The sequence below is a fragment of the Bos indicus genome, chromosome 21 (assembly GCF_029378745.1).
Source record: "Bos indicus isolate NIAB-ARS_2022 breed Sahiwal x Tharparkar chromosome 21, NIAB-ARS_B.indTharparkar_mat_pri_1.0, whole genome shotgun sequence".
Lineage (NCBI taxonomy): Eukaryota > Metazoa > Chordata > Mammalia > Artiodactyla > Bovidae > Bos > Bos indicus.
In genome coordinates, this window is record NC_091780.1 from 28,159,583 (window position 1) to 28,403,375 (window position 243,793).

At 46.3% G+C, this 243,793-nt stretch overlaps 1 protein-coding gene across 9 annotated transcripts; it reads left to right on the forward strand.

Annotated features, from left to right (window-relative positions):
- The first annotated feature begins 104,713 nt into the window (after positions 1 to 104,713).
- On the forward strand, positions 104,714 to 243,395 carry APBA2 (amyloid beta precursor protein binding family A member 2). 9 transcript variants are annotated; one of them, XM_070775265.1, is made up of 15 exons: positions 105,050 to 105,259; positions 134,127 to 134,230; positions 179,449 to 179,502; positions 194,658 to 195,644; positions 211,725 to 211,805; positions 213,219 to 213,255; positions 223,658 to 223,803; positions 224,515 to 224,550; positions 226,465 to 226,551; positions 231,867 to 232,052; positions 235,868 to 236,047; positions 236,850 to 237,062; positions 238,352 to 238,471; positions 239,618 to 239,758; positions 242,290 to 243,395. In XM_070775265.1, the coding sequence occupies exons 4-15, from the start codon at positions 194,685 to 194,687 to the stop codon at positions 242,359 to 242,361; spliced, it is 2,259 nt and encodes a 752-aa protein (XP_070631366.1). In that variant the 5' UTR covers positions 105,050 to 105,259; positions 134,127 to 134,230; positions 179,449 to 179,502; positions 194,658 to 194,684; the 3' UTR covers positions 242,362 to 243,395. The 9 variants fall into 9 exon arrangements, with proteins under 9 accessions (XP_070631367.1, XP_070631370.1, XP_070631366.1 ...); XM_070775266.1 differs by lacking the exons at positions 105,050 to 105,259; positions 134,127 to 134,230 and adding an exon at positions 104,714 to 104,873; XM_070775268.1 differs by lacking the exon at positions 179,449 to 179,502.
- The last annotated feature ends 398 nt before the right edge of the window (positions 243,396 to 243,793 follow it).

A 243,793-nucleotide genomic window follows, 5' to 3' on the forward strand; every position in this document is an offset into this window, starting at 1 on the left:
GTCTTAGCAGCAGCAGCAGCAGAGCAATTGAACTGAACTGAACTGCAGGCCTTGGGAATATGGTTTCAAAGTTGTTGTTATGGAAAATGGACACAAGGTGGTAGCATGTCTTTATGCTCAACTCTGGTTACTGAGGGAACCAGAGCCTTGGGGAAAGTCCTGTTTCTGGATTGTCAAGAGTGGAAAGTGCCAGAAGAAGCACTTAAAGCTTGTGTCCCATTCCTTCTTCCTTCTTTACCCTTGTCCCCTGGACACATCCCCTTTCCTGCAACACCACTCTGGGGAGAGTGCTTTCATCTGTAGATGGGAGGACCCTAAGGAAGGAGGCTGGAAGTAGGAAGCCCACCACCAGGAGACATGGAGCCCACGGGGTTTTTCAAAGCTCTTTAAGCCCAGAGGCTCCACATCCTTTGGGTGCAGTAGCCATAGTTTCACTGCAGGAGGACCCTCCTGGATCTGGAGGTTGTGGGCCCGTGTAGAGGGGAGCAGGCTCACCCAGACCATGGGGCAGGGCTCATTGGTTGGCACATCCTCCCCAGCTCTGTCAGCCCCATGACAGTCCATCCTTGGGAAACAAGCCTCCCAGGCTTCAGGGATGTGACAGCAGCTCAGGTCACTATGGCCTTAATGGAATAGAGTCAGCATCTTTTGTTGTTTATTCTGTTTTCATCCTGTCATTTGAACTGTTCTCATTCAAAGTTCGTCTCATTTTTTCTCGTGGTGTATATATTTTTTATATTGAGTGGCAGGGGCTGTTTGTATATTTTGGAGATGAATTCCTTGTGGGTATCTTCATTTGCAAATATTTTTTCCTATTCTGAGTGTTTCATTTTTTATTTCCTTTGGTATTCCAATGCTTTTAAGTTTAATCCCTTTTTCTGGTTTGTAGTTTATTTTTCATTATTCTAAGATATGGATGCACAAGGAATTTGCTGTAATATATGTCAAATCATATCCTGTTTATATTTTCCTCAAGAATTTTATAGTGTCTGTCCTTACTTTTAGATATACTATTTGGCGTTTATTTTTGAGTATGGTGTCAGGGAATATTCTAATCTCATTCTCATTTTCATGGCTGAAGAAACCTTCAGCGTGCCCTTCATAGTGGCCATTACCAAATTCTATCCCAAGCATCTGTGGAGAAGGGTTCCCTTTGTCTCCACACCCTCTTCAGCTCTTGTTGATTGTAGAGTGTTTGACAATGACCATTCCTCCCGGTGTGATGTGATACCTCACCACAGTTTAGATTTGCATTTCTCTATTATTTAGCAATGTTTTCATCTTTTCACATGATTTTTTTTTAAAGGGTGTGAATTAAACATACCTCTTGAAATTGTCCACTTAAATGCCTGCTTTGTTTTGAATTCTTTTTGATGACAACCCCTAGGTCATTTCTCCAGAGCAGGTGTTTTTACTTACATCCCCTACCCCATCCTTGTGAATATTAAATGCCCAGCAGCTCTGCTTTTCGTGGCTTTGTGCAGATAAAGGTCACAGGGGAAGAGCATGACTTCATGCCTCACTGTTCTTTTTCCCCTCTTATTTCCTTGTTATTTTATGTTGGAATAAAGTTGATTTGTATGTAGTGTTTGTTTCAGTTGTAGAGGAATGTGATTCAGTTATATGTAGATGTTCATTTATTCTCTTTCAGCTTTTTTGCATATAGGTGACTACAGTGTACATAAACTTCCCTATGCTCTTCAGTAGTTAATTTTTGATCATCTACTTGATATATATTAACAGTATATGGTAACTCAAGACTCTTAATTTCTCCCACCTGTATCTGGAGACTGTCGGCTCATGCAGAAGTCAAAAGAGACTCCGTGTCCATGGTGGTAGCACACTGCCAGCATATTTTCCCAGCTCTCTGAGACTCACTACACTCCAGATATGGGACCAAAGCCAGTCGGGCTCCAGGGATGTGGCACCAACCCAGGTCACTATGGCCTGAGGGGAATAGTCAGCATGTTTTCCCTCTGTTTTAATTCTATAATTTTAACTGCTTTTATCCTATAATTTGAATTACAACCTTGTGGGTTTTTTTTTTTTTTCCAGTCTACTGCAATTTGATTCACTTCCACATGGTTGTATACATGTATTTTTTTTTTTTTTTTGGATTGTTTTCTATATAGGTCATTATAGAGTACTGTAAGTTTCCTTGTGTTACACAGTGGGTCCTAGTGAGTTATTTTATAAATAGTAGTGTGCATTTGTTAGTCTGAAGCAGCATGTTTCTCCCTGCCCCCCATCTCACTTTCTTGATGACTGAAAGTTTATTTTCTAAGTCTGTGAGGCTGTGTCTCTTTGGGAAAGAAGTTTATTTTTATGCATTTTTAATTACACCTTGAAGTGACATCATATACTTGTCTCTCCCTGTCTGCCTTACTTTTCTTGGAATGACCATCTCTACATTCTTTCCTGTGGTTAGACTTGGCATTATTTCCTACTTTCTTATGTTTGAGTAATATTGCATTGTGTATACGTACTTGATTGTCTGTATCCATTCGTCTGTAATTTCTACAGTTAACTTGCTTCCCTGACTTGGCTATTGTACCTAGGGAGGCCAAGAGGGAAGGGGGACCCACATCTTTTAACATTTTTTTATTTTCCCCAGATTTATGCCCTATCGTGGGATTTCTGGGTCTAAAAGTGTTTCTATGTTATTTTTAAAATGAACCTCTATAGTCTTCTCTCTACCAGATTATCTATGTACATTGCAATCAACAGTGCAGGAGGATTCCCTTCTCTCCATAACCTCTCAAGCATTTATTCTTTAAGATGGCTTTTCTGACAAATGTGAGCTCAATCCTCATTAGAGTTTTGATTCCCCTTTCTCTAATATTAGTGATGTCATGTATGGATGTGAGAGTTAGACTGTGAAGAAAGCTGACGCCGAAGAATTGATACTTTTAAACTGTGGTGTTGGAGAAGACTCTTGAGAGTCCCTTAGACTGCAAGGAGATCCAACCAGTCCATCCTAAAGGAGATCAGTCCTGGGTGTTCATTGGAAGGACTGATGCTGAGGCTGAAATTCCAATACTTTGGCCACCTCATGCGAAGAGGTGACTCATTGGAAAAGACTCTGATGCTGGGAGGGATTGAGGGCAGGAGGAGAAGGGGATGACAGAGGATGAGGTGACTGTATGGCATCACCAACTCGATGCACATGAGTTTGGGTGGACTCTGGGAGTTGGTGATGGACAGGGAGGCCTGGCGTGGTGCGATTCATGGGGTCGCGAAGGGTCGGACACGACTGAGAGACTGAACTGAATATTAGTGATACTGAGCATCTTTTCATGTGCCAGATTGCAGTCTGTTGGCATTCCTCAGAGAAATATCCATTTTGATATTTGGCCCATTTTTGTGTGTGGGGAGGGAGAGGTGTACATATTTTTAACATTGAGTTGCACAAACTTCTTGCATGGTTTGGAGATGAATTCCTTGTAGGGATCTCAATGCAATTTTTTTTTTCCTATTCTGAGTGTTGTCCTTGTCTTTTGTTTAGGGTTTTCCTTGCTATGCAAATCCTTTTAAGGTTAGTTTGGCCTGGTTTCTGATTTGTAGTTTATTTTTGTTTATTCTAAAAATGTGGGTCCACAAAGAACTTGCTGCATTTTATGTCAAATTATGTCCTGTTTATATTTTTCTCAAGGATTTCATAGTATCCATCCTTATATTTAGATATTTATACTATTTGGAGTTTATTTTTGTGTATGGTGATAGGGAGTGTTCTAACCTCATTCTTCCTTCCATGGCTGAAGGAACCTTCATAGTGTCCCTCATAGTGGTTGTTTCCAATTTACATCCCAAGCATCCATGGAAGAGGGTTCCCTTGTCTTCACACCCTCTCCAGCATTTATTGTTTGTAGTGTGTTGGGCAATGGCCATTCTTCCCAGTGTGGTATGATACCTCATTGTAGTTTAGCACTGCATTTCCTTAAGGAAAGTTATGACCAACATAGATAGCATATTCAAAAGCAGAGATATTACTTTGCCAACAAAGGTCTGTCTAGTCAAGGCTATGGTTTTTCCAGTGGTCATGTGTGGATGTGAGAGTTGGACTGTGAAGAAAGCTGAGCACCGAAGAATTGATGCTTTTGAACTCTGGTGTTGGAGAAGACTCTTGAGAGTCCCTTGGACTGCAAGGAGATCCAACCAGTCCATCCTAAAGGAGATCAGTCCTGGGTGTTCCTTGGAAGGACTGATGCTGAAGCTGAAACTCCAATACTTTGGCCACCTCATGCGAAGAGTTGACTTATTGGAAAAGACCCTGATGCTGGGAGGGATTAGGGGCAGGAGGAAAAGGGGACCACGGAGGATGAGATGGCTGGATGGAGTCACCGACTCGATGGACATGAGTTTGAGTGAACTCTGAGAGTTGGTGATGGACAGGGAGGCCTGGCGTGCTGTGATTCATGGGGTCACAAAGAGTCAGACATGACTGAGAGACTGAACTGAATGTTTAGTGATGTTGATGTCTTTTCATGTGATTATTTTTAAAGGGTGTGAATTAAACTTACCTCTTGAAGCTGGGTTCTTGAAAGCCTTCCTAATCTTGAATTATTTTTCAATGCCCACTCTTAGGATGTTGCTGGAGGGTAGGTGTTTTTACTTACAGTCCCTGTATCTGTGTGAATGTTAAACACGCAGCAGTACAGCTCTGCATGGGGTTGGTACAGAAAATGGCCACAAGTCAGCAGCACTTCTCCCTGCTACCACTTCCACCCCCCCAGCCCGCCCGCCACTTTTTTTTAATTCTGTAATTCCTCCTCTCGAGAAATATGTATGTAGGTCAGGAAGCAACAATTAGAACGGGACATGGAACAACAGACTGGTTCCAAATAGGAAAAGGTGTACATCAAGGCTGTATACTGTCACCCTGCTTATTTAACTTATATACAGAGTACATCTTAAGAAATGCTGGGCTGGATGAACACAAGCTGGAATCAAGATTGCCGGGAGAAATATCAATAACCTCAGATATGCAGGTGACACAACCCTTATGGCAGAAAGTGAAGAACTAAAGAGCCTCTTGATGAAAGTGAAAGAGGAGAGTGAAAAAGTTGGCTTAAAGCTCAACATTCAGAAAACTAAGATCTTGGCATCCAGTCTCATCACTTCATGGCAAATAGATGGGGAAACAGTGGAAACAGTGGCTGCCTTTATTTTGGGGGGCTCCAAAATCACTGCAGATGGTGACTGCAGCCATGAAATTAAAAGACACTCACTCCTTGAAAGAAGTGTTATGACCAACCTAGACAGCATATTAAAAAGCAGAGACAGTACTTTGCCAACAAAGGTCTGTCTAGTTAAGGCTATGGTTTTTCCAGTAGTCATGTATGGATGTGAGATTTGGACTATAAAGAAAGCTGAGCACAGAAGAATTGATGCTTTTGAACTGTGGTGTTGGAGAAGATTCTTGAGAGTCCCTTGGACTGCAAGGAGATCCAACCAGTCCATCCTAAAGGAAATCAGTCCTGAATATTCATTGGAAGGACTGATGTTGAAGCTGAAACTCCAATACTTTGGACACCTAATGTGAAGAACTAACTTATTTGAAAAGACCCTGATGCTGGGAAAGATTGAAGGCGGGAGGAGAAGGGGACACAGAGGATGAGATGGTTGGATGGCATCTCCGACCCAATGGACATGAGTTTGAGTAAACTCCAGGAGTTGGTGATGGATAGGGAAGCCTAGCGTGCTGTGATTCATGGGGTCAGAAAGAGTCAGACACGACTGAGCTGAACTGAATTGCCTTGTAATTTTATACCAGAATATAGTTGATTTCTGATGTTTTTGTTTCAGGTGTCCAGGAACTTGATTCAGTTATACATAGATGTTTATCTGTTTTCTTTCAGGTCTTTCTCTGCATATAGGTGATTACAACGTGTTCAATAACCTTCCTTCTGCTTCTCAGTAGTTACTTTTGGATCACCTATTTGATATGTATTCATGCATATATGTTAACTCCAAACTCTTGATTTCTCCTGCCTGTATCTGGGGGTTGGGGGCTCTACAGAAGGGAAGAGATACTCCAGGCCCATTTTGGAGGTACACTGCCTGCCACAAGCTACCAGCTCCCTCAGCCCCAGCACACTCCATCCTTGGGACACAAGCCAATCTGGTTCTAGGGATGTGACACCAGCCCAGGTCACTATTGCCTGGAGGGAATAGAGGTAGCACTTTTTTCCCCCATATTTTCTGTTTTTAATCTATAATTTAAACTAGATTATAAAAGTGAATTAAAATCTTGTTTTGTTTTTCTTTTCAATGTGCTGCAACTGGTTCATTTCCACATAGATGTAAACATAATTTTGGGGGGTTCTTTTCCATATAGGTAATTACATAGTGTTGTGTAAGATTCCTTGTGTTACACAGTGGGTCCTGGTGTCTTACTTTAGAAATAGTTATGTGCATATGTTAGTCTGAAGCAGCTCATTTCTCCCTGCTCCACATCTTACTTTCTTGGTGACTGGAAGTTTCCCTTCTAAGTCTTTGAGGCTATGTCTCTTTCTGAAAGACGTTCATTTGTATCCATTTTCAGATTATACCTAGAAGTGATATCAGGCGATACTTGTATCTCACTGTCTCCCTTAGTTCTCTTGGAATGACCATGTCTCCTTTTCTGTGGCTGGACTTTGCGTTATATCCTACTTTCTATGGTTGAGGTATGCTGCACTGTGTACATGTACCCGACCTCCTGTCTCCATTCACGTGCGCTTCTATAATTAGCTTGCTTCCCTGTCTTGGCTGTTAGCTTTGACTACAAAGACCTTTGTCGGCAAAGTGATGTCTCTGCTTTTTAAAACACTGTCTAGGTTGGTCATAACTTTCCTCACAAGGAGCAAGCGTAGTCCGCCAGGCTTCTCTGCCCATGGAATTCTCCAGGCAAGAATACTGGAGTGGGTAGCCATTCCCTTCTCCAGGAGATCTTGCCAACCCAGAGATCAAACCTGGGTCTATATTTCTGTATTTCATATATGAACATATATAGGTGTGTTATTTCATGCATGAAAATAGATTTTCTGTATCTCGCATGAAAATATAGGTGTGTATTTCAGTATGAAAACTGAATTTTCTATATTTCATATAGAAAATATAGGTGCATATGTCACATATGAAAATGGAATTTTCTATATTTTATGTATGAAAATATAGGTATTTACATTTGTAAAGTTAACTCATTTGCTATTGTTCTTTAAGCAAAAGAATAAATAATTTACTATAATTTATAATGATACTAAGTCTTACAACTTGGGCTTGGTAAATTGTGAGTTTTGCCTGAATTTCTAGGGCAATAGTTCTCAAACTTCAATTTACTTCAGTGCTTCAGAATCACCTGGAGGGCTTGTGAATTCAAATTGTCAGATGGCAGGCAATTCCAGAGCTTAATACCAGTCCAGGGACCAGAATGAAAATCATTATGCCTTTTGCGTAATCCTTTTAAAGACTTAAAATAACTCTTCTAAATCAGTTATACTGCCTTACATCCTAATACATACGAAAGTCTTAATTTGAAACTAGAGGATTGCCAAGTGACTTCTATTTATATGGCATTGTGAACTGAAATCAATATGTAGGCATCAAAAATAACATTAAATAAAGTGTTTTGTCGGAGAACACTGAAAAAAGCAACTTTGAAAAAACCATTTTTATTCTGTAGTTAGATTAATTGGCTTGACTTTAATTAGTTCCTTGTGAAGCAAATTTCAAAAGACTAAAGCTACTTATGTAATTACTTTAAATGTCATCAAAATTAACTTCTTCATGGATGGAATCTTCTATTTTTAAAAATACCCCAGTTTTATTTTCCTATTTTTTTAAATTATTTTATGTGTTTGTAACTGGCCATCAACTATATTTTAAAACTGAAGTACAGCTGATTTATATTCCTATATTTGTTTTGGGTGTACAACATAGTGATTCAATATTTTTATGGAATGTACTCTATTTAAAGTTATCAGAAAATAATGGCTTTATTTCACTGTGCTGTAAACTATATTGTCAGTTCCGTTCAGTTGCTCAGTCGTGTCCAACTCTTTGGACCCCATGAATTGCAGCACACCAGGCCTCCCTGTCCAGCTTATATATTTTACAGAGAGCAGGGTGTATCTCTTATTCCCCTACTCCTATCTTGTCCCTCCCACCTCTCTCTTTGCACTAGTAACCATTAGGTCTCTCTATCAGTTTCTGTTTCATAGATAAATTCATTTGCATCATATATTAGACTCCACATATAAGTGAAATCATATGATATTTGTCATTGTCTTTCTGGCCTACTTGGTAGAATAATCTCTAGGTTTATGTTGCTGAAAATGGAATTATATTAATATTTTCTATATTTCATATATGAAATTATATGTGCACATTTCATCTCTGAAAAGGGAATATTCTATATTTCATATATGAAAATAGAGGCACAAATTGAAAAGTGCTAAAATTTTCTGTATTTTATATATGAAAGAAGAGCTGCATATTTCATCTATGAAAGTGGTAGAATTTCCTTTACTTCATATATGAAAATAGAGCGACTGAACAAAGTCCTGTCTACACTGATTATGTTTGGATGAGACCGTGCGCTTTCTGTGATGAGGACATTTAGACCTGACTGTTCCGTGTGTGCTGGGACGTGGAGACCCGGGTGCAGGCCTGGCCTGGCCTCTGTCTGAAAACTCCGCGCCTGCGTCTGAGCGTCAGTGCTCAGATGTCTGGGGTCTGGGGCTGGGGTGGGCTTCTCTGGGAACTGTGCTCTCCTCTGAGTGGGCTTCCTTGGCCCTTCCGGGGGTCAGTGCTGAGGTCGGGCTCCTAGTCTGTTCCCTGCCAGGTTCACCTCCCTGGGGCTCCTGGAGAACCCTCAGGTGGCTACCTGGTAATTACTCCAATGTTCCAGCACATTCAGGTTGAGTAGGGAGGCAGGTTTACCTGGTGAATTGATTCCAGGGCACAGGAATCAGGCATAAAGTCAATGGGCAGCAGGTGAGGTTGTTGCTGTGATTTCCTTCCAGTTGACCATCCCTCCTGAGCAGAGAGCAGACCTCCCCGTCCCTCCCAGCCCTGCGTCTGGTGTGTTTTCTCAACGCCTCAGTGGAACAAGAAAGGACTGATCCTGCCAGAACCAAGGTAGTGTGTTCAACATTATCATGACAGCTGTAAAAACAGTTAATATCACACAGAACCAAAGGGAAGAGAGGAGGACTTCTCTGGGACAAGCATCGGGAGAGGAGACCAACCCCACACTTCTTTCTATCATCCTAGGAGATTGCCAGAGAAGGCAGTGGCACCCCACTCTAGTACCCTTGCCTGGAAAATCCCATGGATGGAGGAGTCTGGTGGGTGACAGTCCATGGGGTCACTAAGAGTTGGACGCGACTGAGCGACTTAACTTTCACTTTTCACTTTAATGCATTGAAGAAGGAAATGGCAACCCACTCCAGTGTTCTTGCCTGGAGAATCCCAGGGACGGGGGAGCCTGGTGGGCTGCCGTCTATGGGGTCGCACAGAGTCAGACACGACTGAAGTGACTTAGCAGTAGCAGTAGGAAATCATAGGAACCCACTCGTTTCCACCTTAGGGGCCCAGCAGAGACTTGGTGTCCTAACCGAGGGTCGTGTGACCCCAGGTGCAGGGTCTGGGGAGGTGGTATCACCTTGGAGAGTGTGGAAGTGTGTCCCCAGGTGCAGGGTCTGGTGATTGTGTCGGTCTCACCCCTTCCACGTGGGTCAGGATCCTGTGTACACGGAGACCACATGTCTGCTCTTCACCTGCTGTGTGTCCTGTCTCCTCAGAGATTCCCAGCATCTGAATTGAGGGTGTTTCCCTGATTAACCTGTGGTCCTTTTCCTTCTCTTCACCTTGTCGCATTCACATGAGGTCAGGCACCTTTGAGTGGGTTGCTGCTCTGTGTCTTGCTGAGTAAAAACCTTTGGAGGTGTCATATTAATATCATAGCATATCACATGCTAATTAATGGGGTCATGATTGTCTGGTTTCCCCTAGACCAAGCTCAGCTAATTTAGTTTGTTATTGAATTATTAATTTATATTGGAGTAGAGTTGATTTCCAATGTTTATTTTTAGGTGTACATGAACTCGATTCAGTTATACATGGCCGTACATACATTCTTTTTCTGTTTTTTTCTCATATAGGCTATTACAGTTTGTTCAGGAGAGTTCTCTGTTCTAGTCAGTAGGTCCTTTTTCTTTATCAACTTGATATATATTCATGTGTATATTTTCATCCTAAATTCTTAATTTATCCTTCCTTTCTAACTTTCTTTTGATAATCAGAATTTGGTTTTCTCAGGCTGTTTCTGTTTTGTGCATTAGTTCATTAGTATGAATTTATAGATCCCACCTGTATCTGATATCTTAAGATATTTGTCTTTTTGTCTTTGACTTACCTCACATAGAATTATAATTTCTTGGTTCATCCATGCTGCTGCCAATATGATTATTTCGTTCTGTCTTGAGGCTGAGTAGTATTTTAGTGTACAGATGTACGACGTAGTCTTCATATTTGTGTCAGTGGACATTTTGGTGGGTTTTGTGTTTGGACTATTGTAAATAGTGCTGCCCTGAAAATCAAGGTGCACGTGTCATTTTGAAAGATGATTTTCTTTGGATCGAAGCCCAGGAATGGGATTGCAGGATCATATGATACCTCTGTGTTTAATGTTTCAAGGAACCTCCATGCTGTTTTCCATCATGGCTTCACCAGTTACAGTCCCACCAAGACCATAGGAAGATTCCATTTTCTGTACGTTCTCTACAGCATTTATTCTTTGCAGGTATTTTCGATGATGGCCATTGTGACTATGTAAGGTGATAGCTTATTGAAGTTTTGATTGGCATTGATTTAATAATTATTGATGTGGAGTATCTTCCTATGTGCTTTTATTATTTTACACCTTGTGAATACAATTTACCTCTTGAAACTGGCTTCTTGAAACTTGGCCCTGTTTGGAATGCTTTTGCAATGATTTTCCCCAGGACATTTCTTGAGTGCAGGTGTCATTTAAAGCCCTGTTGGACTTGTGACTATTAAGGGCCCTTCAGCACCTGTTTTATGGCTTTCCTGCTGGCTCAGTCCACCTGCAATGCAGGAGACTTGCAGGAGATACGGGTTTGATCCCTGGGTCAGGAAGATCCCCTTGTGCAGGAAATTGCACCTCACTCCAATATTCTTGCCTGGGAAACCCCATGGACAGAGGAGCCTGGCAGGCTACAGTCCATGGGGTCACACAGAGTCAGACATGACTGAGTGACTGAACAACAATAGCACCTGTTTTAATGTGTATATATTGATCTGAACCAGCTAATTACTTCCTGCCCCTCCACATTTCTCTTTTGTTAACCATAAGTTTCTTTTCTAAGTCTGAATCTGTTTCTCTTTTGTAAAAAAGTTCATTTGCATCCTTTTTTTGGTCCTTTTTTTTTATTGTGAGAAAATATACAGAAAATGAAATTTAATGTTTTAAAATATCCAGTTCAGTAGTATTACAGACATTTACCTTGTTGTACCACATCACCATCACTCATGTCCAGAACTTCGCCTTTTCAAACTGAAACTCTGAACCCATTAGACAGTAACTTCCCATTCCCTCCTTCCTCATCCTTGGCAGTAACCATTCTACTTTCTGTGTCTGTGAATCTGACTACTCTTGGCATCTCATATACATGGAATCCTACAGCATTTGTCCTTTGCCCCAGGATTATTTCATGTAGCTTAGTGTCTTCAAGATTCACTTATGTTGTAGCATGTTTCAGAATATCTTTTAAAGGCTGAATAACATTCCATTGTACCTGTAGATCTAGAGCTTTGTAGTTTGCCCTCACAGAGATCTTGTACATATTTTGTTACATTTATACCCAAATATTTGTTTCCTCTTCTTTCTTGGTGCTAATGTAAATGGTATTGGGCTTTTAATGTTATTTTTTTCCTTCTTTTTGTTTCTGGGTTTTTAATTCTAATTGTTGATTACTGATCTATAAGAAAGCTATTAGCCAGCCATTGCACCCTTAATTTGATGCTGCACTTCCCCTCCCTAACCATCCTTGACTCAAGGCAGCACCAACTCCCATAACTAAGAGCATCACTGCCTCCCCAAGAAGCCCAAGGCTCCCACACACCTGCAGGGGAGCAGATGGGCACTCTGGGTCTGAAGCATTCTCGCTTGTGCCAGGTCCATGCTGGAATGTGCAGAAACAGGTGGACTCCCACCCAGGAATGAGAGAGGGAAGTTTAGGGGTCCTCATCTAACATGCTCAGGTACTCAGTTGTGTCTGATTCTTTGCACCCCCATGGACTGTAGCCCACAGACTCCTCTGTCCATGGGATTTCCCAGGCAAGAATACTGGAGGGGGTTGCCATTTCCTTCTCCTGCATCCATTTTTAAATTACACCTAGGAGTGATATCATATGATACTTGTCTGTACCTGTCTTCCTTCCTTCACTTGGAATGATCACCTTGACTTTCTTTTCTGTGGCTGGACTTGGAATTATTTCCTATTTCTTTATGGTTGAGAAATATTGCATTGTGTATATGCACCTCATCATATATCCATTTATCTGTAATTTCATGAGTTAGCTTGCTACCCAGATGTGGCTCTTGTACCTTGTGGAGCTGAAATTCCTGGGGTTCCTGTAGCTTTTAAATTTTTTTATTTTCTCCAGATTTATGCCCAGATGTGGGACTGCTGGATCCTGATGTACTTCTGTGGTATTTTTTGAATAAAACTCCATGTGTTCTCCCTACTGGATGAATTTATGTACATTGCAATCAACGGTGCAGGAGGGCTCCCTTGTCTCTGCACTCTCTCTAGGATTTATTCTTTTTAAAATAATTTTATTCATTTATCTTTGGTTGCACTGAGTCTTGGTTGCTGAACGTAGGCTTTCTCTATCTGCAGCAAGCAGGGGCTACTCTCTCGTTTCACTTTTCAGCTTCTCCTTATGGTAGCTTCTGGTCACAGAATGTGGGCTCTAGAGTGCCAGGCTTTGGTAGTTGCATCAGGCGGGCTCAATAGTTGTGGTTCAAGGGCTCTAGAGCACAGGCTCAACAGTTTTGGCCCATTGGCTTAATTGTTTCACGTGTGTGGAATCTTCCCAGACCAGGGATCAAACCCGCGTCTCCTGCATTTGCAGGCTGATTTTTAACCACTACACCACCAGGGAAATCCTAGCATTTATTCTTTAAGATGTTTTGAAATGGCCATTCTGACCAATGTGAGTGCTTAGCTCATTGGACTTTTAATTTGCGTCTTTCTGATAATTAGTGATGCTGAGCATCTTTTCATGTGCCTAACTGCAATCTGTAGGCCTTCCTTGGAGAAATATTCATTTCGGTCTTGGTTCACTTTGTTCTTGGGTTGTATTTATTTTTTTATATTGAGTTGCATGAGCTGCTTGTATATTTTGGAGATGAATTCCCTGTGGGAATCTTCATTGCAAATCTTTCTCCCTATTCTGAGGGTTGTGCTTGTCTCACGGTTAGGGTTTCCTTTGGTAGACAAATGGTTTTAAGGTTAATGAGGTCCCATTTTCTGATTTGTGGTTTATTTTTCATTATTCTGAGAGGTAGATCCACAGCAAACTTGGCTGCATTTTATGTCAAATCATGTCCTGTTTATGTTTTTCTCAAGAATTTCATAGTGTCCATCATTACTTTTAGATATATAATACTATTTGGAGTTTATTTTGTGTATGATGTTTTCTAACTTCATTCTCATTTTCATGTCTGAAGGAACCCTCACTGTGTCTTCCATAGTGGCCGTTACCAATTTCCATCCCAAGCATCAGTGGAGAAGGGCTCCCTTGTCTGCACATCCTCTCCAGCACTTGTTGTTCGTAGAATGCTTGGTAATGGCCATTCTGACCAGGGTGATGTGATGCCTTGCTGTAGTTTAGATTTGCATTTCTCTAGTGATGTTGACATCATTTCATGTGGTGTTTTTTTTTCTTTAAGGGTATAAGTTAAGCTTACATCTTGAAATTGGCTTCTTTAATGCCTGCCTTGTTTTGAGTTCTTTGTTCATGATTACCCCTAGGACACTTCTTGAGAGCATGTGTTTTATTTATTTACAGCCCCTACCTAGATCCTTGTGAATACTAAATGTCCAGTAAGCACCCCACTCCAGTACTCTTGCCTGGAAAATCCCATGGATGGAGGAGCCCAGTAGGCTGCAGTCCATGGGGTCGCTAAGAGTCGGACACGACTGAGCGAATTCACTTTCACGCGTTGGAGAAGGAAATGGCAACCCACTCCAGTGTTCTTGCCTGGAGAATCCCAGGGACGGGGGAGCCTGGTGGGCTGCAGTCTATGGGGTCACACAGAGTCGGACACGACTGAAGTGACTTAGCAGCAGCAGCAGCAGCAGCACAGCTCTTCATGGTGTTATTACAGAAAATGGCCACAAGGGGGCAGCACTGTTTCATGTCCAACTCTGGTTCTTCCGGCAAACTGAGCCTTTGGGAAAGTTGGCTTCCTGAGCTGAGAATTAGAGTGGAACTCGCCTGAGCAAACACTCAATGCCTTGTGTCTCACTACATCTTCCCCTTAAGGCTTCACCCCTCCCTTTCAGACTCATCCCAACCTCGGGCACTGCTTCCTGCTGAAACGCCTAGGAGGCTGCACTCTCAAAAAAGAGAGTTCAGCTAGAGACCCCAGCACCAGGGGACCTGGAGGCCAGGTGACTTTTCAAAAGTTCTTGTGGTCAGAGGCTCAGGCTACCATTCTTTTGATGCACTAAGGTCTATAGTCCAAGCTAGGGAAAACCAGATAGTACAGGTTTAAGAGGGGGCTCACAATTAAGGATACCTGGCCCTACTGTCTCAAATCCTCCCAGTCATGGGACCCAAGCCAGCTCAGGTTCCTGGTATGGCAAACAGCATATGTCGGGGAGATCAGAGGGAATAAAATAGGCATCACTCTTTTCTGCTCTTTAATCTCATGCTGATACAATGTAGCCCTATATTTGATTTGCAGTTTTGTTCTTATTGTCAGTATATAGGCTCCTTATTCTGTTATGCCATATACATACAGCATATCTGTTTTTTTCAATTATTTGCCAGAGAGGTTATTAAACAAGGTCCAGTAAACTCCTTGTGCTGAACATTATGTCCTTCCGAAGTATCTATTCTGACTCTATGGGACCCCAAGGGCTGAAGCCCACTGGGATTCTCTTTCCATGAAATCTCCAGGCAAGAACAGGCCTCTAGGTAGACACTCAGCTTATTGTATCTATGAGGCCTCTAAGCAGAGGCTCAGCTCGTGTGTGACTATGAGGCCTTGAGGCAGACTTTTAGCTTCTTGTGTCTATGACACCTCCAAGCAGATGCTCAGCTAGAGACCTTAAGGCTACAGTCCATGGGGTTGCAAAGAGTCGGACATGACTGAGCAACTTTCACTTTGGGGTTACAAAGAATTGGACATGACTGAGTGACTTTAACTTTCTTCAAGATAACAGGATTAGTCAGAACATTTTCAGCAAGGAGAAATATATCCTCAAGCAGGACACATTATTGTTATAGAATCCTTACTAAGGAATGTGGGGAAAAAGTTTGTCCTTTCCTCCTCCTTGAGAACCCCAGATCCCTTTCTCCTCCTTGGGGACCCTGGACTTCTTGTCAACCTGCCTGGGAATTGACTTTCTCAAAGGAACATCATCAGCTGTTTTCTTCTGTTGCTGACTTCACTTACTATACTTTCCTCCAAGGTCCATCCTTGTGGGGACCATTGACATAATTTCATTATTTCAGTGGCAATACTTCAAGTCTGAGTAATAGCCCTTTCTATATATGTACCACATTTCTTTAAACTGTCAGTGGGCCTTTTCTTATGTCTGTGTCTTGGCAGTTGGAGGTACCACTGCAGTGAAAGTTGGGGTTCATATGTAATTTTGAATGATGTTTTTTTGTAATGTAGGCCCGGGTGTGGGTATTAGAATCCTAGGTTTAGCTCTCTTGACTTTTTTGGTTCTGACCTGTGCAGGTTGTCCCTTCAAGGAATTGTTGCCAATGTCTGTTCCCAGGGAACATGATGGTGGTGGGGGGGGGGGGGTTTCCATCATCTCCCAGGACTCTCCTCCATGTACTCTTTGCAGACAGTTAAGATGGCCATTCTGGCAGGATTTCATTTCTTGTTGTCTTTTTGATCAGCGTCACTCCTATAATTCAGAATGCTGAGCATCTTGTCCTGTGGTGCTCTGGGTTCTTTTTTTCTTTCCTTAAAGGGTGTGAGAAAATTGACCTTTGAAATTGGCTTTTTGAAAGTCAGTTGTGGTTTGGAATTCGTTTCTGCAGTACCTGCTGCAGGTCCTTTCTGAGGGTACCTGCCCCACAGGCTTTTTGAATTGGAGGTGCCAGTCAGTTGTTGTTACAGGAAATGTCCACAAGGTGGCAGCACCTCTCCATACCCAACTCTGGTTCTACCTGCAACCAGAGCCTGGGCTGTGGAGAGGAATGTGAATGAGGAAACACCCAAGGGCTTCTGTCTCACTACTTCTTCCCCGCTGAAGCTTCACCTTTCCCTCCCCTCTAGCCTCATGCCTACCTGGGGCACTGCTCCCTGATGAGGTGCCTAGGAGGCTGCACTCTCAGGAAGGAGTCTTGAGCTAGGGACCCCCAGCACCAGGAGACCTGGGGTCTGGGTGATTTTCCATGTTCCTCCAAGTCAGAGGGTCAGGCCATTAAGATTGGGGTTCACTAGGGATTCTGGCCCCAGCTAGGGCAAACTAGACAGTACAGGTTTAAAAGGGCTCCTATGAAGGACACCCTGCTCGGCTGTCTCGACCCCAGCCCAGCCCAGTCCAGCCCTGAAACTCAAGCCTACCAGGTTCCAGGATATGGATAGGATCCTAAGTCAAACAGTCGAAGGGAATACACTAGGTATTACTCTTCTTTCCTTTAATTTCATGGCAATTCTATGTTGAAATCTAGTCAATCTGCAGTTCTGACCTTGTCCACAGGGTACAATTGGCTGATTTAGCTGTGACATATGCATACAAGCTTTAATACTCTTTATTGATTCTTTTGCCATTGAGGTTATTAAACAAGGTCAAGTAAAGTTCTCTGCTGAACCTCAGATCCCTATGGGACATTTATTAGAGGTACAATTTCTTTGTACATGTGCAAGGAATGAGGGAAGGAGATAATCCTTGTGGATTATCTATTACAGCTACAGATTTCATTGTATATGTTCAAGACAAATATTTTTCTGTATATGTGCATGGAAGGAAGGAAAGATGGAAGGAAGGTGGAAGATACTCCTTGTGTACTAGTGAATACCGATATGTATTTCGGTGTGTATGTTCAGATCCTGGAGAAGGAAATGGCAGCTCAGTCCAGTATACTTTCCTGGGAAATGCAGTGGGCAGAAGAGCCTGCCAGGCTATAGTCCATGGGGTTCACAGTGTTGTATACAACTTAGCAACCAAACAATAACAACGTTAGAGATATACATTTCAGTGCATATGGGGAAGGAAGGAAGGAGATAATCCTTGTGGATTATCTATTACAGATTTCTGTGTATAGGTTAGTAACAACCTCCTAATTCATCCCTGGCACTTTTTTTTTTTAATTCTTTGTATCTCAGAGTCACTTTTTCTGTTGTAAATTACTTCCTCTATTTCTTTCTTTCAATTTCACCCTCAAGGGACATCACCTATTTTCTTCCTCTATTGCTTACTTCACTTAGTGTATTTTCCTCCAAGGTCCATCTTTGTTGGGACCATTGGCATAATTTCATTATTTCCATGGCAATATTTGAAGTCGGAGTAATAGCACCTTGAATATATATACAATATTTCTTTCAGATTTAATCTGTCAGTTGACCTTTTCTTTGTTCTGTGTCTTGGCAGTTGGAGTACCACTGCAGTGAAGGTTGGGGTACATATTGTCATTTTGAATGATGGTTTTACATAATATAGGTCCAGGTGTGGGTATCAGAGTCTGAGCTCTCTTGACATTTTTTTGTTATGACCTGTGCAGGGTGTACCTTCAAGCAACTGTTGCCAATGTCTATTTGCAGGGAACATGAAGGAGAATTCTGTCATCTCCTGGCTCTCTCCTCCGTGTACTGTTGGCAGACAGTTAGGATGGCCGTTCGGTTAGACAGGATTTGGTTTCTTATTGTCATTTTGATCAGCATCTGTCCTGTAATAATTTGGGACACTAGCATCTTGTCCTTGGCCATGTGGGTTCTCTTTTTCTATTTTTTTTTTTTTTTTCCTTAAAGGGTGTGAGGAAAATTGACCTTTGAAATTGGCTTCTTAAAAGTTGGTTGTGTTTGGAATTCATTTCTGTAATATGTGTGTGCATATTCCTTTCCTGAGGGCAGCTGTGACAGGATATGACCTCTAGGGGGTACTTCATCTCGTATAGGTCTAGGAGGCCTCTTATGCAGATGCTCAGCTCCTGTGTGTCTTTGAGGCCTCTAACAGATGCTAAGCTTGTATATATCTAAATGCCTCTAGGCTGATGCTCAGGTCGTGTGTGACTAGGAGGCCTCTAGACAGATGCTCAGCTCGTTTGTGTCTATGAGGCCTCTGGCTATGCACTCAGCTCAGTGTTTCTATGAGGTCTCTAGGCAGACACTCAGCTCATGTGTGTCTATGAGGCCTCCAAGCAGACGCTCAGTTCGTGTGTCTATGAGGCCTCTAGGCAGACACTCAGCTTCTCTGTGTTTATGAGGCTGCTAGGCAGTCGCTCCCTGATAGCTCAGTTGGTAAAGAATCCACCTGCAATGCGGGAGACCTGGGTTCAATCCCTGGGGTGGGAAGATCCCTTGGAGAAGGGAAAGGCTATCCACTCCAGTATTCTGGCCTAGAGAATTCCATGGACTGTATAGTCCATGGGGTTGCAAAGAGTTGGACACAACTGAGCGACTTACACTTTCACTTTACACTTCCAGGCAGAGACTCAGCTCTTGTGTGTCTAGGACAACTCTGGGCAGAGACTCAGCTCATGGGTGACTATAAGTTCTCTAGGCAGATGCTCAGCTCCTGTGTGTCTTTGAGGCCTCTAACAGATGCTAAGCTTGTGTTTAAACACTGCTAGGCAGACGCTCAGCTCATGTGTGTATATTGGGCCTCTGAGAGATGCTCAGCTCGTGGGTGACTATGAGGCCAAATTGTTTAATTCTGAGCCATTCAGGGACTTTGTTCTTCTGATCTTAACATATCTAATTTTCCCACTTTTATCAGCTGTATAATGCCAAACACAGAAGATTCAGACAGATTTCAACAAAATCGGCACAAACAGATTTCAGCATTGATGCATCCAGATGAACTGATTCCCAGATTGGGTAAATCAGTTTACCCTATAAAGCAAATGAACTAATTCTAACTAGGCTACCCACCTCCACAAGAGTTACCTCCCAAATGAACCTGTTCCAACTAGACCAGTTCCCAAATCAGGTAAATACATTTACCCTGTTGCCCGGAAAATCCCATGGACGGAAGAGCCTGGTAGGCTGCAGTCCATGGGGTCGCTAAGAGTCAGACACGACTGAGTGACTTCACTTTCACTTTCCACTTTCATGCATTGGAGAAGGAAATGCCAACCCACTCCAGTGTTCTTGCCTGGAGAATCCCAGGGACAGAGAAACCTGGTAGGCTGCAGTCCACGGGGTCGCACAGAGTCGGACATGACTGAGGCGACTTAGCAGCAGCAGCAGCGAAAGTCGCTCAGTCGTGTCTCTTTGCAACCCCATGGACTATACAGTCCGTGGAATTCTCCAGGCCAGAATACTGGAGTGGGTGGCCTTTCCCTTTTCCAGGGGATCTTTCCACCCCAGGGATCAAACCCAGGTCTCCCGCATTGCAGGAGGATTCTTTACCAGCTGAGCCACAAGGGAAACCCATCTACCCTACAATTTACCCTACAATTGAGCTAACTGCAACTAGGGCGGGCATGCCCCATGAGGGCTAGTTCCCAATGAACTGGTTCAGGGTAGAGTCCAACACCACCTCCTCTCTGCAAATGGGTACCCAAGAAAATTTGCTTATCCCATAAAGGAAAAGCCCAGATTGAGGGGAAAATATGTTCCCATGTGCACACCAGAGCTGACTTACCCTCCAAAATCGAGCCTGTTGGCTCTTAACACAAAAGGACACACAAAACATCATACTGGCTGAACCAGCTATCGAATTGCATATACTTACCCTACAAATGAAATTGAGTTCCTGGACTCTAGTTTTTTGGTTCCTTGTCTCAACTGCCAAATGCTGGGGTTAGCCGGTGCCACTTCAGGACAACAAATGGTCCCAGTAGCTGCTAGGGTCTTGCCCCAATATTCCCTGATCAGGTCCAGCTAGCCACAAGCAGCAAGGCTCCTGGCTGGCTAAGGCAAATTGTTCCTGAGTCCAAGCTTGTTCTGCTCACTGCACAATATAGGCCAATGAATCCCAGAGATGAGCTGCTGAGGCAAGGAAGGGACTTTAATTGGGGAGCCAAAAGATGGAAAGGATGGCAGGCTAGTGCCTCAAATTAAATGCCAGATTGTTTTATAGATCAGAGAGAAAGAAACAATGAGTAAAGTCAAAAGGCAGAAGGAGAGGGAGATGCAGTGGGGAAGTAAAGTGAGAGGGTCTTCAGTCTTGCAAAAGGGAATGAAAAGCCTTCAGAAGGGGTGCTAATCTCTTCTATTTCTAGGTGGGCAGGGACAAAGTATCTCTCCCTGAGCTGAACAAAGACACTTGAGTTTATAGTCAAGCAGGGGGATGGGGCCTCCAGGCAAGCCATTGAGTACAATTATAATAATTAAAGAATGAAAACCAAGTCAAAAAGTTTTCAGTGTGGAGTCAGAATTGGCTTTCTCCCTGCAACAAAATGAAGGAACCCGTTTTCATGTTCCCTGGGAACAGACATGGGCAACAACCCCTTGAAGGGACAGCCTCCACAGGCAAGAAGAAAAAATTTCAAGACAGCTAAACCTAGAATTCTAATACCCACACCTGGGCCTATATTATGAAAAACCATGATTCAAAATGAAAAAATGCACCCCAGCGTTCACTGCAGTGGTACCTCCAATTGCCCAAGATAAGGGCCAATCACAGATATAATATATATGTACTACATTTAAGATTTTAACAATAGAAAAATAGCCCATTTTATATATAATTATTAAAATGGACTTGAAAAACCAACACTGAAATTATGAAATTAGGCCAACAGTCCCCACAGGGATGGACCTTGGTGGAAAGTATTCTAAGAGAAATTAGCAACAAGGAAAGAAAATAGCAGATGCCGTGGAAGGAGAAATTGAAAAAAAGACAGAGGAAGTCGTTTACAACATAGACACTCTGAGATGCAAACACAAACCCAGAATTCCAAAGGGGGGGGAATAAAAGGGGAAAGAGCCAGGGGTGGATTAGGAGGTCAGTACTAATGTATCCATGGAAATCTGTGTCTGTAATAGATAATTCACAAGGATTATCTCCTCTTCCCATCCTTTCTCCATTCTTCCTTCCTTTCACACAGGCACTGAAATCTGTATATTCAACATATATCCAGAAATCTGCTACTGTATGAGCTAATCCACAAGGCTTATCTCTGCCCTTCCTTCCTTGCACATGTACAAACAATCTGTATCTCTAATAGTCCACAGGGACCTGATGATCAGAATAGAGAACTTTACCGGGCCTTGTTCAATAAACTCCATGGACAAAAATAAAAAACTACACATATGCTGAATATGTCATAATTGAATCAGTTCATTGTACACAGAGGACAAGCACAAAACTGCAAATCGACTAGACTTCAACACAGCATCAGCATGAGACTAAGGAAAAGGAAAGAAAGAGTAATGCCTTCTTTATTCCCTCTGACCTCTGAGACTTGGGGTCTTATCCCATCCCTGAACCATTAGGAAACTTGAGTCCCAGGGCTGGCCTGTGGTGGGGTCGAGATGGCCCGGCAGGGTGCCCTTCATAGAGATGCCTCTTAAACCTGTACTGTCTGTCTTTTTCTGGCTGGGACCAGAATCCCTAGTGTACCCCAACAATTGTGGCCTGACCCTCTGGCCTTGAGGATACAGGGTAAAGTCACCAAGTATCCAGGGTCTGGGCACTGGGGATGCCAGCTGAAGCCTCTTTCCTGAGGGTGCAGCTTCCTAGGCACCTCCCCAGAGAGTGGTGCCCCAGGTAGGCATGAGTCTTCAGGGGAGGAGTAAAGCTTTATGGGTAAGAAGCAGTGAAGCATAAGCCTTTGGATGTTTGCTCAGTCATATTCCACTCTAATTCATGGCCCAGGAAGCCTACTCTCCTAAGGTTCTGGTTGCAGGTGGAACTGGAGTTGGGCATGAAGTGCTGCCGCCTGTGGACATTTCCTTTAACTACAACGTGACTCCGGTTCTATCTGCACTTTGAATTCACAAGACCTCTGGTGCCCTTAGCAACAGCTGCCCTCAAGAAAGGTCTTTCAGCAGGTTTTGCAGAAATAAATTCCCAAAACAGCCAACTTTCAACAAGCCAATGGCAACAGGTAAATTCTCCTCATACCCTTTAAGGAAAAAAAAAAAAAAATCCAATCAGCCAGAAGACAAGAGGCTCAGCAACCCTAATTATGACAGGAGGAAGGGAAATCAAATCCCATCTGACAGAGCGACCATCCTGACTGTTGGCAAGCGGTAAATGGTGGAGAGAGCAGGGAGATGATGGAAACTCCCAACAAGTGCCATGGGAATGGACACTGGCAACAGCCCCTAGAAAAAGACAGCCTCTGCAGGCCAGAACTAAAAATTTCAAGAGAGCTAAGCCTAGGAATTTAAAATTCACACTTGGGCCTCTGTTACGAGAAACCATCACTGAGAATGATTCATGTACCCCAACGTTCACTGTAGTGGGACCTCCAGATGCCAAAAGAGAGACGTGAGAATAGGTTCATCCACAGATGAAATCTTAAAGAAATGTGGTATATTAACGGGCTATTACTCAGACTTGAAAGACTGCCACTGAAATTATGAAATCAGGCCAGTGATCCCCACAGGATGCACTTTGGAGCATCATACACTAAGCGAAGCCAGCAATGGATGAAGAAAGTGACAGATGATGTCCTTCCAAGGCAAAATAATGAAAAGGTACAGGGGAAGTAATGTACAACACAAAAAGAGAGTCTGAATTATAACACAAAGGATTCCTCCCGGCCAAAAATAAATAACAGGAAACTATGAGGGATGAATTAGGAAGTTGCTACTAACCATACACAGAAATCTGTACCTGTATTAGATAAACCACAAAGATTACCTCCTTCCTTCCTTTCATGTATGCACCAAAATCTGTATCTCTAACATGCTTGCTGCTGTTTGGTCGCTAGTCATGTCTGACACTTTGTGATCCCATGGACTGTAGCCCACCAGGCTCCTCTGCCCATGGGATTTCCCAGGAAAGACTACAGGAGTAGGTTGCCATTTCCTTCTCCAGTATCTCTAACATACCCACAGAAATATGTATCTCTATTAGCTAATCCACAAGGATTCTTCTCTGCCTGCTTCGTCTCCCTCACGCATGTATACAGTACCCAGGAAGCCGACTCCTCTAAGGTTCTGGTTGCGGGTGGAACTAGAGTTGGGCATGAAGAAGTGCTGTCCTGGAGAAAATGGAATCTTTCTATGCTGCTGGAGAGAAACCACATCCTAAAAATAAGGCTAAAATTAAAACTGGATTTAATTATGACAGTATGTGGTTATATGGAGTATGAACCAAGAGACTAAATATGGCAGACAATATGTGAAAACAAATTTGATATCTAGGATTTGAGAGTAAGGTTTCTTGTCAGAGCTGCAGCTCGTATGCACATACTTCATGTATCTTTTCAAATTATAGCTTTGGATGTATGGCTAGAAGTGGGATTGCTGGATGATGAAAGTAGAGAGTGAAAAAGTTGGCTTAAAGCTCAACATTCAGAAAATGAAGATCATGGCATCTGGTCCCATCACTTCATGGCAAATAGATGGGGAAACAGTGGAAACAGTGTCAGACTTTATTTTTCTGGGCTCCAAAATCACTGCAGATGGTGACTGCAGCCATGAAATTAAAAGACGCTTACTCTTTGGAAGGAAAGTTATGACCAACCTAGATAGCATATTCAAAAGCAGAGACATTACTTTGCCAACAAAGGTCCATCTAGTCAAGGCTATGGTTTTTCCTGTGGTCATGTATGGATGTGAGAGTTAGACTGTGAAGAAGACTGAGCGCTGAAGAATTGATGCTTTTGAACTGTGGTGTTGGAGAAGACTCTTGAGAGTCCCTTGGACTGCAAGGAGATCCAACCAGTCCATTCTGAAGGAGATCAGCCCTGGGATTTCTTTGGAAGGAATGATGCTGAAGCTGAAACTCCAGTACTTTGGCCACCTCATGCGAACAGTTGACTCACTGGAAAAGACTCTGATGCTGGGAGGGATTGGGGGCAGGAGGAGAAGGGGACGACAGAGGATGAGATGGCTGGATGGCATCACTGACTCGATGGACGTGAGTCTGAGTGAACTCCGTGAGTTGGTGATGGACAGGGAGGCCTGGCGTGCTGCGATTCATGGGGTCGCAAAGAGTCAGACACGACTGAGTGACTGAACTGAACTGAACTGCACCTACATAGACAAGAAATGTTGTAATAGATAATCCATGAGGATTATCCTTGTCCTTCCTTCATTCTACATGTACACAGGAATCTGTATCTCCAACCTATACACAGAAATCTCTAAGAGACATACCTCAAAAATTAAGTGTTTTCTTTCTTTGTATGCACAAAAAAGTGTATCTGGGATACATAATCTACAAGGACCTGATGCTCAGCATTCTGCTTGACATTCTGTGGCCAAAATAAAAAAAGAATAGAGATACCACATGATGATTAAATACCTGATCAGTGAGCTGTATACTGACAAAAGTCACAACACTTCAAATTGACTATACTGCAAGGTAGTGTCTGGAAAATGTTAAAGGAAAGAGTATCAGTTCCTACTCTATGATCCCCAACCTCCCTGACTTGGGATGCTATCCCATCCTTGGAGGCTGAGCAGGCTTCTGTCCGACTCCTGGAATGTGTGGCAGAGCCTGGAATGTGGAATGACAACTGCCCTGAGGAAATGTCCAGGACAGATTACTGGAGAAAAATTCGAAACACAGCTGACTTTCAGGAAACCAACTGCCAAAGGTAAATTGTGTTCATACCCTTTAAGGCAAAAAAAAAACAAAAAACAAAAAACAAAAACAAAAGCAAATCTCCACCACAGGACATGATGCTAATATTCCCTAAATGCTGGAGGAATGTCAATCAAAATGACAATGGAAAATCAAATTTCACCACTCACAATGGCCATCATCACAAGTCTACAAAAAATAAATTTGGGAGAGAGCCTGGAGGAAAAAGAATCATCCTAAGCTGTTGGTGGGAAGATGCAATGGCATCAGCCAGTATAATGCACAGTCTTTGAATGACTGGAAAAAAACTATCAAGGGGGACTAAGCCTAGGATTTGGGAAAAGCCTTTATCCTGAGAAAACCACGTGGTTGTGTTAAACACTGCACTGTGATTTGAAAACATATACTTGATATATAGCTACAAACACAGTAGAAAATCAAGAAGAAAAGCCTAGCAAAATGAAAATAGGATATTTCTTACAACAGAAGATCTGAGAAGTTTCCTTGCATGAGATTATTTAAAAAAAAACAAACTAGATTTACTGCTTTAATCTATATTTCAAAAAGAACTAGTCAAATGAGGCCAATTAATCTACCAGCAGGATAACAACAAGATAAATATGGATAAGAAAGCAGGTGAAGACATTTTACCAGACACATTTTATGACATTGTGATAATTAATACCATTAAAAAATATCGACAATTTTTGATGATTTTCTTTAAAGAATGAATCAAAAGGAGTTTACTCTGAAGAGTAATTTCCATATTTTATATGTGCCAATATTTTCCTGCATGAAATATGGAAAATTTCATATTTCATGCAGGAAAATTTCATACTTCATGCAGGAAAATCTGTGCCCATAATTTCCTCTGTGAAATATGGCAAATTTCATATTCCATGCAGGAAAATCTCTGCTCATTATTTCCTGTATGAAATATGGAAAATTCTGATTGAAATTATACTATTTTCAGGAAAATGAATCTACATATTCTCATACTAAGGCAAGGTTGCCAGAAACACACAGAAAATGGCCATAAGAAATCACATTTGTGTAGAATCTAAAATACGAGACAAATGAACCTACCTATGAAACAGAGATGGAGAAGGAAATGGCAACCCACTCCAGTACTCTCGTCTAGAAAATTCCATGGATGGAGGAGCCTGGTAGGCTACAGTCCATGGGGTCGCAAAGAATCAGCCACAACTAAGCAACACACACACACACGAAACAGAGAGAGACTCACAAATTTAGGAGCTAGTGGTTGCCAGTGGGGATTTGGTTGTAGGCGTTGCCAGGCTGGGGTAGAGGTTAAGAGATAAATGCCAGTGGGGATTTGGTTGTAGGCGTTGCCAGGCTGGGGTAGAGGTTAAGAGATAAAATCACTATCTGAAATGTAAGAAAATAATAGGATATAGTATGCAGTGGAGAGAAATATAGCCATAATTTTGTAATATCTTTAAATGGATAATATTCCATTAAAATACTGAATCACTATGTTGTATCCCATACTTCAGTGGAAAAAGAAATAGTGGACTGATAACTACAAACACAAAAAATAATCAAGAATGAAGGTTAGCAAAATAATGGGAAAATTTTAGGAATAGAAATTCCCATCAGGAAATTAATTTGGATGAGATTACTAAAAATGTCCATTGATTCATCCACTAGAATGAACAACATGGAGGATCTTGAAAAAATAAAACACAGAAGTGCCTTAGGAAACAGCAGTCATGTGCCTGGGCATAGAGTCAGGGAGAAGCAATATTTTCAAAGACAGGGGTACCCATGCCATCCCTGCCAGACTGGTTTCCATAGCAAGGACACTGCTGCAACCTAAGTGTTCAAGGACACAGAAATGAATAAAGAAAATGGGATATATATACACACAATGGTTTATTAATCAGCCAGAAGGAAGAATGAAACAATGCCATGTTCAGGCACAGGGAAGAAGGTAGAGATGATCATAGTAAGTGAAATAAGAGAGACAGGGAGTGACAGATACAAAACAGATGATCTCAACGAACACCCTAGTGGTGGTCATCGGAAAAGGATTCAAAACAGGGCCGAGTTACAAGAAGCCAGCCTTGAGAGGTAAGTTGAATTCACCCTTGAAAACAAATCACCTGAAAACAGGTCAATATCACTAAATATTAGAAATGCAAATTGAAACCCCAGGAAGGTATCACCTCACAGAAGGCAGAATGGCATTGTTAGAAACTCAACAAACAATAAATGCTGATGAAGATGTGGAGAAAAGAGAATGTTCCTCCCCTGATGCCAGAAATATAAACTGGTAACAGACACTGTGAAGGGTTGAGCAAGGGTTATTAAAATAAAGAAAATGAGAATGAAGTTAGAATACTTCTCTAACACAACACATGAAATTAACTTCAAATAAGAGAGATCTAAAGTTCAGGAGAGATTCTATGAGAGTCTTAAGGAAAACATAGGCAGGACACGTGATGATAAAAACTGCAACGTCTTTTTTAATCTATCTCACAGAGCAATGAAAAAGAAACCAGAAATAGGAAAATGTGACCTACTTCAATTTAAAAGCAGGTGCCCAGCAAAAGCAATCCAGAATGGAAAGAAATATGTGCAAACCAAGATACCCACAAGGAATTCATCTCCAAAACCAATAAACAGCTCATAATTTTGTAATATTTATAGAACTTAGGGCTTCCCAGGTAGTGTTAGTGGTAAAGAACCCACCTGCCAGTGCAGGAGACATAAGAGATGTGGGTTCGATCCCTGGGTCAGGACAATCCCATGGAGGAGGGCATTGCAATCCACTCCAGTATTCTTGCCTGCAGAATCCCATGGACAGAGGAGCCTGGCGGGCTACAGACCACAGCGTCACAGAGTCAGACACGACTGAACGACTAAACAATAGCATGTGTATACACATGTTTCTAGGCACACACGCGTGCATAAATGGAGTTATTCGGTAAAAATACTGAATCATTATGTTGTAACTGCAAACAAATAGAGTTATGTTAATCAACTGATTTAAATTAAAAAAAAAAAACTTGATGGATAGCTACAAACACAAAAGAAAATCAAGAAGAAAAAAGTAGCAAAATGAAAGTGGAAAATTCTTAACAATAGAAGATCCAATCAAGAAATTAATTTGAATGAGATTACTAAAACTGACAGAAGCTAGATTGACCCTTTTAATCATTGCTTCAGGAAGAACTAATTATTCAAAGCAATCCAATTAATTTATCAACGAAACAAATATGCCAAAAGGCCAGGATAAACCCACATTTTACCAAGCCCACATTGTGATAATTAGTACCATTATAAGATATAAATTTTTTTGACTATTTTCTTTAGAGAATGATTCAAAAGGAGTTCATTCTAAAAATGTATTTCCCATATTTTTATATGTGCCCAGATTTTCCTGTATGAAATATGGAAAACTCCAAATTCCATGCAGGAAAATGTGTGCCCAGATGGAAAACTCCAAGTTCCATGCAGGAATATCTCCATTCATGTTTTCCTGTATGAAACATGGCAACTTTAATATTTCTTGTAGGAAAATCTGCGACCATATTTCCTGTATGAATATGGACAATTCTAATTGAAATAATGCTATTTTGAGGAAAATGAAACTACGTATTCTCATACTAAGCCAAATTTCTCAGAAAGACACAGGCAACTACTATATGAAATAATATTTATGTTGAATCTAAATTATTACACAGATGAACTTATCTACGAAACAGAAAGAGACCCACAATTATAGAAATTGATTGATGCCTGTGGGGATTTGTCTATGTGAGTTGCCAGACTGGGATACAGGTTAAGAGATAAAAACACTATAAATAATGTAAGTAAACTAATAGCATATAATAGTATGCAGCAGAGGAAAATATAGCCATGACTTTGCAATATATTTAAATGGAGTATATTCCATTAAAATACTGAATCACTATGTTGTAACCCAAAGCAAATATAGTAGTATCAGTCAACTGTAGTTCAATTTGAAAAGAAATAATGGATGGATAGCTTCAAACACAAAACATATTCAAGAAGAAACATTAGCAAAATTCAAATGGGAAAGTTTTAAAAATAAAGATCCCACCTAGAAATTAATCTGGAGATTATTAAAAATGTCCATGGTTCATCCACTAGAAAAAAACAACATGGAGGTTCCTTAAAACTAAAAATAGAAGTGCATTCAGAAACAGCAGTCACATGCCTGGGCATACAGTCAGGGAGAAGTGACATTTTCAGAGACAAGGGTACCCATGCCATCCCGGGCGGACTGGCCTCTATAGCAAAGACACTGCTGCAACCTAAGTGTGGAAGGACACAGAAATGAACAAAGAAAATGGGATACACACACAATGCTATATGACTCAGCCATAAAAAGCAATGAAACAATGGGATCTTCAGGCACAGGGAAGAAGGTAGAGATGATCATAGCAGCTGCAGACAGACAGTGAGCAACAAATGTAATATGATATCACTTCTAGGTGGAATCTAACAATGGATACGTATGAGCTCCTTGAGCAAAGATACACAGTTCACAGACTTAGAAAAAAGAACTTATTGTTAGCAGAGAAGAAATGTATTGGGCCCATAGAAAAGAGCTACTTGAACTAACATATGCACACTACCATTTAGGAAAAAAATCACAAGGACCCACTGGGTAACAAAAGGAATGATACTCCACTCTCTGTAGTAACATATACAGGAATAGAATCCAAAATGCAACATGTACACATCTATGTATGAATGAATCAAGTTGCTATGAATTAAAAAAAAAAACACCCACTGAATTGTAATTCACCTATATGCTCAAGTTCAAATAACTGGATAAACAGAATAAATATAGAAACATACGCTGTTCCCCTCATCCCATGGTTACCTTGGCTGGTATCACATCTCTGGAGACTGGGCAGGCTTGGGGGCTCACAGCTGGATTGCTGTGGGCTCAGGGTCCTGGGAGGATGTGGCAGCCCGGTGACCCCACGATGTTCCTGGAGTGCCTCTTGCCATCTGCAGGAGTTCTCAGTCTCTAGATACAGGTGAAGTAAATTAAGAGATTTGAATTAACATAGACACACTTATATGTATCAAATAGATGATAGGGAAAACGACCTACTGAATAGCAGATGGAAGTTTACTGAACACTGTAATCACCTAGGCTAAACCTAGGATCTCATGTTCTCACACTTGGGCCTATATGCTGAGCAAACCATCAGTCAAAAGGTACATAAATCCCATCGAACACTGCAGGACTACTTCCAATAGCCAAGCCATACAACCAGCAAAATCTCCACTGAGATTAAAGCTTAAGCAAGATGTCATACATATATACGGTAGACTATTTCTCACTCCTAAAACACAGCCACTGAAATTAGGGAATTATGACACTGGTAGCCACAGGGATGGACCTTGAAGGATCATGCACCAAGGGAAGTCAGTCAGGCAAAGGAAGATGATGGTATATGAGATATCTTCCAGGAAAAATAAAAATAGACATAGAAGGCAACAAATTTACAACCCAAAGAGGGACTCTGAGAATTCAAAGTCAAACAAAGGGTTCCAGAAACAAAAAAAATTGAAGGGTCTGGAATGAATTAGGAGGTAAGTACCTACACAGATAAGAAATCTGTATCTGTAATAGATAATCCACAAGGATTACCCTCTTTCTTCCTATTTTCCTTCCTTCCACATATACACAGATCCGTATCTCTAACCTATACAAAGAAATTGTTATCTCTGAGAGAATTCACAAAAATGATCTACTACCTTCCTTCTTTGTATCACAGAAGTGTATCTGAGATAGATATTCCACAAGGACCTGATGCTCAGCACTTTGCTTGAACTTCTATGGCAAAGGTAAAAAAAAAAAAAAAAAAAGATACCTCACAGATACATAATACTGAGTCAGGCAGCTGTACACAGACACTAGTCACAAACTGCAAATCAACTATTCTGCAAAGTAGCATTGGCAAAAGGTTAAAGCACAGGAAAGAAACAGAGTGCCTGCTCTCTTATCTACCTCCCTGACTTGGGATGCAATCCCATCCCTGGAGGCTGAGCAGGCTGGGGTCCCATTCCCAGACTGGGGTGGGGTTGACACAGCCTGGCACAGTGCCCTTTGTTGAACCATTTTTAAAGGCCCACTGTCTGCTACATTCTGGCTAGGACCAGAGTCCCACATGGTATGAAGGCCTCCAGGAATTTGAAGGCAAGATTCAGCTAACCTCGACCTTTCCTGGCACTGGGGTTCCCAGCTCAAGCCTCCTTCCTGAGAGGGCAGCTTCCTAGGCACCTAAGCACCCTCAGCAGTATGCTCTGGACCTGGAAGGCATTAATCTGGACGGGATGCGTGTATGAGGCTTTCAGGGGACGAAGTAGTGAGTCTCAAGCCCTTTCCTGCTTGCTCAGTCACATTCCACTCTATTTCACAGCCCAGGAAGCCAACGGGCCCTAAGGATCTGGTTGCCCCAGGTACCAATGCTGGGCAGGCAAAAGTGCTGCCTTCTTGTGGACATTTTCTGTACCTACAACTTGATGATGGGCACACACAGGCACCTCAGTTCACAAGGGTTGAGGTTCTGTTCATGATAGCTGCCCTCAGGAAATGCCTTGGGGCAGGTATTGGAGAAATATATTCCCAAACCAGCCAACTGTCAGAAAGCCAAATGCCAAAGGTAAATTGTCCTCACACCCTTTAAAGAAAAAACAAAACAAACAAACAAAAAAAAAACACAAAATCAAACCTCCACTGCAAGACAAGATGCTCAGCATCCCTAATGGCTGCAGGAATGCCAATCAAAACGACAATGTAAATCAGATCCCACCAATCACAATGGCCATTGTCAAAATTTGACAAACTATAAATACAGGAGACAGCATGGAAGGAAAAGAATCCCCTAAGCTGTAGGTGGAAATATACACTGACTACAACCAGTATATGGACAGTCTCTGAATGTTCACAAAAAAAGCTATCAAGAGGGCTAAGGTGGAAAAAGTGATGCTATCAAGAGGGGTGTGTGTGTGATACTTTAGGAGGAAAAAGCAGTGAGACACAAGCCCTTCAGTGGTTGCTCAGGCACATTCCACTCTTTTTCACAGCACAGGAAGCTGACTTCCCGAAGCTTCTGCTTGCTCCAAGAACTAGAGGTGGGCATCAAAAGTGCTGCCGCCTTGTGGACATTTCCTGTAACTACAACTGATCACCGAAGCTTACTGGCACCTCTAATTCACAAGGGCTGGGCGGCTGCTCTTGACCGCTGCCCTCAGGAAATGTCTGTGGCGGGTACTGCAAGATTAAGTCCCAAACACAAAACAATTTCCAGGAAGCCAGCTATCACAGGTCTATTTTCCTTACACCCTTAAAGGGTAAAAAAACCCAACAAACCCCATACCTCCACTTAGGACAGGATGTATGCTCAGCATCCTTAATCATTACAGGAGGAAAGCCAATCAAACTGACAGAGAAATTAAATCCCACCAGTCAGAATGGCCATCCTCAAGTGTACAAACAATAAATGCAGGAGTGAGTTTGGAGTAATGGGAAAACTCCTACACTGTCAGTGGGAACGTACACTGGCAACAACCACAAAAAAGGACAATGTCGGCATGCCTGAATAAAAGCTATCAAGACACTAAGCCTAGGATCTGACATTATCACAGCTGGGCTTATAGAAATATAGAAAATTCTACTTTCATATATGAAATATACAACTATTTTCAGCTATGATATAGAAAATTCTATTTTCATATATAAAATTTTCACCTATCTTTTCATTTATGAAATATATAAAATTCTGTTTTGCATATGAAATATGCACCTATATTTTCACCTATGATATAGGAAATTCTCTATTCATATATGAAATTTGCACCTATATGTATATCTGTGAAATATAGAAAATTCTCTATTCATATATTAAATATACACATATATTTTGCTGTGTGAAATGTGAAAAATGCTTTCATATATGAAAAATGCATCTATATTTTCATATATGAAATACAAAAAATTCTATTTCTATGTATGACACACACCCATATTTTCATATGAGAAATATGGAAAATTCTATGTTCATATATGAAACATGCACCCATAGTGTCATATATGAAGTATAAAAATCTTATTTTTATATGAAATATGCACCCAAAGCTTCATATATGAAATATCAAAAATTCTTTTTCATATATGAAATATGTACCCATGTTTTCATACATGACATAAAGTTCTATTTTCATCCTTGAAATATGCACTGATGACTTATACATGAAATACAGAAAATTCTATTTTCATATGTGAAATGTGCATCCATGTTTCCATATATGAAATATGGAAAATTCCATTTTCATCCATGAAATATACACCCATGTTTTCATATATAAAATTTTGAAAATTCCATTTTCACCCATGAATTACACACCCATCTTTTTATACATGAAAAGTCATGCCTACTTTGGTATAAGAAATACAGAAAATTCTATTTTCTTATATGAAATATGCACATGTTTTTCATATACGAAATATAGAAAATTGAATTTTCATTCATTAAATTTTCACCTGTGTGTTCATATAGGATATACTGTTGTTTAGTCACTTAGTCATGTCTGACCCTTTGTGACCCTATGGACTGCAGCACGCTAGGTTTCCCTGTCCTTCACCATCTCCTGGAGCTTGCTCAAACTCATGTCCATTAAGTCGGCGATGCCATCCAACCATCTCATTCTGTACATGAATAATAGATGCCATCCAACAATCTCGTCCTCAGACATGAAATATTCACCTGACTTGGGCTTCCATCCCAATTTTGGAGCTTCAGCAGGTTGTCTTCATGGCTGGACTGTGATGGGGTTGAATCGACCAGGCTGGTTGCTCTTCATTAAGGCCCCTCTTAAATCTGTACTTTCTGGTTTGATGTGGCAGGGACCATAGTTCCTAGGGCACACAATTGATGGTGTCCTGACACTTTGGCCTCAATGACCTTGGAGAAGTCACCTAGCTTCCACATCTTCTGGTGCTGGGGTCCCCTGGTCAAGCCTTCTTCCTGAGAGTGCAGCCTCCTAGGCATCTCATCAGGGTGCTGTGGTCAGGTTGGGATTAGTCTGCAGGAAAGGGGTGAAGCTTTAGAGGGAACAAGTATTGAGACTAAGCCCTTGGGTGTTTGTTCAGGCACATTCCACTCTAATTCACAGCCTAGGAAGCCGACACTTCCTTAGGCTCTGGTTGCCTGAGGAATCATTTGGGTGTGGAAAAGTGCTGCCGCCTTGTGGACATTTTTTGTAACTACAACTTGACCACCTGCGCTTACCATTACCTCGGATTCACCAGACCTCGGGGGCTGTTAATGACAGCTGCCTTCAGGAAAGGTCCTGGAGTGAGTATTGCAGAAAAATTACAAACCCGACTGACTTTCAAAAAAGTCAACTACAACTGGTAAATTTTCCTCACAACCATGAAGGAGAAAAATAAACAAACTTACTGCCACAGGACAAGATGCTGAGCATCCCTAATTATTACAGGAAAAATGCCAACCAAAATGACAATGAGAAACCAAATCTCACCAGATTGGCCACCCTCACAAGTCTACAAAAAATAAATGTGAGCTAAGCCTACCATCTGACATTCCCACACCTGGGCCTATATCCCAAGAAAACCATCTTTCAAGAAGCCACGTGCACCCCAATGTTCACTTCAGCACTAGTTAAAGCAGCCTGAACAAAGACCCAGCAAAATGTCCACTTTTAGATTGAAGCCTAAAAAGAATGATATGGTATATTCAGAAAATGAACTTAGCCATGAAGAACAACTGCTGAAATCATGAAATTATGTCACTGGTAGCCACAGGGATAGATCTTGGAGGATCATACACTAAGTGAAGTCAGCCAGACAAAGGAAGACTATGATGTTCCTTCTAGGCAAAATGAGATACAAAGGAATTCAATTACAACATAAAGAGAGACTGTGAGAATTCAACACAAAGAATTCCAATAAATAAATAAGTAAATAAATAAAACCAAAGGGCCAGGGATGAATTAGGAAGTCAGGATTAACATAAACACAGAAATGTGTATCTGTAGTAGATAACCCACAAGGATTACCCCCTTCCACAGAAATATATATCTTCCTTCCACAGAAATCTGTATCTCTGCCATATCCACAGAACTCTGTATATGTAACAGATACTCCACAAGGACATGGTATTCAGCACAGGGAACTTGGCTCCACCTTCTGCAATAACTTCTACAGCAGATGAATCCAAAAAGAATGCATACGCTTTACGTACATGTCATAACTCAATCAGGTGGCTGGATTCTGACAACAGGCACAGCACTGCACACAATGACTGTACTCCAGCATGCCACAGGAATGAAATTTAAAAAAAGAATAAAAAAAGAAAAGCCTTGTCTAGTTTATTCCTGCCGACTTCCTGACCCTGGCTGCTATCCCATTGCTGCAGCCTGAGCAGGCTTTGGTCCAAAGGCTGCACTGGGGTGGGGCTGAAACCACCAGACAGGGTGCCCTTAACTGAGCCCCCTCTTAAACGTGTATATTCTGGTTTGCTCTGACATGGATCATAGTCCCTAGTGCACCCAAGGATGTGACAATCATATGGCCTCAAGGACCTTGGAAATGCCACCTACTTTCAGTTCTCCTGGTGCTGGGGTTCACAGCTTAAGCCTCCTTCTTGAGAGTGCAGCCTCCTAGCACCTCAGCAGGGATGTCCCAGCTGGGATGAGTCTGGAGGAAACAGGTAAAGCTTTAGGGGGAACAAGTAGTGAGACACAAGCCCTTGGGAGTTTGCCCAGGCACATTCCACTCCAGTTCACAGCCTAGGAAGCCAACTTTTTCTTAGATTCTAGTTGTCCCAAGAACCAGAGTTGGGAATGAAAATCTGTTGCCACTGTGTGGACATTTTCTGTAACTACAACCTGACCACCTGTGCTTACCCGCCAGGCTACTCTGAACATGGGATTGCCCAGACAAGAATACTGGAGTGGGTTGCCATTCCTTTCTCCAGGGAATCTTCCCGACCCAGGGACTGAACCCGGGTCTTCTACATTGCAGGCAGATTCTTTACCATGTGAGTCACCAGGAAGCCCGAACTGTGCTTACTGATACCTCCAATTCACAAGACCCTGGGGGCTATCAGTGACAGTTGCCCTCAGGAAAGGTCCTTGGGAGAATATCCCAGAAATAAATTAGAAGCACAACCCATTATCAAAACGTTAAGTCCCATAGGTATAGTTTCCTCACAATGATAACGAGGAGAAACAACAAAAAACCATACCTTCACAGGACAAGATGCTCAGCATCCCTAATTATTACAAGAGGAATGCCAATCAAAATGACAATGAGAAATCAAATCCCATCAGTCAGAATGATCACTCTAACAAAAGATGAATATTATGTATTAATATAACTGAACCGAGTTCCTGTACACCTGAAACAAACACATACAAATCACTAGTACAAGCTCACATAAACAACAACAACAATAAAAAATCTCAATAAAAAATTGCCAAAAGATCTAAATGCACATTTCTCCAGAGAGGTCATAGAGATGGCCTTAAAGCACATCAAAAGTTGCTCAGCATCAATAGTTCTTAGAGAAAGACAAATCAAATGTTCAACAAGATGTCACCCAAAACTGATCAGAATGGCCATATCAAAAAACCTACAGCGATAAATTCTGCAGAGGATGTGAAGAGAAGGAAACTCTCGTACACTGTTGGTAGGAATATAATATGGTACATTCACTAGGGAATACATTATGGAAGGTCTTAAAAAATTAAACATAGAAGTACCAAGCGATGCAGCAATTTCATATCTAGGATTAGATGCAGAGAAAACCAAAATTTAAAAACACACTTGCACCCCAAAGATCATGACAGCACTAGGTACAATAGCCAAGACAAGGAAGCAACTTAAGTATACGAGGACAGATGAAAGGATACAGGAAATGGGGTACATATACCCAGAGCAGTATTACTCAGACATATATAAGGATAAAACACGCCGTTTGCAGTTACAGGGAAGAAACCAGAGATGATCATACTAAGTGAAGTAAGTGAGACAGGGAAAGACAGGTATCATAGAATATCCCTTCTGTGGAGTCTAAAAATGGATACAAATGACCTTTATTACAAAAGAGAAACAGATCACAGACTTAGGAAAGAAAGTTATGGTTGCCCAAAGGGAAAGGAGGGGCAGGGAGTGGCTAGCTGGTTCAGATCAATATATACACCTTAAAACAGGTGCCGTTGCAGTTTAGTCATTCAGCTGTGTCCAACTGTTTTGTGACCCCCATGGTCTGCAGCCCATCAGGCTATTATATCCATGGGATTTCCCAGGCAAGAATACTGGAGTGAGTTGCCATTTCCTTCCCCAGGGGATCTTCCCGACCTAGAGACTGAACCCATGTCTCTTGCAAGTCTTCTGCTTTGCAGGCTCATTCTTTACCACTGAGCCAGCAGGGAAGCCATAAAACAGGTGCTGAAGGGCTCTCAATAGTCACAAGTCTTACAGGGCTGTAAATGACACCTGCCCTCAAGAAATGTCCTGGGGTAAGTTAGGAGAAAAGAATTCCAGACAGGGCCAAGTTTCAAGAGGTAAATTGTACTCATAAGGTATAAAATAATAAAAGCACATGGAAAGATACTCCACATCAGTAATTATTAAATCAATGCCAATCAAACTACAATAAGATATCACCTCACACTGGTCACAATGTCCATCATTGAAAAGGTCTAACAAGAATAATACTGCAGAGGATGTACAGAAAGGGCATCCTCCTACAGTCTCGGTGGGAATGTAAATGGTGAAGCCACTATGGAAAACAGCATGGAGGTTCCCTGAAAAACTAAACAGAGATGTATCGTATGATCCTGCAATCCCTTCCCAGGCTTAGATCTGGAGAAGTTCATTTGAAATGACACGTGCATCCCAATTTTCAAGGTAGCACCATTTACAACAGCCAAGACGTAGAATCCACCAAAATGTCCAGTGACATAAAAATGAAGACTATGTGGTACATCTATAAACTGGAATACTACTCAGTCAAAAAACAGAAAAAATAATGATTTTGGCAGCAGCATAGATGTACCAAGAAATTACCGTACTAAGTAAGGTAAGTCAGGCAAAAAGACAAATATCCTAAGACATCACAGACAGGTGGGATCTATAAATTCATACCAATGAACTAATGAACAAAACACAAACAGACTCACAAACTAACAAAACAAAATTATGATTATCAAAACAAAGTTAGAAGGGAGGGATAAATTACGAGTTTGGTGTGAAAATATACACACTAATATATATCAAGTTGATAATGAAAAAGAACCTATAGAATAGAACAGGGAACTCTACTGAAAAAAAAAATGGTAACATCCTATGAGGCAAAATTGGTAAAAGGATAGATATATGTCTATGTATAACATATACACCTAAGACAAACACACACCGGAAATCAACTCTGCTCCAAAATAACAAATTACAAATTGAATTACTTGAGCTCGATCTACGGGACACCAGACAGTGGTGACCCCTATGACAAGCTATGTGATATGCTGATATTAATGTGATACCACCAAAGGTTTTCACTCAGCAGAACACAGAGCAGCAACCCACCCAAAGATGCCTGACCTCATGTGAATGCCAAAGTTAAAGAGTAGAAAAAGGACCACAGATTAATCAGGGCAACACCTTCAACTCAGACACTGAGAATCTCAGAGGAGACAGGACACACTGCAGGTAAAGAGCAGACATGTGGTCTCCTTGTACAAAGGATCTTGACCCACGTGGAAGGGATAAGACCTACACAATCCCCAGACCCTGCACCAGGGCCCACGGCCCTTGGTTAGGACACCGAGTCTCTGCTGGTTGGGCCCCAGAGGTGGAAACGAATGGGTTCCTGTCACTGCTGGGATGGTAGAAATAAGTGTAGGCTTGGTCTCCTGTCCCCACACTTGTCCCAGAGAAGTCCTCCTTTTTTTCCCCACTTTGGTTCTGCTGTGATATTAACTGTTTTTACAGCTGTCATGATAATATTGAACACACTACCTTGGGTCGGGCAGGGTTGCTCCTTTCTTGTTCCACTGAGGTGTTGAGAACACACGCCAGATGCAGGGCGGGGAGACAAGGGGCAGGTCTCTTCTCTTTGGAGGAGAGAGTCGACTGGAAGGAGAGCACGGCAGCAACCTCACCTGCTGCCCATTGACTTTTTGCCCGATCCCTGCACCCTGCAATCAATTCACCAGGTGACCCTGCCTTCCTACTCAACCTGAATGTGCTGGAACATTGGAGTAATTACCAGGTAGCCACCTGAGGGGGTCTCCATGAGCCCCAGGGAGGTGAACCTGGCAGGGAACAGACTAGGAGCCCAACCGCAGCACTGACCCCCGGGAGGGCCAGGGAAGCCCACGCAGAGGAGAGCACGGTTCCCAGAGAAGCCCACCCCAGCCCAAGAGCCCAGACATCTGAGCACTGACTCTCAGACACAGGCACGGAGTTTCCTAGACAGAGGCCAGGCCAGGCCTCCACCCGGGTCCCCATGTCCCAGTGCAGAGAGTACAGTCAGGCCTAAATGTCATTGCAGAAAGCACATGTCTAAACATCTCGTCTTAACATCATCAGTGTAGACAGGACTTAGAGAGGTCTAAATCTACCATGTAGATAGAACTTGGTCAGGTTCAAATTAGTCTAGGGCTGGTCTCCCAGGAGGCACAGGTCACCCACATGCAGGGTCTCTCATCTTTGGACAGGGGGCTCACCCTCATGTGGGAACTAGGATGTACATTTCTTGAAATCATCACTGGGCTCCACACTTCACCCACATCAGGAAACGGAAAGAATCTTGTCATTAAATACTTCAACAGGCAAAACAACAATGTTACCAATTTCTATGGCCACATGATGGTCAGGATCCAGAGGAGATGAGTGCAACCCAGTGTCCTGTAAAGATAGACTGGAATCGGCCTGGTTCCTGCATCCCAAGTTTCCAGCAGGAGGTGATCAAACTGGAAACCTTCTGGAAAAGTTTAGTCTTTATCAGAATTAAAATATAGTGTTGTAATTGCAAGCATACTAGTTATTTGAAAACCTAAAATATTCTTAAAAGCTTGGCACCCCGATTTTGCAGTTTCTGTTGTTTCTTTGGTTTAGAATTTCTAGGTAGAAGCAAGCCATTGTTTCAAACTACTTTCTTCTGTTATTTGTTGCTAGATGAATGAAAGGTCACACTTGGGAAAAAAAAAAAAATTCCTGCAAGTAATTAGTGACTCAAAGAGCACATCAGCTACTGGTACTTTTTCTTCTAACAGTTTTATTTTTCTCCATGAAGAAAACGGAAAAAATAGGCCCCGTGATCATGAAGAAAACAGAAAAAATAGGCCCAGTGATTTTTTGCTTCTCTCTTCAAACTGAACTAGAATGAATTTGATATTCTTCTCAACAAGTAACAGTTTTTGAGGTCTGAAATGCCATACCAGGGAAACAGGACCTGGAGAAAAGGGAGTGTTCCTATGCTTCTGGAGGGAAACCACATCTGAAAAGTAAAACTAAAATTCAAATTGGATTTAATTATGACAGTATGTGGTTATACGGAGTATGAACCAAGAGTCTAAAAATGGTAGACAATATGTGAAAACAAATTTCATATCTCAGACGTGAGAGTAAGGTTTCTTGTCAGATCTGCAGCTGGTATGCACAAATTCTTTTAGAATACTGCATGTGTCTTTTCAAATTATTGCTTTGTCTGGATGTATGGCTAGAAGTGGGATTGCTGGATCACATGCTAACTCTCTTTTTAGTGTTTTTGAGGAACCGCCATACTGTTCTCTACAGTGACTGCACCAATTTACATTCCCAGCAACAGTGTCGGAGGGTTCCCTTTTCTCCACACCCTCTGCAACACTTGTTATTTGGAGATTTTTAAATGATGGCCTTTCTGACCAGTTTGAGGTAGTATCTCATTGAAGTTTTGATACGCATTTCTCTAACAATTAACAATGAGGAGCACTATAGGTTGATTCTTTAATTTTCAGATGTGTAAAGTAAATTAGGTTTAACATCTCAACTTCACAGTTTTTTCACAGATAAGGATTTATTAAATATTTAGTTATTCCCTTTCTTCTTAGTCTGACTATAGGGACATGCGATATCATGTTACTCAAGGCGATGCGCTCTGTTTTGCATCTTTGAGCAGTGTTAAAGATATGCACTGCTCCCTTCAAAGGGAAGGCTTGTGGTGGGACCAAGGTCCACTACCCAATAAGCTGTTCCTTGAGCCAATACAGTCATCGCCAAGGGGGCACATGGTGAGACCACCATGTCAATGGATACTTCCCACATCGCAGGCTTCAGTCTGACCATTCCATGTGAAGTTTAATAGTTTGCCCTGGTGATACAGCTTGACCTCTTTCTATATGACTAGGTGAATTGTTAATGACTTTTTATGATTCTACTGGGGCTTCCTAGGTGGCAAAAGTGGTAAAGAACTGCCTGCCAATGCAGGAGACGTAAAGGTGCTGGTTTGATCCCTGGGTCAGGAAGATCCCCCCCTGGAGGAGGGCTTGATAACCCACTCCAGTATTCTTGCCTGGAGAATCCCATGGACAGAGGAGACTGGTGGGCTATGGTCCATAGGGTTGCAAAGAGTCAGACACAACTGAAGTGACTTAGCATGCACTCATGCACTCTCAGAAATGCTCCTGCAGCAGAGATTGCAGAAATAAATTTCAAACACAATTGATTGTCAAGAAGACAATTGGAAAAGGTAAATATTCCTCACATCCTTTAAGAAAAAAAAAAAAAAACCACCCAAACTGCCACAGGACAATATTCTCATCATCCCTAATTGTTACAGGAGAAATGCCAATCAAAATGACAAGAAACCAAATCCAACCTATCAGAATGGCATCCTCACAAGCCTGCAACAATACATGTGGGAGAGTCAGGTAGTGATGGAATCTACCCAACACAGTGGGAATGGAAATTACCAACAGCCCTAGAAGTATAGAGTCCACATGCGAGAAAAAGATCTTCAAAAAAAAACACTAAGCCTAAATTCTGACATACCCACACCTGGGCTTATCTGAAAAACCATCATTCAAAAAACCATCATGCAATATTCACTGCAGCACTACTTACAATAACAAAACACAGACCCAGGAAAATGTCCACTGACAGATTAAAGCTTAAAGAAGATGCAATACATGTATACAATGGACTATTACTCAGCCATGAAAAACTGCCACTGAAATTATGAAACTGTGCCCTTGGTTGCCACGGGGATGGATAATGAAGAAGGTCTGACTTACACTAACCAAATCAGCCAGTCAAGGGAAGACAATAGTACACTACCTCTCTTCTATGCAAGATGATAAAAGAGATGCAAAGGAACTCATTTACAACACAAAAGGAGACTCTGAGAATTCAGACACAAAGTGTTCCCCACCCCTCCACAAAAAAGTGAAGGGCCAGGGATGAATTAGAAATTTGTGACTAACATATACACAGCTATATGTATCTGTAATAGATAATCCACAGGGAGTATCTCCTACCTTCATTCCTTTCTTCCATACATACAAAGAAATCTGTATCTCTAACATATACACAGAAATCTGTATCTATAATAGAAAATCCACAAGGATTACCTCCTTCCTTCCTCATATATATGTAAATCAGTATCTTCAATAGATAATCCACAAGGAATATCTCCTTCCTTGCTCCTCCCTCCCACATAAACACAAAATTTGCATCTCTAACATATACACAGAAATCTATATCTGTAATAGACAATTTGCAAGGATTATCTCCTTCCTTTATTCCATCCACATTTACACAGAAATCTGTATGTCTAACAGATACTCCACAAATACCTGATGTTCAGCACAGGGAACTTTGCTTGAAATTCTGCAGTAACATCTAGGGCAAAACAATCCAAAAAAAGAACAGGTATGCTTTATATAATCATACATCATAACAGAATCAGGTGGTTGTATACTGATGACAAGCAAAAAATGACAAATCAACTATATTCCCATATAGCATTGGCATTAGATTAAAGAAAAGGAAAGGAAGTCAAAGCCTAGTTAATTTCCTCCCGCCTCCCTGACTTGGACGCTAACCCATGCCTGGAGTCTGAGCAGCCTTCGAACCCATGACTGCCATGTAGTGGGGTCAAACAGCTGGGCAGGGTGTCCTTAACTGAGTACCGTCTGGTTTGCTCCAGCTGGGACCAGAGTCCCTAGTTCAACCAAAGGATGGTTGTCTGACCATCTGGCCTCGAACCCTGGAAAAGTAACTTAGACTCCAAGTCTGTTGGTGCTGGGGATCCCAATTCAAGCTTCCTTCCTGTGAGCACAGCCTCCTAGGCACCTCACCAGGTGCTCTGGCCCAGGTATGGATGGGTCTGGAGGGAAAGTGTGCAGCTTTAGGGGGAAGAGGTAGTGAGACACAAGCCCTTGCGGGTTTGCTCAGGCATATTCCACTCTAATTCACAGCACAGGAAGCTGACTTTCCTTAAGGATCAGACTGCCCAAGGAACCAGAATGGGGCATGGAAAAGTGCTGCCATCTTGTGGACATCTCCTATAACTACAAATTGAGCACTGGTGCTTACTAGCACCTCCAATTTACAAGGCTTGTGGGGCTATTAATGGCAGCTGCCCACTAGAAAGGTCCTGGGGCAGGTATTGCAGAAATAAATTCCAAACGCAACTGACTTTCAAGAAGCCAACTGTAACAGGTAAATTTTCCTCACACCCTTTAATGAAAAAAAAAAAAAAAACAAATGGCCACAGGACAAGATGCTCTACATCCCTAAATATTACAGGAGGAATGCCAATCAAAATGACAACAAGAAATTACATCCTACCTGTCAGAATGGCCATCCTCACAGGTCTACAAATATTAAATGTGGGGGAGAGATGGGAGAAGAGGGAACTCCCTTAAATGGTCGGTAGGAATGAACATTGACAACAGCCATAGAAAGGACAGCTTCTGTAGGCCAGAAAATAAAATTTCAAGAGAGTTCAGCCCATGAGAGTTCAGGCATGACATACTCATACCTGGGCCTATATCCTGAGAAAACCATCATTCAAAAATTCACACGTACCCCAGCGCTCACTGCAGCACTACTTACAATAGTCAAGATACAGAACCAGCAAGACATCTTTTGAAAGATTAAAGGTTAGAGAAGATGTGGTACATATATACAATGGGCTCTTATTCAGCCATGAAAAATGGCTGCTGAAATTATTATGCAACTATCATAATTTGGATGACTATAGACTAAGTGAAGTCAACCAGACACAGAAAGAAAATACCATATAATGCCATTTTTAGGAAAAATTAAAAAAAGAGATACAAAGGAACATATGTACAACACAGTGACTCAGAATTCAAACACAATCAGAAGGTTCCAAGAAAAAGTGACAGTAAAATAATGAATTAGGAGGTCAGTGCTAGCATATACACAGAAATCTGTATCTGTAATAGATAATCCAGAAGGATTATTTCTTTCCTTCTTTTGAAATATACACAGAAATTTGTATCTCTAACATATACAGAGGAATCTCTATCTGTAATAGAGAATTCAAAATAATTACCTCCTTCCTTCCACATATGCACAGAAATCTTTGTCTCTAACATACCCAGAGAAATCAATATCTGTATTAGGTAATCCGCAAGAATTATCCCCTGCCTTCCTTCCATCCTTCCTCCATGCACATATACACAAAAATACTTATCTCTAACATATACATAAAAATCTGTTGCTGTAATAGATAATCCACAAGGATTATCTCCTTCCTTCATTCCTTGCACATGAACAAAAAAAGCTTTAATGTTCCACAAGCCCCTGATGTTCAGCAGAGAACCTTAATCGACCTTGTTCAATAACCTCTATGGTGAAAGGATTTATTAAAAGTACAAGGATTTAAAAGTACAAGGATCCTGTTTTTTAAAAGGATTTTTTAAAAGTATATATGCTGTATATATACGTCATAACTGAATCAGTCCATTGTACACTTAAAGTGAAGTCGTGTCCGACTCTTTGTGACCCCATGGGCAGTACCCTGCACCAGGCTCCTCCGTCCATGGGATTTTCTAGGCAAGAGTAGTGGAGTGGGTTGCCATTTCCTTCTCCAGGGAATCTTCCCGACCCAGATATCGAACCCAGGTCTCTCGCATTGTAGACAGACGCTTTACCATCTAAGCCACCAGGGAAGTCCTGGTATTGTACACTTAGGACAAGCACAAAACTGCAAATCGAGTATACTTTAGCATAGCATCAGCATGAGATTAAAGGAAAGAAAAGTAATGCCTGGTTTATTCCCTTTGACCACCGTGACTTGGGCTGCTGTCCCATCACTGGAATCTGAGTAGGCTTGAGTCCCAGGGCTGGACTGGGGTGAGTCAAGACAGCCTGGCAGAGTGCCCTTCGTAGAGACTCCTCTTAAACCTATACTGTCTGGTTTGATCTGACTGGGACCAGAATCCCTAGTGCATTCCAACAATGGTGGCCCAACCCTCTGGCTTTGAGGGCCAGGGTAAAGTCCCCAAGTATCCAGAGCCCTGGTGCTGGAACCCCGGCTGAAGCCTCCCTCCTGAGAGGGCAGCCTCCTAAGCACCCACCAGGGAGCCCTTCCCCAGGTACTGATGAGTCTGGAGAGGAGGGGTGAAGCTTTAGGAGGAAGAAGTAGTGAGATACAGGCCCTTGAGTGTTTGCTCAGGCACATTCCACTCTAATTCACCCAACAGGAAACCTACTTTCCCTAAGGCTCTGGTTGCAGATGGAACCAGAGTTGGGCATGAAAAAGTACTGCCGCCTTGTGGACATTTTCTATAACTACAACTTAAACGCAGGTGCTTATTGGCATCTCCAGTTCACGAGGCGCAAGGGGCTGTTAATGATAGCTGCCATCAGAAAACGTCCTACGGTAGGTATTGCAGACATAAATTCCAAACACAACTGACTTTCAAGAAGCCAGTTTCAAAGGTCAGTTTTCCTCATACCCTTTAAGGAAAAAAGAAAGAAAAACTACTGAATGATCATGGGACAAGATGCTCAGCATCCCTATTTATCACAGGAGGAATACCAATCAAAACGACAACAAGAAATCAAATTCCATCTGAGAGAATGGTTATCTTGACTGTATGCAAACAGTAAATGAGGGAAAGAGCTGAGAGATGATGGAATCCCCCTACATGGTCCATGGGAATGGACATTGGCAACAGCCCCTAGAAAGGACAGCCTCCACAGGCAACAATGAAAAATTTCAAAAAAAAAAAAGAAAAATTTCAAGAGAAGCCTAGGATTTTAATACCCACACCTGGGCCTATGTTATGAAAAAGATCAAATGACACATGTACCCCAACGTTCACTTCAGTGCTACTTCCAATAGGCAAGTCACAGACCAAAGAAACATTCCATAGAAAGACTAAATCTTAAAGAAATATGGTACATATATACAATGGACTATTACTCAGACTTGAAAAACTGCCATGAAATTATGCCAATGGTTCCCACAAGGAGGAACCTTGGAGGATCATAAACTAAGCTAAATCAGCAACAGAGGAAGAAAATAGCAGATGATGTCCCTTCTAGGCAAAATTTTAAAAAGAGAGATACACAGTAAGTAATTTACAACATAAAAAGAGACTCTGAGATTCAAACACAAAGAATTCCCAAAAAATCCTCAAAACGAAAGGTCCAGGGATGAATTAAGAGGTCAGTACTAATGTATACACAGAAATCTGTAGTTGTAACAGATAATCTGGAAAGATTATCTCCTTCCTTCTTCCTTTTCACATCAGTTCAGTTCAGTCGCTCAGTCACGTCTGACTCTTTGCGACTCTATGGACTGCAGCATGCCAGGCCTTCCTGTCCATCATCAACTCCTGGAGCTTGCTTAAACTCATGTCCATTGAGTTGGTGATGCCATCCAACCATCTCATCCTCTGTCATCCCCTTCTCCTCCCGCCTTCAATCTTTCCCAGCATCAGGGTCTTTCTTAAAGAGTCAGTTCTTTGCATCAGGTGGTCAAAGTATTGGAGCTTCAGCATCAGTCCTTCCAATGAACATTCAGGATTGATTTCCTTTAGGATTGACTGGTTTAATCTCCTTGCAGTCCAAGGGACTCTCAAGAGTCTTCTCCAACACCATAGTTCAAAAGCATCAATTCTTCGGTGCTCAGCTTTCTTTACGGTCCAACTCTCACATCCATATATGACTCCTGGAAAAAACCATAGCTTTGACTAGACGGACCTTTGTCAGCAAAGTATTGTCTCTGCTTTTTAATATGCTGCCTAGGTTTGTTATGTATTTTCTTCCAAGGAGCAACAGTCTTTTAATTTCATGGTTGCAGTTACCATCTGTAGTGATTTTGGGGCCTAAGAAAATAAGTCTGTCACTGTTTCCATTGTTTCCCCACTTATTTGCCATGAAGTGATGGGACTGGATGCCATGACCTTTGTTTTTTGAATGTTGAGTTTTAAGCCAGCTTTTTCACTCTCCTTCCACAAAAGCACTAAATTTTGTATCCATAACATACTCACACAAATATGTATGAGTTTTCTACAAGGTTTATCTCTTGACTTCTTTCCTTCCTACCACACACATATATGCAGAAACACTTATCTCTAACACATACATCTAAATATGTATATGTAATAGATAATCCAACAATAGTATCTCCTTCGTTACTTACACATGTACAAAAAAATCTGTATCTCTAATAGATATTCCAGAGGAAACTGATGTTCAACACAGAGAACTTTACACAACCTTGTTCAACAACCCCTATGGCAAAAGAATAAAAAAATGCAAATACACTGTATGTATATGCCATAACTATATCAGTCCATCATACACTGAGGACAACCACAAAAAGGCAAATCAGCTATACTTGAAAATAGCATCAGCATGAGAGTAAAGAAACGAAAAGTAAAGCCTAGTTGACTCCCTCAACCTCTCTAATTTGGAACAGTATCCGCTCCCTGGAACCTGGGTGGTGATGAGTCCCATGGCTAGACTGGGGCCCTTCATTGAGATGTCTCTTAAAACTGTTTTACCTGGCTTGCCTTGGCTGGAACCACAATCCCTACTACATCCCAACAATGGTGCCTGATCTTCTGGCCTCAAGGATACAGGGTAAAGTCACTAAGTATCCAGGGCCCCTGGTGCTGGGGTCCCCAGCTAAAGCCTCCTTCCTGAGAGGGCAGCCTCCCAGGTCCCTCAGCAGGGAGCAGTGAGATGAGTCTGGAGGGGAGGGATGGAGTTTTGGGGGAAGAAATAGTGAGACTTAAGCCATTGGGTGTTTGCTCAGGCACAGTCCACTCTAATTCACCCAAAAGGAAGGCGACTTTCCTCAAGGCTCTGGTTGCTTGGAATCACAGTTGAGCCTGAAGAAGTGCTGCCCCCTTGTGGACAATTCCTGTAACTATATGTTGCCCATGCTTGCTTCCTGAAAGTGAAAGTCACTCAGTCCAGTCTGACTCTTTGGGACTCCTTCGGCTATAAAGTTTATGGAATTCTCCAGGCCAGAATTCTGGAGTGAGTATCCTTTCCCTTCTCCAGGGGATCTTCCCAACCCAGGGATCGAACCCAGGTCTCCCGCATTTCAGAGAAACGCTTGCTTCCTAGCACCTCCAATTCATAAGACTGTGTGACTCTTAATGACAGATGCCCTCAGGAAAATACCTGCGGCCAGTATTGTAGAAATAAATTCCAAACACAACCAACTGTCAAGAAACCAATTGGAACAGATAAAATTTTCCTCACACCATTTAAGGAAAAACATAAAATAAAAGACCCTAAATGTCCCAGGACAAGATACTCACCATCCCTAATGATTACCGTAGGAATCCTAATAAAAATCACAAGTAATCAAATACCATCTGACAGAATGGCCACCTTGACTGTATGCAAACAGTAAATGGGGGAGAGAGGCCAGAGATGATGGAAACTCCTACATGGTCTGTGGGAAGGGACATTGGCAACAGCCCCTAGAAAGGACAGCCTCCACAGGCAACCAAGAAAAATTTCAAGAGAGCTAAGTCTAAGACATTAAGACCGACACTTGAGCCGGTATTACAAAAATCCATCCATCAAATGACACATGCACCCCAACATTCATTGCAGTGCTACTTCTAATTGCCAAGACACAGACCAAAGAAACGTTCCACTGAAAGATTAAATCTTAAAGAAATATGGTACATATATACATTAGGCTTTTACTCAGACATGAAAAACCACCATGAAATTATGAAATTATTATCCAGACAAGGATGGATGTTAGAGGATCATATATTTAGTGTAGTCAGCAACATAGAAAAAACATAGCAGATGGTGTCCCTTCTCCAAAAAAAAAAAAAAGACATACAGGGGAAGTAATTTACCATACAACAAGAGACACTAAGATTCAAACACAAAGCTTTCAGAAAAAAAAGGAAAGGGCCAGGTATGAATTAGGAGGTTGGTACTAATGTATACACAGAAATCAGTATCTATAATACATAATCCCCAAGAATTATCTTCTTCCTTCCACATAAGCACTAAAATCTACCTCTAACATACCCACAGAAATATTCACTAGGTAATTCACAAGGATTATCTCCTGCCTTCCTCCTACTTTTTCTTTCTTCTTTCCTTCCATGCACATATACAAAGAAATCTTTATCTCTAACATATAGATAGAAATCTGTAGCTGTAATAGATAATCGAAAAGGACTATCTCTTTCCTTCTTTTCTTGCACATATACAAAAAATCTGTATCTCTAATAGATACTCCACAAAGATCTGATGCTCAGCACTGAGAAATTTACTCCACCTTGTTCAATAACCTCTATGACAAAACATTTTTTTAAAAGTACAAATATGCTGTATGCAGTCTATGTATGCAGTCCATGCAAAGAGTCAGACACGACTGAGCGACTAAGCACAGCACACGCATAACTGAATCAGTCCATTGTACACTGAGAACAAGCACAAAACTGCAAATCAACTATACTTCAACATACCATCAGCTTGAGATTAAAGGAAAGAAAGTAAGACTTAGTATATTCCCTCCAACCTCCCTGACTTGAGATGCTCTCTGATCGCTGAAACCTGAATAGGCTTGAGTCCCAGGGCTGGACTAGGGTGGGGCCGACACAGCCGCGCAGGGTGCCCTGCATTGAGACTCCTCTTAAACCTGTACTGTCGGGGTTTTCTCTGGCTGGAGCCAGAATCCCTAGTGTGCCTCAACTATGGTGGCCTGACCCTTGGCCTCGAGGACCAGGGTAAAGTCACCAAGTATCCAGGGATCTGGTGCTGGGACCCAGCTGAGGGCTCCTTCCTGGGAGTGCAGCCTCGTAGGCACCTCAACAGGGAGTGGTGCCCCAGGTAGCCATGAGTCTGGAGGGGAGGGGTAAACTTTAGGGGAACCCTAACCCTTGGGTGTTTGTTTGTTCAGGTATATTCCACTCGAATTCACAGCCCAGGAAGCCAACTACTTCTAAGGTTGCTTCGACCAGAGTTAGATATGAAGAAGTGCTGCCGCCTTGTGGTCATATCCTATAACTGCAACTTGACCACAGGTGCTTACTGGTACCTCCATTCCAATTCACAAGGCCTTGGGGTGCCGTTAGTGACAGTTGCCCTCAGGAAAGGTCCTGTGGCCAGTACTACACAAATAAATTCCATACTCAACTTTCAAGAAACAAATTGCAACAGGTAAAATTTCCTCACATCGTTTAAGCCAAAAGAAAAGAAAAGAAAAGAAAAAAAACCCCGCAAACAGCCACAGGACAAGATGCTCAGCATTCCTAATTATTACAGGAGGAATTCCAACCAAAATGAGAACAAGAAATCAAATCCCATCTGACAGAATGGCCATACTGTCTGAAAACAGTTAATGGGAGAGAGAGCCGGGAGATGACAGAGCCCTCCTAAACACTATGTGGGAAGGGACATTGGCAGCAGGCCCTAGAAAGGACAGCCTCAACAGGCAAGAATGAAAAATTTCAAGAGAGCTAAACCTAAGATTTTAATACCCACACCTGGGCCTGTATTATGAAAAACACCATTCAAAATGACACATGCACCCCAATGTTCACTGCAGTGCTACTTCCAATACTCAAGATATAGACCCAAGAAGAAGTTCATTGACAAGTGAAATCTTAAAGAAATGTGGTACATATATACAATGGGCTATTACTCAGACATAAAGGGCCACCACTGAAATTATAAATTTACATCAATTTTTCCCACAAGGATGGACCTTGGAGGATCATACGCTAAGTAAAGTCAGCAACAGCAAAGAAAATAGCAGATGATGTCCCTTCTAAGCAAAATAAAAGAAAGAGATACAAGGGAACTAATTTACAACACAAAAAGGGACTCTGAGATTCAAACACAAATGTACGTCTGATTTAGATAATTCCCAAGGATTATCTCCTGCCTTCCTTCTTTCTTCCTTCCATGCACATATCCACAGAAATATTTTCCTCCAATATACGTAGAAATCTGTAGCTGTCATAGATATTCCACAATGACCAGATATTCAGCACCGAGAACTCTACTCGACCTTGTTCAATAAACTATGTCAAAAGATAAAAGAGAGTAAAAATATGCTGTATATATATTTCATAACTTAATCAGTTGGCTGGACACTGAGAAGCACAAAACTGCAAGTTGACTAAACTTCAACAGAACATCGGCATGAGAGTAAAAAGAAGAAAAGGGAAAGAAAAGCAATGGCTATTTTATTCCCTCTGACCTCCCTGACTTGGGCTGCTCTCCCATTCCGGGAGCCTGAGCAGGCTTTGGTCTAATGTCTGTACTAGGCTGGGGTCCAGGCAGCTGGGTTTTGACAAAGAAAATTTTAATAGTGATGAGTGACCCTATGATTTTCGCCCCACTAGGTACAACAACCAAGACAGGGAAGCAAGCTAATTATAGAAGCACATGAATGGAAACAAAGAATGGGGCACGTGTACACAATGCAATATTTCCAACCATGAATAAGTACAGCTTATTCATGAATAATGCCAAGTACAGCTTCAGGAAAGAAAGTAGAGAGAATCATCCCAAGTGAAGTAAGGGAGACAAGGACGGACAAGTATCCTATGGTATCACTTCCAGGTATAAACTGAAGATAGGTACAAATGAGCTTACTGCCTGAGACACAGCCTCACAGACTAAGAAAGGAAACTTTCGGTCACCAAGATATAAAGATGTGGGGCATGGAGAAATGAGTTGCTTCAGACTAATATAATACATTACTATTGATAAAGTAAGTGACCAGGACCCACTGTGTAACACAAGGAAACTTACTGCATGCTCTGTAATAACCTATACAGAAAAAACCTCAATAAATCATTTATACATCTATGTAAAAGTGAAACAAGCTGTGATAGAAGGAAAAGGAAAAAGCAAACCACCCACAAAATTGTAATTAGCTGTATGACAGTGGTTTAGTGGTGGTTTAGTCACTAAGTCCCATCTGACTCTTGTGACCCCATGGACTGTAACCAGACAAGCTCCTCTGTCCGTGGGATTTTCCAGGCAAGAATACTGGAGTGGATTGCCATTTCCTTCTTGAGAGGATCTTTCCAACTCAGGAATCGAACCTGGGTCTCTTGCATTGCAGACAGATTCTTTACCAACTGAGCTACGAGGGTCACACATATATATATAAGAAAATTCCTGCAAACAATTAGTGACTCAAAGAGTACATGAGCTGCAGGTACTTTTTCTTCTAACAATGTCATTTTTCTCCATGAAGAAAGCAGAAAACATAGGCCCCCTGATATTTTGCTTTTCTGTTCAAACTAAGCTAAAATGAAATTGATATTCATATCAGCAGGTAAGAGTTTTGGAGGTCTGAAATGTCATACCAGGGAAACAGGACCTGGAGAAAAGGGAATGCTCCTACGCTGCTGGAGGGAAACCACATCTGAAAAATAAAACTAAAATTCAAATTGGACTTAATTATGACACTATGGTGTTACATGGAGTATGAACCAGGAATCTAAATATAGTAGACTATATGTGAAAACAAATTTCATATCTCAGGTGTGAGAGTAAGGTTTCTTGTCAGATCTGGAGTTGGTATGCACACATTCTTTAGAATACTGCACGCATCTTTTTGAACTATAGCTTTGTCTGGATGTATGGCTAGAAGTGGGATTGCTGGACCACGTGCTAACTCTATTTTTAGTTTTTTGAGGAACTGCCATACTGTTCTCTAGAGTGACTGCACTGATTTACGTTCCCACCAACAGTGTCGGAGGGTTCCCTTTTTTCCACACCCTCTGCAACTCTTGTTATTTGAAGATTTTTTTAAAATTTTATTTTATTTTTAAACTTTACAATATTGTATTGGTTTTGAGATTTTTTTAATGACAGCCATCCTACCAGTGTGAGGTGGTACCTCATTGAAGTCTTGATTTGTACTTCTCAAATAATTAACAATGAGGAGCATTATAGGATAAATTCTTTACTTTTCAGATGTGTAAAATAAATTAAGTTTAACATGTCAACTTGACAATTTTATCACAGATAAGGATTACATATTTAGTTATTTCCTTTCTTCTTAGTCTAACTATAGGGACATGAGTTACCATGTTACTCAAGGCAATGAGCTCAGTTATGCATCTTTAAGCAGTTTTAAAGATGTAAAGATGTGTTTTAAATTGATTTAAACTTCAAATATTTGTATCAATGATATGTAGACTCTTCTTTTTTCTATTAAAAATGGGTACATTTTTAATTGAAGAATAGTTGTTTCATGTTGCTGCGTTAGTTCCAGGAGTATACCAAAGGGATTCAGTTAGATATATTACATGTATATAGTATATAATATACATTATGTTTATTATATATAAAGATATATAATATATATATATATAAACATACACACATACATGCTTTCAGGTTATTAGGTGATTCCAAATATTGAATACAGCTCCCTGTGCTATACAGGAGGGGCTTATCTATTTTATATATAGTAGTATCTATCTGTTAATACCAAATTCCTAATTAATCTCCCATCTCTTTCCCCTTTGGAAATGTTCTGTTTGTTTTCTCTGTCTGAGACTGTTTCTGATTTGTCAAGAAATTCATGTGCATCATAGTTTAGAGTTCACACATAAATGATATCCTATGATATTTGTGTTTCTGTTTTCACTTAATGTGTTAATCTCTACATCCAATCATGCTGCTGAAATGGCATTATTTCATTTTTATGACTGAGTAATATTCCATTATATATTCTATGATATGTGGACTCTTGATTCAGGCCCTACAGATGTTACACTCAGACCTGTTAGCATGAACGTCCTCTCATAGTGAGGGCTAAACCACGATTCCCCAGAAGAAACTTACCTGATGGTCTGGGCCTCCTGGAAGAAATCATCTGGCATGGAGCCCTCCTTGATCATCTTAACAGAACATCATACTGCCCCTCCCACCTGCCCAGAGAGACTACTTCAAACTGGTCACTTCCCAGCTGCTTCAACACGATAATCTCTTCACTTTGCAGTTCTCAGATTCCTAATAATGCAAGACAGGAGCACCTTGGGTTGAGAATAGAAGGCTTTGGGGCTAACAGCTTCACAAGTGACTTCCTCTCCAATGAGAAATTTAACATTGACAAGATGAAGTATAGCATGACTTTTTTTTTAATTGTTCATTTAAAAAGAAAACCCTTGGTAATGTGATCTTAGGACCTATTAGACCACATGATATTGCTACCAGGACAATACTGTTCTGAAATAGCTACAATTAGTGATAAGAAAGGTTAAAGTCAAAAAAACCTTTGCCAACTAGAGGCATCTTGGAAAAACTTGGTGACAAAATGTGCTGAGTGCCCTTAGCTTGGTAAGGTTTAATGCTAGTTAGATTAGTTGGCTTGACTTGACTAATGAGTTCCTGGAAGGCAAAAATTACAAGAGTAAAGCTACTTTAAGTGATTTTTAAAATTCTCATCAAAATTAGTTTCTTGATGGAATCTGCTATTTTTAAAAATTTCACATTTTTATTTTGCTTATTTTTTACTCTTTTTGATTACTTTATTGTTTGTGTAGATAGCCATCAACAATTTTTTAAGTTGAAGTACAGTGTATTTACAATACTATATTAGTTTGGAGTATACAACATAGTGATTCACTATTTTTATGGATTATGCTCCATTTAAAGGTATTATAAATAAAGACTGTATTTCCTTGTGCTGTATAATATATCCTTATAGCATATTGATTTTATACAGAGTAGTTTCTGTTAATCCTCTACACCTCTCTTGCCCCTCCCACTGCCTATCCCCACTGGTAAACACTAATTCTCTGTATCTGTGAGTCTGTTTCCATTTCATAGATAAGTTCATTGGTGTTATACTTTAGATTTCATGTATAAGTGATATCATATGGTATTTCTCTTTGTCTTTCTGACTTATATCACTTATGATAATCTCTAGGATTATATTGCTGAAAATGCCATTATTTTAATCTTTTTTATGATTGAGTAGTGTTCAGCATATATTTCATATATGAAAATGTAGGTATGTATTTCATATATGAAAATATACATATATATTTGCAAAATGCACTTATTTGCTATTGTTCTTTAACCAAAAGAATGAAAATTTTACTGTAACTTATAATGATACTAATTCGTACAACTTGGGCTTGGTAAAATGTGAGTTTTGCTGGGACTTCCAGGGCTATAGTTCTAAAACTTCAGTGCTTCAGAATCACCTGGAGGGCTTATTAACTAAAATTCTCAGACAGCAGTTCCAGAGCTTCTGATTTATATTTGCAAATACCAGTCCATGGACCATAATGAAAATCATTGTGCCTTTTGAGTAATGCTTTTAGAGACTTAAGATAATCCTTCTAATTAAGTACACAGGCTTACATCTTTATACATACAAAAGTCTTAATTTGAAACTAGACAATTGCTAAATGACTTCTATTTAGAGGGCACTGTAAACTTAAATCAATATGTAGGCATCAGAAATAATGAAAATAAAATGTTTTGTCAGAGAACATTGACAGAAGCATCTTAAGGAAAAATAAGAAAATTATCCTGTATTTAGATTAATTGCCTTGACTTCACTGATAAGTTCTTTGTAAAGCATAAATTAAAAGAGTAAAACTACTTAATGTGACTTTTTAAAATCTCAAAATCAGTTTCTTGATGGAATCTTCTATTTATAAAACTTTCCAATTTTCATTTGCTATTTAGCTCAGTAGTATTCAATATATATTTCATATATGGAACTAGAGGTATATATTTCATATATGGCAATATAAGTATATATGTATTGTGAAAATATCAGTATATATCACATAACATATAAAAAGAGGTATATATGTCATATATAAAATACAGGTATATATTTTTAAGTCATAAAATTAAAAACTTTGATAAAGTTAAAAACTTTCAAGAATTAAAAACTTTCAAAGAATTAAAGCCTTTGATTGTGTAGATCACAGCAAACTGTGGAAAATTCTTTGAAAGAAATGGGAATATCAAAGCACCTGACCTGCCTCCTGAGAAACCTGTACGCAGGTCAAGAAGCAACAGTTAGAATCGGACATGCAACAATGGACTGGTTCAAAATTGGGAAAGGAGTACGTCAAGGCTGTATATTGTCACCCTGCTTCTTTAACTTATGCAGAGTACATCATGCAAAATGCCAGGAGAAATATCAATAACCTCAGATATGAAGATGACACCACCCTTATGGCAGAAAGCAAAGAGGAATTAAAGAGCCTCTTGATGAAGGTGAAAGAGGAGAGTGAAAAAAAATCAACATTCAAAAAATGAAGATCATGGTATCTGGTTCCATCACTTCATGGCAAACAGATGGGGAAACAATGGAAACAGTAACAGATTTTATTTCCTTGGGCACCAAAATCACTGCAGATGGTGACTGCAACCATGAAATTAAAAGTCGCTTGCTCCTTGGAAGAAATACAATGACAAACCTAGACAGCATGTTAAAAAGCAGACATTACTTTACCTACAAAGGTCTGTATAGTCAAAGCTATGGTTTTTCCAGTAGTCACGTATGGACATGAGAGCTAGACAATACAAAAGGCTGAGCACTGAAGAATTGACACCTTTGACCTGTGGTGCTGGAGAAGACTCTTGAGAGTCCCTTGGACTGCAAGGAGATCCAACTAGTCCATCCCAAAGGAGATCAACCCTGAATACTCATTGGAAGGACTGTTACTGAAGCTCCAATACGTTGGTCACCTGATGAAAAGAGACAACTCATTGGAAAAGACCCTGATGCTGAGAAAGATTGAAGGCAGGAGGAGAAGGGAAGGACAGAGGATGAGATGGTTGGATGGAAAACTCCAGAAGATGGTGAAGGACAGGGAAGTCTGGCATGCTGCAGTCCATGGGGTTGCAAAGGGTCAGACATGGCTGAACGACTGAACAACAGCAACAACAAAACAGAAAGAGAACCACAAATATAGAAATGAACGGATACCTGTGGGGATTTGTTTGTGGGAACTGCCAGACTGGGGTAGAGGTTGAGAGATAAAAACACTATGAATACTGTAAGTAAATGAATAGGATATAGTATGCAGCAGATGAAAATAAAGCCACGATTTTGTAATATCCTTAAGTGGAGTGTATTCCATTAAAATACTGAATTGCTATGTTCAGTAAACATAGTAATATTAATCAACTGTACTTCAATTTGAAAAGAAATAATGAATGGATAGCTACAAACACAGAAAACAATCAAGAAACATCAGTAAAATTGAAATGGGAAAGTTTTAAAAATAAAGATCCTGTCTAGAAACTAATCTGGAGATTATTAAAAATGTTCATGGTTCATCCACTAGAAAAAAACAATATGGAGGCTCCTTAAAACTAAAAATAGAATTGTGTTCAGAAACAGCAGTCACATGCCTGGGCATACAGTCAGGGAGAAGCGACATTTTCAGAGACAAGGGTACCCATGCCATCCCGGCTGGACTGGTTTCCATAGCAAAGACACTGCTGCAACCTAAGTGTGGAAGGACACAGAAATGAACAAAGAACATGGGATACACACACAATGCTATATGACTCAGCCATAAAAAGCAATGAAACAATGGAATCTTCAGGCACAGGGAAGAAGGTGGAGATGATCATAGCAACCAACTGAAGTAAGAGAGACAGTGAGCAACAAATATGATATGATATCACTTCTAGGTGGAATCTAATTGAAAACATGTGAGCTCCTTGAGCAAAGATATACAATTCACAGACTTAGAAAAAAAGAACTTATTGTTAGCAGAGAAGAAACATATTTGACCCATAGAAAAGAGCTACTTGAACTAACATATGCACACTACTATTTAGAAAATAAATCAATCACCAGACTCCTCCATCCATGGGATTCTCCAGGCAAGAATACTGGAGTGGGTTGCCACTTCCTTCTCCAAAATCAATCCCAAGGACCCACAAAAGGAATGATACTCCACTCTCTGTAATAATCTATGCAGGAAAAGAACTCAAAATACAACAAATATACATCTATATATGAGTGAATCAAGTTGCTATGAATTAAAAAAAAAACACCCATCATGCTGTAATTAACCCATATATCAAGTTCAAATAACTGGATAAACACAAAAAATATAGAAAGATATGCTGACTCTATTCCCCTCATCCCATGGTTACCTTGGCTGGTTTCACATCTCTGGAGACTGGGCAGGCTTGGGAGTCCACAGCTGGATTGTTGTGGGGCTCAGGATCCTGGGAGGATGTGGCAGGCAATGTGACCCCATGATGTTCCTGGAGTCCCTCTGTCCTCTGCACGAGTCCCCAATCCTAGACACAGGCAAAATAGATTAAGAGATTTGAATTAACGTAGACAAACATATATGTATCAAACAGATGATTGAAAACAACCTACTGAATAGTAGATGGAAGTTTACTCAGCACACTGTAATCACCTAGATGGGAGCAAGAACTTGGAAGAGAACAGATGAAGGCCTAAACACCAATGGGTCAATTTCCTGTACACCTGAAACATATACATTCAGAAACCATCTCTTTTCTAAAATGAAATTACACGGAAATAAAACATGTTGGGGCTGAATAAAGCTGCCATCTCCAGGCCATTTTCCATACAACTTGAAAAGCTGTACTGGGCATTGAGTACTCTCAAAGTCAGAGGGTCTGGAGGTAAAAAACAGTTGATCTCCATAAATGTCCTAGGGGTGGTCATCAGAAAAAATTTAAAACAGGTCTGAGTTCAAAGAAGCCATTCTGGAGAGGTGAGTTGAACTCTTCCTTGAAAACAAATCACATGAAAAGAGGTCAACATCACTAAATATTAGAAAAGCAAATTGAAACCCCAGGAAGGTATCACCTCACAGAAGGCAGAGTGGCTATGGTCAGAAACTCGACAAACAATAACTGCTGATGAAGATGCAGGGAAAAGGCAATATGGAGAATTCCGTATTTCATGCAGGAGAACCTGAGCTCATGTTTTTGCTGCAGGAAATAGGGGGTATTCACAAGGACCTGATGCTAAGCACGCCACTCAACTTGCTATTGTACAAAGTCCAAACACACAATAGAGATACCCCATAGATACGAAATACCTGAATTAAACAGCTGTACGCTGACAACAACAATATTATACCGACAAAGGATGAGATGGCTGGATGGCATCACTGACTCGATGGACGCGAGTCTGAGTGAACTCCGGGAGTTGGTGATGGACAGGGAGGCCTGGCTTGCTGCGATTCATGGGGTCGCAGAGAGTCGGACACGACTGAGCGACTGAACTGAACTAATGCTGCAATGTAGTATTGGCAAGATGTTAAAGGAAAGGAAAGCAGGGCCTCCTGTATTATAAATGACCTCCCTGATTTGGGATGCTATCCCATCCCTGGAGGCTGAGCAAGCTTGGGTCCCACTCTGGACTGGGGAGGGGTGAACACAGCCTGGCATGGTGCCCTTTGTTGAACCATTTTTAAAGGACTACTATCTGTTATGTTCTGGCTGGGACCAGAGTCCCACATGGCATGAAGCCCTCCGGGAATTTGAAGACAAGATTCAGCTAGGCTTGACCTCTCCTGGCGCTGGGGTTCCCAGCTCAAGCCTCTTTTCCTGAGAGGGCAGTCTTCTAGGCACCTAAGCGCCCTCAGCACTGTGCTCTGGACCTGGAAGGCATTAGTCTGGACATTAGCTTGTGTGAGGCTTTAGGGGGAAAAGTAGTGAGTCTCAAGCCCTTTCCTTCTTGCTCAGGCACACTCCACTCTATTTCACGGCCCAGGAAGCCAACGGGCCCTAAGGATCTGGTTGCCCCAGGAACCAATGCTGGGCAGGCGGAAGTGCTGCCGCCTTGTGGACATTTTCTGTAACTACAACTTGATCATGGGCACACACAGGCACCTCAATTCACCAGGGTTGAGGTTCTGTTCATGATAGCTGCCCTCAGGAAATGCCATGGGGCAGGTGTTGGAGAAATATATTCTCAAACCAGCCAACTATCAGGAAGCCAATTCCCAAAGGTAAATTGTCCTCACACCCTTTAAAGAGAAAACAAAAACAAAATCAAACTTCCACCACAGGACAAGGCGCTCAGCATCCCTAAAGGCTGCAGGAATGCCAATCAAAACGACAATGAGAAGTCAGATCCCACCGCTCACAAAGGCTACTGTCAAAATTTGACAAACTAGAACTATGGGAGACAGCATGGAAGGAAAAGAATTCCCTAAGCTGTAGGTGGAAATATACACTGACTACAACCAGTATGTGGACAGTCTCTGAATGATCACAAAAAAGCTATCAAGAGGGCTAAGGTGGAAAAACTGATGCTATCAAGATGCATATGTGTTTGATGTTTTAAGAGGAAAAAGCAGTGAGACACAAACCCTTCAGTGGTTGCTCAGGCACATTCCACTCACAGGCGGAGAAGCCGACTTTCCCGAAGCCTCTGCTTGCCCCAAGAACCAGAGGTGGGCACCGAAAAGTGCTGCCGCCTTGTGGACATTTCCTGTAACTACAACTGACCACCAGTGCTTACTGGCACCTCTGATTCACAAGGGCTGGGGGACTGTTCTTGACGGCTGCCCTCAGGAAATGTCCTGTGTTGGGTACTGCAAGATAATTCCAAACACAAACGACTTTCAGGAAGCCAGCTGACACAGGTCTATTTTCCTCACACCCATAAAGGGTAAAAAAACCCCAACAAACCCCATACCTCCACCTAGGACAGGATGCTCAGCATCCCTAATCATTACAGGAGGAATGCCAATGAAAATGACAAAGAAAAATCAAATCCCACCAGTCAGAATGGCCATACTCACGTGTACAAACAATAAATGCAGGAGTGAGTTTGGAGTAAAGGGAAACCTCCCACACTGTCGATGGGAATGTACACTGGCAACAACCACAACAAAGGACACGTCAGCATGCCTGGAGAAAAGCTATCAAGACACTAAGCCTAGGGTCTGACATTACACTTGGGCTTATCCTATACGAAATTTAGAAAATTCCACTTTCATGCATAAAATTTGTGCCTATCTTTTCATTTATGAAATATAGAAAAATTCTCTTTCACATATGAAATACGCACTTATATTTACATCTGTGAAATATAGAAAATTCTCTTCATATATGAAATATGCACTTATATTTTCGTCTGTGAAATACAGAAAATATTTTCTTATATGAAATATGCATTTATATTTTCATCTATGAAATACAAAGAATTCTATTTCTATGTATGACATGCACCCATATTTTCACATGAGAAATATGGGAAATTCTATGTTCATATATGAAACATGCACCCAGTGTCATATATGAAATATAAAAAATTCTATTTTCATATGAAATATGCACCCATAGCCTCATATATGAACTATCAAAAATGTTGTTTTCATATATGAAATATGCACCCATGTTTTCACATATGTAATAAGAAAATTCTATATTCATCCATGAACTATTCACCCATGTTTACATATATAAAATACTAAAAATTCAATCTTCATCCATGAAATATGCACATTTTCATACATGACATCAAGAAAGTTCTATTTTCATCCTTGAAATATGCACCCATGATTTACATATGAAGTATAGAAAATTCTATTTTCATCTTTGAAATCATGCATGTTTTTATATGTGAAACATTGAAAATTTCATTTTCATCCATGAACTATGCACCCATGTTTTCATATAAGAAATATAGAAGAGTATATTTTCATTTGTAATATATGCACCCATCTCTTCATATATGAAATATCAAAAATTCTACTTTTTATCCATGTAATGTGCACTCATCTTTTGATACATGAAAATTCATGCATGTATCATACTTTCATATAAGAAATAGAAAATTATATTTTTTACATTAAGTATGCACATATATTTTCATATATGAAATATAGAAAATTGTATTTTCATTCATTAAATTTGCACTGTGTTCATATAGAATATACAGAAAATTCTATTTTCATATATGAAACATTCACCTGACTTGGGCTTCTATCTCAATCCTGGAGCCTCAGCAGGTTGTCTTCATGGCTGGACTGTGGTGATGTTGAATCGACCAGGCTGGTTGCTCTTCATTAAGGCCCCTCTGAAATCTGTATTTTCAGGTATGATGTGGCAGGGACCACAGTCCCTAGGGCACACAATTGATGGTGTCCTGACACTTTGGCCTCAATGACCTTGGAAAAGTCACCTAGCTTTCACATCTCCTGGTGCTGGGGTCCGCAGCTTAGTCTCCTTCCTGAGAGTGCTGTCTCCTAGGCACCTCATCAGGGTGCTGTGGTCCAGGCTGGGATTAGTCTGCAGGAAAGGAGTGAAGCTTGAGGGGGAAGAAGTACTGAGACTAAGCCCTTGTTCAGGCCCAATTCAGTTCAGTCGCTCAGTCATCTCCGACTCTTTGTGACCCCATGAACTGCAGCATGCCAGGCCTCCCTGTCCATCACCAACTCCTGGAGTTCACCCAAACTCATGTCCATTGAGTTGGTGATGCCATCCAACCATCTCATCCTCTGTCGTCCCCTTCTCCTCCTGCCCTCAATCTTTCCCAGCATCAGGGTCTTTTCAGATGAGTCAGCTCTTTGCATCAGGTGACCAAAGTATTGTAGTTTCAGCTTCAACATCAGTCCTTCCAATGAACACCCAGGACTGATCTCCTTTAGGATGGACTGATTGGACCTCCTTGCAGTCTGAGGGACACTCAAGAGTCTTCTCCAACACCACAGTTCAAAAGCATCAATTCTTTGGTGCTCAGCTTTCTTTATAGTCCAACTCTCACATCCATACATGACTACTGAAAAAACCATAGCCTTGACTAGATGGAACTTTGTTGACAAAGTAATGTCTCTGCTTTTCAATATGTTGTCTAGGTTGGCCATAACTTTCCTTCCAAGGAGTAAGTGTTTTTTAATTTCATGGATGCAATTGCTATCTGCAGTGATTTTGGAGCTCCCAAAAATAAAGTCAGCCACTGTATCCCCATCTAGTTGCCATGAAGTGGTGGGACCAGATGCCATGATCTTAGTTTTCTGAATACTCAGCTTTAAGCCAACTTTTTCACTCTCCTCTTTCACTTTCATCAAGAGGCTCTTTAGTTCTTCTTCACTTTCTGCCATAAGGGTGGTGTCATCTGCATATCTGAGATTATAGATATTTTTCCAGGCAATCTTGATTCCAGCTTGTGCTTCTTCCAGCCCAGTGTTTCTCATGATGTATTCTGCGTATAAGTTAAATAAGCGGGGTGACAATATACAGCCTTGACATACTCCTTTTCCTATTTGGAACCAGTCTGTTGTTCCATGTTTAGGCACATTCCACTCTAAATCACAGCCTAGCAAGCCCAAACTTAAGCTCTGGTTGCCTGAGTTGGGTGTGGGAAAGTGCTGCCGCCTTGTGGACATCTTCTGTAACTGCAAGTTGGCCACCTGTGCTTACTGTTCCTTCCAATGCAACAGACCTCGGGGGCTGTTAATGAAAGCTGCCTTCAGGAAGGCTTCCCTGATGGCTCAGGTGGTAAAGAATCTGCCTGCAATGCAGGAGACCCGGGTTCAATCCCTGAGTAGGGAAGATACCTGGAGAAGGGAATGGCAACCTACTCAAGTATTCTTGCCTGAGGAATTCTATGGACAGAGGAGTCTGGCAGGCTATAGTCCATGGGGTCACAAAGCATCAGACACAACTGAGCGACTTCCACACCACATGCCCTCATGAAAGGTCCTGGGTCGAGTACTGCAGAAAAAATTACAAATCCAACTAACTTTCAAAAAATCAACTACAAGAGGTAAATTTTCTTCATAACCATAAAGGAGAAAAAAAAAGAAAAAACTTACTGCCACAGGACAAGATGCTGAGCATCCCTAATTATAACAGGAGAAATGCCAACCAAAATGACAACAAGGTACCAAATCTCACCAGACTGGCCATCCTCAAAAGTCTACAAACAATAAATGCAAGCTAAGCCTACCATCTGACATTCCCATACATTTACCTATATCCCAGGAAAACCATCTTTCAAGAAGTCATATGCACCCCAACGTTCACTTCAACACTAGTTAAAATATCCAGCAAAATGTCCACCTTCAGATTAAAGCTTAAAAAGAATGATGAAAATGAACTATTACTCAACCATGAAAAACTATTATTGAAATCATGAAATTATGCCACTGGGAGCCACAGGGATATATCTTGGAGGATCAAACACTAAGTGAAGTCAGACAGACAGAGGAAGACTATATAGCAAGTGATATCCCTTCTAGGCAAAAGAAAAAAAGAGATACAAAGGAATTCAATTACAACTTAAAAAACCCAAAGGGCCAAAGATGAATTAGGAAGTCAGGACTAACGTATACACAGAAATGTATATCTGTAATAGATAATCCACAAGCATTGTCTCCTTCCCCTTTTTTCCTTCCACAGAAATCCATCTCTCTACCATATCCACAGAAATCTGTATATGTGATACTCCACAAGGACACGATATTCAGCACAGAGAACTTACTCCACCTTCTGCAATAACTTTTACAGCAGATGAATCTGAAAAAGAATACATATGCTTTACATACAGATCATAACTCATTCAGGTAGCTGGATACTGACAACAGGCACAACATTGCACACCAACTGTACTCCAGCATGCCATAGGCATGAAATTCAAGGAAAGAATAGAAAAAGAAAAACCTTGCCCGTTTATTCCTGTCAACTTTTCTGATCCTGGCTGCTATCCCATTGCTGCAGCCTGAGCAGGCTTCGGTCCAAAGGCTGGACTGGGGTGGGGTTGAAACCGCCAGACAGGGTGCCCTTAATTGAGCCCCCTCTTAAACTTGTAACTTCTGGTTTGCTCTGACAGGGACCATAGTCCCTAGCGCACCCAAACGATATGACGATCATCTGGCCTCAAGGACCCTGGAAATGCCACCTAGCTTTCAGTTCTCCTGGTGCTGGGGTTCACAGCTTAAGCCTCCTTCTTGAGAGTGCAGCCTCCTAGCACCTCAGCAGGGTGCTGTGGCCCCGGTTGGGATAAGGAAAGTCTGAGGAAAGGGGTGAAGCTTTAGGGGGAGCGAGTAGTGAGATGCAGGCCCTTGGGTGTTTGCTCAGGTACATTCCACTCCAGTTCACAGCCTAGTGAGCCAACTCTTCCTTAGGTTCTGGTTGCCCCAAGAACCAGAGTTGGGAATGAAAACTGCTGCCACCGTGTGGATATTTTCTGTAACTATAACTTGACCACCTGTGCTTACCTGCCAGGTTCCTCTGAACGTGGGGTTCTCCAGGCACGAATGGTGGAGTAGGTTGCCATTCCCTTCTCCAGGGGACCTTCCCGACCCAGGGATTGAACCTGGGTCTCCTGCATTGCAGGCAGATTCTTTACCATCTGAGCCACCAGGGAAGCCAGACCTGTGCTTACTGGCACCTCCAATTCACAAGACCTCAGGGGCTGTTAATGACAGTTACCCTCAGGAAAGGTCCTAGGGAGAATATTCCAGAAATAAATTACAAACACAACCCACTATCAAAACGTCAACTGCAACAGGTATATTTTCCGCACAACCATGAAGGAGAAAAAAAAAGAAAAGTAAAAAACCATACATTCACAGGACAATATGCTCAGCATCTCAAATTATTACAGGAGGAATGCCAATCAAAACAAGAAATCGAATCCCATCAGTCAGAATGACCACCCTCAGAAGTCCACAAACAATAAATGGGGGAGAGGGCCAGGAGGAGAGGGAACCTCCCTACACCACTGGTGGGAAGGGACACTGGCAATAGTCACTAGAAAGGGACAGTCATCACATGCCAAAAAAAGAACACTTTCAAGAGAACTACGCCTAGAATCTGACATTCCCACACCTGGGCCTGGTATCCTGATAAAACCATCATTCAAAATGACACACACACCCCAATGTTCACTGCAGCACTACTTAAAATAGCCGAGATACACAGCCATGAAAATGTCCACTGACAGATTAAAGCTTAAAGAAGATGTGGTACATATACGCACATGGAACTTTGGTCAACCTTCTGCAGTAAATTCTATGGAAAAAGAATCCAAAGAACAGACATCCTCTATGTATATGTCAATACTGAATCAAGTGTTTTACACTGACAGTAAGCACAAAACTACAAATTGACTATATTCCAACATAGGACCAGCATGAGGAAAAGAAAAAAAGCAATGCCTACTTGATTCCCTGCAACCTCCCTCTCTTGGGCTGCTATCCCATCCCTGGAGCCTGAGCAGGCTGTATCTCGTGTCTGGACTGGGATAGCATCGAGAAAGCTAGGTGGAAACAACCAAAAGTTTAAAAGAAATGGGCAACCCTGCGATTTTGGCCCCACTACATACAACAGCTAAGACAGGGAACCAAGTTAATTGTAGAAGAACGGATGGATGGATACAGACAATGGGGTACATATACAAAACACAATATTTCTCAATAATAAAGAAGTAGGAAATAATGCCATGTTCAGCCATGGGAAGGCAGACAGGGAGAGACGAGTATCCTATGATATTGCTCCTAGGTGGAATCTAAAGATGCATAAAAATTAATTTCTTGCCTGGAGACACTGCCTCATAGACTTAGAAATTTCCAGTCACAAATATATAAAGATGTGGGGCATGAAGAAATGAGTAACTTCAGACTAATATATGCCCAATACTGTTTATAAAATAAATGACCAGGACCCACTGTATAACACAAGTAAACTTACTCTGCACTCTGTAATAACCTATATGGGAAAAACCCCAAAATATATATATATATATATTTACATATTAATAGAAATGAAACAAGTTGTGGTAGAAAGAAAAAAAAACACCCACAAGATAGTAATTCACCTACATACTTCAGTTCAAATGATGGAAAAAAAAAACAGAAAAAAACAAAAAAGAAATGCTGACTCTAATCAGAGACACTGATGTAAAGAACAGACTTGTGGACTTAGTGGGAGAAGGCAAGTGTGGGATGATTTGAGAGAGAGAATAGCACTGAAACATGTACATTAGCACATGTAAAACAGACAACCAGCACAAGGTCCACGCATGAAGCAGGGCACCCAAAGCTGGTACTCGGGGACAACTCAGATTCATGTTGATGTATGGCAAAAACCATCACAATATTGTAAAGTACTTATTCTACAAATAAAATTAATTAAAAAATAAAAATTTTTTAAAAGAAAAAGATTTTAAGTAGGAAAGGGTCAAAAAAATTTTTTTAAAAAAAGGCTAGTGTCACATCCCTGGAGCCTGATTGGCTTGGGTCCCAAGGCTGGAGCGTCCTGGTGCTGAGGGAGCATGTAGCAGGCCGTGTGCCTCCACAATGGATCTGGAGTGACCTGTTGTCCTCCAGATGCAGGCGGGAGGGATAATTTAAGGGATTGGAATTAACATATACACATTAATATACATCAAATAGACGATCATCAAGTACCTATGTAATAGCATAAGGAAGTTTACTGAACACACTCTAGTCACCTATATGAAAAAAGAACCCAAACGAGAATAGATATATATTATGTATTAATGTAACTGAACCAAGTTCCTGTACATCTGAAACAAACACATACAAATCACTAGTACAGCCCAGCATAAACAACAACAAAAAACTCAAAAAACAACAAAAAACTCAATTAAAAATGCCCAAAAATCTAACTGCACATTTCTCCAGAGAGGTCATAGAGATGGCCATAAAGCACATAAAAAGATGCTCAGCATCACGAGTTCTTAGAGAAAAACAAATCAAATGTACAACGAGGTGTCACCTAACACTGATCAGAATGGCCACATCAAAAAACCTACAGGAACGAATTCTGCAGAGGGTATAAAGAGAAGGAAACCCTCCTACCCTGTTGGTAGGAATATAAAATGGTACATCCACTAGGGAATACATTATGGAGGGTCTTAAAAAACGAAATATAGAAGTACCAAGTGACCCAACAATTTCATACCTAGGTTTAGATACAGAGAAAACCAAAATTTAAAAACACACCTGTACCGCAAAGATCATGGCAGCACTAGGTACAACAGCCACGACAAGGAAGCAACTCAAGTATACTAGGACAGATGAAAGGCTACAGGAAATGGGGCACATATACCCAGTGCAGTATTACTCAGACATATATAAGGATGAAACAATGCCATTTGCAGTTACAGGGAAGAAACCAGAGGTGACCATACTAAGTGAAGTGAGATGGAAAGACAGATGTCATAGAATATCCCTTCCGGTGGAATCTAAAAATGGATACAAATGAACTTCATTACAAAAGAGAAACAGATTCACAGACTTAGGAAAGAGAGTTACCATTGCCAAAATGGAAAGGAGGGGGTTGCAGAGAGTGATTAGCTGGTTCAGATCAACATATACACCTTAGAACAGGTGCTGCTGCTGTTGTTTAGTCACTCAGTTGTCTCCAACTCTTTGTGACCCCATGGTCTGTAGCCCATCAGGCTACTCTGTCCAAGGGATTTCCCAGGCAAGAATACTGGAGTGGGTTGCCATTTCCTGCTCCAGGGGATCTTCCTGACCCAGGGATTGAACCCGTGTCTCCTGCAAGTCTCCTGCATTGCAGGCGCATATTTTACCACTGAGCCACCTGGGAAGTCATAAAACAGGTGCTGAAGGGCTCTTAATAGTCACAAGTCAGACAAGGCTGTAAATGACACCCGACCTTAAGAAATGTCCTGGGGTAAGTTAGGAGAAAGCATTCCAAAACAGGGCCAAGTTTGAAGAAGTCAGTTTCAAGAGGTAAACTGTACTCATAAGGCATAAAATAATAAAGGCACAAGGAAAGATACTCCACATCAGTAATTATTAAATCAATGCCAATCAAACTACAATGGCGTATCACCTCACACTGGTCACAATAGCCATCATTGAAAAGATCTACAAAGAATAAATACTGCAGAGGATGTACAGAAAAGGGCATCCTCCTACAGTCTCGGTAGGAATGTAAATGGTGAAGCCACTATGGAAAACAGCGTGGAGGTTCCCTGAAAAACTAAACATAGATGTATCATATGATCCTGCAATCCCTTCCCAGGCTTAGATCTGGAGAAATTCATCATTTGAAATGACACGTGCACCCCAATTTTCAAGGTAGCACAATTTACAATAGCCAAGACATAGAATCCACCAAAATGTCCAGAGACAGAAAAATGAAGACTACGTGGTACATCTATAAACTGGAATACTACTCAGTCAAAAAACAGAAGAAATAATGATATTGGCAACAGCATAGATGTACCAAGAAATTATCATAGTAAGTAAGGTAAGTCAGGGAGAAACACTACTACCCTAAGATATCACAGACAAGTGGGATCTTTAAATTCATACCAATAAACTAATGAACAAAACAGAAACAGACTCATAGACTGAGAACACCAAATTACGATTATGAAAACAAAGCTAGAAGGGAGGGATAAATTAAGAGTTTGGAATGAAAATATACACACTGATATATATCAAGTTGATAATGAAAAAGGACCTATGGAATAGAACAGGCAACTCTACTGAAAAAATGGTAATATCTTACATGAGGGAAAAAACAGTAAAAGGATAGATATATGTCTATGTATAACTGAATGAAGTTCATATATACCTAAAACAAACAAAACACTGGAAATCAACTCTGCTCCAATATAAAATAAATTACCTGAGCTCGGTCCAGGGGACACCAGACAGTGGTGACCCCCATGATTAGATATGGGATATGCTGATATTAACACGACACCACCAAAGGTTTTCACTCAGCAGAACACAGAGCAGCAACCCGCCTGACCTCATGTGAATGCGACAAGATGAAGAGAAGGAAAAGGACCACAGGTTATTCAGGGCAATACTCTCAATTCAGATGCTGGGAATCTCCGAGGGGACAGGACACACTGCAGGGAAAGAGCAGACCTGTGGTCTCTGTGTACACGGGATCCTGACCCACGTGGATGGGGTGAGACCCACACAGTCCCCAGACCCTGAACCTGGGGACACACTTCCACACTCTCCAGGTGACACCACCTCCCCAGACCCTGCACCTGGGCTCGCACGACCCTCGGTTAGGACACCAGGTCTCTGCTGGGCCCCTAAGGTGGAAACAAGTGGGTTCCTGTAATCTCCTGGGATGGCAGAAAGAAGTGTGGGGTTGGTCTCCTCTCCCGATGCTTGTCCCAGAGAAGTCCTCCTCTCTTCCCTTTGGTTCTGTGTGATATTAACTGTTTTTACAGCTGTCATGATAATGTTGAACACACTACCTTGGTTCTGGCAGGCTCAGTCCTTTCTTGTTCCACTGAGGCGTTGAGAAAACACGCCAGGTGCAGCGCTGGGAGACGAGGGGGAGGTCTGCTCTCTGCTCAGGAGGGATGGTCGACTGGAAGGAAATCACAGCAGCAACCTCACCTGCTGCCCATTGGCTTTTTGCCAGATCCATGTGCCCTGCAATCAACTCACCAGGTGAACCTGCCTCCCTACTAAACCTGAATGTGCTGAAAAATTGGAATCATTACCAGGTGGCCACCTGAGGGAGCCCCAGGAACCCCACAGAGGGTGAACCTCGCAGGGGTAAAGAGGCAAACAGGCACAGGCCTGTATAAAGTGAACAATGTAAAGTATTAATTCCTGCACACAAGTGAAGCTCTCATGTATTCTTCCCTTTTTATTAGCTTTGTGTGTGTGTGGTCTCCCCATACACGTGATCCCGACCCATGGAGATGGGGTAAGACTCACATGGTCCCCAGACCCCCTGCCTGGGGTCACATGTCCCCTCAGTCAGGACAAGGAAACCATGGCTGTGGTCAGAGGGCCCCCAACATGTAAACAAGCCAGATCTCCGAGACCCCCTAAGATCCTAGAAAGAAGTGTAGTGACTGTCTCCTCTCCTCACAATTGTCCCTGAGAAGTTAGGTCTCTCCTGTTTTCACTCTGGTTCTGTGTGATTTTTTGCTGGTTTGAAAGCTCATGCTACAGTTGAACACACTACCTTGGTTCTGGCAGGCTCTGTCTTTCTTGCCCCACTGTGGTGCTGAGAAAACAGGAGAGCTGGGCTGAAAGACGAGGGGCAGCTCTGTTCCCTTCCGAGGAGAGAGTCAACTGGAAGGAGAGCACAGCAGCAACCTCACCTGCTGCCCATTGACTTTTTGCCTGTCAATCCCTGTGCCCTGGAACCAATTCACCAGGTGAACCTGCCTCCCTACTCAACCTGAATGTGCTGGAAAATTGGAATGATTACCAGGTAGCCCACCTGAGGGGTCTCCAGGAACCCCAGGGAGGTGAACCTGGCGGGGGACAGACTAGGAGCCTGACCGCAGCACTGACCCCCAGGAGGGCCATGGAAGCCCACTCAGAGGAGAGCATGGTCACCCAGAGAAGCCCACCCCAGCTCCAGAGCCCAGGCATCTGAGCACTGACGCTCAGACGCAGGCACGGAGTTTCCCAGACAGAGGCCAGGCCAGCTCTGTACTCAGGTCTCCTTGTCTTAGTGCACACAAAACAGGATCAGGTCTAAATGTTCTCTTTTGCAGAAAGCACACGGTCTTGTCTAAACATAATCAGTGTAGACAGGACTTGAAAAGTGAAATGAAAATATTATCATGCCTGACACTCGTGACCCCACGGACTGCAGCCTGCCAGGCTCTCCTGTCCATTGGCAGTGGGTAACCATTCACTTCTCCAGGTGATCCTCCCAACTCAGGGGTCAAACCTGGGTCTCCTGCGTTGCAGGCCATTCTTTTCCATCTGAGCCACAAGGGAACCCCTAGACAGGAACTGGAGAGGTCTCAATCTACTATGTAGACAGAACTTGGTCAGGTTTAAACTAGCTTAAAGCTGCTCTCCTAGGAGCCACAGGCCACACACATGCAGGGTCTCTCATCGTTGGACTGAGGGCTCACCTTCATGTGGGAACTAGGATGTACATTTCTTAAAGAAATCATCACTGGGCTCCACATTTCAGCCACATCAGGAATTGAAAGAACTTTTGTCATTAAATGTTTCAACAAGCAAAACAAAACTGTTACCAATTTCTATGGCCCTGTGATGGTCCAGATCCTGGGGAGAGCCCACATATTCTTAGAGTGCAGCCCAGTGTGCTGTACAGACAGACAGGAAGTGGCCTGATTCCAGCATCCCAAGCTTCCAGCAGGAGGTGGCCACACTAAAAGCTTTCTGGAAAAGATTATTTATTAGAGTAAAAATATACTCTTGAAAAAACAATACTAGTTATTATTTGCAAACCTAAAATATTCTTAAAAGTTTGGCACCCTGATCTTTGCAGTTCACATTGGTTCCTTTGTGTTCAGATTTTCTGAGTAGAAGTAAGCCATTGTTTCAAATTAGTTTCTTCTGATATTGGTTATGATATGAATGAAAGATCACACTTGAAAACAAATACAAGAAAACTCCTGCAAAAAATGGGTGACTCAAAAGAGCACACAGGCTGCATGTACTTTGTCTTCTAATAGATTCCTTTCTCCCTAAAGAGACCTGAAAAAACTGGCCCCCCTCATTTTTTTGCTCTCTGTTCAAACTGAGCTAAAACAAAATTGATAATCATATCAACAAGTTTCTGAGTTTTGAGATGTCATACCAGGGTAATAGGGGCTGGAGAAAATGGAACATTCCTATGCTGCTGGTAGGCAAACCATATCTGTAAAATAAAGCTTTGTTTCTAATTGTATTTAATTACCACAGTACATGGTTACATGGAGTATGAACCAAGAGTCTAAATATAGCAGACAATGTGTGAAGACAAATTTAATATCCCATATGTTAGAGTAAAAGCTACTTGTTTTTCCAGCAGTCATATATGGATGTGAGAGTTGGACCAAAAAGAAGGTTGAGCAGTGAAGAATTGATGCTTTTGAAATGTGGTGCTAGAGAAGACTCTTGAGAGTCTTTTGGACTGCAAGGATATCAAACCAGTCAATATTAAAGGAAATCAACCCTGTATATTCATTGGAAGGGCTGATGCTGAAAATAAGCTCCAATATTTTGACCACCTGATGCGAAGAGCCAACTCAGTGGAAAAGACTGTGATGCTGGGAAAGATTGCGGGCAAGAGGAGAAGGGGGCAACAGAGGATTAGATGGCTGGATGGCATCACCGACTCAAAGGACATGAGTTTGAGAAAACTCTGGGAGATGGTGAAGGAAAGGGAAGCTTGGCATGCTGCAGTCCATGAGTTCGCAGAGTCATACATGATTGAACGACTGAAGAAACGTTTGTCATAGCTTGTCTTTCGAGGAGCAAGTGTCTGTTAATTTTACGGCTGCAGTCATCATCTGCAGTGATTATGGAGCCCAAGAAAATAAAGTCTGTCACTGTTTCCACTTTTTTCCCATCTATTTGCCATGAAATTATGGGACCAGATGCCATGATTTTAGTTTTTTGAATGTTGAGTTTAAGCCACCTTTTTCACTCTCCTCTTTTACCCTCATTAGGAAGCTCTTTAGTTCTTCTTCACTTTCTGTCATTAGAGTGGTATCAACTGCATATCTGCGGTTGTTGATATTTCTCCTGACAATCTTGATTCCAGCTTGTGAGTCATCCAGCCCAGCATTTTGCATAACATACTCTGCATATAAGTTAAATAAGCAGGGTGACAATATACAGCCTTGACGTACTCCTTTCCCAATTTGGAACCAGTCCATTGTTCCATGTCCAGTTCTAACTGTTGCTTTTGACCTGCATACAGGTTTCTCAGGAGGCAGGTAAGGTAATCTGGTATTCTCAACTATTTAAGAATTTTTCATAACTTGTTTTGATTCACACAGTCAAAGGCTTTAGTGCTGTCAGTGAAGCAGAAGTAGATATTCTTCTGGAATTCCCTTGTTTTCTTTATGATCCAATGAATGTTGGCAATCTCTAGTTCTTCTGCCTTTTCTAAACCCAGCTTGTACATCTGGAAGTTCTTGGTTCACGTACTGTTGAAGCCTAGCTTGATGGATTTTGAGCATTACTTTGCTAGCGTGGGAGATGAGTACAATTGTGTGGTAGTCTGAACTTTCTTTAGCATTGCCTTTCTTTGGGATGAAAACTGACCCTTTCCACTCCTGTGGGCACTGCTGAGTTTTCCAAATTTGATTGTATATTGAGTGCAACTTTAACAGCATCATCTTTTAGGATCTGAGTAGCTCAGCTGGAATTCCATCACTTCCACTAGCTTTGTTCATAGTAATCCTTCCTAAGACCCACTTGACTTTACATTCCAGGATGTCTGGCTCTAGGTGAGTGACAAGACCATGGTGGTTATCCAAGTCGTTAAGATCTTTTTTGTATTATAGTTCTTTTGTGTATCCTTGCCACCTCTTCTTATTTTCTGCTTCTGTCAGGTCCTTGACATTTCTTTCCTTTATTGTGTCTGTCTTTTCATGAAATGTTCCCTTGGTATCTCCAATTTTCTTAAAGAATCTCTAGTCTTTCCCATTCTATTGTTTTCCTCTATTTCTTTGTATTGTTCACTAATGAAAGGTTTCTTATCTCTCCTTGCTATTCTCTGGAACTCTGCATTCAGGTAAGTATATCTTACCCTTTCTCCTTTGCCTTTTGCGTCTCTTCTTTTCTCAGCTATTCATAAGGCTTCCTCAGCCAACCATGTTGATTTGTTGCATTTCCTTTTCCTTGGGGATGGTTTTGATCACTGCCTCTTGTATAGCGTTACGAACCTCCATGCACAGTTCTTCAGGCACTCTATCAGCTCTAATTCCTTGCATCTGTCACTTCCACTGTATAATCGTAAGGGCTTTGACTTAGGTCATACCTGAACGACTGAGTGGTTTCCCCTACTTTCTTCAATTTGCCAATAAGGAGCTCGTGGTCTTGTTTTTGCTGACTGTATAGAGATTCTCCATCTTTGGCTGCAAAGAATATGATCAATCTGATTTTGGTATTGGCCATCTGATGATGTTCATGTGTAGAGCTGTCTCTTGTGTTGTTGGAAGAAGATGTTTGCTATGACCAGTGTGTTTTCTTAACAAAACTCTGTTAGCCTTTGCCCTGCTTCATTTTGTACTCCAAGGCTAAACTTGCCTGTTAGTCCAGGTATTTCTTGACTTCTGACTTTTTCATTCCAATCCCCTATGATGAAAAGGACATCTTTTCTCTGGTGTTAGTTCTAGAAAGTCTTGTAGGTCTTCACAGAACCATCCAACTTCAGCTTCTTTGGCATCAGTGGTTGGGGCATAGACTTGGATTACTGTGATGTTGAATGGTTTGCCTTGAATATGAAGTGAGATCATTCTGTCATTTTTCACAGAATGTCAAATGTAATTTTTGATCCTTTAAAAAGAATCACATGAAAAGATGTCAACATTGTTAAATATTAGAAATGCAAATCGAAACCACAGCAAGTAATCACCTCACACCAGTCAGAGTGGCCATTCTCAGAAACTCTACAAATCACCGCCAGTGAAGGTGTGGAGAAAAGGGAATGTTCCTCCCCTGATGTTGGGAATATAAACGGGTAATAGAGGATGTGTGGAGGATGGTGTGGTGGTTATTGAGGCAAAGAAAATGAAGTTAGAATACTCCCTAACACCATACACAAAATAAACTCCAAAAAATATAAAGATCTAAATGTGAGGATGGATACTATGAAGGCTTAATGAAAACATAGGCAGGACACACATAGACATAAATCACAGTGAGGTTTTTCTGAATACACCTCTTAGATGAATGAAAAATAAATAAAAAGTAAAAAAAGGGGATCTAATTAACCATAAAACATTTATATAGCAAAGGAAACCCTAAATGAAAGACAAATGCAACCCAGAATGGGAAGAAATGTTTGCAAATGAAGATACTCACAAGGAATTCATCTCTGAAACATACAGACAGCTCATACAGCTCAATATCAAAGACACAAACAACCCAAGACACAAATGGGCCAAACACAGAAATAGGTGTTTCTTGGAGGAAGTCATACAGACTGTGATTAGGCACCTGAGAACATTCTCAGCATCACTAATTCTTACACAAACACAAAGCAAATCCAACAAGGTATTACCTCACACAGGTCATAATGGCCATCTCAAGATATGTCCAAAAGTAAATGCTAGAGATGGTGTGGAGAGAAGAGAATTATCCTGCACTGTGGTTGGAAATGTACAAAGGAGATCCACTAGGGAGAACAGTATTGAGGTTCTTAAAAAACAAAATAGAGAAGTACCTTCAGACCCAGCAATCCCACGCCCAGGGATACATCCAGAGAAAACCAACATTTTAAAAGACACGGTACACCTGCCATCTGTAGCCCACTAGACTCCTCTGTCCCTGGCAAGAATACTGGAGTGGGTTGCCATGCCCTCCTCCAGGGGATCTTTCCAACCCAGGTCTCCTGCATTGCAGGTAGATTTTTACTGTCTGAGCCACCAGGGAAGCCCCAATTTCGCTATACACTACAGTGCAAATTAGAGTATAAAAACAAAAAAAGAAAAGAAAAAAACAAAAATTGACTCTGTTCCCCTCATCCCATGGTTACCTTGGCTGGTTTCACATCTCTGGAGACTGAGCAGGCGTGGCTCACAAGGCTGGACTGTGGTAGGGCTCAGAGTCCTGGGAGGATGTGGCAGGCAGGGTGCCCCATGATGTTCCTGGAGTGCCTCTTGCCCTCTGCATGAGGCCCTAATCTCCAGATAAAGGTGGGAAAATTGAGAGTTTTGAATTAAGATATACACATTGATACATATCCAATAGATTATCAAAAAGTACCTATTGAATACCACAGGGAAGTTAACTGAACAGACTGTAAAACCTAGATGTGAAAAAGAACCAGAAAGAGAATAGATAAATAAATATATATATATATATATATATATATATATAATTGGATTAAGTTCCTTTACTCCTGAAACAAACGCTACATCAGAAATCACCTCTGTTGCAATACTAAATGATAACAAAATTACAGGACAGGAAAAAAAAAAAAAAAGTTGGCCATGAAGTGATGCTGCCACCTTGTGACCATTGTCAGTAACAACAACTTGAAAAACAGGGCTGATGGTTAATTAATATTCACCAACCAGGTCCTTGTTTTTCAGTTGCTCAGTGGTGTCCCACTCTTGCAACACCATGGACTGCAGCATGCCAGGCCTCCCTGTCTTTCACTATCTCCTAGAATTTGCCAAAACTCATGTTCACTGAGTAAGTGATGCCATCCAGCCATCTCATCCTCTATCACCCCCTTCTCATCCTGCCCTTAATCTTTCTCAACATCAGGGTCTTTTCCAGTGATAAGCTCCTTGCATCAGGTGGACAAAGTACTGGAGCTTCAGCTTCAGCATCAGTCCTTCCAATGAATATTCAGGCTTGATTTCCTTAAGCACTGACTTGTTTGATCTCCTTGCTGTCGAAGGTATTCTCATGAGTCTTCTCCAGCACTACAATTGGAAAGCATCAGTTCTTCAATGCTCAACATTCTTTATGATCCAACTCTCGCAACCATACATAACAACTGAGAAAACTATAGATTTGACTATTTGGACCTTTGTCGTAAGTAAAAACCAACTAACTTCAAGAAATGTCCTTGTGATGGTCATCAAAAAATAATTCAAAACAGGTCAGGCATACACGAAGCCCATCACAACAGGTAAGTTTAACTCACACCCTTCAAAATAAATCTCACAAAAAAACGTCAACGTGGCTAAATATCAGAGAAATGCAAATCAAAACCACAGCCAGGTATCACCTCACAGCAGTCAGAATGGTTGTTTCTAGAAACTTGACAAACTGTAACAACTGGTGAAGGTGTGAAGAAAAGGGAGCCTTCCTCCACTGATGCTGGGAATACAAATTGGTAACAGACACTGTGAAGGATAGTGTGGTGGATACTGATACAAAGAAAATGGGAATGAAGTTAGAATACTCCCTAAAATTATACACAAAATAAACTACAAACAAAAGATCTAAATGTCAGGATGGATTCTTCGACAGTCTTGAGGAAACACAGGGAGGACACACGGTAACATGAATTGCAGGAAGGTCTTTTGGGTATACCTCTGATAGCTCAGTTGGTAAAGAATCCACCTGCAATGCAGCAGACCCCGGCTGGATTCCTGGGTCAGGAAGATCCATTGGAGAAGGTGATAGGCTACCCATTCCAGTATTCTTGGGCTTCCCTTGCGGCTCAGCTGGTAAAGAATCTGCCCGCAATGCGGGAGCCCTGGGTTCAATTCCTGGGTTGGGAAGATCCCCTCAAGAAGGGAACGGCTACCCACTCCAGTATTCTGGCCTGGAGAATTCCATAGACTGTATAGTCCATGGGGTTGCAAAGAGTCAGACACGACTGAGAGACTTTAACTTTCACTTAAATGAATGAAAAATAAAAAATAAAGAAAACAATACCTAGTTAACACTAAAAGCATTTGCACAACAAAGGAAACCCAAAATGAAAGACAATCGCAACCTGGAATGGGAAGAAATATTTGCAAATGAAGATACCCACAAGAAATTCATCTCTAAAACATACAAAGAGCCCCATACAGCTCAGTATCAAAGACACAATAACCGAAGACACAAATGGGCCAAACACAGAAATGGGTGTTTCTTGGAGGAAGATATACAGATTGTGATTAGGCACATGAGAACATGCTCAGCATCACTCATTCTTACACAAACACAAAGCAAATCCAGCAATGTATCACCTCACACAGGTCAGGATGGCCATCTCAAAACACCTACAAAAATATATGTCTCCTGCATTGGCAGACAGGGTCTTTGTGTCTGGCTCTGTGTGACCCCATAGACGGCAGCCCTCGAGGCTCCCCCATCCCTGGGATTCTCCAGGCAAGAATACTGGAGTAGGTTGCCTTTCTTTCTCCAATGCGTGAAAGTGAAGTCGCTCAGTCGTGTCTGACTCCCAGCGACCCCATGGACTGCAGCCTACTAGGCTCCTCTGTCCATGGGGTTTTCCAGACAAGAGTACTGGAGTAGGTTGCCATTGCCTTCTCCTATTCCAATGTAAAATAACAATGAAAGTACAGGAAAAGGTTAAAAAAGAAGAAAAAGAAAGTGGGGCGCGACGAAATACTGCCGCCTTGTGGCCATATTGGCAACTACAACTATAAAAGTTGTGTCGACTGGTACTTAATATTCAGAAGGTCCGGGAGAGGGACGAGGGTGTAAGTACACAACAACTGCCTTCCAGGAGGCTCCTAGGGTTGGTCATTGAAAAGAATTCATAACTGTGTAGACCTTCAAGAAGCCGACTTTAACAGGTATGCTTAACTCACATCTTAAAAAAAAATCATGAAAAGATGTCACCATCGCTAAATATTAGGGAAGTGCATTCAATCCTGCAACGAGGTGTCACCCCCAATCGGTCAGAATGGACGTTATCAAGCACTCTACAAAGGTTAAATCCACTAAATGCTGTGGAGAAAAGGGAACTCTCCTCCTCTGAGAGAAAAGGGAACCCTCCTCCTCTGATGCTAAAAATGAAAATAGATGAGCACCAGTATGGAGGATAGCCTGCTGGTGAACAATGAAAATGAGAATGAAATTAGAACATTCCTCAAGCCATAAATAGAAATAAACTTCACATAAGATAAAGATCTAAGTGTAGGGATGGATACTATGAAATTCTTGAGGAAATTATAGGCAGGGCATGCTGTGACATCAATTCCACCAAGTGTTTTTGGGATCCACCTCTTAGAATAATGAAAAATAAACCAAAAAGTAAGAAAACGAGGCCAAGTTAATCTTAAAAGCATTTGCACATCAAGGGAAATCCTAAACAAAAGAGAAAGACAATGCTCAGAATAGGAAAATATATTTGTAATTGAAGATATCCACAAGGAATTAGTGTCCAAAACATAGAAACAACCCAGGAGCTTAATATCAAAAAGACAAACAACCCAACAAATCAATGGGCCAAAGATCAAAATGGTTATTTCTTACAGGAAGGCATACAGATTGCTATTTGGCATATAAAAAGATGCTCAGCATCACTAATTATTGCAGGCAGACCTATCAGAAGTCCAGTGAGTGTCACCTTACACCAGTAAGATTTGCCATCTCTAAACATCTCCAAAAATAAGTTTGGAGAAGGTGTGAAGAGAAGGGATCCTTTCTATACTGTTATTGGGAATGTGAAATGGTACATGCAATAGGGAAAACACTATGGAGGTTCTTAATAAACGTAAACATAAAGTTACCTGAGGACATAGCAATCCTATGCCTGGGCATTGATCCAGAGAAAGTCAAAATTTTGAAAGACAGAGGTTTCCCTGTGATCATGGCAGCACTAGGTACCATAGCAAAGACACGGAGCAACCTAGGTGTAGAAGTACGGATGAATGGATAAGAAGAGGGGGTACATAGACACAAAGCAACATCACTCAGCTATAAAGAAGCAGAGCGTAATGCTATGTCCAGCCTTAGAGAAGAAAGAGATGACCATATCAAGTGAAGTGAGGGACACAGGGAGACATATTAGTACATGATATTACTTCTAGCTGAAATCTAAAAATGGATATAAATGAACTTCTTTACCAAAGAGAATCAGTCTCACAAACTATGGTCCCCAGAAAAGAAAGGTGTGGGTGAGGGGAAAAGAGCTGTTTCAGTCTAACATAGGGAGGCTTATACTATAAAAAGAAGCCACCAGGAACCACTGTGTAACACAGGAATCCTATTCAACAGTCTGTAATATCCTGCACCAGAGAAGAACAAGGAAAAGAACATATGTACATCTATGTGTAAGTCAATCTAGTTGCTGTAGATCCAAAATGGAAGAAAAAAAAAACAACCCCACAACCTTGTCATTCAACTATATGCTGCTGCTACTGCTGCTAAGTTGCTTCAGTCGTGTCCGACTCTGGGCAACCCCATGCGACCCTGTAGACGGCAGCTCACCAGGCTCCCCCATCCCTGGGATTCTCCAGGCAAGAACACTGGAGTGGGTTGCCATTTCCTTCTCCAATGCATGAAAGTGAAAAGTGAAAGTGAAGTCACTCAGTCGTGTCCAACTCTTTGCGACCCCATGGACTACAGCCTACCAGGCTCCTCTGCCCATGGGATTTTCCAGGCAAGAGTGCCGGAGTGGGTTGCCATTGCCTTCTCCAATTCAACTATATACTTCAATTCAAATTAGGGAATAAACACACAAAAAAGAAAAGAAATAAAGAATGCTGACTTTTACCCTCAGGCTACAGTAACCTGGCCTGGTGTCACATCCCTGGAGCCTGAGCAAGCTTTGGTCTCAAGACTGGAGGGTCTTGGGGCAGACAGAGGTGGGAGCATGTGGCAAGAAACGTGCTTCCTACGATGGACCTGGAGGGCCTCTAGCTGTTTGCGTGAGCACCCAATCTCCAGATCCAGGTGGGCCCACCTGCAGAGAAACCACACCTACTTCACCCCCAAAATGGTGGAGCCTCTGGGCTGGGAAAGCTTTGCACGGTCCCCTGGGCACCATGTGTCCCGGAGACTGGATTTCCCAACTCCAGCCTCTGTCCTTAGGGCTGCCCCATTGACAACGATAGCACCCTCTGAAGAGTAGTGTTCCAAAAATTGGAATGTGTCCTGGAGATAAAGGGTGAGGGGGAGGAGAAAGGAGACCTAAGCCTTGAGTGTTTCTTCTGGTACATTCTCCTTAGTTGATGATCCAGGAGCAGAGTTTTCCATAAGACTCATTGGCTGAGGATCAGAGTTGTGCAGGAAGTAATGCTGTTTCCTCAGGACTGCTTTCCAGAACAACTTTAAAACAGGTGCTGTTGGGCTCTGAATATTCACAAGGCCCGGAGGTCTGTAAATGACACCTGCCCTTTAGTCACCTGCCCTATATTGGAAGACATGGGAAAGGAATTCAAACAGGGCCATCTTTCAAGAAGACGATTTCAAGAGGCAAACTGTACTCACGCTGCACAAGATCAAAAAGCACTGGGAGAGGTACTCTGCTCACTAACTACTAAGCCCAGGCAAATCAAAACTACCATGAGAAGTCCCCTCACACAGGTCAGAATGGCCACCATCTAAAACATCTACAGAGAATCCGACTGGCAAAGCATGGAGGCAAAAGGGAACACTCCTACACTCTTGGTGTGGATGTAAACCGGTGCAGAAACTATAAAAGCCAGCAAGGAGGTTCCTTATAAACTAAACATCCAGAAACTGTAAGGTCCGACAATCCCACGTCTGGGCTTAGACCCAGAGAAGATCAGAATTCACAATGACCCATGCACCCTTCTTTTCAGGGCAGCACGGTTGACAATGGCCAAGAACTAGAATTGCTGCTGGCCAAAATCTTGAGTTTCTCTGCCAGGTGAAGCCAAATAAAAAATATGGAGACAGAGTTTGGAGGAAATAGAAAGTGGCTTTAATTCTCAGCTGGTGAAGCGGGGAACACAGTAGGCTCATGCCTCAAGAACTGTGCCCCCCATGAGGAGTTTATAAGAGGAGGTCTCACAGTCAGTGATGAGGAACAAAGGTGACAGGATCTTGATTTCTTCCTCTTGCATTGTTTCAAAGACAGTCATAAACTGGCATCAATAACCCAGTAATTGAGTCTGGCAGTTCGGTGGCCTTCTTTCTGATGTGCAACTACAAGGGGAAGGGTGTTGCAAGAGTAAATACCAGATAGGGGATGTATTTAGCACAGAGTCAAAGGAAAATAGGTGCAAAGTGTGGCTCCTGCAGAGTTAGGGGGCAGAAAAGCAAACTCAGTTACAGACATGCAGAGTTAGAGCATTAAAGTAAAAAAACTAGGAACTTTCAGGCCTGCTCACTGTTTCTTCATCTTCTTTGTTCTTAAGAAATAAAAAAACTCATTCCTCCTTTTTTCCTTTTCACTGCAACAAATTCAACCAAGATATCCATTGACAGAAAAATGAGGACCGAGTGCTGCACCTCTACACTGGAACACTACTCAGCCATGAATCAGAACAGAATAATGCCATTGACAGCAGCGTGGATGGACAGAGTGATTACCTGACTCAGTAAAGGAAGTCAGAGAGAGACAAATATCACAGGGCATCACTGACAGTTGAATTCTTGAAATGAATGCAAATATTGGATATTACGTGACACAAACAGGCTCACAAACTTAGAAAACAAATTTATGATTACGAAAAAAATCTTAGAATTGAGGGATAAATTAAGATTTTGCTAATAACGTATGCTCATTAACATATATCAAACAATATATATATCATTAATATAGTTGTTTGATATAATCAACAAATCCATTAAATAGTATAGGGCAGTCTATGGAACACATTTTAATCATTTATATGAGAAAGAGAACCCCCAGAAGAACTGATAAACGTCTGTGTCTAAGTGAATCAAGCGCCCATACACCTGAAACAAACACAATATCAGAAATCAATTCTCAGTTCAGTTCAGTTCAGTTCAATTCGGTCGCTCAGTCTCGTCTACTCCAAAGTAAATAACAATGTGCAGAAAAAGGAAAAATGAAAGTGGAACATGAAGAAATGCTGCCCCCTTGTGCTGTTTTTTGTAACAGCAACTATAAAAGCTGCACTGATTGGCACATTATATTCCCAAGGACCTGGGGCTGGAAGTAAACAACTGCCCTCTGGAAGTCTCCCACGGGTGGTCACCAAAAAAGAATTCAAAACTGGGCAGATGTTCAGGGAGCCGATTTCAGCTGCTGCTGCTAAGTCGTTTCAGTCGTGTCCAACTCTGTGGACCCCAGAGACGGCAGCCCACCAGGCTCCCCCATTCCTGGGATTCTCCAGGCAAGAACACTGGAGTGGGTTGCCATTTCCTTCTCCAATGCGTGAACGTGAAAAGTGAAAGTGAAGTCACTCAGTCGTGTCAGACTCTTCGAGACCCCATGGACCACAGACTACCAGGCTCCTCAATCCATGGGATTCTCCAGGCAAGAGTACTGGAGTGGGTTGCCGTTGCCGATTTCAGCAGGTGCATTTAACTCACATCCTCTAAGAAAAGTCACACGATGTCACCATCGCTAAATATTAGAGAAATGCAAATCACAATTACAAGAAGGAATCACCTCACACCAGTCAGAGCGGCCATTGTTAAGCACTCCACAAGCGTTTAATGCTGCAGACTCTGTGGAGGAAGGGGAACCCTCCTCCTCTGCTGCTGGAAATACAAATTGGTGACAGCCACTATGGAGGACAGAGTGCTGGTCATTTCCGATGTGCCCAGCTCTAAGCGGCAGTGAGCGGTAGCTGGAAGCACGGTCTTAGTTCCGCAGACCGGGAGTCCTAACCTCTGACCACAGGAGCCAGCAGTCAGGGCTAAGGTCCCTTTTCTTGCCTGCCTGGTCAAGGATGAATTCAGGTGAGGAGGCAGAAGGTAAAGAGTAAAGTAAAAAGTTTATTGAGAAAAAAAGTACATGTGGAAAGGTGCACAGGTGAGCTCAGAGAGCCGTGCCTTTGGAAGTTTATATCCTTTATAAGAGGCCAGTTATCTGGGTCTTTGTCTTCCCTCAGGCCAATCATCTTGCTTTGTAAACACCCCCCTCCCCCCGGTTAATTTGTGTCAGGACCCTCCCCTGGGGTGCACAAGTAAACCTTAGCCAAGATGCATATTGTAGTGGGAGGCTTCTGGGAGGAGCATGACTCTTTATAGCCTGGAATTATCCTCTGATTTTTGACTCCCAGGAGCCTTTCTGCGCATGCGTAGTGTTCTCCCTAATCCGTCACTTAGACAGGGTTTTGCCTCTCTTTGTCCTTGCCAAGATTATTCCCTTGAGGTGTTTACTAGAGACAAAGACTGGCTACTGAACTCTGTTTCTATTGTTACTTCAATTTCTGAGAGCAAACAGGGCTGGTTGTAGATTCCTCAACTGGAATCCACCTATGTTGCCTCAGGAAATGCAGAGCGAAGGCTGGCTGACTGTGAATTTCCAACCTGGAGCCCATCTATCTCCTACCTTACTGGTTCCTTGAACAGTGAAAATGAGAGTGAAATTAGAATATTCCCAAATACCATACCCAAGAATAAACTCCAAATAAGATAAAGACTCCATCTTAGTATGGTTCAGTGGTAAAGAACCCGCCTGGAAAATCCCATGGATGGAGGAGCCTGGTGGGCTGCAGTCCATGGGGTCGCACAGAGTCGGACACGACTGAGCGATTTCACTTTCACTTTTCACTTTCATGCACTGGAGAAGGAAGTGGCAACCCACTCTAGTGTTCTTGCCTGAAGAATCCCAGGGATGGGGGAGCCTGGTGGGCTGCCGTCTCTGGGATCGCACAGAGTCGGACATGAATGAAGCAACTTAGCAGCAGCAGTCAATGCCACAGACTTGGGTTTGGATCCCTGGGTTGGGAAGATTCCCTGGAGGAGGGAATGGCAACCCACTCCAGTATTCTTGCCTGGGAAATCCCATGGACAGAGGAGCATGGTGGGCTGCAGTCCATGGGGTCGCAAAAGAGTCAGACACAACTTAGCAACAGATTTTCAAGATAAAGATCTAAATGTAAGGTCTGATACTATGAAATTCTTGAGGAAAATATAGGCGGGAGAAGCTTTGCCATTCATCGCAGCAAGTTCTTTTAGGATCCACCTCTTAGAACAGTGAAAAACAAAAATAAGAAATCAGCCCCCAAAGTGTGACCCCCTCACTCCTTGTCACCAGCCCAGCTATGCTCCTCAGGGGCAGAGAAGATGGTGCCAGGTGCAGCTGCAGGCACTCTTGCTGCCTGGATGGAGTGGTGGTGGTGGTTTAGTTGCTAAATTGTGTCCAACTCTCGTGACCCCATGGACTGTAGCTTGCTTGGCTCCTCTGTCCATGGGATTTCTCAGGCAAGAATACTGGAGTGGGTTGCCATTCCCTTCTCCAGGGGATCTTCCTGACCCAGGTATTGAACTTGTGTCTCCTGCATTGCAGGTACATTCATTTACCAATTGAGCCACCAGGGAAGCCCTGCTGCTTAGAGGGGGGTGTTTATAAACACCTCAACCCAAGCATTGCTGGGAAGGGAAGGCCGGCTTATCCAGGTCAGCCAATCTTCACCCATCAGTGGCTCATAGTTGCAGAAAATGGGACTTGTTGTGCCTGCCAAGTGCAAGGAACAGAGTATGTTCCTGAGGGTCAGGATGGACATGGGGCTGCAGCTCTGGCTTGATTTCTAATAATTTTGTTTGACCCGTGAGTGGGAGAGAATTTCAAGAAGACCTCCTAAGGAGACGAACCCAGGAGTCAGGTGGGTGGAGAGAGGGGTCCAGTGCCTGGGTGCAGTGGAAGCCTCTGGGAGACCTGGTGGAGGGAGGGTGCATAGAGTGAAGCCCAGGGTCACTGACCTGTCTAGGAGTGTTAGTTAGTCCAGATCCTGCTCTGAGGTGCTCAGGGCCAATTTTGACCAGGAAGAGGGCTGGGGGTGCTCTGCAATGAGGGCTCTGTGCATGGTTCCTGTGCACTGAATCCTGCCCAGACAGTCCCCCTGCCCTGGGAGGGGTATGTGAATAAGCTACCTCTCTTTGCAGCTGGCACAGAGTTGTTTAGGATGCAGATTAAAATCAGCCGAGGGTAGAGGTCAGGAGCTGGATCGGGGTCCCTTGGGTGTGGACACGCAGAAGTCCAACCTTGCTCTGCTCCCCACATGACATGAGGTGTCGAGGCAAGGAATACAGCTGCATTCTGAGGGCCGGCTGACCAAGAAGATGGCTGATTAATGTCTCCAAATAACCACCTTGTCAGGGCCTGGATGCCAGGATCTTTTATGAATTAGAGATGGAGGAGATGAGGAAACAAATTAAAAAGGCTGTTAATCTTGCAAATGTTTTGTAGAACAAGGGCAAGCCTTAGGCAGGGGATGTGTTAATTTCTTCCTTCATGGTTTCCACAGGTGGACAGGGTTCTGAACAAAGGCACTTCAGTTTAACAGTCAGGCAGAGGGGCAGGATTCTCTGAGGCAGGCCATTGTGTGTGATTTTAGTAACGAAAGTAACAGAGAGCAAGTCTAAGACACAGTTCCAACATGGAGTCAGAAATGGCTTACTCCTGAACATCCTAAGGTGCAGGGTTTATTGAGGTCCTCCCATTGCCCTTCCCCTCCCCTAACCCACCTCCTGTCTCCGGGTTTGCCGGTTCTGGATGTTTCTTTTAAATGGAATCATATAGTTTGTGGTTTTTCTGGGCTGGATGTTGGTTTAACTCTAAAATTCACATGTTGAAACCTAACCCCCAAGGTGATGGTGTGAGGAGGGGGTGCCTTGAGGAGGCGATGAGGTCATGAGAGTAAAGACCTCATGAATGGGATTAATACTCTTACGAAAGAGACCCCCAGGAGCCCCCTCAGCCCTTCATCCTTGTGAGGACACAATGAAGACCCCGCCCCCCACCAAGAACAGAGCTTCACCAGAACCCACCATCCTGACACCTTCATCTCAGATGTCTGGCCTCCAGATTTGTAGGAAACGAATATCTGTTGCTGAGGCCCCCAGCCTTCTGTTTTGCTATGGCAGCCCAAGCAGACTAAGACAGTGCGTCCTTTTGCATCTGCTTCTCTTGCTGAGCATCATGTGTTTAAGGTGCATCTGCATTGTAGCTGTGTCAGAGCTTCACTCCTTTTCATGGCTGAGTCATATTCCACTGTGTGGATGGACCACATTGTGTGTATCAGTTCTCTGATCACTTGTTGATGGTCTCTTGGGTGATTTCCTGCTAGAAATTGTGCTGCTGTAAACATGTGTGCACAAGTGTTTGGGTTTATACATAAGAGTGGAATTGCTGGGTTATGTGCTAACTCCAAGTTTGACATTTTGAGGATCTGCCAGAATGTTTTCCAAAATGGCAGTACCATTTCACATTCCCACCGGTGCTGTTTGAAGGTTCAAACTTCCCTAATTATTGTCTGACTAATACAGACACAAATGTGTATCTGTAATCAATAATCCACAGGGATTGTCAGCTTCCTTCCTTCTGCATACACACAGAAATCTCTATCTCTGACCCCTACACAGATATGTGTATCTCTAAGAGATACTCCACAAGGATTATCTCTGTCCTTCTTCCTATACACAGAAACTGCATGTGAGATAGATAATCCACAAGGACTTAATGCTCAGCACCTTGCTCGACCTTCTGCAATAAGCTCTGTGGCAAAAGAATCCAAAAAAGAGCAAATACACTCTCCATGCATATGTCCTCCCTGAACCAGGTGGCTGTACACTAACAACAATCACAACATTGTAAATCAATTATACTGCAAGGTAGCATCAACAAGATGGTAAAGAAAAAGAAAGAAAAGCAGCGCCTACTCTATTATCTCTGACCTCCCTGACTTGGGATGCTATCTTATCTTGGGAGGCTGAGCAGGCTTGGGCCCTACTGCTGGACTGGGATAGGGTCCACACAGCCTGGCACGGTACCCTTCAGTGAACCCTTTTTAAAAGCCTACTATCTGTTGTGTTCTGGCTGAGACCAGAGTCCCGAGTGGGATCAAGGGCTGGAGGACCTCGGGGGCAATAAACACCTAGCCTCCATGTCTCCTAGTGCTAGGGTTGCCAACTCAAGCCTCCTTCCTGAGAGTGCTGCCTCCTAGGCACCTCAGCAGCCTCAGCAGGCTGTTGTGGCCCCGGATGGGACAGTGTGAACGGAGGGCTGTGAAGCTTTAGGCGGGAGAAGTACTGAGCCACCAGCCCTTAGGTGTTTGGTCAGGAACAGTCCACTCCAGTTCACATCCCAGGAAGGCAACTTTCTCTAGGCTCTTGTTACCAGAGGGTCCAGAGGCAGGTGTGGAAAACGGCTGCCCCTTGCGGACATTTCCTCTAACTTCAACTTGACCAGCGGTGCTTACTGGCACCTCCAATTTAGAAAGCCTGGTTGGCTATTCGTTACAGCTGCCCTCAAGAAATGTCCTGGGGCAGGTATTGCTGAAATAAATTCCAAACACAACCAACTTTCTAGAAGCCACTTGGGACAGGTAAATTTTCCTTATACAATTTGAGAAAAAAAAAAAGAAAAAAAAAAAAAAAAACAACCATATCTCCGCCACAGAAGAAGACAGCATCTGTAATTACTTCAGGAATAACAATCAAAATGACAATTCAAATGAGAACTCAAATGCCACCAGTCAGAAGGTGGAAAAATGTACTCTGTGCAGAGTACATCATGTTAAAATGCCAGCCTGGATGAAGCATAAGATGGAATCAAGATTGCTGTGAGAAATACTAGTAACCTCGGATATGCAGACGACACCACCCTAACGGAAGAAAGCAAAGAGGAATTAAGCCTCTTCATGAAGGTGAAGGAGCGTGAAAAAAAAGCTGGCTTAAAACTCAACATCCAAAAAAACAAGGATCATGGCATCCGGTCCCATCACTTAATGGCAAATAGAGGGGGGAAAATGGAAACAGTGACAGATTTTATTTTGTAGGGGCTCCAAAATCACCGCAGATGGTGGCTATAGCCATGAAATTAAAAGATGTCTACTGCTTGGAAGAAAAGCTATGGCAAACCTAGACAGCATATTAAAAAGTAGAGACATTACTTGGCCAACAAAGGTCCGTATAGTCAAAGCTATGGTTTTTCCAGTAGTCCTGTACGGATATAAGAGTTGAACCTGGCTTGCTGTAGTCCATGAGGTCACAAAGAGTCAGACATGACAAAGAGTCAGACGTGACTGAGGGACTGAATGACCAAGGAAATCCCTCTTGGCTCATTAACTTTAAGTAGTGTAGTAATGTCAAATCTTACTTTAATCACATAAATGTCCATTCTATTTATCCCATTTCAAATAACCATCCAAAGATTTTTAAAAATTTATATATTTGAGGCAAATATATTCTTTTTTTTTTAAAGAAAACTTACCTCATGGAAATAACAGCTAGATTTTCCTTCCAGATTTTTTTCTGCTGATATTCTTAATTGTTATTAGCATCTGTAAAAGACATTGAGGGGAAGATCACCATGAGGCTTCCCATACCAGTTTTTCTTGTTCTCAGGTTAACTTAACTTTGGTTTGATAGGTACGGAAAAAAAAAAAAAAAAACCAGTTGTTTACAAGGATTTAATAATTTGTTAGTTTCTCTAATTTTAGAAGCATCCATCACTCGGCCGCTAATAAATTACAAAAGGACCTCTTATAGGCCTAACTTGAACACAAAATAGAACAATTTAGGTAGATCAGATAGAACATTTACATCTCAAAAACACAGAGAAATGTAAATTTCCCCCTTGGAGGTCTTTGTTTAAAGTTACCAAGCCAGCTTTTTTTTTTCTCGTCACCATAATTAATTACATTAGTTCAGTTCAGTCGCTCAGTCGTGTTCGACTCTTTGCGAATCCATGGACTGCAGGACGCCAGGCTTCCCTGTCCATCACCAACTCCCAGAGCCTACTCAAACTCATATCCATCACATCGGTAATTAATTGCATAGGCAACAAAATAGAGCTCTCTGGAAAAAATATACACATATATTTTACATGTGATCATCTTTAACTTCCAATTAAGTAGATACTTGTCATAATTATAGGTTGACCAGTCACCTATTTTCCCTACAGGACTCTGAGATGGAACTTCAGAGGAAGTACTTCCCATTCTAGCTTGAGCACTTAGTGTCAGAAGTCTGGGTGCACAAACCAAAGTAAACAAACCAAATCAAACCATGCTAGCGGGAGTCACCAAAAACAAAGCAAATGGCAAAGAGATGCACAGAAATCCAAAAACCAAATGGCAAGACTACCCCAGAAGTGACTTCCAAGTCCCATCAAGCCTGGGACGCTTCTCCAAAGCGGTGCCTTACAAACTGGGCCCACCCCTTCCATAGGGGAGAAACCCCCAAACTGGAACTGCATCAATTCCCCGAATGGAAAACTTGAGGCCTCGAAAGGGGGACTTACCAGAATGCTAGCAGGTGTCAAGACGATGTACCAGACGCCGTCTTCCTGATCCTCCAGTATTTAGTGTTTTTCAGAGTGGAAGTTCAGGCTGGTGCGGACAAGGAAAAGGTGTCCAGGTGAAAGAGATTTTTGGCAGCTGCAAAAGGTAACCTCTCTCCCATTCTCTGTCACAGCCCAGAGTTCCGAAGTTGAGTAAGCGGTCGGGTCTGATGCGGCACAGCCTTAGAGAAATCCCTCAACCTTCTGCTCTTTCAAAGGAGGCATGGGGAGAGATCCTGAGCTTTCCATCAAGCCAAGGGTCCCTGCAGGGCCACCTGCCCATGATCAGATCCCGGATGAGCCCCCCAAATTGCTACTGGTCAAGATTTTGCCCTTCTCTGCCCACCAAAGCTGAATAAAAAATATGAGGAAATAGAAAGGTGGCTTTTATTCTCAGTCAGCTGAGAGGGGAACACAGAAGGCTCATGCTTCAACAACTGTGCCCACTCTCCATGAGGAGTCTAGGGGTTTATATAAGGCAAGGGGTTGCAGTCAGGGGTCCATGATGAGGAACAAAGGTGATAATAGGATCTTGATTTCTTCCTCTTGCATTGTTTCAAAGACCATCAGAGACTAGCATCAGTGACCCAGTGATTGAGTCTGGCCAGTAATTGAATTTGTCTAAGATTTTATAGCAGAAGGTATGGTTAAAGTGGGTCAAAAATGAAACCACAAAACCCAGTCCTGATCCAAACTTAGTCTCAGGCTATGAATGACAGTTTTTGTCATACAGTTTGAAAACACTCAGTTCAGTTGCTCAGTCTTGTCCAACTCTTTGTGACCCCATGGACTGCAGCACACCAGGCTTCCCTGTCCATCACCAGTTCCTGGAGCTTGCTCAAACTCATGTCTATCAAGTTGTTGATGCTATCCAACCATCTCATCCTCTGTCATCCCCTTCTCCTCCTGCCCTCAATCTTTCCCAGCATCAGGGTCTTTCCCAATGAGTCAGTTCTTCGCATCAGGTGGCCAAAGTTTTGGAGCTTCAGTTTCAGCATCAGTCCTTCCAAAGAATATTCAGGACTGATTTCCTTTAGAATAGACTGGTTGGATCTCTTTGTAGTCCAAGGGACTCTCAAGAGTCTTCTCCAACACCACAGTTCAAAAGCATCAGTTCTTTGGTGCTCAGTTTTCTTTATAGTTAGATTTCCATAAATTTGAACTTTATGTGAATGAAATTATACAGGATGTACCATTTCAGATCTGGCTTCATTTGGTCATAAATATGTTTGTGGGGCTCATCTCCCAAAAATTATGGATGTTATCAGGTGAAGCTATAACTTGTTTAATTTCTTTATCATATTTTATTGTATAAATATATTAAAATTTATTTATCTGTGCTACTTCTGATGGACATTTAGGTTGCTGTCAGGTAATATCTATTGTAAATAGTACTACCATGAACATCCTTACACATGTTTTTGGTTTTGAGTTACATGGTGAATCTTCAGCTTTAGTGGGTATTGCCAAAAGGTTTCCAAAAATTGCTGCACAAGTTTATACTCCTACCAACAGTGTATGAGAGCTCCTTTGGATTCACATCCTGGCAAACATCTTTTACACTGTAGCTATTCAAGAATAAATATGTTATTGTAGTCCTAGCATATATCTTGTTTACTTTTAATTGGAAATATATTCTTTCATATTTTTTAACATTTGCATATCTTTTTTGTAATATGTAGTAATAGGGGGCAGAAGGCAATGGCACCCCCCTCCAGTACTCTTGCCTGGAAAATCCCATGGACGGAGGAGCCTGGTAGGCTGCAGTCCATGGGATCGCTAGGAGTCAGACACGACTGAGCGACTTCCCTCTCACTTTTCACTTTCATGCATTGGAGAAGGAAACGGCAACCCACTCCAGTGTTCTTGCCTGGAGAATCCCAGCGACGGGGGAATCTGGTGGGCTTCCATCTATGGGGTTGCACAGAGTCGGACACGACTGAAGCGACTTAGCAGCAGCAGTAATAGGTGGATTAACACATTCATATTTACTGTGATTACAGTTATGTTCGAACTTTCTTCTGATATCTTATTTTGTGTTATCTATTCCACTTTTTCTTTTTAAACTTTCTTTTCCTGCCCATAGCAGAACATTTTCATACTTTGGGGGTGCTATTCAGCATCTTAACACCTTTTCTGGATTCCTAAGTTTGGAGGAACTTCTCATCTTTTGAGCTCATGTCTCCCCAAGGGAGAAATCAGAAACACATATTTTCAGCCTCCCTTGCATCCAGGGCACATGCATGTGATCAGTCAGACTCCGTAAGATTTTTCAAGGGCGAGAGCTTGAAAAGTAAGTGTCATGGATCCCCTTACAGCCGCAGTACTGGTAGACATCCAGCTTGAACGCCGGAGAGCTGGCGGGCCTGTAACTAGTAGAGCTGAGATTCCAGCAAGTGGTCAAGCTGCTGTCTTGACAATAGACATTTTTTTGTCTGTTGAACCCACTAAGTAGTAAGACTTCAGAGGCCAGGAGTCAAACCTGGCTGCAGACAGCAGTGGGGATGGCAGCGTTGGAGCGGCGTCCAGGCCTCATGGGGGCAGGGGAACTCTGTCTCAGGATGGCACCACCTTGAGGGTCTTCTCTCGTAAATACTTGCTCAGCTCTCCACTCCCCCTAGCTGGCATCTGCTGAGGGGCCTGTGATTCCTGGATCACTGGTTAACCTCCAGGTCTCAGCTCAGTTTGTCCTGGGCCCAGGTCCCCTAGCTGGGTGCACTGTCTGCCTCCCCTAGACCTGCTCCCCCAGGGAGCTTTGTGAAGCCCTTCAGCCTAGGAAGCCCCTCACCTGTCCTTTCACTGCTGCACATCGGGGCCTGGGGACCCCCTCAGCTGGCAGGTCTCAAGCTTCTGTGTGTATCAGAATCACCTGATGGTGACATGGATGGACATAGAGCTCGTCATATTGAGTGAGGTAAGTCAGACAGAGAAGGGGAAATAGAGAAGGAGAAATAGCCTATGACAGCCTTATACACAGAAAAGATACAAATGAATTATTTACAAAACAGAAAGAGACTCAAAGACTTAGAGAAGGAACTGTGGTTACCAAGGGGGAAGGAAGGAGGAAAGAGGGAGTTTGGGATGGACATGTACATACCACTATGTTTAAAATGGATAACCAACAAGGACCTACTGTACAGCACAGGGAACTCTGCTCAATGTTATGTTGCAGCCTGGATGGTAGGGGAGTTTGAGGGGGGACCATGGACATGTGTTTATGTATGGCTGAATCCCTTTGCTATGCACAACATTGTTAATTGGCTAAATTGCAATATAAAATTAAAAGTTAAAAAGAAAAAAGGGATCACCTGTAGAATGTTAAAATATAGGTTTCTTGGCTCTGTCTCTAGAAACCCCAATTCTGCAGGTCTGGGTGAGGCCCAGAGAGTTTCCACTTCTAACCAGGTCAGGCTGGTGGGAGACCACGATTTGAGAGTCATGGCCCCACACAGAGAGTAGGGGCTGTGCTCCCCTTTCTCTCCTGCCCCAGACCTTGCTTTTGAAGTATCAAAGCCAGGAATGCGGCTGACTTCTCCTCTGACTTTGCTGGCTTGGGGACAATTCAGCTAGGAGTCACCACTGGAGGGCTGGGAGAAGGGTGGGGTCACCGGGTGAAGGCAAATTGTCTGTTTCGTTGGTATCTTAAAGTGCTGGTCTTTTTCTCTCCAAGAAGCTGTGTACACAGACAACTTCAAAAGTCACTCGTTTTTCTCTTTTTTAGTGCTTCCCGGGTGGTGCTAGTGGTAAAGAAACATAGTTGTTCCTTGCTCTCTGTGCAAGGCTCTGAGAACCGATTGGGACCACAGCCACCTGGAGAACATTTAAAAGACACACCCTGGATCAGAGTGCCCCCCCCCCAGAAGCAGAAAGTTGAAGCTTTTCCGATGCCTCCCCTCCACTGGCTTGACAGATGGAAGAAAGCCAGTCTCCAGGAGCCCTGTCCACCCTCATTCTCTGCAGCCGCGTCTGCTGCTGCTGCTGCTGCTCAGTCACTTCAGTCGTGTCCGACTCTGTGCGACCCCATCAGCCCACCAGACTCCCCCACCTCTGAGATTCTCCAGGCAAGAACACTGGAGTGGGTTGCCATTTCCTTCTCCAATGCATGAAAGTGAAAAGTGAAAGTGAATTTGCTCTCTTAGCGACCCCACGGACCGCAGCCTACCAGGCTCCTCCATCCATGGGATTTTCCAAGCAAGAGTACTGGAATGGGGTGCCATTGCCTTCTCCGGCAGCCGCGTCTAGGGAACACGTGTTCACGCCTGAACACGCGACCCCAGCTGCCTGCTGGCCCATGTGATCCCTCAACACACTGCAGACGTGCAGAGAAAGAAGTAACATTTCATAGATGGGCTGACAGAGCTCTCTGCATATGCGATTTACTACCGTGGTATTTTAAATATGTGAAATCCAAGATACATGTTATAATGTAAAACTCCAGTAAGGTGTGGGAGGAAGGCACGGCGTAGAGTAAGCGCAAGAAGTTAATGGTCTCCTGGCAATGGTGAAAACCACGTTTGTGCTTTCCGCATAAACCTGGTCCTCCTTCAGTATCGCTGTCCTGGCCAAGGGCAGCATCTTCCTCAAGTTGCTGGAGCCTGAGCCTGAAGACAAATCCTGGCACCTCCTCCTACCCCCACCCCCTCTCCCAGCGGGCTCCCCAGTGCGCGTGCGCACGCTTGCAGCCCTTACAAAGGCCCCTTTATTGAGTCTTTTAAACAGCTCTGGACCATCTGCTATGCTCCGTCTGTGCTTCTCGGCTGGGCTCTGGTCTCTGATCTCCATAGTCCATTCTACACTTGGCAGCCAGAGGATGTGTTTGTTCATTTACTTTTATTATTATTGTTTTACAACCACACCTGTAATTGTGTTAACAGCCATTGAACACGTCAAAAGAGTTGCAAGCACACGCATCAACTCCAGGCCTCAGATCGTCCTGGAAGACAAACACATTTGATAACACTTGGTGACAGCTCCGGGGGAAGCAGGCGCTCTCCTCTGCTGCTGATGGCTGTGATGTTAGGAAGTGTCTATGTAACCATTGTCATGGTGGTTTGACAATGTTTATCAAAGTTGTACATTTGCATACTTTGGGACCAATTTTTAGAGATGTACCCTAGAGGGACAAGTGTTAGATGATAATTATTTGTTGCACCATTGTCAGCAAGAGCAAAGGATTGGAAATAACCTAAAGGCTTATCAATAGGGGACAGGTCCTTATATGCAGAGTACGTCATGAGAAACGCTGGGCTGGAAGAAGCACAAGCTGGAATCAAGATAGCCGGGAGAAATATCAATAACCTCAGATATGCAGATGACACCACCCTTATGGCAGAAAATGAAGAGGAACTAAAAAGCCTCTTGATGAAAGTGAAAGAGGAGAGTGAAAAAGTTGGCTTAAAGCTCAACATTCAGAAAATGAAGATCATGGCATCTGGTCCCATCACTTCATGGGAAATAGATGGGGAAACAGTGGAAACAGTGTCAGACTTTATTTTTTTGGGCTCCAAAATCACTGCAGATGGTGACTGCAGCCATGAAATGAAAAGACGCTTACTCCTTGAAAGAAAAGTTATGACCAACCTAGATAGCATATTGAAAAGCAGAGACATTACTTTGCCAATAAAGGTCCATCTAGTCAAGGCTATGGTTTTCCCAGTAGTCATGTATGGATGTGAGAGTTGGACTGTGAAGAAAGCTGAGAGCCAAAGACTCGATGCTTTTGAACTGTGGTGTTGGAGAAGACTCTTGAGAGTCCCTTGGACTGCAAGGAGATCCAACCAGTCCATCCTAAAGGAGATCAGTCCTGGGTGTTCATTGAAAGGACTGATGCTGAAGCTGAAACTCCAGTACTTTGGCCACCTCATGAGAAGAGTTGACTCTTTGGAAAAGACTCTGATGCTGGGAGGGATTGGGGGCAGGAAGAGAAGGGGACAACAGAGGATGAGATGGCTGGATGGCATCACCAACTCGATGGACATGAGTTTGGGTGAACTCCGGGAGTTGATAACAGACAGGGAGGCCTGGTGTGCTGTGATTCATGGGGTTGCAAAGAGTCAGACATGACTGAGCAACTGAACTGAACTAAGATGGATAAGGGTATATTCATATCATGACGTTGTATATAACTGTGAAAAACAGGAAATTCTCTCTGTACAGACACGGAATTTTTTTTTTTTTAAGAAAAATGATTACTTGACAAAAACAAGTTGCAGAACAGTGTTGTGGATCTGTGTGCAATTGTTTGTATGAGCCTCACGGTCTCTCTGGAATTGTACCCCTCCCCTAAACTGACCGCTGAGCCCTTGGTGAGGGACTGGTGTCTGTGAGGAGGGGCTCTCCCCTCTAGCCTCTGTTTTGAAACTATAGTTTCAAATCATGTTACAGTGTTACTCACCCAAAAAATAACTACATAAAAATTTATAAAGTACATTATGTCAGCACCTGCAACACATCTGGCATATAGTAGCTCCTTATTCTTTATTGAGTAAATTAAACATGCCAGCCCCCTAAAATGTACACTCTGAATTAGTTACCTGTTGCTTGATCAAGTTACCCCAAAATTTGGTGACTCCAAATAACAAACATTTATTCCCTTCCCCGAGTTTCTATGGATCAGAAGTCTGCAGATGGCTTAGCTGTGGGTCCCTGTTGTGGCCTCTTTCGAGGTTGTCACTGAACTCTCAGGGCTGCAGTTCCCCAAAGGCTTGGCTGGGGCTGGGGCACCTGCTTCGGTCTCATGAATGTGGACTTGGTTCCTCACTGCTCAGGCCACTTCATAGGCAGCTGTTGAGGTGAGAGAGAGAACAAAAGAGGACATTTGGGGTGGAAGCCACGGTCTTTGTGCTCCAGTCTCGGAGCTGAAATCCATCATGGCTTCTGAGTTCATCAGAAGCAAGTCAGCCAGTCCAGTCCATGCTCAGAGGGACACGACCACAGGGGGTGTGAGTCTTAGAAGGTGTGTATCCCCTAGGCTGAGAGGCCACCTGCATGCGCTCCGACGGCTTCACCTTTCTTCATCCTAAATAGTTTCCGACAAGGCCTCAAAGGGCTGCCCTGAAGCCTGAACAACCCATCCTTGATGCCACCCCCCAATCTCCTCTGCACAGGCCTTTCTTTTTTAAATACCTTTTTTTTTATGTTCATGTATAGTTGATTTACAGTGTTGTATTAGCTTCAAGGGTACAGCAAAGTGATTTAGTTAAACATGTGTCTATTCTTTTTCATATTCTTTTCCCATTTAGGTTATTACAGAATATTGAGCAGAGTTGTCTGTGTTATACTGTATGTCCTTGTTGATCATCTATTTTATTTTTAAACATTTCATTTTGGAATAATTGTATTTATTTCTGTATTATTTTAATTCCTCTATTTATTGGCTGTATGAAAATTTTATTTTTTTACTTTATTAAAAATTTTTATTTATTTTCTATTTTAGGGGGGATCTTTGGTCCCCAACTAGGGGACTCACACTTCCTGCATTGGAACCAAGGAGTGTTAAACACCAGAACACCAGGTAAGTCCCTGATTATTTATTTTAAATATAGTAGCACCTATGTCAATCCCCAACTCCCAATCTATTTCTCCCCCTCACCTTTCCCCTTTGGTAACCATAAGTTTGTTCTCTATGTCTATGAGTCTGTTTCTATTTTGTAAGTTCATTTGTGTCCTATTTTAGATTTCATATGTAAGTGCTACCATATGATATTTGTCTTTCTGTTTCTGATTTGCTTCATTTAGTGTGACAATCTCCAGGTCCATCCATGTTGCTGCAAATGGTATTATTTCATCCATTTTTTATGGCTGAGTAATATCCCACTATATATATGTACCACATCTTCTGAAACTGTGATGAAAAAACTCCCGACAAACAAAAGTCCAAGATGAGCTGGCTTCACAGGAGAATTCTATCAAACATTTAGAGAAGAGATAACACCTATCCTTCTGAAACTATTCCCCAAAAATGCAGAGGAATAAACACTTCTAAGCTCATTCTATGAGGTCACCATCACCCTGATACATAAACTAGACAAAGACACCACAAAAAAAGAAAATTCCAGGCCAATATCACTGATAAACATAGATGTAAAAATCCTCAACAAAGTACTAGTAAACTGGCTTGAGCAATACATGGAAAGGATCACCATGATGAAGTGGGGTTTATCCCAGGGATGCAAGGATTTTTCAGTATCCACAGATCAATCAGTGTGATAGATCACATCACCAAACTGAAGATTAAAAACTATATGATCATCTCAATAAATGCAGGTAAAGTTTTTGACAAAATCCAACGTCCATTTATGATAAAGGCTCTGCACAAGCCTTTCTTAAGTTCCCCAAACACACAGGGCTCCTGCCAGTTCCGAAGTCTCCACACATGCTGTTCCCATCTGAAACATGGGCTGGAATGTAAGGGAAGCCCAGCTCCCTCCCCAGCTAGCAGCTTTTGCAGCCTTTGTCCAGTCTCTTTGTGTGACTGATGGTCGAATACCTGCATCTCTCAGAAGCTCTGACAGCTTCTACCTGTATATATCTGGTTTTGCTTCCCTGGTTTCTCCATAACACCAGAGACTGATTACATGGTGACTGCTCAATACAGAGTAGGTGGATAAAGTCATCCTTTTCCTTGAGTCAGTCAGGGTCCCAGCAAGAAGCAGAGGATATTTTCCAAAGAGGTAAAGGAGGAGAGTTCAGGAAAAGGACTTTTCACAGAGGTAGGGCAGAGTGAGGGGAAACAGACAGCCTAGCATGGGTAGGAGGACTGTTAGCACCTGCAGGCTAGTCAAGGGATGACTGCTGGAATCCAGTGAGACCTGCAGTTCTCAGCGGGAGGGAGCTGGGAGGCAGAGGCTGTGGGCTTCATTGGAAGGACATGGCCATTCTTAGCTTCGTGTGGGGAAGGCACCCAGAAAGATCCACCAGCACTGCCCTCCTCATCCCTCCAGGCACCTGCCAGTACCTCCTGTTGGGCAAATGAACCGGGAGTCAGGGAGCCCACAGACACAGTCCACAGACACCAGCCTCCTGGGCCCAGAGCCCAGTGAGAGAGGCTGGAGGGTGGGTAGAGAGGCGAAAGGGGACATGGGGCTCATCCCACACTGCCCACAGTCTCCTTCTCCTACCCCTTTGTTGGCCTCCAGCTTAGTGCAGGATCATGTCAACTCTGTCACAGTCTCATTTGGAAATGAAAACGTTAACCGGCTTTGCTCCTGTGAGAATTGGGGAAAACTGGGGAGAGAGTGTGTGAATGAGAAGCACAGCAGATGCCAGCAGAGTGTTATTTGCCTCCGTGTGGACGCACATCTGCAGTATTTCTCAACCACATCTGGGGGAGCAGCTGCAACTGGAGTTGCCACCAGATTAAGTTTATGACAATCCGCTGTCACTTCCCAAGATTCATACGCCACCTGCACAGGCCTAAGAGGCAAGTCAAAAGGGGCTGGCACAGCTGTGCCCCCCACCTCCCTCCAGGCTGTGACGGGGGCTGTGGGCTCCGCAGCTCCCCCTGGACGGAGCATCCCTTCTTGATTACCATCCCAGGAGGGAGGGTCAGTTCCTTAGCTTTTCCTCTGATGACAGTTCTCATCCCTCATGTCAGGGGAGCCCATCTGGGGACTCTGCAAGGGGCCCTGGGTGTCCGTGCCATTGGGAGGAGCCACAGGGTGGGTCTGCAGGCCTGTTAGACCCACCTCGGTCAGATTCAGGCCCAGACTTCCCTCTCCTGATGACCACGAGCCCCCACTTTGATTCTAGAGCCCAGGGATATTTTGCTTCTTAAGGGTTTTTTAAAAAAATTTCCTAGGAAAGAACATCACTTCAGAGACAAAGTCCAGCCATCTTCAAAGATCTCGGGATTTCCTTTTTTCCAGAGCATATGTGACCTTCCAGGGCCCCTCTGGGGAGGAGTCAAAGGAAGATTTACAGCATGTATTTGCAGCAATGCTGCAGGACCCATCTTCAGGATACTCGGCCTCCCCTTTCATCAAGGGCTTCTGAGTCTGGAAACTGACTTCAGTCTGGAAATGTGACAGCTGCTCATTTCCTTCTTTGGGGTCCATTAGCCACCATCAGAGGTCATGTGGATCAAAGCATTCTGGCTACACCTGTCTTCTGCTCATCACAACACAGGCACCCCCTTGTCTTTCTTTGGCAGTGAAACACGCCACTTGGATTTTGCCACCGCAGAATCCCACCATCACCAAGGACACCAGGGGCATCTCAACAGTGACCTCTCCCAGCGGCAGACCCAATCCACAGAGAATGTGCACAGGGTCTTTAAGTAAGAGAGGCTGCTGGTCTTCCGAGACCCAGACCGGCTGGCCATTCCCATCAGCCAGAAACTGAACCCGTTCCAGACAGACTCAAGGGTCAAGGTTCTTAATGCCCCTGGCCTCTACTCAGATGGTGAATCCCAGACCTCAGGGTCCTGCTCCTTTCCAAAGCATGTCCACATAGGACACTTGTAAAGCCTTTGAATTCAAATGACATTGTAATTCTGCCATATTCACAAAGCCCGCGTTTGACTTTTGGCAAGGTTATCTCTATGGCTACAGCAAATAAAAGATTCTCTGGGGGGTCTGATAAAAATTCTCTGGTTTTCTGTAAGCTCCAAGCTTTAACCTGGAGTATGTAGTTTTTCTTTCTGCCGGGTCTCTGGTGTAGTAAGAGACCACCCACCCCACAGTCTTGGCATCACCCTTACTGACCTTAAGGGCTGAAGTCACCTGCCCTTCCTTCCCAACCTCATCCCCTGCCCTGCCCTGAGTTCTGGCTTTAGTAAGGACGTTGTCCAATTGCAGGTGGCGTGGCCTGAATCGTTGTTGTTGTTCAGTCATTGAGTCATGTCTGACACTTTGTGACCCCAAGGACTGTAGTCCTCCAGGCTCCTCTGTCCATGGGATTTCCGAGGCAAGAATACTGCTGTAGATTGCCATGCTCACCTCCAGGGGATCATCCCGACCCAGGGATTGAAGCCACGTCTCCTGTATTGGCAGACGAATTCTTCCCTTGCTTAGCCACCAGGCAAGCCCTGTGGCCTGGATTATTGGCAGCTTGTTTCCCATCATTAAGAATTCAGCATGGGACTTCCCTGGTGGTCCAGTGGTTAGAACTTTGCCTTCCAGCACAGGGGATGAAGGTTTGATCCCTGGTTGGGGAGCTAAGATCCCACATGCTTGTGGCCAAAAAAATCAAAACATAAAACAGAAGCAATATTGTAATGAATTCAATAAAGACTTTAAAAATGGCCCACAACAGAAAAATCTTTAAAAAGGGGGGAAAAAAAAGAAAAAAAGAGCTCAGCACTGTGTCCAGGGCCCAGGACATGATTGCACTTACCCCAGAATCTATCTAAGAGGGTCTGTTTCCAGGGACCATGATTGGTACCTGTGCTGTGTGAATCAGACTCCAGGCGGGGAAACAATCCACACTGGCTGTTTTTAAACAGAGAGACTTAAACACAAAATTGTTTCAGCAGGATGGGAGGACTCAGTGAGCCAAACTAGTTGACGATTAAATCATATCTGCGGCTGTGGCCAAGCTCTGGGTGAGGGCACTGGTGTTAGCATGTCTCACCCGCTCAGTCTAATCTCATCCCACCCTCCCAGGCTGCTCCCCCAGTGACTCTGACAGTGCAGGCTGCCCCTCTGTCTGCCCCACAAGGGCCTTTATTGCCTATGAACCAGGAGCGGGCCTCCAGCCAGTCTGCCATTGCTGCAGCCCAGGGCCCAGGTCAGTGTCTGCCACCAGAATTTTTTCTTTTTACTTGGAAAAACAAAAATTGGAATATAGTTGCTTTACAATGTTGTGTTATTTTCTGTTGTACAGCAAAGTGAATCAGCCGTATGTATACATATATCCCCTCTCTCTTGGGCATCCCTCCCTTCCCACCTAATCTTCTCATCCCACCCCTCTAGGTCAGCACAGAGCACCCAGCTAAGCTCCTTGTGCTATACAGCAGCTTCCCATTAGCTATCTAATTTACACATGGTAATGTATTTATGTCAGAACTACTCATTTGTTCCGCTCTCTCCTTCCCCTGCTGTGTCCACAGGGCCAATCTCTGTGTCTGTGTCTCTATTGCTGTCCTACAGATAGGTTCATCAGTACCATTTTCCTAGATTTCACATATATGTGTTAATATAGGATGTTTGTTTTCGTCTTTTTGACTTACTGCACTCTGTATGAGAGACTTTTTAGGTCCATCACATATACAAATGACCCTATTTTGTTCCTTTGAGTAATATTCCATTGTGTATGTATACCGCATATTCTTTATCCATTCTTCTGTTGTTGGACATTTAAGTTGTCTTCCTATCCTGGCTACTGCAAATAGTGCTGCAGTGAATATTGGGGTGCATTGAATTACAGTTTTCTCAGTGTCTGGCACAGGGATTTTTTTTTTTTTTTATAAGATAAATGATTAATGATGAAATCAGTTTTCACAACCACTTTCTGAAGAAGCAAGGATCCAGTTTGTCAGTTGAGACATCTCAGCCTCACCTGAACCACATGGATGGAGCTGGGGTTAGGTGGGAGATTTCTGGAGAATGCCAAGCAGACAAAAACCATCACTGGAGAACGTCAACATCTTACAGCACCCACTATTGCAATGGTGACCAGCATGATTTGGCTCATTTTACCCCCTGGGTTCAGAGGTGTGCATGTGCCACCAAGTCTTGTGACTATCCCTGAAGGCAAGTCATGGTATTTCCCCGTTTAACAGTGGAGGAAACTGAGGCCTGGCTGGGATCCTCAGCCACGATGTACACAGCTCCTCGGAACAGGCGTTTCTAGACGTCTGTTCGACAGAACAATGACCCCCGAGATGCCCACATCCTAACCTCTGGACACTGAATATCCACCTTACAGGAAAAAGAGGCTTCGTAGATGTGGGGAAGGGCCTCCAGTTGGGCAGATTTTCCTAGATTCTAAGGGTGGGCAGAATCGAGTCACTTGAGTTCTTTTTAATTTTATTGGAGTATAGTGTATAGATTTGGGTCCTTCTCCGTTTAGGACGACAAGGAGGGAAAGGGCTGGGGTGAGGCCCTGGGGGAGGGGAGGCCAGTGGTCAGGCCAGGGCAGCACAGGATATTGGGAACGGGGTGATGGGATGGTTCCCAGGGGCCTGGGACGCAGCCAGTGATCTATGGCGGGGTGGCGCTGGGGGCCTGCCCTCCAGAGGGGGCTCTCAGAGGCCGTGATCTCCCCGCGACTTCTGCGCAGAGCCGAACAGGGCGCGGTGGGCAGGACCTTCCGTCACATGCGCTAGGGAGCCCGCCAGGGGGCAGCGTGGCGCCCGGGGCAGTTGCCGGCGCAGGGGTACCTCGCTGTCACCTGTTCCACCCGCCGGAGGACAAGACCCCCGCGTTTCCTCATCCTGCAGGTGCCAGGCGAGCCGGGGAATCTGTGCTCTCCAGGGCCTCGAGGCCGGCCCCACAGGACCTGGGCCCCAGGTGCGCCCCCCGCAAGTCCGCCGAGAGTCGGGGCGAGGGCTCGGGGAGGGGGCTGGGCGCGCACGCATCTTTGTCCTCCTCCTGGTCTTCCCGCCGCGCGCTCTCGCCCGGCGAGGGGCGCTGGCGAGGCCAGGGCGGGGCGGGGCGCGGGCGTCCAGCCGCAGGCCGGTGCGGGGTGCGCCCGCGGGCCCCGCTGCGTGGGCCGGGCAGGAGCGGCCCTGCGTGCCGTATGCCGCGTTCGGGGCGCGCCCGCCGCTATCCAGCTTCCCGGGCTCGGCAGCATCTCGGTGCGCGGCTCACAAAGAGCTGCGGCGGCGGCCCCGCGCTCGGCCTTGGGGACACAGCGGCGGCGGCCGTGCACCCGCACGGCCCGGAGCTCGGGCCAGGTAAACCGGGGTCCGGGCCGGCCGACCCTTCCCCAGAGCGGCCGCAGCCTGGGGGCGCCGGGACGGGCGCGGGGGGCGCGATCGGGCGGCGCTGCGGGCGGGGGGCGCCGCGCGGATCAGGAGTACGGACCGGGCGAGCGCGGCGGGGCCGAGCTGGTGGCTCGCGCATCCCGGGCGGGGGCGCGGCGGCGAGGGGCGACTAGGCGCAGACCAGGGACGCAGACCCGCGGCGGCTGCCCGCTCGGGTCCCGCCGGGCTGGTCGGGCCGCTGGAGTATTCCGCGGCCCCTTTCGGCACTGGTACTGAGTCCCTGTGAGGGGCGGTAACTCCCGAGTTTGGGGTCTTTTCTGGGTTCCCTGTCACTCGAGAAGCCGAGCCCCGGTTTTCTAGCCCTCCACCCTTTTCCTTTATAACGAGGCCCAGCGGGAGAAACTCCTCAGTTAAAAATTCCACAGTCGGGTTCCCCTGGGCGGCCAGCGCTGGGCTGGGGGCGCGGCGCGAACCTGCCCCGTCTTCCCAGCCCCTTTCCCCTCGGCCTGGCTGCTACTGATGGTCTATGCGAAGGGCGAGGCCCCCGCCCCCGAGCCGGGCTGTGCCCCGGGCGGGCCAGGCAGCGGGCCTCGGTGTGCCAAGGCCGCGGGGCTGGGGACTTGGGGGTCGAAATTGCCCTGGACCCGGTGCCGAGGGAGGGTAGCTAGGGGCCCACCCTTCCCAAGCCTCGCTGAGCATGGAGGCTGAGATTGTACCTGCTTGTCTCAACTTAGTATTTACTTGCAGAAGGAAGACTTAATTTTTTTCACATATGTTTGGATCCGGCCTGATAGGGGCCAACCTCAAATCTGGTGGTTAAGCCAACTCATAAATGGCCGTGGGGACGGTCAACCCCCAAGTGGGGAATCTCCTTTGTGCCCTTCATCCCGTAGGCTGAGCTGTCCCTGACCTCTTCAGCCTCTGTCCCTTTTCTGAGAATACCGCCCCCCACATGCCCTCCTTCTTTCTCTTTGAGAAAAATAATGTTTTTGGGAATAATGACCTGAAGGCTTCCAGGGTGGGAACCACACAGCTTTTCCTGGGGTACACGTTCAGTTTGCTCTGCAGGGTACCCACAGCCTGGTGGATGTCTCCTTTCCCAAGCCTCTGGGTTAGTGGTCCTTCTGGTGAGGTGAGGTGAGGGGGAGGGTCTTGCCTTCTCTTGGGGGCTTCCATTCTTCAGGGGACACTGAGGGTCCTCCAGCCAGGATGCCCTGCCCTGTGCCCTCACTGCTGGGGGGCTGTCCGTCCTGCCTCCATCTGCACTCAGGAAAGGGGGTTGGTGGCTCCTGAGCAGCAAATGACCCTGGCATGGAGCCTGCTGGCACTCAGGATGGTGTCCAGGGTGTTAGTGAGCGAGTTGGAGCTTGCTGAGGAGTCAGCTTGCTGAGTGGGCTGCCTCCTGGGTGGGCACTGGCAGAGAGACCCTTGGATGGGTCTCCAGAGCTGCACTAGGTCTGGGTGGTGGCCCTAGTGACAGGCGCCCTGAGAGTCTGCTGTGGGGCCTGGCTCTCCAGACCTCTGCTCATTGGTTGGGGAGCAAGGTCGGGCCCCTCCCCCATTGCCTGCCTTCCCATCTCCAGGGTACTGGGCTTCTCTGCCTGGGAGAAGTGTGGGCTGAACCAGATGGGGTGTGTGTGTGTGTGTGTGTGTGTGTGTGCGCACACGCGCGCGCGCGCGCGCACGCGCGTTCCTGCCTGTGTGAACAAGAGAGGTGGGGTGGGCACTGGCACGTGGACGAAGCCTGTGTGGTCAGTTTCTTAATCTTTGGCCTCTTGCTTGTGTTCTCGGTTGCCCCGGGCTGGACTTGTGGTTTGTTAACTTGGCTCTGCCTTGGTACTTCTAACCCTTTAAAAAAAAAATTAGTTTCACAGGGATAATTGGTGGGGATGTATTGTGAAATGGAGGCGCATAAATAATCCAATTTGCCAACTGAGCTAAGAAATGCGGGATAAAAATAAAAGATAATTGTAAAAGACACCAGTCGCACCCCTGGAGCTGAGAGGGAGTGCCAAAACACCTTAATGTTTCCTAGACACAGCTGAGGAACTCAGGAAAAGCTCGTGTGATGGGAAGTTTGCCTCGGGCTGGGCTTTGTTTGACTTGGGCAGCCCTGAGGTCTGTGGAGGGACAGGAGCCCCAGGGCACAAGCACAACCCCTCCCCTCCCACCAGGCTTCAGCTCCGCTTGCGCACTCCTCCCCATCCTAAGCCCTGAGCACCTGATCCAGGGACTCAGCAGGTCAGGGCCTCTGGTCACACTGGGGTCTGAAGTCTTGGACAGATGTTTGTGTCGGGGAAATTTGGAGGACTGGGTGCAGGTGGCCACAGAGGGAGGCCCTGAGCTGGCATGGAGGGCTTCCTTCCAGAACAAGTGGCAGAAAGCAGCGTTCTGCCTTGAGAAAGTGGCAGAGAGCTGGGGTTCCTGAGCCCTGACCTGGCAGGAATGGGGAGTGACGTGGACACTGACGGTTGTGTGGCTCCATCCCGTTGGTCATGTCTGAGATGATTGTTCACCAAGTGGGGCCTAGGTGCCCAGTTGGTGGTTGATAGTTGGCTGTGTGCCCACAGGGGGATTCTCTGGCTCCTTTCGAGGCCCCACCCACCACCTGGGTTGGCTCCAGCTGGTGCCTCAGAGCAGCCTGCAGGCACGGGCTGACTCGGCTGTCATGGGTGCCTCTTCCCTGCCTCTCCTGTGGGCAGTCCTCCTCTCTCCCAGTCCTCTTGGATGCACAAGGGAGCCAGGGAGGACAGCGACCTTGTTGTCACGCAGCCAGGCTGTCTCGGTGGGGCTGAGATTCACGAGTCTTCTTGGGAACCCCCGACCCCGTTTCGGCAGGTGCTGTTGCTGCCTGACTTGTGATTTCTATGCTAGCTGCAGGGTGTCCCAGGCTGGGCTGGGCTGGTGTCCCTCACTCAAGCCTGCAGTGGCTCCCCAGGGCCCTCTCCACACCCTTAGCCTGATTTTTATTTCTGCAGGTTTATTTCCTCGCTCCCAGCCATGCCGTCAGGCAGGCTCATTGCCCAGGCTTGCTTTGTGTCATCCCCACCCCAGCCCCACCTGCCACCTTGGCCCGTGTCTATCTTTGATCATCCCAGATGAATATGGATTTTTCCCTTCTTCTCTGTCAGTTGCCAAGTTTGCTGAGCTCCTGCCTGCCTCAGGGCCTTTGCACTTGCTTTCCATCTCCCTGGCATGTGCCTCCTGCATATGTCCACCTGGCTTGCTCTCTCACTCACTTCTGTCTGTATTTCAGCTCCCTACATAAATTAGCATCATTTCTGCCTTTCATGTTAACCCTCACTTCTCTGTCTGTATTTCAGCTTCCTACATAAATTAGCATCATTTCTGCCTTTCATGTTAACCCTGCTTTGTGTTTCTTCTTAGGACCTAACACAATTTATGATATATATACTTTTATTCTGTCTCTTACCACTCCAACATAGAGACTGTGTTGACTTCTGTGTCCCTGGAACAAGAATAGTGCTTGGCACCTGGTTGACCCTCAGCCCAACTTGTTAAATGGATGAATGAATGAATGAAACCCCAGGAGCATCGTGCTTCCTTCAGTACAAGCCTGGTGCCCTGCTGCTCCCTTCCCCAGACCCCACACCTAAAAACAGCTGCATTCACAGCTGGTCCCTCCCAGACCTCCAGCAGAACCTTGCCTACACTGGATTGGCAGGAGAGAGTGATGGAGAGGTGGGGGGTGGGGGGGCGGCAGGCCAGATGTCACGTGGCCAGAAGGCCATCCAGCCCCAGTAGTGGGCGTTCTGATCCTCCATGGAAACTCCTCTGGGATTCTTGATTGTTTGGCTGGTCAGCTCTCAGGCTGTGCCTGCGCTCACCTCAGTTGGTCATGGATGTGCTGGGAATAAGACCCCCTCTGGCTCAAGTTCCCTACCTTCTTCACCTAAGTTTCTAAACTGGTCTTTCCTCTTATTCTCCCTACCTGATTCTCCCCACCTGATTCTCCCTACCTGTGCTCTGGCCCCACTGGAGGGGGCCACTGGTTTTATAAGGAGGACAACTGTCACTGATCTCTGGGGCCTTGGGTGAGCCACCAGCCCTGGGCGCCTTTCTCAGCCTCTGTCATAGGTGCCTGATAGCGCTTGCCAGGCTGGTTTTGATCCCAGAAGAAGTCCAGCACTGAACTGAGGTGAGAGGTTGGTGCTCGGCCAGAGCTTCCTGGATGCCAGTGGTCACAGGCTGGCTGTGGCTTCTTTCGTTTTACTGGGAGTTTGAAGGGTCAGCTTTGCTGGCTTTATATGCAGCCTAGTGGGAGACTGTCATGCTTCCTACACTCTCAGGTGCTGTTCTGATATAAGGGGCTGCATCTGTGGTTTTGTGCATGAAGGATCAAAATTAAAGAGAAAAAATACAGGCTTGAGTTGCTGGCATCTCCTGACCACACAGATATTTGCATCTTGTGGGTTTTCTGGAAATGGAAGCACTCTGGCATTCGAAGGTGGTTTTGGATGGAGAAACTGACTGGGATGAAATACACATCACTGGGCACTTTTTATTTTTTTTTAAAGATTCTTTTGTTGTGGAGATATTTTTTTAAGTCTTTATTGAATTTGTTACAATATTGCTTCTGTTGTTTATACTCTAGTTTTTTCGCTGTGAGGCTTGTGGGATCCTAGTTCTCTGACCAGAAATTGAACCTGCACCCCCTGCATTGGAAGGTGAAGTCTTAATCAAGGGACCTCCAGGGAAGTCCCTCATTGGGCAGTTCTGTGTGTTGCCTTCTCTTCCTTAGTATGTGCTGTTTAAATAGTTCTTTGCCAAGCATGAGAGGCATGTCTTCACTCGGCAGCCAGCGAGGTAACCTAGGACCAGGCAGTGGTGACTTGCTTAAGGCTGCTACTGTTTCAGGCATTGCTGAGATTGGTTGGTGAGCCTTCAGAGGCCATGATGTCCCTCCCCCACAATCCCCTATCACCTGCATCCTCCCTATCTCCCCCCTCAACATCTCAATGGGGCCCAGTTTGCATAAGATTTATTTTTAAACTGGGTGGGCATGACTAGGACTTGTGACCACCTATGTGATAGGTGTGTACATGTGCTCAGTTGCTCAGTTATGTCTCACTCTTTGCAACCCCATGGACTGTAACCTGCCAGGCTCGTCTGTTCACGGGATTCTCCAGGCAAGAATACTGGAGTAGGTTGCCATTCCCTTCTCCAGGGGATCTTCCCGAACCAGGGATCGAACTTGTGTCACCTGCATTGACAGACGCATTTACTGCTGAGCCACCAGGGAAGCCTATGTGATAGATACAATTCAGGAGCTCATTTTCAGCCTGTGCTTAGATAATCTGGTGGTGGTGAACTGTGTACCTTGAGCTCTGACTGGTGGTTGGAAAGTTATGGACACATCACGGGTAACCCTGGGGCCTTCATGGGGACAACAAGAGGGCCTGGGAGCTTGCCGCCCAGCACAACTGTCGTTGCTGGGTTTGTAAGGTGTTTTCCTCTTTGCATTTGGAGGTATCATGGGTTCTTTGCACTTCCTGCAAGCGACTTAGCAGCAGCAGCAGCCCCTGGACTAAACTCAGCTAAAAAACACTCAGCTGTGAAATACTTAGGTACTTGTTCTCAACAAATTCTAATTAGTCAACAGTCAGGAAGTAGGAGACCACTAGTGGCATTTAGAATTTTCATTTGGGAGATAGATATGTATCTATGTGTGATTTGTTGTTGTCCAGTTGCTCACTTGTGTCTGAGTTTGTTCATAACCCTATATATGATAGTATTTTTCAAAAATATGTGTTTATTTATTTCTCCATGATTTGGTTTTACATTCATGGAATTCATTCTCCAGCAAGGCAGCTCTAAACATGAATTTCTCTGAGCTGTCATGTGCATCGCTAATTTCCCTTTAAAAAATGTAGTTTAAAATGAATAACCAACAAGGACCTCCTATATAGCACAAGGAACTCTGCTCACCGTTATGCGGCAGCCTGGATGGGAAGGGAGTTTGGCGGAGAGTGGATACATGTATATGTATGGCTGAGTCCCTTTGCTGTCCACCTGAAACTATCACAACATAGTTAACCTCTATACCCCAATATAAAATAAGAAGTTTAAAGTTTGAAAAAGAAATGTTGTGTAGTTTTCCCCTGTTGGTCTGTCAAAGTCTTGGAAAAATCCATTGTTTGGAAACTAGGAGACCTGTTTGCTGAGCGGGTGCCTCTGTTTAGTGATGATGGATTTCTCACCCCACCTCCCCAATCAGACAGCAGGCGTGTAAGTTGCTCCAGTGAAACTCAGTTTGTGTTGCTGGGTCTTCCGGTGTGATGATGGGCCGTGTGTTCTGATATCTGTGCGTGTCACTCAGAGCCGGTGACAGCTGTCAGGGGTGGGGAATCGGGAGGTCCAGGAAGCCTCCAGCAGCCGCTGGCCAGAGAGGGCCTCCTCCTGAGAGGGGCACATCAAGGCCTGCTCTTTCCTCCTTGTCAGCCGGCCACTGCGGCAAGGACGGAGCTAGACCAGATGCGGGTGTGTGTGTGAGCGTCTGTTACAGTAGAGTGCCCGCTCGGTGCCAGTCGCCGGGTGTGCTCTGTGTGTGTGTCCCAGCTCGCCTGCCAGGCCTAGACACCAGGTGCTACCTTGGGACTCTAGCTGGACCCCTCTGGTTGCAGTGAACCCTGGTGGCTGACCACTGGAGAGTGGGTCCTGGTGCTGCCCACCTGGCCTGACCGCTTGAGTGCAAGTCCCTGAGGCAGGTCTGACCTCAGCCCTGCCTGGACGTGCCTTTCTCTGTGTCCATGTGCAGCAAAGATTCTGCCCCTGACCTTTCCCTGCCCTTTGAGGGGCAAACAGGAGGGAGCTGGCGTGTGGCAGGGTGGACATGCCATCAGCTCTCTGCTCTTGGGGGGATGTCCCTGAGCTGAAACTCTTCAGAGCAGGAGCCCCTCCAGACCGAGAACTCTTGATTGTGTGTCTCCTTTGGGCTTTTTCAGGTTTCGGCTTTTCAATTAATTGCATTTCCTCAAGGAATGGTTTTCTTCTTGATCACAGGCTGATCTGTGCTTAATCAGCAGTGAGAACAGCGCTGCCTCAGTGGCTGTGACACCCCCCCCTGCCTCCCCAAAGGCAGAGACATCTCTTGCTGCGTCCACTTCATGAGGGAGTTGCCCTGGGGGCGGGGGTCCCTGGATATGGCAGTATTCTCTCCACTCCTAGCTTTGGGAACCCTTCCTTAACTCTGCATGTGTTGCTCCTTTTATCCATTATGAGATGACTTGTCTGATAATGGAAAAAGGGGTGCCAGGCACTTTAATGGCAGCCCCTAGCATTTCCCTTCCAGCCCTCTCATCTGTGAGGTCTCTGCAGTGCTAGTGCAGGGGCAGGTGCTCTTCTCTTTAGTTACCCTGGAACCCTTTTGCCAGGGGCTCCATCCAACCATCCATCCACCCATCCACCCATCCACCCATCCATCCATCCAACCATCCATCCATCCAACAGGTATTTCCTGAGTGCCGGCTGTGTTCCATTATTCTGATCCCTGTCTTGAGCTGGGTGTAGTCAGGAGAGGAGTGAAGGGGAGCTACTGGAGGGTGTGGGGGGATCAGATGCCGAGTGTGACTCTGGCCCCAGAGTGTCTGCCCCCAGAGTATCCCAGGGTGAAGGTGTGAGCACCCAGCATGGGGCGGGGGGGACTTGGGTTAGGTACCCCATCCTGAAAGAGTGGGTGGATTTGCCCATCTAGAGCTCAGGCCAGAGGGGCCAGTCTGGAGAGGGTACCCAGTATGGGGGTGAGGGCTGAGTGTTTGGTGGTAGGATAATGTGGTTTGGGCAGGTCAGAGCAGGAGATGGTGGGTCTTGACCGTCTGGGTCTTGAGCAGCCTTGGACGTGTGGGGGCATCTCACTGTAGTTGGGGGCAAAACAGATGGGAAGACAAGTACTCTGTCCCGTGATGTATCTAGGAGGTGTTTCCATCACTCAGCTTCGGGGTCCAGTGGACCACGGGAGGGGACGTTAAGGATGAGGAGGGGGTTGTGCTGAGAGCTAGGGCGGGTCGGGGAGGCTTGGGGAGTGGGAAAGGACAGAGCTCCCTGCTTGATGTGGGCAGAGGCTGCCATGTCCACATCCTGGCCTTGCTAGCTCAGATGTTTAACTTTACCCTTTAGAGATTTATAGACTTTCTAGATTAAATCACCACTGTTCCTCTATAAGAATGACAAAGTCCCTGGCAAACCATAAGTCATGTTATTAATTTGCTCACATGGAGTTAAACTCCATGGCCCCGCTGACTTATTTGGAAGGACAAGGGATGGATGGCTGGGAGGGCTCTGTCCAGTTGTTGGCAAGTGTGAAAGTCTAGAGGGACCCAGGTCGAGGTAATGGGGCTGTCCTCCCCAGCAGGTGGCTGTCCTCGTCCCATTGCCAAGGCTCCTGGGGACTTTCTGGCATCTGTAGGGAGGGGGACTGAGTCCTGCACCAGCTGTGCAGAGGGCAAGGGCAGGGGGAAGGAGGGAGTAGCCAGGCTGCAGGTCAAAAAGCTGGGCTCCAGGGGCCTGTGCAGACTGGTGAGCTTTTGGAGGGGTGTCCTGAAGGGCTTTTCTCTGGGGCCCCGAAACCCTGGGAATTCACAACTCGTCTTTTCTTCCTCTTTTGGGCTCTGATGTGCTATTCATCCTCTGGGTAATGAAGGGTCAGAAGAAAGTCTCAGGGCTTCCCTGGTGGCTCAGTGGTAAAGAATCCACCTGCCAATGCAGGAGACATGGGTTTGATCCCTGGTCTGGGAAGATCCCACATGCTGCGGAGCGACTAAGCACATGTGCCACAACTACTGAGCCTGTGCTCCACAGCAAGAGAAGCCACCACAATGAGAAGCCTGTGCATCACAGCTGGAGAGTAGCCCCCACTCGCCATAGCTAGAGAAAAGCCTGCACAGCAACGAAGACCCAGTGCAGCCAAAAATAAATAAAGAGAACACGTCTTAAAGCTGTTTCCCTTTTTAGTCAGCCTGCTGTTTGCGCTGGCACAGGTAGGGTAGGTATCATGCCCTCTCCAAGGCTCCTGGCTCTGGGGGGACCCGGCTGAGATGCTGGCGAATGCCTCTTGCATGGCTTACTGCCCTGTGCCAGCGGTGGAAACTGCCTGCTAGCTGCAGGGCAGTTATTGTGGGAGTCAAGATTTGTTGGGAGAAAGATACATTTGTTGGGGGATGGGTGCTCTCTGTGTGCTGACCTTTCTGCCTTCAAGGCCCATGTGGCTGATATAAGTGGTGGTTACTGCTGCAGGAGGAGCAGGTCTTGCACTAACTCTCCTGGTGGTTTTCATCAAACACCGAGAGTATGCTGCAGTTTATGTTGACTGATGTCTCAAACCAGCTTTCTTCCTTTACAGTGATAAAGAGAAGTTAGACTTAGGTGTATTTGTGTGTGTGTGTGTGTCTTTGTGTGCTCAGTCAGTCAGTCAGTTGTGTCCGACTCTTCATGACCCCCCATGGACTGTAGCCCGTCAGGCTCCTCTGTTCATGGGTTGCCATTTCCTCTTCCAGGGGATCTTCCCAGTCCAAGGATTGAATCCATGTCTCCTGTGTCTCCTGCATTGGCAGGTGGACTGTTTACCACTGAGTCCCCTGGGAAGTCCCTGGTGTATTTAGCATCCAATATTTCAAGGCAGAAAGCCAGAGGTCACGCTGGTGGCATGGCTGCCTCTCCATGGTTCCCACGTGTGGTACCCATAGCCATCGACAGGCCATCACTGTGCAGACCTGGTCAGCAGCTGCTGCTGACCGATGCGGAAGAATCCGTAAACACATGCATTTGTATAAATATAAATATTGTTTAATGTCCCAAGTAATGAGCACTTCCTTGAAATGACATTAGCTCTTGTTTCAAGGAAGTGAGTGGAGGCATAGCACATTAATTTGGGACTGAATTTTGTCTCGCTCATCCCGGTTACTGACAGTGGTCTTCAGGTTCTCATATGTTTTCCTTCTGGAAACCATCCAGGCTGATAGGGGCCTGGAGGCTGTGGTGGGCGTTCACTGTCCAGAATTCATGGCCACTCGTCGCTCGCATCCACCTGGACCTCACGTCTCATGGCCTGACACCAAAAACATGTTTCTTCTCCACACACGTATTTAGTGGAAAATGTTCTAACAGATTACTCATTTTGAAAGTATGCACTGTCCAAGGAAAAGGAAACAACTGAAGAGAAAAAGGGCCCAGAGACATTTCACCCCTTAAAAAGGCCCAATAACCATATGGAAAGGTCCTCAACTCCATTAGTCATCAAGGAGGGAAATGTATATAAACTGTAACCGTGTTTGGATTCTCTGTAGAACCAGAACCAATAGTGTGTGTGTGTGTGTGTGTGTATTGTTCGTTGTTGTTCAGTCACTGAGTTGTGTCTGATTCTCTGCGATCTCATGGACTGCAGCACGCCAGGATTCCCTGTCCTTCACTTTCTCCTGGACTTTGCTCAGACTTATGTCCATTGAGTTGGTAATGTCATCCAACCATATCATCCTCTGTCGCCCCCTTCTCCTCCTGCCCTCAGTCTTTCCCACATCAGTCATGAGGTCTCCTGAGTCAGTGAGTCAACTTTTCGAATCAGGTGGTCAAAGGATTGGAGCTCCAGCTTCAGTCCTTCCAATGAATGTTCAGGGTTGATTTCCTTTAGGATTGACTGGTTTGATCTCCTTGTTGTGCAAGGTACTCTCAAGAATCTTCTCCAGCACCAGAGTTTGAAGGCATCAATTCTTTGGCGCTCAGCCTTCTTTATGGTCCAAGTCTCACATCTGTACATGACTACTGCAAAAACCATAGCTTTGACTGTATTAATCTTGGGGTTTCCCTTGTGGCTCAGGCAGTAAAGAATCTGCCTGTAATGTAGAAGACTGGGGTTCAATCCCTGAGTCAGGAAGATCCCCTGGAGAAGGGAATGGCAACCCACTCCAGTATTCTTGCCTGGGAATTTCCGTGGACAGAGGATCGTGGCAGTTTATAGTCCATGGGGTCATAAAGAGTCAGACATGACTAATAGACTAACACCTTCACTTCACGTCCAAACTGCCAGTACACATAGTGTGTATTATATATATTTGTTTTTTTTTTTTTGGCTGTGCCACACTCTGCTTGTGGGATCTTAGCTCCCTGACCTGGGATAGAACCCAGGGCCCTGTCAGTGAGAGCCCCAAGTCCTAACCACTAGATGGCCAGGGAATTCCCCACAAGGGTCCTTCTGAGAGAGGCAGAGGAGAGTGGAAATAGAGGAGAAGGCAGGGACGATGGAGGCAGAGACTGTCAAGGATTGTGACCACATGTCAAGTGTTGTCAGCAGAGGTGATCACCCCTGGAGTCTCCAGGAGGTGAGCAGCCCTGCCGACGCCTTGACCTCCGTCACTGAACCTGCTTCCAGACTCCCAGTCTCCTAAACTTGAGTTGTTTAAAGCCCTGTATCTGGGGCCCATTTCTTCCAGGGGCCACAGGAGGCTAACAGAGCCATCAGGACACGTGCACCAGAGCGTCCAAGGCACGTAGTTGTCACCCCAAGCTACAGACAATCCTAGGTCCCCCAGCAGCTGCTCCCCTTGCACCGAGGCTTGTCACACACGAAACATCCTGCAGATCTGCACATGTGCAGTAGCCTGGAGGAGTCCTGGCACATAATGCTGAGCCAAAACCCCAGACATGAGAGTCCTTAGTTCCTCCAGCGTGGCTCCACTGATAGGAAGGACAGCGGGCTGCTTATCCATGTGGGGTGGGATGTCGGGGTGCCCTTTGGGAGATGGTGATTGGAGGGGCACCAGGAGGGCAGAGGGCTTCTAGGGGATGCTGACAATGTCCCATTTCTTTTATTCTTTTTTTGAAAATTTTATTGAAGTAGAGTTGATTGATAATGTTGTGTTAATTTCTTCTGTACAGCAGAGTGACTCAATTATATAATTCTTTTTCATATTCTTTTTCCATTATGGTTTATGGCAGGATTTTGTTTTTTTTACTTATGACCATAGAAATCTTTTAAAAACTTTTTATTTTGTATTGGGGTATAGCCAGTTGACAGTGTTGTGATAGTTTCAGGTGGACAGTAAAGAGACTTAGCCATACATATACATGTATCCATTCTCCCCCAAACTCCCCTCCCATCTAGGCTGCCACATAGCATTGAGCAGAGCTCCCTGTGCTATACAGTAGGTCCTTGTTGGTTATCCAGTTTCAATATAGCAGTTACCACAGGATATCAAATATGTTTCCATATGTTATACAGTAGGACCTTGTTTATCCATGCTCTGTATACTAGTTTGGACCTGCAAATTCCAGTCTCCCAATCCTTCCCTCCATCACCCCTCCCTCTTGGCAACCACAAGTGTGTCCTCCATGTCTGTGAGTCTGTTCCTGTTTTGTAGGCAGGTTCACCTGTGCCAAATTTTAGATTCCACATGTAAGTGATATGGTATTTGTCTTCCTCTTTCTGACTTCACTTAGTATGATCATCTGTATTGCTGCAAAAAGTGTCTCATTTCTTGTTCTGCGTGTGGTTTGCATGAGTGGGTTCAAATTTATGATAAGGACGTTTTCAGTACCTATATTAAACTTCAATGAAAAGTGGGGAAAAAAGCAGTATAGCATCTTGGAATCTTCAAGGAGAACTTTAAATTGACTGACTCATGGCTTCTTTTCCTGCTGGAACAATAATATCAAAATCAAGATTATATTTAATTTAATGTGAGATGATTAAATGAGGCCATTCCAACAAGTGCTTATTAATATGCAGATACACACTGTGTTTTCAAAATGAAATCAGAGTCCATAAACCCAAGTAGGATGCTGAGATCTCCGGTCAAGTAATTGATATGGATTCATTCTCTCCATGAAAGTTTTCCTTATGCACAAAGAAGGAGCTGAGCCCTTAAGGAAAACCGGACATAAACAGCCTGAACATTTGAGGGTCATGTGCTCTGTGGTGAGTGGGAAACCAGAGAGTTTTAGGAAGAGACCAGAGTTTGTGTGTGTGTGTGTGTGTGTGTGTGTGTATACAACTCCTTTGGGTCAGTAGGGTGTGTGTGTGTGTGTGTGTGTGTGTGTGTGTGTACAACTTCTTTGGGTCAGCCCAGAAATTTTAGTTGGGTGTTCTGTGGGCCCCCTGCCTGGTGCTTTCCTGGCCACCCTGCCCAAGATCCTAGAGGTCTTGCTGTCTGTGCCCACAACTCTCCCCGGCCCCTCACACCCCTCCAGCTGTGCTGGGAGACTGTCCATCAGCTGCCCACGCAGTGACCACTTGGCTTCATGGGTTGTATCCTGCGTGTGGTCATCACATCTGCCCTGGGCCCGTGTGGTCTCTGCTCTTGCTCCGTCTGAAATAGATGAGATCCACAGCACAGTGGTCTCTTCCGAGGTGGTCCATGGAGATGCAAAGGGGGTGGGGTGGCACCATGTGGCCTCAGCAGTTCTGGCAGTGCTCCTGGCTCCACCCTGATGGACTCTCATCCCTGACCTGCTGCTGGGATAGCATGCCGGCTTCTCCTGTGTGGTCTGAGGATCAGGACCGGGGTCTGAGGGGTGTGTTTGTCCAGGCGGAGGCTGGGGTCCGGGCATGGGTGCTTCGGTGCTGCCCTCACCTCCTGTGTCTGTTGGAAGCTGGCCTGGCACAGCAGGCTCTGCGGCTGTGGTCAGCCTCTCGCTGGTCTCGTGGCAGGTGTTTGTGATACAGACAGCACCTTTAATGGTGGGGATGGGGGAGGGATTCTTCCATGAGCTTGGCACGCGCCTCCCTCTCGGCTGTTCTTCCACCTGCTGCGATGGGAGTTTGTCTATCAGGCACTGACCAGCCCCTCACTTGGATGCTGGGCTTGTTTAGAGTGTTTTCTGCCCTGAAGGATGCTGGGATAAATACCCTGTAGCTCTGCTCTTCTCTTTTGTCAGATCCCCTGGTTCTTTATGATATGTTTCCAGGAGGTAGAATGGCTGGGCTGAAGGTGAAGACTGCAGATTGACCTCTAGAAAGGCTCAGATGCCCACAGACGGTGTGTGTGTGGGGCCTGCTTTCCTTCCCTCCCCCTTTCCTGTCCTCCCTCCCCACCCCTACCCTCGCACTGCTCCTCCACATCCCTGCTCCCTCCTGTGATGCTGCACCATCGAGCAGCATCCAGCAAATACCGTTCCAGCTACCTCTCTGGGGCCTCCCAGCTCACAGGCTCCCTGGGGACCCTTGTCCAGGGTTTGCTTGTGGGTTTTAAGAGGAAACCAAGAACCAATGGGGGAGCCTGTGGAGAGCCTCAGAGGCTTCCCCAGGACATACAGGCCGATAGTGAGGTGTGATGATGTTCTTCCAGAGAGAAATCCCTTCCCTGGGAGCTCCTCACCCCAGGCAGGGGGTGCTGGGGCACTGACCCCATAGGCAGGGACCGGAACCCTGGGCTTACAAGCCATTTGATGTTGTAGTTGTTCAGTCTCTAAGTCCTGTCTGACTATGACCCCATGGACTGCAGCATGCCAGGCTTCTCTGTCCTTCACTATCTCCTAGTAGTACTGTTAGTCGCTCAGTCGTGTCTGACTCTTTGCAGCCCCACGGACTGTAGCCCACCCAGCTCCTCTGTCCATGGGATTCTTCAAGCAAGAATACTGGAGTGGACTGCCATTCCCTTCTCCAGGAGATCTTCCCAACCCAGGGATTGAACCCAGGTCTCCTGTGTTGCAGGCAGATTCTTTACCATTTGAGCTACAGGGAAGACCTCACTATCTCCTAGAGTTTGCTCAAATGCATGTCCATTGAGCTGATGATGCCATCCAACCATCTCATCCTCTGTCGACCCCTTTTCCTCCTGCCCTCAATCTTTCTCAGCATCAGGGCCTTTTCCAGTGAGTCAACTCTTTGCATCAGGTGGACAAAGGATTGAAGCTTCGACTTAAGCATCAGTCCTTCTGATGAATATTCAGGTTTGATTTCCTTTAGGATTGACTGGTTGGCTCTCCTTGCTGTCCAAGGGACTCTCAAGAGTCTTCTCCAACACCATGGTTCGAAAGCATCAATTTTTTGGTGTTCAGCCTGCTTTAATGGTCCAACTCTCACATCCATACATAACTGCTGGAAAAACCATAACTTTGACTATACAGACCTTTGTCGGTAAAGTGATGTCTCTTCTTTTAAAATACGCTGTCTAGAATTGTCACAACTTTCCTTTCAAAGAGCAAGCATCTTTTAATTTCATGGCTGCAGTCACCATCCTCTGGATTTTGGAGCATAAGAAAATAAAATCTGTAACTGTTTCCACTTTTCTCCCTTCTATTTGCCGTGAAGTGATGGGACTGGATGCTGTGATCAGTTTTATAAATGTTAAGTTTTAAGCCAGCTTTTCACTCTCCTCTTTCACCCTCATCAAGAGACTCTTTAGTTCCTCTTCATTTTCTGCCATTTGAGTGGTATCATCTACATATCTGAGGTTGTTGATATTTTTCCCAAAAATTTTGATTCCAGCTTGGGAGTCATCCAGCCTGGCACTTCTCATGATATACTCTGCATATTAAGTTAAATAAGCACAGTGACAATATACAGCTTTGATGTACTCCTTTCCCAATTTGAACTAGCCTGTTGTTCCATGTCCACAAGTCATTATTTATGTTTAAAATATCTTATTTTGGGGACTTCCCTGATGGTCCAGTGGTTAAGACTCCACACTTCCAGTGCAGGGGGTGTGAGTTTGATCCATGGACTGGAACTAAGCTCCCAAATGCCGCAGTATGTGGCCAAAAATTTAAAAAGGAAAATCTTATTTTTCTGTTGGTTTGGCAAATTGGATTGATGCCATACCCTCTTCCTGAACCACCCAGGACCTCCCCAGTGCATGGGTCAGGGTGGTCACCACTGTGAGATGCTTGGCTGATGTTCTGTCCCCACGGACATTGTTGGCTGCCCTTGGAATCCAAGGAGAAGCTGCTGCCCAATTCTGAGGCCCCATGGGGGTCTTTGTCCTCCTTTCTCAGAGGCAGCAGATTCGTGGATTCGCTCTGTTGAGCTGGAAGGAAGAATTTTAAAATTTCCTCTGGTTGAAGAACCCAAAATGGAACAATCTACATCAGTTCCCCCAAATGGGACTTTTAAGCAAGGGTTTGGAAAATGGACTGTTTCCTGTGCATGAAAGCAAAGTCTGTGGGAATTCCTGGTAAGGAATTTTAAAGTGCTCGTCTACTCAGCCTCATTCTGAAATCCTGAGAGTCTTAAAAGACAGAAAGAAGTTGCCCGATGGAGGTCCAGTCCGAGTGGGGGAGGCTGAGGAGGCCTGCTGCTCTCTGCCGCGGTTCCCTTCCTCCAGGTCTGTGGCACTGTGTGTAAACAAGCGTGAGCGTCTCTGTCACTTCTAAGATTCTTTAAAAATAATTATTTTCTCCATTTATTTATTTGTTTTCATTTATTTTATATATTTGGCTGTGCTGGGTCTTAGTTGCGGAGTGTGGAATCTTTAGTTATGGCATGTCGGATCTAGCTCCCTGACTAGGGATTGGACCTGGGGCTCCCTGCATTGGGAGCTCAGAGGCTTAGCCACTGGACCACCAGAGAAGTCCCCACTGCTAAGATTCTGACATTCAGGAATGATTTTGAACCTTCTTTGGGTACATGCTATTTTCTGAGTTGCAGTTTCTGTGTATTAGTTCATTATTATTTCTATTATTTTATAATTAAAATATAGAGATACAGCATCTCTGGTTTTCAAATATTGCCTTCAAATAAAGATCTTGCATCTCTAGAGCCTGCTGGAGCTGTGAGTGTTTGGATTTTTGCTGCCCCATCTTCCAGGAACCCACTCCCCACTGCGGTCCCTGACACCCCGTTTCTGGCCTTGTTCAGGATCACTTCCTCCACTCACAGGAGAATGCCCAGTGGGAGGAATCGGCAGGACTTTCTGTGGTGTCTTCAGAGCCGTAGGAGGCAGAACCAGGCCAGCCATGTCGTATTTTCGTCGGGGAGCATCTAGCAAAAAGACCCACTCTTTCCCTGGGGTATCAGCAGCTCTGGTTGGAGGGATAGCAAGGGGTAGTAACGGGACAGCTGCTGTGGACAGAAAGTGGCCCCTAGTATGTGGGAATGGATGACAAGTCAAGGCCCTTGGGTGGGAGATAAGTATGAGTGAGGTCTGACACCAGGGGGCTAGTGAGCTCTGTTATTTGAGAATAATGTGTTTCCCTGATTAGTGGGATAGGAGTTCTGTTTTGTTGGGACCTTCCAATTTAGGATGGGTTCTGGAATTTGTATTCTAGCTGTTATTATTTTTGGTGGCACCACTTGGCTTACTACTGGCTTACAGGATCTTAGTTCCCTGACCAGGGATCCATCCCATGCTCCCTGCAGTGAAAGTGCAGAGCCCTAACCACTGGACCACCAGGGAAGTCCCTGGAACTTGTATTCTGAGAGATGAAAAGGGGCAGGCAGCTTTTCATGGTGGTGGGGTTAGCTTTGTCAGATCCCCCCCGACCTGGATAGGTGCGGTCCTTAAAGTGTGGTAACTCAGTCACCAGTCAATCTTAAAGGAAATCAACCCTGAATATTCATTGGAAGGACTCATGCTGAAGCTCCAGTATTTTGGTCACCTGATGCCAAGAGCCGACTCATTGGAAAAGTCCCCGATGCTGGGAAAGACTGAGGGCAGAAGGAGAGGAGGGTGTCAGAGGATGAGATGGCTGGATGGCATCACTGATGCAGTGGATACGAACCTGGGTGAACTCTGGGAGATGCTGAGGGACAGGGAGGCTTGGCATGCTGCAGCCCATGGAGTTGCAAGAGTTGGACACGACTGGGCGACTGAACAACAATAACTCAGCTAGTGCAATACTGTTAAGGACTTACTTACTTATATCGTTGTGTGTTACTTGAAAGTTTGAAATCTAAGGTGACTTTAGGATTCTCTGTGTGGGTTGGGGGCAGGTCTTTGTGTGGGTGGGTGTAAAACCTTCTTGTGTGCACCTCATTTCCTGGGAATCACTGAGGAGCAGCTCTTTGATTTTCAATTTTAAGCCATTATCTTCCAACCATCAGCTTTATCTGGAGCAGAATGGGCTGCAATTACAGTGCTCCTAATGGGATGGGTTTTATTTCCAATGATTGGACTGTGACAGCATTTCACTACATTCATATGGCTGCTCACAATTGCCCACTTTTCTTTAGCTTAATGGAAAATGTGTCGTTGAAGCCTGCTTCATGGTCCTGGCCCCATGGTGTATCCTGGCTCAGGTCTGAAGCCACCTGCGTGCTCCGAGGGAAAGACCTACCGTGGCCCAGGCAAGGAGGGTAAAGGAGGGGCCTGGGTTGGACTTGGGACCTGTGCAGCTTTTATTTTGCTGCATTTTGTCCAGAAACATTTTGTGTGCAGTGCTGAGTTGTTTTGATTTGGCCAGGCAGAACGGTATTTCACGGGCTGCTGTGATGGCCAGAGATGCTGGTGGGGATGCAGAGGCAGGTGAGGGCCAGGTGGGATGGAGGCACAGGTCCCAGAGAAGCTGGCAGGGCCTGGCCATTCTCTGTAACAAACTGTTTGATTTCATTGACATTGGAGCATAGGGATCCCACAGTCAACCGTTGATCCCATGATCAAGGTCACCGTCTCTCCCCATAGCTGGCTCGTGAAATGTTCCAGGGTTAAAGAATATATGAGCTGCTCAACTCAGGAGAGCCTGGTGGCCCTTTCAGCCATAAAATCTGCCTTTCCTGAGGAGCAGATGCCAGAGACAGTGGGTTTTCTCTTTGAACCAATCCTGATGGAGCCTCAGAAGTGTCAGAAAGATAATCTTGTCTTGACCCGTACAGACAGGATCCCTTTCATTTCCAAGTCTGTTAAAAAGTCTTAATGTTGTTTAAAAAAAAAATCCACTTTACTACTGGTAAAAATATCCTCCTGTGCATTCATAAATTATGCCTCTGTGGACTTTCCCGGTGGTCCAGTGGCTAAGATTCTGCACTCCTAATGCTGGGCCTGGGTTTGATCCCTGGTCGGGGAACTAGATCACTCATGCCTGCAACTAAAGATCCTTCATGCCACAGGTAAGACCCAGAGCAATCAAAAGAAAAGTAAATAAAAATAAATATGAAAAATAAATAAATTATACGTCTGGCCTCTCTCAGGTACCCCGTGAGTGCAGGACTGTGCTCCTGGATGAGGCTGGAGCTCCTGGATTTTCTGGAACCCCCTGCATGGTGCTTCCTGTGAGATTCTTGTAGTTCTTCCTGATTTTGACAAGAAATTTGGCTCCTCACCGTTCAGAGCTCTGCTTCCCACCTCATCCTCCTGGAATGACTCTGGCTCCTTGTTCATTGACAGTGATGCTTCTTGACTCAGCTTCTCTGTATACTGGTGCTGAATTGAGTCTTGGAGACAGTTTTGGGTGAAGTAGAAAAGGAGAGCTTTATTGCTTTGCCAGGCAAAGGGGGACACAGCAGGCTCATGCTGTCAAAACCATGTGTCCCAACTTGGAGAGGAGAGTGAGAAGTTTTATAGTAAGAGAGTGTGATCAGCTCCTGGACATTCTTCTGATGGGCTGGTGGTAAGGTAAGCAGGAATCAGCATCCTGAAGGAATCGGCCTTCAGGTCCCAACTGTTCTGGAGTCTACATGCTTTTGTGGGTAGCATACCATCATTAACTGTTAACTTCTCCCACCTGGAGGGATTTCAGTATCTGCAGAACAGCTCAAAGATATTGTTGTGTGTATCCATTGATGGGGAATCAGGACCTTGCTCCAAGGCTGCACTACTGTTTCTCTTGACTGTTTGTTTCTTCCAGGTCTTGCATCCCCTTCCTTCCCTGACTAACAACTGCTTGAATATGCCCCTTGGAAATCAGGGAAGGTCATGGAGGCTGAATGAAGGCTGTTTCCTATAATCAAGGAAATGGGGGACACAGAATGGCTTTGTGCCCAGGGACCCCATAGGGCCCTGCTCGGTATCAATTCCACCAAAGTTATTGTTTAGACAGAGGTTTCTCTTTGGGTTACCCCAGGCCTGGGACTTCTCCATGGGCAGAAGAAGCATCCTGTGAGAATCAGCTGATGAGATGGCTGATGGGCCCCTTTCTGTCTTCTGACATGAAAGGCATCTATTGTTTTAGTTATTTATATTGTGATAAAATATACATAACATAGAAGTACCACTTCATTTTTATGTGTACAGTTTAGTGACATTAAGTACATTCACTTCGTTGTATAGCCATCACCACCATCTACCTACAAAACTGCTCCCATCTTTCCAAACTGAAACCCTGTCCCCATAAACACCAGCTCCCTATCTCCCCCACCCCCAGCCCCTGGAATCCAAGGTTCTACATCCTGTCTCTACGAGTTTGACTACTCTAGAGACCTTGTATAAGCAGAATCCTACAGGGTTTGTCTTTTTTTTTTCTTTTTTAAATCAAGCATAGTTGATTTACAATGTTGTGTTAGTTTCAGGTGTACAGCACCTGATTCAGTTATACATGTATATAATCCATTGTTTTCAGATTTTTCTCCTTATAGGTTATTACAGAATGTTGAGTCATTGTGGCACTTGGGGACCTTCGTTTCATCCAGTGGGATTTTTTGTTGCAGCTCACACGCTCTAGCTGTGGTGTGTGGGCTCAGTAGTTATGGCACACGGGTTTCTCATTGTGGTGGCTTCTCTTGTTGTGGTGCACGGGCTTAGTTGCCCTGCAGCACATGGAATCTTAGTTCCCTGAGTAGGAATTGGATTCACATACCACGCATTGCAAGGTGGATTCTTAACCACTGGACCACCAGGTAAGTCCTCACCCAAAGAATTAAAGTCAGAAATAAAGAATATCTCATTTCTTCAGGGCTTGGCAACAGCCAGTGACTGACCAAGCTGTGATAGGTGGGGTCGGAGGTGTCTGTCCTCACATGAGCAGGGCGGGGGTGGCAGCTGCAGCAGAAGGTGTCCAACAACACCCAGCAGGAAATGAGAAGAGCTCAGGGACTGGTGGGTTAACAGTGTCTGGCACAGTAATTCCTGCTGAAACCTTAATGGTAGGCAGTAAATTAAAGTACTGCCTCGGCCTATGTGACTTGCATCTTAACAGCAGCCGTCAGTGTCTTTTGTGTCAAAAGAAGTGGGCTGGGGGGAGTGTTTCTTGTCCACAGAGCTGCTTGTGAAGGAACTTTCCATCTGGGACACCTGGACTGTGCTCCAGTCTTCGACAGCACACCACTCATGTTGATTGGGAAAGAGAGTTACCAGTCTTTTTTTCCCTTTAGGTCTGGCTTTGAAAAATACATACATTATTTTATTTTTTTAGTTGAAGTATAGTTGACTGACAATGTGTTAGTTTCAGGTGTATAGTACAGTGATTCAGCTATGTGCTTGTGTGCTCAGTCACTTCAGTTGTGTCTGACTCTCTGTTACCCCCATGGACTTTAGCCCGCCAGGCTCCTCTGTCCATGGAATTCTCCAGGCAAGAATACTGGAGATTCTTCTTCCAGTATTCCCTTCTCCAGGAGATCTTCCTAACCCAGGGATTAAACCCAGGTCTCCTGCATTGCAGGCGAATTCTTTATCACTGAACCACCAAGGAAGCTCTTGATGTCTTGATGGCTCATTTCTCTTTAGTGCTGAATAATATTCCACTGCCTTGGGTGGACCTCAGTTTCTTTATCTGCTCACCTACCGAAGTATCTTGTTTACTTCCACGTTTGGCAGTTATGAATAAAACTGCTGTAAACCACCACGTGCAGGTTTCTGTGTGAACATAAATATTCAACTTTTGGGAAGTAGAATATCAAAGAGTAAGATTGCTAGATCTGTGGTAAGAGTAGTGAGTTTATCTTTTTAAGAAACTGCCAAATTGTCTTCCCAAGTGGCCGTACCATTGTGCATCCCCACCAGCAGTGAATGAGAGTTCCTGTTGCTCTGCATCCTCAACAGCACTTGGTGTCATCAGGGTCTGGATTTGGCCATTCTGTTAGATATGTAGTAGTATCTCGTTGCTGGCTTTTTGTTGTTGATGGCGGTGGTAAAAGTTATTTATTCATTTAACAACAGCTTTTGTCTCCTTTTAAAATCCTTTTATTTATTCATTTACTTCTGGCCATGCTGGGTCTTTGTTGCCGTGTGGGCTTTCTCTAGTTGTGGCGAGCGGGGGCTACTCTCTAGTTGTGATGCAAGGGCTTGTCTCTGTGGTGGCTTCTCTTGTTGTGGGGCGCAGGCTCTAGAGCACACACAGTTCAGTAGTTGTGGCACGTGGGCTCAATAGTTGCCATCCTCTGGTTCTAGAGTGCAAGCTCAGTAGTTGTGGTGCACGGGCTTAGTTGCTCTGTGACACATGGGATCTTCCCAGACAAGGGGTCGAACCTGTGTCTCCTGCATTGGCACGCACATTCTTTTTCGTTCTTTTAAAAAAATGTTTATTTATTTGACTGTGTCAGGTCTTAGCTGTGGCACACAGGATCTCTGTTGTGTCACTCGTGCTTCTCTCCAGTTCTGGTGTGCAAGATCTGTAGTTGGGGCATGCAGGCTTAGTTGCCTTGTGGCATGTGGGTTCTCCGACCACGGATTGAACCCATGTCCCCTGCATTGGAAGGTGGATTCTTAACCACTGGACCACCAGGGAAGTCCCTCCATTATGGTTTATTACAGGATACTGAATATAGTTCCCTGTGCTACACTGTAGGACCTTGTTGTTTATCCATCCTATAGATAAAAGTTTGCATCTGCTAATCCCAAACTCTCAATTCATCGCTTCTCCACCCCTCCCCCTTGGCACCCACAAGTCTGTTCTCTGTGTCTTCTCACTGCTGTTTTAATTTGCATTGCCCAAATTAAAAGCATCTTTTCATATGGTTATTGGCTCTTTCCTTCTTTGGTGAGGTGTCTTCATATTTTTGATTCATTTTATAATTGAGTTGTTTATTTTTTTATTGTTGACCTTTAAGTGTTCTTTGTATATTTTGCATAACAAATCCCTTATCAGATGTGTCTTTTGCAAATATTTTCTCTCAGTCTGTGGCTTGTTTTTCATTCTCTTAACAGTGTCTTTCATAGAGCAGAAACTTTACCTTTTAATGAAGTCAAGCTTATTAATTCCTTCTTTCATAGATCATGCCTTTGGTGTTATATCTAAAACAGTCATTGCTAAACACAGGTTCATCTAGAGTTTTCTGCTGCATTGTCTTTCAGTTTTTATAGCTTTGGTTTTTGACTTTTAGGTCTTGGATCCATTGATTTTTGTGAAGAATCTGAAGTCTGTGTCTGGGTTCATTTTTTTGCCCATGGCTGTCTGTTAAAAAAACTACATCTTTTCTCCATCATATTGCCTTTGTTCCTATGTCAAAGATAAGTAGATTATTATTAAGTGGGGTGATTTCTGGGCTCCCTGCTGTAGTCTATTGATCTATCTGTCTATCCTTTCACCAGCACCACACTGTTTTGATTATTGTAGCTTCACAGTAACTCTGGAAACCAGGCAGCATGAGTCTTCCAACTTTATTTTTCTGTCTTGTGTTTTCTCACCATTATCCTCTCATAGACCTTGTCCCAGTACATCACAATGATTTGTTTTCTTTTTTTTAAAATTATTTATTTATTTGGCTGTGCCAGGTCTTAGCTGCAGCATGCAGGATCTTTTTAGCATAGCGTGTGAACTCTTAGTTGCAGTATGTGGGATCTAGTTCCCTGACCAGGTATCGAACCTGGGCCCCCTCATTGCAAGTATGAAGTCTTAACCACTGGACCACCACAGAAGTCACTGATTTATTTACATAAATGTCAAAACCATGGCTGGTTTCTGAAACATCATCTTTGAAGATTCTGCATATAGCAATGAAACAAGGTTTCTCTTTTCATTTTTACAGAACTGCATGCATTTGAAATTTTAGTTTCATATTCCTTCTATCTATTATACACTAATAATGGTATATATGCTTGAAATAGTTTGCATTCTATTGAGTGGGTTTGATAGGAAATGATTTCAAATTCAGATATTTAGAGTTTCAAGGATCATACATGTTGATTTTTAGGGACTGTCTCAAGTTTCATATATGTGATTCTTTTCTAAAAAAGGAAGTCACTAAATGAATAACTTGCATTTTCTGGTTTTTCAGTGAGAAGCATTGAATAGGACTGTAAAATTAAATAGGACTGTAAAAAGATGTGATTTTAATTTTGTCTTCAGGGATTTCCCTGGAGGTCCAGTGGTTAAGACTTTGCCTTCCAATGCAGGGGATGTGAGTTTGATCCTTGGTTGGGGAGCTAAGATCCCACATGCCATGTGGTGCAGCCAAAAAAAAAAAATTATGACTTCATATAAAGACCTTTAGATGCAGAAGACCCTCTGTGCCCGGGTTCTGCATCCTGAGCTGGGAGCTTAGTGCACTGAGGCCTGACTGAGCCAGGGAGGAGCCTGTGAGCTGCATAGTTTGGCTTCTGTTGGCTGCATTCCTGCTCTGTCCAGGGAGACCAGACACCAGAGAAGGACAGTGCCAATTAGGTCCTGTTGGGAAGAAAGAACACAGCCACCAGTGCTGGACTGCTTTGTGTCCCCTGAACAAAGAAGATAGCGCGTTGCTGACATCTGCAGCTCACGTGGGGCCATGTGGCAGTGGCTTGCCTATCGGCCTGCTTGACAGAGATAAGATGCCCAGACCCAGGGCTGCTCTGCAGGATCAGGGAAGGAGTTTAATTCATTGACAATCTGGGGGCTAGTGATATTCCCTTGTTCTGTATGGAGCCAGGTATGGATTCTTTCTCTTTCTTCAATTTAATAGAGCTTTAAACATCAGAATACATCCTGCTTAAGCCATTCAGAAATGTTTCCCACTTAAAAAAACAAAAGGTGGCTGCCACGATGGTCCCCTTGCCCACCCCACACCGTTGCAGCTTGGTGGGCAGTCTGCTTGCCGCCCTGAGCCCATCTGGACGTGAGTCTGCTTCTCATTGGAGCTGACTCATTGTGAAAAAACTCTGATACTGGGAAGATTGAAGGCAAGAGGAGAAAGGGGTGGCAGAGGGTGAGATGGTTGGGTGGCATCATCAGTTCAATGGACATGAATTTGAGCAAATTCTGAGAGATAGTGGAGGGCAGGGAAGCCTGGCGTGCTGCAATCCATGGGGTCACAAAGAGGTGGACACAACTGAGCAACTGAACAACAACAACTGCTTCTCATGTGAAAGGGAGCTGTCAGCGGTGCGCATGGAAGACTCCTGGCAGTTCCCGTGCTGGAAAGATAGAATCAGAGCTCCCTTGTTGTTGCCATTCCAAGGAAGATAATGAGCATGCATGTTTTCTGCAAGCTGCTGAAGACAGGCTTTGCTAGAGTATTTTGGAGTTGTGGGATGCTAGGATCATACTGTTTTAAAAGAGATTTCAAGAATGTCGTCTTTGGGAATCCTCTGTGGCTATGCAGTGATTTTCCCCTCAGTCCTACTTATATCGCTGTATCCATTAGAATTTTTCATTGCTCCTCTCTTTCCTCTCCTCATGTATTTGCCTGAGCTATCTCGAATTCTGTTAAATGGACCTGACGTTAAATTATTTAAAATATTTTTATTGCCATTTGGAAGACCTGGAAGTATTTCCAGTGTTCATATTCAGATCACGGAGACACCACTTTGCATCCTTTTGTCACATGTAAGAGCCAGGCTATTTCCAGGAAGGGCCAGAGAAGAGGCTTGCTATTTCTGAGAATATCCCCAGATTAGGAAGCATGGGTTATGCGCAGATCTGTCCTTTGCTCTTTGAAGTCTGAAGGGAGAAGCTGTGGCCTCAGGGACACAAGGATTTGGAATCTGGGAGGGGGCGGGCCAGGCTCCCGGCTTCATTCACAACTCACGTCCAACCCTAGACCGCCCAGCATCGCAGAGGTGAAGCTGCGTAAGAAGCCCGAGTTCCAGCTGACGGCTAGTGACCCAGGCGAGTGTGGGTGAGGAGGCTGGGTAGCTGGGTGGGTGGGGTACTCCCGTCTGGCACCCTCTGGAAGCTGTTTCTCTTTACTCTTCCGATTTCTGGGGACTGGGGGGTGGCTTCACTTCATCTGGGCACCCTCATATGGTTACAGGGCAGTCCTCCCAGTTTGCAGGGATGTCAGAGGATGGGCCCTTGGTCCCAGTGTCTCTGGATCTTTATCCATTGTTCTCTGGGCTTTTTACTCAGAGGTACCTTGAGTATCTTGTGTGTGCATTTACTTTTAAAATGTATGTTAGGTGTTTTGTAAGATTTCAAAGACATGTGACATCCATCCATGTATCCATTAACCCATCATTCAGCAAGTGCTTCTGAAACACCTACCACGCGCCACGCTCCAGTGACCGAGCACCATCTGCCATGTGCCATGGAGCTAGTGTTCTGGTACCCAGCATATTAGCACTGTTGGAGGCAGGACTGCTGAGTTTTGTCCCGTATAAACTGGATGTTTTACATTGCAGTTTGCTGTGTTATGGGCCAGGACTGAAGGCAGGACCTTCCAGACATAGGGGTGGGCTCTGCTCACCTGCTCAGAGGCCAAGCTTAAATCCCACGGGTCCACCCCTCCTGGGACAGCATCCCTGCCCTTTGTGGGGAACGCCGAAGGGTGGGCAGGGCAGCAGGATGATGGGCCTGGTGTGTGAGGGCTGCAGGTGCTTGGATCTAGAGCGGTAGAGGGTGCTGCCTGTCTCTGGTCCCTGCCTGCCCGCCCTGTGTTTCTGTTCCTGGACTCTGGGCTATGTGTGTTCTTATCCCTGCTGCCCAGGGGTGACCTTCCTTCCTGAGGAATCTTGAGTGCCTGTGTGCTCCTCCCCCATCCCCCTGGGAAGCCCTGCTTCCTTCCCTCCCTCCTGGCTGCCCTTCCCCAAGGTCGGTTTTCTTGGTGCCAGCACCTCCCAGCCAGAATATGAAACTCTCAAACGCACAGACTGTGGGTTTCATCTGAATGCTGCAGGATGAGAAATGCGCCTTGGTAAAAGATCCAACGAGGAAGCATGTGTATAATAGAGTAAAAGCGATGCCCACGTGGCCTCGTCTCCTGTGTCCATGCCACTGCCCACAGAGGAAGTGCTGGCAAGCACTGGTGGAAGCCCTTTTGGGCTGTTCTGTTTGCCTTTGTGTCCATACCTGGACTTGCAGATGTGTATACATTGTCTAGCTGGCTTGCTGCGTCTGTAACTGGGATCCACACACACAGACACACGCAGACACATACAGAAACACACACAACACATACTTTTTAGTTAACTTGCCATTTTCACTCAGTTCTAGGCTTTTAAGATTTCTCTGGGTAGGTGCATATTGGCTACCTCTTTAAAAAAAAAGTCTCAGAGTACTCCAGCTTATGGGCCCTGCTCTAATTTATTTAACCATTCTCCTATTTATGGGGATTTAGGTTGCTTCCAGTTTTTAGAAAGATTGCTGCAGGGAAAATCCCTATACTCACATATTTCATATATATGTGAGTCCTCCTGGAAATACAGTTGTTGGGTAAAAGGATATGCATATTTAAATTTTGATAGAGAAGGCAGAATTGCTTTTTTGAAAGACTTTACTAGGACTCCTTCTAAAGTAATAATTTTTTTTTTTAAAGTCAAAACCAGTGAAGAAATAATTCACCACCAATAACTAAATAAAGAGAGTGTGGTTTTCCCTCAGGCCATGAACTGGGAAAACCACAGTCTGGGAGCAGTCAAAAGCGAAAGTGTTGGTCCTTCAGTCATGTCCAACTCTTTGCAACCTTCTGAGCTGTACCCCACCTGACTCTTTTGTCCTTGGGATTCTCCAGGCAAGAATACTGCAGTGGGTTGCCATTCCCTTCTCCAGGGGATCTGCTTGACCGAGGGATCAAACCTGGGTCTGCTTCATTGTAGGCATACTCTTTACTGTCTGAGTCACTAAGGAAGCCTGGGAGAGGCTGAGGACCCAGACAAAGGTTGACGTGGTTTCTAAGGTTTCCTGTCCTGTCCCCCCACCTCCCCCAAAGCAGTCTTGGAGAAAGATGAGATGAACAACCAAAAGCCTGAGAATTTGCTAAAGCTCCCCAATTTGAGGGGAGAGAGAGAGAGAGAGAGCCCTTGGGGGTAGGGAAGGATGCTCCTGGAGCCCAGTGGCTGTCATCAAAGTCAGGAAAAACATGCCCTGGGATTGCTGCCCATTGTCTATTTGCACTGCATTCTGGGAAAATCTCTTAGCTCCATCTTTCAGTTTACCCATCGGCTTCTCAGTTATATCCATCTTTCCATTCAGCCTTCTAAATATCAATCAGCGTATTTTTTTAAATTAGGAGGCGTAATTATTTCAGCAATTTTAGATTTACAGAAAAATTGAGCAGAAAGTTTCCAGATGGCCTGTAACCCCTACTCCCCTCATCTCCCCTGTTATTAACATCTTGACGTTAGTATGGTGCATTAGTTACCACTGATGAGCCGATATTGATGCACTATTATTATTATTAACTGAATTACAGTTAGGTTCACTTTCTGCATTGTATATTCTATGGGTCTTGATCAAAGCATAATGACATAGACTACCAACCTTTTATTTTACTGGTTCATTGGTTGTATCCATGTCTGGTTAGCTTCTTCCTGTTTTAAGGAGTATCCTTTGGAGGACTTCCCTGGTGGCTCAGTGGTAAAGAATCCACCTGCAATGCAGGTGACATGGGTTTGATTCTTGGGTTCGAAAGGTTCCCTGGAGAAGGAAATGGCAACCCACTCCAGTATTCTTACCTGGGAAATCCCATGGACAGAGAAGCCTGGCGGGCTACAGCCCGTGGGGTCGAAAAGAGTTGGACACAACTGAGCAACTAAACAACAACAATAGGGAGCTTTATCGAGTGTGTGATCATGATCGGCACCCACGTTGGAGAACTTCCTTCTGTTTACACCCGAGAAGTCTGTGTGTGTGCTCAGCTGTTTGATGCCCATGTGCTCTTCCATTTCAGTCTCCAGAGGATCCATCATCTCTGCCTCTTGTGGGGGGAGCCCACGGCGAGGCCAGGACTGACCTGCGGATGGCCCAGGGTCCGGGGGTGCCTGTAGCTTCTCGGTGAGTAGGACCAGTAGGGTCACCACGCTGCCTGCCAGGTCCCACGTGCCAGTGCATCTCAGTGTCTGTGCTCATGTGCCCGTTGAGGGCAGGGTGGACAGCCAGGTGCCTCCTCCCTGTTATCTTTCTCCAGCAAAAGCTCTAGGACAGTGGCACCTGTTTCTCACTATTTTCTGTTTTGACATACTGATGAAAAAGACGAGTTCTGGGCGTTCCCAGAGAACAAGCCACGCAGAGCAGACATGCGTGTCCTGTCACCTTTTCTCTCTCCTTTCAGACCCACCGGGTCCTCTTCTGCCGGTGGGGGTGTCTGAGTGGCGCTGTTGCCTCTTTACTGTTAGGGTGGTGACGGGCCAGGTTGTGATATTAGGGGAATGCTGGCCTCAGAGAATGAGTTAGGACACGTTCTTCCTCTTCTGATTTCTGGAATAGATTGTAGAGAATCGTATCATCCCTTCCTTAAACATTTGGTACAGTTCAGCAGAGAAACCATCTGGGCCTGCTGATTTCTTTTAAGAAGGTTATTAATTATTTATTAAATTTTAAAAATGCATATGGCTGTTCTGTTTGTCTGTTTCTCTTCTTGTGAGTTTTGCCAGTACATGTCTTTAAGGGATCGGTCTATTTTATCCAGATTATCAAATTTGGGGGCACAGAGTTCTTTATAGTGCTCTTTTATGTAATCAAATCCTCCTTTTAATGTTATATTATTATCCTTCTCTATGAGATCAGTGTTGATGACTCCTCTTCCTTTTTTTGGTATTGGTAGTTTGTATCTTGTATCCCTTAGTTAGCCTGGTCAGTATGGTGGCCCAGTGGTAAAGACCCCACCTGCCAATGCAGGAGACGTCAGAGATATGGGTTCGATCCCTGGGTCGGGGAGATCTCCTGGAGTATGAAATGACAACCCACTCCAGTATTCTTGCCTAGAAAATTACATGGACAGAGGAGACTGGCAGACTACAGTCCTTGGGGCTACAAAGAATCAGACATGACTGAGTGACTGAGCAACTGGTCAATAAAATAGATTTCAGGTTCATTGATTTTCTTTCTTTTCTTCTTGTTTTCAACTTAATTGATTTATGCTCTAATTTTTATGATATTTCCTTTGCTTGTTTCAGGCATCATTTTCCCTTCATTTTGTTTCCTGAGGTAGAAGCCTAGGTTATTGATTTTATACTTTCTTCTTTTCTGATGTGTACATTTAATGCTATATATTTCTGATAAGCACTGCTTTTGTTACACTATGGAAATTTTGACAAGTGGTATTTTTATTTTCATTTAGTTAAAAAAACTAAAAAAAAATTCTTCTGGTATTTCCTCATTGACCCATGTGTTGTTTAGAATGATGTTGTTTAATTTCCAGATATTTGGGGATTTCACCCATCTTCCTTTATCGATTTTTAGTTTAATTTCATTCTGATGGGCAGTGCTGTCCAGGGGAACCATCCTTGTTGATTTTCTGCCTACTTGTTCTATTGGTTACTGATGGGGGATGTGGATGTCTCCAATTATAATAATGGATTTGCCCATCTCTCTTCCCAGTTCTATCAGTTTTGCCTCATATATTTTGATGCTCTGTTACGTGCATAGCCATTTACAATTTTGATCTCTTGTTGGAGAACTGAACTGAATTATGCATCTCATTGTAATGCCTCCTTTTTATCCCTGATGGTTTTCCTTGTTCTGAAGTCTGCTTTGTCTGAAATGAGTACTGATATTCTAGTTTTCTTTCAACTGTAATTAGCATGGTATATCTTTTTCCATCTCTTTACTTTCAACCTATCAGAGTCTTTATATTTAACACGGGTTTCTTATAGACAGCATCCAGTTGGGTCTTGTGTTTTTATTCACTCTGACAAACTCTGTTTTCTATTTATTCTGTTTATTTATGCTGCGATGGGTCTTTGTTGCTGCATTCAAGCTTTCTCTAGTTGCAGTGCGCAGGCTTCTCGTTGCAGTGGCTTCTCTTGTTGCAGAGCACGGGCTAGAGGGTGCTTGGGCTTCAGTAGTGTCAGCGTGCAGGCTCCGTAGTTGTGGCGGATGGGCTTAGTTGCTCCACGGCATGTGGGATGTTAGTTTCCAGACCAGGAACTTAGTTCCCATGTCCCCTGCATTGGCATGCAGATTCTTAACCACTGGACCACTAGGGAAGTTCCTAAAATGGCATTGATGTATTGATTTTCTCTTTGTCTGTGGTTTGCTACAGTTTGAGTATGATATGCCTAGGTGTAGTTTTTGTTGTTGTTTTTAAACTTATTTTATTGAAGTATAGTTGATTTACAATGTTGTGTTAATTTCTACTGTACAGCAAAGTGAAATCAGTTATATGTGTATTATTTTTTATATTCTTTTCCATTATGGTTTATCACAGACTATTGAACATAGATCTCTGTGCTACACAGTATGACCTTATTGTTTACCTATCCTATATATAATAGTTCGCATCTGTTAATCACTTGTTTTTCTTTTAAAAGTATTTATTCTGCTTGGTGTTCTTTGAGATTCCCGAATCTGTGGTTTGGTATCTGTTGTTAATTTTAGAAGAATTGTCAGACATTATTACCTCAAATATGTTTTCTTCCTCATTATCTCATTTATTTCCTTTGGGTCTTCCAGGTACATGTATGTTATATTTTTAATATTGTCCCGTGGTCCTTGGATGCTCTATTCTGTCTCTGCTTTCACCCCTGGACTGACCTTTTTTTTGCAAAATTTCAATTTGGCAAGTTTCTATTGGCCTGTCTTCCAGCTCTCTGATTTTCCCCTCAGCTGTATTAAGTCTGCGGATGAGCCCATCAAAGACATTTTTCCTTTCTATTACCAGTTTTCAAAAAATTTCTAGCATCTCCTTTGGATTCTTTCTTAGACTCTCCATAGCTCTGCTCACATTACCCATCTGTTCTTGCATGCTGTCTTCTCCCATCAGAGCCTGTAACATATGAATCATAGTTACTTTAAATTTCCAGTCTGTTCATTCCAAAATCTGTATCATATCTGAGTCTGGTTAGGATGCTTGCTTTATCTCTTTAGAGTATGGGTTTTTAAAAAATTATTTTTTTTTGCCTTTGACATGCTTTCTAATTTGTTGTTGAAAGTCAGATATGTTATAATGGAAAGTAGGAACTAAGGTAAAAGGACTTTCTTGTGTGAGTTTGTGTAAATCTCATTAGGAACTGGGGCTTTCCTGATGGCTCAGTGAGTAAAGAATCTGCCTGCAGTGCAGGAGATGCAAGAGACGCAGGTTCAGTCCCTGGGTCGGGAAGATCCCCGGAGTAGGAAATGGTAACCTATTCCAGTATTCTTGATGGGAAATCCCATGGATAGAGGAGCTGGGTGGACTACAGTCCAAAGGATCGGAAAGAGTCAGACACAACTTAGTGACTGAGTATGCAGTAGGAGCTGGGCTGCTGTGTGTCGTATCTCCTGAAGTTGTAGGTGACAGAGGCCTAGGTTTGGCCTCCCCTCTGGAGACTGAGCTTCTCTCAGCCCTGAGTCTCAGAGAGAGTCTGGTCTTGGAGTTCTTTCAGCTGGTACCCACTGTTATCAGCAGGAGCCTGTTGGTGTGGTGAGAAGGTGTGGGGGAGGGGGTTGCTGCTGCTGCTGCTGCTAAGTCACGTCAGTTGTATCCGACTCTGTGCGACCCCATAGACGGCAGCCCACCAGGCTCCCCCGTCCCTGGGATTCTCCAGGCAAGAATACTGGAGTGGGTTGCCATTTCCTTCTCCAATGCATGAAAGTGAAAAGTGAAAGTGAATTTGCTCAGTCGTGTCCGACTCTTCGCGACCCCATGGACTGTAGCCCACCAGGCTCCTCCGTCCATGGGATTTTCCAGGCAAGAGTACTGGAGTGGGGTGCCATTGCCTTCTCCTTGGGGGAGGGGGTATGTCACCCCAAAACTGGGTTCACCTCTTGGTGGGTTTGAGCCAATAGACACAACCAAGCCAAAGATCGAGAGAAGGAAGGATATATTATTACCTGCAGTAAGTGAGGAAAACACCGGGGATCTTTCCCAAAGCAGCATCTCCATAAAACAGGAAGTTTTAAGCTAAGGGTACATGCATATCCATGAGGGAACTTGAGCAGAGGGGAATCCAGCATAGAATTGGGGCAAAAAATCAACAGAGTCCAAGCTTTAGTTAACTGAAGTCATGAGGGTCCATATCCTCATTCCATCCCCCATCTGGGTGGGGGGCAACTTAATTCCTGTAGAACTCAAAGGTGTAATAATATGTGTATCCTTGAGGAACCAGGACCCTGCCCCAAGGCTGCACTACTGGTTCTTTTTTTTTTTTTTAATATCTGCTTTCTTCTTCTTTTAAAAAATACATTTATTTGGCTGTGTTGGTCTTAGTTGCAGCACAGGGATCTTCAATCTTTGCTGTGTCATGCGGGATCTTTTAGTCATGGCATGAAAACTCTTACTTGTGGCCTATGGGATCTTAGTTCCCTGACCAGGGATTGAACCTGGGCCCCCTCCTTTGGGAACACAGAGTCTTAGCCACTGGGCCACCAGCAAAGTCCCTGCACTATTGTTTCTTGAATGCTTCTCCCTTGTCTCCTCTCCCATCCCTAATTAGCAACTGCTTGAACCTGTCCATTGGAACCCAGGGAAGGTCACGGGGGCTGAATGAAGCTTATTTCCTATAATCAAGAAATGGGGGACAGAGCAAGGTTTCCGTGCCCAGGAGCCCTATAGGATCCAGTTTGGTTTCAGCCGGTTCTGAATGAATAAACCAAGGTGATCAAGAAGCCAAGCCACTTGGCCACAGTGATGGCTAATTTGTAGGATTTCTCTCATGTCTTGTGATCTTGGTAAATTTGAAGCACAGATGAGGGAACCCATGTCTGGGAGGCTCTGAAAGTCCTCAGTGGATGGAGAAAATGGCCCAGCACTGCCAAGAGGAACACGAGGTGATAATGGTGCTGTGGGGGTCCTGGGGTTGCAGCCTTGCTGGGCAGCAGGGCGGGCCCAGCCGCACAGAAGCAGGTGGGCTTTCCTGCTGTCACTTCTAAATCGCCAGCCGTTTTGCCCTCTTATTGTGGATGAACCTTCTTTCTCATCCCTTTCCTTAAGCCCCCAGTACTTTGTTTTGGGGATCACAATAGTGGGCCTTCCACGCAGCAAGAAAAACAGAGTCGCCCCGTCCTCTATGTCTCATCAACAATGCCCCCCACCCCCAGTATCAAGTCTCATGAACAGATTTTTAAACCATTGCCATCTGTTCTGCTCTTAATTGCAAGTGTAAAAAAATATTATTTTCCTAATTGCATCAGGGGAAGGGAAAAAATATGTATTCCTAAAGACCAGAGTTCTTGTACAAGGCAGCCTGGCTCCACCACCCACTCGCTAAAGATGATGTCGCTTCTTTGCTCAAATGGAAGCATTTATCTCGGTTGTTTACTTACAGGGTAATATTGGCCTACTTGTATTCTGTAGAACAAGGAATTAGGAGGAGGGGGAAGTGCTACGGTGGCCCCAAAGACCCTATCCCCCACCTTTCTGAGGGCCCAGCCTCCAGCCCCACCAGCACAGGTGGAAAAGGGCTTTCAGGGTATGTCTTCAGGACAAATGCAGTGCTTGCAGGCGCCCACATCCTTTGCGAGAGAGGGGAGAGGCCCTCTGTGCTCTTCCCAGACATTCCCAGGGTGGGGGGGTGGGTAGGACCACCCTCAGATCATAAACCCCTCTGTGATCAGTCGACCCCTCACTGCATGCCCGATCCTGGGCACAGAGCCTGGGCTCACATGGGGCCCACCCAGAGCCCCAGGGTTTGGAAGGGCTCCTAGTGAATATGACACCTGCACCTGCCAGCACCACCTCTGCACCCTGTGGGCAGGGGATGCTCCAGGACCTTGCTGGCCCATCCTTCCAGCCCTTTCCCCTACCTTGATTCCAGCAGCTCAGGCTGTGGCATGGTGACCACATGGCCTTGGCTTCCTGGGTCCTGGCAGTGCCAGATTCAGTAAGGAGGGGTGGGTTCGGTTCATACTGCGTTCAGAAGGGTTCTACCTGCAGCCCCTCCAGTAGCCATACTGGGAGTGGGGAGGGGACGTGGACCAGCTATGAAAGCTGCCCCAGACCCCTCTCTACCAGGGCTCTGCCCACCCCCAGAGGCCTGTCTCCAGACAACATCTGTGCATTTTAATATGACTTCCCAAAATATTACCCTGCAATTATTTCCAGAGGCTTAAATGGGATCCCCAAATACATACAATTAAGACTAAAATTGTAATTTTAAATTAGTGCTAATTTGAAGAAACACAAAGCTTTCTCATCTCCAAGCCAAACCTAGACAACAACATCCCAATTAACTCTTAGGCACCACCAGACCCCAGAAATGACCACTCTGGCCTCTCACAGGGAGAAACAGCTCCTGGAATGCATGATGCTCCCTCAGCAAACTCCAGAAACTGTCTTAATTGTCCAACTTTGCAAAGTGAGGGTGTCTCTCCAGTCATCTCCTGAAGCAGCAGTGCTGCTGTTTGGTGATGACCTGAACCCGACCACACAAGGCTGCGAGGTCACCACTTTCGGTCCGTGTCACTGAGCAGAGGCACCATGCTCCTTCTGATCTACCCTCCAGATGATGCCTTTCCAAGTGTTGGACAAGAATACGTTCTCGGACCCTGGAAGGGGTCCCCTTCCTGCAACAGTTCTGTGCAAAGGGGACACATGGCCCTCCCTGCACTGCCCACTCCCACGATGGGCCAGGCTCCAGAGAGATGGAAGATGCTCCAGAGTGCCCAAGATGACTCCCTTTTCTTCCTGAAATGAGACAGCCCCTCGTGCTAAAAGTCACTGAGAACATGTTATTGCCTCAGAACAGCAGAAAGTTCAGGGCCTCCCTGAAGGGTCATTTGGGTAGAGAAAGAACTAGCCCCCGGGGCAGGTTCGGATGTGGGTACCTTCCAGTCGTGGGCAGGCCTGAGGGAGAGTGGCTGCCATGACCAACATGCACCAGGTCTGCTGTCCTGTGGTGGGGGAGTGACCCAAGGGCCTTTGCAGCCTCCCAGCGGGCCTCTCCCCAGTGTCCCTATTGACTTCCACCGGCCGTCCTAGGTGGGGGCGGGGGGTCTCTGCCCGTCCCTCCTCCTTCCATCCTGCAGAGCACCAGGCGGGGGCGGCTCATCCGAGGGGAGGCCCCTGCCCAATCCTGAGGCGGGACCTGCTCAGTCCTTTCCGAGGCTGCGGTTGTCCAGGCAGGACTCAGAGTGACGCTTGCAGATGTTTGTCTGTGGCACTTCCGGGCACAAGGTGTTTTACCAGATACGCTGATGAGCAGCATTGCTGAGGATGCACCTCGGCTTACGGGCCATCTAGGCTGAGCTGGGCCAGGCACAGAGGTACTGCCTGTGTCTGGAGCCTAGTGAGCTAGGCAGGTGGACTCTGCTCTCGGGCAGGAGCCTGAGAGTCATGGAGGGTGAAGCGGGGACCCCTGCCTCCCTGCTGCAGGCCTGAGGGACACTGAGGCCCCGTCGCACGGAGGGTGTTTTCGAAGTGCAGTCACTCCTACCCCAGGTGAGCAGGTGTGGACAGCTGTGACAGCAGCTGGACCATGCCGCGTGCAGCAGTGATGGCAGAGGGCCTGTCTGGGACCTTGAAGGTCCGGGACCTGCTGCTATGGCCATGGAACTGCACCTGGGCTTTGTGACACTCTCTCTATCCCTCAGGGCAGACCTGCCTCAGCTTCTTGCAGGGGCTTGTGGCAGGAGGACCAGAGTTCCCTGGAGGTGGAGGACAGTGGACATCCCAGCAGCAGTGACTGACATCCTTGAGGGGCAGAGCTGTGACTTTCGGTCCTGGACAGTAAGGCCAGGCACCGCCTGCTTGCAGCAGGAATGAAAACGAAGCCTCTTCAGACAAAGAAAGAGAGGGAATGGTGAGGGGACGCCTGGGGCGGCCCTGTCTGCTGGGAAACGGTGTCTAGAGCAAGGCAAGCCCTGCCCATAGCCTCAGCTGTGAAGACCTCATGTCTGCTGACCTTGGAGGAGTCTGTGACCCCACAGCTCACTGGCCTGGGGCATGTGGTGGGGCTGACAGGTTACACAGTCAGCCTGTGGGGCACTTTTCTCCAGTGCACCTGCCCCTTCCGGCTGTGTATCAGCCCTTCTTCTGCAGAGGAGGTAATACTGACAGACTGTTCCCACCCCCAGGGAGCCCAAAACCTGGGATCTGACGCTGGAGCCCAAGGAGGGGGTCCTATGTGGACTGCAGCACAGGGCACTAGGGAAGGTTCTGGAAGAACTGATTATGCACGGAGGCATATGCAGGAAGAGACCAGCCTGGAGGGACGCAGGACGCAGTGGCTTCTGGGTGGGCAGAGACCTGCCCGTGTCCTGGGACCAGGCAGGGCCCGTGAACTCGGGGAGAGTCAGTGCTGGGGAAAAGTGAGGGAGTGGAGGCAGGTGGGACAGGCAGGTGGCCAGCTCTCTGTAGCTTTGGGGATGAAGGTAAGGAGCTTGGACTGTGTCCTGGGGCAGTGGGGACTTGGCAGGGTTTTGGGCAAGGGGGAGACTGTTCGAAGCTTGCCCTTTGATTCTGAGTGTGGGCAACACACATGGGATAGGAGGTGTACCAGAAGCCATGCATAGTCCTCCACGGGGGAGGACCGGGGGTTAGTGATGTTCTAATTGTGCAAAGCAGGTGCCCACATACTTGGAGTCCAGCCATCCTTGTCTGTTCTGTAGACCCTGTTGTTGAGGACTGGTGGGTGAAATGCTGATCTTAATGAGATAAGGAAGAGGGAAATTTTTCTGAGGCAAAACAAAGGCCATCCAGTGACCAGTAAAGTCCCTAGGGCCCAGATGGGCATGGTCTCTTGGGTACCTGTGTGGGCTCATCCTTGACTGGGAGTCTTTTTGTTGTGGGGACCCATGGTGGCTCATAACTGTCACCTGTCAGCCTCAGGGCTTTGTTCCCAGAGGCCCCTAGAAGTGTAGAAGATGGTCACACTTGCAGGACTGCCCCAAGTTGCACCTGGTAGCTGAGCTGCCCAGGGTTGTCCAGTCACAGTGTTTCTATCAGAGAGTGAGGCCAGAGGAAAGGGAAAAGAATGTCTAAGCAGAGTGCCCTAATCTGCTTTTCTGGGAAATAGGACCTTTTATGGGAAATAGAAGGCTTATTCTGTTATATCACACACACACACACAGAAGTCGCTCAGTCGTGTCCGACTCTTTGCAACCCCATGGACTGTAGCCCACGAGCCTCCTAGGTCCATGGGGTTTTCCAGGCACGAATACTGGAGTGGGTTGCCGTTTCCTTAGGATTAAATCTGGCTACAGTATCTTTAACAAGAAGGAAGTTAGTGTTTCACTTAAAAGAATGCCAGAGGTGGGCAGCTTCATGAGATTATTATCGATAGTGACCTCTTGTATCTTTTTGTTCCACTGTCTTAAGACATGGCTTTCATTGCAAAGCATCTTGTGGCCCAAGATGGCTGCTGGAGCTCCAGCCATCAGATTTGTGTTCCAGGCAGCAGAAGGAGGAAAGGTGAGCAAAAGGGATCTGTCTCCAAGCTGAGCAAGCTGCCTTTAAGGGTTATTTTTGGGAGTCTTATTTATATCTTTTTGACCAGAAGCTAGTTACACTGCCCCAACTAGGCGAATGGGACAAGGTGTGGTTCACCTTAAAATCCAAGTTCTGTTTGTAAGGAAAATAGTGGAGATGGACATGGGGAGGCAGTCCCCACCATAATAGTCCTTTCAAGAACACCTGCCTGGCTGCGCTGTGGGTTCTGGAGCAAGCCAACCTGTTTGCTTGCCTTTCTTCCTCCCCTTCTCTTCCCCAGACATGTGCTGGGCATGGCAGTCACAGATGAGTACGACTAAGAGGAATCACGGATCCCATGAGCTTGGCTAACGCCTGCTTTGCTACATGGATGCTGCTGTGGCTGGTCCATGGTGTGTCCCCAGCAGAAGAACAGGTGGCAGGGAGGCAGGCCTCTGAACGGGGTGGAGAAGATGGGGGTGTGACCTCCTTGTTGCGTTAACCAGCTGCTCACACAGTGAGGTCCTAACAGGGCACAGCAGGCATCGAGTGGGTCATCCAGGGCCGTGCCCCACGCAGACCCAGTACTGTCATCATCAAAGAAGAAAGCAGTGTTTCTCTATTTCCCCATGCAGGCTGAGTTGGAAGGAGGAAGACATAGTTCTCCAACTCCGTATTGCTTTGAACTTTTATGTTGATTTTGAGTGTGTGTGTTTGTATGTGTGTTAGTCATTCAGTTGTATCTGACTCTGTGACTCCATGGACCGTAACCCGCCAGGTTCCTCTGTCCATGGAATTCTCCAGGCAAGAATACTGGAGTGGATTGCCATTCTCTTCTCCAGGGGATCTTCCCAACCCAGAGATCATACCCATGTCTCCTGCGTTGCAGGCAGATTCTTTGCTGTCTGAGCCACCAGGGAAACCCTTTATGTTGGTTGATGTTTCCCTACATCAAGGTCTCCTTAAGGAAAGTAGAGCTCTGTGTGGTTGCCTAGACTCCTGGGGCCTCTGTCATCTGACTCGCCTTGTGGCCCTGCTGCCCTTCTAGCCTTCCTTCCTTCATCTGTGGACTCTGGCAGGTGTGGTGTGGATGGTGCGTGGCCCTGCTGGTTGCAGGCTCTATAATGTCTTGCTTGCACAGTCAGGTTGGGAACCTGCAGCTCGGGGTTGCAGCAGGTAGCTTTGAAATCGTCCCTGAGGGATTCTAGGGCCAGCAAAGCTTAGGGCCACCTTGTGATCCTCTCTGGGCACAGGCGGAAGCCTTCCTGGGGGTCATTACTAGAGGGGGCTGAAGGTCAAGGCTGCAGTGCAGGGTCTTGAAGGAGGAGCTGGAGTGGAGATGTGGGGGAGTTGGCAATCCTCACAGCCTCTGTCCAGCTCAGGTAGATTCCCGTGTGGACAGGCCCCCACAGGAGACCCTGATGATCTTTGCTGAGGGTGGGAGCCTGCCAGGTGTTCCTTGTTCAGGTCCCCCCACTTATCCAAGCGAAGAGAGTCATTTCTGTTTAGCTTAGTTTGATACCATGTTAGTTCATATGCTTTAAAAAAAATGTAATAGCTTTTAAATTTTCAATTGAAGGATAGTTGATTTACAATGTTGGGTTAGTTACTGCTGTACAGCAAAGTGACTCAGTTCTACATATATGTATTCCTTTTTTATTACATTCTTTTCCATTATGGTTTGTTATACGATTTTTAAAAATTTTTATTTAATATTGGGGTAGAGTTATTGACACTGTTGTGTTAGTTTCAGGTGTATAGCACAGTGATTCAGTTCTTCATATACATGTATCTTTTTTCAAATGTTTTTCCCATCTAGGCCACCACATAACATTGAGCCGAGTTCTCTGTGTTGTACAATAGGTCCTGTTGTTTATCCATTTTAAATAAAGCCATGTGTACATGTCAGTCCCAAACTCTCAATCTATCCCTCCACCCCTGCCTTCTCCACGGTGACCATAAGGTCATTCTCTAAGTCTTTGAGTCTGCTTCTGTTTTGTAAGTAAGTTCCCTGTGTAATCTTAAAGCTTCATTAGTTCACGCAGAGCATGGCTCTGTTAACCCCACGTGATGCAGGAGTCTCTGTTCCCAGACCAGGATCTGCTGTGCATGGCATGCATTCAGGTCAGTTTGGAGGTCTTGATATTGGCCTGCTGTCTGTTTATTTGATTGCCTGTAGGGAAATGAAGGGAAGTGCTTTCCTCCTGGGAGGTGTTTCAGTCTAGTTGGAAATAGAGAACTTGGTTTTGCAGAGATCCTGGCATCTCTGGCAGCCATCCTCGTGGGTCTGCTGGAACCTCCCCATGTATGACGGGGATGCAGTGTCCTGACCGGGCCCCTCCAGGTTTGCTGTGTGGCTGTCTTTCTGCCAACCCTCCCTGCACAGTTTTTTCTTGAGGAAGATGCTTCAGGTAGAAGCCATGGTCTCTGGGCCTCAGGCAGCTGGTCTTCTGTTACCTTCCATGTTGGTTCTGTGCTAGGGGCTGGGGGCTGGGGTTCCCCTCCCTCGGGACACAAAAGCATTGGCAGGAGAAGGATCCGGTGCCTTGGAGAGCAGAGCACCCCAGCCAGTCCCAGGACTGTGTCAACATGGTGGGTGATGGCTCAGCGCACAGGCCACCTTGTCCCTGGGGTCCCAGGCAGTTCCCAGCACAAGGTAATCACACCCACGGGTCAGCACATGCCAGACACCCAATGCCTTCTGAGTTCCTCTCCACAGCTCAGCTCCTGGGGACGAGAGCCAGGGCGCGGAGAGGGGGCGGGAGTGGCCAGTGTTCACAGAGCCCTTGGGCTGGTGGGTGGATGCCAAAGGGAGTGAAAGAGAAGCAGAGAGAGACCTGGGTGGGGGCAGGTTGGGGATCAGGTGATGATGAGTCAGGGCAGGTAGCAGTGGGGGTGGGGAACTGGTGGCAGAGCTAGGATGGAGGGACCAGAGATGGAGACAGATCCTGACTTGTCAGACTACTGACTCTGGTGACCCCTGGGAGCCTCCACCTCTCTGAACCTCCGTCTTCCCTCCTTCCTATCTGTGAAATGGGCGTGATGGCAGTGTGCATCTGACAGGGATGTTTATGCAGAAAGAGGAGGCAGTTGATCAACGGCCAAGTGCTGTTCAGCTCCTCCTGGCTGTGCCTGCAGGACAGCAGACTCTGGTGCACACGGACACACCTGCGTGTACCGGGCATTGGCCTCGAGGCCATCTGAGCCTGTGCCCAGTGTGCCCAGCCAAGGGGACAGCTGGGTCCTGCCTGCAGGGGTGTCACAAGGGGTGTGGTCAATGCGGGGGACCTGGGCTGGGATCTGTCTGGCACATTCTGTCTCCTTACCCAGCTGCGTGGGCTGGGGTCTGAGGCTGCGTCCAGATGGTCAAGCTCAGGTGCACTGGCCTCCGCAGGATGGCATCCCCTCCAGGCAACTCTGCCATGGCTGGGCTCACATGTCACACAGTGGGTTTGCTGCCTGGCTCTGCCCACTGCTGTTTGGATGGATAAAGCATGGGGGCCCCGGGAGGGCTGCTCCCCAGAGGGCACTGCACTAGGACCTGGAGCTACATCGTCCTGGGTCCTGCACATAAATCTCAGTAAAACTGAGCCACTGTCCTGAAACCACAGAGGATAGGGAGTTATTACTATTAAGATTTTAAAATTTTATTGATGTATTTTTTGATTTCCAATGTTGTCTTAATTTCTCTGTACAGCAAAGTGACTCAGTTATATTAATACAAATACATTATTTTCATGTTCTTCTCCATTATGGTTTATCACAGGATATTGAATGTAGTTCCCTATGCTGTATGGTAGGACCTTGCTGTTTATCCATCCTATGTATGATAATGTGCATCTGCTAACCCCAAATTCCCACTCCATCCCTTCCCTACCTCCTCGTCTGTTTTCTGTTTTGTAGGTAAGTTCAGTTCAGTTCAGTTCAGTCGCTCAGTCGTGTCCAACTCTTTGTGACCCGATGAACCTCAGTATGCCAGGCCTCCCTATCCATCACCAACTCCTGGAGTCCACCCAAACCCATGTCCATCGAGTCGATGATGCCATCCAACCATCTCATCCTCTGTCATTCCCTTCTCCTCCTGCCCTCAATCTTTCCCAGCATCAGGGTCTTTTCCAATGAGTCAGCTCTTAGCATCAGGTGGCCAAAGTATTGGTGTTTCAGCTTCAACATCAGTCCTTCCAATGAACACCCAGGACAGATCTCCTTTAGTCCTGGTTGGATCTCCTTGCAGTCCAAGGGACTCCCAAGAGTCTTCTCCAATGACACAGTTCAAAAGCATCAATTCTTTGGTGCTCAGCTTTCTTTATAATCCAACTGTCACATCCATACATGACCACTGGAAAAACCATAGCCTTGGCTAGATGGACCTTTGTTGGCAAAGTAATGTCTCTGCTTTTGAATATGCTGTCTAGGTTGGTCATAACTTTCCTTCTAAGAAGTAAGTGTCTTTTAATTTTATGGCTGCAATCACCATCTGCAGTGATTTTGGAGCCCCAAAAAATAAAGTCAGCCACTGTTTCCACTGTTTCTCCATCTATTTCCCATGAAGTGATGGGACCAGATGCCATGATCTTCGTTTTCTGAATGTTGAGCTTTAAGCCAACTTTTTCACTCTCCTCTTTCACTTTCATCAAGAGGCTCTTTAGTTCTTCTTCACTTTCTGCCATACAGGTGGTGTCATCTGCATCTGAGGTTATTGATATTTCTCCCGGCTATCTTGATTCCAGCTTGTGCTTCTTCCAGCCCAGAGTTTCTCATGATGTACTCTGCATATAAGTTAAATAAGCAGGGTGACAATATACAGCCTTAACATACTCCTTTTCCTACTTGGAACCAGTCTGTTTTTCCATGTCCAGTTCTAACTGTTGCTTCCTGACCTGCATACAGGTTTCTCAAGAGGCTGTTCAGGTGGTCTGGTATTCCCATCTCTTTCAGAATTTTCCACAGTTTATTGTGATCCACATAGTCAAAGGCTTTGGCATAGTCAATAAAGCAGAAATAGATGTTTTTATGGAACTCTCTTGCTTTTTCCATGATCCAGCAGATGTTGGCAATTTGATCTCTGGTTCCTCTGCCTTTTCTAAAACCAGCTTGAACATCTAGAAGTTCATTTGCATTATATTTTAGATTCCATATGCAAGTGATATCATGTGGCATTTGTCTTTCTCTGTCTACCTTATTTCACTTAGCATGATAATCTCTAAGTCCCTTGTGTTGCTACAAATGGCATTATTTCATTCTTTTTAATGGCTGAGTAATATTCCATTGTGTATACGTACCACATCTTCTTTATCCATTTATCTCTCAGTGGACATCTAGGTTGCTTTCATATCCTGGCTGTTGTGCATAGTACTGCTGTGAACATTGGGGTGCGTGGATCCTTTTGAAGAATGGTTTTCTCCAGATATATGCCCAGGAGTGGGATTGCTAAATTATACAGCCATGGAGTTAGTTGTGATTAGAAGAAACCGGAACCTTCCTTAGGATCCACCAGTTTAGAGATTTCTAAACTTTCTTAGATCATAGCACCCTTGATGTTGCCTTAATTTCACAGTGTCTAGCTCTCCATATTAAATAGTTAGGGCTGAATGATGTATTTATGTCCTAAAGTCTTTGAAGTTGATTGAAAAGTAGCACTGAAACAAGTTTAATTCATCCTCACCCACTGTTGCTCACTAGTGAACAAGAGTCTGTTAGAAGTGTTTATGTACCATCTGGATTTCCTGGTCACTGTTGACTTTTGTGTGGGACTTGATTATTGAAAAAAAATTTCAGTGCTTTTAATTTATTTTTCTCTCTTTCCTTTTTAATTTTTAAATTATGAAAGTATGATAACACATTTACAGGATACTTGGAAAATACAGAGCAAAGTTACATATAGTTTTACTATATATTAAAATTATTTTTTAAGTAGATAAATTAAGATTTTTTAGCTGGGGTTTCAGTATCAAACTCTCAATAATTAGTAGAATGAATATACAGAGAAGTAGAAGGATATAATAGACCTGAAAATCACTATGAACCAATTCAGCATAATTTTTTTGCACTTTGTCTTATGTCCCTGGATATGTTCCAGTGTCTCCTAGTTTATAGCCTGTGGGAACTTGAATAGAATCTGTATCCTACTGTTGTGTGAAAATTGTATAAATCAGTTATATTCAGTGCTTTTTAAAAAACTATGGTAAAATAAACACAACATAAAACTGTCCTTTTTCACCATTTTTAAGTGTTCGGCTCTGTGACATTAAGTACATTCATGTTGTTTGCAGCCATCACCACCATACATGTTCAGAACTCTTTTCATCTTGTGAAACTGAGACTCTCTTCCCATTAAACATTAGCTCCTCCAACCAGCTGTGTTGCCCAGAGAGGCCTGGAAATGGTGGCCTCGCCAACAGCAGGAAGATACCCAGGCCCCTGATGGTGGTCTTGAAATTCAGTTTTGAAATTCAGTCTTGACCCGGATTCTGGGTCAAGAATAGAAACTGTACAAGTTGTACCTGGAACATTTTGTCAAAGAGAAACCTTCAGACTCACTGGGATGGTATTAAAAGGACCTGGGATTTGCAGAGACCAAAGATGGGACAGTTAGAACATCAGTAAGAGGAAAGACTGCAGCAGATTGAAATGCATTTAAGATGTTTAAATCTGGAGTTCTTTGTTTTAAAAAAACTGAAGTATAGTTGATTTACAGTGTTGGTTAGTTTCGGGTGTACAGCACAGTGATTCAGTTCTGCATGTACATGTCTATTCCTTTTCAGATTCTTTTCCATTATGGGTTATTACAGAATATTGAGTAGAGTTCCCTGTGCTGTACAGGAGGTCCTTGCTGATTATCCATTTTATATATAGTGGTGTCTAAATAGTAATCCCAAACTCCTAATTTATCCCTCTTCCTTTTCCCCTTTAGTAACCATAAGCTTGTTTTCTATGTCTTTGAGTCTGTTTCTGTTTTGTAAATAAGTTTGAATCACTGTTAGATTTCACATATAAGTGGTATCAAATGGTATTTTTCTTTCTCTGTCTGATCTCACTTAGTATGATCATCTCTAGGTCCATTCATGTTGTTCCAAGTCTCATTTATTCATTCCTTTTATGGCCAAGTAATATTCCATTGTGTATATGTAGCACATCTTCATTATCTAATCCTCTGTTGATGCACACTTACATTGCTTCCTTGTCCCGGTTTTTGTAACTGGCACTGCAGTAAACACTGGGGTGCATATATCTTTTCTAATTAGAGTTTTCTGTGATTTCTGAATGATACTAAGAAAAACAAAACAACCTAATTGCTCACCTTTGGAGAATGATTTTTTTGAACTTTGTTAAATAACAGAAAAGACAATTGTTTATCTTGCTTTCCTGTATGAGCTATAGCAGGGCAGCCCAGTGGCAGGTGAGGGAGTTTCAGAAGGGGTGTATGTTCAGAAGGGGTCCAGCATGTGGCTGCATGAACAGACATCCTGGGTGGTGGTACTGATGCCAGGTGACGTAGCAGAAAGAGGCGTCTGGAGCTCCTGCCTCTTGAGGAAGGGCACCACGTTGCCAGGGAAGTCGTTTGCCTCCAAATTCTAACGTGAATCCAATTTCTCACCACCAATCTGCTGGAGGGCAGAGGACAGAGGACGATGTTCTCCTCAGCTGTAGGGACAGTCATCAAAATCTCAGTCAGGGGAAATGCTCTCCAACAAATGACTCAGTGTCTGTGGTGAATAAATTGCAAGGGTACAGAGAAGCTTCCTTGGTGGTTCAGACGATAAAGAATCCACCTGCAATGCTGGAGACCTGGGTTCGATCCCTGGCTTGGGAAGATCCCCTGGAGAAGAGAATGGCACCCACTCCAGTATTCTTGCCTGGTGAATCCCATGGAGAGAGGAGCCTGGTGGGCTACAGTCCATGGAGTCACAAAGAGTTGAACACGATTGAGTGACTAACACACACAAAAAGAGCAGTAGAAGCCGTTGGGTTGAAGGTAACGTACTCAATGTTGAGGGCTGGGTGCTCAGTGGAAAATGGTTAAGGAGAAGTGAGGCGGTGATGACCACACAGTTGAGGTGTTCAGGGTGCACACAGTGGGTACCTGGTCTCTGAGCGGCATCGAGGCGGCCTCAGGGGTGGCTGGCACAATCTGTCTTCTTACCAAGCTGAGGTTACCAGGGTGTTTAATAGTCATGTATTAGGCTAAATTATTTGTCTTATGCTTTGTTGTTTTGTATGAAGTTTATTTTGGTAGTGAAAAATTAAAAGCAATTGTAGAAGTCATGAGAGTGAGCAGCCAGCCTGGTCCTACGGGTGTAAGCTTCTCCCCTTCTTGCGACAGTAGTGGCTGTCTCTCATATTTTCTTAGAACTTTTATTGTAAATTTATCCATAAATAGACTTGTGTCTTTGGCTCTGTGCTTTCTAAGGGTGTATTGAAGTTTTTTTTTTTTTTTTGCGTGTGTGTGTGTTTTTTATTCTGTTTTCTTTCTTGGAAGGAACTGGGTTAGGTCAGGTCTTCTGAGAAGCAGACCTAAGGCAGGATTAAATATGTGTGAACCTTGTTGAGGGAGCAGCCTGCAAGGAAGCTGGGGAGGGAGAGTGTCAGACAGGAAGAAGAGGGTGGGAGGAGGCCTCAGGTGCAGCCTGAGGAAGGCAGAGGGCGAGATGGTTGGATGGCATCACTGACTCAATGGACATGAGTTTGAGCAAACTCTGGGAGATGGTGAAGGACAGGGAAGCCTGGCATGCTACAGTCCATGGGGTTGCAAAGAGTCTAAACCAACTGAATGACTGAACAACAATAACAACAACAAGGAAGGCCGAGCTGCCTGGAGGTGCCCACGCAGGGCCTGTGTCTCCCAGGGAAGGTGGGGTGTACATCAGAGTCCCTGCTGTTCTCAGGCCCCTAGATATGCTGTGGATTCTCAACTTCAGCGTGAGTCCCTGAGACACTGCTTTGGGTGGGTGGGTAGACTTTGCTCATGGTCAGGTTTTTCAGAAACTCCCCCTGGGTCATGGTGTAGGTGGCTGTGTTGGGATCCTGGCTACGTGGCCCCTGGCACGTCGGATGGCTGAGTGGGCCTGGGTTGGCTCAGCATAGCACAGGGATGCTGAAGGACCCACCCAGAACACTGGTGGTGGGGGAGCTTTTCCGGGGATCTCATCTGCTGCCCAATCTCCCTCACCCCTCCTTGGGTGTGGCTGCACCCCTCACTCCATCCACCATCTCTCTTGCTTCCCACTCCAAACCCAAAGGCCTTGCTTGGCAAGCCCATGGGTTCTTTATGGATCCACTGGCCCCCTCTGCCTGCCTCGCTCACGCACTTGGTGGGGGGATGCTGTGGTGAATAATGGGAGCCTGTTTGGGGCACCAGACCTTCTCTCCCCTGCCTCAGTGTGCTGGCAGCTTTTGGGAGGTGAGTGTTCTGCCTGCTGCTCTTCGGGAACAATCCACACGGCGCTGTTAGCAGGAAACATCTGCTGAAATGCACAGCAGCTCCCCAGGGAGTGATGAGTGGGCACCCCATTCGTGTGTTTGCGCCGCTGGGGATTTGACTGCCCATCCATCCTCAAGGGCATGGCCCGATGTGTGTGCAGAGGCAGAGAGGACCGGGCTGTTCCTGAGGGGCTGTGCTCTTTCCTTAGAGCATCAGGGAGTGGTCATCGCTCCCCCTCCGCTATCTCTCCTGCACCAGACCCAGGCCTCTGGAACTGCCCCCCAGCCTCGAGAGGAGCCAGCTGCCCTGAGCCTGGGCTCTGCAGGCTTCTCTACTTCTTCCAACCAGCTCCACCTCCGTGGCCGGGCAGCAAGGTGTCCGATAGCCTGGCCCCACCATCGAGGATGGAAAGACTTGGCCTCACAGCTGCCTTGGGACCAGACCTCCTGGCTCCATAGCATCATAAAATTTGCCTTAAAATCCGAGCTGTTTTTGCCTTAGAAACTTGCCTCCAGAGATTAGAAATCTTGGTGGTAGATATTGCTGCAAGCTAATGATGGATTTATTATTCAGCACTGGGATTAGGTGCTAGGCCATTTATGGTTTTTCCTCTGAATTGCTGATGTTTGAATTGGCGGCTTTTGAAGCTAATACTTCTGCTCCAAGGTTTGCTGTCAGGCAACTTGTTTATAAATAAAGCAGCTTTTCAAGGAACATCCGCAGATTTAAAGAATAATTAGTATAATGAGTTGCATAGCCAAATGAGGTGCCAGGGAGCACAGTTCTCTGGATGGGTGCATGGAAATCTGGGTTTCTATATGCTGGGGAGAAGTGATAGCATGGTGATGTCCATATATAGTGTTTCCCTGTGTTCGGGGGTGTTTGAGCATTGAATCCACTTCAAAACAGCCCTGGGTTGGTTTGAACACAGCAGGAGCCTGAGGCTTGTAGAGGTTCAGAGATTTACCCGGAGACCCTACTCATCACACAGGCTACCCTCATGTGCTGTTATGTCCTTGATGCATGCATGCTAAGTCACTTCATTCATGTCTGACTCTTTGCAACTCTATAGACTGTAGCCTGCCAGGCTCCTCTGTCCATGGGATTCTCCAGGCAAGAATACTGGAGTGGGTTGCCTTGCCCTCCTCCGGGGATCTTCCCGAACCCAGGGATCGAACTGCATCTCTTACATCTCCTGCATTGGCAGGTGGGTTCTTTACCACTAGCGTCACCTGAGAAGCCCTCTTATGCCTTAGTTTTTACCTAATGTCCTTTTTCTGTCTCAGGATCCCATGCAGGACCCTGCATTGCATTTAGTCATCTTGTCTCCTTAACCTCCTCTGGGCTGGAACAGTTTCTGACTCTCCTTGTTTCTGATGACCTTGATAGTTTTGAGGAGGACTGGCTTGGTATTTCGGAGAAGGCAATGGCACCCTACTCCAGCACTCTTGCCTGGAAAATCCCATGGACGGAGGAGCCTGGTGGGTCGCAGTCCGTGGGGTCGCTAAGAGTCGGAAACGACTGAGCGACTTCACTTTCACTTTTCACTTTCATGCACAGGAGAAGGAAATGGCAACCCACTCCAGTGTTCTTGCCTGGAGAATCCCAGGGACAGGGGAGTCTGGTGGGCTGCTGTCTATGGGGTCGCATAGAGTCGGACACGACTGAAGCGACTAAGCAGCAGGCTTGGTATTTTGTAGAATTTCCCTGAATTTCAGCTTATCTGATGTTTTACTTATGGTTAGACTGGATTTGGGGTTTTGGGGAGAAAGACCACAGAGGTGAAGAGCCATTCTCAACCTGTGGCAGAGGTATAGCTGTCACCATGATGGATCACTGCTGACCTTGGCCTTGATCACTGGATGATGTAGTCTTTGCCTGGTTTCTCTTCTGTAAGGGGTTGCCTTTTCCACACTCTGCTCTGGAAAGCAGTCAGATGAACAGTCCACATTAAGGAGTGGGCAGTCATGTTCAACCTCCTTGACAGGAGAATATCTACATGAATTATGTAGAACTTTTCTGTATCAGAGACTTGTCTGTTTTCCCTTACTGATTTATTTATTCAAATTTTATTTGTATCAGTATGGACTCATGAATGTTTATTTTATACTTTGGTTTATAATGCAGTCCTACATTATTTATTTTGCTGCCTAAGTTGTTGAGCTTTGATCATTGGAAGCTCATTTAGTTGGCTCCTGTGTTTCTTTGACATGCCCCCAGGCTTTAGTCTTTTGAGTATTTCCTTACTTTCTGTTACAACAAGATGCTCCAGGCTAAACTTAGATTTTCCCTGCCCAACCCTGGAATCTACTGTTTCTCCAAGAATCCCTGGTTCCTTTTATTAGAGAATGGTATTTAGAGACCAAGGTCTGTGTGCTGAGAGTGCTTATTGTGATTGAGGTGGCACTGCTTCTAGATAGACCCTCAGGAGATGGACTCAAGAAGCAGAGTGTATATTAACCGTGTACAACTATGTATCTTCCCATTGATTAAAAAAATTTTTTTTTAATATGGACCTTTTTTTAAGTCTTAATTTAATTTGTTACAATATTGCTTCTGTTTTATGTTTTGGTTCTTTGGTCACAAGGCTTACGGGATCAAATCTGCAACCCCCTGTATTGGAAGGCAAAATCTTAGTCACTGGACCCCCAGGGAAATCCTCATCTCCTTGGTTTTTGAATGTGACCCCATCTGATAGCCAAGCCCTGGATCCAGCCCCCTGATCACTCAGGAGAGCCAGCCCTACATGTTCCAGGGTAGAAAGGAAAAGTTGGACACTTGAGTGTGTAGAGCAGGATGCAACAAAAGACTTAAAAGGGTGAAAAAATATTTTCAAGGTATACAGAAAATACATAGAACATCAACAAGAGGAAAATCTGTGTAATTACCACCCAGCTTAAGAAATAAGATCTACAAATATGATTCAAGCTGCCATAAATGGGCTTCCCAATCATATGGTAAAACCTGTCAGAGTAAACTTATCGTTTAGTATTTGGGGGCATGTGTTAGTATTTTTACTCTGTTTTGCATGGTGTCTAACTCTATAAAAATTATATTTTATGGTGTTCCTGAAACTTGAATTTTCATTAGCTGAGAACTTCTATATGTATTTATAGAAAATACAAAAGTAAAAGTAAAAGCAAAAGTAACTCCTTGTGTTCAGATAGAGAAACTGAGAACTTGCAGCAATGATATGATTTGTTTTCCAACTTTAAGCAGCTAATAAAATCTTTGGGGTTAGCAGACATAAACTTTTAAGTAGAGAATGGATAATAAAATGGATATTAAATGGATAATAAAACAATAAGCTCCTACTGTATAGCACAGAGAATTGTATTCAATATCCAATGATAAACCTTGGTGGAAAAGTATATTGAAAAATAATGTATGTGTTAGTCACTCAGTCATGTCGAACTCTTTGCGACCCCATGGACTGTAGCCCACCAGGCTCCTCTCTCCATGGAGCTCTCCAGGCAAGAATACAGGAGTGGGTTGCCATTTCCTTCTCCAGGGGATCTTCCCAACCCAGGGATTGAACCCATATCTCCTGAATTGAAGGTATATTCTTTACTATTTGAGCTACTAGGGAAGCCCTATCTGTATAACCAAATCACTTTGCCATGCAGCAGAAATTAACACAACACTGGAAATCAATTTTTAAAAGTAAGGACTCAATTTTTATTGTCAGAGCCGAAGTTTGTGGTCTTTTTCTAATGCAGATGTTGAGGTTCATTGGGAAAGGGGAGATGAACTAGTCTTATTGGTCACTGCATGACCCCATTACCTCCCTTGGCCTGGATGATTTAACCTCTTCATCAGCCTGGAATCCCAGACCTCATTCAGGTTTTGCAGGCTCCGGAATTTCTGAAGAAAGGAGGACTCACGTAGTTCACATTGCTTCCCGCCAGCATCACATCACTCCCTGCCAGCATCTGTGCCTGCATCCTTCACACTCCTCCTGAGACTGGAAATAACGTATCCGGCTCTGAGCCACCCCCTCTCTGTTTTGGTGCCAGATGCCATCCCTGGAACTCCCCCTGCCCCCCAGCTCTGCTTTCTGCTCTCCACTGGATCGTCTTCTGCACGTGCACACACTGCTTTATCACCCATTTGAGAAAAGAGGCTTATCTCCTGCTCCCACTTCTTCCTGCTTCTGTCCTATTTTCCTGCTTTGTTTTCCTGGAGAATTCTGGGAGGAGTCATCTCCACTGGCTTTTCCCAGTTCCTCCCCTCCCTTTCTCTCTGAAACCTGCCCCAGTCAACATTCCTAGCTCTGCTGACGCCTCTACAAACTCTGATGAAACTGCCCATCACAGTCACTAAGGACCTCCTAGTCCTCCTCTCCTTAGACTTGTCGCACGTTTGTCCTTTCCCTCCCCTGGGAACTGCTTCTTCCCTTGGCTTCCAGAGCGCCATCTGCCCAGGATTTTCTTCCCACTTGACTCAGTCCCTCTGCTGACCTCTGAGTGCTGGAGGGTCCTGACATCCACCTGTGGACCTCTCCTCTGCTTGATCCATATTTACACCCTATTGACCTCACCCAGTCCTGTGGTGCTAAACCCATCATATGCTGAAAAATTCCAAACTCATATATTCCTTCTGACTTCTCTCCTGAACACTAGACTTGTCTGTCATCTCCCTGTGAGGTCCAAGGAACCTCACACAACAGGTGCCAACTTGTTCCCCGATGTCCCACCCAACCTCCATCTCTCATCATAGTAAATGGCAGCTCCATCCTTCCAGGTGCCTGGACCATAACCTTGAAGTCAGCCTTGTCTCCTGTCTTCCTTTCAAATCCTACATCTCATCTGTTCTGGAATCCCTTCCCTGGTCACCACCCACACTGCCCCGTCATCTCCTCATTAGATTGGCTTCTCATGTCCACACTTCCCCTTTCTACCTTGACCGACACCTTTCCACCCAGGTCTATGTCCATATGGTAGCTGGGTTACTGCTATTTAAAAAAAAATTTTATTGAAGTATAGTTGATATACAATGCTGTATTGGTTTCAAGTGTATAGCAAAGTGATTCAGTTACACATATACACGTATTCATTCTTTTTAAAGATTCTTTTCCCATATTTATCACAGAATATCAAGTATAATTCCCTGTGTTATACAGTAGGTCCTTGTTTGTTATCTATTTTATGCATAGCAGTGTGTATATATTAGTCCCAAACTTCTAATTTATCCCTTGCTACCACGTTTCCCCTTTGGTAACTATAAGTTTGTTTTATATGTCTGTGAGTCTGTTTCTGTTTTGCAAATAAGTTCATTTGTATCATTTTTAAAAAATTAGATTCCACATATGAGTGATATCATATGATATCTGTCTCTTTCTGACTTACTTCACTTAGTATGATAATCTCTGTCTCCATCCTTTTATTTTTTGCAAAATTTTACTGGAGTATAGTTGATTTACAATGATTGCTTTAAAACTTAATTTAGATCATGCCACTTCATTTTAGAACCCTCCAGTGCCCTGCCCCCCTTGCCTTGGTCTTATTGAGTAAAGCCAGAGGCCCCTCCCCACCTGTTTCTTACCTGACTTTACTTCCTAAAACTCTTTCCTATGGAACATACCTGTCAACATCATCACCTGCTTCACATGTTGATCCACACATACGCTGTCCATAATGCTGTTGCAGATGGCCCGCTTAGAACTGATTTGAGTCGTGGCCCCACGAGGAGCAAAATCAGGCAACTTTCTGCCACACCTGCCCACCATGTCCTCAGGACCCCAGGACCTTGCCAAGTCTAGATTGCTTGACCTCTCTGGGTTTGTACCAGGAAAGGGTCTCATTCTGGCTTCAGGATGGTATGCTGAGCTTGGTTTTCTCCAGACAGATAGGCCATAGGCACAGCCACCCACCACCAACCCCTGTCACCAGTGGTTGATGTGGTCCCCAGGCCTTCCTCACGCTGTCCTTCTCTGTGAATGTTTGTTGCATTGACCAGAACATAGACTTGTAAGTCTTTCTCAGACCTTTTAATTTTATTATTCTTTAAAAATGTTTAAAATTTATTAATTTTTGGTTGCTGTGAGTCTTTGTTGCTGTACACAGGCTTTCTCTAGTTGCGGTGAGTGGGGACTACTGTCCAGTTGGGGTGTGTGGGCTTCTCATTGTGGTGACTTCTCTTGTTGCAGAACAGGGGCTCTAGGGCACTCAGGCTTCAGTAGTTGCGGCTCGCAGGCTCAGTTGGTGCACAGCATGGGGGATCTTCCTGGACCAGGGATCAAATCCATGTCCCTTGCATTGACAGGTGGATTCTTAACCCTTGGACCACCAGTGAAGTCCAGACAGTTTGATTTTAAATCACAGAAAAAAAGATATTTTACATCACTACTCAAGACACACACATATATATATATTATAAATCTCAAACAGAAGTTCCAGGAAGCAATTTTTACCCTAATTTGAGGTGGTGCATTCTGTATAGTATTTTTGTTGTTGTTGTTTAGTCACTCAGTTGTGTCTGACTCTTTGTAACCCCATGGACTTCTGCACGCCAGGCTTCCCTGTCCTTCACTATCTCTCAAGAGTTTACTCAAAGTCATGTCCATTGAATCAGCGATGCCATCCAACCATCTCATCCTCTGTTGCTCCCTTCTCCTCCTGCCCTCAGTCTTTCCAAGCATCAGGGTCTTTTCCAATGAGTCAGTTCTTTGCATCACGTAGCCAAAGTAATGGAGCTTCAGCTTCAGCATTAGTCCTTTCAGTGAATATTCAGGGTAGATTTGCTTTAGGATTGACTGGGTTGATCTCCTTGCTGTCCAAGGGACTCTTGAGTCTTCTCCAGCCCTGCAATTCGAAAGCATCAATTCTTCAGCACTCAGCCTTCTTTATAGTATTCTACTTTGTTTTTAAAATTCTGTTTGTTGCCCAATCAGGGTCTGCTTGTGAGTCCCCAGTAATGGGTAAGCCACAGCTCTCTACAACATGCATGACATCTTACGGGTGAGAAGCCTGGGCCATAGATGGTTACAGGTCTAGCCAAGGTTGCATCAGTTAACTCGCCAAAGGGCCAAGATGAGCACTCAGTCCTCTGATTCCCATCCTGTGGCTTTTTTTTAAAACTCTCATAATTAATTTTAATGATTGTACCATTGTGGCTTATTTACATTACCCCAGGAGGAACATCACCTCTATTAGAGAAATTTTATTCTGGCTGCCCACCTGCTCTATTCACGGAAATGCATCTTTTGTGGGATTTCTTCTGGGTAATTAAGAAGGTCTGAGAAGCCAGTTTTACAGTCACTGATTTAACTGTAGATAACAATGAAGTTAAATAAAGAAGCTGGTTCTATTTTCAGGGGCCTAAGAATGATCTGAATTAGAAGAGGTATTCAGCAAAGCACCCCCAGGTACCTGGGGAAGGGCGCTTGTCCTTGAGTGACTCTGGGCCAGCTCCCACGTGGCGCCCCAAGGGTGGGGCCCTGGTGGGCACGGGTCACATTCCTGTTCCGCTCGGCATTCTTGGGACAGAACCTTGTGAGTGCTAGTTCTGTCTGTTGGTGACTTGCGTGTTGACAAGACCCAGGGCTTCTGTGCACATCAGGATTGGAAACGTAACACAGTCAGTCTCCCAACAGTGCTGGGCAAGTGGGTGATTTCTCTGAGCTTTGGATCATTCTGTGCCCCTGGGCTACTGGTTTTGGGTCCAAGACATTAGGCATGAGATAGGTCTGTGTAAATGAAGGAAAATGGAAGTATTGTGCCTCAAAACTCTACATAGATTACTTAGTATAATGGTAAGTTAACAACAAATAAAGTAAAAGTTTATTAAGCATCTGAATGTTTATTCAATGTATTGTTACAACAATATTTATTTGTGAAAGTGTTAGTCACTCAGTGATGTCTGACTCTTTGCAACGCCATGGACTGTAGTCCACCAGGCTCCTCTGTCCGTGAAATTCTCCAGGTGAGAATACTGAAGTGGGTAGCCATTTCCTTCTCCAAGGGATCTATCTTCCTGACCCAGGGATGGAACCCAGGTCTCCTGCACTGTATGCAAGTTCCTTACCATCTGAGCCACCAGGGAAGCCCACATTTATTTGTGGTATTTGTGATTTGGTTTATGTGTATAAAAATTGTAAATAGAAGGGTTTACATTTCATTTGAATTCTTCTGGCATTGTAAACTTACTTTTTATAAGGTGGGTTATTTGAGTGTTTATGGCATCTGACTTATAGGGAAAAAAAATCTACAAAAAAATACAAAAAAAAATGCAGTATGGTAGAGTCAAGCCAAACCTTTCACATGTATAGGAGTTGGGGAGTCAGGGCACCTCTAAAGCAAGCCTGGCTGGAGAGGACCAAGATGCAAACACCATTCTTACAAGATAAAGATGTGAGGGGGAGGAGGAGTCACATTGAGAAGTGATTCATTTGCTTATGGCTGGATTCAGCCAGCATTCCTTTAAATACCAAATCCCCATGTACGTTTAAAAATACCCAGCTGGCTCAGAAACACTGTGCTGAGTGAAAGATGCCAGATACAAAAGGACACATATTGTACAGTTCCATTTATATGATTCTTCCAGAAAAGGCCTAATTATAGGGAGAGCGAGCAGATTCGTGGTTGCCCAGGGTTGGGGATGGAAGTGGGGATTGGCTGGGAGGGCAGTGTTGCTTGGGGGTGATGGAGATGTTCTAAGACTGCATTGTGGCACTGGCTGAGCATCTGAATGCATTCACTGAAAATCCTCACTGCTTATAATGGGTGAATTGTGTGGTATGTAAATTATACCTCCATGAAGCTGTAGAAAAACATGCATTTCAGCACCATGGAAATTCATGGGGGTCTTCTCAGAGGAAGTAGGCTCTGAGCTGTATGTGAAGGATGGAGTGCCTTTGGTTAAGGAGGGACCACCTTGGAGGGACCACCCTGGAGGGGCTTCCGCCCTGGAGGGGATTCCAGCTGGAGGGAATTCCAGCTGGAGGGAGTTCCAACTGGAGGAACCCCGTCCTAGGGGAGGGGTGGGTCCTAGGGGAGGGGTGGGTGGGTGGCTGAGATGGAAGGAAGGAGATTGTTGCAGGTGAGAACATAAGGACACTGAAGGAATACTCACTAATTCTCAACCCTGGTTGCCCATTCCTGCCTCTTGGAGAACATTTCTAATACACAGATGCCTGTGACCTATTCCTGAAGACTTGAATAGAATTAGTCTTGGGTAGATCTCAGACATAAGTTTTTATTTTATTCTTTAATGTTTTTTATTGTGGTAAAAGTCACATAATATAAAACATACTATTTTAACCATATTTAGCTGTACAGCTCAGTGGCACTAAGTACATTCGTGTTGCTATGCAACTCTCACCATCGTCCATCTCCTGAATTTTCCACCTTCCTGAACTAAAACTCTATGCTCATTAAACACTAACTCCCCCTTCTCCCCACCACCTGCTCCCCTCTGCCCCTGACATCTATCACTGTACTTTCTGACTCTATGAATTTGACTATTCTAGGTATCTCATATAAGTGGAATCAAACAGTATTCATCTGTACCTACTATATATTGGAATGTATTTTTAAGGTTGACTTAATGTATTTTGGGGGGCTCCAAAATCACTGCAGATGGTGACTGCAGCCATGAAATTAAAAGATGCTTACTCCTTGGAAGGAAAGTTATGACCAACCTAGATAGCATATTGAAAAGCAGAGACATTACTTTGCCAACAAAGGTCCATCTAGTCAAGGCTATGGTTTTTCCTGTGGTCATGTATGGATGTGAGAGTTGGACTGTGAAGAAAGCTGAGTGCCAAAGAATTGATGCTTTTGAACTGTGGTGTTGGAGAAGACTCTTGAGAGTCCCTTGGACTGCAAGGAGATCCAACCAGCCCATTCTAAAGGAGATCAGTCCTGGGTGTTCTTTGGAAGGACTGATGCTAAAGCTGAAACTCCAGTACTTTTGCCACCTCATGTGAAGAGTTGACTGATTGGAAAAGACTCTGATGCTGGGAGGGATTGGGGGCAGGAGGAGAAGGGGACGACAGAGGATGAGATGGCTGGATGACATCACTGACTCGATGGACATGAGTTTGAGTGAACTCCAGGAGTTGGTGATGGACAGGGAGGCCTGGCGTGCTGCGATTCATGGGGTTGCAAAGAGTCGGACATGACTGAGCAACTGAACTGAACTGAACTGAATATGTGTTTGGGCTAGCCAGGTGGCTCAATGGTAAAGAATCCACCTGCCAAGCAGGAGATGCAGGTAATGCAGGTTTGATCCCTGGGTTGGGAAGATCCCCTGGAGAAGGAAATGGCAACCCACTCCAGTATTCTTGCCTGGAGAATTCTGTGGGCAGAGGAGCCTAGTGGGCTACAGTCCATGGGGTCACAAAAGAATCAGATGACTGAGCTACTAAACAACAACAATGTATGTCCTGCAAACAGATGGTACTTTCTTTTTTTCTTCCCCTTGTCCTATACAGCAGGCTCTCATTGGCTATTTTACATAAAGGTCAATCCCAAGCTCCCAATATTCCACCCTTTTCTATCCAAGTTCCCTGTCCAGTGGGACAAGACGTTTACAAAAGCATAAGTAAATGCTGGTCACTTGAGAGGATGTGGCTGACAAGAGACCCAAGAACTGACCTGGGGCAACTGCCCAGCTCCATACCCTCCCCACCGTTCCCACCTAGGAGCTGTTTCAAGGACACAGCCTTGAGATGGTGATTTCTGTTGAGACCATCTGGTCCATCCCTGGAGAAGGGATAGGCTACCCACTCCAGTATTCTTGGGCTTCCCTGGTGGCTCAGATGGTAAAGAATCTGTCTGCAATGTGGGAGACCTGGGTTCAATCCCTAGGTTGGGAAGACCCCCTGGAGAAGGGAAAGGCTACCCACTCCAGTATTCTGGCCTGGAGAATTCCACGGACTGTGTAGTCCATGGGCTCACAAAGAGTCAGACAAGACTAAATGACTTTCTTTCCCCTAGATGTTAATTTTTTAAAAGTTTTAAAAAATGAAATGATATTCTGATTGTCACTTCTTTTTTCCACTTATCCACTGGAATGCTTCTGTGGATGCTTTCTGCATCTCCTGTAGGGTTTCCCAGGGCAACATTTCACAGAGGAAAGGCAGGCAAACACGTCCTTATTTTACTTCACTCACCTCATCAATTTCAAAGATGAATGTGTTTCCCATGATCCTCCAGTATGATTTTTAAAATTTAGACCCTCATTGTGAACTCAGGGGCTTGAACATACTTGATAGATTTCAAACTGTTGTAGTCATGATCCTTGTTGAAGTTCAAGTGGTCCTACCTTTGGCCAGTGGGAGTGTCTTCAGCTTGGACCTGGAGACCTCTGGACATACCCACCTTGGGGTTCCCACCCCCTCATGCCTCTTTCCTGAGACCCATTTCTTCCATCTCCTGGCTGACATGACAATGCTTAGTTCATAGCCTCGGGAGCTCCCGAGGTATAAGGGGAAACCAGCCTCCCCTCCCACACAAGAAGTGCAGGGAGAGACTACGAAAGAGGCAAACACTCCAGGTGTGCAGGAGGCAGGTTTAATGACAAGGGAATTGACACAGGAGGCTTGTTCTGGGCGGCCTAAAATCAGTAGATCTCCATACTCGCCCACCAAATCCTTCAAGTTTGTATGGGGGCCCTCGAGGAGTTCAGTCAGGGGTACGGACCAGATGGTCTCAACAGAAACCACCATTTCAAGGCTGCATCCTTGAAACAGCTCCCAGGTGGGAACAGTGGGGAGGGGTACGGAGCTGGGTGGTTGCCCCAGGTCAGTTCTTGGGTCTCTCGGCGGCCACATCTTCTCAGTGTCCTCCTCCAGGATTTACTTATGCTTTAGTAAACATTGCGTCCCACAGGGTAGTGAACTTGGATAACTGCCATTTTCACAGTCAGCCTCGATATATATAGACTAAGGTACACGTATGTCTGGAGAGTAAGTTCATCACCGTTCAGGGAAGTTCAGAATCATTCAAGCTGCTCTCTTGAACAGGCTCCTTCTGTGGGACTACATATCCCTGCATTTAAATGGTAGATTTGGAGACTTACCTGCTGGTCCGCTGGCTAAGACTCCATTTTCCCAATGCAAGGGGCCCGGGTTCAATCCCTGGTCAGGGAACTAGATCCTATATGCCGCAACTAAGACCCAGCCTGGCCAAATAAATAAATAAAAATAAATATTAAAATAAAATAGTAGATTTAGAAATAAACAATGAGGAAAATTCCAGAAGGGTACCAGAAGGGTAGCATTAGTGATTGGTTAGGATGCTAGAGGGTGGCTATTAACATGGATATTTTACCTTAAATGGTGTCAGGGAACTGGCCAGCTTAGCTCCAGAGGCTCATTCCAACAGTTGCTATGGGGCTTGGTCAGTTCCAGAGATTTTTGTCCTGTGACCCTGGTGAAAGTGGAAGTGTTAGTCGCTCAGTCGTGTCTGACTCTTTGCAACCCCATGGACTGTAGCCCACCAGGCTCCTCTGTCCATGGGGTTCTCCAGGCACGGGGATCTTCCTGACCCAGGGATCGAACCCAGTCTCCTGCACTGCAGGTAGGTTCTTTACCATCTGAGCCACCAGGGAAGCCCTTGATACAGGGCTTCACAGAATGTCCATGAAGCAGAAACCACATGGGGCAGGAGGCATGGAGAGAAATGTGCTGTTTCCAGAGGCCAGGCAGCCACTCTCCACCCCAGACACACCATGGAGACGTGTGAAATATGCCCTCAGCATACCAGACTCTATAACTTTCTGCGGCCCAAGCACTGTAGCCCATCAGGCTCCTCTGTCCACAGGATTCTCCAGGCAAGAATACTGGAGTGGGTTGCCATTTTCTCCTCCAGGGAATCTTCCCAACCCAGGGATGGAACATGCATCTCTTTCGTCTCCTGCATTGCAGGCAGATTCTTTACCACTAGTGCCACCTGGGAAGCCCTTGTTCCCAGAATATGTGAAACGTTTATGAAGGTTGATGTGGATTCCTCTACAAAGGGAGCCTTCATAGGTTCCATAACATGAAATGGTACAAACAACATTTTGTCACCACAAAGCAGTGAAACTCACTGTTAATATACGATAGAGAACACAAAGCCCCTTCAGCCTGGGAAATTAGAGGATTAAAGTCTATTCAATACGTTCCTGTGTGAAAGGAAATACATAAAACCAAACTGCATAATTTCTAGAATATGATGATAATGAAAATAAATACATCCATCTAGGGGATGTTGATACAGCTGTAGTTATGGCCTTGAAATAAAAAATAAATGAATGAATGAATTCAACATCCAACTCAAAATGTTGAATAAGACAACCCAGTAAACTGGCTGAGAGCAAACTGAAGAAATGAGATCAGAGGCAGAAATGCGTGAATTAGAACAGAGAAAAGTAACAGAACTGATAAATATATGAATCCCGAGACTTCCCTGGTAGCCCAGTGGTTGATTTTGCGTTCCAGTACAGTGGATGAGAGTTCGATCCCTGGTCAGGGAGCTAATACTCTACGTGCTTCGGGGCCAAAAAAAACAAAACATAAAACAAGGCAACATTGTAATAAATTCAATAAAGACTTTAAAAATGGTCCACATTAAAAAACTTATTAAAAAACATATGAATCCTGATTCTTAGGAGAAAAATCAGGTGGGCAAACCACTATCTAACCTAATTATGAGAGAGAGAGAGGGAGAATCCAAAGACACAAAATCAAACATGACAATGGGGAAATAACCAACAAAACAGAGCTTGTTAGAAAAACTATTAGAAGCTCCTTTTACATTGCTGTGCAAATAAATGTGCACCTGGATTTAAAAAGGGGGTACTTTCCTAGGAAAATGTAATTACCCAAACTGACCCCAGTGGATAAATAAAGTGTAAACAAACCAGTTTCCATGGAAACAAATAGAAAAATCTCCAAACCTCTATAGCTTCACAGGAGAATCCCATCAAATCTTTAAAGAATGCATACTCTCAATGCTACTTAAATTACTGTGGAGAAGGCAATGGCACCCCACTCCAGTACTCTTGCCTGGAAAATCCCATGGATGGAGGAGCCTGGAAGGCTGCAGTCCATGGGGTCACTGAGGGTCAGACACAACTTCACTTTCACTTTTCACTTTCATGCATTGGAGAAGGAAATGGCACCCCACTCCAGTATTTTTGCTTGGAGAATCCCAGGGACGGGGGAGCCTGGTGGGCTGCCGTCTATGAGGTCGCACAGAGTCGGACATGACTGAAGCGACTTAGCAGCAGCAGCAGTAGCAGCATAGAAAAAGATAGAAACATCAAGATTATTCAATAAAAGAAACCTACATGCCAATCTCACTGAGGAAGAGTTATGGAAAATTCCTAAAGTGTTAGTAAGGAGAACGTTTTAAAAAATGGTCCAGTGGTTGAGACTCCATGTTTCCATTGCAGGGGTTGCAGGTTCAATCCCTGGTTGAGGAACTAAGATCTCACACACCGTGCGGTGCAGCCAAAAAGTAAAACGAAACAAAAAGCCGTCTTGGGACAGCCGATGGCTGAACTGGTTTCTCTTTTACCTTCATGCTGTTGCCACATTCACAGCACTTCTGATACCAGATGTGTGCAGTATCCCCACACTGAACCACCCTGTGCTACTCCAGCTGGGTGTCCTACAATTTAATTCTGTTCTGGCACCATCTACTTGAGGGCGTCAGATCCCACGGGGTGAGGGCTCAGTCCTACAAGACTGCTCCTACTCCACTTTAGACACCAGCTCCAAGTCCAGGTTGTCACTTGTGCTTCTGACTGATGGGCTATAAATAAATGTGAGGTTCCCATGGTCCCCTTCTTGAGTTTAATTAATTTACTAGAACCGCTCACAGAACTCAGGGGAATACTTCCTTACGTTTACCAGTGTATTAAAGGATATGATGTAGGATGCAGATGAGTCGCCTGATGAAGGGATGCATAGGGTGAGGTATGAGGGGTCCTGAGTGCAGGAGCTTCCTTTCTTGTAGAGGCGGTACATCACCCTCCTGGTACATGGATGCTCTTTGAACCCCCCCTGTTTGAGATTTTTATGGAGTCTTCCTCATGGAGTATTTTTCTAAAAAGGTCTTGCTTTTTTTAAATATTAGATTGATTCCTTCGTGTCTATTTTTGGCTACCATCCAGGGGATGTCTCTTTGAAAATGACCCTTTGTGATAGCTGAGTTTGTGTCTTAATCTCTTGCTGGGTTGTTTGTAGAATCTTTTGGATTTTCTCTGTGGACAGCGTGTCCCCTGCAAATAATGTCAGCTGGACCTTGTCGATTCCAACCATCATCCTTTGATTACTTTTTGTTTTCTGATTTCTTTGCTGAGGGATGACAGGACAGCTTCAGTGCAGAAGCATCCATGCTCTGAGTTCTTGTCCTGTTCCTTCCTGTGGGATATCCTGTGGTCTCCCAGACAGTAGGATGTTGACTACAGGTTTGCAGTAGATGCCCACTGTCTGTTAAGCATCCCTCTTTGATCCATTCACAGGGCCCCCTCCCTTTAGTTATGAGCCCTGTTGAATTTTATTAAGTGATTCTTCCACATCAACTGAGATAATCTGTTCATATGCTGACAAACGATTGCATTAATAGCTATTCTATTATGACACCAACTTGACATCCCTGGGATATACCCATACTTCATCGTGATGTGTTTGCTTAGAAACTGCTGGGTACATTTGGTTAATGTGTTGTTTAGGGTTTCTGCATCTGTTTAGAAGTGAGTTTGGCTATTGTTTACCATTCTCATTCTTTCTTTGGCTTTAGTTGTTGTTGTTTAGTCGCTAAGTTGTGTCTAACTGTTTGCAACTCCATGGACGGTAGCCCACCAGGCTCCTCTGTCCATGGGATTTCCTAGACAAGAAAACTGCAGCGGGTTGCCATTTCCTTCTCCAGGGGATCATCCCAATTGAGGGATCGAACCCATGTCAATCCCTGCATTGGTAGGTGGGTTCTTTACCACTGAGCCACCTGGGAAGCCCAGCATTTCTGTTAGCGTACCCCATCTCCGGGGCTGGATGAACTGCTGGTGGGTGGGGTGGTGCTGTCCAGCTTCATGCTGCCTCCTGCCCTGGCTCTTTAGGACCTACCATGGCCGAGCTTTAGGTGACCATGGCAAGCAATTCTGGGGACATCACGTCCTTTGAACCCAAAGGGGCTCTGACTGGCTGGGAGAGCCTGACTGGTTGAGGTCAGGCATCCTGGTCCCCAGTGGCCGAGTATGGCTGTCTGGGCCCTGCCCTGAAAGATGAGGACAGAGCATCACCGGGGCGGGGCTTCTGCCTCACCTGCACCACCTCTGGTGCTGTTGGAGAGCCCCGATGTTGCACATGGTCCCCCTCACTATTTGCATTTTTCATCCCGTGCTTTTCCTCCTCTTGTCCTCAGGGGCCAGCTGGAGAGCGTGAGTGATGAGAGCAAACACAAATGATCCAAATTCTCAGGGGTCATTTTCCTGACATGTCAGGGTCAAAAGGAGAACATTAAAAGCATAGCTTAACCTCTTCTGTCACCTCAACTGAGTGTTTTCTCGAAAGAGGAAAGCAAGCTCGGAATATATGAGGCATTACTGTAGCTTCCACTGTCACTTGATGACCGGAAAAGTGGTTGTTTCAATTTAAATGGATTTGGACATAGTTCTTTGAATGAGCAAATTGAGGAAGAGAGCATGTGTGAGATTTTAAATTTAAGCCCTTAAATATTAGGATTAAAATAAATGGTGTTGGGACTTCTGTGGTGGTCCAGTGGTTAAGACTCCGAGTTCCCAATCCAGGGCGCCCAGGTTCAATCTCTGATAGGGAACTAGATCCCACACACTGCAGCTAGGATGTGGTGCAACCAAATTAATTAATGAGTTAAATAATAAAAATAAAATAAGTGGTCTCGAGTAGTTCTGTGGTGGTCCTTCAAGGACAGAATGGGTCTGCTGGACATGAGTGGTCTGGCTGCTTTAACTGGACCAGTTGATTTTGACCAGCTCACCCATGCCTAAGAAGTGAAGTGTCCTTCTATCTAGGACCTACAGGGGAGAGAGAGTGTGTTGATGATCAGATCCTGGCTTCTGGCAGCCCTGTCCTTCTCTGATGGCTGAGAGGCGTGGGGAGAGCAGGTGAGGGGGTGGGCCACCCCTAGTGCTGCCGACACCCCTGATCCTTCATTCTCACTGGGGCAATCTCTCAGGCTCAGGCTCATACTCTCTTAGCTAAAAACATCTCCCTATTTTAATATGTTAATAGAGCACATCCTTAGCCCCTTCCTCCCCTGCCCAGTCGCGACTTCCCGTGACTCTCCACCACTTCTAGGGGGCTTTCGTAAGTTCATTATGTCCCCAGAGTGGGCTTCCCTAGTGGCTCAGATGGTAAAGAATCTGCCTACAATGTGGGAGACCTAGGTTCGATCCCTGGGTTGGGAAGATCCCTTGGAGAAGGGAAAGGCTACCCACTCCAGTATTCTGGCCTGGGGAATCCCATGGGCAGAAGAGCCTGGTGGACTACAGTCCATGCAATCACAAAGAGTTGGAGATGAGCAACTAACACTTATGTCCCCAGAAGAGACCCCTTTCCTTAGTCACCTAAAAGGAAGAAGGGTGCGCCTGTCATGGTTGCCTGTCATTTACAATTCAACATTTGCAATTATTAACTTAATTCAAGTCTTTGGTATTAAATTTTTATTATAAAGCATTCGGCGTTCAAAAAGGTAAAAAGAATAATGTGATAAACACCTGTATACCCACAACCTACTTAACTTAAGATGGAAAGTATTACTGTATCAATTATCTGTTTCCATGCCAGCATGTAGTGGTATAAAAGAATAAACATTTGTTATCTTCACTATGTATAAAGCAGTTACCTGATGAGAACCTACCGTAGAGCTCAGGGAACTCTACTGAGTGCTCTATGGTGACCTAAATGGGAAAGAAATCCAAAAAAGAGGGGATGACCTAGAGGGGTGGGATGAGGGGGTGGGAGGGAGGCTATAGAGGAAGGGGATATATGTATACATGTAGTTGATTCATGTTGCTGTATGGCAGAAACCAACACAACATTGTACAGCCATTATCCTCCAATTAAAAATAAATTTAAAACAAGCAAAACAGAGGGGATATATGTATACATATAGCTGGTTCACTTTGCCGTACAGTAGAAGCTAACACAACGTTGTAAAGCAACTATACTCCAGTAAAAATTAATTTCAAAAAAGAAGGAACCCAGGTCCTGCACACACCCTGTTCATTATCAGCAACTCTGCCCTTGAAACATTGCTATAAAACTCCTCACCAGATCCTCCCCGGGTTGGGACACACAGTTTTGAGGGCATGAACCTGCTGTGTCCCCTTTTGCCTGGCAAAGCAGTAAAGTGATTCTTTTCTACATCAACCCCCTTCTCCTCCCACCGATTTACTATCTTCTACATAGAGTTTGTGTGTCAGGGATCTGGGAGCAGTTCAAACCCGGGGCTCAGGTCCCTGGGCTTAGGGTCAAGATCAAGATGTGGGCTGGGGCTGCAGTCTTTGGAGGATCCATGTGGCTGTTGGCAGGAGCCTCAGTCTGTGGTGCTGCGTGGATGACCTCACAGCTTAAGATGGAAAGTATTAATGGTGACCGGTTTTCCCCTGAGTGAGTGATAAAGAATAGTGCATGCCTTTCAGGACCTGTTCACTAGAGACAGCCCAGGGAAGGTGAAGTGGGATCCACCTTTTGAGGGGATTGTGCAAGAACTTGTGGAATGTTTGAATCCACCACAATGAGCTGTGTAACTAGAGCCCCTCCCTGCTGGCACCCTCTTATCCCCACATAGAGGTAACTGCTATGAGAGTTAGATGTTTACACTCACTGTGTTTGTCAGCGCAGCCATGCCTGTGAGTTTTCCTGTCTTGAAGTATGATGTAACTGATATCGAAGTGTGTGTTTTTTTCTGTAGCTTGCCTTTTCTGCTACATCTTATGTGTGTGAGATTCATCCCTGGGAATCCCGTGTAGCTGTCGTTTCGGACCTTCTCAATGGTGCATGGGGTTTCATACGCCACGTAGGAACAGTCTGTTCTCCATTGGTGGATGTTCAGGTGCTTCCCAGGTTCTTGCTGTTACAGACAAGGCTGTTAGGAATACCCAGTGTGTCTCTACATGACCATGAGCCAGATTTGCCTAGAATATTTAGTGAGGCTGGTAATTGTTGCAGGAGACAGTACATGAGCCTTCCTATTTTCCGAAAGCAGCAAAATTTGTTTTCTGAAGAGTGTCTCCTGTTGAGCAGTCCGGCCAGTTTTGCATGTGTGTGTGTGCGTCCTGCTTGTCCTAGTCCTTGACAACACTTACTATTGTTAGATGTTCTTAATTTTTGTCAGTCTGGTGGGGAAAGTGGTATCTCTAAAGGGTCTTAGTTTACATTTCTCTGCCTGCCAGTGAGGTTAAACATCTTTTCATATATTTATGTGAAATTATATATATATATGTTTCGTGTATTTTTATTGTGTGAATTACTGATTCATGTCATTTACTCATTTTCTAAATTCTTTTAAAAATATTTGCTTGTGTTGGGTCTTAGTTGCAGGACATGTGCTCTTCGTTGTGGCACTCAGGCCACTCTCTAGTTGTGGCATGTGGGCTCTAGAGCACGTGGGCTCAGTCGTTGCCGCTCACAGGCTTAGCTGCCCTGTGGCATATGGGATCTTAGTTCCCCAACCAGGGATCAGACCTGGGTCTGCTGCATTGGAAGGCAGATTCATAACCATTGGACCACCAAGGAAGTCCCCATTTTTGGATTCTTACATGATCCTTCTTTGGGTTTTTGTATTATAAATATCTTCCCCTTTTCTTCTGCTGACATAATGTGGGAGCTAAGACCATGGACTTGGGGGCTAAGTGCCGGGGTTAAACCCCAGCCCCAGCACTTCCTGTGTGACCTCAATCATTTTTATGAGCCTCAGTTTCCCCCCCTGTAAAATGGGGCTGATGATCATGTTCACTACCTTGCAGTGGTGCTGGGAGGATTAAAAGGTCCCCACCTGTGAAGCATGAGTGCCTGTCCTGGTGAGCACAGGCTGGATGGAATAACCCTTGCTGCGCCAGGCCCTGCAGACTGTGTGGACATCTCAGCATCTTACCCAGAGCCCTCCAGAGTGCTGTGTCCTCCTCTGATATGATTGGGGCAGTGCTTGTCTCTGACTCCTGGCATCTGGATGACCCCCCGCCCCCACCCACCCAGCATCCTTGAGCTGCCTGAATAGAAAATGAAATCCCAGCATCCCTCCAGGGGACTGCTGTCAGGGGATTGGAAGGCATCAAGCGCCTTGCAGCAAAAATAGAAGCCTCTTTTGCTTAGGAAGGAATAGTAGTGAGGACGGCCAGGTTGACACAGTCTGGGAGGGCTCGTTTCAATCCTCTGCTCCCACCCTACGTCAGCCAGCCAGGGTCTGTACAGACCTGGTGGACTGCTTTTTGCCTTGGCACTGAGTTCTGGTCTTTTATATCTTAGTGTCCAATTGTCCTTTCCTTCCCCAAAGCCAGGCAAGGAGTCCATGACACAGGACTGGTTTAATATCAAGCATCACTAGGGAAACATGTCAGGATTACAGAGTTGTAAACACCCCTACCATGAAGAGCAGGGGTAGCTTTGCTTCAGTCCTCTGGTTGCGATCTACTGCTTAAGGTCAACTTTATGGAAGATGAGGGTGCTGTCGGGTCAGGACATGTTGATTCAGCCCCAGTGTTAACCAGTTAGCTCGAGACTGTATAAGGAGCTCCCAGGTTTATTTAGTAGAACCCTGAGGGAGAATTTTACATAAAGCAAACATAGAGAAAGAGATACTGAACATCAGAGCCAGTTTGGGTTTGCAGCAGATTTCTGGAGTTTGACACAAATAGAACCACCACACATCTTTGCTGCCAACTCTGCCTTCAGGGTGGTCTCTCAGGCCCCAGGAGGGGAAACGAAGAGCCCCCTTGAGAGAAGAGTCCCTTCTCAGTAAACTCATCACATAGAAAGTCTCCATGTTGGAATCCGGAGCAGGAAGTGAGGAATCTGGGGACAGAATGTTAGCATCCGTGATGCCTGCCACCTCCAGGCTTTGAAAACTAAACTTTCAAGAGTGGAGGGTGTGACTATTTTAATGGTATTGAGTTGTGTGTTATCCTTAATTCAGTATTTTAGGAGGGTGTTTAGAAGCCACCTTCTCAAACAAAACAATTGCTTTTCAAACTTGGAGACCATTGAAGTTGGATTTCAAAGCCATTCTCTTCCCCAGACATTTGTACAAATGAGAATCTTAAGGTCTGAACTTTGATTCTAAAGACACAACTTCTTGCCCAGAAGGAGCAAAATAATACCTGTGGATGTTTATATCAATAAATAGAATTATTATTTGAAAACTTTCCCTTGCATCTCGCTAGAGGACAGTTTAAGATTTTTACTTGTGAACATCCCATTGGTGCCCATCCATGGAGCATCTCAACTTTACCATCACTCCCTTCCAGCCCTGAGTCCTCTTCGTACAATGACCTGGGCTGTGTCCCCTGCGTCCATCTGGCTTAGAGGACCTGGAGCCCCTCTCTGAGGTCGTCCCCTATTTCCCCACAGTCACTAGTCTGTGGCCGGTTCTTGGGACCCCAGTTCTTTCCCTGCCCTGTTATGAGACTGCTGTCCTCGACTGACACTGCCCCCAGGAAGCAACAGACCCCAGGCCCCACTTCCCAATTCCATCCTGTGGTTCCAGTCACACCTAAGGGAACACAGGCCATCTCGCTGCTTACCCCGGGGCAGCTTAGCTGAGCTGCAGAGCCAGGTCCCAGAGGCCACCTTGAGCCATGGCTTACCTGCCAGATGCTAACCTTTACCAGCTGACTGTTCGCTTTTTGAGGAAGCCGAGTATAGGCAAGTTCCTTGTCCACGTGGGCTGGCCTGAGACAACAATGCAAGTGTCAACCTCCATTCCAGGCTTTCCCTCATGCAAAGGTCCTGCTAGTCTTACAAACACCTGAGTTTAAGGGCTGCTGCAGTCACCAGGCTGGGACCACAGGAGTCACACCTGAGCTGACTGTGGTGTGCTGCCTCTGATATATCTGATCGTGGCCATGGCGCTCTGCACACACCCTTCCCAATCCCTGCCCAGGGCTTCCACTCAGTGTGGCCGGAGTCCTTCATCAGCAAGTGATTCCTGGAGCCTGGGTTATTACTGCTCATCACATCCCACCTGTTCTTCCCCACAGCGTCCCAGGTCTCCCTGCACCTGGGTGCCCAGGCCCTAGCCCCTTACAAAGCCCAATGTTGCCAGTTTAGCTCAAGGAAATTCATTCAACCATAGCTCACGGGTCAGCTGGAGAAAGAAATTTGATTCTGGGCAGTGGGTTGGTGGTTCTGCTGTGCCGATGTTTCCGGGCAGACTTCCCATTTCTGCTGTGGACAGGTGACTTCCGTCTCCTGGTCCTTGTCCCCAGGTGTGTCTCAGGACAGCTCCCAGGTCTGGGAGTCTGTGAAGCTGTGGAATTTGCGTTAACTTTGTGAGAAAAAGCTTATGAAGGTTGATTCTGACCCTTCTCCCATCAGCACTGCCCTTTCTAGGGTTCCCAGGGCAGCCTCTCCTGCTGTGGTGAGCAGGCCTGTCTAGGGCCATGGCCATTTTCCAGATCCCCTTTCCCAACAGCCTGGGCCGCCACCAGGCCTCCAGGATCTTTCTGGACCCGGACTCTCCCACTGATTACCCTGCTGTATTATCAAAAGCAGCTGATCACCTTCATCAGCAAATCTGTGAACCATTGAGTCTCAGGAATATTTAGAATTTGTTTATTCCCAAGTGTCTGGAAACGTGACATTTCATATGCCCTGTTTGTGTCCAATTTATTATCAGAAGTGTGCACGTGGAATCACGGGGACCCTCTGAGGGCAGTGATGTGGCATCTGTGAGAAAATTAATTACTTCTCAAACCAGATACCAATGGCTGCAGCCCCAGTATTCACGGGAGGATCAAATCTCATGGTGTTTGAAGTCAGGTGGCTGAAGGGCTTTGGTTGGCAGTGTTGTCTGTGCCTGAATTCTGCTGTGGGCTTAGAGCTGGTGGCAGAGGGCCTGCCTTTCCTTTTGCACTGGTTCTGAGGGCAGGGGGCCCAGCCCCAGAGGATCCGGTCATCAGCATGTGGACAGGAAGTGTCTCCACAGAGTCTCCTGGTCTCCTGGGACTTCCTGTCTCCAATCTCACCAGGGAAGCTGGGCTCAGGATGACCTGAAAACCCACCAGTCTATGCCTGGACTGACCATGTAGACAGTGAGTGGCTGCATGTTTTAATCTTGTGGGGAGTTCCCAGAACTGTGTCCTGAGTTCCCAGCCTGGAGGTTGATGACATGAGAGGATGAGGGGGTTATTTCAGGAATGGCTGTGAGTTACCAAAAGAGCAGATTCTGGTATTTCTGTCCAGTCAAACGTGACCAAAGGGACAGAGCAGGTGACCCGCGCTGGCTGCATCTCGAGGGGATGGGTAGAGACCCGGGACATGTGTTTGGTACAAGGAGGAGTGGCTGGCTCATACATACATGGCTGAGGAGAGCCTGAATGTTCCAAACCTCTGGGTTCATTCTGGCTGCTGTGCCTGGCCAGGTAACGGGTAGACTAAGAGCAAACCAGGGAGGTGACAGTGGATGCCTGAGGCCTTCCTGGATGCCCTCACCCACGACTTTGCTGGACTTGTCTTTGAGATGAGCCGTCTGTCGGGAGACGCAGGTCATGAAAATAACACAGCTCTGCTATTGGCGGCACAAGCCAGGGGCCCCCAGAGGGTGGGGAGAGGGCACTGCCGCAGGGGAAAGAAAATTCATATTTTCTTTAGAGAAGATGAGAAGTGGTGCTGGGTCCAGGCTGTAGGTGACCTTGCTGCTGAGTTACAATGCTGCTGGGAAAATGAGAGAAGACAAACATGAAAGGAATGCTAATGAATAGCGGTGGCCGGGAGCCCGGAGCCCTGACACCCCGCCATCCACAAAGGGTGCTCGCGTGAGGCCTATAAATAGACAGTTAAAACCAGATGCTAAATTGAGCTAAGATGTGGGCCTGCTTCCTTACGTAAGGAGCCGGGTGCTGCTGGCCGTCCTTCCAAAGTGCTTTGATGGTTGGGTGTCTTTGTAGGGAACGTTGGGGAGCAGGTGGGGTGCTCAGACTACAGGTGGATGACACTGCTCTTTTAAGGGACTCACAGGTGGAAGGCAGGGGTGCAGTGAAGGGAGAGCTGGGCTCTGGGGTCCCCCAGGCACTTCTGGGCCTGGAGAGATGGGAGATGCTGGATTTCTGGGTGAGGGGCCCTTCCACGACCGGTGGGGTCAGGGATGGTGGTGGCTGGAGGAGGGAAGGGAGGGAGGGATGGATGCAGGGGACTCCAGCCTGTGCTGGATGCTTCTTGACCCTTCTCTGCCCTCCTTGGTCACAACTGCCAAGAGCTGGGGTGGGGGATGCCCAGGGAGGACCGTGACCTTTCTGAGTGACCTGCTTGAGGTCACAGAGCAAACCTGGAACACACCAAGGAATTGAGGCCCCTCTCTTGACTTCCAGGGAGGATTCTTGCTGCTGGACATAACATATAGTGACTTTTCTTTTTCTGGCTATACCATGCATCACATGGGATCTTAGTTCTCTGGCCAGGGATTAAACACAGGGCCCCTGTGTTGGGAGAGTGTAGTCTTAACTGCTGGACCACCAGGGAAGTCCCTGGACATGACCTTTAGTACGAGCACTAACCACCAAGTCACTTCCTCCTGGAGGGGTTGGATGGTGGGGTTGGCAGAAAGAAGGGCAGGCTGTTGAGGCTGCCGTGGCCCCAGGTGGTGTTCTCCAGGTTTTGTGGAGTTTCACCTCCATCCCTCCTGTAAGGTGGTTCCCACTGCCCCCATTTTACACATGATGGAGCTGAGGCCGACACTGTGAAGGGACTTGAGAGGCAGCAGAAGCACTTGCCCTTGGAAAGAAACAGACGAGGGAGGCAAACATCCTTGCTTCCCAGGTGGTGCTAGTGGTAAAGAACCCGCCTGCCAATGCAGAGGATGTAAGGGACGTAGGTTCGATCCCTGGGTCAGGTTGATTCCCTGGAGGAGGGCATGGCAACCCATTCCAGTATTCTTGCCTGAAGAGTTCCATGGATGGAGGAGCATGGCGGGCTACAGTCCACAGGATTGCAAAGAGTCAGACATGACTGAAGTGATTTAGCATGCATGCATGCACAGAGTGGATGCTAGCAGCTTATGGTCATGTGACTTGATCACCGTGTGGCTTGGTCACATTGTGGATCTTGGTCACAGTTGGAGCATCTGCAACCATCTCAGGGCTGGCCCATCATTTTCTTTTACATCTAGACCAAGGCATCTGCACTGGACCAGTTTTGTGTGACCCCCAGGATTCCCAGTTAGCCATTGGCCAGACCTCCTGTTTTCCCCAAAGAAGGACACCATCCCCTGACTGCAGACCTGGAGCCAGGGTGAAGGTAGACTCCCTGACCAGCACAGCTGTTCACGAGATGCTACCAGGATGTGGGGTGCCGGGGAGGAAGCTGCCATTGCCATGGGTTTGGAAGGAACAAAGAAATTCCTTTATTACTTACTCTGTCTTCAGCCAAATGAGGGAGAAAAGGCATTTGGATGTGACATTTCAGACCGGGAAACCCGTCCTCCTGCCCCACCCCAGGCTCCCCATCCCTGGTCATCTCCTGCCCCACATGAACGCCCATCCAACCCATGGCCTGGCGGTCCTGACGCCTTTGACTCTTTGGCTTGCTTCTCCAGCTCGCACTTGTGAAGCGCCCTCTGTTCAAGGAGACCGTGAAACCTAAAGTCCTCTTTCCTGTTCTCTTCCTGAAACTGTGCTGCCTAGGAGGAAGGGTGGGCTGGGAAGCGGGCAGGGGAGAGGAGAGGTGGCCTGCCTTCTCTCTCATTCCTTTAATCTCCTTTCATCCCCCTCCAGCCCCCACTTGCACACCCACCTCTTCTGACAGTGTCCCAGAATACTGCTTCTGCCAACTAGTGGGGTCAAGCTTTGTTGTGGGAAAATACATATTCATGAGGGCTTTGAGGAGCTTCATTGAAATGCTGACAGCCTCTCCAGCCAGAGCGATACATAAGCCATCGCTTTATTTGTCCAACACGATGTTAAGGCAATGATCGTGTGATGAATGGCCAAAGAAACATTTTAATTATTTGTTTCAGGGTGATTTCTGATCATCTCATTAGAATTAGAATCAGTTCACTTTCCAAGGTATTCAAAACCTCTCACTCATTTAAATTTCTATACCTAAAGGAGCGCTCTGTAGGGGCACCCATGTCATTTCTGAAACCAAAGTAATTTCCTCTCTTTTCTTCTGTTTTATTCCAGAAAGATTTCATCACCAGGAGGGTTTTCAGGACCTTACCAAACTGCTTGTTTTTGGTAAGAATTGAGAGGTTACCTTGCATGGTGTGTGTGGGGTTTGGCTTCTGACCTGTGTGAAACCGAGTCGTTTTACTGGAGGGTTGCTGCAGGTGGGGCTGTACAGCTGTCCAGTTCTTCACTTCCTGGGTAGCTGGGTCTGTGTGTGAAGTATGAAAGTGTTAGTCCCTCAGCTGTGTCTGACTCTTTGCGACCGCATGGACTGTAGTCCACCAGGCTCCTCTGTCCTTCACCATCTCCCAGAGTTTGCTCAAATTCATGTCCACTGAGTCCATGATGCTATCCAACCATCTCATCCTCTGTCACCCACTTCTCCTGCCTTCTATCTTTCCCAGCATCAGGGTCTTTTGCAATGAGTTGGCTCTTCAAGTCAGGTGACCGATGTATTGGAGCTTCAGCATCAGTCCTTCCAGTGAATATTTAGGACTAATTTCCTTTAGGATTGACTGGTTTGATCTCCTTGCTGTCCAAGGGACTCTCAAGAGTCTTCTCCAGCATCACAGTTCGAAAGCATCAATTCTTCGGTGCTCAGCCTTCTGAGCACTGAAGAACTGAAGAAAATAAAAGACTTAGTGGAATATTATTGTATCTTGAAATATCATTAGAGTATCAATGATATTGACAATTGACAAGAAGCTGAGCTCCCTTAGCGATTGCATTCCCCCACCTGCAGTGTGCAGGACAGTCATTTAAGTGAACACATTTGTCAGTGTTCTTTGCAGAAAAGTATCTTTCTTCTTTGAGAGAAAAGTACAACAAGATGGATATTTTTAACTGATAGTTACACCAGAATGAATCTCTGGGAGGAGATCTGCAGAGAGAAGAGACTTGGGTGTATTTACTTTTCTACTGCAAGGGAACCGTCCTGTCTGTAACTTTAGAATACTACTTCTCAGAGCGTGCCTGCTGTCTTTTCACAGATATCTTTGTGAATGTGCTTCCACTCAAATAGAGGTTGGGGGCTGTGTTCTACTTTTTTTTCCCCTGGAGAATTACATTCTGGGCCTCACTATTCCTATACAACTGTTGATACTTACACAATAGACCCTTGAGGTAGGAAAAGGTAAGACACATGTGCACAGGTCCATCAGAAAAGACCATTAATATTAGCAACTTCTTTAAGAGAATTGGCACTAAAGTTTTTAAATTTTTTCTTTATTAATTTGTTTTATTTTTGGCTGCACTGGGTCTTTGTTGTTGAGAGGGCTTTCTCTAGTCAAGGCAAAGTGGGGGCTACTTTCCCATTGTGGTGTGAGGGTTTCTCATTGTGGGGGCTTCTCGTTGCAGAGCACAGGCTCTAGGCTTTTGGGCTTCTGTAGTTGTGGCTCCCAGGCTCTAGAGCACAGGCTCAAGAGTAGTGGTGCACGAGCTTAGTTGCTCCGAGGCATGTGGGATCTTCCCAGACCAGGGATCAAACCATTGTCCCCTGCACTGGCAGGCAAATTCTTAAACACTGGTCCACCAGGGAAGTCCTAAGCCACATTGAAGCCTGCCTTGTGCTTTACTGCCTGACCGCTGGTCTCTCTGTGGGCTTGTTCACCGCAGACAGTAACCCTTGGTCTGACCCTTCGCAATGTCCACTCCAATTCCTCGTGGATCATAGATGGTCAGGAAGTCTGTGATTGCATGTAGCTCTGGTTTCTAACACTTTTAGAAGCTCATTGTCCTCATCTGTTCAGTGAGGACTCATGACTCGGGGGCGTGGTCCTGAGAAAGAACCACATGACAAATGGGGAGGGCATAGCCCATGAAAGCTCCCCTTGCTGCCACTTCCTTCTCAGAAGAGGCAGAGAGCAGCCGCTATGATTGCTTCCCCGCCTTGGTGTGTGTGTTCTCAAGCACTTGGAAACGCCTGCTCTGACACCAACTTTTCTTTTTTTTAAGTTGCATGTTAGGAGAGAAAAATTAATCAACACCTTTTTTTAAAAGATGAAAAATGTTTCAAGAAAATAGCACTCTGAGCTGCTACTCAGAGCCCAACATAATTTATGTGATTCAATGAAAGGAAGTTAGCCATTTCTCTATGTAATTTTTATTAATGATGTTCAGATGTAGCTAATTATATGCACTTCTAATTAATTACATGAGTGTTTGCACTGGCCTTCTTTAATTGTGCTCAGTGGAGTCCCAGGAGATGGTCCCCAAAATAGTGGCCCATGTTCAGATCTGACTGGGGACACTCTGTGTGTACCATGCCCCCACCCCCGCCCCGCCCCCGCCCCGTGTCCCAGAGAGCCATATTAAAAGCCTTGACTAGTCTTGCAAGAAAGCAACTCATTAAATTCTGCCTAATGCATCATTTTCCAAACTTGCTTATACCACTTGCACTCCCAGATCCACCAGAAAATGCTATTTAAAGTCAGAACAATTCTAACACCCTAGGTTGGGCTCAGACTGCTTGATAACTTATATGTTGTTTGGTTTTTGGTTTAATTTCCTGGTAAGTTTTTTATTTTATATTTTAAAAATTTTGTTTATGTTGGGTCTTAATTGCAGTAAACAGGCTTTCTCTATTTGCAGGCTTCTGTTTTTGTGGTGTACAGGCTCTGAAGCACACGGGCTCTCTAATTGTGTCACGAGGGCTTAGGTGCCCCGTGGTGTGTGGGATCTTAGTTCCTTGACCAGGGATCGAACTCTTGTCCCCTGCACTGGAAGGAGGACTCTTAACCACTAGACCACCAGGGAAGTCCCCAGGGTGTGTATGTTTATGGAGCCAACCCTTCAGTCTCCCCAGACAACACTGCTGGGGTCTTCCCTTGGGGCAGGTTGTCCTGCAAAGAGCTGTGTTTTCATATAGTCGTGGTTGCCACAGACTCATCTGAGACCATCATGTACTGTCCTTCAGTTGTGTACACGTGTGCAGGGAAATGTGGGGATGGCATGCCAGCCCTTCAGGGGGTGCTGTCAAGATGAAGAGTAGTTCACCTCTCCCCTCCTGCCTGGGCCCCTCTGTGGCAGAGACCCTCACTTCCAGGGAAGGCCATGTCATTGACCATGTCCTGGCCTCAGGGCTTAGAGCTGGGACTCAGCTCCTGGGGAGGTCCTCCTGGAGAGGCAAAGGGAGCCTCCGCACTCTGTTTGGTGATCAGCTGCAGGGGGATGTGTCTGGTGCTCTGGTGGCCACGCACCTTTGTGTTAGGGAGGTGAAGAGGGGACCCCGGGGGAGGTGACCAGTCAGTGTAGCTGGTTGTGCAGGAGGAAGTGCCTCTTGACTGCTCATCTTGAAGGGTGAGAGCACATTCCTGGTACAGAGAGGGAGGGAGGTGGGGCAGAACCTGGCCTTACAAGGACGGAAGAGCGGGAAGGTGAGATAGCAGGGAAGACTGCCCTATTTAGATGGACACGGAACCTGGCAGGGTTTCACCAGGGGCCAACACTTGGGATGAGTGTGGAAGACGGGAGCCAGGGTGAATTGGCCCTAGAGACGCCTCTTGTGGCCCTGGAGGGAGATGATGTGGCCGAAAGAAAGGCTGTGGGGTGGAGGAAGGGTCCGAGGGGAGCCTCTTGGGGAGGAGTGTGCGGAGGGTTCTGGGGAAAGAGTGGTCAGTGAGGGCAGGAGGTGGGACCTTGAGGGAAAGCAGGTCACCTTGGAGGTGGGAAAGGATTGTTGGATTCCAGCTTCAGGCAGGATGGGGGAGTTTTTGAAGGGTGGATGGAAGCAGAGAGTCAGGCCACGAGTGGGGGTGGACTCAGTGTGAGCCTGAGGGAACCAGCCAGAAAGTGCAAGGAAACCAGGAGGAAGGAGGGGGCTCGGGACTTTCTGGCTGTGGCTGGGTGGTGGCTGCCTGGAGACCGAGAAGGATTATAAAAGACACAGTGAATGTAGGCTTTTTCTTCTTCATGGAAACTGCCCAAGAAGCCGGTGAGAGGAGAGTGTGAACAGTGGGAACAAGATATTCTTCAGTGAGGATGGAAGATTATGTTCAGTGTGGTCCAAGGATGAAGTGGTGGGTGTAAGGACGCAGCGAGAAGGGTAGAGGGAGAAGGGACTGGTGAGGAGAGAATCCAGGGGGTCTAGCTGTGATCTCGCCTCTCTCTGGGAAGTAGAGCCAAGCCCAAGTCAGCAGAAAGGAATCCCTGAGATGCAAATACATCCAGCACCTGCGTTCCTCTTTTGAATGAATGTCTCCAGGCGTGGCCAGGGCACTTTGAGACAGTGCTGTGACTCACCTTGGGTTGCTCGTGAGAGTTGTCCCCAGAGATGACCGCCGGTATTATTTTCAGCCATGAAGACGCAGGCGTATCTGTGCAACTTTCCCAAGTCCTGGCTGAGGAAGAGCGACGCTCTTTGGGAAGTGTGTCTGTTTTTTGTTTGTCGATACCCAGTCTTGCCAGCCCCACTTCGGGTTCTGCAGCCAAGCAGAGGCATCGCGTGGTGGGAGCGCTGCGAAGCTTGCCAGCCTGAGACCTGTCCCTTGCCAAAGAAAATTAACTCTCTCGCCTGGGAGACCGTGAGATTGCACTTTAGAAAAATCCGTCAGCTATGCAGACTGGTTAGCTTAGGGATAAATCCTGACTTCCTCTCCTTCTCTGAAGCTTCTGTGGGGGTTGGGGGGGTGGTTGTAGATTGGGCTGGAGTTTGCAGCATTCCAGCTGTGCCCATGTTAATTGCAAGGACTCTGCTGGGCTCTGGAAGCCCGCATGGCCTCTGCTCCTCTGTGAGATCCTATGCGGGCACAGAGCAGCCTAGGAGCAGCCCCCTTGCTTGTGATTCCCCTTCTCTCTGCTGCTTCTTCCTCCCCCCTCCCCTCAGCTGGTCCAGAGGCAGCCAGTGCACCCCTCTCCTGGGCATAGCTCTGTTACCAGGCAGACATAGAAGTAGGCTTAATCAGAGTTTCTTCAGTTCTGTAAGTGGAAGTCTTGATTCCTGCTTTCCAGAGGAAGATGGCTCGTGGACATGAGGTCTTAGACACTCAGGCTGAGCTGGCTCTGCTGGGCACGGCATCATGAGGAGAGCCTGCAGCAGGCCTCCCAGGTGGGTTCCGAGGCACCCACCACCTACAGCTATGGTTGCCCAACATCACAGTTACTGTTCCTAGGAGGGAGGGGGCCCAGAGAGATCCTGGGGCCCAGCCCTGCTCTGATGGAAAGTTGCTTTGCCCCCTGAAGCATTTTTGTTTTCTCATCCTATAAAGGACTTGGGGCAGGGCAGGGGGGAAGCTTAGTGGGTACAGGGTTCATTTGTACAAGATGAAGGGAGTTCGGGGGATGCATGGGGTGCTGGTAGCACAATGGTGTGAATGCACTTGATGGCACTGAACTGTGTACTTGACAGTGGTCTGGATGGTAAGGTCTATGTTGTATTTATCTACAGTTTAAAAAACAAAAGAGAGAAAGAACACAGCATGTAGCTAGTAAACCTTCACTCACTGAACAGGCCCAGCCATGGAGACATCGGTGCATATAGATTCTCCCCACGATTCATGCTCTGAGTTTCCGCCCCCACCTCTCTGGGACTTGATTTCCAGCCTCTCTTGCTCATCTTCCCCAATGTCATTGTCACTGTCTCTGTCCTTCTTCCAGTCTGGCCCAGCTGCTGTCTAGGGTAATTTTACCAGGATGGAGTGTGTGTGTGTGTATGTGTATATAGGTGTGTGTGCAACTGTTTTTAAATATACCTGTTTTAAAACATAATAGTTTTAAACATACCTTCTTTTTTAAAAAATTTATTTACTTTTTAATTGAAGGATACTTGCTTTATAGCATTTTGTTGTTTTCTGTCAAATATCAACCTGAATCAGCCATAGGTGTACCTTATGTCCCCTGTCTCTTGAACCTCCCTCCTATCTCCCTCCCCATCCCACCCTTCTAGGTTGATATGGAGCCACTGTTTGAGTTCTGAGTTCACACCTTCTTGATATGTGCGTGGTATCAGTGTTCAGTTATGTGATTGATTTTTGAATATTAAACCAAACTTGCATTCTGGACTAAATGCAACTGAATTGTGACATATAATTTTTATATATAAACTGATTTGACAGTTTTTTATTGTTTCTTTGTAAACTGTTTCAAAGTGACTTGCCTTTCATTTTGTATTCATATAACATCAAGTTCAGGTTTGGGTATCAAGGTCATGGTGGCCATTTAAAGTGAGTTGGAAAGTGTATCTTCTTTTATGTTCCCTGAAAGATTTTGGGTAATACTGGTGTTCTGTTGTTGTTGTTTGATTTTGTTTTTGTGTAACTGTTTGGAAGAATTCAATTGGGAATCCACTGGGATCTGAAGTTATTTGATAAAAGGAAAGAGGATTTTAAATTGCAGATTCAATTTCTTTAGTAAATACTGGACCATTTGGATTTTTGTTTCTTCTAGTGTCAGATTTGCTAAGTTCTGTTTCAGTAACTTGTTCATTTCATAAAAATTGTCGCAATTATTAGTGTTAAGTTGTTCATAATATCCATTATTATATTTTACAAGTGGTATCCACCTTTTCATTCCTGATACTGTAGTTTGTGTACTTTCCCTCTCTCTCACCTTTTATCAGTCTTGCTAAGGCTTTATATATGTAATCTCCCCACTCAAAAGTCATCATTTGGGCTTGGCTGATTTTTCTCTGTTGCACATTTGTCTTCTATTTTATTTTTTACCCGCCCTACATTCATTTTCTTCCTTTACCTTTATTTGAGGTTTAATTTGTTGATCTTTTCAAAGTGCCTGTGTGCTCAGTTGCATCCAACTTTTTGTGGCCCGTGAACTAGAGCCCGCCAGGCTCCCCTGTCCATAGTTGAAGTGGGTTGCCATTTCTTTCTCCAGGGGAATCTTCCTGACCCAGGGATCGAACTCGTGTCTCTTGCATCTTCTTCATTGGCAGGAAGATTCTTTACCACTGCACCACCTGGGAAGCCCTAGTAAATGGATACCTAGATTATTTATTTTTCCAGTGTTTTTTGTTTTCTAATAAAGGAATTTAAGGTTATACATTCCCTCATAGGCCTCCTTTAACAGTAATGTATTTAAAAAAATTGTGGTAAAACACAAAACATTAAAATTTACCATCTTAAAAAATTTTTAAGTGTACAGTTCAATAAGGTAAACTATATTCACATTGTTGGAAAACTTTATCTCCAGGACTTTTTCTTCCTGCAGATCTGAAACACTGTACCTGTTAAAAAATGACTCCCCCTTTTCCCTCTTACTCACAGTCACTGGCAACTACCATTCTACTTTGTGTTTCTATGAATCTGACTATTTTAGAAACCTCCTATGAGTGGCATCATGCAGTATTTGTCCTTTTGTGATTGCCTTATTTCATTTAGCATGATGTCCTCAAGATTCATCCATATTGTAGCTTGGATCAGAATTTCCTTCCTTTTTAAAGGCTGAATAATATTCCACTGTGAGGATATGCCACATTTTCTTTGTCCATTCATCCATCAATGGACAGGTGTTCTTTCCACCTTTTGAATACTGTGAATAGTCCAGCTATGAATATGAGTGTGTAACTATTTTTTGACGTGTGGTATTTTCATTATTAACCAGTACAAAATGTTTTTAAGTTCTGTATTTATGTTCTTTTTAGTTAGTTGCTCATTCATGCCCGACTCTCTGTGACCCTGTGGACTGTAGCCCACCAGGCTCCTCTGTCCAGAGGATTCTGCAGGCAAGAATACTGGAGTGGGTAGCCATTCCCTATGTTCTGTCTATTATGTTCTACTCTATTTATAGGTTATTTTGAAGTAGTTCATCCCCACATATCTGCATATTTTCTAGTTATATTTTTATTTATTTCTGGTGTAATTACAGTGTAATCAGAAACATATTCTTTGTGATTTCAACATTTTGAAATTTGTTTAGACTCATTTTAGTCTTGTCTACCATGTGATTAATTTTGACATAATTTTCTATGTGCACTTGTATGTATTTCCTCATTGCAGTAAGTTTTATCTGTTAATGAGGACATTTTTGGCAACTATGTGGGTGTTCTTTGGAAGGACTGAGACTAAAGTTGAAACTCCAATACTTTGGCCACCTCATGAGAAGAGTTGACTCACTGGAAAAGACTCTGATGCTGGGAGGGATTAGGGGCAGGAGGAGAAGGGGACGACAGAGGATGAGATGGCTGGATGGCATCACCCACTCGATGGACATGAGTTTGGGTGAACTCCGGGAGTTGGTGATGGACAGGGAAGCCTGGCATGCTGCAATTCATGGGGTTGCAAAGAGTCGGACACGACTGAGCGACTGAACTGAACTGATGGTGTTCAAATCTAATTCTACTCTGATTTTTGTTTGCTTATTTTAAATCATTTACTGAAAGAAGTGTATTAAAAAGTATCCCATAGTGATTTTAGATTTGTCTTTTTGAGTTTGGTTTTTTTCTCACTTTATAAAGTTTGAGAGCATATAACTTAGTATGCATACACTTAAAATTTAAACTTACAATTTATTCCTAGCAGGTTGCCCTTTTTTATTAAGATTTTTTATTTTTTTCCTTTAATAATGCCTCTTTTCTTACTGTGAATATTAATGCAACTATACCAACTTTCTTTTTTAGGTAAATTTTTAAAATTTAGAATACTTTTGTATTTACGGAGAAGTATAAAAGATAGTAGAGAGAGTTTTCCCTGTTGTTAACATCTTACATTCACATGGTACGTTTGTAGCAAGTAATGAAACAGTATCAATACATAATTATTAGCCACAGTTTATACTTCATTAAGTTTTTCTTAATTTTTACCTACTGTCCTTTTTCTTTTCTGTTATCCTATTTAAGATACCAAATTAAATTTAATCTTCATGTCTCTTTAGGTACTTTTAAAAAAAGTTTTTATTTTGTACTGGGGTATAGCTAATTAACAATGTGATGGTTTCAGGTGGACAGTGAAGAGACTTAGCTATACATGTGCATGTATCCATTCTCCCGCAAATTCCCCTCCCATCCAGCCTGCTACGTAACATTGAGCAGAGTTCCCTGTGCTCTACAGTATGTCCTTGTTGATTATCTAGTTTTTATTTTATTTTTTTGAACTTTTGTATTGGAGTATAGCCAATTAACAATATTGTGATAGTTTCAGGTGGACAGTGAAGAAACTCAGTCATACATGTACATGTATCCACTCTCCACCAAACTTCCCTCCCATCCAGGCTGCCATATAACACTGAGCAGAGTTCCCTGTGCTATACAGTAGGTCCTTGTTGGTTATCCATTTTAAGTATACCAGTGTGCTTTTAGATTGTGGTAGCTTCTTAGGCTTTCCTTGTTTTTGATGACTTTGACAGTTTTTAGAAGTACTCGTCAGGTATTTTAGACTATCCTTCTGTTCAGATTTGTCTGATACTCTCCTTCTGGTTAGTCAGGGCTTATAAACTTTGGGTCAGGAGACTGCATAGGGAGCAGTGCTGTTCTATTAAATCAGAGTGGAACTGACCACTGTTAATATTAACCTTGATCACCTGGAAGTTATGCCTCATCTCCAGGAGGGGGCAGTGTCTGCACAAAATATATGGAGAAATTCTGCCCAGGGGTTTTCTGCTTTTCTCTTGTTTCTTGTTTACATTGTGTGAATGCAAGGGTATTATTTTATACTTTGGACTATACAGTACTATTTTATTTATTGTTCAGATTGTTTCAACTTTCACCCTTGTCTAATATAAAATGTCAGAGTCTTGTTTCCTTTCTCTCCAGGAATTTGGCACCTCAAGTTCTTTTTTCCTAATGAATTTTTTGGGGGGTATAGTTGCTTGACAACATTGTATTAGTTTCTGCTGTACAGCAAAGTGAATCAGCTGTATGGATACATATATCCCCTCTTTTTTGGATTTCCTTCCCATTTAGGTCACCACAGAGCATGGAGTAGGACTTCTCTGGTGGCTCAGATGGCAAAACGTTTGCCTGCAGTGTAGAAGACCAGAGTTTGATCCCTGAGTTGGGAAGATTCCCTGGAGAGGGGAATGGCTACCCACTGAGGTATTCTTGCCTGGAGAATCCCTATGAACAGAAGAGCCTAGCAGGCTACAGCCCATGGGGTTTTAAAGAGTTGGACATGACTGAGCGACTTTCACTTTCTCTTCTGCTTGGCCTTGTTGCCTGGCAACCACCATTTTCTGCTAGTTTTCAACCATTTATGGGTGCACAGCTGACTTGGAGAGAAAAGCCACACAGGATGCTGAGATAATTTCAGTGTTTTTTCATGCTTGTCGGGATCTCAGCCCTCAAGTCCTAGCTGCTTTGGCAGTTCTCTGATGCTTCCATAGAAATTGAAAGAAAAAAAAAAAACACATCAAAAGTTACTAGTTGTCACTGGTGGGGGGATTAGACTGGTACAAGCTGGTACACCATCATCAGAAGTAGACTTTCTCAGGCACAGCATTTTTTATTCTCCCCACTGTGTCATGGGTGATGGTATCTTGAAACATGCTTTGTAGCCATACATCAGATATCCCAAGTAATGCACATTTTATTTATCTATTTATATTGTTTCAAGAGGTTTATGTATTTGATGTGGACCACTTTTAAAGTCTTTATTGAATTTGTTACAATATTGCTTCTATTTTTATGTTTTGGGTTTTTTTTTTTTTGGCCATGAGGCATGTGGGATCTTAGCTCCCCTACCAGGGATTGAACCTGTACCCTCTGCATTGGAAGATGAACTCTTAAACACTGGACTGCCAGGGAAGTCCCTGTAATGCATATTTTTATGTCATAAATCATTCTTTGCTTTTCCTTCATTCTTATCCTTTGTCACAAGGGCTATAAAAGGATAGTCTTCCACCTCCTCTTCAAGGCAAGGGAAAAAGAAGAAAATAGCCTTTATTATAAGCTTGTGATGAAAGGAACAGATGGGAGAACTGTGTGAAATGGGCTTTTCAGTCTTGGGGATAGAGGGCCAGTGCAATTATTGGTGCAAGATTTTGGGTTTTCCTTAAAGAAATGAAGCCTCTCTGCCTCGTTAAGAGTGGGCTTGCAGAAGAGCACTGCTTCAGGGCTGAGCTTTGTGATTCATGTGAGCAAGTCTGGCTGTGAAAGCACAGCTTTAACTGGATCGAGCAGGATACGTAAGATTTTCCATGCATGATATAGCTAAACCTCATCTCTGCCACCCCTACACTTGATGTCTTCCAGGTTTCTGTCAACTGCAGTTCTGAAGAGCTGCAGTCTTTGTTATCATCATCCCTGGTTGAACCAGATCATTGGAAAATCCTCACAGATGGATGCTTATCCATAAATTGATGACTTCTTAGTCTGATCACTCAGTTGGCCACTAATCCATCTCATTTTGCCATATCCAACTCATCAGCATACTTCAGTTTGAGCCACAGGAAAGTTAGGAAAGACTTGTCATGTGTCCTGTTGAAATTCAGGTGTATTCTCTCTCTTTAGGGTCTCCCTTGCCCACCATCGTACATGCCTACTCAGAGAGGAAACATGGTGAGTTTCACAAACTCATTGTCAGCTCATAATGGCCATGTTAAGAAAATTTTTATTGGAATATAGTTGCTTTACAATGTTGTGTTAGGACAACTTCATTTTCAGAGACCAGTCATCTATCTCTTTAGACTCTTCATCCCAAAGGGAGCCCTGTGCTACCCAAGACAAAATTTGCCTTCCTGTTGGTAATACCTACAATTCTGTCCTGTACTCCGTGCTCCATCTCCAGATCTGGAGCCCCGAGGTCAAGGACCCTGGGTTGGCAGCCCGCTCCACCCTGCAGTGGGCACTGCAGAGAGGTTAGACGGCACCCGCAGAGAGATGCCTGACCATAACACAGGCAGTGGGCACTCTGCAGCTGCTGTGACGAGGTGGGACCATGAGGAGGTCTGACCTGCCAGTTCCTGGAGGGAGCATTTTCCATCTTTATCCAAGCCATCCTGCTCAGATCTGACCTTGAAATCCACTTTTCTCTTCCCTGTTCAGGAAGGGGACTGAACTGAGGGGGGCCATCGGGGGCCTCAAGGCAGCTGCAATGAATTGTGTTTAGTCTCTCAGATTTGAAACCTGCAAATCTGTTTTTCCAAGAAGTCCTGGGACTTTTATTCTTGATTCCAAAGATATGATGGCTGGAGGCTGGGCAGGTGGCTGGCTTCCTGTCCAATGTGATGGTCCACATTTGATCTCAGGCCAACAGCATCGGCCCAATTCTGACACCTGTTAGAATCACAGATGTAGAGAATGGACAAGTAGACACAATGAGGGAAGGGGAGGGTGGGATGAATTGAGAGACTGGGATCGACATATATATACTACCATGTGTAAAATGGATAGCTAGTGGGAAGCTGCTGTATAGCACAGGGAGCTCAGCTGGGTGCTCTGTGATGACATAGAGTGGTGGGATGGGGGGTGGGGAGAGGCCCAAGAGGGAGGAGATATATGTATACATATAGCGATTCCCTGGTGGCTCAGACAGTTAAGAATCCACCTGCATTGCAGAAGACCTGGGTTGGGAAGATCCCCGTATTTTTGCCTGGGAAATCCCATGGACAGAGGAGCCTTGGGGGCTACAGTCTGTGGGGTCACAAGGTGTTGGACAATTGAGCAACTAACACTTTCATAGCTGATTCACATTGTACAACAGAAATGAATGCAACATTATAAAGCAACTATACTTCAATTAAAAAAAATAAAATCAGGCAATTGCTCAGAAAAATGAGAAAAAATAAACAACTGGTCAAAAAAAAAGAGAGAAGAAAAGCACACCCTCAGCCCCACCCAGATATCCTGAATCAGAAGCTCCAAGGGCGTAGTCCAGAGTTCTGAGCTCTAGGCTCTGAAGTGTGGGGGACTGACTGGTGAAGGACCTGCTGGATGCAAAGCCAGTCAGAGATGCCACAAGGGGACAAAAGGGCCAGGGCCTTGGGACTGACTGTGGACAACCGGGCCCTAAGTGGGTCCCTGCCCCGGATCCAAGACAGCTCTGGGATCTCTGTCCTTAGCTGGAGGCCAAGACCAGAGACTGCTGGTGATAGCACCCCAACCCACCCCAAAATTGGAGCCGGCCACACCCTCTGGGGCAGGTGAGGACACAGGAGGCTAGAGAAGTGCCCGGGGATCCTTGCCAGAGGCTGCCTGGTCCCTCATCCCTCTCAGTCTGCACAGGGGGACCCCGCTCCCTACTTCTTCGTCAGCTGCCAGCCACATGTCAGCGACTGCCAGCTGACAGCCTGGGCATCCTTTTGAATTTTTGTCTTGAGAAGTCAAAGGCAGGGCCCTCATTTGTTAAGTACCTGCAGTGTATCCCCTCCTCAGACTTTTCTAGGGTCAGAGGTTTCTAGGAGATGGGGATGTAGGGGCGAAGGGGAGGGTGTGTGTGTGTGTGTGTGTGTGCACGTGCGTGTTTGAATGTGTGCGTGCACACAGCCAGGTGTGCACACAGCCAGGTCTCCTGCCAGAAGAATCATCGTGCACGCTGTTAGCAACAGTAGGGAGGACACAGCTGAGCCCAGGGGTGGTGGGGAGCTGCTTGTCAGCAGGGGCTGGCCCTTCCCCAGCCAAGGACGAGGGAGCCTGTGTGTGGGGAATTCAGGGGTACAGAAACCCAGGTGTGTCCAGAGGGGGGCTGCCACAGGTGACTCCTGCATCTTCTCTTCTATAATCCCTCCTCCGCCCCCACCACTCCACTAAATACCCCAGAGTTCCCTGCTTCCCCCAGAGGAAACGTTTGTAAGGAAGTTACATGTAAGTAGAGTTAAATCATTTTAAATAAGCCAGGAGAGGCTGGCTATTCAAAGAAATCCCCAGAGAGATCTTTTATTCAGAAGATAATCATTTGACAGAGTGATGAAGCATCCTGCCCTTTGTCTCAGGAGTTTCATCTCACCTTTTGGAATTTCCTTTTACACCCTTCCAGCTGCCATCACTGGAGGATGTGCCCACCCCCCCACCCCCACCCCCGACAACCTGCAGAAAGTCACAGAATGTTCTGGGTTGGGGGCAGGGCTGGCAGACAGCCAGGGGAAAATTGCGAGAAGGATGGTGTAAATGAATGATTGATGGTGTTAATGATCACCTGGGTGGTGCCTCCATTGGGTTTGTTGAGACTCTGGGGCGGGGGGCTTGCAAGGTCTTTAAGTGTTCCTGTGTCCCATGACACAGGTAAATGCCACTTTAGTGAAAGTGAAAGTTGCTTAATCGTATCTGACTCTTTTCGACCCTGTGGACTATAGCATGCCAGGCTCTCTGTCCATGGGATTTCCCAGGCAAGAATACTGGAGTGGGCTGCCATGCCCTCCTCCAGGGGATCTTTCCAACTCAGGGATTTGAACCCATGTCTCCTTCATTGGCAGGTGGGTTATTTACCACTAGCGCCACCTGAGAAGCCCCAGAAATATCATACTCAAAAATGAATAAAGGAGGGAAGTGAATAACACTGTCTCATCACTCAAACCAAACCTCTGCTGGGATTTAAATGGATTTCTTCACAGTTTATTCTGTTTATTGGGTGGTGAATAAATTACAGCAGCATATTTTATGCAATAAACTCTTTGTAAATATTTTAATTGCTGCATAATTGTCTTACAAATGTGCTGTGCTTAGTCACTCAGTCCTGTCCGACTCTTTGCGACTCCATGGACTGTAACCTGCCAGGCTCCTCTGTCTGTGGGATTCTCCAGGCAAGAATACTAGAGTGGGTTGCCATTTCTTTCTCCAAAAAATGATGTAAATGAATTTATTTACAAAACAGAAACAGACTCACAGAAATGGAAAATTAACTATGGTTACCAAAGGGGAAAGGGTTGGGAGAGGAATAAATTGGGAGTTTGGAATTAACACATTCACACTACTATATATAATCTAGATAATCAACAAAGACCTACTGTATAGCACAGGGAACTATATTCAATACCTTGTGATAACCTATGATGGAAAAGGATCTGAAAAAAAATATATATGTTTTACATGTATAACTGATTCACTTTTCTGTACACAAGAAACTAACACAACATCGTAAATCAACTATACTCCAATTATATAAAACAGAGAAGTCATGAGTGAGTGGTGAGTTGGAGGGAAGCAGCAGGTGTCTTGGGGGGCCGCCAGGGTCCGCTTGTCCTCCTCCAGCCCTGGTGCCCTCCTGTCTCTTTGGCAGGGCATGCAATGGTCCTGACACCGGAGTCAGCTGAGGTGGGGTGTCCTGTCATCTGAATGGACACAAGTCACATCTCCTGGGCGTGCTCCTTGGGCCAGGTTCTGACTCTCCTGTCGTCCTTCCTCCTTGCAGTGGCTGCCACCTGGTGACGATGGCTGTATGAGCCCCACCATGGCCCACCGGAAGCGTCAGAGTGTGGCGAGCAGCCTGCTGGACCACAGGGCGAGGCCGGGCCCAGAGCCTGAGAGTGAGGACGCGGAGCTGGCCCTGGAGGAGTACGTGCCCACCGACCTGGAGCTGGCGGCCCTGAGGCCCGAGAGCCCAGTGCCTGCTGAGCAGGGTGGCCCCGACCAGAGCCCTGATGGGGACTCCAGCTCTGACTATGTGAACAACACCTCGGAGGAGGAGGACTACGATGAGGGGCTGCCTGAAGAGGAGGAGGGCATCACCTACTACATCCGCTACTGCCCCGAGGACGACAGCTACCTGCAGGGCACGGACTGTGACGGGCAGGGCTACCTGGCTCATGACACGCGCCACCTGGAGACAGATGAGTGCCAGGAGGCGGTGGAGGAGTGGACGGAGCCCACGGGCCCACACGCACATGGCCACAGCGACCCGGGCAGCCCTGGCTACCGGGACGGCCACCTCTCTGTCCCGGAGGATGAGGCCTCAGTCCTGGACTCCCGGGACCAGGAAGAGGATGTCCACTACTGTCCCAGCGAGGAGGCCTACCAGGACTACTACCCTGCCGAGGCCAATGGGAATGCAGGCAGCACGTCGCCCTACCGCCCAAGGCGCAGGGACGGGGACCCAGAGGACCAGGAGGAGGACATCGACCAGATTGTGGCCGAGATCAAGATGAGCCTGAGCATGAGCAGCATCACCAGTGGTGGTGAGGCCAGCCCCGAGCACGCACCACGGGGGCCCGAGCCAGGGCCCGGGGACTCCCCTGAGGCCTGCCCGCTGGCTGAGGCCAGCCGCGGCCCCAACAGACACGAGGGCAGGCCCAAGTCACTGAACCTCCCTCCTGAGGCCAAGCACCCCGCCGACCCTCAGAGGAGCTTCAAGACCAAGACCAGGACCCCGGAGGAGAGGCCCAAGTGGCCCCAAGAAGAGGTAAGATTCTGGCTGGCCCTGGGGAAGCGGAGGGAGGGGCTGAGAGCAAAGGTGTCCATGCAGCCCACAGGTCAGAATGCGAGCCAGCGCTCCACGTGTTCAGTTATGTGTGGACTTTCCAGCCACTCCTGTTCACCCATCAGATGCTGTAGTAATTGCTGAGGAAATCTTGTTGAGGCTGATTGGCAACCAGGGCTCCCAGCAGACACCCAGACCTCCCAGCAGAGCTTGGGTCCTTCCCCTGCTTGCTCTGATCTGCTTGTGTGGGAGTGGTCCCTGAGACTGTTGCCCCTCTCTGGATGGTTTTGGTCAGTCACAGGGATCTAGTACTGTCGGCAAGTGCAGACAGCTGTGGCCAGTGGTTGGGACAGCCTAGCGGCAAGGGGCCCCAACCTGAGTGCATTTCACAGGGGTGGTTGAATCTGGTGACACTTCTCTGAAAGCCTGGGGGCCTTGGTGTAATTGGAAATTCGCTGTAAATAACCATTTTGCAAATAATCATTTGAAGGTTTGACAGAGACGTGGAGAAGAAATGCATGCTAATGAGGCCAGTGGATTTAAGCGTAACTATATTTTCTTTTAATTATAGCAAAGTAAAGTGTATATTGTAATAAACACTTTTGAAAAGCTGCCTTTCAAAAAAACCTTGTGTATACAAAAAGAAGATGTGATTATTAGATGCATGTAAAGGAACTTATATTTGGCTAATTCTGTGGACAAATGAAAATGAATTGCTTTCATATATTTTTATTGGGATATAGTACTAATGCTGGGGAAGGATTGAGGGCAGGAGGAGAAGGGGACAACAGAGGATGAGATGGTTGGATGGCATCACCGACTCAATGGACATGGGTTTGGGTGGACTTCGGGAGTTGGTGATGGACAGGGAGGCCTGGTGTGCTGTGGTTCATGGGGTCGCAAAGAGTAGGACACAACTGAGCAACTGAACTGAACTGAACTGATAGTTGCTTTACATTGTTGTGTTAGTTTCAGCTGTACAGCAAAGTGAATCAGCTTATATCAGGGGATATATGTATATATCCCCTCCCTCTTGAGCCTCAGCAAAGTGAATCAGCTTATATCAGGGGATATATACATATATCCCCTCCCTCTTGAGCCTCCTCCTACACCCATCCCACCCCTCTAGGTCATCACAAAGCACTGAACTGAGCTCCCTGTGCTATACAGCAGCTTCCCACTAGCTATCCATTTTACATATGGTAGTGTATATGTGTCAATTCCAGTCTCCCAATTCATTCCACAGTCTCCTTTACCCTGTGTCCACAAGTCTGTTCTCTATGTCTGCATCTCTATTCCTGCCATGCAAATAGGTTCATCTGTACCATTTTTCTCAATTCCACATATATGTGTTAATATACAGTATTTGTTTTTCTCTTTCTGACTTACTTCACTCTGTATGCCTCTCTCTCGGTTCATCCACATCTCTGTCTATAAATGATCAAATTTCATTCCTTTTTCAGTTCAGTTCAGTTCAGTTGCTCAGTTGTGTCCAACTCTTTGAGACCCCATGAACCGCAACACACCAGGCCTCCCTGTCCATCACCAACTCCCGGAGTCCACCCAAACCCATGTCCATTGAGTCGGTGATGCCATCCAACCATCTCATCCTCTGTTGTCCCCTTCTCCTCCTGCCCTCAATCTTTCCCAGCATCAGGGTCTTTTCCAATGAGTCAGCTCTTCGCAGCAGGTAGCCAAAAGATTGGAGTTTCAGCTTCAACATCAGTCCTTCCAATGAACACCCAGGACTGATCTCCTTTAGGATGGACTGGTTGGATCTCCTTGCAGTCCAAGGGACTCTCAAGAGTCTTCTTGAACACCGCAGTTCAAAAGCATCAATTCTTCGGCACTCAGCTTTCTTTATAGTCCAACTCTCACATCCATACATGACCACTGGAAAAACCATAGCCTTGACTAGATGGACCTTTGCAGCCAAAGATAGAGAAGGTCTATACAGTCAGCAAAAATAAGACCAGGAGATGACTGTGGCTCAGATCCTTATTATGGCTAATAAGGAGTTCCTTATTATGACTTTTTATGGCTGAGTAATGTTCCATTTTTTTTCCACTTTTTATTCCAATTTTCCCTTTTTATGGCTGAGTAATACTCCATTGCATATATATGCTTTCATATTTTTAAAGCCTTCATTAATATTTTTTCCCCAGAAGAGTTCATGCATTTGAGAAATACATAAAGTGAGAGCTTGTGTTTGGAAAAAATGTCCTGTTGACTCACAGTTAAGTTTCTAGAACTTCCCTTTGATGCCCTTTGATTTTTTTTTTAAAGATTGATAAGCATAAGTTGACTTCATTTTTGGAGTGTTCCTGTCATTCAAGGCAGTTGTGTATGCACTGGGGGCTTTGGGCTGTAAAGAAATTCTTGTTGCATTAGCGGATATGGGGGAGGCCCCCCGCATGAGGGGGGCAGCTCTGAACTTCTGAACTGGCATTCCTTCAGAGCCTACTCTCCCAGAGGCCACTCCTGATCTCCTGGGCTGGCTGCATCTGCAAAGCCTCCCATGTGGTGCAAGAAAATTGCCCTTGCCATGTGCTAGGCCTTGGGGTGCAGAGATGAAAGTGACTTGAGCTTGCATGGAGAACCTCATTCTAGAGGGAGAGACTCTCTGTCCATCTGGGTGTGACTGGGAGCCTAGAGGAGTCCCCGCCCGGCCCATGAGTCCCAGGCAGGCTTCCTGGGGACAGGCTCCCTCGTGGGTGATAAGTGGGTGGCCCTGGGACTTAGAAGGGGGGCTTTGGGAAATTAGCTGACCAGGAAGGGCTGAACCTGGAGGTCGTGGGTATCCTCAGCATGCAGCGGGGTTGGGGATTGTGACGAGGCCAGGAGGACAAGTGGAAGTGAAGGACCTGGCTTGAGGATGGTGATGTGAGAGGGACAGAGCTGGGCCATCAGGGGGCTGGGAACCTCAAGGAGGCTAAGGGGCAGGATGTCGGGAAGGCCCTGAGCATCTCAGGTGGATGGCCAGGGCAGAAGCTCCTGTGTAAGGGACAGAGGGGATGGGTTTGACAGCATCTATAAGAACAGGTGCCAAGGAAGAGGGTGCCTGCCATGTGTGGAGCTGGAATTGCACTGCTTTGATTCTAATGGCATGGATGTGTCATGGAATGTGTCCAGGGCAGATTTAAGCAACAGAGAACTGGGTGGAGGACTGGGGTAGGGTGCTGACTCCCCCGCATCTTCCATCCCTGAACACCATCAGCATCCCCTACAAGTTCCAGGAATTCGAGACACATCCCAGAGGATCCATTATTCTCATGACATTCCCCAGGAAGTGCAGGGCTCCGGAGGAGAATATATAGCAACAGCTTCTGTTCAGGGAGAAAGACCACATTGCTGAGCATGAGATTTGGAGATGGAACAGCGTGGCAGACGCAGTCACAGTGTTTGCACCCCAAAGCACTCAGATCATGGTCAGTGCTAATCAGTGACTAAAAAAGACACGGCCCTGTGGTGATAGGAAGCTAACCAAGAATAGCTCCCGGCCCTGCACTAGCGCATGCCATGGACAACTCAGGAGAACTCAGCACAGCTCAGAAAGGCTGAGAAAGGGTGTGACACAGGAGAGTGCCCCAGGACCGAGAGTGGACTCCAGACCCTGCCAGGACCATGATCAGCCTTCACAGGAGAAAAGCTGGTCTCTCTACCTGAGACCAAGCCCAGGCCCAGACTGCTGGAGTGAACAGATGCCTGGATCTGGGCTTGTTGGGTCCCTCTGGTTGGTTCCAGCAGCAGACAGACAGTCCTCTTCAGGAATGGTGACTGAGCTGGCCATGCGCTGTCCTTGGTACTGACGCAAATGTTGGGTCTGCCCTTCTGCTGGCCACTTGCCCTGTGCTGGGTGCAGCCAGGCTGGATAGGTCAGAGAGCCTGAGCTAGAGTTTAGACGAGGGTCTGTGGCTCAGGACAGTGCTGGGGGAGCACCACATCAGCTTGGAGGAAGGTTGCTGTTGGGGGCGTTGCCTGTTTACCCTCCTTGGTCAGTCCTCTTCTTCATCAGCCCAAACACTTGCAGATGGCCTCAGATTCTGCCCCCGTTGCCTATTTTGACTGCTGGTGCAGCTCTGCCCCACCCCGACCCCTCCCTCTTAGTCTCTGGGTCTCAATCTTCCCCTCAAAGCAGCCCCGGGTGCCGGCTAGGAGATCTATGTCCCTGACCTTGACTCCTGGAGCCTCTGGATCTCTGACTGTGGACGGTTATGCTCTGCTGAAGACTCACCCATCCCAGGGTCTTCCTCAGATGGGCTCAGACCCAGACTACTCCTACCTGAGCCAGGTCTCTGGGTGCTTCTGGGGAACTCTGGCCACTGAGGCTGCTTCTTCTTTCTCTGTGTGTCAGCTCAGTCATGTCCAACTGTGTGACCCCATGGACTGTAACCATCCCTGCCCCCAGGCTCCTCTGTCTGTGGAATTCTCCAGGCAAGAATACTGGAGTGGGTTGCCATTTCCTCCTCCAGGGGGTCTTCCCAGCCCAGATCTTCTCGAACCTGGATCTCCCACATTGCAGGCAGATTTTTTACCATCTGAGCCACCAGGCAAGCCATTGAAAATAGATGCTCTTCCTTGCTGTGATCTGTTTATTCCCTTCTGCATTCATTCATTCGTTTGTTCATTCATGGGGACCCATGAATATAAAACATAGCTTGCTGGTCACTTTTAGAAATGTGAATGTTAATTTCAAGAAATGAGGGGATAATGTAGTCATTCACTGGTCCTCAAAACCTACTCCAGACACAAGAGTGGTGGTGGGTTAGAGTTTTTCCTGTTACATTGAATTTGCAAATTTGCAATGGGAGATGTCATGAAGTGGATTTGCTACCATGAAGTGGTTTTTCTTGCCCAATATCTTATTTAATCTACAACCCCCTTTCTAAATGCCAGGAAAAAAATCAAACAGGGAATTAAGCCAAAGGATTCTAAGTCACCTAAAATATGGGCTGCTTGGCACAAATTCAGAGATCTCAGCTTGGTCATTATTTTCAGTATTTGTGGGAAGATTGATTTCTCTTCTGAGCCACAGTTACAGTTACCTAAGAAAGACTTTTACATACAATACAATGGAGTATTATTCATCCCTAAAAAGAAAGGAGATGCTACAACAGGGATGAACCTTGAGGCCACTGTGCTGAGTGAAAATAACCTCACAAAAAGTCAAATCCTATATGATTCCACACAAGTGAGGTACCTGGACTAATTAAACCCACAGAGATGGAGGCAGACTGGGAGTTGGTGGGATTTGGGGGGATGGGGTTAGTGTTTAATGGAGACAGAGCTTCCATTGGGGATGATGAAAAGTTCTGGGGCTGGATGGTGGTGATGATTGTACATCGGTGTGCATGCACCTAATGCCACTTAATTGTCCACCTAAAATTGGTTAAAATGATACATTTTATTTTAGGTATATCTAACAAGAAAAGGCTCTTGTCCCATTCACCAGCCCGAGCCAACTAAAATCATCTGAAACCAAGTTGAGCCAATCTGAACCCCTGTAACCCATATCATGCAAACAAAACATTCTTTGTCTATCCGAAGGACTGGTGGAACCACAGGAGAGATAGCTGACCATACTCATGTGGGCCTGTGGACACTGGGTGGATCTGCACATCTCTGGAAGGTTTTAGGATATTCAGGATTAAGATGAGCCACGAGTAGACAACCACATCCTGAGTGAGGAGGGGGCACCTTCCCTCTCTCCTTCTGGGGTCTTGTCCAGTAACAGACGTGATCCCACCTTGGCAGGGGTGGAAGGGCAGAGGAGGGGTGGACCGCAGATTATTATTCCTGCTGGGCTTTCACATAGATCATTCAGACCACTGGGTTACATGAAATGATTGAGGTCATATCTTGTTAGTATCATTAAAAGAAAAATATGTTATCAAATGTACTATGAAAACACTCTCTCCTCATCCTCAACTTTAAGAAAACCAGATGTTCTGTACAGCACATTCATAACAGTAGATTTAATAGAAGTTTACTAGATCATTGGGATCTCCTGGTTAAACTTGCTTTTCATATTAGGAGTTATATGATTTAGTATTGGTAGCTGTAGGCAGTTCCATTGAGTTGTTTATTATTTAGGACTAGTAGTATTATTTGGAGAAGAAAATGGCAACTCACTCCAGTATTTCTTGTCTGGAAAATTCCGTGGACAGAGGAGCCTGGTGGGCTAAAACCATGGGGTTGCAAAGAGTTGGACATGACTGAACACACACATGCCAATAGTATTATTTAGGATTTATTTATTTATTTATTTTTGGCTGTGCGAGGTCTTCACTGCTGCTCAGGCTTTTCTGTAGTTGTGGTGAGTGGGGGCCTGCTCTCTAGTTATCATGGGCTTCTCACTGTGGTGGCTTCTCTTGTTGCAGAGCATGGGCTCTAGAGCACAGGCTCAGTAATTGTGGTGCATGGGCTTAGCTGCTCCATGGCCTGCTCCATGGCATGTGGGATCTTCCCGGACCAGGGATCAAACTCACATCTCCTACATTGGTAGGCCACCAGGCAAGTCCAGGACTAAAAGTATTGATTGGAACAGAGAATTCCTTCTTGTGTCCAGAGAACAGAGAGCTGGTTTGGGCAGTTCTAGGCTGGGAATGGCAGTCTCTATGGACAAGCTAAATATGGGAAGTGTCTTGGAGCTGGAATTTGAACATCGACTTAGCATCCTCATCTGGTTTCCTTCTGACCTGGGTGCCTTGGTTTCATGCACTTATCTGATGCCACATTCACTTTCCCAGAATGTGTGAGGGGCTCTATGCTGAAAGGGGAGTGGTTGGGGGAACAGGGAGCGTCTCCGGGCTCACAAGAGCTACTGGCCTGAACTTGCTGTAATACAAAAGATTGCTCTTCACCCTGGAGGGTCATTAAACTGCTGTCATTAAAGTGTCATTAAACTGCTGTCATTAGGCTGTGATTAAACTGCTCACACAGGGCTCCTTACCTTACAGTTACTGGCAGGGGATGGGTGTGTTTGTAGCAAACTTATGAAACCAGTGGGAGAAGCAGCCTGCTGGCCCCCAGGGGTCATGGGCTTTTCACCTTTGAGAATTGAGCTAAATCACATGTGATGCTCCCTGGTCCTATAACTGCCTGGAGTGTTGGGGTGCCTCCTTCCCCAGGAAGGAATCTGGAATCCAACTGTGACATCCAGGGTGGGGGGCAGGTGTTTGGGAAGAAGTGTCTGTGGTCCTGTCACTGTATTTGGGCTGCCCGCCTCCTCCCCTTGGCCCTCGTGTCCCTAGTGAGGGCTAGTCCTGCACCAGCTGGCCCTGACTGCCATGCAGGAATCTAGTGCTGAGTTGAAAGGGGTGTCAAAGGTGGAGTCAGTGTGTTTTTGATCATTTGAGGTCTCTGTTTACTCCTTCTTTCCCTGTTACTTTAAAAGTGTAGCTATAGACACATAACATGAAATTTACTGATTTGACCATTTTAGAGGGTACAATTCAGTGACATCGACTGCAATGTTGTACAACCACCACCACTCAGTTCTAGAACATTTTCCTCAACCCTAAAGGAGACCATGCTTATTATTTTTTAAATATTCATTTGTATTTATTGACTGTACTGAGTCTTAGTTGGGGCATTTGGGATCTAGTTCCCTGACCAGGGATGGAACCCAGGCCCTCTGCATTGGGAGTGAGGAGTCTTAGCCACTGGACCAAGCAGTCAGTCCCCAATTTCCTCTCCCTGTAGACCCTGGTGATGACAAATCTGCTCTCCTTCTGTGTTAGCAGACCCCTGAGATATTGTGGTTTGATGCCAGACCACTGCAGTTAAGTGAATATCTCAATAAAGTGAGTCACACACATATTTTGATGTCTCAGTGCATCCAAAAGTTATATTCACACTATACTGTCATCTGTTAGGTGTGCAATAGTGTTTAAAAAACCATGTGTACCTTAATTTAAGAGTACTTTAGTATTTAACTGGTGGTCCAGTGGATAAGAATCCTCATGTGAATGCAGGCTTGATCCCTGGTCCAGGAAGGTCCCACATGTCTCGGGGCAACTAAGCCTGTGTACCACAACTACTGAGATGGCACTCTAGAGCCCCTGCTCTGAAACAGGAGAAACTACTGCAGTGAGAAGCCTGAATACTTCAACTAGAGAGCAGCCCCCGCTTGCTGCACCTAGAGACAGACCCACATAGCAACGAAGACCCAGCATAGCCAAAATTAATAAATAAATAAAATTTTAAAATTATTATAAAGGAATACTTTATTGCTAAAAAATACTAAGCATCATCTGAGCCTTCTGGGGTTGTCATCTTTTTTGCAGGCAGAAGGCCTGGCCTCAGTGTGGATGGCTGGTGACTGATTGGCCTGGTGGGTGCTGAAGACTGGGGTGGCCATGGCAATTTCTTAAAATAAGATGACAGTGAAATTTACCTCAACTGATGGACTCTTCCTTTCACAAACAATTTCTCTGTATCATGCAATGCAGTTTGAGAGCATTTTTACCCACAGTAGAATTTCTTTCAAAATTGGAGTCAATCCAATCCAATTTTGGAACTCTGCCACTGCTTCATCAACTAAGTTTATGTAATATTCTAAATCCTTTGTTGTCACTTCAACAATCTTCACAGCATCTTCACTAGGATTAGATTCCTTCCCAAGAAACCACTTTCTTTGTTTATCCATAAGAAGCAAATTCCTCATGCATTTAAATTGTATCATGAGATTGTGGTAATTCAATAACATCTTCAGGCTCCACTTCTAATTCTAGTTCTCTTACTGTTGCCACCACATCTGTAGTTACTTCTTCCACTCAGGTCTGAATCCTTCAAAGTCATTCATGAGGGTCGGAATCAACTTCTAAATTCCTGTTGTTGTTGATGTTCTGACCTCTTCCTGTGAATCATGAATGTTCTTGATGGCATCTAGAATGGTGAATCCTTTACAGAATGTTTCAATCTACTTTGCCCAGATCAATCAGAGGAATCACTATGGCAGCCTCACAAAGTATATTTTTGAAATAGTAATGAGGATGGAGACACAGAGGCCAGTTTAGGAAAACATGGTTCTACTCAGAAAGTCTTGTCCCCAGGGTACCCTCCACCCCTTCCTGAGGGGCCCTGTGAACAGAGAGTGAACGATGGAATGAGGCGCCAGAGGGGCCCAGTGTTGGTGGTGGAGGAAGTTTTATCAGACAAGTCACAGAGAGTAAGGCCAGGCCCCCAGTGGCTTCCCCAGTGGATCTCGTCATGATTCTCTTAAGCCAGAGTTTTGGCTTCCTTGGTGGCTCAGATGGTAAAGAATCTGTCTGCAATGTGGGAGACGGGGGTTCGATCCCTGGGTCAGGAAGATCCCCTGGAGGAGGGCATGGCAACCCACTCCAGTATTCTTGCCTGGAGAATCCCATGGACACAGGAGCGTGGCAGGCTGCAGTCCATGGGGTGGCACAGAGTTGGACATGACTGAAGCGACTAAGCAGTAGCAGTGGTGGCTTTGAGAAGATGTTATCGTCCCTGGAGGGATAAGTGAGATAAGAATGAAGACTTTATGCAAGTGCTTCTCCTCCTCCAGGTGAAGACCATGGAGTGGCCTGAATGCTGAGAGGAACAGAACCAGATTGTTATTTTTCTGAGCCACCATTTGTCAGGGGATGGATCGAAGGGCCTCTGAGAGAAGATGAGGAGGGCACTGATGAGACTGTCAGTGATCAGACCATCATCAGCCCTGTGGGTGATGCCCCCAGCTTGGCCCCACGGGAGCATCTGCAGTGTCGCTGTCCCAGCCGCACCCACCCCTGCCCCCCACTTCCCTGAGCAGGACGGAGGAGGGCACGTCTTGGATGGAATGACTGATGAGTCAGTTGACCGATGCCTTTGAAAACAAGAAAGGATTCCTAGAGAAGGCTCTCCCTTCGCTGAGTGCAGCACTGGGGTTTCTCTGACACTGAGTCCTGTCTGGGGAGAGATGGGACAGTCCAGTGGGAAGCAGTGGCTTCCTTGGCTTTGTGTCGATGCTGTCTGTCCCTGACTGAGCTCCCCTCCATGTCTCTCATCCCCGTGTCATCCAGGACCACGTTTGGAAACACTTGGCTTTTGTTCCAGATGACTCGAGAGTGAGTGGGTATGTGCTTGTTTGCCATTATTCCATCCGAAGCCACATGGATTATTTTACCATATTTTCAGTTTAATCCAGCAGGCACAATCAGAATTGACACGTTTAAAAAGCTCCAGCTTTAGTTTCACCAACTGGAGCCAGGATGTTTTTTGTCTGCATGAGTGTGTGCTCAGTCATGTCCAACTCTTTGCAACCCTGTAGACTGTAGCCCACCAGGCTCCTCTGTCCATGGGGTTGTCCAGGCAAGAATACTGGATTGGGTTGCAGTTTCCTTCTCCAGGGGATTTTCCTCACCTAGGGATAGAACTCTCATCTCTTATGTCTGCTGCACTGGCAGGCAGATTCTTTACCACTGAGCCACCCGGGAAGCCTGGGTGTATTTATTCATTTATTCAAATGAGTGGATTCTTCTTACAGGCAAGTCGTCTCTGCCCTGAACAGCTGGCCCTGGTGCCGGCTTTTTGTGCCCAGCCTGTGCCACCAGATAGTGTTCTGCTCTCAGGGCTCCATGATATACAGGTTTGGGGGTTCCTGGTGTGTTTGCATGTTTCAGTTCACCTGCCCCTCCTCACCAGCGATGGCGGTAGGGGTTCCAGTGGGTGGCACCAAGAATGCCCACTGGAGTTACTTAATGAGGGATATGGCCCAGCTGTCCATATTGGCTGTGAAAGTCAGAGATAACCCTGGCTGTCATTTTATTTTGAGGTGCACCTGGCTGCTCTGCCATGGGGAGGGCACAAAGAGTTGAATAGCATCTTCCTCTAAGATTCCAGGACCCCACGTCCACGTGGGCCTCTGACCATGCTCATTTCGGACGCTGTGTCACCTGTTGCTAAGCCCCCAACCCCTGCCATGAGATGATGACGGGAGCACCAGATGGGTTTTCCCAAGGAGAAACAGCAGAAGTCACCCCCTGCCTCTCTGGAAACAACTCTGGCTGTTTTTCATGAGATGTGGTTGCCATGGTGATGAGAGGTCCAAGGGAGTTAAAGGAAATGTTGCTCTAGAGGGAAGGGTCCAGGCTGCTTTGGGGAGAAGCTGCCCTTAGACATGGGCCTGAGACCTTGTGTCGCCTGTGGTCACTGCGTGCTGTGGCCCCATGCTGAGGTGTTGGGGTTGGGGTGGGATGGTGTGAGGCACTGACGTCCAGCCAGCCTGGGTTCCCTGGCCAAGCCCAAAGTGCGTCCCCCAGAATGGAGACCTCTTCCATTTCTCAGAGGCACCCAACACAAGGCGGGTAGCAGTCCTGGAGGTACTGTTTCCCCACCATGTATCTGGCACCTCGATGAGAGTCTATTACCCCACATGATGGTCCTTCTCCTGCCAGAAAAATTAGGTTCTAGACCAAACTGTAACATTCGTGGAAGGAGTGTTATCTTTTAGTCCTTTCAGGCTGCTAAATCAGAGTATCATAAACCAGGGGACTTAGAAACAACATGCGTTTATTACTCTCAGATTTGGAGGCTGAGGCTGTAAGTCCAAGATGAAGATGCAGGCAGGCTAGGTGTCTGGTGAGAACCCACTTTCCTAAACAGCCGTCTTTCTTTAAAATAATTTAAAAAAAAAAGAGTTATTCATAAATAAATGTAAGTATAATGTATGTGTATGTTCATAGTATAAATTTATTTGTAAATAAAACTTATTACTGTCTTGTCAGTATTAGGAGAAGGCAATGGCAACCCACTCCAGTATTCTTGCCTAGAGAATCCCTTGGACAGAGGAGCCTACTGGGCTGCTGTCCATGGGGTCGCACAGAGTTGGACACGACTGAAGTGACTCAGCGTGCGTGCATGCACTGTCTTGTCACGATATTGCTACTGCTTGATACTTTATTTATTTTTGGCTGCGCTGGGTCTTTGTTGCTGCGTGCGGGCTTTTCTCTAGTTGTGGTGAGCAGAGGCTACTCTCTAACTGCAGTGTGTGGGCTTCTCATTGTAGTGACTTCTCTTGTGGAGCACGGGCCCTGGAGCACAGGCTCAGTAGCTGTGGTGCATGGGCCTTAGTTACTCCATGCCATGTGGGATCTTTCCAGACCAGGAATTGAACTCATGTCCTCTGCATTGGTAGGCAGATTCTTTACTGCCAAGCCATCAGGGAAGTGATGCTTGCTAATTTATTTCAGGAAAGTTCTGGAACTTGACTTGTGATGCTGGCTTACCAGAGTGTGCTTTGGGGTTTGGACAGCAGTTTCAGTTCTTGGATCTGGGGAGATTTTCTGGAGTAAGGGCTTCCAAAGGTAGTGCTAGTGGTAAAGAACCCACCTGCCCCCTGGGTCGGAAAGATCCCCTGGAGGAGGAAATGGCAGCCCACTCCAATGTTCTTGCCTGGAGAATCCCATGGACAGAGAAGCCTGGTGGGCTACAGTCCATGGGGTCACAAAGAGTCAGACACGACTGAAGCGACTTAGCACACATGTAAACACAGGGTGTTAAGTAGAGAAAATATACCTCAACTTTAAATTTTGTTCATTGAACTAAGTGGGATTTTGGATGGGTGTCTTCTTTAAGAGAAGACTTATGACGTGTCTTTGGGGCACTTTTTCCCCTCTAACAGTAGATTATTTTGCTCTAACTAAAGAATTTGGATTTTAGAATTTGCATTGAACTAAGAATTAAAGTTTTTTTAGAAACATAATTTTAACCTTTGGACACTTGCTGGGAATATAAAATGGTTTAGCTACTGTGGAAAACAATATGGTAGTTCCTCCAAAGATTAGAAGTAAAATCGCTGTATGATCCTGTAGTCCTACTGCTGATACCTAATCTGTCACATCTAATGCTCAGGCTCAGTGGTGTCTGACTCTTTGCAGCCCCACGTACTGTAGCCTGCCAGGCTCCTCTGTCCATGGGATTCTCCAGGCAAGAAAACTGGAGTGGGTTGCCACTTCCTTCTCCAGGGGGGGTCTTCCCAACCCAGGGGTTGAACCTGTGTCTCTGCATCTCCTACATTTCCTGCATAGACAGGCAGAGTCTTTACCACTAGCACCACCTGGGAAGCCCCTCTGGGTGTGTGTGTGTGTGTGTATATATATATATACATACGTATATTTACATATATGTATATATGTATGTTTATATCTTTCCTTTTCTCCTTTGCTTTTCGCTTCTCTTCTTTTCACAGCTATTTGTAAGGCCTCCCCAGACAGCCATTTTGCTTTTTTGCATTTCTTTTCCATGGGGATGGTCTTGATCCCTGTCTCCTGTACAATGTCACGAACCTCATTCCATAGTTCATCAGGCACTCTATCTATCAGATCTAGGCCCTTAAATCTATTTCTCACTTCCAGTGTATAATCATAAGGGATTTGATTTAGGTCATACCTGAATGGTCTAGTGGTTTTCCCTACTTTCTTCAATTTAAGTCTGAATTTGGCAATAAGGAGTTCATGATCTGAGCCACAGTCAGCTCCTGGTCTTGTTTTGGCTGACTGTATAGAGCTTCTCCATCATTGGCTGCAAAGAATATAATCAATCTGATTTTGGTGTTGACCATCTGGTGATGTCCATGTGTAGAGTCTTCTTTTGTGTTGTTGGAAGAGGGTGTTTGTTATGACCAGTGCATTTTCTTGGCAAAACTCTATTAGTCTTTGCCCTGCTTCATTCCGTATTCCAAGGCCAAATTTGCCTGTTACTCCAGGTGTTTCTTGACTTCCTACTTTTGCATTCCAGTCCCCTATAATGAAAAGGACATCTTTTTTGGGTATTAGTTCTAAAAGGTCTTGTAGGTCTTCATAGAACCATTCAACTTCAGCTTCTTCAGTGTTACTGGTTGGGGCATAGACTTGGATTACTGTGATATTGAATGGTTTGCCTTGGAAACGAACAGAGATCATTCTGTCATTTTTGAGATTGCATCCAAGTACTGCATTACGAACTCTTTTGTTGACCATGATGGCTACTCCATTTCTTCTGAGGGATTCCTGCCCACAGTAGTAGATATAATGGTCATCTGAGTTAAATTCACCCATTCCAGTCCATTTTAGTTTGCTGATTCCTAGAATGTCGACATTCACTCTTGCCATCTTTTGTTTGACCACTTCCAGTTTGCCTTGATTCATGGACCTGACATTCCAGGTTCCTATGCAATATTGCTCTTTACACCATCGGACCTTGCTTCTATCACCAGTCACATCCACAGCTGGGTATTGTTTTTGCTTTGGCTCCATCCCTTCATTCTTTCTGGAGTTATTTCTCCACTGATCTCCAGTAGCATATTGGGCCCCTACTGACCTGGGGAGTTCCTCTTTCAGTATCCTATCATTTTGCCTTTTCATACTGTTCATGGGGTTTTCAAGGCAAGAATACTGAAGTGATTTGCCATTCCCTTCTCCAGTGGACCACATTCTGTCAAATCTGTCCACCATGACCCACCCGTCTTGCGTTGCCCCATGGGCATGGCTTAGTTTCATTGAGTTAGACAAGGCTGTGGTCCTAGTGTGATTAGATTGACTAGTGTTCTGTGAGTATGGTTTCAGTGTGTCTGCCCTCTGATGCCCTCTTGCAACACCTACCGTCTTACTTGGGTTTCTCTTACCTTGGGCATGGGGTATCTCTTCACGGCTGCTCCAGCAAAGCGCTGCCATTGCTCTTTACCTTGGACGAGGGGTATCTCCTCACCACCGCCCTTCCTGACCTTCCACGTGGGATAGCTCCTCTAGGCCCTCCTGCGCCTGCGCAGCCACGGCTGCTTGGACGTGGGGTTGTCCTCCCGGCCACCGCCCCTGGCCTCGGTTGTGCGGTTGCTCCTCCCCGCCGCCGCCCTTGGCCTTGGGCTTAGGGGAAAGAAAGCCTTCCTAGGTGATCAATGCAAAGAAATAGAGGAAAACAACAGAATGGGAAAGACTAGGGATCTCCTCAAGAAAATTAGAGATACCAAAGGAACATTTCATGCAAAGATGAGCTCAATAAAGGACAGAAATGGTATGGACCTAACAGAAGCAGAAGATATTAAGAAGAGGTGGCAAGAATACACAGAAGAACTGTACAAAAAAGATCTTCACGACCCAGATAATCATGATGGTGTGATCACTGACCTAGAGCCAGACATCCTGGAATGTGAAGTCAAGTGGGCCTTAGAAAGCATCACTACAAACAAAGCTAGTGGAGGCGATGGAATTCCAGTTGAGCTATTCCAAATCCTGAAAGATGATACTGTGAAAGTGCTGCACTCAATATGCCAGCAAATTTGGAAAACTCAGCAGTGGCCACAGGACTGGAAAAGGTCAGTTTTCATTCCAATCCCAAAGAAAGGCAATGCCAAAGAATGCTCAAACTACCACACAATTGCACTCATCTCACACGCTAGTAAAGTAATGCTCAAAATTCTCCAAGCCAGGCTTCAGCAATATGTGAACCGTGAACTTCCTGATGTTCAAGCTGGTTTTAGAAAAGGCAGAGGAACCAGAGATCAAATTGCCAACATCTGCTGGATCATAGAAAAAGCAAGAGGGTTTCAGAAAAACATCTATTTCTGCTTTATTGACTATGCCAAAGCCTTTGACTGTGTGGATCACAATAAACTGTGGAAACTTCTGAAAGAGATGGGAATCCCAGACCACCTGACCTCCCTCTTGAGAAATCTGTATGCAGATCAGGAAGCATCAGTTAGAACTGGACATGGAACAACAGACTGGTTCCAAATAGGAAAAGGAGTATGTCAAGGCTGTATATTGTCACCCTGTTTATGCACTTTGCCACAATTGAAAAGAATAATAAACAATAAAATTAGAAACCATGATTCACATAACTTTTGAGATGTATGAAAGTCTACATGTTATTGACAGAGAAGTTAAATTATATCTGTGTGCACCCACACATACCTATGTACACATATATTTTACAAAATTGTATCATGTCTCCAGTTTTGTATCTCGGTCTCTTTAAAAAAAATTTTTTTTTTTTATTTTAAACTATTTTTAAAGTCATTTTTAAACTTTTTCTAACATGTGAAGACCTCATCTGTATCTTTAACTTCCTGGTTTCCAGGTTTGCAATGGTTTGGAGCAGCCAAGAAAGCAACAGCGCTCTGATCTCAATGGACCAGTTGACAATAACAACATCCCAGAGGTGAGAGTTCTGACCGGGGGCCTTGACATGGGAGCTGCCTGCCCTGTCCCCATGGGCTCACCATCCCATGTGGGTGGGACAGGGCTCTGATCCCACCCATTACCTAGGAGAAGGGGGTCCTGACAAGCAAAGCCAGGTGGCCGTGCAGGAGGAGGAGGCCCCGGGGGAGGAAGGGAAGTCCCTTTTCTATTGACTCAGCCCCCCACCGCCGTGCGCTCCTGTGTTGCTTCTGGTCCACGGGGCTCATTGGTGCTCCCCACTTTGATGGAGGCTCAGTCCGCCCCACTGACCATCACGTTCTAAAGCAGGATGACTCCAGGGTAGTAGCACCATGGATATCTGGGCCAGATCCTTCTTTGTTGTGGGGGGACGTCCCTGGAACCTCAGGATGTTTAGATGCATCCCTGGCCTCTCCCAACTCGGTGCTGGTAGTAACCCTCCTCCTCAGGTTGTGAGAACCAGAAATGTCTACAGAAATTGCCATAAGCGCCGTTCTAAACCAACTGTGTGGATTTAAAAAACAATCCTGTGTAAACTCCCACTGCCCTGATGGGGAGGTTGTTAGAACGAGGCCTCAAGCAAGTCATTTCCCTTATCTGGAAAGCATGGTTTGGATGAGGTTTTGTAACTTGGATGAAATAACTGTGGTCACTCATGCAGTGGTGTCTGATCTCCTTCATCTTGCTTTTATTTCAAAAAAATTTTATGTATGTATTTATTTATGGCTGCTCTGCCTGGCATGTGGGATCTTAATTCCCTGACCAAAAATCAACATGCGCCCCCTGCAATGGAAATTGTTATTGTTCAGTCACTAAGTCACGTCCAACTCTTTGTGACCCTATGGACTGCAGCACTCCAGGCTTCCCTGTCCTTTACTATCCCAGAGTTTGCTTAAACTCATGTCCTCTGAGTCACTGATGCCAATGGGGAGTCCTAACCCGGATCTCCAGGGAAGTCCCTCTTTCATCTTGCTTTTAAAGATGTCCCTGTGGGGAATTCCCTTCGGTGGTAAAGACCCTGACCTTCCACTGCAGAGGGCACAAATTTGATCCCTAATCAGGGAACTAAGATCCCACATGCTGTGTGATGTGGCCAAGAGATAAACAAGTGTCTGGGAATTCTCATGCCACCAGTTGGAGAACCACTAGTGTTTTCCTTCTAGCAGTGATGTGCTAGCCTGGGGGTCCCTAGGTCTCAGCTGATGGCCTTTTGTACCCCAGGTTTCCCATGAGAATTGTTAACAGGCACCCCACTCAAACATAGAGCCCGAAAGACACTGCTTTGCTATAAGAAGCTGATTTCTTGGAGAGACTGGTCACTCATGGGCTCAAACTTGTCACATTATGGTGTCAGCTTAGATTTTATGGGCCAACTGCGTACAACTCTTGTGTGTGTTTTCATATTTCCTAACAGACAAAGAAGGTGGCATCTTTTCCCAGTTTTGTGGCTGGTAAGTGACTGAATTTTCTTTCTGAGGGGGCGGTTGCATTTTTATGTCAATACAAATGGGACTTTGACTTCTGGTTTTCTCCTACAAAAATTGTGCATAAAGCACCCCTTCCAGGGGAGCAGTTCTGTAATAAGGCAAGGTGCGAGGGCCCACGTCATCTGTGGGCGATCCAGTTGATTAGGAAATAGTAGAACATCTCAGGCTTCCCAGGTGGCGCTAGTGGTAGAGAACCCACCTGTCAATGCAGGAAATGTAAGAGACATGGGTTCAATCCCTGGGTTGGGAAGATCCTCTGATGGAGGGCATGGCAACCTGCTCCAGTGTTCTTCCCTAGAACATCTCGCGGACAGAAGAGCCTGGTGGGCTAGGGTCTATGGGGTCGCAAAGAGTCAGACATGACTGAGCAACTTAGCACTCACACACATAGAACATCCCACTTAATTACACCTTCAGTAATGGCCTCACACATGACACTGATGATTAAATTAATAGATTGAAATGTGTCTTTAAAAGCAGCTAATTGTGATCTAACACTTCTGATTAGGGTGGATATAATTGCATCCAAATTCAGGCTGGTGTTTTTTTTTTTTTCTTAAAGACTCTTCATTTCCTTCTCCTCTCCTGTCTCTTTTGAGGAGGTTACGATTGCATTTTAATATTCAATGAAAACCCCTAGCTGATCTGTTCTGTGTCAGTTTTGATGTGGGGAACATACCTGCTTGGCTCTTGTCTGAGGGCATCAGGGAACCCCTGGCAACACCTTTAGAATACCCTCTGACCATCCACATGAAGAACCTCTTAAAAATAGGATCTTTCTCTTTGCCTGGAGGCCTATTGCTCCTGCTAGAGGGTTACAATCAATGGTGTCAATTTTATTAATTCTTTCAATAAGCTGGTAATTGATTTTTATGAATGTTTATAGGAGCAAGGTTAATTGATCATCAGAAATAAATAACTTAAACCTTTGGTATCCTGGTTTTATTTTTAAGTAAAGAATTAAAAAACCTGGGAAACTGAAGTCCTCAAATTCCTTACCTGAGGGGTCCTCATGGTGGTGATGAAGCCATTTGGGTGTTTTCATACAATACTCTTGCCTGGAAAATCCCATGGATGGAGGAGCCTGATGGGCTACAGTCCATGGGGTCACTAAGAGTCGGACATGACTGAGCAACTTCACTTTCACTTTTCACTTTCATGCATTGGAGAAGGAAATGGCAACCCACTCCAGTGTTCTTGCCTTGAGAATCCCAGGGATGGGGGAGCCTAGTGGGCTGCCGTCTATGGGGTCACACAGAGTCGGACATGACTGAAGTGACTTAGCAGCAGCAGCAGCATACAGTGGGCACTTCAGATCTGAGCCTTAATTTGCTCTTAAAATAAGTAATTGGGGTGAACCTTTCCAGGTAAGACTCCTAAGCCGAAGGCAGCACTCACCTCCTCCCCATTAGCCTATGACAGGGCAGTGCTCCCGAGCCCAGAGCAGGCCTGGGTGGACACGGGGGCCCCGTTGGTCCAGGGTGCTGTTGGCCGAAGGATGGGAGTCAGGAGGGAGCAGAGCATCCTAGACAGGGCTTAGGAAGACCCAAAAGACTTGTCCTTGTTCAGTTCAGTTCAGTTCAGTCGCTCATTCGTGTCTGACTCTTCGAGACCCATGAATCGCAGCATGCTAGGCCTCCCTGTCCATCACCAACTCCCGGAGTTCACTCAGACTCATGTCCATCGAGTCAGTGATGCCATCCAGCCATCTCATCCTCTGTCATCCCCTTCTCCTCCTGCCCCCAATCCCTCCCAGCATCAGAGGGTTTTCCAATGAGTCAACTCTTCACATGAGGTGGCCAAAGTACTGGAGTTTCAGCTTCAGCATCATTCCCTCCAAAGAAATCTCAGGGCTGATCTCCTTCAGAATGGACTGATTGGATCTCCTTGCAGTCCAAGGGACTCTCAAGAGTCTTCTCCAACACCACAGTTCAAAGCATCAATTCTTCGGCGCTCAGCCTTCTTCACAGTCCAACTCTCACATCCATACATGACCACAGGAAAAACCATAGCCTTGACTAGACGGACCTTTGTTGGCAAAGTAATGTCTCTGCTTTTGAATATGCTATCTAGGTTGGTCATAACTTTCCTTCCAAGGAGTAAGCGTCTTTTAATTTCATGGCTGCAGTCACCATCTGCAGTGATTTTGGAGCCCCCCAAAATAAGGTCTGACACTGTTTCCACTGTTTCCCATCTATTTCCCATGAAGTGATGGGACCAGATGCCATAATCTTCATTTTCTGAATGTTGAGCTTTAAGCCAACTTTTTCACTCCCCTCTTTCACTTTCATCAAGAGGCTTTTGAGTTCCTCTTCACTTTCTGCCATAAGGTGTCATCTGCATATCTGAAGTTATTCATATTTCTCCCGGCAATCTTGATTCCAGCTTGTGTTTCTTCCAGTCCAATGTTTCTCATGATATACTTTGCATATAAGTTAAATAAGCAGGGTGATAATATACCGCCTTGACGTACTCCTTTTCCTATTTGGAGCCAGTCTGTTGTTCCATGTCCAGTTCTAACTGTTGCTTCCTGACCTGCATACAGATTTCTCAAGAGGGAGGTCAGGTGGTCTGGGATTCCCATCTCTTTCAGAAGTTTCCACAGTTTATTGTGATCCACACAGTCAAAGGCTTTGGCATAGTCAATAAAGCAGAAATAGATGTTTTTCTGGAACTCTCTTGCTTTTTCCACGATCCAGTGGATGTTGGCAATTTGATCTCTGGTTCCTCTGCCTTGTCTAAAACCAGCTTGAACATCAGGAAGTTCACGGTTCATGTATTGCTGAAGCCTGGCTTGGAGAATTTTGAGCATTACTTTACTAGCGTGTGAGATGAGTGCAATTGTGTGGTAGTTTGAGCATTCTTTGGCATTGCCTTTCTTTGGGATTGGAATGAAAACTGACCTTTTCCAGTCCTGTGGCCACTGCTGAGTTTTCCAAATTTGCTGGCATATTGAGTGCAGCACTTTCACAGTATCATCTTTCAGGATTTGGAATAGCTCAACTGGAATTCCATCGCCTCCACTAGCTTTGTTTGTAGTGATGCTTTCTAAGGCCCACTTGACTTCACATTCCAGGATGTCTGGCTCTAGGTCAGTGATCACACTATCGTGATTATCTGGGTTGTGAATATCTTTTTTGTACAGTTCTTCTGTGTATTCTTGCCACCTCTTCTTAATATCTTCTGCTTCTGTTAGGTCCATACCATTTCTTTCTTTATTGAGCCCATCTTTGCATGAAATGTCCCCTTGGTATCTCTAATTTTCTTGAAGAGATCTCTAGTCTTTCCCATTCTGTTGTTTTCCTCTATTTCTTTGCATTGATCACCTAGGAAGGCTTTATATCTCTTCTTGCTATTCTTTGGAACTCTGCATTCAGATGCTTATATGTTTCCTTTTTTTCTTTGCTTTTTGCTTCTCTTCTTTTCACAGCTATTTGTAAGGCCTCCCCAGACAGCCATTTCGCTTTTTTGCATTTCTTTTCTATGGGAATGGTCTTGATCCCTGTCTCCTGTACAATGTCACGAACCTCATTCCATAGTTCATCAGGCACTCTATCAGATCTAGGCCCTTAAATCTATTTCTCACTTCCAGTGTATAATCATAAGGGATTTGATTTAGGTCATACCTGAATGGTCTAGTGGTTTTCCCTACTTTCTTCAATTTAAGTCTGAATTTGGCAATAAGGAGTTCATGATCTGAGCCACAGTCAACTCCTGGTCTTGTTTTTGTTGACTGTATAGAGCTTCTCCATCTTTGGCTGAAAAGAATATAATCAATCTGGTTTCGGTGTTGACCATCTGGTGATGTCCACGTGTAGAGTCTTCTCTTGTGTTGTTGGAAGAGGGTGTTTGCTATGACCAGTGTATTTTCTTGGCAAAACTCTATTAGTCTTTGCCCTGCTTCATTCCGTATTCCAAGGCCAAATTTGCCTGTTACTCCAGGTGTTTCTTGACTTCCTACTTTTGCATTCCAGTCCCCTATGATGAAAATGACACCTTTTTTGGGTGTTAGTTCTAAAAGGTCTTGTAGGTCTTCATAGCACCGTTCAACTTCAGCTTCTTCAGTGTTACTGGTTGGGGCATAGACTTGGATTACTCGAACAGAGATCATTCTGTCATTTTTGAGATTGCATCCAAGTACTGCATTACGAACTCTTTTATTGACCATGGTGGCTACTCCATTTCTTCTGAGGGATTCCTGCCCACAGTAGTAGATATAATGGTCATCTGAGTTAAATTCACCCATTCCAGTCCATTTTAGTTCGCTGATTCCTAGAATGTCGACATTCACTCTTGCCATCTTTTGTTTGACCACTTCCAGTTTGCCTTGATTCATGGACCTGACATTCCAGGTTCCTATGCAATATTGCTCTTTACAGCATCAGACCTTGCTTCTATCACCAGTCACATCCACAGCTGGGTATTGTTTTAGCTTTGGCTCCATCCCTTCATTCTTTCTGGAGTTATTTCTCCACTGATCTCCAGTAGCATATTGGGCACCTACTGACCTGGGGAGTTCCTCTTTCAGTATCCTATCATTTTGCCTTTTCATACTGTTCATGGGGTTTTCAAGGCAAGAATACTGAAGTGATTTGCCATTCCCTTCTCCAGTGGACCACATTCTGTCAGATCTCTCCACCATGACCTGCCCATCTTGGGTTGCCCCACGGGCATGGCTTAGTTTCATTGAGTTAGACAAGGCTGTGGTCCTAGTGTGATTAGATTGACTAGTTTTCTGTGAGTATGGTTTCAGTGTCTGCCCTCTGATGCCCTCTTGCAACACCTACCGTCTTACTTGGGTTTCTCTTACCTTGGGCATGGGGTATCTCTTCACGGCTGCTCCAGCAAAGGGCAGCCATTGCTCCTTACCTTGGACGAGGGGTATCTCCTCACCACCACCCTTCCCGACCTTCCATGTGGGATAGCTCCTCTAGGCCCTCCTGCGCCTGGGTAGCCACCGCTCTTTGGACGTGGGGTTGGTCCTCCCGGCTGCCGCCCCTGGTCTTGTCCTTGTTAGAAACAGACAAAACCATGTTAAATCTTGTCTCCAGGACTCCATTTGGTCAGTGTGAATGGGGCTTGGACATGTTTTAAAACTGGGGCATTTATTTACTAGTAGAGGTTTGTCAAGCTTTTTCTGAATAGTGCTTGGACCATGCCAAGTGTCATAAGAATGCAAAATTATTTCTACCCTGGAAATCCCTGTGTGCATTCCCCATTTCTATCTGTATGGCCCAGACCCCTCATCCCTCTCTGTGTTGGAGGCCACTGTCAAATTTCTTATGAATCCTGCCAGAAATTTTCTGGGTGTATGTATGTGCTAAGTCAATTCAAATATGACTCTTTGCGACCCCATGAACTATAGCCTGCCAGATTCTTCTGTCCATGGGATTCTCCAGGCAAGAATACTGGAGTGGGTTGCCATGCCCTCCTCCAGAGGATCTTCTCGACCCAGGGATTGAACCCACATCTCTTATGTCTCCTGCGTCGGCAGGCGGGTTCTTTACTACTAGCATCACCGGGGAAGCCCATGTAAGTCTATATATAGAACTTTAAAAAATATTTTTTTGAAGTGTAGCTGATTTTAGACCTTTTCCTTGAATTAGATGTTGCACTGGCCACCTGGATCTGCACTTCCTCCCTCACTTCTTGGTAGATTTCATTTCTTGGCAGAGACAGCAATTGTAGCTCCACCTGCTTATTCAGGTGACAACACAGGATGTCAGTGATGTGGCTGTATGATGGGGTATTAATCAGCACCCCTGGATTGATGGATTGATGGTTATTCAATTTGGAATTTATGGTTGGCACAGCAATGAGCAGCCTTGTGGGTGTGTCCTGGTGATCAAGTGTGTGTTACTTTAGATAGAGAAGGGCTTCTGGACAGAGAATGCCTGCAGCTTTACTTGGCACTTCCCCAGCACTTTACATGCACTTCTCCAGGACTCCTGAGTTTCTTTTGGGGGCCTCTGGGCTCCTGCCACTAAATTTCCTCAGAAGCCCCGCTACCCTCTCCCAGGGCTCTCTCCTCAGTGGAGTAATAGCAGCTCCATCCATCCAGCCATGTCTATAGCCGGCTTGCCAGCCTTCCTCCTCCAGGCCCCTTCCAGGTCTTGCTGATTGAACCTCCTGGGTGAATCAGTCTGTTGCTGTCCATTTGTCCTATCCCACACCACCATCATCACCACTCCCACCACCACCATCATCATCTTCATTCTACCAGCACCACCATCATCACTATAATCATCACCATCATTATCATCACTTACTTGCTAGGACTCCTGCAGTAACCTCCCAGCTCTTTTCCCTCCTTCCCCTCTGCTGTTTGCCTGTCTGCTGCCTTAGTTACTCTGCAAAGGTTTCCTGACGGATACCCTGTAGTGACAGTCCTGAGTGTGGCCCCAGAGTTCTCATATCTGGCTGGTACTTGCTCTACAACCTCCACTTGTCCTAACCATTGGCCCACCCCTTGCTCCAGCAATCTGCACATCTCTGTGCCACCCCAGGGCCTTTGCACCTGCTCTTGCCTCAACCTGAGGAGCTCTCTCCTCTCCCTCTGTGGCTTGTTGAGGAGAGGGGCTTAGAAATGCTTTGTGCCTGGATCAGTGACAGTGATCTTGGGCAAAATATTTGACTCCATGTAGACTGTCCTTCTTTGTAAAACTAGAACACTGAAGTCTGCTTCACAGGTTTGATGGGGGCTTGATGGAGCAGGGGATCTAGTGTGTTGGGCTGGGGGCTGCACTTGGCAGCTTTTTGTACTCACACCCTCTTTCCCATCTGAGGCTGTGCTCTGGCCTCCCCAGCCACCCCCTCTACGACCTCCGGGGGCAGCAGGCACAGCTGAATGAGATGACTTGGGGCCATGCCCCTGGAAGCCTTGTCCACCCCCTCCCTTTAGGATAATCCCTCCAAGGTAGCATGGCCGGGGGCTCCAAGACATGGCTCTGGGCACCTCCCACCCCTTCCCTGTTCAGATAAGCCACTGGGGCCTCTGATTCCCCAGCGGGTGTTTCACACGAAGGCTCCCTCCAGCAGGGAGCACACAGGCACCTGTTCTCATATCCAGGCTGAGCAGCAGCATTCTGATACATGCGTGTACGTGTGCATCATGCAAAGGGAGTTAGTAGGAGAAATTCCTTCTGGGGACACAGATTCTGTCTGATCCTGTGTTGTTCTGTCTCCCTCTAGTGGGCTCAGCTGTGTGTTTGTTCAGGAGTTGAACAAAATAAGGACAGTTTATACTCAAACACGCAGGGCCAACTGCTTCAGCCTTAGAATGAAGCTGGTTAATCCTTGCTCCTGCGTTTGGTGATTGGAGTTGAGAGCTGTGTCTGTGAAGCTGAAATACCCGCCCTCTCCCTACTGGCCACTCCTTGGTGCTTCCTAATGCGTGTGGGGCTCGGTGGGTGTTTGAATGGCGGGCTGATGTGGGAGGTGTGTGTGTGTACTGTTTCCTATTTGAAGAAAGAGCAAGGCAGGAGTGACATGACCCCCCCACCCCTCATGGAGAGGGACTGTCTGCTGGCCTTGTAACAAAGCCCCCAGTCCTTCACTGGCCTTTTCCCGGGGAGCAGGTGGTCCATGGGTGTGGGTGGTGGACCCCGCAGCCTAGAATCGGGTGACTTCACATCAGAAGTCTGTGCCCCCTGATGGGCCCCAGATCTGGTGGGCACCCAGATGGGGCCAGCCTTTAGTAAGGCTACTCTGGGGTGTGGAGTGAGACAGAAAAGGTCTGGGAGCTGACCACCCTGGGGAACTGGCAAGTGGAGCATTAAAGACAGAGACTTCAGCTTTATCTCCATCCCCAGGGATGGTGGGCACGGAGTATCACATGATCCCCCCACCTACCCCATACTTGCTGAGGACCAGACCCTGAGCACTGTCTGGGGGTGTTGGGTAAGCATGACCCCAGGGCTCCTGGGACCACCTGGACTTTTCCCTGAGAACAGAGTGACGCTATCTACTGCTCAGCAAGGGTTTCCCTGATAGCTCAGTTGGTAAAGAATCCGCTTGCAATGTGAGAGACCTGGGTTCGATCTCTGGGTTGGGAAGATCCCCCAGAGAAGGGAAAGGCTACACACTCCAGTATTCTTGCCTAGAGAATTCCATGGACTGTATAGTCCATGGGGTCACAAAGAGTCAGATACAACTGAGTGACTTTCACTTCACTCACCGATAAGATGGACCCTGGGGACATGCGCACTGGGGCACAGGAGGCTTGAGGTGGTAAAAACGGAAGTGCCCCAGTCAGGAGCACTGAGGGTCGGGGTGGAGGCTACTATTAATGCCTGAGCTGGATGCCCTGTTCCCTCCGTTGGAAATGACTTCTGCCTCTGCCTGGGTCATGACAGGCCTGATGTGCCTGTGTGTGGACCAGGTGGCTGATAGATGGACAGGGAAGAGTCCTCCCCACCCCCCAGTGCCTTCCCCCTCCCTTTACCCCTCCCCTGGAGCCCCCAGCCCTGCCTAGCTGGAAGAAGGTTGTTCATCTGCAGAGCAAGGACCATGGTGCCTGATGGATGGACAAGGAGGGGTCCTCTCCCAGTGCCTTCCCTTCCCATCACCCCTCCCTCTCCCATCACCCCTCCCCCATCTCCCCATCCCTCTGCCATCACACCCCTCCACCACCCCTCCCCCTCCCATCACCCCTCCCCTGGAACCCCCAGCCCTGCCCAGCTGGGACAAGGTTGTTCAACTTCAGAGCAGAGCCCAAGGCGCCTGAGATGGAATAAGCAGCCTGATTTTGACCCCTGGTTGTGGAGCCGCTCTCAGAGGATCTGGTTGAGGCTTGCACACAGGCAATCAGAGCTTCCTGGAGGAAGCCATGGGGGCCCCACGCGCATCCTCTGAGGGCTGTTGAGGGGAGGATGTCAGGGTCAGTGGGAGAAAGGGGGTCCCTGGTGTGATAATGCCAGGGCCCCCAGTTCTATGCCATCAGGACAAAAACTGACCTGGGGCATTCCTGAGTCAGGACCTAATAACATTGCATGTGTGCATACTAAGTTGCTTCAGTCATGTCCAACTCTTTGTGACCCATGGACTGTAGCCCACCAGGCTCTTCTGTCCATGGGATGCTCCGGGCAAGAATATTGGAATGGGTTGCCATGCCCTCCTCTAGGGGATCTTCCCGACCCAGGGATCGAACCCACATCTCTGGCACCTCCTGCATTGGCAGGAGGTTCTTTACCTCTAGCGCCACCCAGAAAACCCCCTATTAACATTAGGTTCCTCTTAGACTTCAGAACCCTCACCTTGTTCTGAAGTGCATCGTAGAATCAGCCTTATTGCAGGAGCTGCTGCTCTGGTGTGAAGAGACAGTCGTCCCTTTGTCATCCGTGGTTTCCCAGTGTGTGTGTCTGCTGGGTGAGCCTAGATATGGGTCCTCAGGCCAGTGGGCACTCACTGTGACCAGTTTTGGAGCTTTGATCTCAAGCCCATGGAGCTGGTTTGTTGGAGTGAGAGTGAAGCTTACAGCTTTCCTCCAGGCATCCCAGACACACATGCAGGCTCTTCTCCTGAGGTTTAAAGAGAGCAAACGTTGCAGAGTAAGTGTGGAGACCTGCCCTGAGTCCAATGTCGGCCTGAGGTTGGGTCAGTGAAGTGGCGCCTTTGTCTTGGGTGTCAACCTGCTCAGTGACCCCCCCCACTCAGTCCACAGACCCCGGGTATCTGGGGTGGAGACACCGGCAGAAGCTGGAACCCCTCTAGGAGTGGTCTGTCCAGGATGCAGGCCACATCTTCCTGTGGCTGTTGACATGTCAGTTAATTAGGATTGCATATAGATTTTAAAATTCAGTTCTTCTGTCACACTAGCCAACATGTTCAAGTTCTCAAAAGCCAAGTGAGGCCACCGGTTCCCACATTAAACAGCTCAGAGATGGCATATTCAAGATCTTGCTATTGATAGCTTTGGTCTTGAGGCAGCCGGTGGAACAGAGACCACGTCACCCAGCCTGGACTGGGGCGTGTGGAGCAGGAGGAGCCAGACCAGCTTGTGAGGGGCTGCAGGCCTGCAGGAGCCCCAGGGCACACAACTGGAGCCTGGTGGGCATTCCCATCACTGAAACCTCGTGGGCTGTCTGGAGTCCCAGGGCTCAGGGCTGATCAGGAGATGTTTGGGAAAGGGCGCCCTGGGATTGTAGCACACCACTATCCCCTTGGAGGCCTGAGTATCTGAGGTACAGCTGCCTGGCCCAGCGTTGTCCTCCTGGGGTGTGCAGGGTTTCCTGGCTGGGGTGCAGTTACTTGCTCTGTGTGCTGTGGGGTGATGGGGGCAGGACTCCCATGCCCTCCCCGCAAAGGCCCCTGGCCCTGCTGCCTTGCCCCTGCGTGCTCTCAGAAGTTGACAGCTGTCCCCACTCAGTTCCAGGGCCCTGTGAGCCAGAAGACCTCATCGACGGGATCATCTTTGCAGCCAACTACCTGGGTTCCACGCAGCTGCTTTCGGAGCGGAACCCATCCAAAAACATCAGAATGATGCAGGCACAGGAGGCTGTCAGCCGGGTCAAGGTATGGGAGGCCCAGAACAGCTGGGTTCCCTACAGGGAGCACTGGAGGGGGTGGGAAACATGGCTTTCTATCCAGCTGTGACCCGCCCGCCAGCCCTGGATGCAAGAGCGGGAGCATCTGAGGTGCCTGGCAGGGCCGAGGGAGATGGGGGCTGGGGGCGCAGAGGCTCCTTAACGAGGACCTGCCACTGGGCCCCCTGGACATGCAATTTGTAAAATGTGATTGTGCCAAAGTGTTCAAGTCACGTGTGTGTGGAGCCTCTAGTTCCTTTTTGACAGTCTGTGTATCTATAGTGCCAGAGTCCTTGCAGAAAGGTGAACAAACAAACAAAATCATATGTTTTATTTAAATTTATGACCTCAAGAAAAGCTCTGATGTACCTGCAGCTCCGGGTGGCTGTTTGAAGTGTGAAGTGTGGGTGTGGGTTTGAAGTGTGGGTGTGGCCAGGCTCCGAGGCAGGAGGGCAGAACCTCGTCAACAAAGATAATAGGGTCAGGAGAGAGGAGGGGTGCTCTGAGGACGTGCCCCTCTGAGCAGTCGGGGGATCTGTGGATGTCTGTACCCCTGCAGCCCAACCCCCTATCCTGGTCATGCTCTTCAGCTGAGGGAAAGGGGCTCCAGACATGAGCCCCCTGTGCTGGTCAGGAGGGGACAGAGCAACCCAGCTCACTTTGTGCCCACCTGTTTTTCTTTCTCTTTCATGCTGCTCAGAGGATGCAAAAGGCTGCCAAAATCAAGAAGAAAGCGGTGTGTAGGATGTGGGGTTTGCGGGTGTGTCTATGGCTTGTCCTGTGCGCTGGGAGGGGGCAGGGAGGGCCCTAGGAGCAGAAATGATGTGTCAAACCCATTTTCTGTTCTCTTGGTAGGTCAGTGCTAGACTTTTGAGTGAAAAACCACCCACTCACAGAAGCGTTTAATTGTTGTCCTTTTTCATTTCCTTTTTTGAGTCTCCGTGAGCTAGAGCATGGTCACTGCCATGTGTGATGTGGCTGGTTTGTGTAGACATTGTAAAATGTGGCTCTGATGTGACCGTGTGATGCGTTCAGTGCCTAGGCCCCCTGTACAGAGTTAATTAAATCGCCCTGATATTTAAAGACTCATTAAGTTTAATTTACTGAATCGGGATGAAGAGAAGTGCTGTCTGCCCAGGGGACCCTTTCTCTATGGAGAAAATTTCTGGAGCGTGGGCAGGCTTTTAAAAATCTCAGGTCGACCTTCAGTTCTTTGTTCAGCAGTCTGGTTGGTTAGTAAATGCTGGGTGTTTTCTAACCATCCTCCCACTTCAGGAAGTGTCCCATGCTCAGTGTCCAAGGGGCTGGCTGGGCACTGGCTCTGCTTGGGCATCAGGAGAGTCAGTCCCCTGTACCTACCTGGACACCACATTCTGGTGACATGGCCAAGGACCCTGCCAGGGGCTCCCTCCTGCTGCAGTGAGACATTGTCCCTCCGGCCCCATGATGCCTGCTGTCTGCCCAATGGCCCCTCTTTGGGTTCCTTCAGCTGCAGGAAAGGCAGGACCTCACACACACCCCTCTGCTCCAGCTGCCTTTGTGCTGGGTGCCCCCCAGGCACAGCAGAGAAGGCCTGGCCTTGAAGACCTGCAGGGGGATGTGCTTTCCCTGAGAAGATGCACGCCCATCCCGGGCAGCTGGAGTAGGATGGTCAGTGTGGACCCCAGCCTTCTCTTTGGGTCCAGAGAACCCAGAGGGGTTGGGCATAGGCACAGCAAATCTCAGCGGCCAGCCAAGGCCAGCGATGACCTCTACGAAGGATTGTTCTTTCTCTTGGCCAGGAAGATGCTCAGTGTCATTGCCAAGGGCCCCTTCACTGGTCTGCCTGCAGCTGGCCAGGCCAACAACAATGGGAAGGTCCCCGTGAGGAAGCAGGGTCCCCAGCAGAGAGTCCCCACCCCAGGGGCTTGCCAGTGTAATCGCCATGCACAGGAGTAATTAAGAATCCCTTGTGACTGGCTGTCTTGGTTCGGGCCAGCCCCTGAGCATGCACTCAACTTCCAGAACATTCCTTTACACATCACTAGCGGCCATACAGTGGACATACCCAGGAGAGGACGGGCATTTGTGGGGTGGCTTCTCCAGTGTCCTGTGAGGGCAGCGCCCGTTCTAGTAGAGATCTTGCCCCCTTAGGGTTTTTGGAAGATGGCGGGGGAAAGGCGGGGGAGTTGACACAGTCATTGACACGACTGTGCCTTTAAACCAGAAGAAAATACAGATATGCATTTCCACCAGTGTGAAAAATCCGTCCCCCCGCCTTTCCTGGTGATACTTGTAATCCCGAATCCAAGAGATGTAGCTCTACTACCAGACTTGGTGTTTTTGCTGTGTTCCAGAGGTTGGGCAGGCAGGCTCGCTTCTCCTGGAGTGGGGGGCTGCGCTCTGGATGCTGCGGCACAAGCCCCCCTGGCATCTGGCCCCCTCCTGTTCAGCCTCCTGGAAGCAGTCCCCCTGCCGTCCTGTGCAAACCGCCCCAAGAGCTCACTTAGCAGAGATGGGCTCGGAAGCCCGTGTTTAGACTCCCATGGCTGCTTCTGCCGACGAGCTTCTCCCTCTAGGGGCGCTCGGGGTCCTGCATGAGATTGTCAGGCCTTTGTCTGAGTTAGTTTTTTTTCTAAGGTTTGTAACAGTCTCCACCATCCTTTCTTAGAATTCTGAGGGAGATGCCCAGACGCTGACGGAAGTGGATCTCTTCATCTCCACCCAGAGGATCAAGGTGTTAAATGCGGACACACAGGTGAGCCTGGGGAGACGGGGGGCTTTAAAATCGTGCTCAGGAACTCCCAGGAGAGCCAGGTCGAGCTGCAGACCCCCTCTGCGGGGCTGAGACCATGTCCTTGGGACAATCCCCTGGCCCCTGCCATGGAATATAGAGTGAGCTCTGCGGGGTGGGCAGCAGCCTCGGGCTGGGCGGGTGAGGCTGGTGATCAGGTGTAGCAGCAGCGGGCATGAAATAGAGACATGATGAAGGGGAGCCGGGGGTAGGGGAGCAGGAGTCCTGTGCTCACCCTCAGGGTTCCCAACGGCCCTCTCCAGGCCTCTGTGCACCAGGCTGGGAGATGGAGCTGGAGGGCGGAGACCCGGGCCACCCTTGGTCCCCAGGGTGGCGGTGCTCCAGTGGAGAGGGTCCTGAGATCTCCTGCCTGTGAACCATGTGCCCAGCTTGTGTCTGACTCAATTCTGCTAGTCTTCCTGTGCCTGGGTCTTTGCATGAGCCTGCTATTGTGGGAACAGGAAAGCCAGATGGAGGGGGCTGGGAGCTGGGGGAGCTGGGCCACGGGTGGATGAGCTTTGCAGAGCCTAAGGGAGGAAGGGAGGGAGAGTGGCAGCTGTGGACAGACGTGGAGGGCCCGGCTCACTCTGGGGATGAGCGGGAGAGGCTGGCCAGATGCCGGGGTGACGGCCCCCTGCTTCTTGCCCTTGGCAAGTGGTCTGGGTGGTGACACCAGGTGTGTGAGCAGCCAGTTCCCCAGCTCCCTGTGGCCAGTGGTGTCAGATCCAGGGACGACCTTGTCGGACTTGGTTACAATGTCGGAAACGCAAACTAGTGATTTTCTCACTCTGTTCTGAATTTTGCTATCTAATGTGCTCTGTGTATAAGAGCTTCCTTTCCCCCCACCTTTTCTTTTCTTCCTTCTCACTGTGGACTTCTGAACTTTTCTTAAACTTGTGTTATAACCGTCCTCCCCCATGGGCTTCCCTGCTGCCTCTGATGATAAAGAATCTGCCTGCAGTGTGGGAGACCCACCTTCTATCCCTGGGTTGGGAAGATCCCATGGAGAAGGAAATGGCAACTCTCTCCCGTATTCTTGTCTGGATAATCCCATGGACAGAGGAGCCTGGCGGGCTATAGTCCATGGGGTTGGCAAAGTGTTGGACATGACTCAGTGTCTAACACTTTCACCTCACATAACCCTACCGTTGTTGTTCTCTTGGGTGCTTGCCTGCGCCATCCTGGAGCCCTGCCCTCGGTCTCAGATGGCATTCCTGAGACACTGAGATGTTCTTAGGCCTCCTTGCGCTCCCACTTCAGGCCTAGAACCAGCTGCTCTCCAAGGAACCTTGGTTCATGTCCCTGGGGAGTGACATACAGAAGTGAGACCTGGGTGCTGGCTGTGCCTGTCGATGCTGAGGGGCTATTGATCCTGGGCCCTGGAAATGAACTGAGCTGGACAGTACTGTTTTTAAAAGCCAGGAGTTTATACATGTGCCTCGTATTGGAGACCAGCTCCATAGGGTCCTGCTCACTGGCTCCCGATTCCGCACACAGCCTCAGTCCACAGTGTGGATCACAGCTCCCGACACCCTCAGTGTGCTGCCTCCCTTGCTGTCTCCTAGTGTGGACCATGTCCTTGCTGGGAAGCTAAGAGGGGCATAGGATGGCTCTTACACAGTGGATGAGCTGGTTTAACTTCTCAAGGCCCAGTGGGTGGGACAACCTGATGGATGTCTGGGGACAGAAATGGCAGCAGCATGTATGTCTTGGAGCAGGAGCGACACCGTGATGTGGCTCCTACCATGGCCTTCCCTTGCCGATCGATCGTAGAGGCCCTTCCTCCTCATGGGTCTGTCCCCGGGTAGCCAGAACTGGGCCTTGTCCCTCTGACCTTTGAGTCCAAGTTCCCCCATGGGGCCTTCCACCTGGTGGGAACTCAATTTGAAAGCATCAATTCTTTGGCATTCAGTCTTCTTTAGTGTCCAACTCTCACATCTGTACGTGACTACTGGAAAAATCATACCTTTGACTAGATGGACCTCTATCAACAAAGTGATCTCTGGTTTTTAATACACTGTCTAGGTTTGTCATGGGCTTCCCAGGTGGCCCTAGTAGTAAAGAATCTGCCTGCCAATGCAGAAGACATAAGAGACTCGGGTTCGATTTCTGGGTCAGAAAGATCCCTTGAAGGAGGACATGGTAACCCACTCCAGTGTTCTTGCCTGGAGAAACCCACGGACCGAGGGGCCTGGCAGGCTACAGTCCATGGGGTCGCAAAGAGTCAGACAACTGTAGAGACTTAGCAGCAGCTAGATTTGTCATAGCTTTCCTTCCAAGGAGCAAGTGTCTTATCGTGGTGCTGGAGAAGACTCTTGAGAGTCTGTTGGACTGCAAGGAGATCAAACCAGTCAATACTAAAGGTAATCAACCCTGAATATTCATTGGAAGGACTGAAGCTGAAGCTCCAATCCTTTGGCCACCTGGTGTGAAGAGCCGACTCATTGGAAAAGCCCCTGATGCTGAGAAAGATTGAGGGCAGGAGGAGAAGGGGACAACAGAGGATGAGATGTTTAGATAGCATCACTGACTCGATGGACATGAGTTTGAGCAAACTCTGGGAGATGGTGAAGGACAGAGGAGCCTGGCATGCTGCAGTCCGTGGGGTTGCAAAGAGTCAGACATGACTTAGCAACTAAACAACAACAGGGAGCTACCTGAGTGGGTCAGGTGTAGGACACTTCACCGCTTTGGACTTTGTTTCCTGATGTTTTGTGGGCAAATGGTCTGGGCTAGCTCCTCCTTCTGGCCCCATCCCTCATCCACCCACCTGTCAGGGTCCTCAAGACCACCACAGGGTCCATAAGATGATAAGAGGCCTCCCAGGATTCAGCATATGGTTGCACTCAAGCCTGAGATTCACTGAGCACCAGGGCACACAGCAGAGTCACCAAAGAAGAGGATGCCTGGGGCTGAGCCTGGGGAAACCCTGAGTCCTTCTCAGTGGGGTCACTCAGGATGAGCTGAACTTTCTGGCCACAAGCTCTGACCACACGAGTCAAGTGTGGGTTGTCAGGAAGCTAGAGAGCGTCAGCTCCTAGGGTCCTCTGTGGGGGCTGGTCACATGGCCATCTGTCCTGCCTGCCACCCACCAAAGTCTCAGACTCCGGATAGCAGTGGGGTTCAGGCTGGAGCTCACTGGACCAGATGCCTCAGGCGTGGTGAGCCTCTCTTACCATGTTGGGTGGGGTACCCTCCTGAAGTCCAGGTTTCCAGATGAGCCGAGGGCCGCCTGTGGGCCGGCCTTTCTGCAGATGGTGTCAGTTCTGCTGCATCAGCCCATCTTTGCACCGCCTCCTCTCCCTGATGCTCCTGTGGGGGACTGCAGCCCCTGGGACTGGGAACGGAGCCCATCCCTGAGAACTTGAGGGCTGGACACGTTTCCAAGCATCTAGGAGCCCCATTGACTCTCAGAGGAGAGCTTGGTGCAGGGCCCTATGGAGGACAGACGGGGAGGCTCAGAACTCCCTTTCAGCCCTCCTCTCTTCCCTCCTGCTGGGTCTTTGGTGTCTGATCGGGGCTCTGGGATGGGGCGTCAGCTCCCGAGAGTGGACTGGCCAGAAGTCGCCATTTCCTTTGCCTGCTCGCTCAAGGTCAGGCCTTAATCCACGTGGGCTCTCCATCCTGGTGGCCACAGCATCGTGGCCATGCTCTGGGCAGCCACTGCCCAGACCCCTGTTGGCCAGGCCTACCTCCTGAGTAAGGGGCAGGCCCATGCGGTGGTTTTGAGTGTCTGTCTTTGTTGGATGTTTGTCCCATTGTGCTCTTCCCGAGGCCCCATTTTCTCCATGTCAGTCCTCGAGTTCTCTTCTAGTGTTCTGGCCACATCACAGCCACCATGGGCCTCCTCCTCCCGTCGGCGTCTTCTCCTCCCGTGGGGAAGGGCTCTGTCCAAAGGGCATGGGGCTTTGCCACTTCTGTCCTCCAGCTCAGCTCACCCCATACTGTTCTCTGCCCACACACTCTGCAGAGGGCTGACTGGGACACCTGTGGTCACACTCCTGTCCCAGGGACCGGGCAGGACCCTCTGGTGGCTGTTGACATGCACTCGGAGTTGTAGCGGGGGAGCACATTTCTGACACCTGGGGGTTGATTCAGATGTTTCTGAAAGTGGCCAGAAATCGAGATATGCAGAGAACCACACCCACCTGTCCCCTTGCAGCATCCCTTCCTGGAAGGGGGCTCCTATAGTTTTAACCTACCCCCTAGAGCCTTGACCAGAAATCATAGTGGCGCTAGGGAGGCAGGAATGCAAAGTGGCTTCTATGAGGAAGTCAGAGGCCATGGAGGCTACAGAAGGACCCTGTTTTCTTTTATGGAAAGAAGACAAAGGCATAAAAGACCAGCTGGTTAGATTCTCAGGGCTTCTGTGTGCAGTCTTGCTGGGACGTGGAGATTCCTGTCAGGCGGCAAAGGCCATCAAGAGCGATGGACCCTCCAGGGCCCTGAGGAGAGTTGAAGGGCTGCAGAGACCTGTCCAGCAGCATCAGGCGGGCTGCCTCAGGGTCCCCACCTGGCCTGGGCTGCTCAGCTCCATGGGAGGGACTGTCCCTGGACAACACTGGCTCTGAAGCCTTCCTCCTCAGCTCAGCAGGAAGTCTAGGCCGGGCACCTGCCTCTCAAGGAAGGGACCCTTCAACAGACAGACAGAGACAGCCTCTGGTTGGGTGGGGACAGGCCTCAGCTGCTGCTCTTCCCCTGAACAGGACCCCCACCCACATCTTGCGCCCATGAGCATCATTTTGGAAGCTGTGAGGCTAAGGTGAAGGCAGATCACCTTGACTGTAAAGAATCACCACCCTAAAGTGCTCTGTCCATGGGGTCAGTGGTTCTCCACTAAGGAGACTCTCTCCCTTAGGGCCTAGTGGCTACAGCTGGAAATCTGGGTGGTTATCACAGCTTGGGATGAGGAGATGCCACTGGTGTCTGGTGGGGGGGGCAGGGATGTTTCTGGTTGTCCTACAGTGCCCAGGACACCCCACAATACAGGACGGTCCAGCCCCAAATGTCAGGAATGCCACTGGTGTCTAGTGGGGTGGTCAGGGATGTTGCTGAACACCCGACAAGGCTCAGGATACCCGAAAATATAGGATGGTCCAGCCCCAAATGTCAGAAGTGTTGAGGCTGAGAACCCCTAACTCAGGTGTTTCTAGGGCTTGATCCCTGTAACCTGGGCCCTCCTTCCTTCTCTTGGCAGGAGACCATGATGGAACCCCTGATCTCAGGTGTTTCTAGGGCTCGTTCCCCATAATGCAAGCCCTCTCTCCTTCTCTCGGCAGGAGACCATGATGGACCATGCCCTGCGCACCATCTCCTACATCGCGGACATCGGAAACATCGTGGTGCTGATGGCCAGACGCCGTATGCCGCGCTCCGCCTCCCAGGACTGTATCGAGACCACCCCTGGGGCCCAGGAGGGGAAGAAGCAGTATAAGATGATCTGCCACGTGTTTGAGTCTGAGGACGTGAGTAAACGTGAGGTGTGATGTTCCCTCCCAGCGGCTTGGGCCCTAAAGGCTCCGAAGTGTCCCAGGAAACCTTGTATCTGGTGGGGATCCTGTGCACCATCACGACACTCCCAGCAAAAGCAGTGATTTTTGTAACACTCTTGGAATTTGCAGAGACCATGGACACAGCTCTGTTTTGCTTCATGAAATGAGTTTTTGAGGAGTTTGTAAGCAGAACCCTAGTTAAATAGGCTGAGGAGCTTTCTGACTAGGTCCTTTAGCAAAATCTTGTTCTTCCCAAATACAGTAGCCCCAACTCACTTTTCTGTTGAGGATCACACCCCTGCACGGAGAGGGTTACTAACGGGAAGGCATCTCTGCTCTTGCTCACGGCTGTTTCAGGCCATAAGAAGCTGGAAAATCCAGTGGGACCCTTGCACAACATGGGCTTGAACATGAGGTCTCACTTACCCGTAGACCTGTGTAGCTGTAGATGCTGCAGCGCTGCACGGGCCATTTTGCTTGAATCCTCAGATCCCAAACTATGGACACAGGGAAATTGTGGGTATAGAGGGCTGATTATAAATTGTTGTTCAGTTGCTCAGTCATGTCTGACTCTTTGTGACCCCGTGGATTGCAGCACACCAGGCTTCCCTGTCCTCCACTATCTTGTGGAGTTTGCTCAAATTCATGTTTACTGAGTCGGTGATGCCATCCAGCCATTGCATTCTCTGTCATCCCCTTCTCCTCCTGCCTTCAATCTTTACCAGCATCAGGGTCTTTCCCAATGAGTCGGCTCTTTACCTCAGGTGGCCAAAGTATTGGAGCTTCAGCTTCAGTCCTTCCAATGAATATTAAGGGTTGATTTCCTGTAGGATTGACTGGTTGGGTACAGAGAGCTGACTAGAAGTTAGACATGGATTTTTTTAGACTGTTCAGAGGGTCAGTGCCTGTAACCCTTGTTTTGTTCAGGGGTCAGCTCTAATTCTGATGTTTAAAATACTACAGACTCACTACAGACCATGACCCTGCTGACTCCTGTGTTGGGTGGGATGAGAGCATCTTTCTGAGCCTAGAAGAGGGAGAAAGGGACGGAGGAAGGGAGCAGTAGGGCAGGAGGTGAGAGTGGTCTCTGGGGCGCCCCGAGCAGATCTGACTCAGGACCACCCTGGAGGCAGTGCTGAGCTGTTCTTGTGGCTGTTGGCAGGGTACGATTTTAATAAATTCTCTCCCCTCCGTGGACACTTGGAAGGGGCATTCTCAGTCACCAAGGTACTTGAGGGTGTCTAGGACCTGGAGCAGTGGAGTAGGGTCCTGGTGTTTTCAGATTTGAGCAGGGTGGGTCGGGGCAGTGACGTTTTTGCTAAGAAGTTGAAGTCAAGTGCGAGTGCTTTGAAGCAATGATGTTGATAGGAGAGGAAGTTTACATACAGATGCACTAGTGCACACTCATGTTCCTTTCACCTTACACAGATGTCTGTGGACTCCTGCATGGACATGTTTGTGTAGCTCATGGCTTGAGGCATCTCAGAGACTCAGCATGAGGGGTTGTGATGGGTCCTGGAGAAAGGCCATGGTTGATGGGGGTGAGGCAGGACACAGGTGAGTCGGGTGAACAGCCTGCCTGTGCCGGGAGCAGGAAGTGTCCGAGCTGCCTGCCATGTCCTAGTGCTGCTGTGGTCTTGGTTTCTCACTGAGTGAGGAGGCTGAGAGCAAGGGCAAAAGTGTGTGGGGCTCCAAGTGGCTCTTGAACGTGTGTGGGAAAGATGGACTGGGAGGGGCATGAGAGGATAGAGCAGCCCCCTGGAGAATCGGGCCCTGATGATGGCCCCACCAGGTGGGCTGCCAGGGTGAGTGAAGTATCCAAGGGTCCCGTGCAAGCAGAAGGGGGAAATGGAACATGGCTGCTAGGACTCTGGCAGCCCCCTCAGAGCCTCTGTTTCCCCTCTGTTAAGTGGAAGCCAGCACAGATGAGCCGCAGAGGTGAGAGTGCTGGGGGCAGGGCAGCCTCCCTCCACCTTCACCACCTGCAGGAGGCCCCTTTGAGTGTCAGCCTCCATTGCCCCCCAGGGAGGCCCATGACACCTGCCCACCTTCTGGGCTCATGGCCCTGGCTGTGACCTGGGGAACGGGACAAGGGAGGGCCCTTGGGACTCAGGGGGAGGGCTGCCAGGACGAGGGCAGACAGGGGATGGGAGACTGCAGCCAGCAGCTGGTGGGAAGATGCTGAGGTTCCCGGAGTGAGCCGCATGGAGCCCGGGCGTGTACCACCTCATTTCCCAGAAGCTCCCCAGGTGGTGGGGTGCCGTCCAGGTAAAGCTCAAAGGGCAGGCTCAGGGCAGTGAGAGAGGAGAGCACTAAGTGATGCTCAACCCCTTCCTAGTCAGGGGACCCCAGTCAGAGGCCTGGGGGTGGTCAGTGTCAGCAAACCTGAGACCTCAGCGGATCAGGGCATGTCTGGGCCTCCCGGGCGCCCTCACCCTCCACCCACAGACCAGCCTCCTCCTGGAGGCCAGGATCCTCTGCTTGGCCTGAGGCTCTGCACGTGTCCGGGCCAGTGGCGCCACCTGATGGCCGCAGGGCTCCACACCTGCGACTGAGCACACTCTGTCCTCCCTCTGAGCAGAGCGGCCAAACTGCCAGGATGCTGCTCCAAGGGTGAGCAGGGCTGGGTCCTGTTGAGTGGACGTGGGCTTCCCTCCTGCAGACCGTTCGGGGCCCAATGTGGGAAGGCCATGCAGTCTAGCATCAGATGGCTCCAAGCTCTGGCTCTGTTACCTGGCCCAGCCCAGGTTTTCACAAAGGCTTATTTGTTTGCAGCCTGAGAATCGTGCAGCATATAGAGCAAGAATGGGACTTGGGCCAGACCCTCAGTTCCACGTGTTTTGGGTCATGTTGACCTGAGGTTTTTGCCGAGGGTCGCACTGCTCTCCCCTGGCTACCCAGCTCTTTGGGTCTTTACCCTCGCCTCTCAAAGCCCTTCATCTGCACACCAGCAGGTGGCGTGTTAGCCCGTGCAGTGCTGCTACTGAGCAGGGTTAAGGGTCCAACCCAGTCCATAGAAATGGTCCCATCAATGTAGAAAGAAGCGTGGGGACTTCCCTGGTGGTTCAGTGGTTAAGACTACACGCTTCCACTGCAAGGGGCATGGGTTCGATCCCTGAGCAGGGAATTAAGATCCCACATGCTGTGTGACATGGCCAAAATATATATATATATACACACACACATGTATATATATATGTATTTATGTATATATATATATTAGAAAAGGAGAAGTAGAAAGAAGCAAGTGCTCTGTGCCTTGCCCTGTGCCCTGTCCGCAAGGGCCCAGACTTCTCATTGGCCTCACTTTGGCACATCCACACCCCCATGAGAGTGACTGGCACACATCCTGCCCCCACTCCTGCCCCCGATGGACTGGGTCCTGCTGCTGTGGAGAAATAAATACTGGGTGGATGACTGACAGCCTCTGTGATGCTCCCCGACAGGACGCACCTCTAGGCTGCATTTGGAATAAGACGAGTGGAAAGAAAATACGACATAGTCACCAGGGAAAGCAACAGAATTATGGTCATTAGCAAATAATTCATAATCTCCTCAGACTTTATTGGACATAGGCTTTGTCTTAGGATGTCTGAGGTTTAGGGCAGCTCGGGTAGGGGCAGGCAGGGTGCCCGGCAGCAGAAGGGCTCCCCCCATGGAGACCTGGGCCACATTTCTCTGCAGCTCCTTGGAGCCCAGCCAGGGCCTCCCTCCCAACCCCATCCAGGCCTGTGTGCCTGCCTGTCTCCAGTGGCCGACCCTCTTCCATCCCCTCCCCTCTTCTGCAGGCACAGCTCATCGCCCAGTCCATCGGCCAGGCCTTCAGTGTGGCCTACCAGGAGTTCCTGCGGGCCAACGGCATCAACCCCGAGGACCTGAGCCAGAAGGAGTACAGTGACATCATTAACACCCAGGAGATGTACAACGACGACCTCATCCACTTCTCCAACTCGGAGAACTGCAAGGAGGTGAGTGACTGGGGACGGGAAGGGGCTCTTGGGCAGGGGGCCAGGGTGAGCCTTCCTGGTGTGCGGGCAGTGTCCCTCTGGCTCCCGCTTTTGCAACGAGTACTTGTGTGTGAAGAGTGTGGTGCTGTTAGAGCAGAGGAGCTGCCGACAGTCCGTCTTAATGACTCTGAACTTGTGCCCTTTACTGCTGCTCTTAGCCAGGGGCTCAGCCCCTGGTGTTGTTTCTGGAAGGCATGTGGGAGTGGGCTAGGAAGCCTCCTGTAGTGGGGCCTTGGCAGGCTCCCATGGGCTTGCTCAGGGCTCTCTAGAAAGTTCTCCTGAGACAGAGCGGGGAATCCCGGGGTGGCCTGTACCCTGCCTGCTTGTAAATGGGTGAACAATCCTGGCTTGCTGCTGAGTGAATGAGTGCTTGACAGGCAGCTCTCTGAGAGTGATCCGAGAGGCGGAGAGAAAATGAAGGACTTTTCTAGACGCATTTGGAGGCCTGGCAGGCTTTGCATCTGGATTCTGAGAATGTGCCTCTGGCCTCTGTGGGTCTGGGAAGGTGAGGGGAGCCTGGACACTGGAGCCAAGCTTGGGGCTGGGGGTGGTCTGTGCTCTGGGTTCACAGGATGGTGGGGTGGGCCCTGAGAGGGCTTGGGAGCTGGAGCTGGGAGAGGCCAGGGGGATGGTTGGTGGGCCAGGATTTGTGGCCTTGGTTCGGAGGGCCCGGGTGGGGCTGGTCCTTCTGTGGGTGCTGGGCAGAGGCCTACCCCAGCCCCGTCTTAGGCAGGCCCCTCTTACTCTGCTGACTCCCTTGCAGCTGCAGCTGGAGAAGCACAAGGGTGAAATCCTGGGCGTGGTGGTGGTGGAGTCGGGTTGGGGCTCCATCCTGCCCACCGTGATCCTGGCCAACATGATGAATGGAGGCCCGGCCGCCCGCTCGGGGAAGCTGAGCATCGGTGATCAGATCATGTCCATCAATGGCACCAGTCTGGTGGGGCTGCCACTCGCCACCTGCCAGGGCATCATCAAGGTGGGCACAGGGCCCCTTGCTTTATTCTTGATGCTTTGTAACCCCCACTGACCCTCAGGGAGGCTGAGCCCAGAGAGACCCACCCAGCGACTTTGAACCCAAAACTACACCACGTCCCTGACAAATCAAAGAGGGACCTGCCCCCAACCCTCACAGTGGGGATCTTGAGGGAGGTGCTGTCCGCTCTCACTTAGCTGGCTCCTGAACCATGGTGATCCCAGGAAAGGCCTGAGGACCTGTAGCTGTCAGGTGACCAGGCTGTCCTGGTTTGCCTGGGACTTTTCACTGACGGTCACACCTCCTGGCCACCTGAGGAGGTGGGTCCCCAGCCTGGATCTGAGCTGGGGTGTTGCTCTCCCCATCTGACCAGAGGACCTGCAGGTGTCTCATCAAATGATACACTGCAGTCTCGCAGCTGGAGGATGGACCCCCACCCCACTGTCACTCACAGATGAAGTTCTGTGACCTGGCTTCTGGACCTGAGGACCCAGTGGGTATCATGTAGCTAGACAGAGAGACATATAAGAGGCCTCTATCAGAGATGCTGAGGCTGGGCCGGCCAGGACCCTCCCTCTGCAGGCTGAAGCTCCTGGGCAAGTTTCTCACCTGGGCTGTGATGGAGGCTTGTGTGTATGCATGCGTATGCATGTGTGCACACACGTGCATGAGGGAGGAGCTCCCTGCAGCCATGTTCAGGCCAGGCCTCTCCCCCTCCCTCCACTGAGTCCCAGGACTGTGGCTGCAGCTTTCACTGTCCCCTGGGGCCTGAGGTGGCCCTTGGCTTGAACTGGCCTGTCTCAGTGCAGACACGAGCTTCCCACTGGCAGATTTCCTTGCCCTGACTCCAGCATGAGGGTCCTTCTCTGGAGGACACTTTGTTTTCTGGATGGGGCCCTCATTGTCTTTGCAAACAGGAGGTTCCCTGAATGCAGCCTGGTGAGGGCCCCTCTCGTGACCCCTGAAGGTGACCAGGTGCCAGTTTCTTGGCTGTGCACAGGGGTGCTCAGAGCCTGGCCTCTGGCCCTGGGGGCAGCTTATACTTGCCCAGGTCAAAGGGCACACCAGAGCACAGGGAGCCCCGACACACACTGCCGCCTGGGATGGCCGGCACCCCTGCATCGGGTAAGGGTGAGGCCTGCATCCACGCACAGGGGGACCTGGGTGCCCAGAGGGACCTGCCTCTGTCCCTCTGTGCCTAGGGCTCTGCCTTGCAGCCAGTTCACCCCTAGCCCAGGCCTCAGAGCTTGTCTTTCTAGCAGCATCTCAGACCCTCGTGTTCCTGCTCACAGGGTCTGAAGAACCAGACACAGGTGAAGCTCAACATCGTCAGCTGCCCACCAGTCACCACTGTCCTCATCAAGCGGCCAGACCTCAAATACCAGCTGGGTTTCAGCGTGCAGAACGGCATCGTGAGTCCACTTGGCCCTCGGCAGCCTCCGCTGTGCCCGTGGATGGCTGTTGCAGGGGGCAGGGGCAGCTGTCTGTGTGCCCCCCGACCCCCTGCCCCAGAACAGCTCCTATCTGATGGAGCAGGTTCCGGCCAGCAGCCAGGCCAGGCAGGGTGGGTGGGCCAGCATACAGATGGAATGGGTCCCTCCAGCCCCCTGGGGCACCCTATCCCGGTGGTGGTGTTCTCTGCAGACCCCTGCTTTGGAGTGGAGGAGAGCCCTCCTACCTCTGCGTTTGGGACGCAGCCAATGGCAGCGTCAGAGTCAGGTGTGCGAAAGACACCTGCTCATTCCTGTTTTTATTCATTCACTCCTTAATTCACTTGCCCATTCAGTGCTTCGCTTGCAGTTCTGGCACTGTGCCAGCCGTGACCCCAGGCACTAGAGGCAGGACAGGAGGGCCTCCAGGAGTAGATGACGCTAGGTTCAATGAATGTTGGTCTGGCTGAAACTCTGCCTGTTCCTCAGCCAGGCTCTTCCCTCCAGAGTCCCACCTTCTCTTTGAGCTGTACCAGTTCTGTTTCCTGGGTGGTTCCTTCTGCAGAGGTCCCAGTAGGCTGGGACCTCGCCACAGAGGATGGAAGAAAGGAGGCTGGTCATTTCCACATTGCTTAGGCCAGCCCAGGAGGAGGTTGTGGGGTGCATGGTGTCAGGTGAGGGGGATGTGTATGTCCCCTCCTCCCAGGAACACAACAGGAGAGCGTCCCAGAAACAGGACTGCCAAGGAGACAGTTTCCCCCGTCACTACCTGGTGCAGGAGTATGGGGAGGTACATTTGTTGGCCGGGGTAGCAGTGACTGTCTTCACTGGAAAGAGCAGAGTGGCTGCTGGAGAATCTTCCAGAACGGGCTTTACTTGTGTACCACTGCGATCCAGGAACAGAGGCCCCAGGATGGAGGGGCAGGTTCTCCCACAGCCATTTCCAAGCACATTCTAAATCATTAATCTCTCAGTTTGTGAGTCAGCAGAGCATTTGTAGGAGCATCTGTCCTGGGGGCTTCATCCTTCCGGTGGTTAATTCTCCCCACCTTTGGGGGCAGGAGGAGGCTGGCAGGCAGGGCGGGGACATAAACTGATGACACCCCAACCCCACCCCGTGTCACTTAGATCTGCAGCCTCATGCGTGGGGGCATCGCGGAGCGGGGCGGTGTCCGCGTCGGTCACCGCATCATCGAGATCAACGGGCAGAGCGTGGTGGCCACCGCGCACGAGAAGATTGTCCAGGCCCTGTCCAACTCGGTGGGAGAGGTGAGAGGTCACTGCCTGAAGCCAGAACTGGGCTCTCGGGACCCAAAGTCTCTAGGACCTAACATCAAATTCCCAAGGGCATGTAGGTGCACTGGGACCTCCGAGAGCCCCTCAGGGGCCAGTCAGCTGAGCTGGGCTGTATCTCCTGGGGGAGCCCAGGGGGAACCCCAGGCAGGCGGGGTTCAGCGTCCTCTCCTCGCTCTGGTTACCTGTGCGTTCAACAGGATGAGTGGGCACTGGGTGGAGGCTTGAAGGCTGGCCCTGCTGCACTGCCCACTCCCACTCTGCTGGCTTCAGGCCTGCCTGCCTTTTTCTGCTGCTCTCTGGCATAGGCATGAAGCTGGTCTGAGGATGGTCACCGGGTAGGGGGTTCAGGGGGGAATTTAGGAGGGAGCAGGGTTCCTCAAGGGAGATGTAGGTGTTGGGGGAGTGCCAGCCCAGTGTTGGCACAGAGGCCTCCCCAGTATGAGGGGGGTATAGGGCTGTGTGTAGCAGGCAGTCAGGGTGAACAGGTGAGGGTCTCCCTGGGAGAAGCCTGGGTGATCACAGTACAGAAGGAGCAGATGAGACAGAGCAGAGAGGTGGGTGGCACAGGGGACGGGTCTGAAGGCAGGTGCTGGGCGGGGAGTTTGGCCATGTGTGGAGGGAGGGCTCTGGAGCCGTGTGGGGGCATGGCTTCCTCTTCACAGCCTGGGGGTAAGTGGGTGGGTGGGGTGCTCTCTTCTGGAGGGGTCTTCAGATTGCATCGGTCAGGACACATTTCCTGGGGCCACGGGGACCTACTCAGGTTTTGTGAAAGTCCCAGGGCTGGGGGGAGGGGGCTTCCCTGGTAGCTGGTAAACAATCTAAACCATTAGACCAGGGTCTTCACCTGCAATGCAGGAGACCCTGGTTTGACTCCTGGGTCAGGAAGATCCCCTGGAGAAGGGATAGGCTACCCACTCCAGTATTCTTCAGGCTTCCTTGGTGGCTCAGACAGTAAAGAATCAGCCTGCAGTGCAGGAGACGTGGGTTCAATCTCTGGGTCAGAAAGATCCCCTGGAGGAGAGCATGGCAACACACTCCAGTATTCTTGCTTGGAGAATCCAATGGACAGAGGAGCCTGATGGGCTATAATCCATGAGGTCGTGAAGAGTCGAACATGACTGAGGAACTAGGCACACAAGGCTTGGGGTGGGGGGTAGTTACCCTTCCCAAGTAGGGGCGTATGCTGAATCTTAGGAAGGAGGGGCCAGGTAGGCATCGCTGGCCGCCTTTTACAAATGGCTTCGGAGAAAGTAGAATCCAATTTTCCTAAGTAGATTCTTGGGGGCGGCCATCAGCCTTATGCTTCTCAGGGAATCAGTAGTGTGGGAGAGTAGGGGGTGGGGAGCAGGTCGGGGAGCAGGTATGGGGGTGGGATAGGCAGCTGGAGAAACGCTTTCGCCTCTCCAGACCCAAGGTGATGGTTATCAGGGATGCTGGAACGTGGGCCGGGGCAGGAAGCCCTTCAGCCTGGGTGGACCTTGCGCTGGACTGGCTGGCTCTGGGAGTGACAGTGTCTGTCTGCATTTCCCATCATTGCTGAACATGCTTGGGAAACGAGCTGCTGATCAGCTAGAGCTGGTGTTCTTCTGGGCTTTGGCGGCGGGTTTCTGATTGAGGAAATACAGAGAATGGACCTTCTGATGGGAAAAACCCTCACAGGATGATAAGAGGGAACAGCTAATTGGATCACACAGATCCTAGTGCTGGGGATGCCGGTGGGAGTCTGTAGTCAGAAAACCTATCATCCAGGTTGGCCTGTCAGGGTCACTCAGATGAGGCCTGAGAGCTGTTTGCCCAACCTAGGGGTGGACTGCACCCCTGGCGCTTCTCCTGGAGGTCTGCCAGCCCGGCCCCTAGAGCCACAGCCACCCACAGGGGCCTGAGTACGGCCGGGTCCGGGCTGGCTTGGTGAGCAGGATGCTCAGAGGAAGCAGGAGCAGAGCCCGGGGCCTTGGCGGGAGTTGGGGTATGTGCCCCACATAGTGGGCCTCCCTGGGCAGCCGTCTGTGTGTTGTAGGTGGCCCAGCCTCCTTGGTGCCAGCGACTGAGGCCAGGTTCCTGCCCCCAGCACACGCGCTCTGTGTGTGTGATCCTCTGGTTCTTCTGCTGAGGCAAAACTCGCCCCTTGCAGTTTCTAAGAAGGTCTGGGCACCCTGGCCTGCCCTTCCCGTGGGCAAAGTCCAGCTTTTCACCCAGCCGGTGTCAGGTTGAGGTGAAGGGAAGACCAGCCCTTGACCTCATGGAAAACCCTCTAAAGACCCGGAGGGGAGCCCAGATCATCGTCTGTAGGGGCAGTAAACGCTTTCTGAGTCGCCATCGGGGGTGGTGACCTCGGGCGGGCCATTCTTCCTTTCCTTGGCCGCTGGCAATTTACACAGAACGTGCTTAGGATGCTTGGGCACTACTGGCCTTGCGGTGCTTGTTTTTGGGGGTGCATGGAGGGGAGGGAGAGGTGGAGGCAGGGAGGGCCAGGTCAGCCGCCCACCTCTCTCTCTCATCGGCAGATCCACATGAAGACCATGCCTGCCGCCATGTTCAGACTGCTCACAGGCCAGGAGACCCCGCTGTACATCTAGGCTGCCTGCCTGCACCCTGATGAGCGGGAGCCAGACCCAGGACCTGACCCCTGACCCCACAGCGCACCCGAGGACACCAGCTCTGCTGAAGGGCATGCCCTCACCACCCACTTTTATTTTTTGGACTAAAAGGGGTATGTCTGAATTCAAGGAGGATCCCAGGAAGCAGTCTCTGTAGAACAGTCCAGTGTTTTGCCGCATCCCGAGTTTTCTCACCGCAATGGGCGAGGGCTTGTCTGTACTTCCGTGTGGTGCAGAGCCAGTGTGCAGGGCAGACATGGGGACCTCTGGCCACAGCTGTGCAGGGAGCCCCGGGGGGGGGACAGTGGCAGTGCCCCCACCCTCTGCAGGGGCTCAGGCTCCTGCAGGGAGGGTGTCCAACGGCTGAGCATGGGCGGCCAGCTCTCAGGATGTGACCGGTCACTGAAGCCGGGTGATGGTGTTTCTGAGAAAGGAGATGTCCCCGAGTTACATAAAGGGTGATGTCCACAACCTCAAGACTCCACACTTAGACAATATCACCGTTTTGACTCTTATCCAACAAGCCGCTCTTCAGACAGTAGGCTTTTCTGACGATCTGTGACCACACCTGCTGTCCATGCTCACCTGTCCACTGGTCCCTGGATGCCCCTGGGCAGCCTCCCGCCTCTGTGGGCCAGCTGCCTCATCACAATCTCTGCATCCACGCGTCCACATGTGCGCTCTCGCCTCGGACACCAGACCCACGCCGGACACTTGTGGTCCCTGGGGCCCCACGTCTGGTCTCTTCGCTGTTAGCGGCAGCGTTCCTTGCGTGTAGATCAAGTGCAGCATAGTCTAGCCCCACCTGCAGAGCTCAGCGATCACCGAGGTTGTTCTGTCTGGAAGTCTCTCTCTTGGGCCCAGGCCTTGAAGAAAACACTGTGACTTAAGAAGCCTTACCATGCGGTAACTAAGCTCTAGGACCACTGGACGAGGGTGACCTGTGTGTTGCATGCCGCCGACCTTGGGAAGACTCGCTAATACCACTAATAAACCTGAGGTCACGATGGAAAGCTGTCCTGCAGCTGGTTTGTTGACAGGGATGCAGCCGCCTAGCTTCCCTTTGACTCCGTGCCTCTCTGTCCAGCTCTGGAAGGGGGTCTTCTCGCTGGGTGTGAGGACTTTGGGCATGAATTGGTCAACGGAGAGCAGGGATGGGGGGTCTTGGGCTTCTCCTGGCTTAGATTGGAATTGCCTCTGTAGAGGCATGTGCGTGGATAGAGAAGGAAGCTGGCCCACTTGCAGCACTGGCTCCTTGCCTGCAGCCACTCTGCAGCCCATCTAGTGTAACAACAGGACTGGCCATCACTGACTGCACTTCGTGGTCATTGTCCTGTGGCATGGGAAGGCGGGGTGAGCCTGGGATTTGGTCAGAAGCACTGGTTTGTGTCCAGCATGTTAGCCGGGGACA

Excerpts from the sequence above, each read along its gene's own strand:
- APBA2 (XM_070775261.1), top strand. The coding sequence starts at position 179,245 with ATGAATGGCCAAAGAAACATTTTAATTATTTGTTTCAGGGTGATTTCT. Across the intron at positions 226,552-231,866 it reads TGTTAAATGCGGACACACAG|GAGACCATGATGGACCATGC; the intron begins GTGAGCCTGGGG and ends TTCTCTCGGCAG. Across the intron at positions 239,759-242,289 it reads TGTCCAACTCGGTGGGAGAG|ATCCACATGAAGACCATGCC; the intron begins GTGAGAGGTCAC and ends TCTCATCGGCAG.